Source organism: Rhinatrema bivittatum, chromosome 7 (assembly GCF_901001135.1).
Source record: "Rhinatrema bivittatum chromosome 7, aRhiBiv1.1, whole genome shotgun sequence".
NCBI lineage: Eukaryota > Metazoa > Chordata > Amphibia > Gymnophiona > Rhinatrematidae > Rhinatrema > Rhinatrema bivittatum.
Genome location: NC_042621.1, coordinates 191,781,682 through 192,070,039, shown reverse-complemented (window position 1 = coordinate 192,070,039; position 288,358 = coordinate 191,781,682). Strand labels below are relative to the sequence as shown.

Below are 288,358 nucleotides of genomic sequence, written 5' to 3'. Positions count from 1 at the left end.
TCGTGCTCGCCGACCCCCTGAACCCTCCCGCCAGGTAACCCCTTACTGCCATGGAACCCCCTTACCACCGTACATAGCGGCGATAAACGTTCGACTTCCATCTGCCCAACGCTCGAATGCGATCCGCGGCCCACCTTAATTCGGCCGCTACCGTGGCAGCACCGATACGGAAAGAATGCGGAGTATACTGTCCCACGTTCCACCCCAACAACGCCACGACTTTCCGCAGCACGGTCGCAAACTGAAACCGTGTCAACGGGGCCCCGTCCTCATGCACTAGGAAATGCCGTCCAGAGCGAGGCCGCAAAGCCGCATACCGCAGCGCCGTCTGAACCGGACACACCAGGACGTGCGGGGCACGCCGTAACGATATCCACGCCCCTGCGCCCCTCTGATCCGTTTTAGATCGACGAAGGCGCAGCGTCACACTATGCTCGTATAAGCAGACATCCCCAGCTAAGAGACCCCCGACGCCCCCACCCTGATTAGACTGTGCTACGAGCTCCCCAAGGCGAAACGCACCAAAGAAGGCCCACGCGAAGGCCACTCGGAACAAGGCCAAGTCGAAAGCCGAACTGCAGATACCCCGCAGGCCCGCAGAAATCCGAACCAGATCGGGAAACCGGATGGGCCGCCGCCGATCTGGCAGGCGACCCGTGCCACGGCGCCAGCCCGCCAACAGCTTCCGCACCAAAAAACTACGGAACGGGCTGCCGAACCCGACCAATTGCTGGAAAAAAGCGAAGCCCGCCAACTGGCTCCGGACCGAGGCGACCGAAAACCCCGACCGTTTCGCCCACAGGATAAACCGAACGAGATTGTCCTCTCTCACGTCCCCCCCTTGCCACCCATAAGAATACAGAAAACCACCCACATATCGTCCGCCGGAGAGGTATGATTTCCAGGTAGCCGGCGCCACAGAATGCTGAATCAGGTCCCACGGCAGGGGGTGCCGAGCTTCCAGAGGCCAACGGGCACCCTGTCCCCCTTCTGGCAGGCGTGTGGAGCCGCAGCTCTGAAGACGTCCCACTTAAAACGAGAGAGAGCGTCAGCAATAATGTTCAGAGTGCCAGGCATATGGCGCGCTTTAACGGTCACATTCCATCGGAGACATAACATGACTAATTCCCTGACCAAAGTGGACACCTGCGGGCACTTCGCCACCAGCTTGTTAACCACCTGAACAACTCCCAAATTGTCGCACCACCAAACCACGCGTCTGTTAGCTAAGTCCTCACCCCACAGGGTCAGTGCCACCAGAATGGGGAAGAGTTCCAGGAACGTAATATTCTTGACCGTGCCGGCCGCCACCCAACTAGCCGGCCAACGCTCGGCATACCATTTTCCTTGAAAATACAGGCCCAACCCCGCCGCCCCCGCCGCATCCGAGTACAGTTCAAGGTCGACATTCGACACCTCCGGCTCCTGCATAATGCAAACCCCATTAAAAGATACCAGAAACTCAGCCCATATATCCAACTCATCCCGAACCGCCTTGGTAACTCGAATAAAATGATGGGCCGCCCTGACCCCAGCCGTCCGCGCTGAAAGGCGGCGAATAAAAGCCCGACCGATCGGAATGACCCTGCACGCAAAATTAAGGGAGCCGATTAAGGCTTGCATCTGCCGCAACGTGACTTTCGCCGCCCCTCTGACGAGCGCAATCAAACCCTGGAGCTGAAGAAGCTTATCAACCGGCAGTCGGCAAGACATGCTCACGGAATCCAACTCTATGCCAAGAAAGGTTAACTTGGTAACCGGACCTTCCGTCTTGTCTGGAGCTATGGGGACTCCGAGACGCTCGGCTGTGCAAAGGAAACCATCTAATTGTCGTCGGCACGTAGTGTCATTTCCCGGCCCTACAAACAGAAAGTCATCCAAATAATGCACGGAAGCCTCGCAAGCGTTATGCATGTTCGTGGCCCAATGAACGAATGTACTAAAAGCCTCGAACAACGCACAGGAAACTGCGCAACCCATGGGCAAGCAGCGATCTAAAAAATAGTGACCTTCGAAATAAAAGCCAAGCAGCAGAAAACAACACGGACGAATGGGGAGCAAGCGAAAAGCGAATTCGATGTCCGCTTTGGCTAAAAGAGCACCCGGACCTGCAGCGCGGACCAAAGCAACGGCATCATCGAAGGAAGCATAGGTGACGGCACAATCCTCCGAGGGAATAAAATCATTGACGGAAGAACCGTCCGGGGAGGACAGATTGAGTATGAGTCGGAATTTGCCCGGAACCTTTTTCGGTATGACCGCCAGCGGCGAAAGGTGCATAACCGCAAACGGCTGATGCAAAAAGGGGCCAACTATTCTACCCAAGGCGAGCTCGTCTGCCAGCTTGTCACGGACCACTGACGCCAACCGGGAGGCCGATCGAGAATTCCTTGCCCGCCCCCCAAAACCCGGACCCGCATAAGGAATGAGAAAACCATAATGAAAACCATCGGCTAAAAGATTAGCCGCCCGCATATCCGGGTAAAGCCGTAAAGTCGCATCCAACTCGTCCAAGATTATCGGGGAATCGGCTTTGCAGTAAAGGGACCAATCATTTGGCTCCTTTACCGGCCCCAGCACTCTGTCCTTGAGGGCATCGAAGGGCGGAATGAGCTCCTCCACACGTGGTGCACGCATGCCGGAATTTGCATTCAGGGAACAGGCACGTAAGCTTATTAAATCTCCAGCAAACGTCGGAACCGCCCCCCCCCAATTTTAACTCCTGACTCACCTTTGCTCCCGGATCCGGGACGAAAGGACTGAACCGCAGCTACGCCGGCGAATCTATACGCGATGGGCCTCCCCCCGCGCCTCCCGCTCGCGGTCCACCCCGGTTGGATACAACCCCTTTATTGGTCATTTGCGTGAGCCACAAGTGAATGTCCTGAGACCCCCAGGACATGAACCTATTACCCGCCATTTTATCACGAAACTTCTCATCGTAGTTGAGCCATGCCCAACCATCGTAGTCCTTGAAGGCCCCTAAAATACTATCCGCATAGGATAATAATGAGCCATACTGGGAAGCATCGAAATGGCTAACGACACTAGCCAGCCGTAAGAACCCGCGCACCCAATTGACAATGTTCTTGGCAATGCGAGGCCCGGGTACCGCGCCGTCAATTACTTGCTTTGCTGCCGAATCACTCAGTGCCCGCTCCCGGCTATCCCAGCTCCCTTTTTGGCCCTTTGTCCATTGGCAGCGCGGCAGTTCAAATTGCCGCGCTGCCATTGGTCCCCTGTTCCTTCCTCCCCTGCTCGCACCCGCCCCCCCCTCCCTTCCCTGCTGCCTTGCCTCCCGCCCGATCCCGCGTTATTATCGGCGATACCGGGACGAGCCCGGTTCGCCTCCTTTTACTAGTAGCTAGCCAGCAAGCTAGCTTTTGAAATTGTTTCTTTTCGATACAAATCACCATCTTAGTTGCTGTATGTTTCCTGTTGCAAGGGATATTGGATAAAAGTGATGTCAGAACTGTGGAGAGTTTATGCACATGTGTGTAGTCTGGCTCAATTAGGGAAGATTCTTGTAGATAGAACAAGAATTGACAGGAGGCAGGAAGCAGGTAACAGCTGGGGATGCAACCAGAGATCAAAGTGTGCATGAGGCAAACAGCAGAGGCTAACACAAGGAAAAGATTCAAAGATAGCTAAAGAAGGTTGTGAGTACTGTGGCTGTTTTATTAAATGATGACAGAGGCAAAAGGTGAGGAAAGAACATGAGCAGCACTGATAGAAGCAGCTGGAGGTGGGAAAATACCCCCAAGAAGAAGCAACAGCAGTATGAGATGGAGAGTAGAAAATCTGAGGAGTGGTCCGTAGCAGCATAATAAGGTAGTAAGCGGGACGACAAATGAGAAGCAACTGGAGATAGAGAGGAAGGTGTAGAGAGTGGTGGGGTGGAGTATTGGCTGTAGGTAATAAAGCAACTTTGCTTCTATCATCTCCTGTACACAATTGATGATTTCTGTTCTCACTTTTCCTTCTTTTTGGATATAGGTAATTGCTACCCTGACAAGTTAAAGTAACCCCCAAGGGGAGAACAGGATAGGGGGGGCTTTGGTATTATCACAAAGCCAAAGTGATTAATTTCTCTCCCTCACTTTTGCTCCAGTGGCAGTGAAACATAAAAGAACTCTTCTCTGTATTGTGACTATTAACCATACATGTGGTTTCCCCGGAGGTAAGGAAGAGAAGTAAGTGTCATAGAATTGGTGTGAGAAAATAATCAATGTTAAAATGCCGAAATATAATACATGTTAATTCACAGTAATTATTACTTAGACTCATGTATCCTCTGTGATGGCTGAACCTGGATAACAGTTCCAGAAACCATATCTCAGATTTCTATTTACAGGAACACTGTCATTATAAAACAAGATGTATATCCAGGGTTTCCAGAGCAGGAGGAAAATTTTCTTTCAAGGCCCTTCGCATTGCTCTTAGGTTTCCCACTTTTATGTATTTATTTTAAAGAGCTTAGATCAGTAGATGTAGTGTATTTGAATTTTCAGAAGGCATTTGACAAAGTCCCTCATGAGAGGCTTCTAAGAAAACTAAAAAGTCATGGGTTAGGAGGCGATGTCCTTTCATGGATTTCAAACTGGTTAAAAGAAAGGAAACAGAGAGTAGGATTAAATGGTCAATTTTCTCAGTGGAAAAGAGTAAACAGTGGAGTGCCTCAGGGATCTGTACTTGGACCGGTGCTTTTCAATATATATATGTTGCGATCCCCCCTGCTGCTGCGCTGCGGGAGGTCTCTTACCTTCCTCCAGAGGCCGCTCTGAAGCCAGGGCCTTGCCTGCGCATCATCCAGGACTTGCTCCAGGGCCTGAGAGGCCTAGCTGCTCCTGAGGCATGCCGGTGGCTTGCAGCCTCAGTGTTTGGACTTCCTGTTGGGCGACGCCCTTCTCTAGGGGCTGGCCCGCAGCTCTCTACCCTAGTTATAGGACCAGCGGTGGGCGGTCCTGGCAAGCTCCTCCCAGGGAGTTGCCTTCTACCTCCAGTATTTAAGGACTTTCGGTTCACTGTGTCTTGGCCTTCGGATTGGGTTACACAGTTGCCTGTGGCCTCTCCTGATCCAGGTCCTCCGTGACTACGACTCCTGCTTGTCGTCAGCCTGCCTTGACTCCGGTCCGTGACTCTGACTCCTGCTTGTCTTCAGCCTGCCTTGACTCCGGTCCGTGACTCCGACTCCTGCTTGTCTTCGGCCTTGGATCTGAGCATTACAGTCGCCTGTAACCTAGCCGATCCAGGTCCTCCATGTTTGATGGCGCCTTGTCCTGTCTCTGCTTGATGTTCCTGATGTCCAGTGTCTCTGCCTTGATGCCTGTCTCTGACCCTGCCTAGATGTTTGTTCCTGTGCCTGCCAGCCGTAAGGGCTTCGGATGTGAGTTTCCCAGCATCGGAGTCCTGTTCGCCTGGGTCTTCCCCGCGCCCTCCTTCTCAGCGTGGTCCGTGACCAGCCTCCCAGGGCTGTGTAGGGCGCGTCTGGGACAGGGTGGTCCGTGACTCAGTCCCACGGGTGGGCTGAGTAGGGCGCCCTGATGGACAGTGCAATGTTCCCGTCCAGCCTTGTCTTCAGTGTCGCTTCAGCCCTTGTCCTGATGTCTCCGTCTTGCTTCAGCCTGCTTCTGCCCCGTCTGATGTCTTCTGTTTAAGGACTCTGTCTGCCCTCGCCTCTGTCCGGCCTGCTGCCCATTGCCGTTCCCTGCGGCAGGTCCGAAAGGGCCGGGAACAGTCGGAGGACCGTTCATTAGTCAACTTCCCCGTGTTGGCTACCATGGGCATGCAGGTCCGGCTGAGGGTCGGACTCCCTGCTTCCGTTCCTGCCTGCCTGGCTCACCATGCCTGCTCAGCTCACCTCCCACGGTGTGGCCTTGGGCTCCTCCTGGGGTCCTGCCGTGGCCCAAGGGCTCACCACCCGCCCGAGACGACCGCGCCCGCGCGCGCTCGTAACAATATATATAAATGATCTGGAAAGGAATAGGATGAGTGAGGTTATCAAATTTGCGGATGATACAAAATTATTCAGAGTAGTTAAATCACAAGCGGAATGTGATACAATACAGGAGGACCTTGCAAGACTGAAAGACTGGGCATCCAAATGGCAGATGAAATTTAATGTGGACAAGTGCAAGGTGTTGCACATAGGGAAAAATAACCCTTGCTGTAGTTACACAATGTTAGGTTCCATATTAGGAGCTACCACTCAGGAAAAAGATCTAGGCATCATAGTGGATAATACTTTAAAATCGTCGGCTCAATGTGTTGTAGCAGTCAAAAAAGCAAACAGAATGTTAGGAATTATTAGGAAGGGAATGGTTAATAAAATGGAAACTGTCATAATGCCTCTATATCGCTCCATGGTGAGAACACACCTTGAATATTGTGTACAATTCTGGTCGCTGCATCTCAAAAAAGATATAATTGCGATGGAGAAGGTACAGAGAAGGGCAACCAAAATGATAAAGGGGATGAAACAGCTCCCCTATGAGGAAAGGCTGAAGAGGTTAGGGCTGTTCAGCTTGGAGAAGAGACAGCTGAGGTGGGATATGATAGAGGTCTTTAAGATCATGAGAGGTCTTGAACGAGCACATTTAAGACTAATCGGAGAAAATTCTTTTTCACTCAACGCACAATTAGGCTCTGGAATTTGTTGCCAGAGGATGTGGTTAGTGCAGTTAGTGTAGCTGGGTTCAAAAAAGGTTTGGATAAGTTCTTGGAAGAGAAGTCCATTAACAGCTATTAATCAAGTTTACTTAGGGAATAGCCACTGCTATTAATTGCATCAGAAGCATGGGATCTTATTAGTGTTCGGGAAATTGCCAGGTTCGGCCTCTGTTGGAAACAGGATGCTGAGCTTGATAGACCCTTGGTCTGACCCAGCATGGCAATTTCTTATGTTCTTATGTACTCACCACATGTCCCAAGGAGTCCCACTAGGGCAGAAGCAGAACCTGGACCTACAGATGGACTCAGAGAAAGGACTGTGGGTGTACACTGGGCAATGTCACAATGGGTGATACAATGTTCTCAGTGGTAACCCTAATGTGTGAGGGTAAGTCTGACCCATTTCCTGACCCCGAGCCTAATTGGTGGGAGGCCAGATGAAAGGGAGTGGGGTGGTACTTCCCTGGATCGTATCTAGGGAGAAGTAGTGACACTTGGTCTGATGGGTCCAAGCTGGAGGGGGTTATGTAACAGAGTGACCCCATTTTCCCTTTTGCATCTGCAGGACCAGGCTAGATGCCTGGTCTACCTTAAATCCCTCAGAGGGAGATAGTCCTGAGGGCGGGACCAGCTGGGGCAGGGTTAAGAATGTAAACTTAGCTGGGCTAAGGAGGCCCCTACATCTCTAGGAGAGGAAGCTCCTGTAAAACTATTCTGACCAAACAAGAAGATTAAGGTAAATTGCCCTGAGAGAAGGCAGTATACTAGCCTCCGTAAGCTGAACTGCAAGAGTACTGCAAAGGTAAACAGTGATTTCCTGTATTATATCTGTTTGAATGTAAATAAAGTAAATATTGCAGTAGAAAAGCTGGAGTTTCTGACTCCAGACAGCAAAGGTTTGTGCCGCCATCCTCACAATGATAAAAGAGGCATGTGCAGATTACATACACAGGGGTTGTTAATTAACGCGAATAGGTTTTACACTCACATCTAATTAAAATAGGTGGTAAAGATCTCGCAGTCATTGATTTGTGCAATATCCATTAACATACATGCACTACTTATGCAGCTGGTTTCTACCTGGGACACACCTAGGCTGCCAGGTGTTTATCATATCCATAATAATAGGACTGAAGATCAATAAGCATTCAAGGCAGGCAGTACAGGCTCTTCCAGCTCATGCATATTCACTGTGGATAACATTAAAGCCAGACTGGCTTGGTGTATCAGGAATGGGTTGACAGTCCCAGGTTAATGTTTTAAATGATAGCTGACTCATCTCCTCTGGGACCTTGGATTCCAGAACCAGCTTTCATCGTAAGGATTGCTACATAAGCAAGACCCTGGACTGGATCTGTGCATCCAGCCACTATTCCCCCAGCACAAAGTAGTTCAATGAAATGAGGATATCATGGAATGAGGGAATGAATACAATTAGATATGAGATCTGGCAGATTATTCCCTGGGAACCTGTATTTCTGTCCATCTGCTAATGACCATAAATAATGGAAGTATCTATCTCCTAGATATTTCTATGTGACATATTCAAATGGGAGATACCTGGATAAGTAATAAATTCAACGGCTGCTAGCCAGTTAAGTCACTTATCTATCTTTTAACTGAAGAAAAAGTGGATGGGCAATGGGCAGAGCTACTTAGCCAGATAACTTATTCAGCTAAGTAACGATTAGGGATGTGCAGCAGGGACGGATTCATCCCATTCGGTATTCGTATTCATGGGGAGCCAAATCCATTGCATCCGTTCTCGGGGGACCCCGATCCGTTCATTAGTTACGTATGTATTCGTTTCCCCCCAAAAAACCCATCCCAACCCTTTAAATTTAACTAACTACAACCCCCCACCCTCCTGACCCCCCCCCCCAAAACCTACCAAAAGTCCCTGGTGGTCCAGCAGGGGTCCTGGCGCGATCTCCTGCACGCGGGTCCTCGGCTGCCGGTATTCAAAATGGCACCGATAGCCTTTGCCCTCACTATGTCACAGGGGCTACCAGTGCCATTGGTCGGCCCCTGTCACATGGTAGGAGCAATGGACAGCTGGCGCCATCTTGTGCGCCTACCATGTGACAGGGGCCGACCAATGACACCGGTAGCCCCTGTGACATAGTGAGGGCAAAGGCTATTGGCGCCATTTTGAATACCGGCAGCCGACGGCCCGAGTGCAGGAGATCCAGGACCCCTGCTGGACCACCAGGGACCTTTGGCAAGTCTTGGGGGGGGTCAGGAGGGTGGGGGGTTTATTCGTTAGATACGTTGTATTCGTGGGGGTTCGCCATACGTTTCGTGACCCCACGAATACAACGAATAGGGACATATACGTTGCAGATTGCCAATACGTCGAAAACGAATGCACACCCCTAGTAACGATATTGATACTTAACTGGATAAGTTAACCAGCTAAGTCTAGACTTACTACTGGGCATGTTTAGACTTAGCTGAAAAGCACTTATCCAGCTAATTATTGCTTTGTACATAGATATTCAGTGGCATAGCCGTGCCACTGAATATCCTTGTAACTTAGCCAGATAAGTGCTTTCTGACTAAGCTACTTAGCCGGCCAGGGTTTGAATATCGACCCCTATGTGTCCCTCTACATATCTGATCTGGATTTTCTGTGATCTACTACTACTACTACTTACAATTTCAATAGTGCTACATCACATATGCAGCACTGTACAAACTCTGTCCTTTTCCTCTACTCTCCCTTCTCTTAGTTATGTGCAATCAGTATCAATGAGAAAAAGCTTCAGACAATCACACTTCACATCAACCTCCAGCTGCTAGACTACCTCTATGAAATCCCTTTAATCAGGTCACTATTCTAGTCCATTCCATTTCCAAGAGATGGAAGAGGTTGAGGGGGCTAACAATGTAGATCATCAAGGAATGAGTTATTGATTTCTGCTGAGAGCTTTGGTGGCTGAGTGCTACAACAGTATATCATTCTGGATGTCTTACAGACCCAAAGATTAGTGGTTTTCCTACTGCCTGATATCCGAAGAAAGGTAGCTTTTACAGAGCTACAATTTTTGTTTGGTCATTTAAGGGATTTCCACAGAATAGACCTTGCGGGTATGGAGATGGGTACACTGGCTGCAGGTTATTAATCTGACAGCTTTTTAAAGCAGGTAGCCATTCCATTTATGCAGTGATATATTGCATACATGTGATGTTACATCTGAAGTTCATGGAAAAAAGAGTGATTTTCATATACCTTCTGCTCTAACATTTTATTCACACGCTGTACATACTTGATGAGCATAGGTAGGTGAAGGACTATTGAGGACTGGGAATGCAGGATCACAGTGGTAAGCAGTAGATGGCTGATAGAGACAATGGGGGTCTCTCATGCCAACCCCCTCCTCTTTCTGACCTGGTGATCCTGATCCTCCTTCCCCAATCCACCCATTAATTCCACTTTGGTCATTGCTACCCTACCTTCTCCTATGTGTAACACCTATTCTTGGTAATTCTGGAGTCTTTCCTCTCCCAGACACATAACTCTGACCATCTACTTACCTTCTATCCCTCCTTTGCCACTGAAATACAGGTCTCCTCTTCAAGTCACAATCAGCAGACTTACCTCTGCTTAGAGGGGCTGAAAGAGACTGGTGAACATAGTCCACTGTCCTTGGACATGGACATGTTGCTTGGTATTCTAATGCATGGTCTTCTCTTGGCCTTTGGGGTGGAATGAAGGGAGCAACACCACATGCGGGCCACACTCCTCTCTCCCTAGACCACCACATCTATATCTGTCTGCTCCCCCTTTTTACTCCCTTCAAACACTTAATTCACAGACTGTCATCCAACCTCATCCTGTCTTTCACATTCAATAGTCTCTCTGATCCCATCACTCACATTTCAATGCACCTTTGATAGCCTGATTCACTCTTGTCCACTGTCCCCCACACAATCCATTGCCTCTCATATCCCTTCACCCCCCCCCCCCACCCCCCAGATTCACTCTCATACCCCTTTCACCCTAACCAGGTTGGTCACCAACAAGAAAGGCAGCAGAGACTAGAATGATAGGCTTCACTCCAGGACTGACAGAAGCTGTGGGGCAGTCAGGCAATTACCTGCTTACAAGTTTCATACTAGTGTAAAATTAATGCCTTTATATATATGTTTTGTGCTCTGCAGTGTCTGCTTCAGTATCACCCCCTTCCCCTTCAGGTCTCAGCAATACAAGCTGAAAGCTGGGGGGAAAGGGAAAGGGGGAAGAGGGAAGAGTGGCCTACAGACAAAAATCCCTGCTGCTCTGGCTTTCTATCCTGAAAAGAGGTTCTAAAATAGCATTCCTGCCTATTCCCCACAAAGGAAGACTTGATAGGTAGTAAATAAAGGGGACACACACACACACAAATAATAAAGTTTGCTTTTGAAAGGCATAACACAATTATTTACAACAAACAATAAAATAGAACACGGGTGAGGCAAACTAGGGAGGAAAAATATTTACAACAACATTAAAAGGGCCTGGAAAGTAGGGAGGCTAAGGACAGCAGATTTAGGAGTCTGGTTTGTATAGTCCAAGTCTCAGAGCTATGAACTGGACTCGCTGTAGTACCTCACTCTGGCAGTCTACTGACCAGACTCCCAAGAGCTGCTCATATCACCCTCATCTTCTCTACCATCTCCATCCTTTCATCAAACAGACAGTGAGATACAGGTTCATCACCTGGAGTGAGTGCTCCAAATGTAAGCCTGTTTCTGCAACCAGAGCAGCAGCTTATGGTGCTGGAGGAAGTGGGGAATGTGGGTATCAGGGGTGAATTGGCCTATTGGGGCTTTGGGCATGCCCTGGTGGGCCGGTCCAGCCAATCACGTGGTTAGTGTTGGTCGCAGCGGCCCCAAGCATGCAGGGCCACTGCAACCAACCCCGGGCCTCAGCTGCACTTCTTCCATGGTGGAAGCCTCCTGCAAGGAGGCTTCCACCATGGAAGAAGTGCACCATGGAAGAAGTGCAGCTGATGGTGGAAGCCTCCTGCAAGGAGGCTTCCACCATCATTGAAGTTTCCCATGGCGGTGGTTCTTCTTCCTGCTTCTGTCTTGGACCACAAAGGCAGGAAACAGTGAAGCTGCCTCCCCTCATGACTTGTGTTCTCTCTCTCCCTTTGGAACGTGGGTGGTAGGCCTCCCCCTGCTGCCTCACTGCCGGGTCCATGATGCATACCTTATGCGCCTCTGCCACCAGGCTCCTAGTCTTTGGGCTGTGGCAAAAAAAAACAAAAACAAAACAGACTTTTGAGGCTTACAGCCTGCCCCTTCTTAAGGCAAAGGATGTTTCCTCCCACTGCAACAGGCAAACCAGCTCACCAGGACCCTGTTAACCCAGGGCTTTGCCTGCAACCCCCTAATCACCAATGTGAGTAAAACCCTTTAAAAAAAAAATAATGGGCTACCTCTACTGCTCCTGCATTTTTTGTGGGGTGGGAAGAGATTGTATGTGAGTAATCCAGTCAGATTATGTGTAACTATATGTGAGTAAGCATGTGTGACTCTGCGTATGAGAGTGTATGTGAGACTGAGTGTTTGTGTCATTGAGCATCTGAAAAAGAGTTCGAAGGTTTGTGTGTGTCAGTGAACATGTGAGAAATTGTCAATCAGTGAGCACATATGACTGTTTTTGTATATGTCAGTAAGCATGTATGACAGTGTGTGTGTGACTGTGTGAGAGTGCTCTGAGTGAGTGAACATGTAAGTGCGTGTCAGTGAGTATATGAGAGAGTGTATATGTGTTGTGTGCATATGAGAGTGAGAGGAGAAAGTCTGTGCACATCCCTCAGCCCCAACCATCTCAGGGTATTTGGAATCAAAAGTTCTGAGGTATTGTATTGTATTTATATATTTAATTTTATTTAAGCATAGGGGATTTGTTATCTTAATTGTTGGTTGTTTGTATCTGCTGTTTTGAAATATTGGTGTTTGGGAATTTTTTAAAACATTTTATATGAAATTGTAATTATTGAATATTCTATTCATTATTTGTTTTGAAATATGTACTCTTTTATTAGCATATTTTTTTCTATTATGATTGATGCTTTATACTTCTTGATTTTATTGTTTGTTGCTTTATGAGACATTGTGATATTTCTGTTTTTCCAGTGTTGTACTGCATATAGAGACTGGCTTGTTGTGGATTCCAGATCAGTTTTATCTGCATGTTTCTATTTATATTTTATGGTTTCTTTATTCTATATTTAGTGAGGGTCTGTCTGTGTTCTGCAATTATAACTGAGGTGAGGGATTCTGCTAGTGTGCAGTTTCCGTGTAGGGATCAGTAGCAACCTATGTTCATCTGTTTTCCTAATAGGAGGTATATTGGTGTTTTAGGACCTGGTGTAATATTCATTATTTTGCCTTTTCATAGGTGGGGTTGTTACTCTGAGTGCTGGCTGGTAGTTCTATTTTGGTATGGAAGGTTTACCACATTGTAATTCAGTTTATGCAAAACTTTGCAAGGGCCATGTCCACACCTAACACCATATGGGTTCCAAATGTCTTTTGCAGGGTTTTGTGGTTGGAACCACAGTAGTGTGTGTAACTGTAGTATATGTTATAAATAATGTTTTAGCTCAGAAGACTGTAATTAGAATATCCTTTTTCATGTAAATTAAATTATAAATGCATAATTTTTAATTGTTAGTGGGAAGGGGAGGGGGAGTAAGACTGAAGGTTTACCTGGGTGCCTAATACCCATGCATTGGCTCCATATGGGAATGCAGGATTTCATCTCAAGCTTTGTGTCAATGATTGTCCTCAGGCTTGGCTGCAGCAGTGATGTGTGCAGTCTTGGCTATGGCTAAATTTTCTTTTTTATAATCCAAGAGGAATCCAGCAGTCCTCTTTTCCCTGGAGTAAGACAGAGCAAAGCCTGAAAAACCATAACTATAAAAGCAGCAGATTGTGTAGCACACAGTCAATGGGAAGGCACTGGAGGAGCAGGTAGAGGCAAAATACAGTCACAGAAAGGGAGGGAGTGAGCCAGGAGGAAATGCCTGCGCATTGTTAGGCTTCTCTCTGAGGTGGCTAGGCTGACCTCTGAGAGGGGTAGACAGCTATGGAACCAACGAGTCTCCTAGAGAATTGGGGTGCTGAGAAGTGGTGTGAAAGGGAGGGGGTGCTGCAGGCTGGGGAAGGGCTGGCAGCAAGTAAGAACTTTGCATAATGATGCAAGGGACACTCACTAGGGGGGTAATTTTCAAAAGGATTTACACACCTAAAACTGGGTTTTACACATGTAAATGAACTTTACGCGTGTAAGTGGGCTTTTGAAAATTGCTACAAGATATCCCACAGAATTGTCGATAGGTCTGAGACACATAAGTGTACTGTAAGTGCATAAATGGGCTTTGAAAATTGCTATGATAGTATGTTACATTTACATGTGTAACTTCTTTGAAAATTACCTCCTGATTGAGCACATGAGCAGCAGCACAACAGTAAAATATATGTCTGAACCACTGGTTGACAGAGTGGTTGTCTCATGACTTGGCACCTTGCTCAAGAGCTGATTGGTTGGCAAGAAACTTTAACAACAGGTCAGGAATCCAGAATATATAGGTCCAAGAAAACAAACCGGTAATCGATCCAGTTGGATGTCAGCAACAAACACAGATAGCTGGATCGGTATAAAACAGGATTTTATTGAAGCTTGCCCGACTCTGGCCGAGTTTCGCTCAAAGAGCTGCCTCAGGGGCTTTCAAGCCACTTCAATTGGCTTAGACATCACATGACAAAGTCAGAAAGGATTTATGCATGCAGGGCATTTAAAATCCGCCCCCCACAGTGTTTTTTTTCCCCTCTGCTGGCTGTGTGATTCCGTTTTTGCATTCCCTTCCTGGCTCCAGAGGTCAGCAATTAATTAATACAAAGCACAGGCTCTCTTTGTGACAGCCAATGCAACTCTGGTGAGTTGTTGCTAGATTCCTGTGTTTGCTGGTATGGATAATTTAGAATTTAAATGCTATATTCTGAATATAGCTGATTAAGTATACATTTAAAAAATGGAAGGCAAGCAGGAATGAGGTCCCCAACCCACAAAATAATGTACAACAATGTTGGAGCTTAGCATCTGCCCCTCCCAACCACATTAATTTTTAAAAAGTCTCACACAGTTGGGACCTGAGATGCCCCACCAAAGATTTAATTTGAAAGCGTGGCTGTGGGTACCCTCCTCCTGCATCAACTGGAACCCCCAATGCTATCATCAAAACTCCCTCAGAACCTCTCCAAATCTATAAGGCCAGCTGGAGCAACACTGCTCCAGCCATGTCCCACATTGCTGTTTGTGTCATCTGACAACATTGGTAGCATACACTACCAGCCCTGCTAGCAAAGAAATGTGTGACGTGACCAGAGCAGTATGACTAAAATGCTCTAGCTAGCTTTAGAGGTTTGGGGAGGGGGAGCATGCAGTCAGGTTGTAAGTTTAAATATCTTGGGTGGGGGACCTCATGGCCCTACCGCGCAAAACATTTTTTAATAAAATTCCATTTATTAAGAAAAAACAGTACACGTTTCCAATAAAAACATAAGAACATAAGAAATTGCCATGCTGGGTCAGACCAAGGGTCCATCAAGCCCAGCAGCCTGTTTCCAACAGAGGCCAAACCAGGCCACAAGAACCTGGCAAGTACCCAAACACCAAGAAGATACCATGCTACTGATGCAATTAACAGCAGTGGTTATTCCCTAAGTAAACTTGATTAATAGCATTTAATGGACTTTTCCTCCAAGAACTTATCCAAACCTTTTTTAAACACAGCTACACTAACTGCACTAACCACATCCTCTGGCAACAAATTCCAGAGCTTAATTGTGTGTTAAGTGAAAAAGAATTTTCTCTGATTAGTTTTAAATTTGCTACTTGCTAACTTCATGGAATGCCCCCTAGTCCTTCTATTATCCGAAAGAGTAAATAACCGATTCACATATACTCGTTCAAGACCTCTCATGATCTTAAAGACCTCTATCATATCCCCCCTCAGCCGTCTCTTCTCCAAGCTGAACAGCCCTAACCTCTTCAGCCTTTCTTCACAGGGGAGCTGTTCCATCCCCTTTATCATTTTGGTTGCCCTTCTCTGTACCTACTCCATCGCAACTATATCTTTTTTGAGATGCGGTGACCAGAACTGTACACAGTATTCAAGGTGCGGTCTCACCATGGAGCGATACAGAGGAATTGTGATATTTTCTGTTTTATTAACCATTCCCTTCCTAATAATTCCTAACATTCTGTTTGCTTTTTTGACTGCTGCAGCACACTGAGCTGACGATTTCAAAGTATTATCCAGTATGATGCCTAGATCTTTCTCCTGGGTGGTAGCACCTAATAAGGAACTTAACATTGTGTAACTACAGCAAGGGTTATTTTTCCCTATATGCAACACCTTGCTCTTGTCCACATTAAATTTCATCTGCCATTTGGATGCCCAATTTTCCAGTCTTGCAAGGTCCTCCTATAATGTATCACAATCTGCTTGTGATTTAACTACTCTGAATAATTTTGTATCATCCGCAAATTTGATAACCTCACTCATCGTTGTTTAGTCCATCGGTCGCAGACGGCTGCAACCGCTCTACCTCACCTCTTTCCTACCCTTTTCCTCCTCCCTGGGAAAGATGGCTGCCTCCAGTGCTGATTGCCGAAACCCTCAGCGTCTCTGACACAGCATGGGCGTCCCCGTCCACCATACTTCTTCCTGAGGCTTCCTAGGCCCCTGCGTGCATGCTACCTACGCTTTTGAATACGTCATGGCGGGAACCTTGTGGGCATCCCCACCACATGACGTCAGTACCTCCGGGTATTTAAACCTCCGCTCCGCTATAGCCCAACGAGTTAGCAAGGACTTCAGTTTTGCTACTCTGACCGCTTCTAAGCTGCTCACTTGGATTCCTCTCTACTCTCCGGGGTGACTCGCTCCTAGAGAAGCTCTGGGTACCCGCTCCTCGGGGGGCCTCTCGCTTCTATCTGCACTTCGGAGTTCTACTACCTAATCTGGGACACCCACTCCTCGGGGGTCCTATCTACTTTCTTCCAGGATCCTTCGGCGCTCTTAGGTACTTGCTCCTCGAGGGCCTATCCTGCTCAGTGTATCCTGCACATCGGACCTCGGGTCCCTCTCTCCATTCTTCTACCAAGGAAGTTACCAACACTGCCACTCTGTGAGTATCGCTATGCTCCAGCTCTCCTTAATCCACCCTTCAGGTTCGGCTTATCCCGTGCTGCTGAACACTACCCAACCTTGCTACATCCGGGTAAGACCATCATCTATAGAAACTGTCTGAGCTACTGTGATATCACTGGCCTACAGTACTATCCCTTCCTTGAAGCAAGATTCTACTTACATCAGTACAATAAAGCTTTCTTTCCTCAGTGTCTGCTTACTAGAATCTAGCCTATCACTGTGGTTCCCCACGGGGCCCGTCCCCGTGGGAGGAGTCATCGCCACTTCGACCAAGAGTCCACTATATGCCACAAACCCAACAGTCGTATTCCTTTCCAGATCATTTATAAATATATTGTAAAGCATCGGTCCAAGTACAGATCCCTGAGGCACTCCACTGTTTACCCTTTTCCACTGAGAAAATTGACCATTTAATCCTACTCTCTGTTTCCTGTCTTTTAACCAGTTTGTAATCCACAAAAGGACATCGCCTCCTATCCCATGACTTTTTAGTTTTCGTAGAAGCCTCTCATGAGATACTTTGTCAAATGCCATCTGAAAATCCAAATACACTACATCTATCGGGTCACCTTTATCCATGTTTATTAACCCCTTCAAAAAAATGAAGCAGATTTGTTAGGCAAGACTTCCCTTGGGTAAATCCATGTTGACTCTGTTCCATTCTTTCCCATCCTCTAGTCTTTAGTGATCCACAATATTTATCCCATGTGTGCAGCATACTGAAACAGGCCTGTCCGGAAACCGGCCTCTAGCGCACAACGTAACGCAAATGACAGAGGTGTAGTTATTGGCCACGTTAGGAGCCGCGCTAACACTGCGGCTGTTTCGCGCCACACGATAAATCCTCCCTACTTTACATTTACTCCGCCCCCTGAATACAAAATTAAAAATTTGCATTCACAAATCGCGTTAACGGCTGTTAGCGCGATTTGCGGAATTATCACCCGCGGTAACTCCTTGGAAAATGACCCCCTTAGATAGATGTGCGCTATTAAAAATGGTTATTATCCCTAAATTTCTTTTGCTTCCTATTTAAAATAAGAAAAAAGTTATTAAAACATTTCGAACAGTGGTAAATTTGTTTGTGTGGAAAGTAAGTGGGTATGCATAAAATATGTGTTACGATTGGATTATTTCAAAGGAGGGTTGAATGTACCTGATCTCAGATTCTATAATGTAGTCTGCCTTATGTGCTATATCCAAGACTGGGTCTCCAAAAACAACAAATTTGATACGGAAGGTTTAATGTTCGATTAATTTCCACCATATAGATCAGGCAACTTACTTCATAGACCTAGATCCCACCTTACCATAACTAAGGCTTCCAGCTCTTGGTTCTTTGCTGTACATAATGCCTGGATCTGGTGGAGGAAATTGATGGGATGGGATAGTACAATTTCTCCATTTTTTACGCTAATTGGTAATATGAATTATTCCCCAGGGTTTGACTCTAAAATATTTCATGAGTGGTTTCAAAAGGGGTTGATTATTGTGAATCAATAGGTATATTCAGAATCCCTTACCATTTATTCTTTTGACTAGTTGCGAGAAGATTGGGAAATACTTAGGTCACGTTTTTTGCTTACTTATAGGCAGATATTATTGTCTATGGTTGATGAAAGGAAATTTGGGGCTTTTAGCAGCTAATGATTCAGAAGATTATTTTTTGGACATTAGGTCTAAATACAATAACATTGCCATGTAGTCTTGGTACCTTAAATCTTTACTTCTTTGCTCTCATATAACTAAATTGGCTGTGATAGAGACTTGAGTGATGACATAACTGAAAATATTATGATGCAAGCCTTTACAATGGTATATAGATATTTTCTTCCATCCACTGTGAGAGAAATACAATTTAAGTTACTAGACTTTTGGGATAAATAATGAAAATTTGGAATTTGAAGTTGAAAAGTAATTTCCAAGAGGGGGATTTATGCCATATGTTCACTGTTTGTCATAAAATGAATGCTTTTTGGGGACAATTTTATATCACTCTTGATCAAGAGTTGGAGAGATCATTTGACTGGACAGAGACTTTTAGTTACTTGAATGTTGTGGGGAGGAATTTTAATCTACCGGTGGGTGGGAAACAGTTTTGTGCAATGGCATTCCTATTACCTAAAAAACTTATATTGACTACTTGGAAGAATGATGACCTCCCAGTATTTAATAACTGAAAATCTTTAATGCTACAAACAGACAATGGAAATATTAAGCAATAAAAAAAACCCCTAAAAAATCCTAGATCATTAGCTATTAAGCAAAGATATTTTGGTTTGTGGGAAAAGGTGGCCAGGTCATTAAAATTAGACTCTCCATATTAACTCATTGCATAAGGGGGGGGGGGGAGGGAGGAGTCCAAGATGGCTGCCTGAGAGGATGCTACTGCTCCTACCCTGCCTCCTCGTTCTCCTTAAAAGTTGTTTCTTCTTCTTCTACTGGGAGAAATGCCGCATAAGAGGAAGGGGAAAGTGAGGGGTCTTTCCACCGGACTTGGCTGTCCCCGCAGGGCTGCTTTATATTCCACAGTATGTGGTTCCTACCTCCGGATTCAAGGCTTCAAGCCCCACTAGTGAGATGGGGAGAGGAGCCACATTCTCACCGGGGGAAGTGACTTTGAGCCCACCTGATCCCTGAGAGCCACTGCAATCTTCTCTCCTCCGGGAAGCCGGCACGGCTGGGTTTCCAGACGGAGACGTCGACAGACAGGCCCAGCGGGGTGGACCTGCCAACCAAACCGTAGCTGGGATGACCCCTCCCCCCCAGACTGCATGGCTCGGGACTCTTGAGAGGGGAGGACTGAGTACAGGAGTTGAGTCCCTGGTAATATCGGGAGAAGGACCTCATCTGGAGGAGGTAGGAGAGAACAACTTGGATCCCCTGGAGATTGTTAAATCAGCGGTGATTACACTGGAGGCCCTCTGGGACTTAATGGCAGGGATGTCCCGAACATTTAGTGAAGTCTCATTGTCTGGGAAGATATGAGAAAAGATTAGACTTTGTCGAAAAGGATCATTCAAAATTACTTCAGGAACATACTAAAGTTATACAAGAACTGTCTGGTGATATTAAAAGATTGCAAGATACTAATAGCACTATTATGAAAGATCATACGTTATCTCTAAGGAGACTTGAGTCTATGGAAAACTACTTGAGACATCTGAATGTGAGAATGCTAAATTTTCCAAAGATTTTGGGAGAATTACCTTTAGTGACATTTAAAAGATTTGCAATAGAGACTCTTAAGATTCCTATGGAATTAGTTCCTCCAGTGAAAAAAATGTTGTTTCTACAGGCTAGGAGTCTTACCCAGTCACCAGTGATTGGTGACTGGGATGATTTCGCAAACTTAACAGAATATCTTGAAAATTCTAATATGGCAGTCACTGAGCGTGCAGTTCTTTTTCTTACCTTTTTCTCTGAGTATGACATGAGTCAGTTAATGAAAGCATATTTCAAGAATTTAAATGTTTCCTTTATGGGAGGTCTGATATGTATTTATCCAGACCTTTCAAGAGCTACTCAACAACGTAGAAAATCTTTTTTGTTATTGTGACCTGAGGCTTTGTCCACAGGTGTGAGTTTCCTTTTGCGCAATCCGTGCAAATGCATAATAAAATCGTCTGGAAATATTTACATTTTCTTTATGCCAGAGCAATTGAGACAGTTTCTAAATGGGAGGGCATAGAACTGCAATATGGGAAGTGATCTGATAAAATATTGTAGACGGAGTACCAGGCAACAATGTTATTTTTCTTTGTTTCTTATAAGTCTCCTCTGATTTCCTTATTCCCCCCCCCCCCCCCATATATTTCCTATGAATAAAAAGAAGTAGCTAAAAATTGTATTTATGATATAGATTATATACATGGATATGTATGCAATATGTTTCTTATTAGAGCTTTCTTCTTTCTGTTTCATTGCAAAGAAGTTCTTGTACATTTTTTTGAAAACTTGATAAATAAAAAATTTAAAAAATAAAATAAAAGGAATGCATAGTGTCCAATGCAACTGCAAAGAATGTGAGACTGAATGGTTGTTTGTTTGTGGGGGGGGGGGTTGATGTTTTGTCTTGTTTTTCATTAAAAAAATGGAAAGATAGTCTCAGTGGACAATTGTTTAATTTAAGCATTTATTTTTCATGTTTTCTTATTTGTTGTTGTTTAAGGTAATTATGATAATCCTATGTAAATGTTATCCTAATTGTCTTATGAGATTCAATAAATGGAATGTTTAAAAAAAACAAAGTGAACTGGAAACTGCAACAAGCCAGACTCAGTATGCAGTGCAACAATGGAAAAACAGAATCACCACCATTCCTCATAAAAAATACAATAAAGAAATATAAAACATCAATCATAATAAAAACATACTAACAAAGTTAATATTTAAAAACAGCTTCAAATAGAACACTCAATAATTAAATCATAAAAATGTTTTAAAAGTTCCCAAAAATCAATAAAATATATAAAATGAATAGACATATCAAATACCCAATAGTTAAAACTAATAAGGATAAAATTAATTCCCCACTCTCCATACCTGGGAACTTTTGATTTCCAGTCACCTTGAGATTGTCGAGGACTAAGGGACTAGGGGGACACAAACTTTATCCTCTCTCACAAACAGCCGCATGATCATTCTCTTTTGTTAGGATTAGTAGGTATGTGGGCCCTGGGACGCGGTGAGAGATGGTACCGCCGACAGGGAGGAGCCCTTTGAGCCTCACCGTCGGGAGGCGAGGTCTCAGAAAATGTCAGATACAGCTGTGGAATAGAGACTTTATTCGAGGATAGAGAGGCACTGTCTGCGGGGAGTGCAGGAGAAAGTCACAGAGTCTGTGCGGTGGGGTATACCCAAGGGGAATACCTCTGTAATGGAGATACAGCAATGGTCCACAGAGCAGGGTACACCAATGAAGGTTCCTCAAAAGAGATGTCACGGTAGTGGTCCGCAGCACGGGGTAAGCCGATGAGGGTTCCTCACTAGAGATGTCACAGTAGTGGTCCGCTGCGTGGGGTACACTGATGAAGGTTCCTCACTAAAGATGGTACGGTAGTGATCCGCAGCGTGGGGTACACTGATGAGGGTTCCACACTAGAGATGGTACGGTAGTGGTCCGTAGAGTGGAGGTCCTCACATTAGTGAAGGTTCCAGGGGGAGTCCTGGGAAACGGAGCAATTAGTAGTCCAAGGCAATAGGCCCTCCGAGGAGCGGATAGCCAGAGATTAGGAAGGGCCCCCGAGGAGCGAGTACCCAGAGTGTCTCACGCCAAAGAAGCAAGTCATAGGTAGGCAGGACCAGCTGGTTTAAATGTCCTGGAAGGATGACGTCATCCGGAGGAGACGCTCCAGAGGTTCCCACCATGACGTGCTTAAGACTGGCCTGTGTGTGCGCACGCCTAGGGGATTCCGAGGGCAAGATGGCGGCCAGCAGCATCCGTGGCGTCCAGGGATGCCCAGGAACGGTGGGCAGGCCGGCGATAGCTGATGGAGGTCGCAAGTCTTCCCAACAGAGTGAAAGCAGAGAAGAAGGAAATGAGCAACAGCGGTCGCAGCCGTCTGCGACCGACGGGCGTAGCATCTCTCTCACACAGTCATATGCATACACACACACCCCACATCCTCTCTCATAGACACACACACACTCTCATACGCAGGCTCTCAGACTCTCTCTCCTCCACCAAACATGCACACACAGGTTCTTACTCCCACAGATTCCCTCATATACACACAGACTCTCACTGGCTCCCTCACATATACACACACACACACACTCTCACTGTGTCCTTCAAATTCCCCCCCCCCCCCCCCCCCCCCCCAGACAGGTACCCATTCATCTCACACCCACATACAGACAGATTCCCAGGCTGGCTCCCATTCATTCTCTCACATACACACACACACCCCTCCAAACTGGCTCCCAGTCATTCTTACATACACACACAGACAGACAAAAGAACATAAGAACATGCCATACTGTGTCAGACCAAGGGTCCATCAAGCCCAGCATCCTGTTTCCAACAGTGGCCAATCCAGGCCATAAGAACCTGGCAAATACCCAAAAACTAAGTCTATTCCATGTTACCATTGCTAGTAATAGAAGTGGCTATTTTCTAAGTCAACTTAATTAATAGCAGGTAATGGACTTCTCCAAGAACGTATCCAATCCTTTTTTAAACACAGCTATACTAACTGCACTAACCACATCCTCTGGCAACAAATTCCAGAGTTTAATTGTGCGCTGAGTAAAAAAGAACTTTCTCCGATCAGTTTTAAATGTGCCCCATGCTAACTTCATGGAGTGCCCCCTAGTCTTTCTATTATCCGAAAGAGTAAATAATCGATTCACATCTACCCTTTCTAGACCTCTCATGATTTTAAACACCTCTATCATATCCCCCCTCAGGGTCCCACACACACACATAAATAAGATCCCAGGCAGGGTCCCAATTGTTTTCATACACATACATAGAGACAGACCCCAGGCAGGCTTTCATTCATTCTCACACACATACATACATACACACACAAACCCCCGAGGCAGGTACCTATTCATTCTCAAACAGAAACACCCAGGCAGGCAGCCATTCATTAACACACACATATACACCCAGACCCCAAGGCAGGCTTTCTGCTTTCTTTTGCTGGCAGCTTTGGTGCCTCTCTCACCCCTTTGCTACTGCTGTCACTGCCACCGTGTGCCTATTGAGAAGGAGCTCATCATTGTTGCAGAAGCTCTTTCTGCTGCTGCTCCTCTGTGCAGGCCCTGCAGCATGGTAAGATCAGCATAGAGCAGGTGTTACCCTCGCAAGGTTTTAATACTGGGGGGCCAGCAAAGATGACATATGGCTCCATTCTCTGCTCCCGGTAATCCTGATATTTCTTCAGTTGCCAATGGGATGGGTTCCACCGGTGGCCACATGGGCCTCCCTATCTTGGTCGTCTACACCGCCCCCCCCCCCCCCTCTAGTTATGTCACTACTTGCCATTGCTTAGCTGCCACTCATCTCTCCTCATTGCCATATTTTTTTTCCTGCCTGCAGAGAAAACACTTCAGGCGATCATCTCTGGCGCACCATGGCTCTACTTCAGCCTGTGGGTGGGTCATCAAAACCATGCCACCATGGTTCCTTTGTTCCTGCCCATGGGGGATGGGGACTTTGTAGGCATGTCATCAGAGTTTTGCCACTGATGGGCTTTCTGACAGAGTGAGGCGGTCACAGACAGAGAGTTTTGAGGGGCACTTTTTGCCACTTCTTATTCTTGCCACCTGAGGCCACCTCCTCACCCTGCCTCATGAGATAAGCATCCCTGGGTTTTGAACCTCCAATCTTTGAGGTAGTGGACTGGAGCTCTGTAGGAAGAGCTATTTTACCTGAGAGGAATTAGGGGGAATTCTCTGGACCACTTCTGTCCTGTCTCTATCCTTTTTGAGATATGGTCTCCAGAACTGAACACAGTACTCTAGGGAGGCCTCACCAAGGTCCTGTACAGGGGCATTAACATCTCCTTTTTCTTACTAGTTATTCATCTCTCAATGCATCCCAGCACTCTTCTGGCTTTAGCTATCGCCTTGTCACATTGCTTTGCTGCCTTCAGATCACCAGACACTATTTCCCCAAGGTCCTTCTCCCAGTCCATGCACATTAGTCTTTCACTCCCCATCACATACAGCTCTTTTGGATTACTACACCCAAGAACAAGGAATCCTCTCACACCAACGCCCCATTCGGAGTCCCTCAAGGCTCCTCCCTATCGCCTACATTATTTAACATATACATTCTCCCTCTTTGCCAACTACTCACTAACCTGAAACTCAAGTTCTATATTTATGCAGATGATGTGCAAATTTTAATCCCAATATCAAATTCACTTGAATCAACACTCAAAGTATGGAACTCACATCTGCAAACGATTAATCACCACCTCTCAAGCCTCAATCTGGTACTCAATACTTCCAAGACAGAGCTATTACTAATCACCCCAGAAGGTAGTCCCTTTCAACACCAGCTGCAAACCAACATACAAACATCTCACGCTAGAGATCTTGGTGTCATTATTGATAACCACCTGAACCTAAAGCAATTTATAAAACACACTACAAAGGAGTGCTTCTACAAGTTACAAGTACTCAAAAAACTCAAACCGCTTCTATTCCATTATGACTTTAGATCAGTCCTACAAGCCATTCTATTTTCCAAAATCGACTACTGCAATTCCATCTTGCAAGGACTCCCGGCCTCTACTGTAAAACCCCTCCAGTTACTCCAAAACGCAACTGCAAGAATTTTGACAAACACCAATCGGAGAGCGCATATCTCTCCCATCCTAAAAGATCTCCATTGGCTCCCAGTACAATTCAGGATACTTCATAAATCTCTTACAATAATCCATAAGTATATTCACCATCAGACCCCCCTTGATCTGCTACACCCCCTCAAACTTCACTCAACGGCTAGACCTCTAAGGGATGCCTACAAGGGATCCTTACATGTACCTCCTATTAAAGCTGTACAACATTTAAATATCAGAGACCGAACATTCTCCATCACAAGTCCCACCATCTGGAATGCCATGCCTCCGGATCTCAGGCAGGAATCTTGCCTACCTACTTTTAAAAGGAAATTAAAGACATGGCTGTTCAGCCGAGCCTTCCCTGACACCAACCCAACAGTCTGATTTCAACCTGTTCTAACAATTATACATACAAACAAGCTCTAATTCATGTACGCAAATTACTACTATAAGAATATTTATAAGTTATTATGAATACTGTTCCTTGCCTCCCTCATATTCTCCATTGTATATTACCCATTGTATATTACCCCCTCTTTTCGTGCCCTTTCTTATTTCTTACTCCAAGTTAACATATCCTTGTTATAATGTAACTTTATTCTCCTTTCAAATTATCTCTGGTTAATGGTTGTTTATAGTTACTGCTTGTTCAATGTAAACCGAGTTGATTTGATTTGTATCAAGAAAGTCGGTATAGAAAAACCCTAAATAAAATAAATAAATAAGATGCATGGTTCTGCACTTCTTGGCATTGACCACTCTTCAAGCTTTCCTAAATCACTTTTCAACCAGCTGGTAATCCATGCCACTGCCTTGGTGCTAACTCCCAAACTTCTCATTTTATTCACAAGCCTCCTATGCGAACCATATCAAACGTGTTCTGAAATCCTGGTAAATCACATTGAGTGTTCTTCCTTGATCCAATTCTCTATTTACCCAATCAAAAAAATCAATCAGATTTGTCGACAGGACCTTCCCCTGGTGAATTCATGCTGCCTCAGGTCCAGTAACTCACCAGTCTGTAGATAATTCATTATCTTTTCCTTCAGCAGAGTCTCCATTAATTTTGCCACCACTAAGGTGAGACTAACCAGCCTGTAGTTTCAATCCTCCTCTCTACTACCACTCTTGTGAAGCACAACCAACATTGCTCTTTTTCAATCACACAGCACTACTCCCATTTCCAGGGATCTATTGAGCAGGTCTTTCAGCGGAACTGCCAGCACATTTCTGAGCTCTCTTAGAGGTCAATTTTAAAAGTGCTTCTCGTGCAAAAATGCCCACATACGCACGTATGTCAGCTGTGCGTGAGCAATTTGTATTTTAAAATGTAGCAAAGTATGCACATGTATACCTGTGTGCGCATCAAAAATAAGAGGGCAGAAAAGGGGCAGGGCCAAAACACACATGTAACTCCATATTTTAAAAACAAAAACCACAGCATGCATATGCTAGATATCTGCGTAACTTTACTGCTGCTCCTGATGAGGAGCAAGGATACTGAGCAGGGACACAGAAAAAGGACTGGGGTTGCATATAGACAGAGACAAGGTAAGGTACTGAGCACAGACTGGGAGAGACACAAGTAAAGCAGTGACAGTGACTGGACAGTGACTGGAACTAGATAAAGGCTGGGGCAGGACAAGGTACTGGCAAGACAAGGAGTGAATACCCGGAACAGGGCTGGGCTTGGCACAGCAAGATCAAACAGAGGCAGGACTCAGCAAGATGGACTAGGAAAGGACCTAACAAGAACTAGGCAAGACACCACAGAACAAAGAACATAGAAGCCCAAAGGCAGCAAAGCTGGAGGCCCGTAGGCCATAGGCTATAGACCTGAAGGTTCGGATAGGCCACAAGGCAGGATAAAAGAATAGAGCAGGCCCGGAGGCCACAAGGCAAGATAAGGCCTATAGTAGGCCACAAAAGCAAGGCAGCCTAGAGGCCACAAGGCAAGGTATTAGAGTGGTCAGGTCAGAGAACCAAGGGTGACTCCATGAAGAGGCAAGGTAGCTCTGGCAAGGCTGAGTTACATAAGGTTGAGACTTGGGCATGGCAAGAACAGCGAGTAGGAGCTTAGAAAGGCTGGTGGTGAGGCTCGCTGAAGGCCTCTGTAGGAGAGGAGGAGTCATAGAAGACAGGACCAGGCGCGAAGAAGCTGCATGGCAGGTGAAACAGTTACACTCTCTATCCTTCCTTAATAAGTTATAGCCTAGGATGGCCGTGTCCCAATCATAATACTCAGTGAACAATGTCTCTGTAACAGCAACTATGTCCAATTTCGCTTCCACTATTAGGGCCTGCCATTTGGTCAGGGCATTTGCCATTACAAATGGCAAATGCCCTCACCCAGATGGATATGACTTGGACTTCTATAAAAACTTTTTACCACAGATAGGTCCAATACTACATAGAGCACTGCAATACTTGAAAATATAGCCTGAGCCTTCTCATAATAATGACAGATGCTACTATAGTAGTACTTCACAAAACGTGTAGAGACATTTTGAACCCTGGTTCTATCATTCCATTTCCCTGCTTAATGTAGATCTCAAGCTCCTGTTAAGATACTCCAACTATGACTAGAAAGGACAATCCAGACCAGATGAGTTTTATTAAAGTCATCTGCTAACATGAGAAGGGATTTTGATATCATTACTATAGCAGGAAAGTATAAAAGGAGCAGGCCCAAAATAGCATAGAGAAGGCCTTTCACAGGCTGCATTGGTCCTTTCTTTTTGCCATCTTAGAGAAAAGATATTGATCCATAATTTGTTGTGTGGATCAAACCTCTGTATGCACATCCAGAGATCAGAGTTATGACCAACTGATACGTGTTTGGCTCCTTTCCTATTTGAAAGGAAACCAGACAGGAGTGCACATTGTCACCTCTTTTGTTTGATCTGGCTATAGAAGTATTGGCTCAGGTAATGAGGCAAGATCCAAGGATAGTGGGCTTTAGGTTTGGAGGCAGTACTCACAAAATGTCGCTAATTGCAGATGATGTGCTTCTGTTTATTTATTTCAGAGATTTATATGCTGCCTATTCACAACTCTAGGTGGCTTACAATACCAACATACACAAAGGAATAAAAAAAAAACAGTAAATAAACATTAAAATAATAATGGACATATGATATCATCCTGTACAGACCAGCTAAATAGTCTCTTGAACATAAGATAACTGCCAATGATACTTAACCCTTGAAGTCTGAAGGCTGTCCCTTACATCGAATGCCAACTGAAATAAATACGCCGTTAGCATTTTTTTTTTTTGTAAATTATATTTTTATTGCGCGATAATAAGAGCATACTACATTACAGCAGAAGTATTACAATAAACCTTGCTTAACATAACATGGCATGATTTCTGCTTCTTCTTTAACCTCAACAGTATATAACTCTGAAACTTTATCATTATAACATATGTATTTAATAATCCCCCCCCCCCCTCCAGGGTCAGGTGCATAGAATACCATTGTATATATCGATATTGATTGCTATCACACCATACTCCATAATAAACCCCCATACCTCAGTCTGCATACATTCAGTCATTTGTAAAGCAACAGATAACTAGTTTCATAGCGTGGGGCCAGCATCAAAGAAAAGTCTTTCTCTTAGTTCAATAAGAGCATCTGCTGGATCAAGGGTATCTTCAGCAGGCCCCTTTGTGCTGAAGGACGCGCCCGTGTTGGCTTGTAAATTTGTAGTGATGGGTAATGAGTCAATCTTTTTTTTTTTTTTTTTTATTATTGAATTTTAACAATACATTTTGATGTAAACATATTGGAAGCTAGGATTATAAACACATTAACATATTACATATTACATAAATATATATAGAATTCCAATAGGCAAGTCCCCTTTCTGGGAGGCTATAGCGGAATACAAATTAAAGAAAAAGAAACTGCAATAATTACAGCATAAGGAGAAACTATACTAATTAGGGATGTGCATTTGTTTGCGATGAAATAGTAAATAGAGACGATATTTCCTATTTCGTCGCGGTTCAGGGGGGCAACGAAACAATAAGGAAACCCACGAAGTTTCTTGTGGTTTTCTTATCGTTTTTGGGGAGGGAGAAAGGGCACATTAAAAAAAACAAACCCTAAACCCACCCCAACCCTTTAAATTTAATTAACTGCAACCCCCCCCAAAACTTGATGAAATTCCCTGGTGGTCCAGCAGGGGTCCCAGGAGTGATCTCCCCCTCTCGGGCCATCGGCTGCCACTAATCAAAATGGCGCCGATGGCCCTTTGCCCTTACCATGTGACAGGGGCTATCGGTGCCATTGGTTGGCCCCCGTCACATGGTAGGAGCAATGGATGGCCTGCGCCATTTTTCAACGAAAATTCCTCCTACAGATCTCATTCTCCACATTTTCTAATTGTTTTTGTGACATTAAACTGTCTTTCATAAAAGCAGTACTAGATGACTGTAGTGAAGTAATTTGAGATGTAATGGTTCTAGAGGATACTTCTAAATTATTTATATGTGATCCATTATCTTCTAATGTATTCTTAATTTCACTTGAAAATTTACCAAAGTGAGCTGTTGAAAAGGATAATAATTTTTCCATATTAATAAGCAAAGACCATACATCTGCTAATGTTACTTTCTGGGGGTCTAAGTTCACAGAACCCAAACTTCCAGTCTGTAAGAAAGAACTTGACTCTAAAGGGCCAGGTTCCCTTAAAGTAACCTGTTGCCTTTTCAAATTTCTCATATTAAGTTGTGAGTTAACAGTCATCGAAAGAGAAGTATCCATAACAATATGGGTTAATGGTGGCCTCGCTGATTATATCGGGTTCTCAGGCCCCGAATGATGACATCATCAGGGGCGGGACCCTCCGGAGCACAATGGGGCACAGGTGGTATCAGCCCTTCACACAAACTCCTCCAATCTGCAGACCTCTGACCAATCTTCCCGATGGGGGAACGCTCTCCCCGGATGGCCTCCGAGTTCTTCTCACAGCCTCGCTGATTATATCGGGTCCTCAGGCCCCAAATGATGATGTCATTGGGGGTGGGACCCTCTGGAACACAATGGGGCACAGGTGGTATCAGCCCTTCACACAAACTCCTCCAATCTGCAGTCCTCTAACCAATCTCCCCAATGGGGGAACGCTCTCTCCGGATGGCCTCTAATGAGTCGATCTTTTGCATTCTATGAATGAGTAAAGCCACCTTAAACTGGATGCATTCATGAACTGGTAACCAGTGAAGCTCGTAAAGAAAAGAAATATGAGCCCTCCAAGCAAACCAGAGATGAATCTGACAGAATTTTGCAGTTTTCAGGGCTCGTAAAGCGTTTTTAGGTAGCCCCAGGAACAAAGCATTACAGTTGTCCAAAGTTAGAAATACCATTGCTTGCACCACAGATCAAAATTCATATGCTTTAAGTATAGGACAAAATAGTTTTAATAGGCGTAGTTTATAATGTATCTTCACAATTGTTTTGAGTTGGGAAAGCATATTTAAATTGGAATCTAGCATAACACCTAGACTCTTAATATGAGAAATAATTATGATCAGCTGATCTTGAAACAAAAATGCAGAAGGTACAGTTAGCTTGTTACACCTTTGTGTTACTATAACCTTTAAATTCAGTGCTACATATTATATGTCGAGCAACAGCGCACAGCAGACAAACAGATGAAAACCATGTCAAATGTATCAGACCAGGTTGCAGAAACAGGAATGAAAAACTGAATATCATCAGCATAAAGATAGTATTCTGAATAGAGCCTGGCTAGAAGTTTGCACAATAGGGCCATATAGATGAAAAGGGTAGGAGAGAGTGTTGAGCCCTGTGAGAAACCTCTCTTTAATGCTTGCAGGGAGGAATGTTCAGATGATAAATGAACTCTCTGTGTTCTATCTGAGAGATAGGAAGAGAAACAATTAAGGACCATGCCACTGATGCCACACTCCTTCAACCTATTAAGCAGTAAGATATGATTAATGGTGTCGAATGCTGCTGAGACAGCCAAACATACCAATATATAACTTAGACCTCTGTCAAAGCCACATCTGATTACATCAACACAGAGGATAAGCAAAATTTCAGTATTAAGGGACTTTCCATAGCTAAACTGGAACTGGTCAAGTATTTGGTTTTCTTGAAGGAAGTCATCAAGTTGCTGCAACAAAGCTGATTCAATAAATTTAGATACAAATGACAGCGATGAAATAGGTCTAGAGTTCATCAAGTCCTTTGGGTCCAAATCAGCTTTCTTTAATAATGGATGAATTGCAGCACCTTTCAAAGAGGATATTTTTCTTCAGTTAGAGAGAGATTGATGATCTTAGTCATTGTTTGAGTAATCATGTCCTTAATCCCCTGTAACATGGATGGATGACAAGGGTTAAGAGGGCAAAAGGTGGGATTCATGGCCCCAATAATTTGAAGAATTTCAGTAGAGGCTGTAGGTTAGAAATCAGTCCATATTGGTTGACCAGTTTCAGAAAACTTAAAAATCAAACTACTGGGATCAGGAAGGGAACTGCAATAGTGGTAACTTAATTTGAAAAATGGCTCATGAACCGCTCACACTGTAGTGCTAGAGAACATGAGTTTAGGGTGATCTCACTATGCTGAGAAGGTGTAGCTGGATTCTTGACAATGTGGAAAAGCTCATGGGGTTTGTGATTAGCTCTTTCAAGTTGTTGTGAAAAGCAGATCTCTTTTGTGTTATCACATGCTTTGCGATATATGTCAAGATGTTCTCTATATTGCCAAAGAAAAATTTCACTATGGGATTGTCACCATCACCTTTCCAGATGCTGCAAGGTCCAGTGCAATGCAATCAATTCAGAAGTGTACCAATTATTTTTCTGCATCATTTTCAATGTACAGTACATGTTTTAATAGGTGCTATTAGATCAAGGGCTTCCAAGAAGGCTCTATCCCAGTCATTTACTGCTGTCTCAGCAGAAGAAAAGTCTACTCGAGTTAGCACAGGCTCCATTTTGCTGCCTTCAGCTGATCAAGCTCAAAGGCATCTCTCTTAGATTAAGAGCAAGTAGCCGTCATCTGAGACTTTCATATGCCCCATACAGGGTAGTTAAGAGTTAGTGGAATCCCACTCTGGTGTGCCTATCCTGCAAGAGTGGGGCCATAAAAGAATTTGTTTCTCTTTGGGGCTGGAACCTTTCACCGGCAAGCTCTTTCCCTCTTACTCCCAGGGCCGGATCCTTTGTAGGTAGGGGGGAAGATATACTTCCAGGGCCCAATGTGACAGGGGTGACCTTTATTTGTATTTCCATGGAAGGGATACTCTTTTCTCACACTGTAGATGCTGTGAGTACCAGAAATAAGAGACCGGAGACTTGGACTGAATGTCCAAAATCAAAGTCTTTATTGATGGGTAATCAGATTTAGTCTCCATATGTGACTGTTAAAGTTTTCTCTCTTTATATCTGTGCAAGGGTCTATTTACTTGGGTCCAGGGCAGAGAAACACTCACATTCCAGGGCTTGAAGTAATGAGGTTCTCAGGTGATCAGGGATCTCCTTGTTGGGATGAAAAAAACCCTTTCAACTGGCCATATATTACCCAGTCTCTGCACAGGATTCTCAATTATCTCTCTTCCCTGGGCAGAGACTCCAGGGGGGGGTGGTCCTTAGAGTTAACTCACATTTAGTATTACTCATGGTTTTCCTCAATCCTCCTTGATCTCACTCACTTTCACAGATCTCAAGATGGGAAGGTATCCTGAAAAACACAGCTTTTGATGTTCCTTACTAGGGTAGGAAGGGGCAGTCAAAATCTTCCTTTCAGATCTTTTAATAAAAATGTCTTTTAGTGTCAAAACTGTTATTAACACCAGAGTTGTTCCTTGAAGAGGGTCACCACCTCAAGGGCAGGCCTTCCCTATCCCTGGGAATCCTGAAGACAAAGTTCCCCATTCCCCAAGTCCCAGAAAGTTCCAGATGTCTTACAATGCTCCTACCACAAAAACTGCAAAAATCCCAAAAACAACCCAGAGGGAAAATCAGTCAGTGAGTAGACTGTATCAGGAAACCTTTCCACCAAGCAGGACTTGCCTGGCTCCTCTGACCTGGCCTGAAAATATTAACTTATGAAAAGACTCCTCAATTCAACTGAACTCTACACTGCTCCTAAAGCTCACTCTTACAAGCTGCTTTTGTTAATTCTCAGGAGGTGGACCATCCTAGCACCCTCAATGGGAGGGGCTGCATTTGAATAGAGCTTCCTCTATTTCTGACTTACACTAAACTGCTTTCTGAATATAGGAATACCCAGGGCTTAATAGTGATGCACTAGAGGAGTCATTCACATTAGTAAATGGTGGTCAGACCAAGGCACCATTGTCACGGCCAGATTAGGTGGATATGTTATGCTCTCCTCCTCCAGAGGGGAGGAGTTAGCAATCTGCTGTCGCTCATCCCACCAGGAGGGCGGATTTAGCAAACTGTTCTGCTTTTCTCCTGAAAGGGGGAGGAGTAGCAATCTGTCATGATCTGTTCCTCCAGAAGGGAGGAGTTAGCTATCTGTAGTGTTGACCCCGCCAAGAGGGCAGAGTTAGTAATCTGTTAGCGAACTGCTGTTAGGTGCTCCTGTAAGGAAGGAGATAGCAATCTGTTATGGATCAACTCCCCAGGGAAGAGGAGTTGGCAATCTGTTCTATGATACTCTTCTGAGGAGAGGAGCTAACAATAGATATATTGTACTTCGCTACTGAGATAGCAATCTATCATGTCTCCTGTTATATATAGGCTGCTAGCTAGTCCCATAGAAAGAAAAGGTAGCTATCTATATAATACTTCCGTGAGCGGTGTTAGTGGTCTGCAGTGGTTGGCTCCCACAGAGTGATAGTAGTGTAAGGAATGACCACTAGGAGGAAATGGTGAATCCCTGGGCCGATGGCAGATGACAGCGCCTTCAGGAGGAGATCCTGAGAGGAACCACCGGCTAGGCTACAATATGAAGTAAACACAATAGTTCTTTATTAAGCTGGAAGCTGGACCTCCAGTGGTGGCAGTAGTGAGTTGAGGTGTCTGGTAGGGCTGAAGTCCTTCTGATTCTGGAATGTAATCTCTGGGTCACTGAGCTGTAAAGAGAGACTAGAAGGAGTGAGTAGACAGGGTATACTGGATACAAGATGGTACACTCACGATAGTAGATGTCTGCAATGGTCTCTGTGCCTCAGAGAGTCTTCAGTATATTCAGGAACAGGAGCCGTAGGCAAGCACAGGTTTCTCTAAACAGTCTGTAATAAGAACTCACAATAGCTGTATATGAAATGGCTTCTAGAGTAGAAGAGAGTCTGTAAAGGATTCTAGGAACATGGGCTCTCGTGGAGCGAGTACCGGTTACTATCTGCAATCTTGCCAATATACCTCTCGATCTCCGTACCTGCGATAACGTCTTGGAAGGAAGGGAGTCTTCAGAGCTATAGGAATGTAGGCCCTCGTGGAGTGAGTACCGATTTCTATCTACAATAGAACTCACTGTGTTCACGTCCGCGATCGCTTCCAGGCAATGAGGAGTCTTCTGAGTATTCATGCAATCTGAAATCAAGAATAGAAAGTGGAGCCCCCATGGAGCAGGTATTCCTGGTAAGTTTGAAAAGGCCGAGCAGTGGGGAAGGATTCCCCTGGCTGACTCGGATCGTTGTTGCAAGTATCGTGGACTGCCGAAGCAAGTCCTGTTGGAGTTCCTTGCTAACTCGTTAGAGGTTAGCAAACAAAGACCTTTTAAAGTGGAAATGGATGACATCACTATGGGGGGACGCCCCCAAGGTTCGCGCCCTTGCTGGTACAAAGTCTGGAGCGCGCGCGTGCACCCTTACGTCATCAGGAACATAGCGGATCCGTAGCGTCAAGCCAGCCCGGGGAAACTGGGACCAAGAGGCAGGGAGAAGCCGCGGCTGCATCTGTCCGTCCGAGCCGAAGGAAGTCGCTCCCAAGGTAGAAAGGGTGGAGCAAGGGGCGAGAAGAGGCATGAACGATGAATTCAAGAATATTAAATCAAGTGTGTGCCCTTGTTTATGTGTAGGGACATCCACAATTTGTGAACAACTAAAAGAAGGCATAATTGAAGATACTGTATGATAGAAGTAGCAAAGGACAAAACATCCACATGCATGTTAAAGTCTCCAATCACCTGCATGTTATTTAGATCAGCTTTAGAGGTCATTAGCATTTCAAAAATTGGTAGCCAATAAAGATACGGTACAATAAACTAAGCAGAGGCTGAAAGCAGGAGAAAACACAATCAACACGTCATAGGCCGACCTTTTTCCCAATAACTCAGCAGACATCACACAACAGTTCTTATAGATAATTAACAAGACACTGCCTTTTTTTATCACAAGGGTAAGAAACAGAATCATAACTAGCAACAAATAATTGATTAACCAGAAAATAGTGTCAGGATTCGGTTACACATAAGAAGTCCAGAGTATGATTTGCAAGCAGGTCACAGAGCACTAGAATTATCTCATTCGATGAGGCTTTGGCAGAAATATGAAGTGAAGAGAGGCTTGCTCAGATTGGCACATCCTTAGTAGTCCTCTGTTAGAGGCCCCAGAGTTCAGGAAACCCACCTGGGGAACAACATGGGATTGCAAGGCAGAAATTGGAGCAAGACAAGGGCCTGTCTTATGCCTAGCCAGCCTCCTCCCCTGCAGGTTGAGCCTTTAGGTTCTGGGGGCAATGGGTCTCTGAGGTTGCAGTACATCATAGTGATGAGTCCACACAGGCAAGGCTTTTGGACAAGGCAGGCTGGAGACAAGGCTTGGACAAAGGCAGGCTGGCTTGGCAGGCAGGACAAGGCAGGCTGGATACTAAGCAGGATTTGGAACGAGAGTGAGACAAGGCAAAGACCAGGACCCTGGTGCAAGCAAGACTGGATATTGGAATTGACAGGACAAGACCCCTAAGGCAGACTAGGACAAGACTTAGATAAGAAAGACAAGGGAAACACCAAACAAAGAACACAGAAGCCTGAAGGCAGCGAGGCTTGGACAGACAGAATAGGCCCAAAGACCTCAAGGCGGGATACAAGAGAGAATAGGCCAGAGGCCTCAAGACAGAGAACAAGGCAGGATAGGCCCAAGGGCCTCAAGGCAAGGCAAGACAAGGTAGAAGGCCCGTAGGCCACAAGGCAAGAATAAAACAAGGATCAGTTCACGGAGCCAGAAGTGACACTGTGAGAAGTCAAGGAGCTTCTGCAAGAGAAGTTTAAAAAGAGCTGAGGTCTGGAGAGAGAGGGGATTTGCTGAGCACTTGAATGTGGGGTGGTGAGAGAGATAGGATGCTGGTCACTGTGGAAAGAGGGCAAAGAGATTGGGGAAATGCTGCTATGGGAAGGGAGTTGAGGGGGGAGAGAAGGTAATGCTATAACAGGGGAAAAGATGCTGCTCAGGGAGAGAGAAAGAGAGGGGGGTTGCTGGGCACTTTAGGCAGGGGTCAAAGAGAGGGGAATGCTGGGCAGAGAGTGAGGAAAGAGTGTGATGGGGATATTGTACCACTGCCATCAAAGAAGGGAGTACTGTGCTGGAAGTCCTGCCAGAAGTTAAGGCATTGGGCGTGAGGGGAGGGGGTGGGGGTGGAGGTTGGAAGGCTAAAGGTTTGCCTAGGGTGCCTAATGCCCTATATTCCAAAAATTGTCATTTGCGTCACAAAAGCAATATCTATTCTTATTATCCACCAAATACACCTAATTATCATAAAAGCTCCTAAATTTGCAATTTATAAACACTTAGGATTCAAAGCCCTATATAATATTTAACTAAACTGAAACCTATAACTATGGCTGATATTGCTGCCCTCCAGATTCCAAATTACAGAAACCTATTACACTGAATGATGTCCCCTCCCCTCCACTATTCCCCAACCCACAATTTCTGAAACAATCTTGGTCCACTCCTCCTTGAACTGTATTATTTATAGCTTTTCTCCTATTTTGTGTTGATGGAAAAATCTGGCCCAAGACTAGGAAATGTTCTGCAACTCACAGAAAAAAAGCTGGCTCTCTGCATAGGAAGGGAATAAGCAGTAGATTCTACAAAGAATAAAAAAAAAACAAAACAAAATTAACAGTTACAGATTTTACAACAGTGCCTTTGTTTCTGCAAATAATCTGTTTCAAAGAATGGATTAGCAGTCTCAGAAAACCAGGTCTTAAATATATGGCAGATTATCAGTTCTTCATTATTTACTGACTGCCACATTACAGTGCCTTACATTAATTTTTCAGTCACTTTCATAGACGTTTCATTTTCACAATATAATTCTTGTTCTGTCACCAGGAGCAAAAGGTTACTTGGTACACTGTCTGACCTTGAAATCTCACCCTTTCCTTTCATTCTTTCTTCAGACTTATCCCATCGAATCATGCCTCCAGAGGCTGATTTCAAAGTAAAATGAGATAATGGTGACCGAGTCTAGTTCATTGGAGTTGTGTGATGACGTAAATGGAGAAGCAACGACTTCTTTTCTCTCAGGACTCAGCAACAACACTGCATTAATGTCTTCATCCCTAGCGCAGGAGAGGCAGTCAGATCTTTCAGCTCTGTAAAGACTATATTTGGAAGCCAGTTGGAGATTTATGGTACTTTTGTTGCACAGCATATAATCAAGAAGGATCTTCAGAATTACTGCAGTTTAGAGACACAAAAAAAGCATTTGCAAAAGAATATTTTGAAAAGCATCTGCAACTATTTCTTTTCTTCATTCTTATTTTAAAAAAAATACATTATGGAAAACATCTGACATTTTGTTTAAACAGAAACAACCAACAGTGATAAATAATGGAAATGCATTCCTCCTTCAGCAACTGGAGCAATCTACCTGAGCTAAATTGTTCGGCAAATTTCAATAGTACACAGATGATACCCAATACCAAGCGGGCAATTATTTTGAGTATGACTTTGGGTGCATTCATCCTCTTTGCTATCATGGGTAACATACTAGTTATCCTATCAGTAGCTTGTCACAAGCATCTTCGTATAGTCACTAACTATTTTATCATAAACTTGGCTGTTGCTGACTTGCTCCTCAGCACAACTGTTCTGCCTTTTTCTGCATCTCTGGAAGTGCTAGGATACTGGGACTTTGGTCGGGTATTTTGTAACATCTGGGCAGCAATAGACGTGTTGTGTTGCACTGCTTCTATTTTAAGCCTGTGTGCCATCTCAGTGGACAGGTATCTTGGCGTAAGCTACCCTTTGCGTTACCCCTTGATTATGACCAAAAAACGAGGATTTGGTACATTAGCCGGACTCTGGGTTCTGTCTTTGGTGATCTCCATTGGACCACTGCTGGGATGGAAGGAGCCTGATCCAGAGGATGATAAAGTTTGCAAAATAACTGAAGAGCCTGGATATGCTTTGTTTTCAGCTCTGGGCTCCTTTTACCTGCCTCTGTTGATTATTCTGATCATGTACTTCCAGGTCTACCTGGCTGCTAGGAAAGAGACTAAAAGTCTGCAGGCTGGTGTTAAAACAGAACGATTCAGCTCTAATGAAGAAGAAGTCACTTTGAGAATCCACAGAAAGATTTCAATCCTGCACAGCCCTTCTGGAAAGTCTATAACCAGATCTAAAAGCAAAAGCATGAAAAATTCCTTCTCCATAAGAATTCTCAAGTTTTCAAAGGAAAAAAAAGCTGCAAAAACACTGGGGATTGTTGTAGGTGTTTTCGTGCTATGTTGGCTTCCCTTCTTCGTTGTCCTACCTTTAGGTAAGCCATTTATATTAAATGATAAGATACTTCTGAAGGATATGCCAAACACTAGTTACAGCTCTGCAATTCTTAGCAGCAAAATACTGACAAGAAAGCAGAAACTTAAATTATAACTGAGTACCTGATTTTAGATCTTGCATTTCCAAAATAATATGAAATGTGAGCATATTCCTTAATGGGAATGTTATATATTCTATTTCTCTTGCGTGAATAATGCTGGAGACCTGTGAAAATGTGCACATACATAAAAGTATGTATATTCAGAACATGTTTAGTTTTTATTACATTATATGATTTAATTTAATTATTTCAGTTTACTTTGCAATCCCACTGCAATATAAATTGTTGACAGAATTCAAAACTTAAATGAAAACATCAGAGGTTGGCTTCTGAGAGTTTTTAACTTGATTTTATCAAATTATTTAATGAAAAATATTCATATATCTCACTGGCACTTTGGGTTAAAGAGAATGCCCCCTTTTCAAAATGCAGCTGTTATCAGGAAAGTGAAAGATTTGCATGTTGGTTTTGTATTTTATATTTTCATGGTTAAAATTTAAGCACTTTGCTTTGCACCCTTTCACTTTCATAATCTAGGACTGATTACTATTTCTAGAAGTACCTGGTGAACTACTGTAAACATAACAATGACCGCTTTAATTACATTAATTTTACATCATGAGATTTCACAAGGTCACTTTAGCCTCTAACAGGTGTCAGTAGCCAGGTAGCAACGACTGGCCAGCACTTTTATATCCACCGGCATGCTGTCCTTCATTGCTCAGCAGTGCTGGTGAGACGGAGATTGCATCCCTTATGCTAGTGATGACAGAAGACCTTCCAGAAGCATAAGCTGAGATTCTGGAGCGGTAAAGGGTCCTGCGGTGGGCCACCAGAAGGTTTGATTCATAGAAGGTGGAAGGGAGGGAAGGAGGGCAGTGCCAACTAAATGTGTGTGTGGGGGGGGGGGGGGGGAAGAGGTTTCAGGAAAGGGGGACAAATAGTAGAAGCACCCTGACAGATTTATGTGGGTAGTTTTCTCAAGTTTACCCCACCCCTGGGAAGGCCCATTTATTTAATGTCTAAATAGAGCGGTCTCATAAACTAGGACAATTATCAGACCCACAGATTGAGTTGGATAATTACCTAGTAATTGAAAACTATCCTCATATTCTTAATCAGCTGTTCCAGATCCAGGCTGGCATTAATGAAAACTATCCTCATATTCTTAATCAGCTGTTCCAGATCCAGGCTGGCATTAAAAAAAAGTAAAAACCTCTTCAGAGGGCACAATGATCTTCTACAACAGTGGTTCCCAAACCTGTCCTGGAGGACCCCAGCCAGTCAGCGTTTCAGGATATCCATAATGAATATGTATGAGATAAATTTGCATGCACTGCCTCCACAGCATGCACATTTTATCTTATTCATGTTCATTGGGGATATCCTGAAAACCTGACTGGCTGGGGTCCTCCAGGACAGGTTTGGGAACCTCTGTTTTATAACATTCATTGAACAGAAGGGTCGAAATCAGTGCCACAGAAATGTACATTTAATACAAATTCTTCTTAGTTAAACCAATTCAGAATAAAGACAGATACAGTCTAAGATATGCTGCCATTTATGGCAATCCATTGTTCCTTTATCTATTCCAGCTATGAGAAGTGGGATAACATGCACAAAGTCCTTTACATTTAACTATCATGCCACCCTTGTGGTCACATATTGAGCGCTCAAGACAATAAAGTTCATATGGTATGAGTCACTGCTTGACTGAATTTCATGAGGCAGCACGTGAAGTAGGAGCACTGTTCCCATGATTTCTCCACCTGGTACTCTCAGACATCTACAAGGCACCTAGCAGATATACTTATGGAACATAAGCGTAACCCAGCCACACCACATCTCACAACCAAGAAACTGAGCCAATACTCAGTGCCAGTTCTTTACTGCTTTGTTTAACAGAAGATATACAATATTGACCTGTAAGTGAAGGTATATACACACTGTAAAGGAGGTATGAAAGAAACATGTATAGTACTAGATACATGTACAATCCCAGATCTTGGCCTGCTTGTCTGACATTGCTGCCTGGAGGTCCTACCACCACTTTAAACTCAACATGGCCAAGATGGAGCTCCTTATCTTCCGCCCCCCCCACCTAAAAGCCTACCTCCCTTCTTCCTCTTTTCTCTGTTTCTGTGGATAACACAGTCATTATCCCAGTCCCACTAGCCCGTAACTTTGGGGCCCTTTTCAACTCCTCTCTCTCCTTCTCTACACATATCCAAAACTATGCTAAAACATGCCGTTTCTTTCTTTATAACATTGCCAAAATCCTTTCTTTCCTTTCTGAGCACTCTACCAAAACTCTTAACCACTCTCTCATCTCCTCCTACTTAGACTATTGCAACCTGCTCCTCACAGGTCTCCCGGCAAGTCATCTCTCTCTCCACTGCAATCTATCCTAAATTTAGCTGCGCAACTTATCTCTTGCCAAACTCACTTAACTTGTATGACTTATCTTTCACCAGACTTCTGAAATCACTGCATTGGCTCCCTATCTGCTCCTGCAAACAGTTCAAGCTCTTCGTTCTCACTTACAAATGCCTTTACTCTGGAGACCTCACTACCTCTCCTCTCTTATCGCTCTCTACACCCCTCCTTGCACACTCCGTTGATCAGACAAGTAATTCCTATCTACCCTTCTCCTCTACTGCCAATTCCCGACTCCATGCTTTCCACCTGGCTGCACTGTGTGCTTGGAATAGTCTTCCTGAACTGGTGCAACATGCTCCCTCTCTTACCATGTTTAAATCCCATCACCTTTATCCACATGTTTATTAACTCCTTCAAAAAAGTGAAGCAGATTTGTGAGGCAAGACTTGCCCTGGGTAAAGCCATGCTGACTTTGTTCCATTAAACCATGTCTTTCTATATGTTCTGTGATTTTGATGTTTAGAACACTTTCCACTATTTTTCCTGGCACTGAAGTCAGGCTAACCGGTCTGTAGTTTCCCGGATCACCCCTGGAGCCAATGAATACAAATCTATTTCATGCATATTCATTGTGGCTATCCTGGAAATCAGGCCTGTTTGTAGCTCTTGAGGACAGGAGTTGGCCACCCCTATAAAAGTGTTATCTAGATAAGTTATTTTGAAGTTTACCCAAGCAGATGACCCATAACATGGCCAATGAACCACATTTCATACAGCAAGAGATAGGGCACAGTAACAGGTGGAAGGAATGCATAAAGAAAGAGTAGGAACAAATTCATGAGGGAAGCATATGTATCTTGATTAAGATAGAAAAGCAGACATGATTGGTTGTCCTTTTCACTGAATATCCTACAGTTCTCATTTTAGTCCAAACCAGTAAACAGATGGTGTGGGAAGTTAGGGTTTTGTTTTGTTTTTTAATCCCAAAGAATTAGGCAAGTAAGGGAAAAATATTGACTTTTCCATTCTACCTTCCCTGGAGAAGTATAGTCTATTATGACAGTAGGGAGACTCCTAGTTTTAATGGGGGATGCCACTGTAATGTGAGCACTGCATCAGTAATACGTTCAATCACGGTTACATGAGTACTGCATTTTATTTATTTAAAAATTCTTATATTCTGCATCCTCCATTAAACTATATTTGGTATAGATTCCAACAACACAATTATAATGAACACATATAACACATCAGTACAAAATAAAACAATTATAAATTTAAGTTATCGTTTCTCCCACCTACCATACACTTGCTCAAATAAGACGGCTTTCACCTTTTTTCTAAAATGTAAGTAACCAGTCTCTTCTCGTAGATCTCTTCCATAACACTGGCCCCAAAAAGAAAATCCCTAGATCACATATCCTGCCAGGTATAATCCTGCAGAGATGGAATAACCAACAGACTTTGCCCTGAGAACGTAGCATACATGTTGGAGTATATAGCAAAATTAGCCTTTTTAAACAAATAGGGTGTTTCCTTTATAAAATGTATGGTTACCAGCTCCTTGAACTGAACTCTGTTGAACTGAGAGCCAGTATAACCCCGATAGAGATATAAATAGCTAACTACTACAAGGGCCTTACAGATAATCTCTCTCTCTCTCAGTCTCTCTCTCTCTCTCTTCCAGTCTAAAAATGCCCAAAACACAATCATCAATGAAAAAAGTGTAGTTATTTTCGGCAGTAAAACTGCAATATGGCTTAGCAAAGCAAGCCCACTTTTACAAAAATCCTGTCCCCGACTCTTCCCCTTTAAAAAATTAGCATTGCACCATGCGTTATGGTGCTTTTTACATGCATTAAGGCATTTTACGCATGTGAAAATGCCATAACGCAAATTGGAAAATAAGCCCCTTGTTTTGCCTAGGCATTATTAACATTAAAACTATCTTTCAGCTTGTCTACTGGAACACTACTATCTTCTGTACATGGGACGATAAACTGAATGTCATCTGCCAAATACTATAGAAAATTCCTAGGGATGCTAAAACCTTACACAATGGCTATAAACATACATTGAATAAAACTGGTGATAGTGCCAAATGTTACAGTACACCAGACTGTCCCAATTTCCATGTGGAACATTTATCTCCCAATCAGACCTGCTGTTTCCTGTTTGATAAAAAGAGAACTAAACCAAGCTAATTGCCCTGATTCTTATAGGTTGTAATCTCTCAATTAGTACCTATTGACTTATTGTATCAAAGACTGATGAAATGTCTAATTGGACAAGTAAAGCAGTCTTCCCCTTGGCCATACATACCATTAACTATCTAAAAGTGACACCAAAAGTATCACTATGCTATGGGGCTTCCTTAAACCAAAATTGAAAAGAATCTAAAACACTATGTTCTTCCAAATAATTTTCAAGTTGGACTAATAAACATTTTTCTAATACCTTGCTGAGGGAAGGTAAACTGGATATGGGCCGAAGATTAGGAAGCATTGGATTTCTATCCACTGGGAGTACCAAAGCCAACTTCAACCTATCAGGAACATAACCCTCCATTAATAACATATTTATAATATCTGCTAAAATCCTGTATGTAAAATCCTCCATCCCTTGAATAATCTAAAAAGACATAGGTGAAGTTGGCAAACATTGATCTCATCTGTCGTATCAACGTTTGGATCGATAGTCTGGTAACTGGTTCAAACTGTGCCTGGCAAACTTGAGAATCAAACTTCTCTATCTCCGAACTAGCTACCCCTGCAGCCAGGCAAGATACTTGTAATTTATTAACATTTTTCTCAAGAAAATGAGCTACTGTATTTCTTTGCAATCCACTACAGAACAATATCTTTCATCTGGTTTATACAACATCTTTTAATCACTTGAAACAATTTATTATGCCGATTTATGGAAGTATTATTAATTTGGTAAAATATTCCTTTCTGATTTGGGGCACATTGTTCCTGTAATTTTTTATAACAGTGTAACAAAACTCTCTTTTCTCCTGAGATGGAGTATGCCGCCATCTCTTCTCAATCTTTCGGTAATGTTGTCTTTTTAAAGTAAATTCATGTGTAACCAGACAGAATGTTTATCATTCCAAACATTAATTTCTCTCACAGAGGCTATGGCCTAATATGTCTTAGAAAGCAAAGCATACCAATTCTCCACTAAATCTGAAACCTTCGTCACTATGGGATCAATACAGGGAAATTCCCAGGTAGCATGGAATATATCTAACTCCACCCTTGGCCTAACTGTTATTACTTTTTGACTCCTGCATTATTGAAAGATACACCGATTAGGGAAACTAATATCGGCAAGTAACTGAAAAACCTGTACCTGTAAACAAACAAGAGATTGAGGGTATGACACAACTGATGCACAGCACCTTCAATTAACTGCACCAGTTCCACAGCCTGCATTGCTGCTAAAACCTCCCTTGCAGATTGCAAAGTATCACAGTCCACATGTAAATGAATATCCCTTCCGATAACTAAATTATTGTACCTCAATTGTAACAAAACAGATGTCTCAGCATGCTGTAAATTTTTAGTATTCAGCCCAGGAGGGCGATATACCAAATAAGCCATCCATTCAGCAAACTTGACTATAAACATCTCAGTGTCTAAATGTTGTTCCAATGGTACCCTAGCAAGCATTAAGCTTTTTTTTTAAATATAACTTGTACTCCCCTTCCTCCATTATTCTCCCAAGTTTAACCCTTTTAAGAATATGCTGGATGGCATAACTGATTTAAAAGCACTGAATCAGTAGCTGTGTGCCATGGCTCAGTGATAAACAAAATACCCAGGCCTCAATCAAAATAATATCTGCAATCAAACAGTCTTTATTCCTCAGCAACATTGTATTCATATAAGCTACTGGCAAACCAGATGAAATAAAACTCTCCTTCAAAGGATAACCCTAGCCATATGGGGAGGACATATGAGGCAGCGCTCAACACTATCCCTTCTACACTGCCTTGCAGATCCTCTGAAATCCCCATATCTTGTAGGTTCTTTCAGGATGGGGTATTTGCCCTGTGGTATGGATCATGCAAGACAGACTAAGAAAATAACCACATTGACTATGTCTTTTGTGAAATAATGAAAAGCTATATTTTCCTGTATAATATATATACAGAACGGATACTTATGAAAACACCTGAGACAAATAACAAAACAAACAAACAGATATATAATACTGGAGACACTGAATCTTTCTCTCTGTCTCTGTTCAGCTCTTGTTTGCAGCAGTCTCCCATCCCACCTTGCAAATATATATTATGTCCTTGGCTTGCACATGCGCAAAATTCCTGAAGTTTTGCCAAGCCACTGATAAGAAAAACTTTCTGTGTATGTACTCTAAAATGGTGGATTTCATGTCTTTTTTGTTCATCACTATAATCGCCATATTTTAAACCTAGCACATTCTGTCCTGGAAAGTTGCCATGTGTTTCAGCACTCAGCACTGCTCGTGGCCTTGAAACTTACAGCTTCAGGTTAGAAGAAGGGGGAGACGACGAGAGAAAAGAGTAGGGGGAGCTACTACAGCTCACAAGCTTATGTGTTATCTGTTCCTATGCAATACTCCCTACTACCTATGTGTTGGCCAGGTGCACAGTAATGGAGTCTAAACTGTACTGTCTGTAATACTAAGGTGGAAAAAAGGTGGGGGCTGGAGGAAACTGCAAAGCACAAAGCAAGAACTGCATCACAGTGACACATAAGAACATAAGACATTGCCATACTGGGTCAGACCAACGGTCCATTAAGCCCAGCATCCTGTTTCCAACAGTGGCCAATCCAGGCTACAAGTACCTGGTAAGTGCCCAGACACTAAGCAGATCCCATGCTATTAATTAAGTTGACTAAGAAAATAGCCACTGCTATTACTAGCAACAGTAACATGGAATTGACTTAGTTTTGGGTACTTGCCAGGTTCTTATGGCATGGATTGGCCATAAGAATGCCCATAGGATGCTGGGCTCGATGGATGCTGGGCTCGATGGACCCTTGATCTGACCCAGTATGGCATGTTCTTATGTTCTTACTGATGCCAGTAATAGATGTGGCTATTCCCTAAGTCATTAATAGCAGTTAATGGACTTCTCCTCCAAGAACTTATCCAAACCTTTTTTAAACCCTGCTATACTAACTGCACTAACCACATCCTCTGGTAGCAAATTCCAGAGCTTAATTGTACCTTGAGTGAAAAAGGATTTCCTCTGATTAGTTTTAAATGTGCTACATGCTAACTTCATAGAATGTCCCCTAGTCCTTCTATTACCTGAAAGAGCAAATAACAGATTCACATCGAGCCATATTTCACAAGCGGATTGGGAAACACTTCAGGAGGACCTTGCAAGACTGGAAGATTGGGCATCCAAATGGCAGATGACATTTAATGTGGACAAGTGCAAGGTATTGCATATAGGGAAAAATAACCCTTGCTGTAGTTACACAATGTTAGGTTCCATATTAGGAGCTACCACCCAGGAAAAAGATCTAGGCATCATAGTGGATAATCGTGGGCTCAGTGTGCTGCACCAGTCAATAAAGCAAACAGAATGTTAGGAATTATTAGGAAGGGAATGGTTAATAAAACGGAAAATGTCGTAATGCTTCTATATCGCTCCATGGTGAGGTCGCACCTTGAATTCTGTGTACAATTCTGGTCGCCGCATCTCAAAAAAGATATAGTTGCGATGGAGAAGGTACAGAGAAGGGCAACAAAATGATAAAAGGGGATGGAACAGCTCCCCTATGAGGAAAGGCTGAAAAGGTTAGGGCTGTTCAGCTTGGAGAAGAGACGGCTGAGGGGGGATATGATAGAGGTCTTTAAGATCATGAGAGGTCTTGAACGAGTAAATGTGAATCGGTTATTTACACTTTCGAATAATAGAAGTCTAGGGGGCATTCCATGAAGTAAGCAAGTAGCACATTTAAGACTAATCGTAGAAAATTCTTTTCCATTCAACAAACAATAAAGCTCTGGAATTTGTTGCCAGAGGATGGTTAGTGCAGTTAGTGTAGCTGGGTTCAAAAAAGGTTTGGATAAGTTCTTGGAGGAGAAGTCCATTAACTGCTATTATTCAAGTTGACTTAGGGACTAGCCACTGCTATTAATTGCATCAGTAGCAGGGGATCTTCTTGGTGTTTGGGTAATTGCCAGGTTCTTGTGGCCTGGTTTGGCCTCTGTTGGAAACAGGATGCTGGGTTTAATGGACTCTTGGTCTGACCCAGCATGGTAATTTCTTATGTTCTTATGTTCTTACCCTTCTAGACCTCTCTTGATTTTAAAGACCTCTATTATATCCCCCCCCCCCCCCCACCCCCTCCCCCAGTCGTCTCTTCTCCAGGCTGAACAACCCTAACCTCTTTTGCCTTTCCTCATAGGGGAGCTGTTCCATCCCCTTTATCATTTTGGTTGCCCTTCTCTGTACCTTCTCCACTGCAACTATATCTTTTTTTAGATGCAGCAACCAGAAATGTACACAGTACTCAAGGTGTAGTCTCACCATGGAGTGATACATTTTCCGTTTTAGTCACCATTCCCTTCCTAATAATTCCTAACGTTCTGTTTGCTTTTTTGACTGGCGCAGCACACTGAGCCGACGATTTCAATGCAATCATTATAACTATATGACAGTATTTTATTTCTCATAAAAGACAGAAAATTATGCACAAGATTACACAATAATACACCATACCAGCCTTGACCCATAATAGTCAGTATAGGAGAGATCTGTTCAGTCCCTAAACCAGCTTGAAAGTTCATCAAAAGGAAAAATATCCAACTTCATAAAACACAAACAGTAAAAATCTCTTATCTGACTGGTATTACCCAATCTCTTTCTCCTCATCTTAAAAGCAACTGAAGTCACCACATTTTCCCTATCCAAAAAAAAAAATTCATCAAAAAGTCACCTCAAAATAATAAATAAAATCTAAACCGAAAAAAAACTTTCTGTGCTCACTGGAGCCCTCTAAGAGGCACACAAAAGGGTAGATCCTTAGGTGAGGGCCTGCCAGGTGGGAGCCCACCTGTGGGCTTCTCCTTAGTAGAGACAGGAGGTGGAACCTCCTGATGTCACTGGCCAGGGGGGCAAACAAACACTCAGCGGTGGATCAGGAACCAGAAGAGCAGCAAGACAGTAAACAGTCCACAGTAGCCCAGTTCAATATGTTGGTCAGACAAGCTGATAAAAGTATATCGTGTAGTAAAAGACTCAGTTCCTGATGAGCCTGCAGTCTGGTCCTTAGTATGGGCAAGAGGTGGAGCATGTTGATGTCATTGACTAGGGGTCAGGGTCTCAGGTCTCAGGAACCAGAAAGGCAGTAAAGCAGCAAATAGCCCTGTTAGGATTTGTGGGCTTCATCGACCCTTGGCCCGAGGTGAAGGTTGATACAGCCTGAGGGGTGGAGCCCCACAGGTCCTCACCGTTGGGAGGCGAGATCAGCTGCAGCAGGGGACACGATGGTAGTTCAGTAGAAAGAACATCCTGTGTCACTGCCACATGATCGCAGGTGCCTGCACAGAGAAGTATTGTGAGGCGTCCCAAGGAGCAGGACAAAGTGACACAGTTCAGAGGAGTCAGAGTACTCAGGCAGGACTGAAGATACAAGTACCAGAGCAGGAACCTCCAACAGAGGAGTGCTAGGCAGGCCCGAGGAACGGGAAGCACAAGACAGGATCTTCTGGAGGAGTGATGCAGAGACTGTCCCGAGGGGCGGGACAGCGTAGTGACAGAGTCTCTGGTGTAATGACATAGGGGCTGCCCTGAGGAGCGGGGAAGCGCAGAGTCGAGTCTCCGATGTAGTGACGTAGGTTGCCCCAAGCAGCGAGGCTGCGTAAAGTCTCTGGTGCAGAGATGTAGGCACTGCCCTGAGGAGCATGGGGAGCGCAGAGTACAGTCACTGGTGTAGAGTCGTAGGCACTGCCCCGAGGAGCGAGGAAGTGTAGAGTACAGTCACCAGTGTAGAGACAAAGGGGCAGATTTCCCCCCCACCCCACCTTCTCCTCCCTTCCCCTATCTAACCCACCCCCCAACCCTACCTAAATCACCGCCCACCTTATTTTATTTCTTACTCCTGCCAGAGGCAGGCTGCCGGCACGCGAACCTCCGGCACGGTCGGAACGGAGGAAGGCTCGGGACACGCCCCCAGACCGCCCCCTGACCCCCGGACATGCCCCGGACACAACCCAGACACGCCCAGGACTGCTGCCACACACCCGGACATGCCCCCGGACCGCCCACTTTTGGAAGCCCCAGGACATACACGCGTCCCGGGGCTTGTGTGCGCCGCCGAGCCTATGCAAAATAGGCTTGGCGCGCGCAGGGGCAGATTTTCTCAGGTTACGCACATAGCCTTTGAAAATCTGCCCCATAGGCACTGCCCCAAGGAGCAGGGGAGCGCAGAGTTGAATCTCCGATGTAGTGATGTAAGCTGCCCCAAGGAGCAGAGATGCATAGTCTCTGGTGCAGAGATGTAGGCACTGCCCCGAGGAGCAGGGGGGAGCGCAGAATATAGTCACAGGTGTAGAGATGTAGGTACTGCCCCAAGGAGCGAGGAAGCGCAGAGTCAAGTCTCCAATGTAGTAAGGTAGACACTACCCCGAGGAGCGGGGAAGCGCAGAGATGGGATCTCAGATAGGCAGTTCGTGAGGCAACCCCGAAGAGTAGGGAAGCCAGCAGGCAGGACCTCTGGAAAGGCGCAGGGACTATCCCGAGAAGCAGGGAAGCCTGGAGACCAGGTCTCCCACAGGAAGCGCAAGCAGGCCCCTGAGGAGAGGGTACCCGAGCCAGAGTCCAAAGCCGCAGGTAGAGATGCAAGGCAGGAATCATGGTTCCGAGGAGACAAGAGCAAACACCAGTAGGCGAAGGAACTCGTTGCCAAGTCAGCTACCGTAGGCCAAGGGAGGTGCTTTTGAATCCCCAGCTAATGATGTCATCAGTCGGGGACGCCCCTGAGATTCCTGCCATAGTGCCTTTAAAGTGGGACCCGGTGGTGCGCGTGCCTAGGAAGGCCCAGAGTCAGCATGGAGGTCGGCGGCGTGCCAGCCGCCACGAGGAGTCTTGAGAGCCAGGAGGTACGCGGCGGCGGCAGCGGCTAGCCACAGTCGCGAGTTCACCCAGAGAGAACAGCAGGGCAATACATGACATGAGTTGGGTTGGCTGCAGCCGCCCGCGGCCGACAATCATAACAGCCCAGTTCAATTTGTTGGTCAGACAGAGCTGATTAAAGTGCATGATGCAGTAAAAGGCTCAGTAATGTGTTCAATAGAAGGTTGGGTCCCAACTTGAACCTAAAATTTAAGCAAGGCCAATACATTCCATTAAGGGCTTAGTGCAATGAGGAGCCCTCCACGTTTTAAGGCAGGAAGGATTCAGGCTTGGGCTCCATGGCAGAAACAACCCTGGTGGGGCCCTATTCCCTGCCAGGATAGGAGACTAACTGGTTGCATTTTATTGCTGACTTGAGCAAGTGGTAATTCTTGTCATCAGGGCTGATCCTAAAGGGTTTCAGATCCCAAGGCAAAACTGTCTTAGCATCAGCCCTTTCCCTGAAGTTTAAGGATTGGGAAAAGTGGTCCCCCCAGATGTTGAAGAGCATCTACCAGGCGGCAATTTCTGCCACTGCCATGCAGGCCACCACAACGCATGGCCTGCTGGTGCTCACAAAACAGAAGTGAGGAGCTATAGCAGTCACACAAAGTCCACTAAAGCATGGGGCCTGGGGCAGTCACCCAATTTTCTACCCCTCTAAGGACAATCCTGCAACCTTTCCTTGCAATCCCCTTCCCCCTCTACAATGTTAATTTTTATTAGTTTGTCTAAGTTCAAAAAGGTGGCCTCCTTCTCTCATAGGAGATGTAGCTAAGAAATGTCTGAGAATTCAAATACATCGTTGTGAATTTTCTTGTTATCTTACAAGTGTGATGAAGCTGCAGAATTTCTACAATTCTCTCATGTCTCAGTGTCAGTTACTGAATGCTGCTTGCTTCTAGAGGATGTAAATGCGACAGCTGACTTAGGTTATGTGAAGAGTATTCATAATGAGTGAATCATACAGTGCACCAGAGCAATATCACAGCATTGTGTGCAGGGATGCTTTAATCTACTTAAGAAGCCCTGGGCACATTTTTGCAGATGGATCCTCTTTCATTTTTTCCATATTCGGGTTTAGATTTAGTTACTCACCTTTCCAAATCCAAGCTCAAGGCAAGCTATAATTAGGTACTGTAGGTAGTTGCATGCCCCAGAGGGGAGGTATATTTACTAAGCTGTGATAAGCATTTAATGCATGAAAACAGGATTTATCACATTATCACATGATATTTGTTGATAGCGGCAATATCGCGCAATTTTTTTCCCAAAAAAACCTGTGTTGATGCCATGCCCACTCCCTCTTCAACAAAAGTATCTCCTCTTGTTCTAAACCCCCCCCCCCCCAATACTGAACATCCCTCTTCTGGTTGCAAACACCCCCCACCCTTACATGTCATTACACCCCAACCCCCTACCCAACCTAGCCCACCTTCCCTTTGGCAATACCTGGGGTCCCTGATAGTCTAGTGGGGCCCAGAGTGCCCCCTAGATTCTGGGCCAATTGCCACCCAGACCACACCATTTTGAAAGATGATGGAAATGGGCCCGGAGCCTAGGGAGCACTCCAGGCCCTACTAGACTACCAGGGAACCCAGGTATGGTCAAGGGGAGGGTGGGCTGGGGGGAAATGATGTTTAATGGAGGGACGATTGCAACTGGAGGGGCTTGAGAGGAGTTTTTAGAACTGGGGTGGAGACTTTTATTCAAGGGGAGAGGTTTAGGAAGGGGGCAGGACATCACCATGCAATTTTACCCAGACACTCAAGGGGTCTTTTACAGAGTGGGAGGAAGTGTTTAAAGCTGCTGCTGGCCCTTTAAGACAATGGTGGCCCAAGATTTTTTTTCCTTTCCCTGTGATATTTTTTCTCACAGAATTTTTTTTACAAGACAAAAAAAATCATGGGGAATCCACCACGGTATTTTACCATGGGGGGAATACCACAGGAAAGCCCCCCCCCCAAACATGGTGTTTTAGCACTGCCCACGTTATTTGTCCTCTCCTGTGGTAAACTATTGCAGCATAATAACAGACCCCCTAATTTTGTATCCTGCTGAAGGTGGGGCAGAATAGAGTTTGTATTGTATTTGGAGAGTTATAACAAATGTGAGAAACAGATTTCTAAGTGAGTTGAAGGAGAAATGTGGTAAAGTGGTGGGAAGGAATTGGAAAAGCTTATTTAACATTTATTACAACCTATTGCTAATTGTGTTTGGAGTTTGGTGAAATTTTATCATGATTGGGAAGCATGTGAATTCTGATGAATTCAGTTAAATAGTGTTACCCTCTTTGAAATCTTTATAAAAGTTTGCAGTGCTATACCTCATAAATAAAAATGTAAAGGTGTTTTTGAGGATTAGCTGGTGTGGCATTTGATTAGGGGGCACTGTGACTGCAGCAACCGCCAAACAGAAGAGAGGTACTGGGGTTAACAGAAGGGAGTCCTGAGCAGGAGGCCTCCCTGTACAGCTCAAGAGAAAAGAACACCCTTTCGCCTGGCTCCACTACGCTATCTGCTTGTCAAGTGCTTGAAGCATATTACTGAAACCTTGAAAAACCTGAGAGACTGGTACTAAGCTCCCACCGGTATCTGAGCCTCTCAACACTTCATGTGCCCCATTAGGGGGTTACACAAATACGTTTCAGAAGACAAATTACAGTGTCTGCTTAATTTGTCACCTGTGATACAAAATTAATCAAGAAAGATCTAAATTTATAAATTAAAAGAAATCCATACTGCAGTGGTTGAAGGTAATATCTGAAATGACTGGCTGAACTAAGCAAGTATGTTTCCCCACTACTATTCACCACCACAGGAAAAATAAAAATTCAGTGTGCCCCCTCCCCCTGGTCCGGACTATGAATTACCCCTATGCTTGGGGTGGGGAGTGCCACATGAGAAATGATATTTACTAATAAGATTTATCTTCAGGTTCATAGCCTTAGTGGGGGGTGAGACAGGTTCCTGGTCACCCGGTCACACCGATACCACAATTCTGTGCCATTCCCAAACAACCTCTCACATGTGGCACCACAGACCAGATAAAATCATCACACCAGAATAAAACCGTATTCAACCTTTTTACTAGTAGTGTGTAAGTAGACAGTAAATTCAACCAGAAAATTAAATGGAAAAAGTACAGTAGTGAAATATAATATAAACTTGCAATTTTCTTAATTTAAATTAAGCAATGCAAAAATAACACTGGGTATGGCCTGTTAGCCAGGAACATTCATAGAGAAAGGTTGGGGAGAAAGCAACAAAGTACACAGCTTTCAAAAATTGTCTTTACCCCTGAGTACTCAAAAAGGGGGGAGGGGGAGAACAGATCTACCCCATTGTCACCAATTTGTAAAGGGTGCTACCTGTCCCAAACACAAAAGTGTGTGGGAAAAAAAACAATAAAAAAAAATGAAGGCATCCCTCTTGATGGTGACACTGGCTAGATGACAAACTAAACAGATGAGCTCTGCAGTGTGCGAAAGATCTCTCTCTCTCCTAGGAAGCTTCCCCAAATAGTTTACTTGATTCTAAAAAGAAGCTGGCCTGGTTTCAGTCTCTTCCATAAAGACTCCGGATTCCGGCTTGAAGGTGGGCAGAGCTATGGCGAAACTGTACCCGTTATCGTCTGATGTTTTGGATTTACTGAAGATTCTAAAGGTGGATGCCACGGTCTCGGCAGTTTTTTTTATTGTTGAAGCTCCTTTTTTGCAGACATGATTCATGGAGCAGTTTTTAGCAGTTGTTCGGTCTAGTTTTTGCCAGCGACGAAGTGGTAGTCTGGAAATGTGTTTGGGTGCTACTCTATGTTATTTAGTTCTGTTAGCATGCACTTGGGTACAGGCCAATACTGAGGGACTGCAGGTGGCACTCTCGTTATGTAGCAGTGCCCAAAGTTCTAATTGTTCTCTGACTCCACCTGCTGGTAGGGATACACAACCCACTTTTCTGGACTGATCTGGGTATGTTCAGGAAAAGGGTTTAGACGTATTTTTATATTCCTTCACCTTGGCTACGGCAGCCTACAGTCTCTACAGAATTGAAAATCCCTTTTTGGCAGGTCCAAAACACATCACTCAAATCCAGATGCAGCTCGGTCCACACTGTAAGGCTCCAGCACTTGATAAGCTTGTGGGGGCAGGAACCTGGTTTGTAATAACTTGCTACATCAGTAACAGTGACAAACTTCCTCGATTACCAGACACTTTGTGAAGTAATATAAAACCCTGCAAAAATGTTACTCACAACCTATATAGCATACCTGCCATACCAAAACAGAACTAACTGCCAGGCCCGGATTTAGGCAACTACCTCAGGAGCCAAATTTTTATAGGTGCCAGAGTGTTGTCGCTGCATGTTATAAAATCGCACGTCCATGTGTGCGAGCCGGGTTGCGCATGTGTTCTTTTTTTAAATCTACCCCTAGCTCTCCCATCTTATTTTTTAGGCTTCTAGCATTTGTATACAGAGCTTTCAAAGTCTGTTTTTTGTTTGTATTAACAACCTGCTCATCAGTTGACAAGGGTAATTCAAAATCTTTCTGGTCTTTACATAAAGACACCTGGTCCATTTTGGCATTTATTGCCACCTCTCTTCTGGGACACCCTAATTTCCCTGTACTCTTAGCATCCTTCAAAGATACATCATTCTGAACCATGCACATCTGAGCAACTGTCGGTTTTCCCCCATCATCTAGTTTAAAAGCTGCTCTATCTCCTTTTTAAAGGTTATTGCCAGCAGCCTGGTTCCACCCTGGTTAAGTTGGAACCCATCCTTTTGGAAAGCACCCCCTTCTCCAAAATGATGCCAAGTTCCTAACAAACCTAAATACCTCTTCCCTGCACCATCGTCTTATCCATGTATTGAGACTCTGGAGCTCTGCCTGCCTCTGGGGTGCTGCACGTGGAATGGGAAGCACTTCTGAGAATGCAACCCTGGAGGTTCTGGATTTCAACTTTCTTTCTAAAATCCTAAATTTGGCTTTCAAAATTTCCTTTCTACACTTTCCTGACATTAGTACCCACAAGTACCAAGACACCCGGCAATGGACCTTTATTCCTCAAAATAGCAATACTTCCCTTGGAATCTCCCATTACTGGAAGTTTCCCTTTTTATTCTATGGTGAAGCCCAGTGGGCTGAACCTTTATAATATACATCAGTAGAAAACACAATAACTCAAATTATGTAAACTATATACAAATTGCCAGACACTATTCATCATGCCTGATGGACCTGTCCTTTGATGAGTTTTTAAACCTACATTAATGAAGAATGGTTGTTACATTTCTCATTTCTTTTTTTTTTTTTTTTTTTTATTTATATTTTTATTAGTTTTCAACAAACTTTTACATTTGCAAAAAAGAAAGAAATGATAAAATGAATTACAAACAATTTTTAAAGATATTTCTCGAATATTAATTTATCTTTATATTCAGTTTATCTTTAGTCCACATTATTGGGAAGATATAGTACTATAGTAATCAATAAAGAAAAAAAACAAACTGTAAATTCTATACAGTAATAAGGAGAAAATTACTTTTTACAGCCATTTAACTTACCCCTGTTCTTTATCACCCAAAAAAGCTTCCAAGTGGGAGGGATCCTGAAAAATAAACTTATTCTTTTGGAAAACAATTAAACATTTTGAGGGAAATTTCAAAAGAAATGATGCACCTAGAGCTAACACTCTCGGTTTTAATAATAAAAATTGCTTTCTCCTCATCTGCGTCTCTCTGGACACATCTGGAAATAATTGGATCTTTTGTCCGCAAAACAAATAATCTTTATTTGGAAAATATTTTTGCAGAATTAGGTTTTTATCCCTCTCTCTGCAAAAGGTGACTAACAATGTACTTCTTTGGGGAATATCATCAGTTGATGACTCTAAAAACGATGTCAAGTTTGGTGATTGCTGAACTAGATCCATCTGTTCCTCCCCCTCTTGGGCTTTTACTCTAGTTCTTGGTACATAATAAATCTTAGATATACAACTTTCGTCAATAGTGGAAATAGAAAGGGTCTCTACAAGATATTTCTTCAACAATTCAATAGGAGACAATAATCTGGTGATTGGAAAATTTAAAAACCTCAAGTTCTTAATACGATTTTGATTCTCCAGATTCTCCAATTGTTTATGGATTATCAAACCATCCTTTATTGAAGAAGTATTAACATCCTGTATTACTTTTACTTGAGTGGATAACATTTTACTTTGTTCCTCCAAATAATTTAAACGATTATTATGTATTCCTAACATATTTTTAATTTCCACTGTTGTCTTATTAAACTGAGCAACAGAACTAGACATAGTTTTTTGCATACTGGTTAATACCCGCCAAACATCTCCCAAGGTAATATTTTGAGGGTCAGGTGGTTCAGTAACCTCCTCTAACGGTTCCGAACCCAACACAGACCCTTCCACCAATTCAACCCCACTTGCAGTGGGTTGTCTATTACTTAGGTCAAGTGTTTCCACTGTCCCTAAAGATAAATTCTGGGTAGTTGGTCTCGGGTCCTCTTTCAGGGGTTGAGTAGGCTGAGACTGGCATGGGCTGTTCGAGGCTCCAGACGAAAACGATATTTCAGGGATATTCTCACGGGCAGTCTGACTTACCCTTCTTACTACGAGAGAATCCATGGGTCCCCTTACAGCAGGTACAACAGGTGAGGAAGTCCACACTTTAACCTTTCTTTTCCTACCCATAGGGCAGGAAAATAAATTTCAAACAAAATCTTCAGAAGGGGCGCGCCCCTTAGGCGCGCGGCTTCGGCTGTGCGCCGCTCCTTCCCCGGATTTGTACCTGAGGGGGTGTCCCCAAAAGATGACGTCACTGGGGGCCGGCGCTTTGGGTGAGTCGTCGATGTTGAATGCTCCTGCGTTGCAATGAGCAGGAGTCCTCGAACACAGTCCCTTAGCCTTCTCCTCTCTTGCGAGAGGTTTCTCCCTCAGACTCCTCCCACATTTCTCATTTCTAAGGAAATCTGACTACAAGAAACATTCTCTCTGGCTCTATTTATTATTGTTTTAGCAATAGCCAGCCATGTATACATTTGATTTTTTTGTTTTAACAGTTGCACTTATACAGTAGTTTTCTTTTAGCTGAAGATTCATTTGTATTCTTCCTATTGTACCTCTTCCTTTTGCACTTCTACCTTGACATAATTTTCATTATCAGAAACTCCTTATTTTACTTTCCCTTTCTTCTGGCTACCATTTCCTACCAAAATACACCCCTCCTGACCTCTAGCCTCAAGCAAAACCCAATCTAATTGACTCAAGTAAAGCACTTTACAAAGAGATTAGACATCAAAAGGAGGTTGTTGCTAAGCAACAGCCTCATTCTTGAAGCATCATCGACCCCCTGTAGTTTCACAACAGTTAGCTCTTTAATTTTTTTTATCTAAGTAAAAGAAGTTGCAGAATTCCTAAATTCTTACATAAGTTACAGTTAAAATATTTTCATCAAGAGGTTCTCATAGCATCATGAACTGCAATTATGACTCTCACAAGCACCCTAATAAAGAAATGCTTCAAGTCTTTATTTACTTGATTTGCTTTACTTATTTATTTCATATCTATGGCTCTTAGACTTCTTCTGTATATGTATCTCTCACTCAACTCTATCTCTCTCTCTTTCCTTTTGTCTGGCTACAAATGGAAATCCGCAAATTACTAGTTTTTCCTTTTTAACTAGAAGATGTTAATGCACTCTGTTGTGCTTTATTCTCATCCTCCTTTCTATCCCAGCAAAGACTCTAGGACTATGCTGCTTGGTGCTAGCCAAACTGGGGATATCCCAAAAGGTTATTCGTAGCATGGTTATATGGCATAAATATATCTTCCATAAGCTCATCTGAAAAATAAGATAGATAACAGACATAAGAACATATGAATTGTCATGCTGCGTCAGAACAAGGTCCATCAAGCTCAGTATCCTGTCTCTTGACAGTGGCCAATCTAGATCACTAGTATTTGTCATATCCCATAAAACATATCTAATTCCTGATACTCAATCCCAAGGATTGAGTATCAGTAATAGCTTTCTTTAGTCTACCTGGCTAAAAATGTGTTTGGGACTCTGCCTCCAGGAACTTGTCCTCAGGGCCGGTGCAACCCACTGTGCAAAATGTATACATGCACAAAGGGGTGGCCTGGGGACCACAGTCAAAAGAAGAATGTGCTGCCACCATTGGACTCCAATCCACCAGGTGGCCAAGATGAGGAAGAGGCCACTGCTGCCCACCTGGTACCAGGTGACCAGAAGAAGCAATGCTACAAGGCTGTCCGGTGGTTCTGGGATCGCCCGATGGTTTTCAACCTGCCACACAGCCGAGAACAGGGAACTACGGGCCACCCTGCAGTTCACCATGCAACCGAGTTCACCATGCACCCACCATGCAGCCGAGAAGTGCGGGCCGTCTGGTGGTTCTCAACCCGTCCTGTGGCTGAAAAGAAGGAGCTGCAGGGCCACCTGGCAGTTCCCAACCTTCTACGCTGACAAGTGGGAGCTGGGCAGTCAAGAAGAGGGAGGCGCAGAGCCGCCCAGCAAATCCCAACCTACTAGATGGCCAGAAGAAAAAAGGCTTCAAGATGGTTCCCAACATGCTCCTCGGTGGAAGTAAAGACGAGGGCCCGGGGCTGCCGGGAAAGGCCTTGATGTGTGTGAGAGGGAGCAGATATGTGGTTTTCTGAGCAGGAGAGAACCAGTGTGTGTGACTCTGAGCATGTATAACAGCAGTTAATACAGCAAGACTAACCCAAGTGAGGGAAAGGGCCTTATCATTAGCAGGACCCATAATCTGGAACACAATGCCTCCAGAGATCAGATTACAAAGTGATCTCAAGGCATTTAAGAAAAGTTTAAAAACATGGCTTTTTAAACAGGCATTTTACAAGGAGACGGGAGAATAGAAATTATTCAGGAATAAGCAGATAAGTATCGACACACAGTCCTTAGGACAATACAGTAGAGCAGTCTATGAACCCCACATCACAACTAGCATATTGATAACACTATGTATAATAAATTTACCCGTAAAAGTACTTTCAGTACACTCGGTCATGACCCACTTCTCTAAAAATTATTTTGTCTAATGATATATTGTAACCGAACCTTTGACGGCACCTGTTAGATTGTACTATAGTACACTTTTACCTACATTAAATATGTGCCTACATGTAAACCGTTGCGATGGTATATAACTTAGCGACGGTATAGAAAAGATTGTAAAGAAAGAAAGAAAGAAATATGTCTAAGCATGTGTGTGTGAGAGGGAGCACTGAGAAGATACAGAGAACAAGCTCTAGAGATGATGGAATAAGAGGTCTAAATAGTAGTAAGATCTTTTTGAGCAATAAATGCTGCAATTTATATCAGGAACGGTTGTGGCAAAGCATAGGATGTTCTCTGAGTGCGTGGGAGTCCAGGCCTGCCACATCACTTCATGTGTGTATCTGAGCATGTATGTGTGTTTGTGAGCATGTATATATCTGAGGATATGTATGTGAAAAAGGGAACAGATATATGAGTGTTTGTGGTATATGTATGAGAGGGATCTTGTGTGTCTGTTGTATGTGTGTGAGAGAAAGGGAGTGTGTGTGTGTATGTGTATGAGCATGTGTTTATAAGAGGGAGCATGTATGTGTGAGACACAGCATGTGCGTGTGAACATATTTATTACTAGGTAATACATTTCAAACTAATGAAATATTTTTTTTACTCAATGCATAATTAAGCTCTGGAATTCGTTACCAGAGGATGTGGTGAAAGCTATGGGGTAGATTTTCAAAAAGCACGCCTTAGCGTACTTTTGTTGGCGCATCAGGCGCCAACAAAAGTACGCTGGATTTTAGTAGATACGCGCGTAGCCGCGCATATCCGCTAAAATCCTGGATCGGCGCGCGCAAGGCTGCCGATTTTGTGTAGCCGGCGCGCGCCAAGCCGCGCAACCTGCCGCCGTTCCCTCCAAGGCCGCTCCGAAATCGGAGCGGCCTCGGAGGGAACTTGCTTTCGCCCTCCTCTCACCTTCCCCTCCCTTCCTCTATCTAACCCACCCCCCCCGGCCCTATCTAGAACCCCCCCCTACCTTTGTCGGGGATTTACGCCTCCTGGAGGGAGAAGTAAATCCCCGCGCGCCAGCAGGCCTCTAGAGCGCCGAGACGGGACCTGGGGGCGGTTCCGGAGGGCGCGGCCACGCCCCCGGACCGCCCCGGGCCAAAACCACGCCCCCGGGCCCGCCCCCGAAACGCCGTGTCCCGCCCCCAAAACGCCGCGCTGATCCGACACGCCCCCAACACGCCCTCGACACGCCCCCCTCGAAAAACCCCAGGACTTACGCGAGTCCCGGGGCTCTGCGCGCGCCGGTAGGCCTATGGAACATAGGCACACTGGCGCGCAAGGCCCTGCTCGCGTAAATCCGGGCAGATTTACGCGAGCAGGGCTCTTAAAATCCGCCCCTATTAGTGTAGCTGAATTTAAAAAAGTTTGGACATGTTCCTGGAGGAAAAGTCCATTAAACATTATTAAAGTAGAGTTGCAGAAATCCACTGCTTATTCTTGGGATAAACAGCTTAGAATCTATCTACCCCTTGGGATCCTGCCAGGTACTTGTGACCTGGATTGGCCACGGTTGGAAATAGAATAGTAGGCTTGATGGATCTTTGATCTGACTCAGTATGGCATGTCTTATGTTCTTATGAAGCATGTGTATGCATGAGAGAGAGAGGTTATGTAGAAGAGGACCGGAAGCACGTGCCTCAAACCTCTCAATCTTTTGAGTGAAGATCAACTTACTGATGGTTGAAGAGGATTGATAAGTATAGCTTTGGGAAAACTTAGAACTTAAAAAAAAGTTTGGAGAGAGGTGAAATAGTGGGATATATTTTTTAGAATTTGTGTGTTTGAGATAATAAACAAGCCAGAAGGAGTTAATTCTAGTGTCTGTCTTTCCCTCCCACCCATCCCTAGCTCAACCCTTGATTTTTAGGCAAGAGATGCTTTCTCATTAAAAATCAATCTGGCTCATATCTAAGTCATACAATTGCACCAGCCCTTTTTGAGAGTTTAATTATCCCTTTGTATGTCACTAGCAGATTCATTAATGAATACACATATAAATTTAAAGTACTCTAAGTCCAACTCCCTTAGCAACCTAAATTAAAAAGGAACTCAACAAAATGTAAATAAAGGAAGTAGTCCAGTAGCAAGAAGGGAGCTTTCAAGCTTTTGCATCATGTCACATGTATGATTTTTTATAGTCATTGAGAGATTATATGTGTGCACCCGGTGCAAAGAGCTCCTGGCTCTCAGAGAACGAGTCCAATCTCTGGAGGCTAGAGTGGCAGACCTGGAGGAGCTGAGGCAGACAGAGAGGTACTTTGATGAAACCTTCAGGGACATAGTAGCCATGTCCCAAATCCAGTTTGGCAGCCCCAATGGTACCTTGGATCAGAAAGGTCTCCCAGATGGAGAGCATCACCCTGATGTAGCAGGAGGTGATTCTGTAGCAAGGATCTGCTCTCCAGGTGATGCGTTGTCCTCTCGCATTGAGGACAAGTCTCCCAGGGCAACTGTCCAGGAGGGAAGGGTTCGGTTGGCCATTATAGTTGGTGATTCGATTATTAGAAATGTAGATAGCTGGGTGGCTGATGGACGGGAAGACCACCTGGTAACTTGCCTGCCTGGTGCTAAGGTGGCGGACCTCACGCGTCACCTAGATAGGAATATAGACAATGCTGGGGAGGAGCTGGCTATCATGGTACATGTGGGCACCAATGACATAGGAAAATGTAGGAGGGATGTTCTGTAAGCCAAATTTAGGATTTTAGGTAGAAAGCTGAAATCCAGAACCTCCAGGGTGGCATTCTCTAAAATGCTCCCTGTTCCTCATGCAGGTCCCCAGAGGCAAGCAGAACTCCAGAGTCTCAATGCATGGATGAGATGATGGTGCAGGGAAGAGGGATTCAGTTTTGTAAGGAACTGGACAACCTTTTGGGGAAGGGGGAGACATTTTTGAAAGGATGGGCTCCACCTTAACCAGAGTAGAACCTGGCTGCTGGTGTTAACTTTTAAAAAGGAGATAGAGCAGCTTTTAAACTAGAAAAAGGGGGAAAGCTGACAGTCACTCAGCAGTGCATTTTTCAGAGGAAGGCATCTTCAAAGGATACTAATGAAACAGGTGAGTTAGGGGATCCCAACAGACAGGTTCCAATAAAAGCAAACGTAGCTCATGTGCCTATAAGTAAAGAATCATCTGAGCTAAAGAATTCCAAATTATCCCTATCAATTGAAAAGCAGGTTGTTAATACAAACAAAAAACACACTTTAGAATACCTTTATGCCAATGCCAGAAGTCTAAGAAGTAAGATGGGAGAGTTAGAGTATTTAGCAGTGAATGATAAGATACACAATTGGCATCTCAGAGACCTGATGGAAAGAGGATAACCAATGGAACAATGCTATATCAGGGTACAAATTATATCGCAATGATAGGGAGGATCAACCTGGTGGAGGTGTGACACTCTATGTCTGGGAGGGTATAAAGTACAACAACATAAAGATCATGCAATAGATTAAATGCTCAGTGGAATCTATATGGGTAGAAATCCCATGTGTGTTGGGTAAGAGTATAGTGATAGGAGTACACTACCGTCCACCTGGACAAAATGGTCAGACAGATGATGAAATGCTAAGAGAAATCAGGGAAGCTAACTAATTGGCAGTGCAGTAATAATGGGAGATTTCAATTACCTGTAAATAACCAGGGAAACCACATACACAAATATTATCAATAGCCTAAGTGAAGGTGTCAACAAGCCTGACGTTGTGTATCCTTATACAGAAACCAACCGGTCTTTTAATCATTCACCTTCACTGTCAAAAATATTGAAATTTTATTTATCAAAAATACTTTTTTATCATTTTAGTATTTTTTGTAAAATTGTGTTTATTTATCTTCAACTCCGATCCTTTGAGAAAACTTATTAGGCAGCAATCTCTTTAGCTTGATAGTAACCATACTCCTACACTGCCGGTGTTTCGCGGTGAAGCTTCCTCAGGGTCATATTACAATAATTCAGTAAGAGTCTTTGCTGCTTCAAAATGGACTCAGCGTCTCTGTTGTCTTCTTCTCAGGAAAAGAGGATTTCAATTACCCCAATATTGACTGGGTAAAGGTAACATCAGGACATGCTAGAGACATAAACTTCCTGGATGGAATAAATGACTGCTTCATGGAGCAATTGGTTCAAAAACCAATGAGAGAGTGAGCTATTTTAGATTTAATTATTAGGGGAATGCAGGATTTGGTGAGAGAGATAATGGTGATGGGGCCACTTGGCAATAGTGATCATAACATGATCAAATTTGAACTAATGACTGCAAGGGAACAATATGTAAATCTACAGCTCTAACACTAAGGGGTGGATTTTAAGAGCCCTGCTCGCGTAAATCCACCCGGATTTACACGAGCAGGGCCCTGCGCGCCGGTGCGCCTATTTTACATAGGCCTACCGGCGCGCGCAGAGCCCCAGGACTCGCGTAAGTCCCGGGGTTCTCCGAGGGGGCGTGTCGGGGGCGGTCCCGGTCGTCGCGGCGTTTTCGGGGCGTGTCGGCAGCGTTTTGGGGGCGGGTACGGGGGCGTGGCTATGGCCCGGGGCGGTCCGGGGGCGTGGCCGCGCCCTCCGTACCCGCCCCCAGGTCACGGCCCGGCACGCAGGAGGCCCGCTGGCGCGCGGGGATTTACGCCTCCCTCTGGGAGGCGTAAATCCCCGGAGAAAGGTAAGGGGGGGCGTAGACAGGGCCGGGTGGGTGGGTTAGGGAGGGGAAGGGAAGGGAGGGGAAGGGAGGGGAAGGTGAGGGGAAGGCGTTAGAGGATTCCCTCCGAGGCCGCTCCGATTTCGGAGCGGCCTTGGAGGGAACGGGGGTAGGCTGCGCGGCTCGGCGCACGCCGGCTATACAAAATCGATAGCCTTGCGCGCGCCGATCCAGGTTTTTAGCAGATACGCGCAGCTCCGCGCGTATCTACTAAAATCCAGCGTACTTTTGTTTGCGCCTGGAGCGCAAACAAAAGTACGCGCTCGCGTAGTTTTTAAAATCTGCCCCTAAATTTTCAAAAGGGAAACTGATAAAATGAGGAAAATAGAAAAAAACTGAAAGGTGCAGCTGAAAAGGTTAAAAGTGTACAACAGGAATGGACATTGTTTAAAAATACAATCTTAGATGTGGAGTCCAGATGTATATGCCACGCATTAAGAAAGGTGGAAGGAAGGCAAAACAATTACCGGCATGATTAAAAAGTGAGGTGAAAGAGGCTATTTTAGCCAAAAAAAAAATATCCTTTAAAATTGGAAGAAGGATCCTTCTAAAGAAAATAGGAAAAAACATAAGCATTGTCAAGTTAAGTGTAAAACATTGATAAAGTAGGTTAAGAGAGAATTTGAAATGAAGTTGGCCGTAGAGGTAAAAACTCATAATAAACACTTTTTAAAATATATCCAAAGCAAGCAACTTATGAGGAAGTCGGCTGGACCATTAGATGACCGAGGGGTTAAAGGGGCTCTTAGGAAAGATAAGGCCATTGCAGAAAGACTAAATAAATTCTTTGCTTCTGTGTATACCAATGAGGATGTTGTAGAGATACCAGTTCCGGAGATGGTTTTCAAGGGTGATGAGTCAGATGAACTGAACCAAATCACTGTGAACCTGGAAGATGTGGTAGGCTACATTGACAAACTAAAGAGTAGCAAATCACCTGGACTGGATGATATGCACCCCAGAGTGCTGAAGGAACTCAAAGATGAAATTTCAGATCTATTAATTAAAATTTGTAACCTATCATTAAAATCATTCATTGTTCCTGAAGACTGGAGGGTGGCCAATATAACCCCAATATTTAAAAAGGGCTTCAGAGGGAACTGGGAAACTATAGACCAGTGAGCCTGACTTCAGTGCCGGGAAAAAATAGTGGAAACTATTCTAAAGATCAAAATCACAGAGCATATAAAAAGACATGGTTTAATGGAACACAGGCAGCATGGATTTACCCAAGGGAAGTCTTACTCACAAATCTGCTTCATTTTTTTTAAAGGTATTAATAAACATATGGATATAGGTGAACCAGTATATGTAGTGTATTTGGATTTTCAGAAGGCATTTGACAAAATCCCTCTTGAGAGGCTTCTAAGAAAACTAAAATGTCATGGGAAAGGAGGTGAGGTCCTTTCATGGATTACAAACTGGTTAAAAAACAGGAAACAGAGAATAGGATTACATGATCAATTTTCTCAGTGGAGGAGGGTGAACAGTGGAGTGCCTCAGGCTTGGACCGATGCTTTACAATATATTTATAAATGATATGGAAAGAAATACGGCGAGTGAGGTACTCAAATCTGCAGATGATACAAAATTATTCAGAGTAGTTAAATCACAAGCGGATTATGATAAACTGTAGGAGGAGTTTGCGAGACTGGAAGATTGGGCATCCAAATGGTAGATGAAATTTAATGTGGACAAGTGCAAGCTGATGCATATAGGGAAAAATAACCCAGGCTGTAGTTACATGATTTTTAGGTTCCATTTTAGGAGCTACCTCCCAGGAAAAATATCTAGGTGTTATAGTGGATAATACATTGAAATTGTCGGTTCAGTGTGCTGTGGCAGTCAAAAAAGCAAACAGAATGTTAGGAATTATTAGGAAGGGAATGGTGAATAAAACAGACACTGACCTCAGAGGATTCAACAGTGGTCAAAAATACCTGCTTGTACTACTAGCCCTATCAGCAGCATTTGATAGGGTTAACCATAGCATTTTTATCAACAGACTTTCTGAAACTGGTTTAGCAGACATCACTCTACAATGGTTTTCATCCTTTTTGAGTAATCTGTCCTTTTCAAGTCAAAATTCAAAACTCCATCTTAGAGAAAACTAGCTTAGAATCCAGTGTGCTTCAAAGCTCCTCGATGTCAGCTACTTTAATATTTACATGTTACAGCTTTGTCATCTTTTATCTGTTTGGCAGATGAAATTCAGTTTCTGGTTCCAATTCAAGATACTATAGAAAAAGCACTTAAAATGACTTTCAAATACCTATCTTTCATTAAAACGCTATTAACTCACTTGAAACTGATACTTAAAACTGAGGTTCTACTATTAGACAGAAAACTGTCCATCAGCAAACTTACAACCTTCAAAATAGAAGATGACCAGATTGAAATAGAATTAGTGAATCACACCAGAGATCTTGGCATCTTCCTTGATAGTGAGCTCAACCTCAAAAAACACATTTCCCTGAAAATTAGAGATGCACATAATAAACTCTTAACCCTCAAGCATCTAAAACCTCTTCTAACCCTAAACTATTTCAGAACCGTATTACAACTACTGATTTTTTCCAATACAGACTACTGTAATTCTATCTTACTTGGTCTTCCAACTCCTACCTTACGTCCCTTACAAATTTTACAAAATACAGCCACAAGAATCCTAAGAGGAAAAAAAAATTTGATCAAATAATACCCATTTTAATATCACTTCACTGGCTCCCGAGTAAACAACGAATTGAGTACAAAGTTTTATGTTTATTACATAAGATCATTTACAGTGAGCAAACAGACTGGCTAAATATAGCCATATGATTAAATGTCCCACAAAGAAATCTTAGATCCGCAGGCAAAGGTCTTCTAGCCATTCCTTCAGTAAGATCTGCTCATCTTAGTGATGTTAGGGCAAGAGCCATATCTCCCTTGCTTGCCCTAAAATTTGGAACCTTCCACCTTTTCGCTACGCACACAATCTGATATAAAACTATTTCCATCAGGCCTGAAGACCTGGTTATTTATGAAGGCTTATGAGGATGCAGCTTAACTATCCAGCAAATAACATTTGTTTATTCTTTGACTTTTTTACTACGACTTTTTAATCATTTTATTTTAATATTTTATTCTGTCATTTTTTTATGCATTTTTTGTAAAATATTGTAATTTTATTTCTTATATCATGTTTCCTTAGTTGGACTCTGTTTTTTATTATGTGATGGTTCCCCCGAATGATGGTATATAAAGCAAATAAATAAAAATAAAAATAAATAAATAAATAATGCTTCTGTATCACTCCATGGTGAGATTGCACCTTGAATACTGTGTACAATTCTGGTTGCTGCATCTCAAAAAAGATATATCTGCACTGGAGAAGGTACAGAGAAGGGCAACCAAAATGATAAAGGGGATGGAATAGCTCCCCTAATAGGAAAGGCAAAATAAGTTAGGACTGTTCAGTTTGGAGAAGAGACAGCAGAGGGGAGATATGATAGAGGTCTTTAAAATCATGAGAAGTCTAGAATGGGTAAATGTGAATCGGTTATTTACTCTTTCAGATAATAGAAGGACAAGGGGGCACTCCATGAAGTTAGCAAGTAGCACATTTAAAACTAATCAGAGAAAATTATTTTTCACTCAATGCACAATTAAGCTCTGGAATTTGTTGCCAGAAGATGTGGTTAGTGTAGTTAGTGTAGCTGGGTTTAAAATAGTTTGGATAAGTTCTTGGAGGAGAAGTCCATTAACTGCTATTAATCAAGTTGACTTAAGGAATAGCCACTGCTATTACTGACTTCAGTAGCATGGGATCTACTTAGAGTTTGGCTACTTGCCAGGTACTTGTAGCCTGGATTGACCACTGTTGGAAACAGGATGCTGGGCTTGATGGACCCTTGGTCTGAGCCAATATGGCAATTTTTTATGTACTTAAGTTCTTACTGTATACGTGTGTGGGAGTGTTAGGGAGAAGCCATGGGTGTGTATATATTTAAAGATATATTTATGATAGTGGGAGAAAGTTTGTGCAACCCTCTTCCACTAATCCTCGACAATCTCAGAGTGATTGGAAATCAAAAATTCCTAGGTATGGAGAGCTTGAATTACGGTATGTTATTAGTTTTAATTTTTGGGTGTTATTTGATGTGTCTGCTGTCTTGAAATAGTTTATTGGGGTATGGGAAATTTAAAACAAATTATATATGAGTTTTTAATAATTGGATCTTCCACTCAACTGTTTTGAAATATTTATTTTATTAGTATATTTATACTATTGTGATTAATGTATTTATTATACTGTATTTCTTGATTTTGTTTAATGTCTGAGGATTGGTAATGGTTCTGTTTTTCCACTGTTGCACTACATATAGGGGTAGATTTTCAAAGGGTTACGCGTGTACCCCCGAAAACATACCCCAAACACCTCCTGCGCGCACTGAACCTATCTTGCATAGACTGCCAGCGCGCGCAAAGCCCCGGGATGCGCGTAAGCCCCAGGGCTTTCCTGGGGGGGGGGGGGGGCGTGTTGCGGCCAGCGCGTCATCGGGGGCGTGTCGGGGGGGTGTTGCGGACGGCGCTTCATCGAGGGTATTCCGGGGGCATGGCCGCGGCCTCCGGACCAGCCCCCGGACCAGACCATGGCATGCCGGTGGCTAGCCCGGCGCATGCAAGTTACGCCTGCCTCGGGCAGGTGTAACTTGTGCAACAAAGATAGGGGGGTTTAGATAGGGCTGGGGGGTGAGTTAGGTAGGGGAAGGGAGGGGAAGGTGCGGGGGGGTGGAAGGAAAGTTCCCTCCGAGGAGGGAATGGAGGCAGGCTGCGTGGCTCGGCGCGCGCAGGCTGGCGATTTTGGGCAGCCTTGCGTGCGCCAACCCCGGATTTTAACAGATGCGCGCGGCTACGCGTGTATCTATTGAAATCCGGCGTACTTTTGTTTGCGCCTGGTGCGAGAACAAAAGTACGCGTGCGCATAATTTTATAAAATCTGGCCCATAGAGTCTGACTTGTTGCAGTTTCCAGTTCACTTTTTGCCTGCATGTATCTATTTATACTTTATGATTTCTTTCCTCTGTATTTTTTGCCTGTGTTCTGCATGTGTGTCCAAGGAGAGGTATTCTGCCAATATGGAGAAATATATAGCAGCTTGGTTTGTTCTGTTTTCCTAACAGGAGGTGTATTGGTGTTTTATGACCTGGTGTAATATTTGCAGTGTTACCTTTTCATAGGTAGGGTTGTTACTTTATAAGTTCTGGCAGTTAGTGCTGTTTTGATGTGGAAGGTTTATTATATTTTAATTTCAATTTACTCATGGCTTTCTGAGAGTCAAGTCCACACCCAACATGCATTATAGTATTCCCAATGCCATATGTGTTCCAAGTGTCTATTTTTGCAGGGATTTCTGGTAGACACAACAGCAATACATGTAAATATATATGTTGTGATTTTTTTTTACTTCAGAAGACTGTACGTTGAATATTCTTTTTCATGTAAAACCTGTTATTACAAGTGCATAATTCTTAATAGTGCGTGGAGAGGGCAGGGTGAAGAGTGCAAGGGTATAAGGTTCACCTAGGGCATCTAATACTCTTGCACTGGCTATGAGTTCTGGGGAAGATCTGGAGAGTGAAGGTAAGGGGGTGACAGTTTTTAAAGTTTAGGTCGCTGGAAGGAGAGAGGTTTTTTTGGCAGGTTCAAGATGAACTGAATAAAAGAAGGGGGGGGGGGGGGAGGTAGCACAATAATTGTGTTTTCACAGGGCAGCAAAAAATGTTAGCATCAGCCCACTTGTCCAAACCTCTTTTAAACCCCACTATGCTAGTCACCTAAATCACGTCCTCTAGCAACAGACTCAACAGCTTGACAGTGCTCTGAGTGAAAAAGCACTTTCTATGATTTGTTTGGAATCTGCTGCTTATTAGATTCATGGAGATTCCCCTTGTTTTAGTATTAGTTGAAAGGGTAAATAACCCTCTTTATTAACCCATTCCACCCCACTCATAATTTTATAAACTTCTATCATGTCCCCTCTCAGCCATTTCTTCTCCAAGCTGAAGAACCCTACCCAGCATAGCCTTTCATCATAGGACAGATGTCCTGTCTCCTTAATTATTTTTGTCTTCCTCTGCACCTTTTCTAGTTTTATGTCTTTTTTGAGATGAGACAACCGTAACTACACACAATACTTAAGGTGCAGTTGCATCATGGCTCAATACAGAGGCAATATGACATTTTCCATTTTATTTTCCATTCCTTTTCAGATTATTCTTAACATTCTATTTGCTTTTTTGACCAAAGCTGCACACTAAGCAGAGGATTTCATCAAGGACTCCAAGGTCCTTTTCTTGGGTAGTGATTCCCAATACAGAACTCAGCATCGTATACCTGCAGTTGGGGTTATTTTAACTTTGTGCATCACTTAGCACTTTTCCACATTAAATTTCATCTGTACACTATGGAGAAATAAAAGCATATAACCAAGTACATTATGTATCTACATTGCTGTGTACATAAGGCTTCTCCACTTGATAGCTCTAATGCAAAGAGTGCAATAATGTTTCAATCATAATTTTGAAAAACTTAGTCTACAATATGACAATGCTAAAACAACCATAAATATGCAAATATCCTAAAACTCTTTTTATTAAGCAGTTTAACATGAAGGTCAGGCACTTATATGGGCTTTTGGCATTTTGTAAGCTTTAGGAAACTGATTATAGGTACCCAATATTTCAAATACAAACAACAGTGACCGCCCAATAAATTTTAGTAAATTGTGATAGTTATAAAACCTCATGTGATTATGAGATCATCGAGAAAAATCTAAGGCCAAAAAAGTCTTATTGAAACATGATAAAAACAACCAAATGGTGAATATATGAAAGCAAGTGCATTTCTAATCTACTCTTTTTTCCTTTACAGGTTCTTTTTTTCCTGAATACAAGCCTCCAGAGAACCTTTTCAAGATAATTTTCTGGTTAGGCTACTTAAACAGCTGCATTAATCCTCTTATATACCCCTGTTTTAGCCAAGAGTTTAAACGAGCATTCAAAAGAATTCTCAAAGGACAATTCACAACAAAAAAAAGAAAATATCATACAAGGCATTATTTCTACAGCTCAAGATCTAAACAAACTGCAAAGAAACATGAAAATGAACAACTGGAACAGAAAGTCAGACTAAATTCTGGAAGATCTATCTATAGGCCTTCCCATCCAGATGAAAGTGAGTGGAAGTTGATCACTTCCCTGAAAAATGTCCAAACGTTTAACAGAACTACCTCCCATATATCATATAACAGGGATTATGTATATACACATGGTAGCAAACTACAGACTAATCATCTTGCTGATGAAAAACTTACCTCTTCATCTACCTATGCGAACAGTCATACAAGATCAAAAATACAAGTGTTTACCTTCAGCAATCACTGCAAAACTATTGAGATGTGATATTTTTTTCTATTTCAAAAATGATATAACTAGGCCAGCTCGGTGGCTGTGCTGCGCATGCGCATTGCTATGTGGATAGCCCCTGGTTTGATTCTCACATTGGGTCTTCCACACCCTGGACTAACCTGGGCTGGGGACGCTGTGAAGGCAGCATTCATAGCCCTTGGCTGGGAGGGGTTAATGGTCATCCATAAGGGCAACACCTGATAACCGGATTTAGAGTCCATGATACTGGGTTCTGGAATGAGTCCTGGCTCATGGCTCCCGGTCCCAGAACCATTGCTGTAATGATCAGATTGGGAACTGTGGAAAGAGAGGTCTATGAAAATAGAGGGAAAAAATCCCTGGGTACTTGTGAATAAAGGCTCATGGCACCAAATTCCCAGCACTAGTTGAGCTAGAAGAAACAAGAGAAAGAAGGAACTATCTGGCCAAAAAACAAACTATAGCTCATTATGGGGCTCATATGGACCAGAAAGCACACAAAAACCATCTCTATTGATCATAGCATGGTTTTTCTTTGGCATGCAGAGTACATCTTTTTTATAAAGGGTAAGTTTCAAAGGAACTTCTGTGGGTAAACCAGTGCTTTACCTGCAGAAATGGCCCTTTAGAAAACTGGGACCAACATTTGTGTAAAATTACATGCATATAAGCTGTACGCATATACTTTTACATGCATAAGCAAGAAACATTCCAGGGTTTGGAGTTTGGACAGCATTGGAACTTATACATATAGGGGTAGATTTTAAAAGGTGTGCACGTGCTTCCCAGCGCATGCACATGGACATGCCGGTGCTTACATGTTATAAAATCCCATGTGCGTGGGAATTTATAATCCACGCGCGCATGTGCGGGTGGTGCACGCAGGGGGAGCCAATTTTAAAAGATTATGCATGGTGACGCAATCGGGCCTCCCCGAGTTCCCTCCCAGTCCGCTCCAATTAAGGAACGGACTGGGAGGGAACTTCCCTACCCCCCTACCCATACTCTCTCCCTCTTCCCCTTCTCCTCCCCTCCCCACCCCCTAAATTCTTTCTCCTACCTTTCCTTTTTTTTGTTTTGTTGCTTACTGCTCCATTGGAGAAGAAGCAACCTGCGCGAACCGGCCGACTGCCGGCGCACACTTCCCCATTACAATGGCAAATGGCCGCTGTACCGCCACCTCCAGCCTCGCCCCTCCTTCCGGACCGCCCCTTTCTCTGGGCCTGGCACTTCTGCGCGTAACAGGGGTTACGCACGTGGCCGATTTAAAATTAGGCCAATATTTTCTTATTTTAAAAAGTATGTGTGTAAATTCTCTCGGCAAAACTACATACACCAAATAGCAGGTGTAATTGTGTACACTTGTTTTGCCAGGATACTTTTCAAAGCAGACTGAAAATTCATATAATTTGTGCACACAGGGCCGGATTTTCAAAGCTCTACATGTATAGAATGGCTTATGCAAGCCGGGCCTATTTTCAAAAGGCTGACGACGAGCGTAAAGCCCCGGGACGCGTCTAAGGCCCGGGGCTTTACTATAGGGGCAGTCCCTGGGGTGGGGCATGGGTGGGCAGTCCGGGGGCAGGGCGGGGTCAGAGGCTTCCGGCACAGCAGCCATTTTTTAATGGAGGGGGGAATGATCAAGGCCATTCTCTCTTTCAATGGGGAGGGAGCAGAAAGAATGAAAGGGGGCCTAGCATCAGTCTTCAGGGGAATAAGAAAGTTGAGAAGGGGAAGCCCAGGGTAGGACAGGGCTTCCTCTCCCCCATAGTTAACTGATAGCACACCAGTTTCAGGACACTACTAGTTAACTATATCTCTATGGGAGGTGGTAAATTTACCATAAATTGGTAAATACTGCAGGAATGAGTTTTGAGCTCCTTACCATGGCTTTTATCTATTTAGCATATAGGGCCATGTGAAATTAAATGTGCTGGAGTTATTTTTAGAATGAACTCTGTAGCAGGGGTTATTGCATGCAGTAGCCTCCTTAGTACACATTGTTACTTTTAATACACACACTAGAAGTAGTAGAGTTTAGTATATAAGCATATATTGCTAATATAGGGCCCTATTAGAGAAGGGATGTGTTGGTAGATAATAAACTCAGATAGAACGTTATTATATTACACTGCAAAGTGTTGAGCAAAGGTTCAGTTGATCAATTCAGGTGCCATTCTAATCATCCTGAGCATTTTGAAACCCATAATTTTGTGGCTGAAACCAGATTTTCAATCAAACCAGAATAATATCAGTTTGGAAGGCATGCCATGGATGAAAAAGAGAAAAGGTAAAAGAATCAGGATGCTTTTTTTCTTTTTCTTTGATTTAAAAAAAAAGTAGGGTGCATAATTCTCAGTTTCAGATCTAAAATTTAAAAAACAAAAATTACCCTTGTATACCGTTATTGGTCAAAAATGATATAAATATCAAGATAGGCACAAAACAGTAACAGATGCAAACGTTTAGCGGTCCTGTTCAAATTGTACAATTCAATGAATGTCTAAGTAGACTGAAACTGCCACCTCTACATGGTACAAAGAAACTCATCTTTCTGCAATTTTTAATGCAAAATTAATATTTATTTGCTGATTTTAATGTATTGAAAAAAATAAAACAGTAAATATGGCATGTGCAAAAATTTGGACACTCTTCCAGTTGATTCATTACTACTTTATTTTAAGTTGTTAATATAGTACAAGAAGTTGACTGACTCATTAGGACTTCATTTAATCAGGTGAATCAATTTCACTATTGAACAAATACTCTGACCCTTCTAACTTCTCAGGTTGTGACTGTTATTCTGTCTACTTTCAACAATTATGGGCTCCTCTAAGCAATTGTCTTAGCATCTTAAAATTAAGATATTGTACTTCACTTTTACAAACCAGGAGAAGGCTACAAAAAAAAATCTAAACTACTTCTAGCTAGCAATATCAACTATCAGAAACATTGTTAAGAAATGGAAGTTAAAGTATCTTGTATGACTGTGGCTGAACCACAGGAGGAACCATGTCTATCTTTTTCTCACTCACACACTTTCTCATGGGTGTGCTTACTATTGGATGTTCGTGCTCCAAGGAACCCCTCCAGTTCCAAGAAGACATTGGGCATTCAGTGGGGTGTTCCAAACTCAAACTTTACTGTAACAAAATATTCAACACAATCACCTGATACTCTTCAATTAATCTTCAAAAAATCTAGATGTTCTTTTGGTCACAGTTCTGCTCAATGAGTATCCCTCAAGGTGGCAGGCTCTAGGAAAATCCATGCCCTCCAGGTGGTGGATGATAGGCTCCCCAGTATGAGTACTGAGGTTTTTTGTTCTTGTCTGGAAGTGACTTGATCTTTTCGTTAGAAAGTCCACACTACATCAAACTGAAATCCTTACTCCTTAACCCAAGAAGGAATGATGACAAAAATTCCTCTCAAATAAAATATTCCCTAAAACACAGATTACTTTTCTTCTCATGTGGTAAGGAAACTGCTGTCTCTCCCTGGTTAGGAGCAAAGATCTTCTTTTTCAACCCTCCTCCAAGCAAGAGGAAAATCCCTCCCCAAGAGCAGGAATAAAAAAAAATATATAACTTCAACATAAAAATCCCAAAGCTGCTCCAAACCCAAGAAAAACCTTGCCAGACCAGTTGGGTACTGGGCCAGGATCTGCCTCTGGACCTTTCCCTTGTATCAAGCTATGAGGCCTAAAGTGGGAGTCACTCCACTGACACGCCTCTTCCTCCAAACTCATCAAAAAAATACCACACACTACTGAGCACCCTCCAGCAGTTAAGCAGTTGAGAAACACTATCCTCATAGGAGGTGCTGATTGGGAATGGAATGCTCCCCTCCTCTCTACCTACCCAAGGCCTGTTCTAGGAACATCTACTAGAAACCTAGGGAGTCTCTATACCTATAATTTCCATTTCTTAACAATGTTTCTGGCAGCTGAAATTGCTAGCTAAAAGCATTTAGAAATTTTTAATAACTTTCCACTGCTTTGTAAGAGTGAATTATCTTCATTTTCCAATTGTCAGAAAGCTCCTGCCTTGAGGAGCCCATGGTTGTTGAAAGTAGGTAGAACAATCAAAATCTGAGAGGTTACTTATTTACAAACATTTGATTTTCCACTTTTTGCCAGGGATGATCTCAATACCCACTTCTTAATTTTATCTTTTCTTCTTTTTTTCTTATCTTCTTTGATTCTACATTATGTATCTCTAAACCAGAGTAAAAATTCACAAATATTCTGTATAGGCAAAAATCCTTCTTAAAAAAAAAGGTTTTTGTGATAGAAAGTGGTTGTTTCATAAACATCAAAGAGTACCATCCAGGTTACCCTCGCTCTTGTTTGTAATCACAAACAAACCACCGACCACCTTATATTTATTTATTAATTATTTTCTCAAAAAATCTTTAGAATTCATTGTGAATTTTTGTCTAAAAAATGGGAACAGTTCACCACTTGAATGTTTTAGAAGGCAAAAGTTTTCATTAAATATTAATCACTTCCCATTTGTTATATTTGTTATTCTCGACAAAATTGCAGAATACTTAGCTCAATCCATGCTGTTAAATGAGCCGCTGAGAAAACAGTCCATGGTAGTGTTTTAGCCCGACATGGCCAGGTTTTGAAACATCTTCTTCTTCAGGGGAAACCGCTTACCCACAATTCATCTCAGCTCAGCCTCAGTTAAAAAACATTGGCATGTGTTGGCATTTCATGAGGTTTTCAAGGAGTTGCCTTTGTTCGCGACCACGCAGGGTCCTAATATCAGCGACATGGTAGTAAAAACGAGCATGAAGAAGAACTACGCTGTGGTACCTCTGGGAGGGGGACACCAAAAATGTGGTTCATGTACAGTATGTGACAACACTATCGAAGGAGATGTGTGGGTTGATCCAAACACTGGTCGAAAAGTGAGGCATACTCATTTGACAGATTGCATGTCTAACAATGTAATATATATAGTCGTATGCAGTTGTCCTAAGGTGTATGTAGGACGAACAAAAAGCTGTCAAATTACGAATGATGGAACATAGGTCTAGAATTTACAACAAAATACTGTTGGCTCCGTTGGTGGGACATTGTATAGAACAAGGACATAATTTTGTTGAATTAATGTGGACAGTGACTGATACAGTTGTTAGCACTACTGCTTTTGTAGACACAGCGACACTTCTCAATTACAGAGAACAACTTTGGATTCACATATTGAAAAAGGAATCCCCGGCAGGATTGAATGACCAGGTTGACTGGTTATCATTACTTTGATGTTTCAATTGGCACTTCATGTTTAAAGGGAAAGGTGGTTTCATTGATGTCTACAAAAGGTCACACGATTTTGTCCCTTTAAAAAGAGGATGCTGTGAATGGGAACTTAGGTTTGCCATCTTTGAAGAAGGTTGATGCAGCACTTAGTGAGTGAGAAGAAAGATGTAAGAAAAAATGATTGAATAGTATATTGGTGAACTGAGATGAGTTGTGGGTAAGCAGTTTCCCCTGAAGAAGATGTTTCGAAAACTGGCCATGTCAGGCTAAAATGCTTCCATGGACTGTTTTCTCAGCAGCTCATTTAATAGTGTGGATTGAGCTAAGTATTCTGTGATTTTGTGGAGAATAACAAATGGGATGTTTTAGAAGTTCACCACTTCTAAAACATTCAAGTGGTGAACTGTTCCCATTTTTTAGACAAAAATTCACAATGAATTCTAAAACTTTGTGAGAAAATAATTAATTAATAAATATAAGGTGGTCGGCGGTTTGTTTCTGATTACAAGCAAGAGCAAGGGTAACCTGGATGGTACTCTTTGATGTTTATGAAACAACCACTTTCCATCACAAAAAATTTTTTTTCAAGAAGGATTTTTGTCTAAATAGAATATTTGTGAATTTTTACTCGTTTAGAGATACATAGGGGTAGATTTTCAAAGGGTTACATGCGTAACCCTTTAAACCCCCCCCCCCGCGCGTGCCGAACCTATTTTGCATAGGCTTGGGATATGCGTATGTCCCGGGGCTTTGAAAAAGGGGCGGTCCAGGGGCGGGGCGGCGGTCCCAAGTCTTCCGGTACAGCGGCCATGTCGGAGGTCTGCGTGCCGGCAGCTGGCTGGCAGGCGTAACTCCGAGGAATAAAGTAGGGGGGGAATTTAGGTAGGGCTGGGGGATGGGTTAGATAGGGGAAGGGAGAGAAAGGTGGGGGGGAGCGAAAAAAAAGTTCCCTCCAAGGCCACTCCGATTTCAGAGCTGTCTTGGAGGGAACGGGGAAAGCCATCGGGGCTCCACTTGGGCTCGGTGCGCGCAAGGTGCACAAGTGTGCACCCCCTTGTGTGTGCCGACCCTGGATTTTATAACATGCACGCGGGAACGCGCGCATGTTCTAAAATCGGGTGTACATTTGTACCCCGCGTGAGTAGGATTTAAAATCGGCCCCACAATGTAGAATCAAAGAAGATAAGAAAAAAAGAAAAAATTAAGAAGTGTGTGTGGGTTTTTGTATTTCATTACGGTGATTTTTACTTACATTGGTGGATTTTTGGTTTAGAGATGATCTCAAAGCAGATTACAATCAATATCAAAGGTTAACATGTATATTAATGAAAAGAATGAGTTAGCATTGTGTGTCATTATAATGACAAAGTCCAAGGATAGGGAGAAATTTCATCATCCTACTGAGTTAATTGAATGAAAGCCTGGTTGAACATCCATGCATTTGATTTTTTTTTTTGGAAAGTAAGGTTAAATGGTTCTAATCAGATGGGAAGTGGAACCTTGTTCCAGATCTTGGAAGGATGGCAACGAAAGGCCCTCAGTCCTGAGAAGTTCAGTCACTAATGGTCTATTTATTAAAGATTTTTTTCTCATTTTGTGTCCATAGGAAAAATGCTTAGTAAGTAGAGACCACAACAAGAGACTTGGGAGTCATCATTTCTGATGACCTGAAGATAGCCAGTCTGTGTGGCAAAACAGTTTGGAAAGTTAATAGTACACTTGGATGTATAAAACAAGATATCACTATAGAAAGGAAATGTTACCTCTCTACCGGTCTCTGATGAAACCCCACCTTGAGAACTGTGTTCAGTTCTGGAGACATCTACAAAAGGAAATTGACAAGGCAGAGGCAAGTTAAATGATGGCCACTAAAATGGTGCATGCCCTGCACTATAAATTGTGGAAGGTAATGAAGTATGCTCTAAAAGAGTATCCTAATGGTTCAAGCAGTGGGTTAAAAACCAGCAAATCCAGGGTTCAAATCCTACTGCCACTTCTTGTGACCTTAGCCTGCTATTGGACGTGCATTTTCCCTTACCCCTTATTCAGTAAGGGGCGGAAAACGCGCGTCCAACCTGTGGCACCTAATAGGGCCCTCAACATGCAAATGCATGTTGAGGGCCCTATTAGGTATGCCCGCGCGATACAGGAAGTAAAATGTGCAGCCAAGCCGCACATTTTACTTTCAGAAATTATCGCCTACCCAAAGGTAGGCGCTAGTTTCTGCCGGCACAGGGAAAGTACACAGAAAAGCAGTAAAAACTGCTTTTCTGTGCACCCTCTGACTTAATATCATGGCGATATTAAGTCAGAGGTCCCGAAGAGTAAAAAAAGGAAAAAAAAAAGGAAAAAATTTTTTTAATGAGCCGGCGGCTGTCGGGCCGAAAACCGGACGCTCAATTTTGCCCGCGTCCAGTTTCCAAGCCCATGGCTGTCAGCGGGCTCAAGAAACGATGCCGGCAAAATTGAGTGTCGTCTGTCAAGCCCGCTGACAGCCGCTGCTCCGGGTCAAAAGAAGGCGCTAGGGACGCGCTAGTGTACCTAGCGCCTCCTTTTGCCCATTTCTACCGCACCACCTAATTTAAATACAGAATCGCGCGCACAGGCAACTTATTTTTTTTTTTTAATTTAAAAAAATGATGAGGCGTAAACGATCGGATTTCCAACTTATTCAACATAGCTATGTTGAATACGTTGGAAATCGCGATTGTTGATCTAAATAAAAATTTAAACCCCTCACCCTCCTTAATCCCCCCCCCAAGACTTACCAAAACTCCCCAAGCTGGCCAAAAGTTCCGTGAGGGTCCGGGAGCGGACGCGTGGGGAATCACGTGACGTCCGCGTCACGCCGACGTCACGTGGTCCATCGCGGTTCCGCTCCCGGACCCCTCGTTGGACCCAAACGGCACTTTTGGCCAGCTTGGGGGGGCCTCCTGACCCCCCCAAGCTGGCCAAAAGTGCCTTTTGGGCCCAACGAGGGGTCCCGGAGCGAACCCGAGGGGAATCACGTGATGCCGCGTCACTCCGATGTGACACCGATGTCACGTGATTCCCCTCGGGTTCGCTCCCGGACCCCTCGTTGGGCCCAAAAGGAACTTTTGGCCAGCTTGGGGGGGCCTCCTGACCCCCCCAAGCTGGCCATTCGTTTTGAACTTAAATGGAAAATGACAAAACTAAATCATCAATGTAATCAGCCGACACCATTATGAAAGATCGACCAAGTAGGGCAGGAGCTCTTGGGGACTACTCCTGCCCCATTTGACCTTTGAACAATCCAGAAAGGGGTAAGATTGTCTCAGATAGGCACATTAGTGGGGAGCTTTAATTTTTTTAAATGTGTTAGTATTGGGGGTTTTCCTCTAGAGAGAAGGGCCCTAGATCCATTTCCTTTTCTTTCTTTCTTTCTTTCTTTCATGATTTATTTGGGTAGGAAAAACCCTCACACACAAAATGAAAACATCTAAGAGCATACCCCTATTTTGTATTATGTGTTTGAATTAAATTTCAATTTTAAGCTGTTGCTCCTATTGTGACAATATGTTGTTAGTGTAATCTTTTATTGTTTGCTTCTTTTCCTTGCTAGCATGCATGTACATACTGCAAGTTTTAAAGAAATCAAAACCGTGTTTTAGTGTTAACGTTTTCAGAAATACACAAAGCAAATATTAATGCTTCTTTTCATCAAACCTTTCCACGTGTCCTTATCGAGCAGGTAACCTGCAGGACTCTTGGAATCAACTCTGCAGGGGTAGGGAACTTTTGTTTTCCCTATTTTTGCAGAATAGCTACCAAGGTGCATGGATGTGCTGCTACAGACAGATCATTGTCCCTCTCTCCACAGCCTACCCGAAATAGCAGTTGCCTCTTCTACTGGAGCAGGGGTTTGCAGGGATGGAGAAAGGAAGAGGAAACCTGCTGTGAAGTAGGGTAGAGCAGAGAGGACAAAGACTGCTCTATTGTGGGATGGTGAGGCTAAGGAGGAAAAGTAGAGAAAAGAGAGAACAGTGAAAAGAAAGAAGAGGGGACAGACAAAAAAAGGAGAAAAAGAGAGAAATAAGCAAAAGGGCAAAAGATCAAGGGGAACCAGAGTAAAGAAAAAGGAATTCAAAAATGAAAATACTGTAGAGAGAAATGCCGAAAGAATAGTAAAAAAAAAAAATAAAAAAGACCATTTAAGCACTAATTCATAACAGATATTTGGTCCAGTTTTGCATTTGTAAATATTATGCTTTATTTTCAGATTGCTAACATCTTTAAGCTGCTGCTCTGCAATTCACCTAAACCCATGGGAGCAACTATGCTAAAAATAAAATGGGTCACAAACTGCCTTACATAGGACAGGACTTGACATGCAATGTGGGATTCTATTTGTGATGTCATAACCATCCTAAGTCAATTAGATCCAGTGACTCACCTTCTAACATTGTTCCCAGAGGTTCACAAGAACTACAAGATAGCTCCTTATAGGTTTAAAAAAATGGTTCACATTTCTACCTGATTGAGAGTGTGGTACTGTTTGTCCTGTGCATAACCTTAATCATGTCTATTCCTGCTAGTTTTATATATAAGGTTGTGTGTTTTTATTCCATTATAAACTAGTGAATTCTTAGGTGTACATACATGACAATAATTAAAAGTCATACCTAAATGTATTGAAATGTATTAATTATATGTTGTATATTGTCTTGAGCTTTCCTCAGAAAGACGACCCAAAATTTAAATAAAACAAATAATAAAATCATGCTTCAACTGTTCTGAACTTGAACTAGATTAGATGCATAAACATAATTCAAACTTTAAAACAAAAAGAACCGTTTAGCAAAATCATATTATTAGGTGCCACAGTTACAATGCTTTGAGAAGAATCCTGCTTTCTGATTGGCTATGCTGCCTAGAAAAAGTGTATAGCTGAAAAATGACAAAACTAAATCATCAATGTAATCAGTGTTGTTAAATGTCTTAAAGTGCTAAATATTATAGCTTTTCCATATTTAAATTGCAATCATGTCATATTTTTACAAAATGACTGTCTGCAGTCAAGCAAGACCATCCAACAAAGACTTTTCTTAACCAATAATAAAAAAAAACCTTGAACTCATACAAAGGCAATCATAAATTAGAAACATGCTGTCATTTTAAAATGACATGAAAACAAAGATGTTTGTGGAACTTTGTGTTGTTTACCATCTGAAATGAAACTAAAAAATCTAATGAAATATCATTTGTCATTTTGTTTCTATTCTTATCAATGGGAAAAGCAATGAATGCTATATTTTTACTTATAACATTGTGGTTTTCTATCCAATTTTTATGAAGTTTGCAAGCAGCATCAGCAGAGGCAACAGCACCCCAAGGCAACAAAGGAGGGACAGGGCAGTAGCTGCATTGTTCAATGTTCCAAGACACAGAGAGGGGGCCACTGCTGTGAGGAAGTTCACACTGCTGACACAGGAACCAATATCCACTAAGCCTTAGCACACTTTATTACTATTTTAGTACATTGTTTTAATGCATTAAAAACAGTACTCAGGACCCCTGTCCCAAAAGCCCGAGTCACCCAGACCTGAGAGACCCAAATCCAAAACCCCCAGACCCAACAACCCTATAACCAGAATCCCTGAATATGGAAGCTCTGGACTAACATTTCCAGTAGACATTAATTCTCAAAGGCATTAAAAAACAGTGGAACAAAAAATGGAATGTTATTTTTCAGAGTATCACAGATCTGTACTCCAAAAGTTAAAAATCAACATAAAGGTCATTTAATGCCTAATAATAAATGATTTTAAAGTGTCCTCCCTTCACATAAAAAATGAAATAATGCATTCTAGAGCATTGTACTTGGCCATCAGTAAATTGATTTCTTTGTTCCTGGGTTGAATAGCAACATTTCTTACCAAATCTATTCACTGGTGACAATTCTTTCTTGATGACAGCACAGCAAGATATCTAAGCTGTGGCTCACATGTCCAGCTCCATTATAGCCTTATATAAGCATGTGACGCACATTTTCTTTTACAAAATACATTTTCACAGATCCAAGGTTTAGAAAGCTAAAATATCTCTGCACAGATTTTCTTTTTTCACAAATGTCAGAAAAGATGTCATTGCCACTCATTTTTGATCCAAAGGCACTATTCTTCACAGATTTTTGCTAAATGTTTTTATTTGAAATTTTAGTAATACTGTAGGTGGATTTCTTCTTATGAAATTATACATGAATCCATTAATCTTGATTGTCAGTAGGGTTGCTTCTTTAGCATACACATAAATATTCTGAAAGTCAAAAATTTATCTAACTGCTAACATTTTCAGCTTCTTGCAGAAGAGAGAATATGCAAAGACTTTAAAAGTTATGGGCCAGATTTTATAACTTGCACGCGGGCGTAGATTTGTGCGCGCAACCTGGAGTGCACAAATCTACGCCTGATTTTATAACATGCGTGCACAGCCGTGCGCATGTTATAAAATCCGGGGTTGGCATGTGCAAGGGGGTGCATACTTGTGCGCGCCGAGCCCTAGGGGAGCCCCGATGGCTTTCCACATTCCCTCCAAGGCCGCTCCGAAATCGGAGCGGCCTCGGAGGGAACTTTCCTTCCGCTCCCCCCCCCACCTTCCCCTCCCTTCCCCTATCTAACCCACCCCGCAGCCCTACCTAAATCCCCCCTTACCTTTATTTCAGGAGTTACGCCTGTCTCCAGCATGGCTGCTGTGCAGGAGGACTCTGGACCGCCCCCGGACCGGCGCCCCGCCCCCTTCCTGCCCCTTTTTCAAAGCCCCGGGGCTTGCGCACGTCGCCAAGCCTATGCAAAATAGGCTCGGCACGCGCAGGAGCAGGTTTTCGGGATTACGCGCGTAACCCTTTGAAAATCTGCCCCTATGTGTGGTAATTCCAATTTTTAGCCATTCATTAGATTTACATTTAAATCCTGCTTTTTCCAAGAGGATGCAGGGCAGGCCAGAGCATTAGGTGAACTAAGCGGCCACCTAGGGCGCAGGAAGTAAGTGGAGCAGCAGTGGCGGTAGAAGCGAGGGCGCCAATTTTTAAAAGAGCAGAGAGGCTGGAGTCACAATGGGGGAAGTGAAGGTATGGCGGTTCGGTGTTTTGTGCAGTTCGGAGAATCAGACATGTCATAAGAACATAAGAATATGCCATACTGGGTCAGACCAAGGGTCCATCAAGCCCAGTATCCTGTTTCCAACAGTGGCCAATCCAGGCCATAAGAACCTGGCAAGTACCCAAAAACTAAGTCTATTCCATGTTACCGTTGCTAACAATAGCGGTGGTTATTATATAAGTCAACTTAATTAATAGCAGGTAATGGACTTCTCATCCAAGAACTTATCCAATCCTTTTTTAAACACAGCTATACTAACTGCACTAACCACATCCTCTGGCAACAAATTCCAGAGTTTAATTGTGCGTTGAGTAAAAAAGAACTTTCTCCGATTAGTTTTAAATGTGCCACATGCTAACTTCATGGAGTGCCCCCTAGTCTTTCTACTATCCGAAAGAGTAAATAACCTATTCACATCTACCCATTCTAGACCTCTCATGGTTTTAAACACCTCTATCATATCCCCCCTCGGCCGTTTCTTCTCCAAGCTGAAAAGTCCTAACCTCTTTAGTCTTTCCTCATAGGGGAGCTGTTCCATTCCCTTTATCATTTTGGTAGCCCTTCTCTGTACCTTCTCCATTGCAACTATATCTTTTTTGAGATGTGGCGACCAGAATTGTACACAATATTCAAGGTGCGGTCTCACCATGGAGCGATACACCACCTTGAGTGGCTGCAGACCCTTGCACTGACACTGAGAGGATGAAAGAGACTAACAATACAATAAAATATACATTAAGTACAAAACCATATTACAATACATTTTAGCTAGAAATAATCAAAACTAACCATAAAACCCTCCCCAACCTCTCCTAAATCCCACTCTCTCACAAAAAGGCCTGGATATCCCACTACCCCAGCAATCAATCAACAAATTACTTTCCTAAAAATCTCATAGCTAACACACAAATTTCAGCTACTATAACAGATATCAATTATCGGTCTAAACAAATGTCCTTAGCCCTCTATATTCCCAAAAGGGCCCCTCCAACAGCAGTGTTATTGCCGATTTAAAAGGCCAGTACAATGACATCAAGGGACATCTCTTCAGCACAGCTGGTTCCTGCAGCTCTACGGAGGATCCAAGAAGGGCTGACCATGGTAAAAGAGCCCCAGAAAGGGCCCAGTTCTTCACACTGACTTCCACTGTGGTAAAAATGCTTGGTCTTCAATGTATGCAAATGATCTCATGCATATTCACTGTGAATATCCTGAAAAGCTGGCTGGCTGAGGGTTCTAAGACTTGAAATCTTTGATTGCTAAAAGCACACGGAAACAGATCACAATTTTATTCTAGTGAGCATATTCAATTACAGGTTCTATATGTATAAATGATCAGGATAAGCTATCTTTTGGCATGTGTACCAGAGGGCAGCCCATGAGGCTCTGTTTTCTGGCAATTGGGTGATCATGAAATGCAGATGCAGAAAATGAAAACTGTCAAACAGCTTCCTCTTCTACTCAAATCTTGTGTTGGTACCAGTATTGCAGCATTGACAGGCACAGATCTATGACTTAATGTGTTGCCCTGGCTCTTACACTCAGAAATGACAGATGACACAGCACAACATTAGGCATCACGGAGAAGAGGCAGCATAGGAGATATCTGCCTGTCTGATGAGGCAGAATTCCATATAAACGAGCGCAGGAAGAATGAATTTGGATTTGTATGATGGCGCTTTCTCTTCCTTGCCCCAAACCTGTCTTGGCAACTCTACTGCCAGTCAGGTTTTCAGGATATACATATTAAATATGCAAGAGAGACATTTGCAAGCACTGGAGATTCAGTGTGTGCTAGTTTATCTCATGCATATTCACTGTGGATATCCTGAAACCCGGACTGGCAGTGAGGTCACCAGGACAGGGTCCCAAACCTCTGATCTAGAGAGTAACAGCTAGAATATACATTAATCATGAATATTCTGTAAGTTTAAATCACATTTGGTAGCAAGCAGCAATATTACTTACTGCACTGACCCTATTTCCATTATTACAAATATTTAAATTAGGCCTAAGAAAACCAAAATGATTTGACTAGTAAACAGTGCAAAGGTAATAGTAAACAGTGCAAAGGTAACATGAAAGTCATGTGGGAGCATATCTGGAGGTTTGAAGCTGAAAAAGGAGATCATGATGAGAAGCTACTGAGGAAGGTTGAATTCTAAAAAAAATGAGATTCAAAGCTTGTGCAGAAGCTGTGCAGGAGGCCAAACAGCAGGGATTTAGACAATAATGAGCATATAATGAGGTATTGAGCTCTCCTGGCTCTGAGCCACAGCCTGCACTATCAGCCTCTCCATGAACATGCATGAACCTCATTATCCTCTTTCCAACATGCAAGGTCACTCCAATGTCATTGGTCCACTATAGGAAAAGGCAGGGAAACAGCAGTTAGATCAGAGTGAATGTAACGCAAAAAGCATACTCACATCAACATGTATTCAGCCACACGCCATAGAAATCAATGGGGAAAACCCCAGTACTCACATACACCTACAAACCACTTATAGGAAGAAAAAGAAACTGCTGGCCTGGATCAAAATATCAGGACACTTTTTACCATGTACACATCCTTTATTCTCTGTACTTCACTAGTATTCACAGGAATCTGGCCAAGTGCACTTTTCCCCTTAATCCTCACTTTTGCTGCCATAGCCTCACAACCACTTTCCAAACATCGGCACAGGCCAGCAAGCCTAAGGGCATCGGACACTGAAGCCTCATTTGTCATACACTAGGGCTTCATACACCACTGCCATGCTTCTTCAGCACCTATGCCATAGAGGGAATTCACTCCTCATGAATCCCTCTCCTGCTCTAAAACAGAACCATTTCAAAATCTATCCTGACACTTTTTGCCTATTCCATTCTAAGGGAATATGGTAGAGCAGTGAGGGCGAACTCCAGTCCTTGAGTGTCACAAACAGGCCAGGTTTTCAGGATATCCACAATGAATATACATGAGAAAGATTTGCATGCACTGCCTCCATTGTATGCAAATCCATCTCATGCATATTCATTGTGGATATTCTGAAAACCTGGCCTGTTTGTGGCACTCGAGGACTGGAGTTCACCATCACTGTAAAGGAGAAAAGTAGCAAAGAAATGCAAAATGGTATTTGTCCTCCATAAGATAATGAGAACCACGAGGCCACAAAAGAAATCACCTGGGTGAGAAGGAGAGGATGAACAGCTGTTTGTGGGAGAGCCAGAGATGGAGCAGAACACCATAATGAAGATTACAAGCTTGCTCCATCTCTTGCATGTGCTGAGCAACTTATTTCTGATCCAGCCACATAACTTTTTGCCTCTTTCTAAACACTACAAATAGTGCCCAAATAGCCCCTTTTATGACAGCAGAGTAACTATTCACCAAACAGTGGGCAATTTAACTACTTGGCTCTTACAGTGCAGTTAGTATAGCTGTGTTTAAAAAAGGATTGGATAAGTTCTTGGAGGAGAAGTCCATTACCTGCTATTAAGTTCACTTAGAGAATAGCCACTGCCATTAGCAATGGTTACATGGAATAGACTTAGTTTTTGGGTACTTGCCAGGTTCTTATGGCCTGGATTGGCCACTGTTGGAAACAGGATGCTGGGCTTGATGGACCCTTGGTCTGACCCAGTATGGCATTTTCTTATGTTCTTATGTTCTAATTTAAGTTACTAGATAAAAGCATTAGCTGATAGCATGCCATTTGGAAAAGTCTTGTCTGAAGATGCTTAAACTTGACATAACAGAAGGAATAATTTCCTTATGTTAAATGAGTATTATTGGTGGCATATATCAATACATAAAATAATTCCCATTAAAATGAATTTCATAGGCAACCAATTACGGTATATACTGTTCATATTTATAACACTGGACAGAGGGAAATTCAAGACTTCTGAAGAAAGCTTTCAGTAACTGCATAATATAAATTTTTTCCTAGTTTTGAAAATAAAGACTTGATTTATTAATGCTTTTTCCTATTCTGAATCGATGGGGAAAAAAGCTTAATAAATCAAATCCTAAGTATTCTCTACACCCTTTATTTTAAAATTTATGAATCATATTCTGAACCAAAAAGCCAGTTAATTCAACAAACAGCCTTTTCAGGGCAACAGAAAAAGTATGTTTGAAGACCTACTGGAACCCTTTGGACTTGACGAGACGTTTCCAATCCAGTTCACACACTTTCAGCATTCCTCTTGGCATGAATGATGTTCTCAAAAGCATCAGTAACCGGAGCCCAGTGACTACTTTACAGAATTCAACACAATTTATCAGATACATTAATCTTGTCACTTGACCTTATTTGACTGTTCATTATCTCAGTAGGCTTCTTATAATATACAGTAGTAAATTCCGGGTTCATGAAAGGCGCCAGACTGGCAATACTGGGAACCAAGGTTTTCCATTTATTTAGAGAACGAGTACAGCAAGGTCTGTGGCAGTGCAGCTGTTCCATTGAATACCTTGTCAATTTGCTGAAATTCTGAATGAGGAAAGGACTTCAATCTTCATGTGGAACTATAAATGACTTTACTAACTTAAATAATATAAAAGCATACCAATGTGTATAGTATATGCATGTTTTCTTTACAGCATTTATTACAAGCAAGGAGTGTGTGATAATAAGTAGAACTGTTCTATCTGAAGACTTATAAATAAACTTGCCTGCTGAACATTAAGAAGAATTTCTCCATTGCTTCTTAATATAAAACAGTTCTACTTATCACACACTCCTCGCTTGTAATATTGACCCTCATGAGGGATCCTTTACTCCATGTTCCCAGTTGCATATTCTTTATAGCATTTTTATAGTACTTTGATGATTCTCTACAAGTAACTGTACACAATTAATGATTTAATAACCCCAAAAAACTAATACTGGGCTCTAATTCAAATATCAGACTTAACAAAGAGTATTTGAGTACAACTAAAATTCAAGCATTTTATTTATTTATTTATTTATTTATTTAATTATTTATTTTACATTTTCCATGATTTCAGTGATATACTTAATCTGAAATTTTGTTAATGCTATGAAGATGGCCATTAAGCATAAATTGTAGGAAATGGTGATATTAAGCATATAAGGTGCTCTATGTGCAAATTTACCTTCTTTCTACATGCAATAATAAAATGTAAAAACAAAATAATGTAAGTAAAAACAATGTAATGCAAATAAAAAGGACAATATTATGTTTATAATTAAGGTAGGATCTAGATTTGTTTCATTTACATTGAACAAAAAAGTGGCTTATTTTTATGTCAAATGTGAATTCATAAACGAATGAGGACAAAAATATTCTACATGCAATGCAACCTTCAAACAATGCCCCAAGGGGTATTGACAACTTATATCTTAGGTAATTTTCAAAGGAACTTCTGTGGGTACAGTACTGCTTTAAAGCAGAAAAGTGACATTAGAAACCTACTGCTGAATTTCCTTTCCTTGAGTTGTACCAGTCGTCCTGACATGTATTTTATGTCTCCTTTACCAGCAGATGAAGACAGAAAGCTAAATCTTATACTGATGCCCTCTTCCTCTATATAGCCTGGTGCAGCAGGGGAAGTCATCAGTAGCCCATTGCCCAAACTAGCGTCCAAGTTCTTTCCCTCGTTTCCTTTGTTTTTTAAACCAATACATAGCAAGCAGAACAACATGCTCTTCTCCCCACAAACTGCTCTTCAGATATTTATTATAGCTAAACTTGCACTTTATATTTCTTTTCGGACTTATGTTCCTCTTGGTTCATGAGTGGGCTCTGGACTGGTCTGGCATGATTCAAGGAAAGGAAATTAGCAGGCAGGTTTCTAATTTCACCCAAGTATCCTATCAGACCAGTCCAGACATGTGGGATGTACCCAAATAGTGCTTAATATGGGCAGGAAGAAGCCAAAGCTGCCTTAAGGATGTGCACAACAAATGTTGCATCCCCTCTTGCCTGCAGGTCCAGTCTAATATTTCATGAAGAACTGAATGAAGGCCCATGTTGCTGCCATACAAATATCCTCCAATGCAACTAACCTGCACACAGCCCACTATGTGGCCAGCACTCTACTAGAATGTACCATAGCCTTCCAGGACTTGATCCCTTTCACTATATAGGCTGTCATGATTGTCTCATTTATTTGCCAGGCAATGTATGCTGTAAACATTGCTTCCCCTTTTCAGGGGCCACCGAATAGAATGTCTGACTTTTGTAACAAATTTGTGACCTTCAGGGAACGTAGCTGGATACTACATATATCCAGGAAATACAACTACTTTCTCTCTCTTCCATACAGTGATGACCTGAATGAGGGAAGAGGAATAGTCTCATTCAGATAGAAACCTATTATAACCTTAGGCAAGAAGGATGTTACCTGACAAATCATGTCTTCCTCTCTTGAGAACACCAGGTAGGACTGTTGGGATGACAATATGGGGCAGATTTTAAAACCTACGCGTGCAGCCTACATTTGTGCACGCTACTCGGCATGCACAAACGTACGCCCAATTTTATAACATGCGCGCGCAGTCGCATGCATATTATAAAATCAGGGGTTGGGGCACGCAAGGGGTGCACACTAGTGCACATTAGGACTACCAGATTCCTCACTACATCCCCTCCAACTTATCCAAAATAGTGCGCCCGAATATTAACCAGGACTCCTTTACACAACCACATCACCCCGATCCTGCAATCATTGCACTGGCTCCCAGTAAAGTTTAGGATACAATATACAATTCTGTCTACCATCCATGGCTTAATTCACAACCCGACCTCCACTTGGCTCTGCTCCTTATTACGGATTTATAAACCTGCTCGACATCTACGATCACTCACTCAAAATCTCCTAGATATCCCATCCCCCAAACAAGCAAGGCTAGATGTCACCAGAAAACGAGCTTTCTCGGTAGCCGGACCCATTTTGTGGAACTCACTCCCCAACCCTCTTCGCTCAATTACAAACTCCTCTCATTTCAAAAAATCACTCAAAACTCATTTATTTCAATTAGCATTTAAAACACCTACACAAGACCAAACATAAAGCTTTCCATTGTTTCATTTACAGCCTCTACCAGTTCCACTCATATCATTCCACTCCCCCCCTCCTTTTCCCTCCCTCCGGTCAGTTATGTCTTTAATCTATTTTCATTTTTCTGCCCCATTGCCCTCTCCTTCCTCCCCTCCCATAGCAATAGCAAGTCCCATGGCAACAATTTTTGTTTTATTTATTCTTAGTAAATATCTGATTTATTTTAAGCTAGAATTTGTTCCAGCTACTAATTAATTTTATGTATATTTTAATTTAATTTGATTTTGATTGTTTCTTTATAATTTTATTTTATCTAATGTAAACCACTTTGACAAAATCAATTTTTATAAAGTGGTATATAAATACTTTTAAATAAATAAAAATAAATAAAATAAATTTGCGCGCGTTGAGCCCTCAGGGAGACCAGCTGGCTTTCCCCGTTCCCTCTGAGGCCGCTCCGAAATCAAGCAGCCTCGGAGGGAACTTTCCTTTCCTTCCCCACCCCCCAGCCCTAAAGAAACCACCCCCCCCCCGTACCTTTGTTGGAGAAGTTACGCCACGTGCCGGCAGTCAACCGGCGCGCAATCCCCCAGCCCAGCGGCCCTGCAGAGGCATCTGGCCACGCCCCAGCCCCGGACCACCCCATCCCGCCCATTTTTTCAAGAACCGGGACTTACACACATCCCATGGCTTTATGCGTGCCGCCGGGCCTTTTGAAAATAGGCCTGGTGCGCGTAACCCCCCTATATGTAGTTCTGATGTTCCTATAACCGAACAAATAGCCATCAAGAATACAGTCACTGCGATCCTTCAATGAAATTCTCTTCGGGGGTTCAAAGGGAGCTGCTGACAGGGCTTTCAGATTCCATATTCATATTAATTGAAGCAAACTACATCAGAGTATGATGCCACACAGCCTTCTCTAACTTGGCCTCTATAGAAGAATAGGGCTGCTGTCCGCCCCCTCAGCTGGAATTTGAGGGTGATTGGATTCCCATAGGGTGCAGATGGATCAGATCCAACTACTTTCTTCTTGAGGTGGATCCCTGACACGCTGGGACTAGAAGTCAAAGACAACTGCATAAAGATAGAAAGAGCTGCCTGCCCTATCCTGATTGTGATGGCCCTCGCCGCTCAATGAGGGATGCGAGGGCAATCACAATCAGGATGGGGGTCACACCAGTAGCAAAGAAGCTTCTGAGCAGGGAGCTTGACCCCATTTTCTTAGGTGTGTCTCCTGATGCATTTAGGTGACCTCCTTTATGTTATTTTATTTTTAATTTTTCTTTTCAACACAAGGGTGCTAATGCTGATGGGAGGGGGGAAGGATGGGGGTTGGGTGAGATAGGACTCGTGGGTCTCTCTCACTTTTGTTATCTTTTGTATGCCTTTTAATGGATGTCAACCACATGGCTGGTGGCCAGGCTGGGGAGGCAGTACAGGAAAATTATGTTTCTTACCTGATAATTTTCGTTCCTGTAGTACCAAGGATCAGTCCAGACTGCTGGGTTATGTCTCCCCTCCAGCAGATGGAGTCAGAGAGAAAACTGAAAGCACCTCCCAGATATACTGGTGCGCCACCTGCCGTCCTTCAGTATAATGGATAACAAAGCAGAAGAAGAAAAGAACTCCTCCGCACCCTTAGCCAAAGAACCATTGCAACTGTCTAGCTCAAGTAGTAAGTAAGGTAAAAAAAAAAAAACAGTTCAGAGAAGGCCAACACTAATAGAACGCAATGCGCAAACGACGCGAACAACAAATCTGCAGTCCTAATACATTCCTTCCCAAAAAATTGAGAAAAGGTTCACTTACCATGTTCAAACCAGAAGTGTAATAGAAACGGGATTCGAGCGGAATCTCCTGCACAAGATAGGGCGGGCGTCTGGACTGATCCTTGGTACTACAGGAACGAAAATTATCAGGTAAGAAACATAATTTTCCTTTCCCTGTACGTACCAGGATCAGTCCAGACTGCTGGGATGTACCCAAGCCGCCTCAAATGGGATGGGACCCTGAGAGTCCCGCTCGAATCACACTGCTGCCAAAGAATCAGCCGACGGCCCCCGAACATCAACTCGATAATGTCGGGCAAAAGTATGCAACGACTTCCAAGTGGCCGCCCTGCAAATCTCCTGGCTAGAGACCAGGGTACTCTCAGCCCAGGAAGACGCCTGGGAACGGAGAGAGTGAGCTTTAAGCCCGTCTGGGACGGACTTACCACACCCAATGTAAGTGGCCGCTATCGCGCTCTTCAGCCATCGGGCAATAGTTGCTTTAGAAGCCTGTAAACCCTTCTTGGCTCCCTGCCACAACACGAAGAGATGATCCGACCGCCGAAAAGCATTGGTGACTTCCAAATAATGCAAGAGCACTCGCCGAACATCCAAACGCTTCAAGTCGGACCCATGAGAAGATTGCAGCTCCTTCTCCGAGAATGACGGCAAGTCCACGGACTGATTAACGTGAAAAGCCGATACGACCTTAGGCAAGAACGAAGGAACCGTACGTAACGACACCCCTGAGTCAGAGATACGCAAGAACGGATCCCTGCACGATAGTGCCTGTAGCTCCGATACCCGACGTGCGGACGCTATAGCCACTAAAAACACTGTCTTGAGGGTGAGATCCTTTAATGTGGCTCGCTTCAGTGGCTCAAAGGGCGCGACGGTGAGGCCCTTGAGCACCAAGTTTAAGTTCCATGAAGGACAAGGGACTCTGAGAGGAGGACGCAAATTTCGCACACCGCGCAAGAATCTGGCCACGTCCGGATGACATGCGAGAGAGGAGCCTTCAATCTTTCCCCTCAAACAACCCAGAGCCGCCACTTGGACTCTCAGAGAACTGTAAGCTAAGCCCTTTGTCAGACCATCTTGAAGAAAAGTAAGGATATCCGCTATCACCGCACGACGAGGCTGAACTTGGGCGGCCGCGCACCAGGAGTCAAAAACTTTCCACACCCTGGCATAAGCAAGCGTGGTAGAAGGCCTCCGCGCGCGAAGCAAGGTAGAAATCACCGGTTCAGAATAACCTTTCTTTCTCAAGCGCCTCCGTTCATAAGCCAAGCCGCCAGACAAAAGCGATCCGCCAGATCGAAAAATACTGGTCCTTGACGAAGAAGGTTCGGAAGGTGACCCAACCATAACGGCCCGTCCCCGGCTAGATTGACTAGGTCCGCAAACCATGGTCTTCTTGGCCACTCGGGAGCCACCAGAATCACTGGACCCTGATGGGATTCGAGACGCCTCAACACCTTGCCGACTAAGGGCCAGGGGGGGAACACATATAGTAGGATGTGACAAGGCCATGGAATCGCTAGAGCATCCACCCCCTCCGATCCGTGTTCTCGCCTCCGGCTGAAAAAACGCGCTGCCTTGGCGTTGAGCCGAGTTGCCATCAGGTCTAGTCGCGGCACACCCCATCGCCAGGTGATGAGACTCATCGCCTGGTCCGAGAGCTCCCATTCCCCGGGATCCAAGTACTGACGGCTGAGATAATCCGCCTGCACGTTGTCTATGCCTGTGATGTGAGTGGCCGCGATGCGGGCGAGGTGGCGCTCTGCCCAGGTCATTAACAAGGATGCCTCGACCGCCACCTGCTGACTTCTCGTGCCGCCCTGGCGATTTATGTATGCTACCGTGGTTGCGTTGTCTGTGAGGACCCGAACTGCCCGTCCCCGCACCAAGGGCAGAATCTGACGCAAGGCGAGGCGGACCGCCCTGGTCTCCAGACGGTTGATGGACCACGAAGCTTGGCGAGGGGTCCACGACCCTTGTACCGCACGTGATTGGCAGACAGCCCCCCAACCGGTCAGGCTGGCATCCGTCGTCACTGTGACCCAATCGGGGGGCTCGAGGTCCACTCCCTGTAGCAGATTGTCCGGAACCAACCACCACGCCAAACTGGAGCGCGCCGGCTCCAACAGCGGCAACTGTACTCCGTAATCCTCGGATTTCTGATCCCAGCGCGAAAGGAGAGCCCTTTGCAACGGCCGCATATGCGCAAAAGCCCACGGTACCATCTCCAGAGTAGATACCATATGTCCAATGACCTGCATATAGTCCCAGGCTGTGGGCAAGTGGAGACCCAGCAGCCTCTGCACCTGACACATCAGGTGGTCTATCCTCTGCCGAGTCAGGAACACCTTGCCCACCAGGGTATCGAAACGAGCTCCCAAAAATTCCAACTGCTGACTTGGAACTAGCTGGCTCTTCGCGAAGTTGACCACCCAGCCTAGCGACTGCAGTTGCTGCACCACCAACTGAACCGCCCTGTGGCAATCGCTCTCCGATTTCGCCCGTATGAGCCAATCGTCCAGGTAGGGATGAACCAATATCCCTTGCCGTCGCAGGGAGGCTGCGACCACCACCAGAACCTTGGTGAACACTCTCGGAGCCGTAGCTAGGCCGAATGGGAGGGCGCAAAACTGGTAATGTTCTCCCAACACCATGAACCTCAGATACCTCTGATGCCGTTCCCGAATTCCGATGTGGAGATACGCCTCGGCTAGATCCAAAGAAGCCAAAAACTCTCCCTTGTGGACGGCCGCAATAACAGACCGTAGCGTTTCCATGCGAAACCGGGGAACGCGTAGCGCCTTGTTTACTCGCTTCAAATCCAGAATAGGACGGAACGTACCCTCCTTCTTCGGAACTAGGAAATAAATGGAATAGCGGCCCGTTCTTCTCTCGGCCGAGGGAACGGGCAGCACCGCCCCGAGGGTCCGCAAGTGGTTTACCGTCTGGGCGATAACCAGTTGCTTTTCCCGAGGCCCGCAAGGCGATATCATAAAAAAGTCCCGGAGGGGCCGAGCAAAATCCAACTCGTAACCGTAGCGCACCACGTCGAGAACCCACTGATCCGACGTGATTTTGACCCACTCCTCCCAAAACAGGGATAACCGACCTCCGATGCGGGGGAAGGAGGAGTGAGCCAGCGCGCCTTCATTGGGGGGGTTTCCCGGCGGGCGGTTGCTGGGAAGCTCCCAATCGCTGCGGCCGCCTGCCACGAAAGGAAGAAGACCAAGGGGACCATGACTGCGATCTTGGGCCCTGCTGTTTCTGCGAAAAGGAACCCCCCCCTTCCGGAGCGAAATCTGCGCTGCCCCCGAAACCGGGATCGCGCATTCCCGAAAGGACGAAACTGCCGGGGCTTGTCCTCCGGCAACTTATATACCTTATTATCCCCCAGGTCTTTGATGAGTTGATCCAATTCCTCACCAAACAATAACTTCCCCTTGAAGGGGAAAGCGGCTAGACGTGACTTAGACGAGGCGTCCGCCGACCAACAGCGAAGCCAAAGTAATCGTCGAGCAGCGACCGCCGAGGACATAGTACGGGCAGAGGTTCGCAACAAATCATACAAGGCGTCCGCTGTGTAAGCCACCGCCGCCTCCACACAGTTAGCCTGCTCCGCCTCGGCAGGCGGGAGCTCCTGTGTGGTGAGCAATTGCTGAACCCAGCGGAGAGTGGCTCTCTGCACCATACTGCTGCACGCTGCTGCACGGACCCCCAGGGCCGCTATTTCAAACATGCGCTTCAGGAGCACCTCTAACTTCCTGTCCTGAAGATCCTTCAACGCCACGCCTCCCGTAACCGGAATGGTAGTATGCTTCACCACAGCGGTGACCGCCGAATCTACGGCAGGAACCTTAAAAATTTCCAAAGACTGTGAGGGCAGAGGGTACAACTTATTCATAGCCCTGCTAACACGCAGGGAAGCCTCTGGAACCTCCCATTCTTTAGATACCAGCTGTACAACCTTGGGATGTAAAGGAAAAGTTTGCGGGGGGGCCCTCAAACCCGCCATTGCTACATCCCCCGTAGAGGTATCTGTGTCTTGCTGCGGGGCGGGAATCTCTAATTCCTTTAACACATGCTGGATGAGAAAATTCAGCTCATCCTTGCCAAACAGGCGCAAAATTTCGGGGTCATCCCCCTCGAGAGCCTCCTGTGGCTCCGAAACCCCTGCCCCCGCAGCATCCGGAGATCCCTGGTCGACATCAAGTCTTCCCGAATCACTGGCGCCCCCTAAAGATACGTCACCGGCTCCCCCTGAAGCTCCCACTTTTCTGGTCCCCCCCGCTATGCCTGTAATAGGGGACACCCTAGGAATCTTCACGGGGGGGGGGGGTCATCCGGTTCCCAGCCTGCCTCTGCCTCCAAGAATGCCTGATGCATCAAAAGGACAAATTTGGAGGAGAAAGGAACCCTCCGTTTAGAGGAGCCCGAAGGGGGAGGGGCCGGGGGACCATTTCTGTCAGTTCCACAGCGCGGGCTCAAATCGGGCGGCGAAAGAGGAGAGGAACCCTCCTCCTCCGATTCCATCTCGGCAGGCTGCCGCGCTCCTAAAATGGCCGCCGGCTCCCCCTCACAGGGAGGCGGGGCTGTCGACCGCGCGGCAGCCAGCCTCCCCTGCCGCGTCGAAGACATCGGGATCGTGCCGCTGCGGGCAGCGCTCGGCCCCCGGGAGGGTCCCTCGCCCCCGGGAATACAACGGGAGCAGAGACCCTCCCTGGAGAGTCGCGCCCCCGCTCTGTCACAGGCCGTGCAGGCCGAAGATCGCGGCATCCGGAGACAGAAGACAAAAACGCGCCAAAGGTAAGTGCTTGTACAGAAGCTAAAAAGCGCGCCAAACAGGCTGGAACAAATCGCCGGGTGAATAACAATCCACCCCCTCCGGAGTCCCTGGTAAGCGCGGCAGGCTAGGGCAAGAAACAGAGCACTGCCTACAACCAGCAGGGCTTAAGTGCTCGCAACGGATCAAATTTTATTTTATTTATTTTTTTTTTTTTTTAAATTTGAGAAAAGCCCTCTTCAGTTTCCACTGGTAGCAGGGGGGGGGGGGAGGGTGACCGGCCCACCGGTGAACTCTCCCCTGAGACCAAAAGGACACTTAATCCGGGAAAAAAAAAAGGGAGAGCGAAGCTCTCCACGCCTGCCTGAACACTGAGCCCAAACGAGCACCGCTGATAAAATAATAACCAGAAAGCAACAATCTCTTTTTTTTTTTTTTTTTTTTTTTTTTTTAAACAAGGGAAAACCCAGTTGAGCTAGACAGTGTAGATAGTTTAGGCGGAAAAAAGAGAAGAAAACACCTGAACAGAATTTTAGTCAGGACAAACCGCAGGTTATGTCTCTCATCTGCTGGAGTCAGAGGAAATACTGAAGGACGGCAGGTGGCGCACCAGTATATCTGGGAGGTGCTTTCAGTTTTCTCTCTGACTCCATCTGCTGGAGGGGAGACATAACCCAGCAGTCTGGACTGATCCTGGTACGTACAGGGAATAGGTGGTTAGTGCAGGAGAGCAGTGGCTGGATATGCACATGCAATAATGACATTGGTGACACTGATGCAATAAACCAGAGGGGGTCTGGCTTGGAAGGCCTGTGTGACTCGGCTGGAGTGATCTTGGTCCCCGGTTCCAGGCTTGCTGTGGTGCACAAACTCGCTGCTTGAATCAGTTGTGCTGCATCACTTCATACATCAAAGGGCAGTTGAGCCTGGCTACTGGTACTACCACTGTGCTGCGATTGACATATTGGGAAGTTGTTGGGTGGAGAGGGGTATTTGGGATGGTGAGCACTGATGGGTTGGTTTGGGGGTAAAATAAGACTGGGTCCAAGCACTGAGGTTCTTATGCCTGGATGGAAAACCTGAGGCGATGGGAAGGATGTTTGCCTTCGTTTGTGTGGTGGGTGAGTGGGTGGAGGGGCAAAGTGGAGGGTTGACAACCTGAAAATACCCTGCTGCGTGTCCTTCACACTCATGGAGTGGTGGGGAGGGTATGCAAAAAGGGGATTAGGAAGGAGAGGGAGGTTGTTTGTTTTTTTTTAGTTTGAAGGTTGAAAAACAGACAAGTTAAGTAGTAGGTTATGGAAAGACAAATATGCAAAGTCTGGAGGATAAGCATGCTGGTTAATTCTTTTCTTGTTTGAATATGGATAGCAATAATGTAAAGCTGACCTCTTTAAATATGTGGGGTATTGGGTCACTGGTAAAGAATTAAGAGGATTTTCAATGTTTCATAAAAAGTGACACACGCAGATTGCTTTCTTCACAAGATACCCAAGTTACAGTCAAGAAACATGATAAATGTTGGGGTTGAGAACCCAACTAGGCTCGGAACCCCCATGGCAACAGTCCATGGCTACAGGGCAAGACAGAATAGGTTTGGGAATCTTCAGCCTATTCCAGCCACCTTTCCCGTAGCTTGAGCCCTTGGGTTCTGGAAGCCGGCAGGACTTGGGCTTGGACTGAGGCTAGTGCTAGACAGGAGACTGGAGCAGAGGCAAGGCTGGAACAGGAGTCTGGAACCGGATACAGGGAAGCATGGCACACTGAAGCAGGCTGGGACCTGGACCACTGGAGCAGGACAGAACAGACAAGATTAGACCAGACCGGTAACAAAAGGCCTAGGGAGGCCACTGAGCAAAGCTAGAGTAGGAGATTTGGGGAGGCCACAGAGCCAAAGCTGGAACAGAAGGCTTAGGAAAGCCACAGAGCAAACTTGGAACAGAAGGCTTAAGAAAGCCACAAAGCATTCAGAAATGTGGGGCCAAGCAGGGAGCTGAGCAGACTCAATGACAAGGCCCTGAGCATAACCAGAGGCAGGGAATCCTTCTGGGTCTTTTACACCTGCAGAGGCAAGGAACGATGTATCAGAATACACCATGGCTTTTGGAGTTGCAATATATTAAAGAGTTTATTGTTGTGATTCTGTCTGTTATGCAGTCTCCCAATTACTAGAGGCTCTCAGGGAGCTGCTCTTACCCTCTCTCCACGCATAGTCGTTGTGATCCCATGACTCAGCAAGGTCCACACTATTTAACCCTGCCTCTGGTTATGCTCAGAGCTATGTCAAGGTTCATATGACAAGGGCATACTCCTCCACTGAAGCTAGGTGTTTTGAGGAGGATGAAGCTGGAGAGAGGTATGGCCCTGCCAAATTTAACAGGATACTACTGGGCCTCTAGATTGGCTCACGTGAAGCACTGGCTCAGAGACTACTCCTCGGCGTGGATGTCGCTGGAGGCAGGGGCAGTTAAGGGGGTGGACTTAGAATGTTATTTATGCCCTCAGCTTTGGCCTTGGTGAGAAGAGTGCTGCAGAATAACCCTATCCTCGCCCATACCGTCAAAACATGGAAAGATTTGCCAAAAATATGGGTATCCCCAAGACCCCTTTGTCACTGCTCACATTGATCAAGGACAAGTCTAATATTGCTATAACTACTTTTCATGAGGTGCTGTGTGGGTGGTGGGACTGCAGGCTGCATTTCCTGGGTCAGCTATGGGATGAGAAATGGTGGATTTCATTTGATGATGTTAAGTGGGAATTTAAGCTAGAAGAGGAGTCTAAGGCCATATTCACAGAGACAAGTACCAAATTATGTAGGATGTAAGGTGGTTTGGTGATTCGCAGACCTCTTATCCAAGTGGAGAGAATGCTGTTGCAAGTGGAAGAGAGACACAGGGTGATATCATCTCTATATAGAAGTATTATTTTGATGTATGAAGGGAAGGAGCCCATAACTTCTTTAAGGCTACAATGAAATAAAGATCCGGGGATTTCATTTGACAGAGGCTGATTGGAAAAAGGTGTGGAAGATCACACATAAGGTCTCAATCTGTAGTAGGCGGGTGGAACTAATGTACAAGGTGGTGCACAAACTGTATAAATACCCACTGTATTATGTTCAGTTTTCACCTCAAGCCTCCTGATTGCGTTGGCGCAGCTGTGGCGAAGAGGAGATATATTTGCAAGAACGGTGGGTATGCGGATACACAAAATGTTTCGAGGGTAAGGTCGAGTGAGAGATTTCTATGTTATCCTGTCAGATTATGTTGTCTGCGCAGTTATGTTTCTTGGGTCTGTGGCCTGATTGTACCTGTTACATACCAGACGCTTTGTTCCTACTTGATTCATGCAGCTCGGTTTACCATTGTTACCCATTGAAAATCAATGCTGCTTCCAATGTGACATCAGTGACAGGTATATGAGATTGCACTCTTGAGAAATTGACATACTTTATGCAAAAATATGTCCATGTATGATAAAATTTGGAGTAAATACTGGGAATATGTAGCAAGATAATAAAAGGCATGAGAGAAGGCTATAAGTAAAGAACAGATTGGTACATGAGCAAATGGTTTCTGACAGGAGATTTAAGGTTGGACTGATATTTTGGGTGACTTCTTGGTGTTGGGTTGGGGCAATGTGGGAGCTACTGATATCATATCTGTACCTCTCCTATGGGATTATTTTGTATCTTTGTATACCTTTGAGTTGACTAATGGTGGAATTTATGTATTTTGCCTGTCTACAAGTTCAAATAAAGAGTTTAAAAAAAAGCCCACAAAACTATTGCAGGGGGCAATTTCCAAAAGATATATTATGTACCTTTCCCTTAAAATTGTTAGATCACAGCTGTCTGAGAATTCAAGGGGTCACTGGTTTGCAAGGAAAAAAAAAAACAAACAAAAAAAAACCCCAACTTAAGCTTCCCTTCTAGAGAATATTTTACAGTAAAAATATTTGCAATGATCACTGCTACAAAAGAATTTTATAAAGCAACAAGTCAAATTATGTACTACATATAAGATACCAGATAATTATAACATGCATTTTTTCAAACCTTTGTTTCTAGCCTATGCTGTCTTGCCCTTCTTCCTATGGGCCAGAAGTCCCTAAGCTCAAGTTCTCTCCTTCCTCCCTCCAGTCACGTCCTAAGTTGTCTTCTCTTTCCCCTGCGAAGCAAAGTTCACTTGGGCTATGCTATCTCCTTCTTCCCATGAGCTTATGCTGTCTCATCTTTCTTCACGAAGCAAGGCTCCCTGAGGCCACACTATCTTCCTTCCTCCCATGGGTCTGTGCTGCCTTCTCCCTCTTCCCAAAAAGCAAAGATCCGTGGAGGTCCCGCTCTCTCCTCCTCCTTCCTGCAGTCCATGGGGTGGAGATCCCCAAACAAATTCTGCCTCCTCCCTGAGATTGCCCCTTCACCCAGATCAACCTAAACAGGCTGATCCAGCCCTGGGTTTGCTCCATTGCATGCAGAGAGTTGTAATTCTGTGCTTCCCATTCTACTCCCAGAAGTTGAGTTTAGAAACCTCATTTCTCATTTACTTCTTTCTGCTTATTTCTACTAACTTTGTTTTGAGGCAACAGGCCCCACTTTTATTTGCCATTTATTCTTGTATTTAATTTTATTGGTTTGTTGGGGGAAGGCAGTTTCTCTGCCTCTCCTTCCTTCCCCCGCATTAGTTTGTTTGCATTTTTACTTCAGATTACTCTCATATCCATGTATGATTTTTAGGTTTAAATTTAAACTTAGGCAGGATCTAAGTATTACGGCATGTTTTTCTTTTTTGTTTGCTTTACATTTTACATTCATTTTTGCTCCCTCCTTCGGGCTCTATTAGTTTACCATACCCTAGCCCCAGATTTCCAAGTTTTGATTTTATTTCAACCTTCTGTTTCCTTTCCTCGTTGCTCGGAGGTCTGCAGCTCAAGGAGAGGTAGTTGTTCAATTGCTCGGCTGAGCACAGACTGGGCTCATCAGTCACCTGCTGCAGCCCTTCCTGGTGGAGCGAGAAGACTGAGGCATGGGGGGGGGGAAGGGTATGAAGCGTTTTTTTCTTAATCCTTTTTCACTATTACACACTACCTTTCATTTATTTGATGAAGCACAGGATTTTGTCATTTAGCTTTTTCACATTTCATTTATTGATATATGTAAAAAAAAATTTAAATTTTAAAAATAATTTAAAAAAACTTAAATACACAGGGACAAGGAAATACCTACAGCACTGGAATATAACTTGCCTTGAATTACCAATGGAAACGTGTAAGCTAGAGAAAATAGAAATAACTAAGGAAACCTTGAGTCTATCATCTGTCACCTAAGATCATTAGAACATAAGAAAATGCCATACTGGGTCAGACCAAGGGTCCATCAAGCCCAGCATCCTGTTTCCAACAGTGGCCAAACCAGGCCACAAGAACCTGGCAAGTACCCAAAAACTAAGTCTATTCCATGTTACCATTGCTAATGGCAGTGGCTATTCTCTAAGTGAACTTAATAGCAGGTAATGGACTTCTCCTCCAAGAACTTATCCAATCCTTTTTTAAACCCAGCTACACTAACTGCACTAACCACATCCTCTGGCAACAAATTCCAGAGTTTAATTGTGCGTTGAGTAAAAAAGAACTTTCTCCGATTAGTTTTAAATGTGCCCCATGCTAACTTCATGGAGTGCCCCCTAGTCTTTCTACTATCCGAAAGAGTAAATAACCGATTCACATCTACCCATTCTAGACCTCTCATGATTTTAAACACCTCTATCATATCCCCCCTCAGTCGTCTCTTCTCCAAGCTGAAAAGTCCTAACCTCCTTAGTCTTTCCTCATAGGGGAGCTGTTCCATTCCCCTTATCATTTTGGTAGCCCTTCTCTGTACCTTCTCCATCGCAACTATATCTTTTTTCAGATGCAGCGACCAGAATTGTACACAGTATTCAAGGTGCGGTCTCACCATGGAGCGATACAGAGGCATTATGACATTTTCCGTTTTATTCACCATTCCCTTTCTAATAATTCCCAACATTCTGTTTGCTTTTTTGACTGCCGCAGCACACTGCACCGACGATTTCAATGTGTTATCCACTATGACACCTAGGTCTCTTTCTTGGGTTGTAGCACCTAATATGGAACCCAACATTGTGTAATTATAGCATGGATTATTTTTCCCTATATGCATCACCTTGCACTTATCCACATTAAATTTCATCTGCCATTTGGATGCCCAATTTTCCAGTCTCACAAGGTCTTCCTGCAATTTATCACAATCTGCTTGTGATTTAACTACTCTGAACAATTTTGTGTCATCTGCAAATTTGATTATCTCACTCGTCGTATTTCTTTCCAGATCATTTATAAATATATTGAAAAGTAAGGGTCCCAATACAGATTCCTGAGGCACTCCACTGTCCACTCCCTTCCACTGAGAAAATTGTCCATTTAATCCTATTCTCTGTTTCCTGTCTTTTAACCAGTTTGCAATCCACAAAAGGACATCGCCACCTAGCCCATGACTTTTTACTTTTCCTAGGAGCCTCTCATGAGGAACTTTGTCAAACACCTTCTGAAAATCCAAGTATACTACATCTACCGGTTCACCTTTATCCACATGTTTATTAACTCCTTCAAAAAAGTGAAGCAGATTTGTGAGGCAAGACTTGCCCTGGGTAGGTCTGAGGCTGGGGCCTAGGGGTGGGAGCTACAAAAAAGCCCTCCCTTTTTCTCTTTGATTTTGTTTACAAAGCTACTCCAATTTCTCCCCTTCCCCCCCCCCCCCCAAATCCCCACTATCAAAGGAAACCCCAAGCAATGAGGAAGAAACAGCCAAAACCAGGGTCCAGCAGAGCTGGAGAAAAGAGAGACATTAGTTGGAAAGTTTCCCATAACAGTCCTTGTTGGTCTCTCTTTTTTCAAATTGATGTCTATTGATGTCTCTTATACTGACCAGGTGTACACTCAGAGGAAACTGGGGTTGCATGTGAAGACAAAGCTGATCGTAGTGGTCAGGTTGGACTGGCACACAAGGCCTGGAAAGGGCTATAACTGCTCCTGTGCACTAAGCCAACAGTTTTTTTAATTTCCTTTTATTTTCAATTTTGCCGCAGCCCAAGGTGGAAAGGGCCAGCAGCAAAGAGGAAGCAATGTCATGCTGTAATAAGGAAGCGAGGGCTGGTAGCCATGGGAGAGCTGCTTGCTGCTTCCCACAGTGCTGAGAGGCTGAAAGGAGGGGCTGCAGGAACTAAGGTGAGGCTCCTATTGCTTACTAGGGATGTGAATCGTTTTTTGACGATTTAAAACAATCGTCAGATATATTTTAAATCGTCAAACATCATTAAAGCCGCGATACAATAGCAATTCCCCCGATTTATCGTCAAAAAATCATAAATCGGGGGAGGGCGGGAAAACCGGCACACCAAGACAACCTTAAAACCCACCCTGACCCTTTAAAACAAATCCCCCACCCTCTCGAACCCCCCCCCCCAAAATGTTTTTAATTACCTGGGGTCCAGTGGGGGGGTCCCGGCGCGATCTCCCGCTCTCTGGCCACGGCTGCGTTAATAGAAATGGCGCCGGTGGCCCTTTGCCCTTATCATGTGACAGGGCAAAGGTAGCGCCGGCGCCATTTTGGTTCCTGGCTCCCGACGTCACGAGTGCAGGAGATCGCTCCTGGACCCCCGCTGGACCCCCAGGGACTTTTGGCCAGCTTGGGGGGCCTCCGGACCCCCACAAGACTTGCCAAAAGTCCAGCGGGGGTCCGGGGAGCGACCTCCTGCACTCGGGCTGTATTGCCGACGTCGGCCCGTATGACATAGTGAGGGCAAAGGTAGCGCTGGCGCCATTTTGAATATTGGCAATACGGCCCGCGTGCAGGTCGCTGCCGGGACACCCCCCCCCCCCCCCACTGGACCCCAGGTAATTTAAAACATTTTGGGGGGTTTGGGAGGGTAGGGGATTTATTTTAAAGGGTCGGGGTGGGTTTTAGGGTTGTTTTGGTGTGCCGGTTTTCCCGCCCTCCCCCCATAAAACGATTTTTTAACCAAAAAAATTAAGACGATCAGATTTCCCCCCCCCCCCCCCCAAGCCAAAATCGATCATTAAGACGATCAATCACACGATTCACATCCCTATTGCTTACTAAAGATGCCACTACAGTGGCCAATGGGGGTGGAGCTGGCACTGGAGAAGACAGCAGTAGCAGTGTCAGTGAGTAGCATGGAAAGTTCCCATTGCTGCTGCTAAGGAAGTTTAAAAACCAGGACAAAACCTGCAAACAATAAATAAATAAATGGGGCAGTATTAGCAAGCGGTGGGTGCCGTTGGCAAGCCCAACCGCCAATATAAAGTACCCAGAAGTATTTCTTTGACCACAAAATTGGACTGCCAGAGGAGTGCACAATAAAAGGAGATCCACAGGAAATAACAGGAGGGAACACTATAGCTCCACACCACATTACATCTCCTGCAGTGAAGCTCAGTTGCATGTCACCACAATAACTGTTTCTGGTGCAAGGGGAGCCCTGTGGCCAGAAAACGAGGCTGCCTAGAGTAAAAACATGCACGGACACTAGAGCAGCACAGTAATCTGCTCCCCTGGGGTAATTTTACCTACTTTAATAAGATCATGTAACCCTTTTGTTTGAAAGGTCTTTATCTTTCAAGGGACCCTTAGGGGCTGATGCAAAAAAAGAGCACTGAAAACAGGCACTGAGTGTTCAGCACCTGCTTTCGTAACGCCTCCAGGAACCTGTCCTGGGGGTGCGATGCAATATTTAAATTAGGGCTCACGCTGTCAAGGAGGCGCTAGTGTTGATTGCACACCCCTAGTGCGCCCAAGAGAGGTCCGCTGTCTGCGGCTGTCCGCTGGTTAAGAAAACGGATGCTGATAAATTCAGCATCCATTTTCCGAACCTGACTGCCGGTGTCTGAGCTGCCCTAAGCTCCCTCCCCCTGAGGGAGCTTAGGGCAGGTTGGAAGGAGTGAATAAATCAATATTAAAGTGTCGGGCACTTAATATTAATTTATTCACTCCTTCACTTATGGCCCATTGGTCCGTTCATTATCACGTTAGTGAAAGGACCAATCCCCTTTCAGGACAGCCTTCTGAAAGGTAATTGGTCCTTTCACTGACATGTGACAGTAAAGGGACCAATTGCTAATTGGGCAGGCATTAATTTCTGAGTGCATAAATGTGCATATTGGACACACATTTTTTTTTTTGCATCGGGAGTGAATAACTAATAGCCTCATTCACAAGCATTTGCATTTGATGAGCACACAATTAATTTCCCAGTGCATTGGACGCACGTTGTGGAGGCGCTAATCCCCTTATTGCATAAGGGGATTTGGTTGCACCTACACAACCCGCATCCAACTGTGGGTTAAACAGTGCCATCGGCTGAGCGCACTGTATTGCATCAGCCCCAAAGTAATTTACATTATCTGGGGCGTGAGTCCTTTCTGAGTGGGGGATGCTTAAGGTTATGTTCCAGGTAGTGGTGTAGTTATCAATGATGTGTGTCTGTAAATCAGTTGATATGATATAGTGCTGCAGACTGGGACAGATGAAACAGGACACAGAACTGGGTGTTCAAATTATAATTTACTATCTTTTCAAAAATGAATCAATGTCCAATTTGCAAATAGCTGAGATTACAACTAGATGGGTCCTCTTTCTATGCCATTGGTGATAATGCAGGTTCCTGGAGTGATTCCTAACCCTCCTGTTCTGAGTGTGTGGGAGGCCTCAATTCCTGGGGACATCCTGCTCTGCTTGGGATCCCCTAACAGCATGAATTCACGATTGTCTCTTCTACCCAGCCTGCGCCTGTGTCCCGGGGGGGGGGGGGGGGGGGGCAGATCTAGCAGTGGGTCTCCAATTTCTGTTCTTCTTCCTTCAACTCACTTCATTGTCACCTTCCAGAGAGAAAGGTCTGTTGCTGGCAGAAATCATAAGAACATAAGAAATTGCCATGCTGGGTCAGACCAAGGGTCCATCAAGCCCAGCATCCTGTTTCCAACAGAGGCCAAACCAGGTCACAAGAACCTGGCAAATACCCAAACACTAAGAAGATCTCATGCTACTGATGCAATTAATAGCAGTGACTATTCCTTAAGTAAATTTGATTAATAGCCATTAATGGACTTCTCCTCCAAGAACTTATCCAAACCTTTTTTGAACCCAGCTACACTAACTGCTGAGTGAAAAAGAATTTTCTCCGATTTGTCTTAAATGTGCTACTTGCTAACTTCATGGAATGCCCCCTAGTCCTTCTATTATTCGAAAGTGTAAATAACCAAATCACATCTACCCGTTCTAGACCTCTCATGATCTTAAAGATCTCTATCATATTCCCCCTCAGCCGTCTCTTCTCCTAGCTGAACAGCCCTAACCTCTTCAGCCTTTCCTCATAGGGGAGCTGTTCCATCCCCCTTATCATTTTGGTTGCCCTTCTCTGTACCTTCTCCATCGCAACTATATCTTTTTTTGAGATGCGGCGACCAGAATTGTACACAGTATTCAAGGTGCGGTCTCACCATGGAGCGATATAGAGGCATTATGACATTTTCCGTTCTATTAACCATTCCTTTCCTAATAATTCCTAACATTCTGTTTGCTTTTTTGACTGCTGCAGCACACTGAGCCAACGATTTTAAATATTATCCACTATAAAACCTAGATCTTTTTCCTGGGTGGTAGCTCCTAATATGGAACCTAACATTGTGTAACTACAGCAAGGGTTATTTTTCCCTATATGCAACACCTTGCACTTGTCCACATTAAATTTCATCTGCCATTTGGATGCCCAATCTTCCAGTCTTGCAAGGTCCTCCTGTAATGTATCACAGTCAGCTTATGATTTAACTACTCTGAATAATTTTGTATCATCCGCAAATTTGATAACCTCACTCGTCGTATTCCTTTCCAGATCATCTAAATATATATTGAAAAGCACCGGTCCAGTCTCCAACTGAGACGAGGAGTGACAAAAATCTCCTCTCAACAAAAAGAGAAAAAAGACTTTACTTGATTGATGCTAGAAGTGTCTTAAGGGCAATCGATACTGTCATTGTTGTCCTTCTCTAACCTAGAGGGGTGCTAGAGGCTCTTCAGAACCCTGGCCTCTGGATCCAGGTAATGGCCAACTCCAGGAGTAAGCCAGGCTGCCTCCAGCAAAATAACTTACTATTAACAAATCTTCTTAAATAAAGACTCTTCTCTAATTCTGAGGAAGATTCTTAACAAGCAGGTAGTACTTGGAAAAGATTTTCCTACAAAAAAAATAGCTTCAGTGAGGGAGTAGTCTTTAAAAGAAGACACTCAAAAAACTCCTCTTTCTTCAAACTCTTAACTAAAATGCCACAACTCCTATTGCTCTAATCCCTATTTATAAAGAACAGTCTACCCAGTCAAGCAACCTCTGGAGGAGAAGCTGACTAGTATTCCTTGTAACTGGTTTGTGGGATACTAGTGATATCTAGAGGCTAACACAAGGGCTGATGCAAAAAGACGCACACTGAAAACATGCACATGTACTGAGCGCCCGTTTTCCTAACACACACACAGTCACATCCCTTTGCACCCTGACGCAATATTTAAATGAGAGGCAGTGTGTGAATGGGCACACTTCGGGAGAATGTGTGTCTCTGGCGCTCAAAAGAGGTTATTGCATCTGGTGCCCACAAGTGCAACAGGCGCTCAATACGAGTGTCCATTTTGATCATGCTTCTTTTGATTATTTTGCTGAGGTGCCAATTTTAATGCTGCAGTTTATTATATCAGGCACCCATTGCTATGAGCTTCTAAATTGTGCAGTCAAAAGAAACGTGTGGTTCTTTTTGAGCAAATCAATATACATTTGTTTTTTGCCACTGCAAGCAGTGAACTCAAGAGCCGGGATAATACTAAACAGGAGGACACATTTACGGCAACACAGAGGACCATATTTTGTAATCTTTCTCATGAGCCCTTGACTGCGAGTTAAATTTACTACACCTCCAGAGATGGAGTTAAATTCCCTGCATTGGGCACCCAATGTTTTTCTGCATCAGGCGGTAATAGTTAATGTCCTCATCTAAATGGAATTTGCATGTATTGGGAACTATCGGATTCTCGTTTGTTAGGGCACGTGATTTGGACGTGCTAACTGTCTTACTTCACTGGGTGCTAGTCTAGCATGTCCTTTATGCGCGTCCAACCACCTGTAAACCCGTGCCCTATGCTGGGTGCACTTTATTGGATCAGCCCAGCAGATAGGTGCCACAATAACATGAATTAATCAATTGCAACTACCATGCGAAGAATAATGAGAGTATAAATACCTACAGTACCTGAATGTAAACCGATGTGATATCTCAGATCGAATGTCAGTATATAAAAATAAATAAATAAATAAGTAAATAAGTAAGTAAATAAATAAATAAATAAATAAAAGCTTCCTTAGAGGTGTCTGAAAAACATGAAAATGAGACTATTTAATGTGGTGTCACGAGTGTAAGTACCTATTATGAGATGTCAGGATTTTACAGTTTTTAGTTAGTGACGATTGGGTTTTCAAGGGAGAAGGTTCTGAGAGACACCAGCTCTTAAAGAGTGTCCAAATCTGACCTTAAAGAGATACATTTTCTGCTTGAAGCTAACTTCCTGTTGGTCACAATGAAACACAACATACTAATCCTAATTTGGCTGGGAAACTTTTACTAGGATAAGTGAAGCTGGGGTAAGAAATGTGCATGACGTTCACCTTAATTGAAAAATAGTTTCCTGCAAAGGTAAGAGACAGGATTAGTTAAGGTATTAATGAAGTAAAACCACGAGAATGTAAAGCCTCTGCCTTTCTCAATTAAAGATTTTTAATCAGAGTGGAAGACATGCAAACTGTGATAAGACAGTGAAATGAAAAAAAAAATTAAATCACAGTCACAGCTAATTATATTAAAAATCCATCAGTAAGAAAATTTGGACCCTTCCTAAACAAAGCTAATAGAGAAATACAGTTAGTTGTCAGAAGGGAGATTAAGATCTCCTTTCTAGAATAGCACAGACAGGCCAATGTAATAAGGTGTACCCAGCCTAGCACACACTCGCAGTTGAGTGTGCTTTTCAGATGCGCAATAAAAGCGTCTGATGAGCGCCCTAATCAAAGCGTATTGGATAGCTCCCATTGCATTTAAATTGCATGCACATGAAAACATTAGCTATTACCGCCAAATACAGGAAAGCACATCCAACGCATTTTTCACACTGGAAATTTAACTCCAGCTCTGGAGGTGGAGTAAAGTTATTCGCAGTCACGGGCTCATGGGAAATATAAAAAATGTGGCCCTCTGTGTTACAATAAATGCTTCTTGTAGGGTAGGGTTGTTTAGAGAGATTAATATAAGATTTAGTTATTTGGGGTTAGAACAAAAAATAAAAACATGTCTATATGTATTAATAGCACAGAGCATGATGATTAGCTAAAGAACACCTTAAAAAATTGTTGGTGATTCCTTTACTTTTGGTAAACAGGCACTGCAGATTTCTGTAACTTCATGTACGTGCACCCCATGCAATATATTTTTGACCAGCATAATTGCCTGTGTCTCCCTAGCGCATCCTTTTTGTATGCTACTTCAATTTCTTTTTCATTAGAATATTGCATCGGGCACACAGGGGTCGTGGATGCATGTGTTAGGAAAACGGATGCTCATTTTTTTCACGCACATCTTATTGCACTAGCCTGTGAGTTAGATAGAAACATAGAAATGACTGCAGAAAAAAACCAATCGGCCATTCTAGTCTGCCCAGCAAGCTTCGACTCTTATTTTCCCATACTTATCTGTTTCACCAACTACCAACTTCAGGGCTCTTATTGGTAACTGTTTGATTCAAATTTCCTGCCATCTCCTGTCATTGATGCAGAGAGTAATGTTGGAGTTGCATCAAAAGTGAGCATAAGGCTTATGGTTAAGGGTCGTAACCGCCGCATCAAGCAAGCTACCCCGATGCTTGTTCACCCAGACTGCACAGATCGATGCCTTGTTGGATGATGTCTGAATGCAAACCCTGTTTTCCTCACTTCCCCCTACCGTTGAAGCAGATAGCAACGCTGTATATGCTTTCAAAGTGATGTATCAGGCTTAATTGGTTTAGGGTACAACCGCCGTAATAAGCAGTTACCCTCATGATTGTTTACCCAGATTGTGAAGCTCAGTCCTTGTTGGTTGTTGCCTGAATGTAAATCCTGTTTCTACTTTTTTCCCCCTGCCATAGAAGCAGAGAGCAGCACTATAAAAGGAAAAGGAAAAGGAAAAGTGAAGAGTAAATGAAAATTGGTTCTTACCTGCTAATTTTCGTTCCTGTAATACCACAGACCAGTCCAGAAAAGTGGGTTGTATATCCCTACTAGCAGGTGGAGTCAGAGAACAATTAGAACTTTGGGCACTGCTACATAACGAGAGTGCCACCTGCGCAAATGTTTGACCCCCCTTAAGAAACCGAGCAATATCCGGATGCGCTGCCAGCTAACAGCCGTCAAAGTTTCCCCGCAAGGCACCTAGAGCTGCAACTTGTACACGAAGCAAATTGAACGCCAAGCCCTTAGCAAGGCCCTGTCGCAGAAAGTCAAGCACCCAAGGAACATGAACCACTAAATGGAACACCACATCTCAAAAAGCTTCCAAACTCTCACATAGGCCATAGAAGTGGCTGGACGTCTCGCCTGTAGGAGGGTGGAAATTACTTGTTCTGAATAACCCCTCAAGCGTAAACGTTGCCTCTCAAAAGCCAAGCCACGAGAGAGAAGCGATCCTCCCGATCCGAAAATATGGGCCCCTGAAGTAGACCCTCTACAGCCAAGCGTACCAGATCTGTGAACCATGGATGACATGGCCACTCCGGCGCCACCAGAATAACTCCTCCCGGGTGCCGCTCAATGCGATGGAGAAGCCGACCTATGAGGGGCCAGGGCGAGAAGGCATACAGCAGAATCCCTGTGGGCCAAGGACACACGAGAGTGTCTATGCCCACCGATCCCTGTTCTCGGCGACGGATGAAAAAAGTGAACTGTTTTTGCATTCGCCTGCATTGCCATCAGATCCAGCTGAGGAGTTCCCCATCTGGCGCAAATGAGATTCCACGCCTCGAGAAATAGTTCCCATTCCCCTGGGTCTAGTTGCTGACTGCAGAGATAATTGGCTTGCACATTCTCTACTCCCGCGACATGGGATGCGGCAATGCCCTCGAGATGGTGCTCCGCCCAGGTGAACAGAAGACGTGCCTCCAGTGCTACGGCGGGACTTCGAGTCCCGCCTTGCCGGTTGATGTACGCCACCGTTGTCGCATTGTCCAAGAAGACTTGCACCATTCTGCCCTGGATACAGGAAAGAAACGCCCGCAGGGCCAGTCATACAGCCCCGGTCTCGAGCCGGTTTATGGACCAAGATTGGGGGTCGGTGTGTGCGGACCTGTCTGCGCACACCGACCCCCAACCTGAGAGGCTGGCATCAGTGGAGATTATCAGCCAATTCAGAGTGTCCAAATCCACCCCCCGTTCCAGATTGTCCAGTGACAGCCACCATGACAGACTGGCTCTAGATTCTGGAAGTAGAGGCATTGGAAGATGGAACTGCTCCGACACTGGGCTCCAGCGAGATAAAAGCACACGCTGTAAAGGTCTTAAGTGAGCGAACGCCCAAGGAACCAAGTCCAAGGTTGAAGCCATGGAGCCCAGGACCTGAAGATGATGCCACACTGTGGGATTGTTTCTTCGAAGAAGGGAATGTATTTGTTCCTGCAGCTTCCCTATTCGGTCCGCCGCTAGAAACACTTTGCCCAGCAAGGTATTGAATTGTGCTCCGAGATAAATCAACTTCAGAGTGGGTTCCAAGTGACTCTTCTGCACATTGATTACCCAACCTAGGGTTCACAATGTGAACATCACCATGGGCACTGATCTCTCGCAGTCCACCCGAGACTTTGCGCAAATCAACCAGTCATCCAGGTATGGGTGGACCAAGATTCCCTCCTGACGAAGAAAGGCTGCCACCTCCACCATCACCTTGGTGAATGTGCGAGGAGCTGTTGCGAGACCAAATGGGAGGGATCGAAATTGTAAGCGTCGTCCCAAGACCTTGAACCGCAGAAACCTCTGGTGATTCAGCCAAATCGGAATGTGTAAATATGCCTCCGTGAGGTCCAGAGAAATGAGAAACTCCCCTTTTCGAACTGCGGCCATCACTGTCCTCAGAGTTTCCATACGAAAGCGAGGAACCCGAAGGCAACGGTTCACCTTCTGCAGATCGAGGATGGGCAGAAAAGTGCCCTCCCTTCTTGGGGACCACAAAGTACACGGAGTACCGACCTCGTCCCTGTTGAGTCTCCAGAACTGGGACAATAGCTTTGAGCTCAAGAAGTCGTTGTAGAGTCACCCAGACTGCCTCTCGCTTGACACTTGAGGCCACTCAGGACTCCACAAAAACCTCCCAGACGTGGCGCGAGAACTCCAGTGCATATCCGTCTTTGATCACTTCTAAGACTCAGCGGTCTGATGTAATTCTTGCCCATTCCGTGTAAAAGTTGGATAATCTGCCTCCGACAGCTTCGACGATGGATAATCTGCCTCCGACAGCTTTGACGACGGAATGGGTGCTCGTGGCTTCATTGGGGGTTTTTATTACTTCCTGCACCAAGATGTCCCGAATCTCTTCCAGGCCAGCGACCCCCTCAAAAGGATTGCTGGTGCCCTGAAGCAGGTTTAGAAGCAGGAGCTGCGTAGTATCTACCCGCTCTGAAGCGGCGAGAGTCCCAAAACCTAGCTCGAGGAGGGAAGACTTTCTTAGAAGACCTTGGATTCGGCAAGCAGCTTTACTAGCTGATCCAGATCCTCCCCAAACAGGAGCTTGCCCTTAAAGGGTAGATTACAAAACTGGGACTTGGAGGACAAATCCGCCGCCCAATTTCGCAGCCAGAGGAGACGCCGCGCTGACACCAAGGACACCATACCTCTCGCCGAGGTCCTCACCAGATCATACAAAGCATCTGCAATATAAGCTATGCCTGCTTCTAGGCGGGTGGACTGCAGAGCCCCACTGTCGCCCGTACCGGCCCCGGAAACCAACTCCTGAACCCAACACAGGCAGGCCCTCTGCATGAGGCTAGCGCAAACCGCCGCTCGAAGGTTTAGAGCAGCAACCTCGAATGCTGGCTTCAACTGGATCTCCAGCTTGCGGTTCTGGATATCCTTAAGGGCAGCCGCCCCAGCAACCGGGACAGTGGTCTTTTTCGTGACTGCCGAGACCGCGGCGTCCACCTTTGGAATCTTCAGTAAATCCAAAACATCAGGCGATAGCAGGTACAGTTTCGCCATAGATCTGCCCACCTTCAAGCCGGAATCCAGAGTCTCCCTTTCCTGGGTCACTAGTTTGGAACCTTCTTAGGCAGAGGAAAAGATGTTGTGGGACCCCTAATGCCGTCGAGAACTGAATTGATGCCCTCATTGTCAGACTCTTCTTGAGAAACCTTAAGTCCCAGAACTTCAAGGACCTTGGGAATAAGGGGTCTTAACTCATCCCGCTTGAACAAAAGCACTATGCTGGGGGTCATCCCCCTCCGAAGGAGGGTCATCGGGCTCATCCGGATCAACAGTATCCACATCAGCCGGATCTGGCCACGGATCCGGGTCTGCCGCCCCTACTACCCCAGAAGCCGGCGTTGCCCCAGACCCCGGAATCGGATCTCTCGTACCCTGGGGAGAATCCCCTGTGGGGTAAGCCTGATCAGAGAGGCGCTGACAAGGGTCCGTACCCCAACCTCTTTTCTCAGGTGGGTCCGAACCTGCCCCCAGGAGACCGGGCCGCTTTACTGCTGAGCATTTCCTTGCGAGGAAAGCCTGGACAAATTCTGGGGAAAACACCTTCGGGTTCCCCTCCCCCACCGGAGAGTCAGCTGGAGTGATATCAGTTCCCCCGGTGAGGCCTTCCCTCACCGGGGCTCGAACAGGCGGAGAATCCTCTTCCCACGAAACCGAAGGCGAGACAGACATTCCCTCCCCAAGGGAGGAGGCAAGAAACCCTGAAGAGCCGTCTAATCCTGGGGAACACGTGCGCATAAGGAGGCCGCATCTAACACCTGGCCGTGTGACCCACACACGCGGCAGGCCTGCGATTCTGTTTTCGGTCCCATCCGCAGCAGCGCGCCGATAGTCTGAAGTGAAATAGAAAGGGTGCAAATAGAAAAAGAAACGCTCGGAGCCGCGATGCGGAGAAAATTTCAGTCAGACAGAACCAGAAAAACAAACTTTTCGTGCTGCAGGCTAAGAGACTACCGGCTGAGGAGAGAAAACAAAAACGCATGCAGCCGTGCCGCGGGAAAGAAGCCGGTCTATAGTGAAATCACAAGGCCCCCAGCAGGGAAGCGGCAAGTAAATGAGGCACACGAAGAAAAACTCACCCTTGCCCTCAGAAAACCGACCTGATTTGATATTTGTATTGAGAATGTCGGTATATAAAAATCCTAAATAAATAAATAAATACGACCTGGAGCCCTGGGAGCTAAGGGGAACACTGCTGACAGCTTCCCTGGCCAGCCTTAAAAGACCCGGTCCCTCCTGCACCTCTCCTTACCTCAGCACTGAAGACTGTCAGTCAGCCGCAGAAAAAACAGCTCTTTTTTTTTTTTTAATTAAACTTTACCAAGACACAGAGAAAAGATGTTGCAGGAGACAAGGGAGCAGCTGTAGCAGAGATGGTGGTGAGTAGCAGGAGCCCCTGGTCGTCAGACACCGAACTGTGGCGGGCGAAACCCTGACAGGAATATCCAATTCCCCGGACGCCTGGCTTCTACTGAGGGATGGCCCACGAAGGCACTTAACATCTCAGGAAGCAACCGTAAACCGAAAAATTAAATTCAAACTAACTAAATAAAAAATATAACCACCCGCTGGAGTCAGAGAAATACAGAGTGACTCCACCTCCTGGTAGGGATACACAACCCACTTTTCAGGACTGATCTGGGTAAGTTCAGGAACAGTCCCTTTCTTAAGAGAAGGAAAGAAAAAAAATGTTTGAAAAAAAGGGGTTCATACTGATATTGTACAGAACTTTTATCAGCTCCACAGGGGTAGACAACTCCAGTCTTCAAGTGCTGCAAGTCAATCAGGTTTTCAGGAAATCCACAATGAATATGCATGAAATCCGATCAGTGTGGCATTTGAGGACCAGAGTTGCCTAGCCCAAAGCTATGTTGTCAATGCAGATGGTGGAGAGAGACAGCAATAGCAGAACCAGGGGGGGGAGGGAGAGAGAGAGAGACACACAAATGGCTGTGACAGCCTGAGTGACCAAAAGAGTGGCAGAGAACAATATTAGAGAACTACCAATAAAAGAAAAAGTTATAAAGATTCACGTTCTTATTTTTGTATTCACATATAATAAGTTCACAAAATGCACTTAGGTATCTTGAAGTAGTAACAAAACATGGATATTTAGTCTGGAAAGAAGGGGGGCGCATGTCAGTGTAGTTAGTTACTTTTGTTGATTTCTTTAAATTAGAGTAGTAGATTTCTGAAGCGAAAAGGTCCATAGAAGAAAACCTCGACTAGAGGAGGAAGACTATATTGAAGATTGAAACCAACACAAAAAAAGCATGCATATTAACATATATACACAATAAGGGCCATACTAAGGAAGGACATTCAAAACAAAATACACTAGATCAATTCAGAAAACTAGTAAAAGAACAAATATATACTTACCAGAAAAAAGTCCTGTGGTCACTGGAATCCTGGAAGACAGAAAAATTAACACAGAAAGAATCAATTCCTAGACCCTGATGTATTATACATAAACATTTCTCATTACTACTCCAATACATGCAAATCAAATAATGTGGCTTGCCTCCAAAATTGCAAGCCCTGCTATTTGATTTGAAGTTAGCTACCCCAGCCAGACCTGCCTTCTTCAGCACAGGAGCGACTGGATTGCCTCTGCTCCAGGAATCAGTGTTAGGACAACTGCTGCTGCTCTTCTAAGACAGGGTATGGTCAGGGCCCCTGGTCTCCTGTGATTCCATGGCTATGATAAGGGCTGCAAAATGCAGCCCTTGCTGTGGATTTGACCAAGTCTGGCCAAACTGCCACAGGAGACCAGGGACCTTCTCAAAAAAATGTATAGGTGGCAGTGGGAGAGCACTCACCTCATTGCTCCTCTCCTGCCCTTCTATCCACGAAGAGATACACTGTGAGAGGCACAGCTTTTCCCTCTGAACCTCCTAGATCCCCTCACTCAACCGCTCATTAAGTTAAATAAGAGGAGCACATAACAGCAGCTTTGCGGCACTTACTTCTCCTCCCCTGCCGGGCCCAAGCATCGCACTTTGAACCACATAATTCAAAGTGTGACAGGCAGGCCCAGTAGGGAAGGAGAAGGAAGCACCAGAGGCACTGGAAAGATGCCATTGCCTGCTCCTATTTAGCTGAATCAGCGGGTGAGTGAACCTACCTTGGATTGGGAAGGAGGGAGGGATAGAATAAACTGGGAATGGGGAGAAAAAGAGAGAGGAACAGGTGAATGGGGGATGGCGGCAGGGAATGGAGAGAGTAAACTGGGGACTGCAGATGGAGAGAGGGAGAGTCAGAGTGAACCAAGGATGGGGGAGAAGGGAAGGAGTGAACCAGGGTTTGGGGTAAGGAATGAAATAGACCAATCGGGGGGGGGGGGGGGGGGGGGAGAAAGGAGGGACAGAGTGAACTGGGGTGGGAAGGAGAAGTGAGCTAGGAAGCATGGGGTGGGGGGGGAGGGAGAGAGGTATGGGATGGGGACAGGAGTGAACCAGGGTGAGTGAGGTTCATGGGAAGAAGGGAGGGAATGAACCAGGATTTGTGATGGGGAGGGAACCAGGATGAGTGAAGGGATCGGGTTGGGGGAGGAAGTGAAAAAGGGAGGGTGAGTGATCAAAGGGGCTTTAGGAGGAGGATAAGGGAAAAAGAGAATGGATCTGTAATGGGGAGGGGGGTAGTGGCTTCCTTCCTTCTCCTTCTCCACCCCATCCCAGGCTTCCCTCCTTCTCTTCTACCCCCATCCCCAATACTCCCTTACTACCCACCTTCCCATCCCTGATCCTTCCTCCTCCATTCCATCTCCTGACCCTTTTTCTCTCCCCTTCCTCCTTTCCTGTCATTCCCTTTTCTTATTCTCCCCAAATCCCCCAACCTCTAATCCCTCTCCCTCTATCCTCCACCATCCATTTTTTGGCCCCTCCAGCCTAAGATTCCTTCTTCATTTCCTTCCTGCATGACCTCTTCTCTTCCTATTCCCAGATCTCTTACGCTCATTCCTCCCCAGCCTCAATCACTAAAATCCTGCATAGTGTGTTAACTTGATTTTGAAATTTGCATTAGATGCTTTACATGATCTGGAAAAGGGAACAAGCGAAGTATCAAACTTGCAGACAATACAGAATTATTCATCTTGTTACATCACAAGCAGATTGTAAAAAATTGCAGGAGGATCTTGTAAGAATGAAAGACTGGGCATTTAAATGGTAGATTAAATGTAATTTGGACAAGTGCAAATAGAGAAAATGAACCCACATTGAAGTTACACAATGTTAGGTTCCACATTAGAAGTTAAGGCTCAGGAAAAGGACCTGGATATCATAGTGGACAATATTTTGAAATCCTCAGTTCAGTGTGCGGTGTTGGTCAATAAAGCAAACAGAATGTTAGGAATTATTAGGGAAGAAACGGAGAACAAAATGGCATAAAAAAACATAAGAAGTTGCTATACTGGATCAAATCAAGGGTCCCTAATGCCCCTGTATTGCTGCATGGTGAGGCTGCACCTAGAGTACTGTGTGCAGCTCTGGTCGTCGCACTCAAGAAAGATATAGTTGCTCTGGAAAAGGTACAGAGAGGGGCGATCAAAATGATGAAGGGGATGGAATGGCTCCCCTATGAGGAAAGGCTAAAGAGATTGGGTCTGATCAGCTTGGAGAAGAGATGTCTGAGGGAGGATATAATAGAGGTCTATAAAATCATGAGTGGAATACAAGAGGTAACTGTAAATCGGTTATATAGTATTTAAAAAAAATACAAATACTAGGAGGCACTCCATGAAAACAAATCAGCAAAAATTCTTTTTCACTCAATGCACAATTAAGCTCTGGAATTCAATACCAGAGGATATGGTTAAGGCAATTAGCATAGTAGTTTAAAACAGCTTTGGACAAATTCCTGGATGAGAAGTCAATAAACTATTATCAACCAAGTAGACTTAACAGCCAATAAGAACATAAGAAATTGCCATGCTGGGTCAGACCAAGGGTCCATCAAGCCCAGCATCCTGTTTCCAACAGAGGTCAAACCAGGCCACAAGAACCTGGCAATTACCCAAACACTAAGAAGATCCCATGCTACTGATGCAATTAATAGCAGTGGCTATTCCCTAAATAAACTTGATTAATAGCCATTAATGGACTTCTCCTCCAAGAACTTATCCAAACCTTTTTTGAACCCAGCTACACTAACTGCACTAACCACATCCTCTGGCAACAAATTACAGAGCTTTATTGTGCGTTGAGTGAAAAAGAATTTTCTCCAATTAGTCTTAAATGTGCTACTTGCTAACTTCATGGCGTGCCCTCTTGTCCTTCTATTATCCGAAAGAGCAAATAACCGATTCACATTTACCCATTCTAGACTTCTCATGATTTTAAAGACCTCTATCATATCCCCCCTCAGCTGTCTCTTCTCCAAACTGAACATTCCTAATTTATTTTGCCTTTCCTATTAGGGGAGCTATTCCATTCCATTTATCATTTTGGTTGCTCTTCTCTGTACCTTCTCCAGTGCAGCTATATCTTTTTTGAGATGCGGCGACCAGAATTGTACACAGTATTAAAGGTGCGGTCTCACCATGGAGCGATATAGAGGCATTATGACATTTTTTGTTTTATTAACCATTCCCTTCCTAATAATTCCTAACATTCTGTTTGCATTTTTGACTGCTGCAGCACACTGTTTTATATACCGTCATTCCAAGTGAGAATCATTAGTTCATAATGGTGTACAGGATTGACACTCATAAATGATGAGATAAATAAATAATATATAGATTAGATACTCATAGGAAAATGATGGGAGACTGAGGTATGTATTCATACAGGTAGTATACTAACATTCAGAGTCAAGGGTGCACTTCAACAACAGACACATTAAAGGAGAACTTATCACTGCATAATAGCAACATGGGATATATTATTTGGGATCTTGCCAGGTACTTGTGACCTGGATTGTTCACTGTTGGAAAAAGGATTCTTATGTTCTTAATGACAGAAGAGGAGTTGGAAGCAATTTGCATATGCGCCTCCCCCCCCCCCCCCCAAATCAAAAAGACATTCTGCAGCTCCTCATACCAACTAATTAGCTTTACAATCCCTATCATTCCATCAAAGATCCCGTGTATATCCCATGCCTTCTTGAATTCAGATAGTGTTTTACGATTAAAAAAAAAAAAAAGCAGCTAGAATCAGCACTTAAAACATAATATGGAAGCTTAAATCAGGCTTTAATTACAACGGCCAAGCTCTGAAAGGCTCTGCAACTTTATCAAGCAAGTCTCAGGGCACAGGTATAAGTTTACCTGTGTAGTTGGAGGGAGGAGCAACAAATAAACGGACTGATACAGAAAGGTGCGGTAGAAAGAGGTGCGTTAGTGCCCGGCGCACCCACGTTTGCCGCACGCACAGTTCAGATCACCTACCGCTCGATACTGTATTTAAATGGCATGCAAATGCAAGCCGCGTCCAAGAAGCGCAATCCATTTTACTGTATAGGCGTTTGAAATGACAGGTACCAGGAAGTGGATGGTTCTCCTACAGACCCCGCAGCGGTGTCTGTAGGAGAACAGCGGGGTCTGTAGGACACAGCCATGCAAGCCCCCAGCAGCAGCAGTAGAAGGGCGTCGAGAGTGGCGAGAGAGAGCGGCTTCAGCAGCCACGCCGGCGAAGATGAATACGTGCACCCCTGTACGTCCAATATGGGCGCTCAAGGCAGCGAAGGTGAATGCGCACACGCCATGACCTCCGACGTCCAGCCGGTCACGGCGTGTGCGCATGCACCTTCGCTGCCTTGAGCGCCCATATTGGACCTATAGGCATGCACGTATTCACCTTCGCCAGCGGGGCTGCTGAAGCCGCTCTCGCCGCCCTTCTCTCGCCGCCCTTCTACTTCTACTGCTGCTGCTGGGGGTTTGCCTGGTCGCTGCCAGGGCAGGTGAGCAGGGGCTGGGGGAAAGTTTGGGACTGTGAAATTTCGTCTCTCTCTGCTGGGGCCTTGATTGGGTTGGTTTGGTTCGGGACTGGGCGGCTAAGTGCGAGAAGCATTTTTTTTCTGTGGATTGGGTTGGTTTGGGGCTAGGCGGCTAAATTTCATCTCTCTCTGCTGGGGCTTGAATTGGATTGGTTTGGTTTGGGACTGGGCGGCTAAGTGCGAGAAGCATTTTTTTTCTGTGGATTGGGTTGGTTTGGGACTGGGCGGCTAAGTGCGAGAAGCATTTTTTTTCTGTGGATTGGGTTGGTTTGGGACTGGGCGGCTAAGTGCGAGAAGCATTTTTTTTCCTGTGGATTGGGTTGGTTTGGGATTGGGCGGCTAAGTGCGAGAAGCATTTTTTTTCTGTGGATTGGGTTGGTTTGGGACTAGGCAGCTAAATTCACCACACTAACGCAAGGGTCGGGGTAGGCAGTAAATTAGTAGGTTAAAGACGTGGCAAAATAGCAGGTTAAAAAGGCGATAGTTGGGGCGCACATTACTGTATGGGAGGGAATAGCTAATTGGATCGTTTACATACATATACATGCCGCGGGCGGAAAGGGATACGTGTCGAATTAAAGAAGCAATAAGGATGGGTAAAAACAGATAGTGAATCGCGGGTTAGACTTACGCGGCAAAATTGTGAATACACAGCAGGTTAGAAACAGGGTAACTGCGGCCGCGCTTTACTGTATCGGCCTGTATGAGTGCATACTGCAGGAGAGGCAAACAGAAACTAAGTACTAGCGCCTGGAACATTTGCCGCCAGGGTCGGCCCCCTCCCCAACCAAAGTACACCTATTTTTCAGTACCTCTGGACTCACAGAGACACAATTGTAAGCTCGAGCTTCACGGTTCCATAGCAACTGCAGACTAACAGCCCATCAGTTACTGGGATTTATTTATTCCTTCTACAAGCACCGGTTCACCACAGGACCCACTGCTCAGCGCATCTTCTGCACCCCCACTCCTTCCCTTCATCGACGCCTCAGACCTTCCATCTCCTACAGGCCTCTGTCAGCCGCCCCTTCCTTTATTAACAGGGTTCCTGTAGCTTAGTTGCACAATTTCACGCCCCAGCACAGTATAGTTATGAAATTAAAATAAAATACTATCGACAATAAAACATGGCTACATAGTTCCTGCAGTTCTCATGTGACTGTATCTAAACCCACTCATATTTCAAAACATTAACGCTGCACGAGCAGGAAACTGGAGACTAAAAACTCCAGGTGATTTCTCCCCGACAAGCAGCCTGTGACGTCTATGTGCTGCTGCGCATGCACGGGGCGTCGTCACGCCTCCTCCTTTCCACCTTATTGGCCGAAGTCAATTGAGGAAGGAAGCAGAGAAAGAGTTGTGGTTCTTTGTCGGTTACAGCACATTAACAAACAGTCTGCAGAAAAAAAAACACCTGTATTTAAAAAGAGGCCCACTTTTGCGGAAAAAACGCCTACCTGGTAACAGTAGTTTGGGCTTTATTTGTCTCTTCCGTTTAGCAAATAGAAGCAATTCAAAAAATAATTTTCTAGCGCAGTCTTATATGACTATGAATTAGGTTTTCTGCTGACCTTGTTAACGTAGAGCAGCGATGGCCGAGTGGTTAAGGCGTTGGACTTGAAATCCAATGGGGTCTCCCCGCGCAGGTTCGAACCCTGCTCGCTGCGAGTAGACCTACATATCTTTTCTTAAAGACAGTGGAGAACAAAAGATCAGCTTCATATTTTATAGTTCAGCTTTTAAACATTTATTTATGTTTGTTTGTTTATCATCACTCTGTATTCAATCATGGCAGTTCAAAACAAAATTAAAAGACTAACAAAAATAGGGATACTAATTGACAACATATATGTTAAAGTATGTTTATTTGTTGACAACATATATAATACAAATCATGTTATATTAGACCTGTCTGTTCCTCAGCCTATCAATACAGAAGAAAAATCTACTACCTCTCAAGGTTACTGCTCTCATATACCTATTTGAAGAGCCAAGTTTTCATTTCTTTCTTAAACTTGAAATCTTTCAACAATCTCAGTTCACATGGCAATGAATTCCACAGCCTGCCACAGATATTGCTCTTTCTCATACCTTGCTCAAATACGCAGCAATGGAATATTTAACAGACCTTTATTTGCAGAACGAAGATCCCTTTAAGGCAGTGGTTCTCAACAGGTGTGTTGGGAAGTCCCGAGAGGTGTGTCGCAGAGCCTGCAGATGACTGATCTTTCATCATGGGTCTGGGCAGGAGTTGGCTGACTTCTCTTTTAGTGGGTATGACAGGAAGCTGCTCTTGCTTCCTTCTTCTCTTCCTGGCCAGTGGGAGGTTGTTCCCTCCTTCACCCAGATCAGAGCGCAATATCACCAACTCCTGTTCGTATGGGTCCAGCAGGACACCAACTTTATCCTTCTCTGCCTGACCTGGCATTGAGGCTGCTGATGTTCTCTTCACCCCCATGGGGCCTGGATGTGAAAGCAGGAGCATAAGGGAGAAAGGTGCGTGCGCTGTAGATCCAATGCTGCTGCCTCATTTTCTTCTCCTCAATGCTTCTTGCCCTCCTCTTCTGCTGATAAAGAGGGAGGGAGACTCTGGAATGGATTGAAGTCTTTTCTGCTGGGTGGGAGCCAGGAGGAGGGGGAAATGTCCTGGGCTGGAAGGCAAGGGAATATAGGGAGTCAGGAGTCTGCTGAATAGGAAGGAGTGGGGAAAGAAGGTTGGTGGTGCTGGGTAGGTTGAGGTGGAGGAGGGAGGGGTTGGGGGCCGCTGGGCAAGGAAAAGAGATGGAAATAAAGAGATGGAAGTGTGGGGCTGCTGGGTTGGGGGCAGGGCCATTGGAAGCACTTGGGGAACTAGGCCTGGGCCTAGGGTGCCAAGTATTAGGGGGCGCCACGAGCAATGGTATCCAGAGGGGAGCCAATGCCCCCAGGCGCAGGGAGGCTCATGCGGCCGCCGGTGGACCTCATCCCACTGGCAGCTGAGCAGCGACACATAGCAGGCAGATCAGCAGGGCCGTGATGGAGCTCACATCACCACGGCCCGAAGAAAAATGTTGCATTCAAGCCTACAGGTGCTCCTTCTCCTTCCTGCCTGCGCAACCCCGGAAGAAAACGTTGCTTGAGCCACGCAGGCAGGAAGGAGGAGGAGCATCGGCGCCTGCAGAAGAGGAGCAGCACTTACGGGCCGCCGTGAATCCCAAGTCGCAGTGGCCCAAGAAGAGGAAGAGGCCCGATAAGATCAGGGCCGCCGCGGCCCGGGAAGATCAGGGCTGCTGCAGAGCCCATCCTGCGGCGACCCGTGAAGAGGAGGCCCAGAGGTGAGAGGCTGAGGGTCTGTAGAGTGTGTGTGTGTATGAGATGAGTTGAGAGATTGTGTGTGAGAGTGAGGACCTGAATGTTTGCAGAGACAGCATGTGAAAGCCTCTGTGTGTGTGAGAGAGACAGCATGTGAAAGTGAGAGCCTGTGCTTGAGCAAGACAGCATATGGGAGTGAGAGCCTGTGTGTGTGAGACTCAGCATGTGCCAGTGAGAGACTGTGTGTATGAATGATTGTATGAGAGAGAGCATGTGACAGTGAGAGCGTGTGTGTGTGTGTGTGAGAGAGAGAGAGAGAAAGCATGTGAGAATGAGAACCTGACTGTGTGTTTGAGGGAAGAAGTCGGAGAGAAAAGAAATAGAAAAAAAGATAATGGAAAAGGAACTGGAAAAAAAATAAGAAAAGGAAGGTGGAAAAAATAAGCCTGAGGCCACCCGATTAGAAAACTAAGATCAGACAGCAAAGGTAAAAAAAAAAAATACTTTTTAGTGATTGGCAAATGTAATCTTTGGGAATGTGCAAGAGTAGCACTTTATGCGGATCTCGCAATGTACAAGATCAGCATGGAGGAAGTGGAAGCCGATGGGGCCTGCACAGGGGAGGCAGTAGAACGGGCTTCAGTGCCAGTAGCAGCAATCGGCGTCTCCCCAATAGCCATGCGGCAGCAGTGACAGTGACAGCAGAGGAATGAGAGAGGTTCAGAGGTTGCTGGCAAAAAAAAGAGAGGGGGGTCTGCCTTTAGTGTGTGCATGTGTATGAATGGGACTCTGCCTGGGGGTCTGTGTGTGTGTGTGTGTGAAAATGCATGGGTGCCTGCCTGAGAGATGGGGAGGGAGGTAAGTGTGTGTGTGTGAATGCATGGGTGCCTGCCTGGGAGATGGGGAGGGAGGTAGGTGTGTGAATGCATGGGTGCCTGCCTGGGAGATAGGGAGTTAGGTGTGTGTGTGTGTGTGTGTGTGTGTGTGAATGCATGGGTGCCTGCCTGGGAGATGGGGAGGGAGGTAGGTGTGTGAATGCATGGGTGCCTGCCTGGGAGATAGGGAGTTAGGTAGGTGTGTGTGTGTGTGTGTGTGTGTGTGTGTGTGTGTGTGTGTGTGTGTGTGTGTGTGTGTGAATGCATGGGTGCCTGCCTGGGAGATGGGGAGGGGTGTGGGTGTGGGTGTGTGAATGCATGGGTGCCTGCCTGGGAGATGGGGAGGTGTGTGTGTTTGTGGGTATGTGAAGGAGCCAGTGAGTCTGTATGAGAAAATCCAGGGGAGTAAGAGTTTGTGGAGGGGGAGAGAGCCTGAGCCTGAGAGTGTGTCAGTGTCTGTGAGAGCGAGAGGTTATGGTGGACATAAGAGCGTGACAGTGTATGTGAGACAGAGAGAGGATAATCTCCTAATCCTCGACAAAATCAGGGTGACTGGAAATCAAGAGCTCCCACAGAAGGGGACAGTAGGGGCTTTTTAAAATCCTTATTAGTTTTAATTATTGGATGTTATTTGATATATGTGCTGTTTTGAAATATTTTATTGGTGTTTGGGAAATTGTAAAAAATGCATATGATTTTAATTAATAGAAATTCTATTTATCAGTAGTTTTAAAATATTCTTTTATTTGTTTTTACTATTATAACTGATGCTTTATGTTTCTTGATTTTATTTGTTTTATGAGGAATGGTGGTTCTGCTTTTCCATTGTTAATACACAGAGTCTGGCTTCTTGGAGTTTCCATTTCAGTTTTTGTCTAATTTGTGCTCCTTTATTTTGTATTCTGTATTTGGTGAAAGTCTTTCTCTGCTCTGTGTGTGTGACAGTGATGAGAGATTCTGCTAGCATAGTGTGTCTGTATAGGGATCTATAGCAATCGGGTTTGTTTTGTTTCCTCAGTAGGTGGTGTATTGATATTCTAGGACCCAGTGTAATATTTACCCTTGCTTTTTCACAGGTAGGTTTTATTGTTGTTTGAGTCCTTGGTGTTATTACTGTTGTGTTGCAATGGGATTGCAGTATAGATTTTGAGTGTCTTTTTTGCAAGGTTTTGTGTTAGTTCACAATGTGCCTGGCAGTGAAAGGTGTTTGTGCTGCTGTTACTGTGAGGTGACACCAGAATTTGAAAATATCTTTTAGTATGATGAGCTGTAAGGGAAACATCCAAGCTCCATTGTTTGGGGGAATTTCAGTGGATGCACAGAGTTACAGAACTGGAGGTGCAGGATTTATATTGACATTCAGTCCCTTCCTATATATTCCAGACTTCACTCTCATAGCCATATAGAATTAGTTGAATGAGGCTATCAAATAATTTTATAGTAGTTTTACTAGAAGTGTGAAACTTGCCAGCTTTTTAAAATTATGCAGAAGACCCTTTGGACTTTTTTTATTAACACTTTTTTTTATAACCAATTTTAAAGCAGGATCCATGCTATAGAGGTGGGTGTGATGAAGAAATGTCATTTTGGCTCCCCCCCCCCCCCCCCCAAATTCTTCTGTCTCGAGACGCCACTGATTTTCTGTGACCTTAAGCATTAGTACAAGAAGGATTAAGGGGGGGGGGATGCTGGAGAGGCACACAATTGCATTAGCCCCCGGGCACCCTTGGTGCGCCACTGGGTGCGAACCATATAGGGCTGCAAGCAGCAGCAAAGAGGAATGGAAATTTGGCGGGCGCAAGCAGTGCCCAACCTGCGCGCAACCCAGAAAACCACACAGTCGGTGGGCGTGATCAAGAACGATGTAGGAGTCGGGGCCGAGACCGGGGGGTGGCGGTGCAACGGGGGGGGGGGGGGGGGGGGCGCAAGGGAGAAGGCTCGCCTAGGGTGCCTAATCCCCTTGCACCTGCCCTGGTTGGGGGAGAAGTGAGCGGGGAGTGGGGGATGCTGAGCAGGAAGGGGTAGGAAAGAGGTAGTCAGCAGTATTCTGAGGAGGGAAGGGAAGACGGAAGGGCAGACAGAATTGAGCAGGGGAGAGAGGGAGCATGGTGAACAGGATGGGGGGTGGGGGTGGGGGTGTTGGGAATGTTGGACAGGGATATGAGCATGTGAAGGGATGATTAAGTAGATGGGAGAAGTGAGAGGTGATGGGGGCATGGAGGGGAGTGACTGGGTACAAGAGCCATACTATGTCAGTTTTGAGAATATGCATTCCTTCTCTCTTTGACATTTACTTAGTATAAGAGGAAATATATTTCTGTTTCTAGTCTCCAGTTTTGCACTGCATGCAGAAGGTGGTCTTGGAGTTTCCATTCCAAGTTTTGTTTCCACGTTTGTAATTTGCAATCTTTTATTCTACATTTGGTGAAGGCAGGTCTGTCTGTGTTCTGTGTGTTTGTGACTGAGATGAGGTACTTTACTAGAGGTTTGTATCAGCCTTTATTTGTTGTATTTTCTCAATATGATAAGCACTGGTTGTAAACTGCTGCCTTTTCATGGGTAGGGCTATTGCTGTTTCATTTCTTAAGAGTTAATGCTGGTGAGGTATGGAAGATTTGGTAGACATATAGAGTGGGTTTTGTTTGTTTTATTTTACAATGCACCTGATAGTAGAGGGAGTTTGTAATGTTGTTATTAAGATGACACCAGAATCAGAATATTTTTTTGAATGATGAGTTGTACAGGGAAATGTCTTAGTTCTGCTCTTCACCCATTGTTAGGAAGTGGAGGGACTCCTGTGGATGCAGAGCATATGTTTATATTTAGTCACATGATGGTCATGTATTCAGTGTGTCACGGCTGTGAACAACATCTTTCAGGTGTGTCCTGTTAGAAAAAGGTTGAGAACCACCTCTTTAAAGTATATAGAGATGTAGTGTTGCACTTAACCACTCTGCAGTATTTGTGTAGTATACATTCTTTATATTGAATTCTGTATTTAATAGGTAACCAATGTAACAAAATCAGGGTTGGGGGTTATATGATCATATTTGTTATTACTTGTTAAGACTGATGCAGTGGCGTTCTGAAGTAATTGTAAGAGTCTGTGTGTGTTGTCTGATAAAAGGCATTACAGTAATAGATATTAGCAAATACCGAGGTCTGAAGAACTATCCGGAAATAGTCTTGATGTAACAATGGTTTTAGACATCGTAAACATGCAATTTGGTATAATCACCCTTTATTATATTGCTAATATGTTTCTTCATGGACATACTGCTATCAATTATCATGCCTAGATCTCAGGCTTGTTCAGTTATATGTATGTGGACAGAATCTATTGTAAAGTAATTCAAAGTGGGGAGCTTTCTGTTCAAAATTATTTCAGATTTTTTTTTTTTTTTAATTGAGCACCAATTTCATATGGACTAATAATTGTTGAATAGACAAAGTATAATTCTAATAACTTTAGTGAATGCTCAATTGATATTTCTATAGGGATGATAAACTGTATGGCATCAGTGTAAATAAAATAAGTAAGACCCAGACCAGACAGCAATCTCCATAAACGAAGCATGTATATTAAAGAGCTTGGCTGATCCCTGGGGCACTCCTGCCTCTACTTTGACTCTGTTTGAAAAACAATTGCCAATTCTGACGTGAAAAGAGCGATCTATTACGAAAGAGGAGAACCATTTCAAAATTTTACTTCAGACGTGTAATTAGATAACACATTGAGTCATCACGAGATATGCTGCAAAATGGAGTATTACCTACTTACGTTATTTAAATAAAAAACATCTACATAAGGTTTAGTGGTAGCTGTGTGTGTCCTCTTTGGAATATTCAAGTGGTTTTCTTTTCCAGGTTTAACCCCACTTCACACTCCTCCTGGCTGATAATATGTATATGCAGCTCAGTAGACTCTCTACAGCCTAAGGGTGTGCATCTCAACGGTGCTGCTCATTGGCTGGCAGGGGCTACCATAGTGGCAGTAGCCATCTCCACACAAGTCTCAAAGGCTTGAGCTCTCCCCCACCATAGTAAACAAAGGTATGGCCACCCACAGCCAGCAGTGAATCCAAACCCAGATCCCATGTGTATGACAATGTATGAGATTTCCATATAAAGGAGGCAGTATATACAGATCTATCTGACATGGATATCCAGAAGCAGTGTGGCTAGGGGACAATGCAAGGCCAACCCAAGAAACACAGCACTAAAGGCCAGATTTTAATACCTACGCATGGGCGTACATTTGTGCGAGCAACCTGGCGCACAAATGTACGCCCGATTTTATAACATGTGCATGGAGCTGCACACGTTATAAAATCCGGGGTCGGCGCGCACAATGGGGTGCACAATAGTGCACCTTTCGCGCGCCGAGCCCTTGGGGAGCCCTGCTGGCTTTCCCCATTCCCTCCAAGGGCCGCTCCGAAATTGGAGTGGCCTCGGAAGGAACTTTCCTTCCGCCCCCCCCACCTAACCTGCCCTCCAGCCCTACCTAAAAACCCCCCAACCTTTATTTTATAAGTTGCGCCTGCCGCTGGGCAGGCATAGGTTGTGCGCGCCGGCCAAGTGTCAACGGGCGATCCCCCAGCCCAGCGGCCATACAGAGGCCTTTGGCCACGCCCCCCCCCTTTTCAAGCCCCAGGACATATGCGCATGCCACTGAGCCTTTTGAAAATAGGCCCAGCGTGCGTAACCCCCCCTACATGCGCAGGGCTTTTAAAATCTGACCCATAGTGCAAGATCAACCTTAGCCAGAGGTCAGCCAGAAATAATCACTTAAAAGTAAATAAGTATTTTTTCCAAATAGCATCCATGGCCTTTTGCAATATGTCATATATTGTATTTTATAATTGTTCATGAGCTTCCATTGAAAGATTTAGTCAAATTATAACTCTGAAAAGCTAGCTAGTATCCAATTTGTTAGTATTTTTATAGAAGAGATTTCAGTTCTCCAATCAGTAGATAAGTGGTTTGTATAACAATGAGGGGACTCTATACAAATAAGCAATAAAGCTACAAATATTGTATAGCTACTGTCACATCACTGTAGCTAATAGATAATGCATATATCTATAATAGCAAAATAAAAAACTATATATATTTTAAAATATATTTTGGGTGTTCAGTCAAAATACCATAGCAGGGCCAGCCTGTTGGTTCAGTGGCCAGTGCTGTCCGGGCCATGCATTTTTGTATTTTTAGAAACTAGGATAGACTGCCAGGTCGACCAGCGCTGGGGATGGTGTACAGGTAGCATTCACAGTTATCATGCAATAGTGCCACCTACTGCCCAGCCTTAACATCTGTATGAGACACATTCCTGAGCCAGCTGCAGTTTGTTGCCCCTGGTCAAGGAATGGTGCTGCCATGGTAAGAATGAGCTGGGAAGAGAAATAAAATTGACATGAGCATGAAGGTTCATAGTGCTGTAGACCAATAGAAATCAGTTTACATTGAGCTAGAAGCCCAAAGGAGCAGGAAGAAACTGCCAAGCAAAAATACTAATTCCACATGAGGTGCATTTAGAACCAAACTAGGACCAGACAGCAATAAACTCTGGGTTTAACTGTGGAATTCAAATATAAACTATTACTCCTTTTCCTCCTCCTTCCTCTCTATCCATTCTTTGTAAACCGATGTGATGTACGTACGAACTTCAGTATATAAAAGCTTTAAATAAATAAATAAATTTGAGGTAGATTAAAAAACCCAGCACATGCATCAATTGGGGGATGCACACAAAAGTCAGGTTTGCACATGCTGGCCACTTTTTTTTTTTTTTTTTTAATCATTTCTTTATTAACTTTTCCAGAATGAAGTACAAATAACAGCATAAATAACACATTACAATTTCCAACATCATCCCTAATACACAATTACGCTCTCGAAATGGTCCCTAATATTTTGCTTTCTCTCTTATAATGTCCTCCGTCCCCCCCCCCCCCCCCAATCCTCCCACCCCTGCAGGTCCTCGAAGATTGTGATCAAAGTCTGTTTCACTAGTAGACTATCGCGAACCTCTGGAAGCTTCTTTGTAATCCATTTTGTGTAGTGTTTTAATGGAGTCTTTCAAAATTTGTGGAAGGGTCGTCCAATATAGCTTCCATGTCTCTTCCCAATCCTTACGTGCTTTCACCGATTTAACATTGGCAGTCATGGATTTGAACTGCATAAGATTGGTCAGTCTGTTTTGCCACTGTACTTTAATAGGGCGATCCGTAGCAATCCAGCTAGCCATAATCGTTTGCAGACCTATCAGTAAAGCCTTCCTCAAAAAGATTTGTTCAAAGTCCGAAAGATTCTCTATATCCCCAACTAGAAGGCGAAAAAAACATAGTTTCAAATCTTTTTGAATTGGGTGTACCAAGAATCCCGCCCAGTTCTGTGGTGACTTCATCCCAAAAAAGGCTTATCATTTCACATTCCCACAGACAATGGTACAGGCTTCCTTTTCCTTTGTTACATTTCAAACAGAGATCAGTATCACAAAGCTTTGCAGCGTACATCCAAGATCTAGACATATACATACAATGTAAAACTTTATAGCCCACTTCCCGCAGCATAACATTTTCAGTGAGTCTGTAACCATCCTGTAATATGGATTTAATATCTTCCAATGATATAATTAAATGTGCCTGTTTCAACCATTTCTCCTGTATGGATACCAATGCTGCAGGGCTAATGATAGCTTTTAAAATACGGGAGAAGGAGCTACTAGAGTTACTCTTCCTCCTCACCTGCAGAAAGAATGCTTTACGGCTTCTAACAGTCTGTAAATCTTGTGGTGAAAGTGCCAAGGATTGTATATAATGTCGTATCTGCAGGTATCCGTAGAAGTCCTGGGATAAGATGCCATATTGAGCTTGAAGTTCAGAAAAACTTTTAATCACCATTGTTTTAGGATCTAAGCATTGGTGGATGCTAATCAACCCTTGGGAATACCATTTTCAGAAAATACTAGAAGAGAGGCCACTAGGGAATTGGGGATTTCCCACATAAGTCAAGTAAGGAGTAGAAATGCCTTTGAAATTAAGCTTCACCTGACAAAGGTATCTCCAGGCTCCCCGCCCAGAACGCAATAGGATACACTTTTGAAAGTGCCCTGGAATAAGGGCCTTTGGTATCTGAATTAAATTTTGTGGCCGGTAGAGAGCCAACCAATCATAGAGGAAGGACAAAGGGGTGTATATGCTTGTTCCATTCATCCAATCATAAATATGTCTTAAGATACATGTTAGATTATAGTCCCTCTAGCTCGGGCATGCAAGTCCACCTTGTTCTCTGGATAACATTCACGTAGAAAGTGGTAGACGTGCTTTATGTGAGCCCCATATGTATTTCCGAACTATTCTATTAATTCGGAGAATCTTCTTCCTAGACAACCATAGCGGCAATTGCTGCATCACATATATCCATTTTGGCAATTCCATCATTTTTAATAAAAATATTTTTCCCGTAATTGACAAAGGAAGGCCCGCCCACACTTTGAGCCGACTTTCCATTTGTTGGAAAAGCGGATCTATGTTGGCTTTATGTAGTAAATTAATATCCTTGGTGAGTCGTATACCCAAATATCGCATTTCCTTGTCAACCCATTTCAAGGGGAAAGGGCCATCCCACTCATTTTGTATCTTGGATCCCACAGCCATCGCTTCGGATTTATCCGTATTAATTTTTAAACCTGCAAAAGCACCGAATGCTGCTTGGATTTGCAATACCAATGGTAAGGCTTTTTGTGGGTTCGTTAAAAATACTAGAACGTCATCAGCAAACGCCTTAAACCCTTGTATTTGGGGATCTCCTGCGATTTTTCGTAATAATGGGTCAATTGATAATATATAAAGAAGTGGCGAGAGTGGGCAACCCTGCCGTGTGCCCCTGTACAATGGAAAATCCTAAGACATCTGCCCATTAGCAAAAATCGCTGATTTTGGATTGCGATACATGGAAATGCAATGTACAATTTCACCTTTTAAGCCATATCTGTCTAGAACCGAAAAGAGGTAGGGCCATGACACCCTGTCAAAAGCCTTCTCTGAATCAAAGGCTACCACCATCGCCCCAATACCTCTAGATTGGCATTCCTCCAATGATATAAGAAGTTTAGTCATATTGGAACTGATAGCTCGACCCCTGACAAAGCCTGCCTGACAAAGCCTGCCTGACAAAGCCTCCTCTCCTTTGCCCTCCTCGCCCCCCCTTCCCCTTCTCCCTGCCCCTGCATTTAATATTGTAAATAAGTTCATATGTTAAGCTCTTAAGTGCACATGCATCCTTAACATCCTGATGCATACCTAAACTTAACATGGATAATCATTATCCAGTTCATTTTACAAAGTTGTATCCCTGCTCGTTGACTCTCTCTATCCTTGTTCCTCGTTCATTATAATATCGTTGACTCTATCCTCGTTCATTGTAATTTCCTTTCTCAGTTAATTGTGAACCGACATGATGTGTCCTACGAATGCCGGTATATAAAAGTGTTAAATAAATAAATAAATAATGAGAGAGGGGAATACCTTACTCAACCGATCTGCAATGATTTTTGCAAACAATTTAGCTTCACAATTCAGCAGAGAGATTGGTCTATACGCTGCTGGTTTTGATAGGTCCTTCCCTGGTTTTTCTAGTACCGTGATAAAGCCCTTAGTTATCCCATCTGGAAACCTCCGTATTGATTGGGCCTCCTGAAAAAAGGCCAATAAAGCCTCTGATGCCAAATTACACAAACTTTTGTAATATTCCACACTGAGGCCATTGGGACCTGGCGCTTTGTTCTGTTTGCTAAGTTTAATTACTCTTTGAAGTTCTTCTAGGGTAATGGTTCATTTGGTTGTAAAAGCTGCGCCTCCGTTACTTGAGGGAGTTCTAGACCCTTAAAGCAGGCAGCCTCTTCCTGAGATTCCCCTATCCTATCTTCTGTGTATAATGCAGAATAAAATTGTTGGAAAGCCACACAGACCTCTGAGCTGGAGACAATAGGTCGTCCTTGGTGATCTTTCAATTTGTCTATATACAATTTCCCTCTTTGTAAGCGCACTAAATTCGCTAAGATTTTGCCAGCCTTATTACCGTATCTGAACAATTTGTGGGTCCCCTTTAATAATGTCCTCTACGCTCTGACATGTAATGCCGAATTTAAAGATTTAAGGCATTCCTTATAATGTTGTTGGTTGGTAACAGTATTATTGAGGCCGAGCTGAATCTTAGCCTTATCTAGCTGTCGTTCTAAAAATAATATATGGTTGTGTACTGCTTTCGATTGTGCTATCACAAAGGAAGTTATTTCCCCCCACATGACAGCTTTGCTAGCTTCCCAATACAAACTTGGATCTCCCTTATGTTCGACATTATTCCTAGCATACTCCCACTTAGTTTGGAGGTAAAGGTGAACATTTTTGTCATCCGCCAAGTGTCCAGGAAAGCGCCAAATCCTAGCAGTAGTTGCATCTCCCCCCTCTATGTTTACTCCTATTGGTGCATGATCTGATATGGAAATTGTTCCTATGTCCGCTTTCTGAACCCTGGGGAATAACGCCTCTGAAAGAAGTATATAATCTATTCTCGATAATGTGGCATGTGCCCTTGATACATGAGTATAATCCCGTTCACTTGGATTCAGTGTCCTCCATATGTCCAGTAAGCAAAGCTCACGACATAGGTAGGCAATTCCTCTCTTCCCCGAGGTGCCCCTTCTCCCAGAAGCCTGTGATGTGTCCAACTCAGTATCATGGACACAATTGAAATCCCCTAATAGGACAAGGGGACCCTTCTGCACCTGAAGCAACCTGCCACCAAACCTTGAAAAAATGCATGAGAATATTGGCTTGGAGCGTATATTGAATAGATGGTAACTTCTTTGCCCTGTAATTTCCCAACCACAATGAGAATACGCCCTTCTGTATTTGAAACCTAGTAAGTTCAAACCGCAAATTTTTATGAATTAGAATCACTGTGCCTGCTTTTCTCCCCTTGGCCGGAACAAAGAAACATCGACCCACCCAGCCTCGTTTTAGTTTTTTACTTTCTATTTCTGATAAATGTGTTTCTTGAAGGCCAATTATTTCCGCCTTTCTCCTTTGTAACATACTCAATATTTTTTGTCTCTTTATGGGCGATCTCAGTCCTCCCACATACCAAGAATTAAATCTTAGATAACCTATGTATCTGCAATAGCTAAACATTCATACTTCAGCAATGTTGTATTTGTTCCGCTAGAATGCCTCCCAGCCAGGGCATCCAGCGACCTGCTTCCATATTTACCATCAAATCTATGCTTAAAGGCATAGGCTCCCTAAGGAACCTGCTAAGTCTATGAACTTGATCACATTTCAAAGTCTCGAACTCATATCCCAATACCTTATGTTTCCCCTCCCCATACCCAGCTGTTTCCCATTTCCCAACCCACACTCTCCTTGTACTTTGGAGAAAACCCCCATCTTACTCCTCTTATCAAATGCCCCTTACAATATGAGGCGAGAGGTCTGTGACATTGCGTTCAGGTCAATCTCCCCCAATTTTCTAAGATAACTCTAGAGCCTTTGTGCCCTTTTCCTTATAAAAATAAGTAGATTATCATGTGAACTGTAACAGCGAAAACCTTAAACAATTCTTACAGAGGCGGAATAAGCATGCTCTTTTCCATATTGCTTCTTCGTCAAGAATACTGTCCCACAGTGCTATAACACCATACAGCCCCATGAGGTTGCTCCATTGTGTTTAGGTTCCTCTTCATTTCTTCCCCTCTGAAGTAGCAAGTCAGTCCGCTGCTTTCTCTGGATTATCAAAAGTAAATATTCTCCCATCTTTCCAGATTTTTAAGACTGCAGGAAATTGCAAAGCGAACCGAATGTTTTTATTAAACAGGTCACTGCAGAAAGTGGAAAAGAGTTTCCGCTTAGCAGCCACTGCTGCTGAAAAATCCTGAAAGGTAATGATTTTTTGCTCCAGATATTTCAGCTCTCTTGCCTTCTTGAAGGCAGTATGTATCAGATTTTTGTGTGTCCAGTCCAAGAAACGCGCTATCACCAAGCGGGGCCTACGATCCGTGTCTCGCCGCGGACCCAGCTGGTGTGCTCTTTCAACTGTCAGCTTCCCTTCCAATGCTGGCAACTTTAGTGCAGTCGGTAGCCAACATTCCAGAATAGTTTTGAGGTCTCCCTCTCCTACACTCTCAGGAAATCCCATAAACTTTAAAATTATTGCGCCTTGCGCGATTTTCAAGATCGTCTAGTTTTATTTCAGCACTCTTTACTGCTTTTTGAACCTCCCCTAGCCGCGTGGTCGCCGCCATGACATCCTCCTCCACAGCAGACACCCTTCCTTCAGCGATATCGATCCGACGACCCATGTCCCCAATCGATTCGCTCAACGTCTGAAATCTCTCTGAAAGACTCGCAAACTGCGTCTCTAAGCCCTTTATAACAACTTCTGTGATTCGGGTAATCATCTGTTCTTCTGACACAGCGTTCTCCGCGCTGCTACTGCCGTCGGCCATTTTTTTCTCTGTTTCAGTAAGTTTTAATTTCTCCTTTCTTACCAGTTTCGCAGTCATTTCGCTTGTGAAAACTGGCAGGGCTGTTGGATGCTCCTGCACTCTTTCTCCGTGTCTCTTTTAAATTTGTTAAGCTCAGTTTTAAATGCTAATTTTTAGGTTTTGTGGGGGACATCTCCCGGAGCAGGGAAGAACACATCCATCCCTTCTCACCGCATCACGTGACCTCCGCTGGCCACATTTTAAAAGATGCCCAGATGTGCACGTATGTCCCTTGAGTTGAAAAAGGGGTGTGGTCTGGGCAGGGCATGGCCAAGAGATGTGCATGTAAATACTTATGCACCCCCAGGTCCTCTATTGTGTAACTTTACTTCTGCTATGGAGGAGGTGTAACTGTAAAAAATAAAATAAAAAAGAGCCATTTTGGAGGGGTTAAAGGGTTTGGAGCAACTGGGGAAGTGTAGGCCATTAAACCATGGGGTTTCGGAGGACCTAGCTCAACATTAGTCGAACTGGTAAAACTGGTTATGGCGTGCATGCACGCTAGTTTTAAAATACCGACTTACACAGTACAAACCATTTACACGCCTGGGCGTGCACACACTTAAAACTGTGCGCACATGTACGCGCCCAGGCTATTTTATAATATGCACACAAGCTATAAAATGGTAACATAGCTGAGTACACGCCGGCATAAAACACACCAAAGTGCGCTCGCATGCCAGTTTGAAAGTTACCATCTAAGTTAGAGCACTGTACTATTACACCCCTTTAATTATTTTATTTTAAGTATGTGCAGCATTGAACAAGATAAATACAGATGCACATTTGTACTTTATTAATGTAATACCAACACAAGTCACAAAGATAAAGTCTCTACTCTACTTTAACCCATTTTACAAGGTGAACAGAGCAGTTTAGCCAACGAGGGTTTGATAACTGTTTTCCAGGTACATAAAAGTAATAAACCAAAAAGTGTCTTACGAAAATAGGGCTTTATTTTAGACTATATTTCTGTACAGTTCACTACCCATGTCATATCTGTCACCAAGAAGCCTCTTAAGCTGAAAATGATTTTGTAGAAAACATTTTAAAATATTTATAGTTTGCCTACAATGCTTGCTTGGGAAATGACTGAATTTCTCTTGGGTGTTAAAAATGGTTTGGATCCTGTTTTCAAAGCACAAAGATTATTTTCCTCTGGGAGAATTTATAAACCAACAAGAAAGAGAAATTTTGAGCCTAGGCCTTTTGTTTAGTTAGTCTGATCTCTGAATATTAACTTTATTCAAACCTTCTTTAATTATAGCTTAGTAAGAAGAAAAACATCCAGTTATAGTTACATAGTGAAGCAATGTAGGTGTCACAATACATTATTAGGGGGTTTTAATTTTTAGCCCATTGATTAGCTTTATACTAATCATCATTAGTATTAGGAGCCTGTAAAGTATACAGAGGTCTTACTTAAATATTTTTCCATACCTATTATAAAGCACACTCAGACCACCACAATTTGTTTGTGAAATTTAGGCACAAACTGTCCAGCCAGCAATGTTTGAACACATTAGAAAATCACAAGATGGATCGATTTGCTGTAGTTCTCCGTAATGTGTACTTTTATGCATACTTCATCCTTATGCTCCAACAGGCTGACATTTTAGATTTCTCTATGTGCCTCACTGACATCTTCAAGATTGTGGAAAAGGTCAAAGAAACATGAAGAAATAACCTCTGTTTATTGAACTGAATGTATTATATTATTTATAGGAAATGCCATCAATTTCTTTTCAAGACCTAAGTTAGGGCCTTATTTTCCAATATCGCATTGGTAACGCATTAGGGGGCGTTACCAATGCAAATGAGGCTTCTTTCGTGCAGTGGGGAAACATCGTGTGCGGCGATGTTTTCGCCATTCGCGAAAACATTAGCGCCGCACGCGATGGTTTCCCACTGCACGATGATTCTTTCAGGGTATTTGAATCCCTATGGGAGGGCTACCTACTAACTCGGGGTGGGGATTAGGTATGAGTGTCGGGGGTTGGGGGCCACTTTTGCATTCCACATGAGACCTACTGACAGAACAGTGGTCTCTAGTGCTGATTTGCTGGCCGTCGGAGTGAGGACGCTCACTCCAAGCGGAGATTTGGCCAACATTTTCTCCACCTAGCATGTTGTTGCCCAGGTAGAGTGTCCATCAAGCTAGGTGGAGAGAACGTTGCCCAAACCACTTCTTGGTGTGAGCGTCCTCACTCCGACGGCCAGCAAATCTGCACTAGAGACCACTGTTCTGTCAGTAGGTCTCATGTGGAATGCAAAAGTGGCCCCCAACCCCCGACACTCATACCTAATCCCCACCCCGAGTTAGTAGGTAGCCCTCCCATAGGGATTCAAATACCTATGTAGGGCATAGGCACTATAGTAAGTCTCTCTCTCTCTCTCTCTCTCTCGAACTACCGTGGATGGCGATAATCCTTTTCTGGCCCGTAGCGCAGTCCATAACGCGAAGTTGGAGTTGTAGTTAAACTCCGCGATAGCGCTACCACTGCGGTTGTTTCGCCGCACACGATACACAGGTTCCCGCTTTACATATGCTCCGCCCCAACTCCGCCCCCTGAATACCAAATGACTAATTTGCATTCGCGAATCGCGTTAACAGCTGTTAACGCGATTCGCGAATTTATCGCACGCGGTAAAGTGCTTTGAAAATGAGGCCCTTAGCTTGTTATCTTGGGATCTATTTTATTTTTCATTTGGAAGTATCTGACAAGCAAAATGTTTTTGGAGTTATTTCTTATTTTCCTTTGGAATCATCATCTCAATTTCTTTGTTTCTTCTTACAAGGGTTGGTGGGGTAAAGTGATGTCACAGTGCTGTGAGGAGTTCATTCCCATGTGTACACTCTGTTTCCGTTTCATCAAGGACGCCCACAACTCCTGCAGAAAAACAGGAGCAGAGTCGTCAAGAGAAAAAGACTGACTCAGACTGGTGTTACCAAGAGGCAGGCAACGGGGATGAACTTAGGGGAAAATTTGAGAATAGGAGCTTAGGAAGGTTGCAAGTGCTTTGTTTGTTTTATGGAGTGGAGGTGATGGAGTACCAGGGGAGCAGCAACAGCTCTTAAAAGTACCCAAGAATTAGTGGAAGCAGCGACTGAAAATGAAGTGGGGTCTAATGAGTAGGATAGTGGTATGCGATGGGGACAGATGCCAGAAAGAGGTGCATCCTGGGATACATCTTGCCATTAGTAGAGAAAAGGGAAGATGACTACCCGCATGCTAACCCCAAGGTTATATTGCAAAGTAACGTTTTACAAAATCAGCTCAACAGGAACAGACTAAGAAACACCGATACACAGAGTAATTCTCCTTTAACTTTTACTACTCAATCTTTGGCTCTGAAGCATTCAAATGGGGGACATTTTACACCAAGAACTATCTCACTGGGTGAAAATTGCACGTTATTCCCAATTTACACTAGTAACACTTAAGTAATGGGAAATATCCATACAAATACAAAAATGCTTTTTACAAAACAATATATAAATTTTATTATTACAGCAACTTGAAAAATATATAAATACAACAGTATCTCACTCGCACCTCATGCATACATTAAAAATAGAAACCCACCAAAAAAAGTTGTGCTTCACTATATAAAATAGCACAATTACAATCACAATGCAACAAATGTCTCAAATTCTACATAATTTCTTCATTCCTGAAAATGCCTTTCGTTTAATATGTGTATACATATATATATATATATATATATACACACACACACACAATCGGTCTTTCCCGTCGGTATGCCACAGAGGGCATGGGTGTTCGGTTGCGAAACACATAGGCATTGGCACGTTACAGAGGACAGTGGCGTCTGGTTGTCTGTAGAAGATGGTTAGTTGTTTTTTTTCTGAAAAGCTGGGAATAATTCTGATGTGAAATCATAGCCCCTGTGAAGTTAGTAATGAGATGAAACTAGTTATATATGCTTGAAAGAAGATTTGTGGTTATTATTCCCCCAAAGAAGCCAGATAGGGTGAAATGAGGGTCCCTTGTAGGGGAAAGTTCATTTGAGCAAGATCGATTGTTGATGTGAGGAATGGGGAATACCGATTATTGATGCAACACACCGGGTAAGTTTGTTTGAGCTCGCAAAAGACGGGGAAGACAGATTGTTGATATGAGGAACGGGGAATACCATGCCTTTAATTAGTTGATAAGAATTGTTTCTGTCATGTGATAGACATTGTGACATCTGTAATACATGTATTAGATGAAAAGTAATTTTATGAATAAGGGGAAACTGTATAATTAGCCATCCATATGTATATTAGGTTAAAGGTGTGTATATATATATATTAGATAGATAGATACACATATATAAGAACATAAGAAATTGCCATGCTGGGTCAGACCAAGGTCCATCAAGCCCAGCATTCTGTTTCCAACAGAGGCCAAACCAGGCCACAAGAACCTGACAATTACCCAAACACTAAGAAGATCCCATGCTACTGATGCAATTAATAGCAGTCGCTATTCCCTAAGTAAACTTGATTAATAGCAGTTAATGGACTTCTCCTCCAAGATCTTATCCAAACCTTTTTTGAACCCAGCTACGCTAACTGCACTAACCACATCCTCTGGCAACAAATTCCAGAGCTCAACTGTGCATTGAGTGAAAAAGAATTTTCTCCAATTAGTCTTAAATGTGCTACTTGCTAACTTCATGGAATGCCCCCTAGTCCTTCTATTATTCGAAAGTGTATATAACCGAGTCACATCTACTCATTTAAGACCTCTCATGATCTTAAAGACCTCTATCATATCCCCCCTCAGCCGTCTCTTCTCCAAGCTGAACAGCCCTAACCTCTTCAACCTTTCCTCATAGGGGAGCTGTTCCATCCCCTTTATCATTTTGGTTGCCCTTCTCTGTACCTTCTCCATCGCAACTATATCTTTTTTGAGATGCAGCGACCAGAAAATATATATATATATATACACACACACATATACACACACACACACACACACATGTATTAAACCAAAGGCAATTTCAGGAATGAGGAAATTATGTAGAATTTGAGACATTTGTTGCATTTTGATTGTAATTGTGCTATTTTATATATTTTATATAGTGAAGCACAGCTTTTTTGGTGGGTTTCTATTTTTAACGTATGAATGAGGTGCGAGTGAGATAGTGTTGTATTTAATTATGTTTCAAGTTGCTGTAACAATAAAATTTGTATATTGTGTTGTAAAAAATATTTTTGTATTTGTATGGGACATTTTACACCATACAGAAATGTAAAAACAGCTGCTACTTAGATATTTAGGTAATAATGACTAATGTAAAAGACATTTCCAGTTTTGCCATGGACCATTAACCCACTATTGCATTAACGATAGGCAATACGGAACCCTAGCAGACATTGTAATATTATTACTTTTATGAAGTGAATTTTGTTTTATTAAAAGATATAAATGTATTCAAATTTTAAAAAACTGCTTTTGAATTCTCACTACAGGATAAGGAAAAGTTCTTTTGTTGTCATCCTTTTGACTCTGAAGTCAACAGAATGACAAGTATCAGCCAGAGTGCCAGACACACTACACCACAGCGTTTTCTGCCCTTCCCATGAACTCTGCTAAATACGGTTTCAAGATGGCAATACCTGCATGTCCCTCTCAGACACGGCACCATACTGGATGCCAGCAAGCATGTAACACTCACTGTATACTACATCAAAAAGTCAGGGAAGCAGCACAAAACTTTTGTCAAAAGAGATTTGAAAGTGGCAGCTTGAAATAAGGCCTGTAGTTTATATGCATTAGAATTTAAATCATTTTTCAGAATTTGTTTCTTCTTCACTCATAAAGAGATCCAGTCAGTACAAATGTTTCTCAGCAGTGTGGGGTTTGCTTCTGCAAAGCTAGTCGCAAAGGTGCCCATTTTCAGCTGCCAGTTGGCTAAGTTAGTCAGAAAAAATGTATCTGGCTAACTTTATTTGAATATTCAGTGGCACAGCTGCGCTACCCAGCTAGGTAAAAATTAGTCGGGTAAGTTTGTCTAGCTAACTTTGACTTCTCTCTGGCAGTCCTAAAGCTAGCTGACTAGTACTGAAAAATAGGGGTTTATCCAGCTAATTTAGCTTCATAACTGGCCTTGCCCCAAAATGCCTCAGCTCTGCCAACATAGCCAGCTAACGTTATAGCCAAATATGAAGTTAACCAGCTAAGTATGGGACAGTCAGACTAGCAGGATTTAAAGTCTAGCTAAGACTGTGACTTAGCCGAACAAACTGCTGTCAATGTTGAGCCCCAAATATATTAAGCTGGTCCAATAAAAACTTATCGCCTACATCTGGTTGGCTGACCTTCATTTCTACAAACATTTCTAACAGTTTCCTTTCAGGCGAACTGTACATATAGTGGCTTTAATAAATGCAGACAGAACATCAAAATGGCAGAGCTGTCAGACCTGAAACAGAAAAGTAATAATATCTCAGATATGACACCAGCGTGAAACACATCTGAGAGGCGAAAGCAAAGGGAACTGATTAGGAGATACTGCTATCACTTCCTTGGTAACTGCATGAGCTTTGTGATTTCTTCCATTACCCAGTTCATCTTCGCTTTTTTTTGGAATTACAGGGTTACCCTTCAGGAAATTAAAGGTTTCCAATAAAGCCTCATCTGTGCTTATCGCTGTTAGCAGACTGTGCTCCAATGCATAAATTCTGTCACCAAAACTGTCAGCATAATTCTAGGATGGAATGGCCAGAAAGGATGAACTCCTGTTTCTTCATGTTCATTCAGGAATTGCTTTGCTTAATCTATCTTTAAATAACCACCTTAGAAGTTTTTATTTAATTTATTCACAAACTAGGGATGTTCATGAAACAAATGTAATTTTGTGTTATGTTACGTGTTATATCTTTTATGTCTTTTCCATTAAAACCAATGTAAGAAGCAATAAGCATGCTATTTTTGCCTACAACATTGTGATTTTCCATCCACTTTTTATGAAACTTGCAGGCATTTATGGTCCCTTCCTTCAGATCACTGTGGATGCTGAGAGAAGTACAGCAAAAAAAGGCAGTTTGGAGGAAACTGGAATAGACTACCTATGTGGCAAAGCAGCAGCAGGTATCTCAATGCCCCAAGGAATCAACAGAGAGGCAGGGCAGCAGCAGTGGAATCAACATCCCAAGATATTGAATGAGTGACAGAGGAAGAAGAAGATGCATCAACACCCGAAGGCACCCAGGGAAAAAGTGTAGGCATTGGTGTTCAGTGAGAGAGAAACCCATAAAATGTGAAAGGCCATGCACTCAGCCCTCTTGAAACTCACATTGAAATTCAGGGAAACCCAATAGAGGGAGATTTATCTTAATAAAGACCAACTGTTCTACCAACTCTGGTGCCTGCCACGAATAGCATGGACTCACGATGTCCCCCACTATCGAGAAAATCCGTTCACTAAGCACGCTGGTTGGTGGGCAGGAAAGGAAATGCTGAGCGACCTTGGCAAGGTCTGGCCAGACCTCAGCCTTGTGTGCCCAGTATGCTAAAGGATCTGTGGTCATGATCTCAATGGGCTCTGCAAGGTACAGCCTGACCAAAGTTTCTGCAAGGGTTTCCTCTGGGGATTGTTGACGGAAGCCTCTACTGTCAGCTACTGATGCTATGGCCTGTGTCAGAAGAGCCCATCCTGCAGTCGCAAGTGGGGGAGGGTGGCCTAAGTAGGGGGAGTAGGTGGTATCCAATGGAGTGCTGATGATGCTGACATTGCTACAAGGAGAGCCCACTCTTTCCCCTGCACTGGCCCTCTGCCTCTTCCACTGACATTCCTGTACCCTAGCCACCAGTTTCTTCTTCCAGTAACACAGAGAGTTAGACTGGACAGCAATACTCCCTTTTATGCGGGGGTCACAAATGGTGGCCAACATATAACAATCCAGTTGGGTGAGGGGTTTAAGCCGATTTTGGAACTGAAGCTGCAAGCACTCAACTAGCACCATCACCTCCTCTGCCATCCCTTGCTCCTGCCGGAAGCCCTCCAACTTCTGCTCCAGGAGGTTAACTATAGGGATGACCTCACCCAGGGTAGCCATGCCCAAACTCAGTGCCTCCATGGCTTCCTTAAAAGGCTTCAGAACATACACTACCTGTGTCATGTGCAACCAATCCTGGCACCCAAGGGGACAATCTAACCCTATCTCAGCCTCCAGAGACAACTCATGAAGAGGTGTCTGCTGCTCCAGCAACCTCTGTAGCATAAGGTAGGTAGAATTCCACCTGGTGCCCACATCCTGAATAAGGTTATGCAGGGGTGCCCCAACCAACACCTGCTTCTGCCGGAGCTGTTGTCCACCCTTTACACTGTGGTTGAAATAACAGGCTATTTTTCTGCACCTCTCTATCAGATCACGCAAGACAATGCTGCTGCCATTCTTGCTCACTAATCCAAGGGCATCCTTTACTACCAGATTCAACAAGTGCGCAAAGCATCGGATCCCCTTGTAGGCCCCATCACCCATTGCCCTAATTATTTTACTATCACTGTCTGTCACAATAAAGCCCTTACTGAGGTCTCTGACTAGCCAACCCTCCATTGTTCCCCTAATTGCTTCTAAGATATGGTCTGACGTATGGCTGTGGTTCATTACCTGCGCATGCAGCAAAGCCCACTTATACCCTGCTGATGGACACCCCCTTGAACTACCACCTGCCCTTGCCTCGTCCAGCTGCCACCAATGTGCCGTCAGAGACAGGAAAGCATGCATAGCATTCTGACTTGTCCAGATATTAGTAGTGAAATGTATGCTATTCCCCTCTGCTTTGGTCAGCTGTGCCTGCATCTGGGAACGACATTGTGCATACAGGGTGGGTATGACATGCCTAATGAATGTGGCACAGTTGGGGACTTTGTAGTTGGGGGCTAACAAGTGGAGCAGTCGCTTGAAACCTACATTCTCAACCACCTGCAAGGGTTGGTCATCCAGAGCAACCATTTCTCCAATGTATCTGGTGATCATCTGGCATACTGCCTGCCTCTTGCTCCAGGTCAATGCTGTGGGACAATACCCCATCAGCTCCATGGCGGCTTGCCTCTTTGGCAGTGGCAGAGGCTGCTCACCTACCACATCTCTGGGAGAAGGGGCCAGGAGCTTAGGCTGGGAGATGGACCTCCCCTTTCCTGTGCATTTGCTGCTGCTGCTGCTTGTAGTGAGGGTTCCCAGAGTGCCAACCTCCCCTGCAAGCAACACTGCAAGATGTTGCTTTTTCAAATGGTATTGCATTAAGGTGTTAGTAAGATGCCCCACTATCCTTCCACGGCTCACGGTCTTCTTACAGTGAAGGCACTCAGCAAACCGCTGATCCTCCAAGGGCCGGAAATGCCTCCAAACTTGTGATCTCTTTCTCGAGCCCCTCAGTGGATCCGTGGGTGCTGCTAGAAAATCCATTGGTGCAGCCGGCATTGACGACAATTGAGATGGTAAAGGGGCATCTCTCATACTCTCATGAACTATATGGGAAGGACTCTCATGCTGGGAGGTGCTCTTGGCCACAGTAGTATAGGTTAGACCTATATTAGCCTGTTCATTAGACATCAGACTAACCACACCATCCAAACCCTCCTCAATTCCCATAGTGGAAATTTCCCCTCCTATTCTTCTCAACTCTGAGACATCATCTTCATCCTCAGATTGAAATAGCTTTGGCAAGGACTGACCAGATTCAAAGAAAATGGAGTGATGCACTGGCTTCAGCTGCTGCCCAACTATCCCGCTACTACTAGCCTGCAGCTCTGGCTCTTTCTGTCCCCAAATTGTACCAACACTGCAAGAAAAAGGATGCTGCTGATCTGGCACTGAAATAGTCTTGGTCTGCTGCTCAGACTCATCGTCCAACCCTCTTTCATCTCTGCCAGAAGGCACTGCTGCATTGAGATCCGCTGCTGTCTTCCTACTCCCATAAAAAAGATGCTTGATCTTGGTTGGGGGGGTGCTGCTAATGCCAGAACTGTCTATTCCCACAGTGCTTCCATACTTTTCCCCTCTGCCTCTCCCATGTCTGCTGCTACCTCTTGGCATGATGGAATTTTTGAGGGAGGAAGGATATCACTGGGGGTGGGGGCTGGAGGAATAACAACAGATACTGATCCACTGATATGTTCTTTGATGATCTCCAATTCAATTTCCTCTTCTGGTTTAGTGTCCTCCTGTTCTGAGTTCCTGCAGAGTTCATTTATCTGCCGAACTGCAAAGCTCAATCTGTGTTATCCAAAATAAATCTGGTTAGTTCAATTGCATCACAGCCCTGAAGTCACTACCCTATTGTGACCTTTTCTTCAGCAGGGAAGTGTTAAAATAATGCAGCCCCGTATTTAGGATTATTGTCTTGTATTCATGTCTTATGACCGGTTTCTCTGCGGGCACTTTTCCTCTAAACTCGAGGTTAACTCTGTACCCACCGCTATTTCCTCCCGATCTGTTTCAATCTCCCCACCGCAGCTCATCTCCAAACACTGTATGTTTAATCAGCATCCACTGGCCTGTTTGTTTCCACAATTCGTGGTCAGTTTCCACGTTGCAGTCTTTCAACAGACACTGGGCCATATTTACTAAAATGCAGCATTGCATTGTTTACCCATTAATCTCAATGCGGTGCACTAACTGACGCACGTTCACGCATTTTACTAAACGTGCTTAAACGGCATTTACAGTCGCTTTCCACGGATCCGCTTTGTTCCCAGCTGCTGGTCAATTTCCTTGCCGCATTCTTTCTACAAACACTTTGTTTAAACGGCACACACCGCTGGTTTCCACTGACCTGCCTCGTTCACAGTTCCTGATCAGTTTCTCCGCTGCCTTTTTGTTGAACACAGAAATCCACTTCCGTCGCTCTCAGCCTCTCTCCCTCGTCCGTTTGCTATCACGTCAGCAGTCTCTGGAAGGCAGCCTGGCCCTCCCTCTGTGGTGAAAATGTGTCCCCAGGGCCCTAGATTCCATCAGGTTCCTCCTGTCACAGATCCCTGTGACCTGTTAGGAGCTGGTCCTACCCCCCTATGTTTTGGGGCCTTTCTCTGGCATTCCTTGATATGCGAAATGGAAATTCTGCCACGGGGCGGGAAGGGGGTATTTATTAAATGTAGCTTACCCTTCTCCCTACGGTACACGGCAGCCTAATGAAAGTGAGTGCTAGCACCGATGTATCACAGCAAACAGAGAATTAAAATGCAAAAGTTGGGGGAACTAACAAAATAAAATAAAAACAAAAAAAACGTACTCAATAAGTAATAAGTACAGGAATTCTGGGTAATTGGAATTGCACTTCATTGTGAATTTACTGCTTTGGTGTTATCGGTTCTCATGGTCCGTTTACATTATTACATCTGTACAACCAGGGACTGAGAAAGGGTTTTTTGAAGGATGTAAATAAACAGTTTTATTCACTGTTGCTTGAATAAGGGTGAAATTTGTGGATCATCGGGCTAGAAATTATATAAATAAATATAACACCACCTCAGCCAGCATTTGGCTGAATCTTGGCAATGTTTTTGTGTCTTGAAAAGCGATGCATTATGTGAATATATTTGTTTTATAGATTTACACAGTAAAATACAATCCTAGAAGTAACCTTTCCAAACAACAATATGCAACATTTGCCGGAACAAAAATTTCTAAAGTTCCTTTTGTGGATTTTTTTTTTCTTTCTTTACAGCAGCTTCATCACTTTGGATAATTAAGGGTAAGTTCATAAATTTTAACGCAGTCGACTCACATGTAATTTTATGCTGATTGTTGTGTATCTGCATTGGTATTTTTAGTAAAGCAGTTAATAAATTCAGAGTAATAAATAAACCATAAGCTTCTCCTGACTGCAAACTGCAGAGGCAGAAATTCCTGCCTCTCTTCATCATAGTACTGGAGGATCTTTTTCTGAGTGACTGCTCTTTAACATTTTCTATCCAAACAGGCCAATGCAATCTCATGCGCTCCGGCTAGCAGCACAGCTTAACCAGCGAATGGACGCACGTTTTGAACATGCTAAGATAACACCCGATGCAATAAGGGGATTAGCGCATCCAAAACGCGCATCCAAACTCACGCATAACTAATAGCACTCATCTCATGTAAATTCCATGTAGATGAGGCTATTAGCTGTTACCCCCCAATGTGATACATCACCGTGCACCCGTCACGCACTTTTTAACAGGGCAAATTTAACACCATCCCCATAAGTAGCATTGAGAATTATCACGCGTCCATGGCTCATCTAAAAAACACATTTTTCTGTGGTTCCACCTACTAAGGCACTTTAGGGGGCTGCGAGGAGCTGATCATGTGGCTGCCGCTTTTCTCTTTTTTTTTATACTGTAACTCTTTATCTTTATTGTATTTATAAACCGCCTAGAGCAAGAAACCAGGCGATTCAATCACAAAATGATTAGCACAAACACATCACATAAAACACATAAACGAGACAAGCTCAGTTACAGCCCCTTCATCAGCGCCGCCCTCCCCGACCCCCACTGCTTCCCTGACAGGCTGGGAGAAAGGGCCGTGTACCCGAGGTCCGCCTCCCGCCTCTGACCGCAGCTCTTGCTATCTTGCAGTGTGTCCAAACGCACAGATTTTTCATGTCCCAAGCCAAAATCACTGAAAAGGACTAATAACTTTTAGGTAGGGGGAAAGAAATGTGGGGAATCGATGCAAAACATGCATCCAAAATGGGTGCCTGTTTTTTTCAATGCGCGCACAGCCACAGCTCCCCCGGGCGCCCGATGCTTTTTAAGGTGGCAGCTCATTAAAATATAGCATCAAACACCCAGAAGAGGTGGATGTGCTCGCATTAAAAAAAATGGGCGCCCAGTTTGGATGCAAGTTTTTAATGTACGCTTTATTGCATTAGCCTGAAAGAGTGGAGGAAGGCTGGCCACGGTGAGCGGTGGGTAGCTTAAGTCTCTGCTGCATGCTACCTGAGCTTGTGCCATGCCTCCACAAGTGGGGGCCTCTCTGCCTGCCTGTTTTTTCTCCCCATCCCTTTCTCCTTTCATCTCATCCTTCCTGCTTCACTATGTCCTCTCCCTCTCTTCATTGTGGCCTACCCTCAAGGTGATGCTTTATCCACTCACAGCGAGGATGTGTCTCCAGGGGTACTTGCCCAGGAAGGAAGAGTTAGGATGATTATTGTAGTTGCTGATTTGATCTTTATGAAAGTAGAGAGCTAGGTGGCTGGGAGGTACGAGGATCACTTGGTAGCTTGCTTGCCTGGTGCAAAGGCAGTGGAAGACATGCATTGTCTAGATAAGGGTGCTGGGAAGGAGCCTGCTGGCATGGTACATTTGGGTACCAATGGCATAGGAAGGTTCTGGAGGCTAAATTTAGGCTCTCTTCGATGTAAATTTCTAGTTCACACAGTATAGTTGTAAATTAAACTTTCTTTAATTCATGATTGGAATATAGCACCTGCAAGTACATAGCTAATAAAACTAAACACTTTTAAGTATATATCTGAATTTACAATAACTCCACATCCAAATGCAGTTAAGGCAGGCAGTGTGACATTGGTGAGCTGTTTATAATTTGTTAGCAATTAGTAACTGCAAATCCTTTCCAGAGTCAAGAGGTCCTAATTTTTCTTCTTCCCGGCTAATGACTTGCATTTCCATTATTGTGCCCTAAGTGCACTACTTTACTTTGTTTTACGTTAAAGCTGAATTTTTGCTTTATCCGCTCATACCCCCAGGTCAGTGAAACTCCATATTTTATAACTTGGTGACTCATTTGCAGGAAGCAGAGTGGCCAAAAGCCAAAGTCAAATGTAAGTGTTATTTGATTCTTTGCAGTTGCAGAAGTTCTGAGGCATTGTAAAGAAATGCAGCCTTATTCCCCTGGACATTCCCAGGGCCCAAAAAGACTGCAGAAATTCTGTTTTGTTACTGTTGAAAAAAATGGATGGGCTCTATGGAGAGCTTGCAAATAACACGGCCACCGTGGCTTCTAACAGGGCAGGCAGGGCTCCAAGACTGCAGAACTTTGGATGCTGGAGACAGGCGCAAAGGAGAGTGAGAGTCTACTGGCGTGATAAGAACATCTCAGCTACTGTTACTGAATTATTGGGGCTTTCTCTTGCTGTGCTTTTGCGATAAGACCTCTTACATATTCTCTTTAACACATTTGTTGTAACTGGTAATAAAATATAAACTAATTATTCTACAAAGAATGTCTCCTTGTGATATCTATGGTAGAGAAGAAGGCCTAGCTGATAGAGCCATATATTCAGGGATTTACCATTTACATTGATGAGCCCAATGTGACCTGTTGCTTGTGACGTGTGGAGAAATTATTCATCTGCGGAAAAGATAAGCCCTCATTTTTGTGAGTGCTAGAGTTACTTGGAGTGATAACTTCAAACTGGTAATTGTTAGTGCTAGCTCAGCGGTAAATATAAGCTTTTATTTGGAACTTGTTCAGTTTAAGGTGAACTTTAAAAGCCGATGTGCCAAAATTAGGGGATGCGAGAATATGTCGGGCTTGTGTGTGCCGAGCGTAGATGCCGCTGCATGCACATCTTGGACTCTCTCAAAAAGGGGCAGAGCATGGGCATAGTCTGGGCAGTTCGGGACTCAAACCAGAAATTTGCTCGTAAATACTTACGTGATCTGGCACATGTTGAAGCCCCCTGCTGTGTAACTTTAGTTCTGCTATAAAAACAAAGAGCCATTTTGGAGGGGTTTAAAGGATGTGGGGTAACTGGGGGGGTGTACAGTCTATCAAACCAGGGGGGTTGGAGGACCTATCTGTTAACTGGGTGCACTGGGAACGAACCGGTAAAACTGGCAAATGCATTGGTACGCGTCCCTTTTAAAATCCCCCCACTTACGCAGAAGCGGCTTTTCTGCACACAGGCACACGCCCACTTTAAATTGGGCCCACGTGTGCACGCGGCCAGGCCATTTTATAACATGCACACATATATGCACGAATGTTTTAAAATATTCGCATCCCTGGACACAGGCTGACGAACATGCGTGCATGTGCGACTGCGCGCCGCTTTGAAAGTTACCATCCCTGTGTGTTATGTGGTGTTTTGAGTCATTTTTGCGTTTTGGTAGATCCGGTGGAATAACGTATTCCACTGAGATCCATGGCAGAGAAATAGGGGTTCCTGTTGTGGTTTGGTTGACCCATTGAGGTCAGTGGTAAGGTAATATCTGTTCCCACCATTTTGGTTGGACTCCAATAGAAGGGACTGCTGGGGCACTCAGTAGTGGGACATGCAGGTTATACTAGATATTTTGGGTAGACATACGAGAGAAGGTGATTGTGATGTGCCTTTGGGCAGTGAGGATGCAGTATGGTCTCTCTGTATGCCTGAAGAAAAGTGACAGAATTTAGAAACAGCTTGCTTGGCTTAAACAGTTGAAGACAGCACGTGTATTATAGAGCTGGGAAAGAAAGTATCTACTGATTAATTGTACAAATAATTATGGCCTGGATTTTCTAAGGTGGCATGCCTTAGAGAATCTGGCGGTAACAGGGGGAGAAGCGGTGGGAGGGGGGGGGGGGAACGATAAGGGGCCTTACCTTTTTGCCGTCAGTGAAGTTTCCGCGGTGTCCGCCCTGAAGCCACTCCGATTGCTCCTCTTCCGGTGATGATGCCGCCCCGACTCCGCCCCGATCTAGGTATTGCGTGCGATACGCTTTTGGATCAAAACTTGTGGCAACAAACAGGAATTTCTTCCTGAATATATATAGTTATTAAAAAAAACTTTTTCCCCATCTTTCTTTGATAAGTGTTTTGACATAACAATGCTTGGTTGCTATAGGAAAAAAAAAATTGCCTGGTTAGATGCTTTTTTTTTTTGTTTTGTTTTGAGCTGTGCTTTGAAATATAGAGAGAGATAAGCAGAGCTTTGGAATGCATTGGGTTGACAGTGCTAGAGAGAAAAGAAAAAAAAATAGCTGGTGGAAATTTTAAGAAAGCTTTGGTAATTAACATGGATCTCAGACTGACCTGCACTTGAGCTCCCTGAATCAGGATTTGTTAACCTTGTAAAAAAAGAGTTAATTTCTTGGAAGCTTTTCATGTGATTTACCCCTACCAAGATACAGCTAGAGCCTTCTGGAATAAAAAGTCTCTGTGTATGCTCAGGGTATAAATTCACAGGTAACAGTAGACAGCCAGCAAAAACTTGAAAGGAATACGTGTGAATTATATGTGCAAATTATTTAGTATGTCATGGTTTCTGTAAAAAGCTTGGGATCTCTGCCAGGAAAATGACAGACAAAAGTTTGTAGGAAAAAAATTAGTTACTTAGAAAGACATAGAAAGTGCAAGATAAGGTTAGAGGAAGTTTAGATGAACGTTGAGAAAGATTATTATTGCTAAATGAGCTGTAAGAATGTCATTTTAATGTCAAATTAATGGATAACTTAATTTTGCTCTGTTCAGTAATTTAAGTAATCAGACGTCAGGTGTTGAATGTCATAATATTACTGCTACTGTGTTTCATTTTTATATTTTTATTACATTTTCTGAGAATTTCTGACTCCTACAGAACATACAGTAATAGCAGTGATTATTCTCTAAGACAACTTGATTAATAGCAGTTAATGGACTTCTCCTCCAAGACCTTATCCAAACCTTTTTTAAACCCAGCTATACTAACTGCACTAACCACGTCCTCTTGCAACAAATTCCAGAACTTAATTGTGAGATGAATGAAAAATAATTTTCTCCAAATAGTTTTAAATGTGCTACTGGCTAACTTCATGGAGTGCCCCCCTAGTCCTTCTAATTGATTCACATTTACCCATTCTAGACCACTCATGATCTTAAAGACCTCTATCATATCCTCCCTCAGCCGTCTCTTCTCCAAGCTGAACAGCCCTAACCTCTTTAGCCTTTCCTCCTAGGGGAGCTGTTCCATCCCCTTTATCGTTTTGATCACCCTTCTCTGTACCTTCTCCAGTGCAACTATATCTTTTTTGAGATGTGGTGACCAGAATTGTGCGGTCTCACCATGGAGCAATACAGAGGCATTTTGAAATTTTCCGTTCTATTCACCATTCCCTTCCTAATAATTCCTAACATTCTGTTTGCTTTTTTGACAGCCGCAGCACACTGAGCTGACGATTTCAATGTATTGTTCACTATGATGCCTAGATCTTTTTCCTGGGCGGTAGCTCCTAATATGGAACCTAACATTGAGCTATTCAGCAGTACCTTGCATTAAGCAATCTTTTTTATAACATGTAAAGAAACTTCACTTTCATCCTTGTTTTATGCTTACTGTATACTGTTTTGATAGCTGTATTCCTTACACTTTGTACCTCCTCTTGACCTGAGACATCAGATATTTCCAAACTGTTAAAGTTTACATTGTTTCACACATACTTTGATCATCTTCAGGGATTTGAACCAAACCAACCAAGTTGCCTTTGATTCATAATGAGAGTTTATTTGACCTTTTTACAAACTGCTGATTATGGTTTTCATTTTTGCTATTCTCATTTTGATTGTTGCGTAAATTGTATACAGTTTTTCTTCCCTTTTCCCTCTTGCATTAAATAAGATGTTTTCTTGTCCAGCCTAGATTAGAGATTAAGCGAAACAAGCTGGCATTGAATGTCAAGAAAAGAGAAATTTTGCTTCCTTCTTTAACTGCGCCTGCTGATGCTTCAGGTTTTTCATTTGATAGATACTCTAAATCAGTCAAATTTCAAGCTCCCTATTGCTACGTCTACATATCAATTCACTGGTTCAGTCCCCTTATTATAAGCTTTGTCTTCTGAGATCTTTAAAGCCTCTTCTTTGCTAATTATGATATTTGCACTGTTGCACACTCTCTGATTCTGTCTTCTCTTGACTATTGTAATGTACTGTTTTTGCATTTCCCAAATTCGCATTTAAGGGCCTTACAACTGATCCAAAATTCTACTGCTCATATACATCCAAATTTTAAGAGCCCTGTGTGCGTAAAAATCGGAGGTTACGTGCATGGCCGAGCCCTGAACGTGCCGTGCGCATTTTATAAAGGGCCCGGACATGCGCATAACACCCATTCCCTGTACGTAGCTGGATCAGTCCAGACCATGGTTGAGCCTCCTGTCCAGCAGATGGAGACAGACCAAAACTGAAAGGGTATCCTAAATCAGGACAGAGCCTACCCTGCAGCCCTCCAGTATTTGTCTGTCTCCAGCAGATGCCAAACAGCTCACCCTGCGGTTCCCTGTTAGCTCGCCCCTACCCTACGGGGTTCCTTATTTGCTTCTTTTCCTTGTGGACAAGCTCAAGCAAGTATTGATTGGATTTAATTCTATGTAAAAAAAAAAAAAAAAGATTTTAAATTGTGTCACTTTCTTCGACTGTGTTAGGGAGACAGTCCTGTCTCCCTTGCTCTTGGGGTGCCTAGGGGGGCTTTCCCCTTGTCTTGTTCAGCCTAGGCTCCCTTCCCGGTGACCCTTTTCCTTGGGGCGAGACTGGTGGTGCCAGTCACTCCCCCTTAGCCTTCTGCCTTGCCCCGAGACGTTCATCCCTCGGGTACGTTCTCAGGGACATTTTATTCCCCTGTTATATTTAAAAAAAAAGAGAAACTTCCATCATTTTATTTGGTGCGATTTCAGAGAGGCAGAAAGATTTATTTGACATTTGTTGTCTGTTAGGGAGAGTGCAGGGTACGATCGCCTGCACTTCTCCCCAGGGGCTCCCTGCTCAGCTGTTTTCTGTTTGTCTCGCGGCTGTGCTGAAATTTTAATGCTGCGTTCTAATCTCTGCATTGCTTGTGGAGAGCCGGCCTCCCGGCTCTCCCGAGATGGTTTGTGCTCTGGCTGACTGCTGGGTGGGGAGGGCCCCTCCTCGGCAGTGCCGAAAACTTCAGCCCAGGGACGTGCTCCCCGATGCATGGCCAGGCCGTTCCCAACCCGGCAAACCGTGGGAACGGCGGCCATCTTGGGAATTAGTCCCGATGCCGATTCTGCTTTACAGGGGGCAGAGGAGCTGGACCTGCATATTTTACCCCTCGATTTGAGCCCGGTGCGCTCTCAGGGGTATGTCCCAGACCCCCCTCGCCACCTTCGCCCCTCCCTAGGTCCCCCGCCCCCCCCAAGTTTCCTCGGATGCCCGTGCCGCTACCCCCCTGCGGTGCCGGATGCGCAGGGCTCCGTCCGGGTGTGGGTGGTTCCAGGGGCCCCCCTCCCTCTGGATCCGCCGCAGCCTCCCGCGGACCCCCTTCAGGATCCTGTATGTGTATGGAAAACTTGGCTTTAAGATTTCTGTGACATTTTCTATGGCAAAGTACTTCTGAGAACCCAGTTCTGGTTAGTCTAACTGACTTTCCTGTTTACATGCGAAAAGGAGCCAACACCCCAGAGGCTGGATGTGATTGGACTAACAAGTAACAAATCATATTGATGACCGGAAGAAGAAAATACACCCAGGAAGCTTGTCAATGCATTCTTATTGGACACAATGTAGAGTTTAAAAAGCAGTGCACAGCGCAGAAGAGCTGAGTAGATTTAGAGCTTACACCGTTGCTGTATTGCCTGCTACTCTGGGGAACAAATTACTTCCTCTTTTTTGTTCCTCTTTTTTGTCTCTTTGTCTTTTCATTAATAAAACTTGCTTTTTAGATTACCAACTGACTGCAGCTTCATTACTCAGATCTACAATCCTGATGAGGTTTTTTCTACGCAGGCCCCCCCCCCCCCCCCCCGCTCGTGGGCGATGATCCCCGGGTACTCCGTCTATTTCAGCGGGAAGAGCTGGAGCCCCTCATCCCTTTCATTCTAAAGGAATTGGGGATTGATGCTCCCCCAGAGGATACGGTGATGGCCTCGATGCCGGCTAACGTGAACCCGGTCCTGGCGGGACTTAGGGTGCTTCCGCGCACGTTTCCCTTCCATCCCATGCATAAGTTACTTCTTTTACGGGAACGGGAAGCTCCAGAGACGTGTCTCCGAGTCAGAAGAGCTATGGATAAGCTCTACCTGCTCCCCGAAGATTGCCTGGACATGCTGAAGATTCCCAAAGTGGATTCTTCTGTCTCTGTGGTCACCAAGAATACCACGATCCCAGTGGTGGGGGCTACAGCTTTGAAGGATGTTCAAGACCGCAAGCTCGAGTTTTTTCTTAAGCAGATCTTTGAGGTCTTAGCTTTAGGGGTCCGGGCGACAATCTGCAGCAGTCTCATGCAGCGGGCAAGCCTTAGGTGGGTTCAGCAATTACTCAGCACCCAGGACCTCCCGTCTACAGAGACAGAGCAGGCGGAACGCTTAGAAGGCGCCATTGCATATAGTGCAGAAGCCCTGTATGACTTGCTTCGCATTCAGGCCAAGGCAATGGTTTCCGCAGTTTCGGCCAGACGCCTCCTCTGGCTTCGCAACTGATCCGCGGACTCTTCTTCCAAAGCTCAGCTGGGCACACTTCCTTTGAAGGGCAAGTTGTTTTTTGGAGAGGACCTGGAACAGCTTATTAAATCCTTGGGCGAAAACAAGGTCCATAAGCTGCCGGAGGACCGCCCTAAACAGTCTTATTCTTTCTTCCCGATGCGTACCCGCTTTCAGGGACAACACCGGTACAACAACAGGGCGCGCGGTTCCTTTCCAAGAGGAGGCACCTCCAGGTCACAGTCATGATCTCATTCCTTTCGGGGCCGTCGTGCCTTCCGAGATGGTAGTCAGCAACACCTGGCCGCCAAGTCCGCTCCCCGATGAGATCCGGCTGGTCCATTCCTCCGCACGAAACTTAAGTGGGCGTCTTTCTCTGTTTTGCAAGGAATGGGCCAAAATCACGATCAATGGGTCCTCGAGGTGATAGAAAACGGTTACGCATTAGAATTTGCCCGGGACCTACCGGATCTTCATCTCGTCTCTCCTTGCAGTCGACTAAAGAGGCCTGCTGTCTGTGAAACCCTAGCCAGCCTCCAGGAACTTGGGGAGATAATCCCGGTACCAGTGCAGGAACAAGGCGCCGGCCAGTATTCCATTTACTTTGTCGTGCCCAAGAAGGACAATGCCTTCCGTCCAATCCTGGACCTCAAATGAGTCAACCGGGCTCTCAGGGTATCCCATTTCTGAATGGAGACCCTGAGGGCGGTGATAGCAGCAGTCCGTCCAGGCGAATATCTGGCCTCCCTCGACTTGACAGAGGCTTACCTTCACATACTGATTCGACGCGAGCATCAGAAGTATCTCCGATTCCACATCCTGGATTAACACTTCCAGTTCCAGGCTCTACCCTTCGGCCTTGCCACCGCTCCTCGCACTTTTACTAAGATCATGGTGGTACTGGCACCTGCACTCCGCCGAGAAGGAATCTTAGTCCACCCTTATCTGGACAACTAGCTCATGCGGGCCAAGTCATCAGCTCTTTGCGGTCGAGCAGTCGACAGGGGCCTTGCTCTCCTCACTTCACTCAGCTGGATAATCAACTTCCCCAAAAGCAATCTCCAGCTCTCCCAGGTCCTGGAATTCCTGGGAGCTCGCTTCGATACCCGGGTCGGAAAAGTATTTCTCCCGGACGCTCGGGCGCTCAAGCTCACCGATCAAGTGCGTAGCTTTATTTCCCTGCTTCCCATGGCGTGGGATAACCTGCAGGTTCTGGGGACCATGGACTTCACTATTGACCTGGTCCCCTGGGCTTTTGCGCATATGTGTCCATTACAGAAAGTGTTGTTATCCCGCTGGCAGCCAGTGTCTGAGCAGTTCCAGGAGACCCTACCTCTCTCCGACTCTACCATTGCAGACATACAATGGTGGCTGTCGCTGGCGCATCTCCTGAAGGGGATGCCCCTACTGATTCCCTCGTGGGTCATAGTCACGACGGACGCCAGTCTCTCCGGGTGGGGAGCGGTCTGTCAATCCCAGATGACGCAAGGACACTGGTCCCCAGTCCAGTCCCATTGGCACATCAATCGTCTGGAAGCCCGTGCGGTGCGCCTGGCTCTCAAGGTTTTTCTCCAGCTAATCCGCCGCAAAGTGGTACGCGTTCTCTTGGACAATTCCACCACAGTGGCCTATATCAATCATCAGGGGGGTACCCAAAGTCGTCTGGAGGCGCTGGAGGCCAGCAAGCTCTTCGCCTGGGCAGAGAGACACTTGGATCGTCTAGCTGCCTCCCACATAGCAGACAAGGAGAATGTTCAAGCCGACTTCCTCAGCTGACAACGTCTCAATCCCGGCGAGTGGGAGTTGTCCGATGAGGCGATGGATCTGATTGTTCGCAGGTGGGGTCCTCCTCACCTGGACCTGATGGCAACTTTGTGCAACGCCAAGGCTCCCAGATTCTTCAGCCGCTGGAGGGAGCATTGCTCGGAGGGAGTGGATGCTCTGGCCCTCCCTTGGCCTCCCGACATTCTCCTCTACGTGTTTCCGCCTTGGCCACTAGTGGAAAAACTTCTCAGGAGAATAGAGCTTCACTGGGGACCGGTCATTCTCGTGGCCCCCGAGTGGCCTCGCAGGCCGTAGTTCACAGATCTGGTAAATCTGGCGACGGACAGTCCTCTTCACCTCGGCCATCTCCCCCGTCTTCTTTGGCAGGGTTCCGTATTTTTCGACCAGGTGTTCTGTGGAGTGGTCCAAATAGGGGCAACCAAACTTCTAAGACTACAATCGCTTGGTGGTTGAAGGAGGCGATTTGTTCAGCCTATATCTGCAAGGGCCAGGCGGTCCCTGAGGGCTTGAAGGCTCATTCCTTGCGTTCTCAGGCTACTTCATGAATGGAGAGTCAATCGGTCTCCGCGCAGGAAATATGCAGGGCAGCTGCGTGGAAGTCCCTGCATACTTTTGCTTGACATTACCACCTTAACGTACAAGCGCCAGTGTTTGGTTCCTTCGGTCGACAGGTACTTCGAGCTGGACTATCTCGGTCCCACCCTTTGTAGGGAAGCTTTGGTACATCCCATGGTCTGGACTGGTCCGGGTACGTACAGACAAAGGAAAATTAGTTCTTACTTGTTAATTTTCGTTCCTGTAGTACCACGGATCAGTCCAGACGCCCTCCCGTGTTCTGTCCGCTCAAACTCTTTCCTGTTTTTTTCCTTTTTATAGGAGTATTTTTGTGTCTCTGCATGGCTCTCTTGGATTCTCATTACAGGCACCGGAAGCATCTTTTATGATGATCTGGGGTAGTCATGCAAGAGCGATTAGTCACACAGTTCATTCATTTGTTCTATTGTTTGATTGTTTTCACAACTTTCATAGTTATCATGTTACTTGCTTGACCTTATGCCTTTTACTGCTTTGACAATGGTTATACTGGGTTATACTGAAGGGCTGCAGGGTAGGCTCTGTCCTGATATAGGATACTCTTTCAGTTTTGGACTGTCTCCATCTGCTGGACAGGAAGCTCAACCATGGTCTGGACTGATCCATGGTACCACAGGAACGAAAATGAATAGGTAAGAACTAATTTTCCTTTATGCGTAGAAGTGCTGAGCCAAGTAAAAGGAGCGGGCCAGAGGGGTGTGATCTGGACGGGGAGGGGGGGCAGGCCAGGACAGCAGCATGAGATGCTGTCCCGGGGAAGCGCGTGCTGGCAGCCAGCCAGCACGCGGAAGATACTTCTGCTCCGTAGGAGAGTAAGTATTAAAGCAAAAAATTAGGGGCTAGGTAGGGTTAGGTTAGGGGTCGGGGAGGAGAAGGGATGAGGGAGGAAGAGTAGGGTTAGGGTTAGGGAAGCTCCCTCCCAGTCCGCTCCTTAATTGGAGTGGACTGGGAGGGAACTGGGAAAAGCCTACCTGCATCGCCATGTGTAATTTAAAAAATCCCACCCGCACATTCTCGCGCCGATTATAAAATCGGGTGCATGTGTGCACGCGGATGTTGTATTTTATAAAATGCGTGCGGCGACCCACGTGTGTTATAAAATTGGCGCGTCCAAGAGCACGCGCGTGCACCTTTTAAAATCTACCCCTTAATTTCTGGTTTTCCATTATGTGAATATATCTCACTTGCTTTGGTTACCTGTCGCTGGGCGGGTGAAATTCAAAACCCTTACATTTATCTTCCAGACTCTGCATGATCCTGCTGTGCCTTCCATTGGTTCTGCATTATGGAGATACCAACCAACCCATCTCCTCCGCTCATCTACTCAGCATTTACCAGAGATTCTGTCTTTGAAGCAAGCTCGGCTGGCTAAGTCCAGAGAGCGGAACTTTAGTATAGTAGGCCCTATTTTATGGAATAACCTATCTGATGAGATCAGGCTGAGAATGATCTGCTTCATTTCAGAAAAATCCTTAAATCTTATCTCTTTACTTTGGCATTCTCTGTCTGATAAATGCTCTAATGCATTGGTTTGGGTTTCTGTGTCCTTTGAATAATAAGCAGTTATTGATGTTTTGTAACATTGAGTGTTATTTTGCTTGATCTTATTTTATATTGTTTGTTTATTTTATAGTTGTTTTATGCTTCAGTCATTTTTAATTATGTATGTATGTAGTTATCTGCCAAGGTTTCTGGGTTGGTGGAAAATAAATTGTTTAAATAAATAAATGACCCCCTCGTGCTACAAGCTCGTGCTACAAGCTATGAAAGAGGGCCACCTCCTCTGCATGAAAACCTTGGAGGTAATTACATTTTCCCATCAGATCTTCCCTATCCTGTCTTTCCTCCAGGGTATGTTTATCTCCATATGCTTTAGAACAAAGATCACTTATTTTGGTAGCCACCCTTTTGACTGATTCCAACTAATTTATATCCTTTTGAAGATGTGGTCTCCAGAATTGTACACAGTATTCCAAATGATGTCTCACCAGGAACTTATAAAGGAGCAATATCACCTCTTTTTTTCTGCTTACCATTCCTCTGCCTATTTACCCAAGCAGCTTTTTGGCTTTTTTCCATCACCTTATCCACCCTTGTCACTGAATTCCTTCATTAAAAGCCATGATAATCTAAGATTATCAGAAACAATCACCCTACCCAGATCCCGCTCTTCAATCACGCTTGAAAAAGAGTTTCACCCACTATACTTACCTCTCCTTTGCGTTTTTGCAGTTAAATGTATAACTCTGCATTTTGTTTTACATTAAATCTTTGCTACCAGACCCTAGACCATCACTCATGTTTTTACACCTTCCTGGCTGTGTACACTATTGCAAATTGTGGTATCATTGACAAAAAGACAAACCTTTCACAATAATCCTTCCAGAATGTCGCTCACAAAAATGTTGAACCAATCCAAGGACCAATCCCTGTGGCATATCACTAGTAAGGTCCCTCTCCTTGGAGTGAACTCTATTTATCACTACCCTTTGTACCCTCCCACTCAATCAGTTTCTAACCCAGTCAATCACTTTAGGGTTCATACCAAGGGCTCTCAATGTATTTATAAGGCACCTTAGCAGAACCATGTCAAAGGCCTTACTGAAATCCAAGTACGTTATATCTACTGCTCTCCCTGATCTAACTCTGTAGTTACCCAAAAGAAATTGATTGATTTGACAAGACCTACTTCTGGTAAAGCCTGCAAAGAACAGAGCTATTATAGCTTCTAACAGAGCAGAATTCCAGATGTACAGACCTTTGGTTCAGCATTGGATGCTAGAAACTGGGGCACAGGGGAGTAAGAGTCTACTGGTGGTGATAAGAATGGGTGAGCTATTGTTACTGAATTCCTTCATTAAAAGCCATGGGGTAGATTTTAAAAAAATGCGCGTTCACGTACTTTTGTTGGCGCACCAGTCGCAAACAAAAGTACGCTGGATTTTAGCAGATACGCGCGTAGCCGCGCGTATCTGCTAAAATCCAGGATCGGCGCGCGCAAGGCTGCCGATTTTGGGCAGCCGGCGCGCGCCGAACCGCGCAGCCTGCCTCCGTTCCCTCCGAGGCCGCTCCGAAATCGGAGCGGCCTCGGAGGGAACTCTCTTTCGCCCTCCCCTCACCTTCCCCTCCCTTACCCACCCCCCCGGCCCTATCTAAACCCCCCCCCCTACCTTTGTCCAAGGATTTACGCCTCCCGGAGGGAGACATAAATCCACGTGCGCCAGCGGGCCGCTGGCGCGCCGAGACGCAACCCGGGGGCGGTTCCAGAGGGTGCGGCCACACCCCCGGACCACACCGGGCCGAAACCACGCCCCCGGGCCCACCGCGTCCCGCCCCCAAAACGCTGCGTCGATCTGCCCCGCCCCCGACACGCCCCCGACAAAAAACCCCGGGACTTACGCGAGTCCCGGGGCTCTGCGCGCGCCGGCAGGCCTATGGAAAATAGGCGCGCTGGCGCGCAAGGCCCTGCTCGCGTAAATCCGGGCGGATTTACGCAAGCAGGGCTTTTAAAATCCGCCCCCATGATACCAGCTTAGGAATAAATAAGGGAGCATCTGCCCAGCTGCATATATGTAAGAAATTAGAATAACTCGGTTGTTTTAGCAATAAACTGGATCTAGTTGGAATACTGGAATAACCATTTTACTTCTTCTAACGTATATGCACTAGATGGCAGTATTAACTAGATAATTCTGAGATGATCATAGGGATTTCCAATCAATATCAGATTAGTGGAGTGAGATCACCAGATATGGGTGTAGCCAACATGCTAGCTTATTAACATGTATGGAAATTTAGAATAATGCGCAGATAATATGCAAATTTATGATCCATCTCCTTCATAATATGTAAAATAGAAAAGATTCCCGCTTTTTATTCTCGATCTTGCTGTGCTTTTGTGATAAGCAAATATGATAGGAGTTCTTAAGTGACAAGTTCCTGATACTAATATATACACTAATATATATATATATATATATATTTTTGCTTTTTCCTGTTAAAGATGAACAACTCATACTCTGTGTTTTATTTTTTTTGTTCCAACAGGTTTTTCATGTTTTGATGTTCTTTGTTACATGTAATGCTTTTTCAAGCAAGTTTAAATGTTCAATGTAAACCGATTTGATTTGCATATAATGCAAGAAGACCGGTATATAAAAACCAAAAATAAATAAATAAATAAATGTTTGATGAAGAACTTCTCCTTGTGATATGTAAGAAAGAGAAGAGGTGGGGATTTACAATTAACAGTCACCGAAGAGCCACCTAGATAGTGCTGACAATTCCACATGTGGCCCAAAAGCCACAGCTGCATGACAACACCCCCTATCCTCTGTTCAGCCTCCTTCTAATTTATATGGGAAGGCTAATATAGAGTTATGAAAAGCAAAGAGCCCACTATAAATTTCTGATGAATCCCATTACAAATACAAATTAAACATTACCCTATTTATTATTCCTATGATCTTTACCAGTCAACTGTGAACTAAATAGTTTATTCAGGCCTTCATGTGCCAGTTTAATTAGTGGTTTTGGTAGGAGAGACTGTAATTATTTAACTACTGCAAAGGAGTTAATAGGAACAGGTTGAGCTGATGAGATCTCTGTTATTAATTCTAGCTTTTGCTTATCATTTTTAGTATTTTCCCTGTAAGTGTCATCCTGATGGGCCTGTAAGTGCCTAGCTAAATATATAGGGGCGGATTTTAAGAGCCCTGCTCGCGTAAATCCGCCCGGATTTACGCGAGCAGGGCCCTGCGCGCCGGTGCGCCTATTTTACATAGGCCTACCGGCGCGCGCAGAGCCCCGGGACTCGCGTAAGTCCCGGGGTTCTCCGAGGGGGGCGTGTCGGGGGGGCGGTCGCGGTCGTCGCGGCGTTTTGGGGTGTGTCGGCAGCGTTTTGGGGGTGGTCCGGGGGCGTGGCTGCGCCCTCCGTACCCGCCCCCAGGTCGTGGCCCGGCGCGCAAGAGGCCCGCTGGCGCGCGGGGATTTACGCCTCCCTCTGGGAGGCGTAAATCCCCCGACAAAGGTAAGGTGGGGGCTTAGACAGGGCCGGGTGGGTGGGTTAGGTAGGGGAAGGGAGGGGAAGGTGAGGGGAGGGCAAAAGGAAGTTCCCTCCGAGGCCGCTCCGATTTCGGAGCGGCCTCGGAGGGAACGGGGGTAGGCTGTGCGGCTCGGCGTGCGCCGGCTATACAAAATCGATAGCCTTGCGCGCGCCGATCCAGGTTTTTAGCAGATACGCGCGGCTCCGCGCGTATCTACTAAAATCCAGCGTACTTTTGTTTGCGCCTGGAGCGCAAACTAAAGTAGGCCTATTCGCGGAGTATGAAAATCCGCCCCTATCTGTCTAATAAATTGGGTATCTGGAATTTAGTCGGATAAGTTAGAGGCATTTCTGGGAAGGGTTGAGATAGCCGGCAAAGTCTGGTCAGACCAAAGAGCTGTCCTAAAGGTCTATATTCAATAATGTGACTGCACTATGGAATATACCTCCAAAGTGAGCTGGATACATTTATCTGGCTAACTTTGTTATCCAGGCTGTCTGAATATGGACTTCAGGGCATTCAGGCATGAAGTGGCTGCATTCCTACTGTCCATCACTTTTGAATATGAATCAAGCATAGCAATCTGTCCTAACTGGATTGTTTATTTGGCTGAAGCAGGCTACAAATGGATTTAATGGAAAAGCTGAGAAAATATGTGAAGCATGTTCTAACCTCTTTCTAACACCCTTATGATCACTGTAGTTATAGCTGCTCTTCAGATACTGGAAATACAGAAAGGAAATCACAGCAGACATCGTCTTTAAAGTGAGTGAAATTCTTAGTCAAGACCACACTGAGGAAACCATTCTTTTTCTATGCTCTGCTCTAGAAGGTTTATTGACCTGATTTAAACACCTCTCAAACCAGGGCAAAAAACCTGTGATAAGCCAAAAAGGTAAGGGGAGACAAGGTGGCCAGGGGAGTTATAAATCTAACACTTATTTCTTTCAGAATTCACTAAGGTTAGCATGGACGACCAGAAAAGAAATACTTTACCCCAAGATGTGTACCAGTATATTCTAACACACAGCACTGCTGTTAATGTATATCCCACATTCATTCTCCAAAAGTCAGCATTCCCAGGAGGAAGCAATGAGGCCGGAGACTAGGGACACCATGGGGTCTATAGATAAGATTTCTTTATTCATAAAGTTATGGTTCTTGACAACCCTAATATTACTACAGTAAACAAGACCCAAGCCACTGTTAAAAACAGCAATCATAACAGAACAAAAACAGAGGGAAAATGGTACTTACTGATTATAAGGAATTAATAAAAAGAACAATTATTGAAGACATTACATTGCGACATGAGCTGGGTCATTAAGGAGTTTTCTATAGATAACCAGAATAAATAGCATATTTCTACATAAAATAGCAGGTGTGATGACATATCAGCATTACAAATTTCTGTCCATTAGAACAAAATAAAAATTATGAAGCACAGATACAAATACTGCAGTACATAATGTAGCCAAATAAGAACAGTAGGTCTCATTCCCCTCGCCATTCAGATTTCATAGTTTCTGAACTTCCTAAGAAGCTCCGAGGGGCTCTCAGCAGACCAGCGGAAACGCAGGTGCCAGTAATTCGTTTCGTAATCACCTTTAACAAAACAAAGACATTTTCAGCATATTGTTTCTTTTATAGTTTGGTTTTCATAAAAATAATATTTCAGACTTTGGATAATAATAATACTAGATGTGCTCTATTATGAAGTTAAATGTGGGCTCTTCAGTACAACACCTATTCTTATTAAAAACTTTGTGAGTTATCGGTTCTCATCATCTGTTTGGCATGGAGAAGTAATCAGGTTGTGCCAGAGGTCACAGTGATCCCATCTCACAGGCAAAAACATTGGCATTGCTTATCTCTTGTGTCTAAAAGACATCCATCATTTCATGAACTTTTGAAAAATGAACTGCAAATTCTCATCATCCCAACTGAAAGAAAATATTTTATTTTAAAGAACTGAAAGGCATTAGTAAAATCAGACAAGAGCCAATCTTTAAATAAGTGGGTCACAGACAACCTGAGGAGTGCAGTGAAGGTGAAGACCACTCCGTGGGTGCCACTTAGAGGTCAGTTTTTCAGGGTTGTCAAAACTATTTTTAATTTTAGCACATGCCTTTTCATTGGTTGCTCAAGCCAAGTTACATTCAGGAACAGTAAGTATATGCAAATGAATCTGGTTCTTAGATCAAAGGTAAGCCAATAGATTTCATGAGTATTCATTGTTGAATCCCGAAAACCAATTTGTTTGTGGCACTCGACTGAACGCCAATGAGTGTGAGTGTTTACTTCATTTAGGAAATTTCTTTAATAATTTAAAGTTAGACAGAAATCTTGAACCATGCAGGGTGCTTTATACATGCTTGCATCCAGAATCATTGCTTTCTGATCATTTTAGTTAATATAACAATTCTATATGCAAGCCCCAAAGAAATCCCTGCAAGTGTATATACTTGTAGAAGAACTATGGGGCCCATGCAATATTATTCGCGGCAAGCGGGCGCTGACTTTTCAGCGCCCGCTTTGTTAACGCACGCATGGCGCCCGCAAAGGGGGCGCCATGCAATACGTAAATTAGGGGGTCGCGCTAGCAAGGAGGCGCTAGGGTCGCTAGCGTGACCTCAGCGCCTCCTTGCTAATGTGACCCCGCGGTTACTGGCGTTCTGCCGATTATGAACACTGATGCCGATAAACTCGGCATCAGTTTTCATTACTGCAGCCGGCCGGTTATGAAAACCGACGCTGAGCATATCGGCGTCGGTCTTCAAAGTGGCCGGCAGAGATTTTTTTTTTCACTTTTAAAAAAGTACAGAAAAGCTGTTTTTTCTGCTTTTCTGTACTTTTTTTTTTCATTGTACTCATCTATTAACGCCTGCTCCAGGCGTTTGAGATGCACATTTATTTTTTTGCATTTGGAGTGAATGAGTAATAGCCTCATTCAAATGCATTTGCATGTGATGAGCACTAACTCATTGACTCTGAGTCAGACACGCATTAAATAGGCGCTAATCCCCCTATTGTATTAGGGGGTGGATTAGTGACTATTTAACCCGCGTCTAACAGTGTGTTAAACAGTGCGCTCGACTGAGCACACTGTATTGCATCGGCCCCTATGCATTTAGAGGAGAGAGGAATGCACCATGTCTTTTACAGCATTGCTAGATTAGCACCCAATGTAATAAAAAGATCAGCACATCCAAAGCATGCACCCAAATAAATGTGTAGCCGATAGTACCATCACATGTAAATTCCATAGATGAGGCTAATAGCCCCCCCTGCGATGCAGAAAATCGCTGGGCACCCAACGTACACTTTTTAATGTAGCAAATTTAACTCCAGCACCAGAGGTAGCATAGTCAATTTGCGAGTCAAGGGCTCATGAGAAATAAAAAAATACAGTCCTCTATGCTTCCTCCTACTTAGTATCGTTGTGACACTTAAATTGTCTGCTTGTGATGTTGAAAAATAAATGTATATTGGCTTGATTTAAAAAAAAAAAAATCTTCAGACGCACGATTTAGATGTGCATAACAAGGGGTTCTTAGCTATGGGTGTCTTCAGCAGAGTGTATATTTGTCTTTTTTGTTTCATGTCTTACTTTTTTATATTTTTGAAGATTTTATGTGTTTTATTTGTTTTTTGATTTTTAATGTGTTTATGATTTGATGATATTGTGATAGCGGGTTTTTTTATGTTACCTCATTATGTATGTTTAGTTGTAAACGGCTTTGATCTCCTTTTCTGTTTGGAACAGCGGTATACAAAGGTTTTTAAAATAAATAAAGTAAACCTCAGCAAAATTGGCCAGAAGAAGCATGATAAAAACGGATGCTAGTATTGAGTGCATGTTGCAATTGTGGGCGCCCAATGGATTTGAGCGCTAGAGATGCACAATTCTCCCCTAGCACATTTTTTTTTAATGCAGCACCTCATTTAAATACTGCATTGGACGCCCAATACGCTCAACACGAGCGCCAGGTTTCAATGTGCATTTTATTGCATCGGCCCCTATCTGGGGCTGCTGCCATGGGCTAATCCTTCTGGTATAAAAGCAGGTGTCCCTTAGTGGTCAGTGTGGATTTTGAGTTTTCTTTTGAGAAGGAAGGAGCTTTTCAGTATAGTTCCAGTTCATTTGTAAAAGTAAGGCCCTAGAAGAAAAGTAAGGACGTTTTTAATTGTAAATTCACACCCAGTAAGTAACAGATTTACTCCTAAGTGATTTTTGAGCATCTTTTCTGAGAAACTGATTTTGTTTTAGGAAGAAGTTTCTAGCCACTTTTCTTCAACAATGGTAGTAACAAAGGAGCTATTTTTTTTCAGATGCGATTCTCCTAATCCAGGGGATCAAATTGCTCAACCATCAAGTAAAAGAGAAGATGTGGATACTTAACCAGTTCCAAAGTCTGCAAGGAAAGAGGAGAAGCCAGTCACCCACCAGGTGTCACCATCAGCCGCTTGCTGTGAAGGTGCCCATTCAATATCAGAGGACGGAGGAGAGATAACAATGGGGAATTCCTGGAGGAGCTGCGGATCCCAGGAATTTCAACGTGAGCCCTTAAGGGAAAGTGTAATGTACGTGGACCCTTGGACCGATCGGAACCGAAGAGTAGGATGCTGTGAGAATTCGCAGCGACGGTTCCGAGCGGCAGGCGGCTGAATCTGGCTTGAGGAAGACCGAAGCAAGAGGCACGAAGGGCCCTATGCGACCAAGGGCCTGTGGGTGTGATGTAGAGACGAGGTGGCTGGCCTGGTGGAAGCGGGTCTTCACCCTGGAAGCCGGTACTCTCCCGAGAGGAGCTCGTAAGAGTCCGGCCGCTGGGTCTTAGGCGATTCACCCTGGAAGCCGGTGTCCCCCCAGGAGGAGCCCGTAGGGACCCGGCCGCTGGGACTTAGGAGGGTCCTAGGAGAGAGGATCGTCGCTCACCAGGCCAGGGTCGAATGCCGGAGGATCACCGTCAGCCAGTCCGGGTCAAGAGCCAGAGAGTCTTCGTCAGCCGGTCCAAGTCAAGAGCCAGGGAATCGCCAAAGCCAGTCCGGGTCAAGAGCCAGGGAATCACCAAATCCAGTCCGGGTCGAGAGCCAGGGAATCACCAAGCCAATCCAAATCAGGAACCAAAGGAGCGAAGGAAGAAGCAGGAACGAAACCACTGGACACAGGGGAACACTGGGAACCTCGTTGCAAGGCAATTCAGACTTGCAACTGCAGGGCTTAAGTAGCCCTGCAGCGTCTGACGTCGGTCGGGGGCGGTCCCTGACTTTCCCGCGCTGGTCCCTTTAACTAGGGAGCCTGAACGCGCGCATGCGCCTAAGGGGCGGAGCCAGCCGTGGAGAGGCGCCGGCTGCTCCGCCGAAGCGTGGACGCGACGGCAGGGAGGCCTGCAGGCCCGGGCGAGGTGGGAGCGTGCCGGGCCTGCAGCGGCAGAGGCCCCCGAAGGCGCGGGGAAGGTGGCCGGGAACCGGGGCTGCCCTGCGGTAAGCGACGATTCCGGGGCCGGCCCGGAATCGCAACAGAAAGTAATATCCTTTAATCCAAAGTGTCCAGGGAGGCTTCCTCTTCAGTTCATGGATAAGGAAAGGGTGGCCCAAAGGATCACAGTTTTATCTACACAAGGTAACAGGTTAACAGATTTCAGTATCTGGATGTATAGTCTAAGAAAGGCTAATGGAAAATGCCATTTTCCATGTTTGAATGATTTCCTCAGTAAAGCTGTGTTGGAGCAGCAGTACTGTGTCGAGCATCATCCTTGACATTTATTAATGGACAGATATTTAACACCTGGGGCCCAGGAGGTGACCCTCCTCCCCTCCCCTCCACCTGATGGAGGACCATACACCAGGGAAGTGTTGGATTTGTGGACCCTTGAGCCGGCTGGGATAGATGTAACGCACCGTAGGAAGGCCCACAGTGGAGGTCGGAGCCGGGAGGCGGCACAGCACAGGAGACCAGATGAATCTTCGCCACTGGAAGCCCGAGGTCCTCCCAGGAGGAGCCCGTGAGGACCCGAGCCGCTTGGACTTATGTGCGGTCTCCTGCGGGCGAGTATCAGCAGCAGAGTCCCGAGTCTCGAAGAGAGAAGAAGCCGGAGCCAGGAGGCCGACAGGAACTTCACCACTGGAAAACCGCGGTCCCCCCGGGAGGAGCCCGTGAGGACCCGAGCCGCTTGGACTTAGGCGAGGCCTCCTGGATGGTGTGGAGCAGGATACCTGAGGTCACGGTAGGGTCAGAGCCAGTGGATGGGCCAAGGTCAGAAGCCAATGTCAGAAGCCAAAGTCAGAACCAGGAACAGCAACTAGACAACTCTGAAACAGAGAGAACCTCGTTGCAAGGCAAGGAGATGCTTGTCAAGCCAGTTTAAGTACTAGCAGCGTTTGACGTCACGTCCAGAGGCAGAGCAGGGTTTTCCCACGCTGGTCTCTTTAAATGGCAGAGCTCCTGCGCGCGCGCGCGCCTAGGGGGCATGACCAGCAGAGACGTCGGCGGCGTTTCCCTCACCGAGGGAATGCCACGGAGAAGCCAGCCAGCCTGACCAGGCCTCAACAATGCTGCTGCTGCTGTGAGACGTCCCAGGGTAGGTGAGGCATCGGCCCGCGGATCTCTGCGGGTCGGGCGCATAACAGTACCCCTGGGGGCTTCGGCTTAGCAGGGTGGCGTAGATGAAACTGTTGAAGAAGAGATTTATCCAAAATGTTGGAGGCAGGCTCCCAGGAATTCTCTTCAGGGCCATAGCCCTCCCAGGAGAGGAGATATTCCCATTGTCTGAGGTGGAATCGCACATCTTATACCTCTTTTACTTTGTAGACAGTGTCTTTCTGAGCCATGGGGGCGGCAGGTACAGGGATCTTGTTGTGAAAGACGGACAAGACCAACGGCTTGAGCAACGACACAAGGAAAACGTTATGAACCCTGAGCGTGGAAGGAAGGCGGAGGCGGTAGGAGACAGCACCCACCCGTTCCATGACTGGGAACGGACCAATGTACCTCGGAGCCAAGCGCATACAAGGAACCCGCAGGCGAAGGTGTTTGGTACTTAGTCATACCTTGTCCCCGGGAAGGAATGTTGGAGCTGGACGTCGCAGACGGTCAGCGTACCTCTTCGCAGTGAGTGCCGTGTGTTGAAGTTTCTCCTGTGTAGAGCCCCAGGGATTGTGTAACTGTTGGGCTGTGAGTTGCACGGCTGGTGATGGCAAAGGCAAAGGAAGTCTGAGACTTTTCCCATAGACTATCTGGAAGGGAGACCTGCCGGTGGCCGAATGCCTATGGTGGTTGTAGGAGAATTCTGCCCAAGGGAGTAAAGCCACCCAATCATTTTGTAGGTCTCCTGCGAAGGCTCGGAGGAAGGTTTTCAAGGTCCGGTTTGTGCACTCCACTTGGCCATTGCCTTGGGGGTGAAAGGCGGTTGTGAAGACCAATTGGACCCCAAATTTCTTGCAAAGTGCTCTCCAATATTTAGCCATGAACTGCGAGCCCTGGTTGGAGGCAATATGGAGAGGAAGTCTGTGTAGGCAAAAGATGTGCTGAGTGAAAAGACTAGTGAGCTCGGGTGCCGTTGGTAATTTAGTGAGGGGGATGAAGTGGGCCATCTTCGAAAACCTATCGATCGTGACCCATATCACTGTTTTCTCTTCCGAGGGTGGTAAGTCGACGATGAAGTTGGTAGACAAATGGGTCCATGGTTCGGTGGGAATAGGTAATGGTTGAAGAAGCCCCCAAGGGCGACCAGTCAGAAGAGACTAAAATCTCTTCTGACCTGAGGCCACCAGTAATATTTGGTCAGCAGATCCAGGGTCCGAGCAACCCCCGAATGACCTGCGGTCAATGAGTCATGAGCCCATGACAACACCTTCTTGCGCAGGCGAACTGGTACGACTGTCTTACCCATAGGGACCACCTCCGATGCTGCAAGAAGGACCTTGGCTGGATCGAGGATATATCAAGGCAGGTTAGGGTTATCCTCCGTCTCTGCCGTGCAAGAGAGGGTGTCGGCTCTAACATTCTTGGAGGCTGGCCTGTACTGGAGGAGGAAATTGAACCGGCTAAAGAAAAATAACCATTGGGCTTGTCGAGAATTGAGGTGGTGGGCTCGGCACAAGAATTCCAGGTTTTTGTGGTCCATATAGATAATCACAGGGTGTTGGGCCCCCTCCAGCCACTGGCGCCACTCCTCCTGTGCGAGCTTGATGGCTAGGAGCTCCTTATCACCAATACTGTAATTTCTCTCCGCCGGAGAGAAATTTCGAGAAAAATATGAACATGGTAGGGTTTGCCCTTAGTGGATAACTGGCTCAGGACAGCCCCTACCGCAAGATCAGATGTGTCTACCTCTACGATGAACTGACGCTGCGGATCTGGATGGTGGAGACAGACATCAAGAAGAAAGGCTTCCTTCAGCCTCTGGAAGGCACTTATCGCAGTCGGGGACCAGTTCTTATCATCAGCACCCTTCCTGGTAAGGGCCGTAATCAGTGCCACCATCCAGGAGTAATGGGGTATGAACTGGCGATAGAAATTAGCGAAGCCAAGGAAGTGTTGTAGCGCCTTGACCCCTACTGGCTGTGGCCAATCCCGAATGGCCGCTAGCTTATCAGGGTGCATGTGGAAGCCCATGGATGAAACTATGTATCCGAGGAAGGACAAGGATTCCTGCTCGAACTGGCACTTCTCTAACTTGGCAAAGAGACGATTGTCCCGAAGTTTCTGTAGCACTTGCTGCACTTGTACGCGGTGCGTGGACAAGTCTTTAGAGTAAACCAATACATCGTCGAGGTACATTATGACAGAGGTATGCAACATATCCCTCAAGACCTCATTCATAAGGTTTTGAAAGACCGCAGGGGCGTTGCATAAGCCAAAGGGCATGACCAAATATTCATAGTGCCCATCTCTAGTATTGAACAAGGTCTTCCATTCGTCGCCGGGTCGTTTCCATACCAAATTATATGCACCCCGGAGGTCCAGCTTGATAAAGACCTTAGCTCCTTGGAGCCGGTCTAGTAATTCAGGAATCAGAGGCAAAGGATACCTGTCCCGCCATGTGATAGCATTAAGACCGTGGTAGTCGATGCAGGGTCGGAGTGACCCGTCCTTCTTGGCCACAAAGAAGAACCCAGCCCCGGCGGGGGAATTAGAGGGCCGAATGAAGCCTCTCTCCAAATTCTCTTGGATATATGAAGACATGGCTCGGGTTTCCGGGAGCGATAAGGGGTAAATCCGCCCCCTGGGAGGCATAGTGCCAGGGATCAGGTTTATGGCACAGTCAAAGGGCCGGTGTTCAGGGAGGAGTTCAGCTTTCTCCTTCGAGAAGACATCTACAAAATCTTGAAACTGTGGCGGGAGTGCCATGGGCGTGGTCAGAAGAGGCACACTGGGACGAGGAATAATTGCCAGGCAGGAGTCAAAACAAGAGGGGTTCCAGGATGCGATCTGGAGAGTATCCCAGTGTATAACTGGAGAATGTTTCTGAAGCCAGGGCAAGCCCAAGATGATTGGGTGAATGGACCTCTCCAGAATGAGGAGCGAGATTTCTTCCATGTGTAGGAGGCCAGTGCATAGAATCAAGGGCTTGGTGCAGGTAGAAATGCTCGCCGGGAGGAGAGTACCGTGAATAGAAGATACCCGGATGGGAGGAACTCGAGGTTGGACCCCAATCTGCAACTACCAGACGAGGTCTGTGAGAATGAAATTCCCTCCTGCTCCGAAGTCGACCAAAGCCAGCATATCAAAAGTACCCCCGGGGTAGATGAGGATAACCGGTACGGTGCATGAGGAGGTGGAACTTGTATTACCTAGGGTCAGCTCCTCAATGATCCCTAGGTTCTGGCGTTTCCCGGCCGCTCACCACATTGAGCTAGGAAGTGCCCCTTGCTGCCGCAATATAAGCACAAGTCTTGAGTCCGGCAACGTCTTCTCTCCTCCTGCGAGATCGGACCTCGTCCCAATTGCATGGGCTCAACCCCTTGGGTTCCAGCAGAGGCAGAGGAGGAGGGCACCGGTTGGGGAAATGTAGACCCCGAGTTACTGGGTCTACGGCCGGACTTCCCCTCACGAAAGCAGCGTTGGATTCGGCGGTCGACCCGCCCTGCCAGATCAATCAGGCTATTCAGGTCATCCGGAAGGACCCTCGCAGCTAACTCGTCTTGGAGACGTGAAGACATACCTTCTAAGAATATGCCGTGAAAGCTGTCACCCCTCCCAGAGTCTTGAAGAAAGAAGAAGCCGGAGCCAGGAGGCCAACAGGAACTTCAGCACTGGAAGCCTGCGGTCCCCCCGGGGAGGAGCCCGTGGGGACCCGAGCCGTTTGGACTTAGGTGAGGCCTCCTGGTCAGTGCAGAGCAGGATACCTGAGGTCACGACAGGGTCAGAGCCAGTGGACGAGCCGAGGTCAGAAGTAGAGATGAGCTTTGTTTTTTTCTACCCCCAAACCACGATGAATTAGGCAATTTCGTTGAAATTGCCTAATTCGTCATAAACGAATGCACATCTCTAGTCAGAAGGCATAGTCAGAAGCCGAAGTCAGAAGCTGAAGTCAGAACCAGAAACATCAACTAGACAACTCTGAAACAGAGAGAACCTTGTTGCAAGGCAAGGAGACGCTTGTCAAGCCAGTTTAAGTACTGGCAGCGTCTGATGTCACGTCCAGAGGCGGAGTAGGGTTTTCCCGCACTGGTCCCTTTAAATGGCAGAGCCCCTGTGCGCACCTAGGGGCGGGACCAGCCCAGATGTCGGCAGTGTCTCCCTCTCCAGGGAGACACTGCTGACATCTGGGCTGGGAACGCCGCGAAGAAGCCAGCCAGCCTGACCAGGCCTCAACGATGCCGCCGCTGCTGCTGCGAGACGTCCCGGGGTAGGTGGGGGACCAGCTTGCGGAACTCCACGGGTCGAGCGCATAACAGGAAGACAGGTGAAAGACGTAGATTTATCCCCAGTATGTAGAGTGTACCTTGTGTCTTATTAAGAAGTGCCCTAGCACAGGAACATTTATTTGGTTAAAACATTTCTGTGCTGCACCTAGCTACGGCTTGCAGCGTCTTACATTTAAAAAACGTTCATAAAATGTATTACAAACAGAAGGTTTGCATGGGCAATATCGTTTTGTGGATTGCAATCTGGTTAAAAGACAGGAAATAGAGAGTAGGATTAAATGGTATGTTTTCACAGTAGAAAAAGGTAAACAGTGGAGTGCCTCAGGGATCTGTACTTGGACTGGTGCTTTTTTAAATATTTATAATGATCTGGGACAGGCATGATCTGGAAAGGGGCATGACAAGTGAAATTTGTGGATGACACAAAATTATGCAGAGTAGTTAAATCTCAAGCAGGTTGTGATGAATTGCAGGAGGACCTTGTGAGACTGGAAGATTGGGTGTCCAAATGGCAGATGAAATTTAATGTGGATAAGGTGATACATATAGGTGGCAAGGTGATACATATAGGGAAAAATAACCCTTGCTGTGATTACACAATGTTAGGTGCCACATTAGGTGTTACCACCCAGGAAAGAGATCTAGGCATCATAGTGGATAATACATTGAAATCTTTGGCTCAATGTGCTATGGCAGTCTAAAAAGCAAGCAGAATGTTAGGTATTATAAGGAAGGGAATGGCAAATAAAACGGTGAATGTCATAATGCCTCAGTATCACCCCATGGTGAGGCCGCACCTTGAATACTGTGTGCAATTCTGGTCGCTGCATCTCAAAAAAGATATAGTTGCATTGGAGAAAGTACAGAGAAGGGTGACCAAAATGATAAAGGGGATGGAACGGCTCTCCTATCAGGAAAGGCTAAAGAGGTTAGGGCTGTTCAGCTTGGAGAAGAGAAGGCTGAGGGGGGATATGTTAGAGATCTACAAAATCATGAAAGGACTTGAACAGGAAAATGTGACTGTTATTTACTCTGTTATTTACTCTTTTGGATAATATAAGGACTAGGGGGCACTCCATGAAGTTAGCAAGTAGCTCATTTAAAACAAATCAGAGAAAATTATTTTTCACTCAATGCATAACTAAGCTCTGGAATTCATTGCCAGAGGATGTGGTTATGGCAGTTAGTGAAGCTGGGTTTGAAAAAGGTTTGGATAAGTTCCTAGAGCAGAAGTTATTAATGAATAAGGATTAGTAGCTTGAGATCTATTTATTTAATGTTTGGGTACTTGTCAGTACTTGTGACTTGGTTGGCCACTGTTGGACACAGGATACTGGGCTTGATGGACCCTTGGTCTGACTCAGTTTGCAAATCTTATGTTCTTATATGGTAAATCTTCCAAGTTGCAAGAAAGATCTATATATCAGACTTGTGAAAGCATGAAATAGAGAAAGTGTACACAGTTGTGTAACAAATTCTGTGTGTGATGATACAGTGAACTTGGTCCAGCGTTGATAATCGTGACTGAAGTAACAGCTTCACAGCTTGGGTAAGAGAAAGGTATCCTTTTGGTAGCAGATCAGAAGAATGTTGGTTCTAACCAATATATTGAACTTCTTGTGTTTGGTGTGCTCCAGTTTAAGCATCTCAGGATGGAGAAACATGTGGTAAACCCCCCTCTATTGGTAAGAAATAGGGGCTGCAGTTGTAAAGAGTTGTACTGCTTGGATGGTGGGAGGACTGGGTCATATTATGAAACATATCAGTGTGCAAACCCACATTTTGCTCAAGTTTGAGTTAGGTGTATTAGGAATTTGCCCACACAAATGACAGCGATTATTCTACATTAATTTGGTCATAGGTTTCTACTGAACATGGAAGATTTTTAAAAGTTTTCTCTCTGTGGGTCTTGTAAGAATCTGTAGCCCAGCCTGCTCTAACCTAATCCTTCCTCACAAAACAAGGCACACAGGAACTGTGTGCCCTATTTATATTTTCCTAGCAAATCTGCAAATATGAACATCTACAAATTCAAATATGAATATTGACAGACTCCATGCTAACTACAACTTGAACTTTTCCCTCCAAAGCAGATAATTATCCATGAATTCATGGCATGAATTTGCCAAAATCATGGTACTTTGTTGAAAAAAAAATTAATATTCAGGCATCCCTACAAATCATTCAAGTCTCTGAATCTAGATTAGAAATCTGCTGGCTAAGAGATGTTGTTTTTCATGATTTTAAGAGAGAGTGCAATCAGTGCAGCCTGAGAAATGGTTTTCGCATATCCCATGATACGACTAAATTGCTGGCAGTTTTTTTCCTTTTTCCCAAAAGATTTTTGCCAGTATTCCCAGCAACTGCGTGGCTCTACAGGACTTATAGTGCCCTGCATTCTCACTGAACAACAGGAAATTCAGATGACGGTCCCTCTCTGATTGGAGGCTTCGGGGGAGGCGGAATGGAAGGTGTGTTGCAGAAAGGAGAAACAAAACCCATGTGATAAAAAAAGGTTCCAACTTTTTTTTTTTTTTTTAGAAATCAATATTTAAGCTTCAGACCTGGATTACGTAACACTCCCTGACTGCAGAGAAGCTAGAATTGTATTTCTGGATTCAGTGAAAAAAAAATTGATCTTTATTTAAATCCAGCAGAAAGTGTGACACTATCTATTGGTTTTCAACACCCTCCCCCCACACCTCTCCGTGCATTTATTACGGGGAAACTGTCAATGTTGCCCCCTCCTGCAACCCCTGCCTCCCCCACCCCAACCCAACAAATCAAGTCATCAACTGGAAAGCAGAAAAGTCAGATCAACCCCCCCCCCCCCCCAAAGAGCCAGACTTCACATGCATTTTAATTCAGCTGGACCCAGTCCTTTAGAAATTCAGGAGGGGGGGTGGGCACACAGATACAGTCCATGATCTGATAAAGCCCTCTGTTCCTAGGACAGAGGCCAACGGAAAAAGTGGTGCCAGTGTTGAAAGAATGGATGTACCTGGAAAAACACAGATACTTCATGTTCCAAAGTGCCGAAGGAGGGGAGGTGGGAACACTAGGTTTGTTTGTTTTGGTTTAAAAGTTCACAAATGAGAAAGGAGCATCGATGGGAGTTTCCCTCCACAATCATTTGTTTGGGAAAACAGAACGAGAAAAACATTGCGCAAGGGAGGGCAGGTTTTGTCCCGTCACGTATAAGGTCACGTTTCCCATTTTGTCACACTGCTCACTGAAAAAAAGTAGGAATCCGCGATCGGAGGCGTCTGTTTACTACGCTTTTGCAATAAAGGTCATTAGAATAGGAAACTCCAAAGCAAATGTCAGGCACCTGCCACCGGGAAAAGATTAACATTAAAGAAAAAAAAAAAAAAAGAGTTTGTGCTGCGAGAGCTTAAACAAAACAAAAACGCAACAACATATCGGAATGAAAACTGCAAAGATGCTGCTGAAGATGAAACATACAAAATGTATTGGTTTTTTTCACAACAGAACATGGGATTAGTGCTTTAAAATCAGTTTTGTTTTAGAAAAGCAGTTGTCTGTCCTGCGTTAAGTCTGAATCCATCAGTTTGACTCTCTCGATGCAAGGTCAGGCACAGTGCTCAAAAAGCCATATCGGCTCCTAGATTTGTTGATGCTCAGAATTTATTTTCAATTTCAGCTGCACAATATATCTAGGGGCAATTTTCAAAGGCATCTAGCTGCCGAACAATAGGCAGTTAGAAAGCTGACTGGGGATGCGCAGCTACGTTCAGCTGCCTAATGGATACATTTATTCACTCAAATTCGAGGTGATTCCATGGAGGGGTTAGTTTGCTAGAAGAAAGTCAGCCAATGCTGATTTTCAGCTCTCATTGCCTAACGTGAATGGAAAAGTCTAGGTGCTGCAATAGAAGGCCTAATTCTGGCTGGCCCAGGATTCAACCAACCCTCCTCTGCAACCCCAGTTCCACTCCCACCACCCCCTGAAGTTCCAATATTCTTATAAGGTGTCCCATAGATCCAATATTTGACCGGCTAAAGACATTTCTCAGCTTTTTTTTTTTTTTAAATACAACCCTCAGGGCCCAGTTCATAAAGGGGTGGTTTTTTCAAAGCACTTACATGCGTATAATTAACATATACACGCATAAGTAAACTATATTTGCATAATCACTATGTAATAAACATCGAAAGTACGCACATGCATTATGTTTCGTGCGCACATCTACGTGCAAAAAAAAAAGGGGCAGTCCAGGGCGGGCCTAACAGTTATGCGCATAAGTTGCTATTTTATATAATACTTAGGCACGTACATTTGGCAACTTACACAGGTAATTTTACACCTTCTAATTATCTTGCATATTTGATAGAAGACTTGTTTACTGTCTACTACTGGTTGGGTGGGAGCTCTGGCTGAACTGGTGGGAAAAATTCAGGCTGAAGAACCAGGAGGGTTCTCGAAGACCTGGAGAAGGAAGGTCTGGGCACATTGGTAGAAGAATCTGAAAGCTGATAATTTTAGTTACATTGTGCATATTTTAAAATATATGGACTTTTGCACATACATCGAGTTTTACTCAGGCAAGTTCTACTTTATTTTTCTGCATATTTTTTATAAGTAATAGAAAAAGTAGGTGCATTCAATGCATTGAAATACTGCATGTTTTCGCACATAAGCATACATGCATGCACATGTTGAGGAGCAGAGATTCACACGTTTTATAAAATATGTGCATCTGATATGCACATGTAATAAAATAGTACAGTAGATCTCTGTGCAGCCATATTTGCGCATATATGAGGCCGTGCAGAGTTATTTGAAAGCTACCCTCAAAGGAGGCAATTTTTTTTTTTTAACTTTATTTTTATTGAAGTTTCACTTTATTTCAAATACAACCATATTTGAAAAAGAAAAACTGAGGATACATTACAAGAAAAAACAAGAAAAGATACAACATATAAAGAAATATATCAGCAATGTCCTCATAGTAAACATAAATAATTGGCTGGAAAAGAAAATGGACTTGGGCAGACTGGATGGACCGTTTGGTCCTTTTCTGCCGTCATCTCTATGTTTCTATGTTTCAATTCAGAATAACAGAAGAATAACAGCTGCCTGAACTAACACTGCCCTCTTATATAAAACTCATCTTGAGCAGGTTAAGAGGGGGCAGTACGTCTGGCCTTGATGAAGTCCCGCAGTTGCCCAGGGTCAAAGAAAACATATCTAATAGCATTTAATACTACAATACATTTGCAGGGGTTTCTCATGACAAATGAGGCACCTAGAGCTAACATCTCAGGTTTCATAAGAAAGTTTTTCCTGCACTCTTGAGTAACTCTAGCTAAATCTGAAAAAAATCCAGATTTTCTTCCCCTTAAACAAAACTTCACGATTGCGAAAGAACAAAGAATATTATCACAGTCTTAATAAAAAAAACCATAAAAGAGATCAACAGGGTAGCTGTGTTATGATATTGTAAAGTTGAATTCTTTAAAAAATCAGTTAGATTCAGAGAGACATCTTGCTGTGCTCTATCTAAATTCTTCGCATTCGATGGCAAATAGAAGATTTTTTCAATTGGGGGGGGTGGGGTAAGCAGATTCCTGAATTAGCAAATTTTTTTTCATATATAACACTGGGCAACAATGAAAGTGTTACTGGCCTAAAAAGGTCCTACTCTGTAGTATCTTGATGTGCTGAACATGAATATGACCATGAAAAGTTTTTATTGGCTCTCGTTTTGAAGATATTTAATATAGTTCACTTTCTATGTTTAGTCATGTAAATTTATCCAGGACTGTAAATAAGCCCAGAATGATGTAATATTGCATCATATTGCATAATACCATCATGCACCCATCATCCAGAGTTTATTACATCATTTTCTGATGCCATCCAGTTCTACTGCCATGCTGCTGCTGAGTAAGCTGACGTCAGCAGTGTACTATATGAAGCCCAGTCAGAAAGGGTGAGCATTTGAAATATTCATGCTGGCTGACTACTGCTGGACACTCCGCAGAGATGCTCCCGAATAGGTGTACAAGAGACAAGCAAAGAAATCTAAGACGTAGTCTATGACTTCATTTTTCAAACGGTATTAACCGTAGGTCTCCTACTATTGGCATACAATTCAAGATGTAATTATATTATTGCATATTACAAAAAAACTAGAGCCAATTTTGCATTTTCACAGTCACATTCATGTTTAGCACATGAAAATTTATAAGAATTGACTCATTTCATTTCAGTAACATGACTTTTGTGAAAATTTGTTGCCCAGTGAGCTATTGGCATACAGTTCAAGATGTAATTATATTATTGCATATTACAAAAAAACTAGAGTCAATTTTGCATTTTCACAGTCACATTCGTGTTTAGCACATGGAAATTTATAAGAATTGACTAATTTCATTTCCGTAACATGACTTTTGTGAAAATTTGTTGCCCAGTGTAATTTAAACATCTCTATGAGAGAGATTAAAGGAACTTGAGAAAAGTTCAAAATGCGCAGGTTCAAATTCCTTGAAACATTCTCCAGAATCTCAATTTTACGTCAAACCAAAATAGAATCCATCACTTGTTTGGCTTGTATATCTTGAACTTTAGAGATAGAAGTCTTTAACCCCTAGACTTATCAAAATGCAATACGTATCGCATGGATAATGCCCATGATAAGGAAAAGGGGCATGGCTATGATAATTTTAGAATTACCACACTGTGCATTATCTTAGCGCTTCACATAGGTAGCTTATTGCGACATGCGTTAACGTTTTCACACCCCGCGATACTTGTACATTGCAAGTAGCAAAGTGCCCAGACAGGGATTTCTCACTTTTGTGGAAGGGGGGGGGGGAGACAGAGAGGAGAGAGAGCGCGATCACCTCTGGGGTGGCACACATAGTAGTCTGTTACTGTTGCGGAGGAAGCAGTGGACCCTTGGGCCGGCCTGGCAGAGTAGGAAGCTGGAAGTGAGGAATACTCCGCGGAGAGGTAGAAGGCCGGGAGGCGGCGGCAGACTCGAGGTGAGGTTTTGGTGGTGGTTTAGGGTTTTGGGGCCAGTTTTAGATGCAGAGTAAGATGTACGAACAGCACAGTAGACCTCGGTGAACATTTGACATGATTTGGAGTGAGGAAAGTCACACAAAGATGAGATTTCTACAATGTTCTCTTGCCCTAGCTTGATGGACTCTCTACCAGGGTACTAATAAAAAAATCCATAAATTGCTGTAAATTAATAAGCAGTAGTAGCTTGTGATTTATTTAATATTTGGGTACTTGCCAACCAAAGCGGGCCCCCAACTTTTATGGCCTGGGGTACTGATATGCAGACATAAGGGAAAAAGCACAGAACTGCTTCTATGACCAAGTCCAAAAGCAAAGCACGTCAAGCAGCATTGTCTGAATTTTCAAAAAGTATCCTCACTCAGTAAAAATGTTGCTACCAGTAATTTTTTTATGGGTTTGACAGTTGCTTGGTTTTGATTGTAAATATTACTATCCTTATCACAAAGCTTAGGGATAACTGGACGGAGCAGCAGTTGCTTCGCTTAAGAGAAACATGAGATTAACCTGCATGGTGCGGCAGATACTACCATAAGAAGCTTGCTGGGCAGAATGGTTGACCATTTGGTCCTTTCCTGCTGTCATTACTATTTTACTGTGGTAGCAATTAACAAAAGCCATTTACACGTGTAAAGAGCACTTGCATGTGAATATCCTATGGACAATTCAATGGCATATATTGTAGCAATTTTCAAAAGCCCACATACATGGGTAAAGTGCATTTACACAAGTAAAGCCCAGTTTTATTCATGAAAATCCTTTTGAAAATTACCCCTAAGGCTTTTTCTCCCATTCTGTGTCCTTGGAAAAAGATCTTGAGATGCAAATGATATTCACAACACAGATGGTTGCACAGCTTGTATGTATGACACAAAATAAGAGCTTCCTTTCATATATCTATATATAGATAGTTTTTACAAGTTATTATCACTAAGTCATTTGTTGTCTGGAAGTTAGCACTAGTTAAGTCAATGCTGCACTTACTTGGGGTGCTAGGGCTCTTTGGTGACACCAACTCTTCCTCATCTGCATTCCTCCCAAGAATCTTGGTTTCCTCCTGCACACGCCTCTCCGTTGAAAATCCTACTTTGTTTTCTCCCTGTTGGGCTTCTATCTTGTTGGTTATGGGGTCTGCAGAGTTTACGTCAGGCGCTTCCAGCATTGGCTCTTTCTTACTCTTAACGGCCCAGTGCATGGACTGAAAAAAAACAAACCACAAAACAGGTCTCCACCAGCACTAGATTTTCTTCATAATTCACACACAGGTGCTCTTGTATCAAGGGTCAAATTCTTCAAGACTTTTTGCCCCATGCCCTTAACTTTAAAGCCTTCCAGAGCCAGGCTCTCAGGAGCCTAGAGTATCTGCATTCTGCTAGAATAAAATCCCCGACTCTTGCCATCCTTATGCAAATTTATGCAGAAGAACAAATAATGTTCAGCAGCCTAGCAGGATTAGAACATATTCCCTCAAGGCCGGTATAAGAGTATTTGGTGCCCTAGACAAACCATTGGTCAATCCCCCATTCCCGCAATCTCCCCCCCCCCCCATTTACCTATTAGTGGCAGCTCCAACACAGTGCTCCCTCCTACCAGTGGTAGTGGCTACAGCACAGTACACTCCTCTCTGCCAGTATTCGCTTTTGCACAGCACCCCTTTGAGCCCCTTGCTGGCAGGATTATGCTGCCCCCTACATTTTGACAGTCTAGGCGACTGCCTAGTTCGCCCACTGGAAGTACCGGCCCTGTATTTCCTCCACCTAAGTCAATTTATATGCAGCTAATGTCTGTTATCTAAAATGCCACATACGTTTCTTGGAAAAAAAAATTTCCAGACCCTGGAAAAAGTTGCCTCTCAAGCATACCCTGGTTTTCTAGAAACCAGACTGCCTCAATTTATATCTTTTTTTTTTTTCTCATGTGCTGAAAGTTTCCTCGTTTCTTTGGATTTCTAGCTCCAACAAAACCAGTCCCTACTGGGGCTATGGAACCATGAGCCTTAATGTGAAGTTACCATGGAGTGAGAGGGAGCATTCTCCTATATGTAAACTCCTCCTATATCGCTCAGTCATTAAAGTGATAACTGCTGCAGAGTACATTTGCCCCTAAACCTAAACAGGTGTTGCAGTGGAGTCAAGATTCAGAAAACTTTATTGTCTTGACAATTATAAAGTGTTGCCAAGGGAATACATAAAAATCCTTTAAAACAAAAAGGGAAAAAATTACAAAATAGTAACAATAAAATTACAAGGTACAAAAAGAGCAACAACAAGCCAAGGACCTGAAATGTATAAATTACTAGGCAAATTTAATCTCATTCTCAGAAGCTGGAGGATTTAAGTCAACAAGTTACCACATTACAACAGGTTCAAGATACGATGATTAAATCCGATATGGCTCAACAGAAGAAGATGGAGACTACTGAAAACTCTCTTAGATATTTGAATCTTAGGATTCTGAATTTTCCTAAATCTAATTATATATCTTCACTGGAAATGTTTAAAAATACTTAATGAGATTCTTAAGATTCCTACTGAAGCCATTTCCCCTGTTAAAGCTTATATGATAAAAACTTTGGATTTAGGACAAGAGGAAAATGCTCAAGAGTTAGACTCCAATTTAACTCAGATGTTAGAATCTTCCATTGAAGTGACTATTACTCAGTGGGGAACTCTTTATTTCTTTGGGTTTTTTTCTCAGGATAGAGATTTTATTCTGAGACAATTCTTTCGACATAGGCTTTCCCTATTCCATGGCCAGCATGTCTGGGTATATCCGGATATCACTCGTACAACTCAACAAAGGCGTAAAAAAATTTCGAACAATGCATTCTGAAATTATCGCACTAAGGGCGAAGTTTATTTTAAGATTTCCATGTAAATGTTTAATTTTTCATCATGGAGTTAGATATGTTTATTTAGATCCTGCCTCTTTGTGTACATATCTTGATTCTTATGCCTCTGCTCCTTCTATTTAGCATTATATAATGGTGATGGAATATAATGTATTATGCTCAGTGTTTGTCTCTCTCAGGTATGACTTTTTCTGAGGGATAATATGTTGCTTATGATTTGTTTAAATTTTCCAGAATCTCCTGTATGCTTATTATATATGTTACGTGTCCCGGCTGTGCAAGGCCCACGCCCGGGCCTACTCATCCCGGGAGCTCAGCTGTCAGCTCCAGTTCACCTTCGCTCGCAGCGGTGGGCAGCCGCCTCCATCCCCGAGCGCCTGCAGCCACCTCTTCCGCTTCTGACTCCTGCGCGGTTCCTCCTGGTGCCCGGCGGGCCTCCCCGCATGGGCCATGGAGTGACGATGCTGCCCTATTTCCTCTGGGCTCTGGCTTAGGCGTGCACGCAACTTGCGCTCTTTTAAAGGGGCCGAGACGGGAAAGTAGTCTGCGGCCCCGGATGATGACATCACTGGGCCTCTGTATAAAAGGCAGGGCCCAGCCACTTGTTCCCAGCCTTGGCAACAGGCATCCACGATTGCTCTTGTACTAGTTGCTCGTTCCTGGTTCTTGTCTTCGGTTCCTGTCATCTTTCCTGGTTCCAGTCCCTGCGTGTTCCCGTGCCTGTTCCTTGTTCCTCGGACTGATTCTCTGGTATTGACCCCTGCATCGCTTGGACTACGCTTGGACTAATTCTCTGGTATTGACCTCTGCATCACTTGGACTACACTTGGACTGATTCCCTAGTATTGACCCTGCATCGCCTGGACTACTCTTGAACTGATTCTCTGGTATTGACCCCTGTATTGCTTGGACTACACTTGGACTTATTCTCTGGTATTGTTCTCTGCATCGCTTGGACTACACTTGGACTTATTCCCTAGTATTGACCCTGCATCTGGACTATGCTTGAACTGATTCATTGGGAGGGTATAGAGTCCAACAGGATAAAGATCATACAAGAGACTAAATGCTAAATTGAATCTATATGGGTAGAAATCCCATATGTGTTGGGTAAGAGTATAGTGATAGAAGTATACTACTGTCCACCTGGGCAAAATGGTCAGACAGATGATGAAATGCTAAGAGAAATCAGGGAAGCTAACCAATTTGGCAGTGCAATAATAATGGGAGATTTCAATTACCAAATACAAAAAATATCTCTTAATCTATAGACCCACAATCAATGTAACATTAAAGCAAACAACGTGGTTCAAAATATTTTCAATCTGCAATGCTGTGTATTATTTCTGATAGATTTAAAGAGATACACCATTATATGAAATTGGGGACCATCATACCACCCACTGTGCTTACAAGTTAAGACTTGTGTTTTTTGCACTTTGTTGGGTCACTTTTAATCATCGGTCCAAAAAGTCCAGTATTCAAGTATTCAATTTTTAACTTTTTTAAACTGTTTTTTAAACTTATATATAAAAAGTACAGGAGATATAACTTCCCTTGAGTAACTTCCAATAAAAACTTTTATCAACGATTGGAAGAGGATCCTACAGATGAGATTCTGTTGGAAATTAAAGAAATAGTAGAAAGAGGATTTGAATTAGGATACTTAACCAGCTCAGAACGAAGATTTTTGATTAACGAAAACCCTAGAATACCAGTCCTGTATATACCATCAAAAATCCACAAGACACTATGTGACCCTCCGGGAAGACCTATAGTATCAGCGAATGAATCAATATTAGAACCAATTTCAATTTTCCTGGATAAGATTCTTCAGCCATGTGTCTCCAAGTCAACCTCCTATGTGAAAGATAGTACCAGTATGTTGCAGTTCCTCGATACTGTGCAGTTATCCCAAGAGTGTTTGTTAGTAACGTTTGACATTGAGTCACTTTATACTGTAATCCCACAAGAACAGGCACTGTTGGCAGTTACAGAAGCTTTGAAGTCACACTCGCATCCTAAAAGAATTCCAATTGCTTATATTATTGAATTTCTTGAATTTACATTAAGCAGGAATTATTTTATGTTTGATGGAGAATTCTATTTACAGATCCACGGGACAGCAATGGGAGCGGCTATGGCCCCTGATGTGGCCAACATCTTTGTTTCCAGTTTTGAAGCTCTGCATATTGAAAAATGCCAATGGACCCCCCATTTAAAATGTTGGAAGAGGTATATTGATGACATTTTTGTTATATGGGAAGGGCCTCAATCAATTTTACAGGAATTCCATATTTGGCTTAATAGCCTGGACTACTGTTTAAAGTTTACTATGGAGTGTCATCCACAACAGATTGCCTACCTTGATATACTCATCACAAGAAAAGATACCAACGTTATCACAAGTATATATCGAAAGCCTAATGATCGTAATAATCTGCTACGTTTTGATAGATTTCATCCCACTAGCTTTAAAACCAATTTACCAGTGGGCCAGTTTTTGTGGCTGAGGAGATTATGCACAGATCAGAGTGATTTTAAGAATCAGGCAAAGGATATTTATTTATTTATTTAGTTTCTTTTACTATACCGATGCTCAAGACTAGGTCTTATCGTACCGGTTTACAATGTAACTGAGGGGAAACCAATTAACATCAAGGTAGAAAGTAAAGTTACATTAAACAGGGAGCGTAAAACCTGGGCAATGGAAGACAGTACAGAGTTTAAACTAAGAAACGATTAGAGAGAGATAAATATATAAATCAACAAAAACTATAAGATACATAAACATAGGTTTATCCTAGGCAGTTATTAGCATGGATATGGCTCATCGTTTTTTTGCAGCGGGGATATCCAACGCAATGTATTAAAAAAGCCTACCGAAGGGCATTATATTCCAATAGAGAATATTTATTTTTACCAAAAACATCTGAGCCACAATTGAACCCTCAGACTGTTGTACTCAGACACACACTTATTGTCAGCCCCTATCAGTAGAGCTATGAGAAAGCATTGGGGGATTGTTCAGCTGATTCATCCTTTATTAAATCAACCCCTGAGAATTGCTTATTCTCGGCGTGGCTGTACAAAACCCACCACAAATTCAGAACCTTTGAAAATTTGTGATAAATGTAAGTTTTGTCCACTGAAATCTTCTCAGACTCATATCACCACAGCAACTGGCAAAGTAATAGCGCTACCAGATTTTTCTTGCCACTCTACTCATGTGGTTTATGCCATTTTCTGTCCATGCCCACTAATATACGTAGGCATGACAAAAAGACAAGTTAAAGTCCATTTAACAGAACACAAATGTTGCTTAAAAACAGATCGACTAGAAGAACCCTTGGTTGCACACTTTAAGGAATTAGGACATGAATTCAAAGACATTAAATGGACTGTTTTAGAAATTGTTAATCAACATTGGAGAGGGGGGAATCGAGTAAAGACTTTGAGACAATGTGAACAAAAGTGGATTTTCCATCTACAATCAGTCACTCCCGGTGGACTGAATAAAGAGATCGAATGGTTTCACTTCATGTGATTTCCCGCCGAAATCAGGAATGAATTGGATGTCAGGTGGATTCTTGAGCACTTTATTTAAAATCAGACCCGGTCCGAGCTGTTTCACCGCTAAAATTTTAAGCGGAGAAATGGTGTCGGGTCCGGTAAGTATGTTTACAAGCTATGCCGTCCCAACTGCGAAAAAATGCATCGTTAAAATATTTTTAGAAAAATGTTTATAAAATGCTGAAAAGCTAAGATTGTTACAAAGATGATTTAATTCAAAGTCTTTGATTTTTTAGAAATTATAGTGGACCTTCAGTTTCCAGTAAGTCGCCTTAGCAACTTTCGGCGATTCTCAAAGAAGAACTGGTGTGGAAGATTTGCCTACAATCCCGTCTGTAAGACATATGGGGAGTGCTGGATCAGGAGAGTCAGAAAAGTTTATGTCTCTGAAGCAGCAGTGTTGCAAAACGCACGCGTCGGACTACTGACCCCGACAGTTACTGAAGGGAAGTTATATCTCCTGTACTTTTTATATATAAGTTTAAAAAAAGTTAAAAATTGAAGACTTGAATACTGGACTTTTTGGACCGATGATTAAAAGTGACCCAACAAAGTGCAAAAAACACAAGTCTTAACTTGTAAGCACAGTGGGTGGTATGATGGTCCCTAATTTCATATAATGGTGTATCTCTTTAAATCTATCAGAAATAATACACAGCATTGCAGCATTGCAGATTGAAAATATTTTGAACCACGTTGTTTGCTTTAAGATTTCAATTACCCCAATATTGACTGGGTAAATGTAACATCAGGACTTGCTAGAGACAAAGTTCCTGGATGTAATAAATGATTGCTTCATGGAGCAATTGGTTCAGGAACCAACAAGAGAGGGAACTATTTTAGATTTAATTCTTAGTGGAACGCAGGATTTAGTGAGAGAGGTAACGGTGGTGGGGCAACTTAGCAACAGTGATCATAACATGATCAAATTTTAAACTAATAACTGGAAGGGGGACAATAAGTAAATCTGCAGCTCTAACACTAAACTTTCAAAAGGGAAACTTTGATAAAATGAGGAAAATAGAAAAAAACTGAAAGGTGCAGCTGTAAAGGTTAAAAGTGTTCAACAGGCTTGGACATTGTTTAAAAATATAATCCTAGAGGCGCAGTCCATATGTATTCCACACATTAAGAAAGGTGGAAGGAAGGCAAAACGATTACCGTCATAGTTAAAAGGTGAGGTGAAAGAGGCTATTTTAGCCAAAAAAATCCTTCAAAAATTGGAAGAAGGATCCATCTGAAGAAAATAGGATAAAACATAAGCATTGTCAAGTTAAGTGTAAAACATTGATAAGACAGGTGAAGAGAGAATTTGAAATGAAGTTGGCCATAGAAGCAAAAACTCATAATAAAAACTTTTTAAAATATATCCAAAGCAAGAAACCTGTGAGGGAGTCGGTTGGACCATTAGGTGACTGAGGGGTTAAAGGGGCTCTTAGGGAAGATAAGGCCATTGCAGAAAGACTAAATGAATTCTTTGCTTCCGTGTTTACTAATGAGGATGTTGGGGAGATACCAGTTCCGGAGATGGTTTTCAGGGGTGATGAGTCAGACGAACTGAACGAAATCACTGTGAACCTGGAAGATGTAGTAGGCCAGATTGACAAATTAAAGAGTGGCAAATCACCTGGACTAGATGGTATGTATCCTAGGGTACTGAAGGAACACAAAAATGAAATTTCTGATCTATTAGTTAAAATTACAACATTTTCTAAATTTTCTAATCTTTTATTCACTTCATCTTCTACTTTTATCTGGTGGGTCTGAATTTTTTCAATCTGAAGTACACGTTTTTCTATTGCATTTATAACCTCTTTTTGCTTTCCCAATTCAGTAGTATTTTGTACTAGCGACTTGGAAGTTTTAATGACTACTTCAGTTAAATTATTTATTGAAACATCCAATTTTGCCATATAATTCCACAGGCTTTCCAGGGTAATATTTGCAGGTTTCTTTGGTAAATTATCTGTTTTAATTATTACACTAATATTTTTCTGCTCTCCTATTACAGAATCTGGACACTTCGGTGTATTAGTCTCTTTTGGAAAAACATTAAGATTTTCCATTAAGCTCAATTGCTTTACTTCTTCCTCCTTCTTCTGTTCAAAGGATTCCACATTCTTATTAAGTTTTTCAGATTTTTCTCGAAGATCCAGAGGGAATAAGACCTCCTCGTATAGGCCACCTGTATTCACCGGGGAAAACCCACTTTCTTTTCCAGGTGGTGATGGTGGAGCCGGAGCCCCAGGGCTTAATAATGTTTCTATGGCCTGAGGAGAATCATTCCGTTCTGATGTTTCACCTTCAGTGGCCTGCCCACTTGGGTTATTCACGGGGTCCAACCACTCTAATACGGTTTTTTGTCCTATTTCTTGTATAGCCACCTCACAAGGAGGCCTCAACTTGGCCTTCCTTTTTGTGTGTGGCATATTTCAAAAGGAAAATAACCAAATAACTGGACTCTAAACACGTATCCAATGGTATAATGTAATTAACAATAGGTGTGGATTTCACTATTGGAGGCTTCAGAGGGAGAAAGGCTTAAAAGGTCCTACCTGGAGATGTTACTCAGATTTGAATATCCAACATGCCAAATCCAATAATAAAAACTTAATAGGGCGAAATCCCGGTAAAGCCCTGCTTAGCTGCATGCCCCTTAAGCGCGCGCGGCTTTAGTAGCGCACTGGCGTTGGCTGCGCGCTGCAGACAATGCAGCTTTTGTAGTCACTTCCGGGTCCCGCCTCCAGTAGACGCCCCCGATAGGAAAGCCAGCGTTTCAAGATGTTTTTACCGTCGGGGCCAGTCAGATCACACCCGGATTCCACTGCTCCAATAAATCAGGAAAAAAGGAAGCCTCAGGTAATGAAAGCCAGTTCTCTCCTCCCTGCCTCAGAGAACTAGGCAGACAATGCGGCTTTTGTAGTCACTTCCGGGTCCCGCCTCCAGTAGACGCCCCCGATAGGAAAGCCAGCGTTTCAAGATGTTTTTACTGTCGGGGCCAGTCAGATCACCCCCGGATTCCACTGCTCCAATAAATCAGGAAAAAAGGAAGCATCAGGTAATGAGAGCCAGTTCTCTCCTCCCTGCCTCAGCCTTTTAAAGTTTTATAGAATTCAGTGCCAAGCCCGTCTGGTCCCAGGGGCCTTTGATGGTTTTAAATCTGTGATAACTCTCCGGACTTCATCTACTCTGATGGAAGCCGCTAATAGCACTTTGCGTTCCTCTATTAGCTGCGGCAGACCCAATCGTTGAAAACATTTTTCCATGCTTCTATATTCACAGGTCCTGCAGTATGTAATTCTTTGTAAAAAGATTCAAACGCTGCACTAATCTTATCTGTGGACGTGTGTGAATTACCTTCATACTCCAATCTATGAATAATAGTCCTTTTTTTTCAGCAGTTTGAACCAAGCGAGCCAGCAATTTCCCCCAACTTATTTCCCCATTGGTAAAGCCTCTATTTATAAAACCATATATATGTCCCTTTAAGACTGCCTTGGACTGAGATCAGGTGAATAATTAAACTGTTGATATTGCTCCCATTTAACTTTTAACTATTGGACAAACTCCTTATCTTCTGTAGACTCTGGTTACATTCTCCAATGAGAATGCATTGTCTTCCCTGGCATGATTGACAACTGCACTCGTCCGAGAAAACCACCTCATAATCTCGGTATTATGCAAAATGTGAAACAATGATTCAGACAGCAAAACATAGTCAATACATAAATGGACCTGGTGTACCTGTGAAAAGAAAGAGAATTCCATATTGTTTAAATGTAATACCCTCCAAGAGTCTATAAGGCATAATTCTTTGGATAAAAACCCCACTCCAATCTCCGCTTGAATTTCGGTGCGTTTTTGAAGGTTTACAATCCACCAGTGGGTTATCAGGGATGTTGAAATCCCGTCTGTTCCCCCCACCCCCCTGGATAACAGAGTAGCCCTCCCATCTACTCACCAAGGCCAATAATTCTGTAAAAAAGGCATGGGAGTATCAGTTTGGAGCGTATATATTTAGTAATAGCATCTTAGAGGCATACAGGGAGCCAGTTACCAAAACATATACCTGCCATTTGTGTCTGGTGTTTGTTTTTCTACTATTAATGGTGTAGCCTTATTAACCAAAATGGCCACTCCACATTGCCTAGTATTTAGTGAGGCATGGTAACACTGACCTACCCCTTCACAGCTCAATCTCCTGGTTTCTTTAGCATCTAGGTGTGTTTCATGTAAAAACCCAATGTTAGTACTTTTTCTTTTAAGCTCTGTCAATAGCTTTTTTCTTTTTATTGGCGAGCGTAAGCTATCAACATTTAGGGAGCAGATAACTAAATTAGCCATCAATCTTTGTTACAGTTTTACATATGAGATATTTATTCATATACACAGGAAAGACCTCCCAGCCTAGGTCTCCTGGCATTCCAGACAGGGTGTTGCATTTCAGAAGGTGGACCCCTGTACCGAGGTAGAGTAGGCGCTACCCAATGGATGGGTAACCCTTTAGGTCTCTACCGTCAGAGGGCAAGGCTTGATGAGATAAGCGTAGTATGAAGACTTCACCCTGGAAGCTTGAGATCCCCCTGGGAGGAGCTCGTAGGGATCCGGCCGCTGGAACTTAAGAAACTCCCTGAAGACTAATGAAGGTCTGGATGCAGGCGCCTCCTGCAGGTCATGGATTCCAGATGGCTGGCGCCTCCAGCTGGTCATAGATAGTCCGGGAGTAGAAGTCGAAGTATAGTCCAAAGCCGGTCCAAGGGTCGAAGTCCAGAGAGAGGTCGAGAGCTGGTCCAGGAACAGACGGGAGAGTGATCCGAAGCCAGTCCAGGAGCAACACAGGAGAAGGGTCCAAAGCCAATCCGAAGTCAATGCCAGAGAATCATAACAGACAGTCCGAAGGTCAGAAGCCAAAGAATCAATCCACTGGAGAGGAGGAGCAGAAGCGGGATGAAGAACAGAGCAAGTCCATGAACATGGAGGACTGGAAACCAAGCGCAGAGCCTCAATACCAAGGCAAGGTCTGAGGAGCAGACCTTGCCTTAAATATCCAAAACGAGGGAGGAGTCCCGGGAAGGAGCCACGACAACTTCCTGTCATGGTCCCTTTAAATCGTTTCTTCAGCTGCGCGCTCGGCCCTAAGTCAGCCAGAAGGGGGCGGAGTCATCCCTGCTGGCCTCAGCAGCGGCCATGGCCGCGAGGGGAGCACCAAAGGAGGATGCCTGCTCCTGCAGGAGCCTGGGGACCAACTCGACGCCGCAGGTGAGTACTTGGTCCCGGCCACGGCCGGCGGCCATGACAGTTGGCCCTGGTCGTGGCCTGCCGCAGCCAGCGGCCATAACACAGGGCCCACACTCACAATACCATCTCCGACCTCTTGCAACCCCATTTACTCCATTCATACTCAGACATTCACATTCAACCATACACTCCCCACCTCCCCCATGTACCCTAATACTTCTACCTTCTTCCCCTAAGTCCTCAACCCACTGCTCTTGAGTATGGACTCCTACTAAGAAGCACCGGTTGGCTTTTTCTTCCATTTTGCAGCACCAAAACCAGATTCACTTCCGGCATTGTCCAAATCTTCAAAGGATGACAAGTGGCAAAAACAGATCAGCGAGCAGGTGCCCCGGGGATCGCTTTATACATCTGTTTAAAGGCTGATCCATTGTGATGGGCTATCCAAATTATACCTCAGCTGTGGAAATGTTAAACAATGAGTCAGAACCCTTATTGACTCAGTCAAGAGAGGACATGAAATCGTGCATATCAGCTTTAGAAGTAAAAGATCTGAAGAAAGATTGAAGAAAGAACTTAATGCCTTTTCTATGTAGCTGCGAGCAAAATGGTGTAAGCTCACGCTGCATCATAGCCATCTTGGCCGAATAATCTGGGAACAACAGCAACTTGTTTTCAAACACTTCCTCTTGTTCGCGGAACACATTTAGTATGCGCATCATATCGAGAAAGTTGAGAAATTTGACTATTACTTGCCAGGGACGTGATGCAGCTTGTGAGAAAGGCCCAATATGATGCGCCCTTTCTATTATCATATGCCGTGTTTGCATATATTCCCAGCAACTCCAACAAGCGCGACTCGCACCACTGTAACAGGGCTTCCCCTTGGATCAACTCAGGTAGGTCTAATATGCGCCATTGTTCCGCGAACTGTGGTTTTCTAAATCAGCTAGTTTCTCTTCTAGCTGTCATTTTTTCACCGCAATTGCTGCACCCCACTATCCAGCCTGGTTAACTTCACCTCGTGGCAGCCTAGCTTTTGATCGATAGCAACAGCACCATATTTTGGTCTGAAAACTTTTCATGCAGTTTAGCCATTGACACTTGCAGTTTTTTCAAATGTGTACTCACTGCCACTGATACCTCCTTGGTGATATCACTCAACAGTGATTCCGAGGTAATCTCTGGCAATGTTCTGGCCTCTGCCGCCATCTTGTCCTCTGGGGCTATCTGTTTCTCAGCTCCCAGTCTCCTTGTTCTTGATGCCATAGCCCTTGTCTCACTCACCACCAGAGTATGTACGATCAGGAGAATTTGCTCTAGCCCCTTCAGTGCTCAGATTCACTTTTTATGCAGGATTAGTATGCGGACTGACAGCGATCCCTTAGGAGCTTGGACTTGTGACCTCCACATAGGCTTGCATCAGGCTTGCATCATCGCCGGATGTCTCACCCCCATCAGTCTTTTAAAACCTTGTTTGTTTTTCTTTAACGTCACTGAGCAGATTTTTTTAGACTAGGCCTGGTACTTGCTGGTCAAGGCAGTGCTGACACACACAGCTGCCCACTCAAAGGTTGACTCATCACTTTTATTTAACATCCACAACAAAGGCAGAGCAAAATAGCAGATGTTTCTCTACTAAAACGCACTGGGACTTTTCAGCAATCAAAGGGTTTTCCCCAAAGGCATATAAGGGGAGAAAATCTTTGATAAAATCAAGACCAAAAGAAGCCAAAAAAAAAAAGGAACACGTAGCAAGAGCCACACAATGGACATGCATGTATTCACAGTTCAATCTATGCAGGCTATTAAAACATGAAACACTTTGTTCTCCTCTATCAATGATACTATAGCATAACGAGTACTATAGCTATGAAATTTTTTTATTACTTTTCATTTAATACTAGACCATATCGGCACTTCTAATATGCAAATTCTATCAGAATTAAAAAAAAATTCAATAAAGACCTTTTGATGCCAGGGACCGGTTGGCTGATCTCCTAAACTGACATGGACTGGCTGGTTGGTAGAGTTGGGGGGACACATCAGGTGAGGGGGAGGAGTCCCCTCCTGTTACTGAAGAGCATGGGGGTCCTCTCTGTGGCTAAAGTGCCCCCCACCTCTTCAGGAGTCTCTCCCAGTCTCAAACCAGCCACATCCTAATGTTTTAATTATGACAAAAGGAAGTGATGTTCTTGCCCCCAGCACAAGGGAGGGAAAAACAGCAGGTCTCCTCATTCTGGAAACAAGTATAACCAGGGGCTAAAAATACTTACCCTGATGGCAGTAGAGGTAGTTGCTAGGCACTTCAAAGATCCAGGGCATGGGCCCATAGGTGGGGTGGCCAACTTTTCCCATTGACAGTTCCCAGACACCCCACCAAATGTGAGGACAAGGAGTGTGGGGGGTAGGGGAAGGAAGGTCTCCTGTTACGTCTGTTAAATTAACATTTTTCTTCTTTTCTGTTCTACAAAAGCATTGCTAAGAACTTAATACCCCCTGCCTTGAGGTTTTGATAATTAAGCCCCTGCTTCCCCCAAAAAATCAGGAAAAAAAAAACCCAGAACAGAACAATCTGATCCTGCTGGACTTGTAATGTTTGTGCACCAACCACTCTGCAAGAGCCAAGAGAAACACCGTTCTAGTAGACTCTTATTCCATCAGTAACATGCTGCTGATTTCAAATCAAGGGGCTCTCCCCTGCTCCATCACACTTGGTGGAATGTTCCTTGGTTGTTTTCACAAGATCATTTAACTCTCCACCTGTTGCGGGCATGGACCCTTGGACCAAGTTGGAGTTGGCACAACTTGCAGGAAGGAGCCCTGCAGGTCCCCACCCCCGACTGGTGGAGCTGGCTGTGGCAGAGGCCCAACTGGAGCTTCACCTATTCCAGCCCACGACTGCTGGAGCCGGCAGGACTTAGGCACGGGCCTCTGCTGTTTGCATGAAGATCCGCCGAAGAAGTCGAGTCACTGCCTGTGTTCTACTTGCTCAGGACCATGGCCTATGTCAAAGGCAGGCAGAGTTCAATCAGAGTCGGAGTTCAGGCAATCGTTAGTGGCAAACGGTGTGCAATCAAAGTCAAAGTTCCAAGCCAAGGTCAAACCAGAGATCCGTCAAAGGAAGGAGGAACAGAGAAGCAGGCAGGGAGGCTAGGAGCAACACTTGTGAGCAACAAAGAGGCTGGAGACCGAAGACAAGGAACTGAAGACTGACCACGGATGAAAACAAGGAATTGAAGAACAAGACCAAGACCACCGGGACACAGAGCAGGAACACAAGAACAAAGAGCTGGAATGCAGGATCAATGCAGAGGCAAAGCACTACTACAGAGGTATTTGACCTATTGTTGAGGCAAGGAAGTGCTGCTGTGGTAGCCTTTTATAGGCAGGGAGTCCTGACAGCATCAGAGGGCAGCGTGGAGGATTTCCCACCACAGGCCCTTTAAATTAAGGCAGATTGGATGCACACGTGCCTAGGGACAGCCCCTGTTTGAGTAGCAGCGTCTTTTCTCCAGCAACATGTCAGGCTTGGTTAGACGAGGTGGTCGGCTGTGCGTTCTTCTGGAAGGCTTGCCCTGGCATCAAGAGCTCTTGTGATCAGCTTGTGGCTGGAGGTAAGGATGGCGGAATATGACCCTGCCTCATGGATTGCCGATTGCAACACCATCCACCACTCCAGATAACAAAATAAATTGTACACAGGACATAAATAACTCGACATTAAAAACTACATTTCAGTTATGGGATTCTGAAAACCTTTACTGGATCAGCTTAAGAATTACCTAATATTGTTCAAAAGCTTCTGATACTGTATAGATCCCTTTTTCAGATATCAGATCAGAGATATTCACATCTGAAGACAGGATCTATATTGCCTCAATAACTCACCTACAAAATTTTTGGATTAAATTTACATAGAACCAATAAAAGCTATCACAGCCTGCTAAGAATATAATAAGTTGCCATACTGGGTTAGACCAAGCCCAGCATCCTGTTTCCAACAATGGCCAACCCAGGATACAAGTACCTGGCAAGTACCCAAACAAATCCATTCTACTAATGCTGGTAATAAGTAGTGGCTATTCCCTGAGTCAACTTAATAGCAGTTATGGACTTCTCCTCCTGGAACTTGTTCAAACTTTTTTTAAACCCAACTATGCTAACTGCCTTTATCACATCCTCTGGCAATTAATTCCAGAGTTTAGTTGTGCAATGAAGAAAAAATAATTCTCTCTGATTTGTTTTAAATGTGCTACTTGCCAACTTCATAGAGTGCCCCGTAGTTCTTGTATTATTGGAAAGAGTAAATAACCAATTCACCTTCATCCATTCAAGTCCTCTTATGATTTTATAGACTTCTATCATATCCCCCTCAGCCATCTCTTCTCCATGCTGAACAGCCCTAACCTTTTTAGCCTTTCCTCATAGGAGAGCTGTTCCATCCTCTTTATCATTTTGGTCGCTTTCTCTATACTTTTTCTTGTGAAACTAGTTTACCCCAGAAGTCAAGTCTTCCATACCAAACAGCACTATCTCCCAGGATTCAAACAGCAACAATCTTATCCAGAAAAGAGCAGCACTGCAAATATTACACCAGGCCCTAAAAGGCCAACACACTTTCTATTAAAAACATAACAAGCTGTACTGTTGTAAACCCACAGTAATGAAACCACATACTAAGAATTCCTCTCCTCGACAACTCACGCAGAACACAGACCAACCTTCACCAAATACAGAATAAGTAACCACAAATTAGAAATAGAAACATGCAAAAAAAAATAAACCCAACAAACTCCAAAATAAGCTAAACTAGAAATCCTAAGAGGGCAGCCTCTGTAGTGCAACAGTGGAAAAATAATCACCACCACTCCCCAACACTGCTGTTTCCTGTCCCTATCCCTGTCCTCTCCAGATCCTCCCAATCCTAGGCCAGGACTAGAGACAAGGGTGCCATCTCCTCTCACCCCAGAAGACACCCAGCACTTCCCCGATTGCCCCCCCCCCCCCAGACTTCTGCATGTCATCCCTCTGACCCTTCTCTCCCAGCATCCCCCTGATTCCAGTCTTCCCCCACCCTTTACCCCCACCCCCAGGCCCCAGTCTTCATCTACCCTCAGCCCACCATCTTCCTGACCCCACTCTTCTCCCACCCTCTCCCTGATCCCCCCCAGCACTTCTCTGACTGCCCCTACCTCTGCCCACTATCCCTCTGACCCTACTCTTCCCCCACCCTTTGCCCACCACCTCTGGCCCCAATTTTCCCCCACCCTCTCCCTAACCTTATCATCACTCTAAGCCCCATAAACTGACCCCACCTTTCCTAGGCTCCTTACCCTCTGCTCACATCCCCTGACCATCGTCGCAGCCCCCATGCTCGCTCTTCCCCCACCACCTTCTGCCTATCATGCCCTTTCTCCCTGCAGCACTCTTGGGCTGTTTCTCTCATCCTCCTGGCTTCCACAGACAGTAGTGTTGCGGCCCCGGTTGCAAGTCTTGTGACCGGGCCCTTACCTCCCGTCCTCCGGCGACTGCAGCGGGCAGTTCTGAGTGGCTCAGGGTCTCCTGGGGCCCCGCAACGAGAGGCGCGTCTTGCCAGCCCGGTTCGGGCCTTCTCGCGGCGGTGTCTCCACAAGGGAGACGCCGCCGAAGCTCGGAATCCAGCCCCTCTTCCTCTAGGCACGCGCGCGCGCAGGAAAGCCCAATTTAAAGGGCTTTTCCTGCCAGACTGCGGCCCGCCCACTTGAATGACGTCAGACGCCGGCTAGTATTTAAGCCGGCGTCTGCTTCCTTTCCCTGCCTTGCAACGAGGTTCCTCTTCTAGAGTGCTAGTTGCTTCGTGTTCCTGCTTTTGCTCCTGATCCTTGGTTCCTGCTCTGGCTCCTGACGTTCCAGTCCTGATCCTGCTCCTGGCACTCCAGCTCCAGCTCCTGCCTTCCTGACTTCCTGCCTTCCATGCCTCCGTCCTCCCTGGTTGGTTCTTCTGGCTTTGACTCCGGTTTGCTCTTGATTCCGCTTCTGCCGCCTGCCTCGACCTCAGACTGTCTCATCTTCCTCCGTGCTCTGGTTCTCCTAAGTCCCAGCAGTCCGGGACCTCCCAAGCTCCTCTCGGGGGGTCCACGGGCTTCCAGGGTGAAGCCTCTGCATGGGTCCCCAGTTTCTCCTAAGTCCCAGCAGTCTGGGACCTCACGAGCTCCTCTCGGGGGTCCGCAGGCTTCCAGGGTGAAGACTCCGGATCTTTGTGTGACCTGACACCGCCCACCAGCCTACTCTTTCTTTGCAGAGTGCCGTTCTCTTCTTCCATTTCACTCTGCCAGGCTGGCCCAAGGGTCCACTACTCTGCTCGCAACAAGTAGTCCCTCCCTTCTTACCAGGCATAACAGCTCTCTCCTTTGGCCAGCCCAGTGGGGATGGGGTTGGCTGTGGGACCTGAGAGCAAAAGGCAGAGGTATCAACCCATCCAATAGCATCAAGGGAAGGAAGATGGAGGGAAAGTAGAGGCATGACTGCCGACAGAAAATGAAGCAGGAAGCAAGTGTCTGCACTGGACGTGAGCCTAGGAGCTGTGGGACAATCTGAGGCAGCTACAGGCTGATGCAGTACTGCCTGCAGCCAACAAGGACAAGTTGGGAGTAGCAAAAAACAACATTAGTGACAGCCATGGATGAGACTCACGACACTGATCTTTGGGCTTGGGGCACATGCCCTATGTGCCCAATGCTAACAATGCCACTGAATGCAACCCCTTTAAGGGAGCCTGGTGCTCGCAGCAGCTTTTGCGCCTGCATAGCCAGCAACCTCTTGGAATGTTTTGTTTATTTACAGAGCCGGAGTGGAAGCAGTCCGGGATTCAGCTAAAGCCCAATGTTCCTGTTTAGTTTGTTGGCCCAATCAGCTGTTAAGTGCCAGGGGGCTTAAAGAGCTGGAGAGTACCACCTGTCTGTCCCCATGACCAGAAACAGTAGCAGTGTGCAACCATGTGGAGACTGGAGTGAAAGTGCTATCAGGACATTTTGGCCTGGAGGTTTAGGGCAATACAGAATGCTCCACTCGTGGCTGTGAAGTGACTGTGTGGCTGCAACATGTGTCTTCCTCCTACAATGACTGCCACTCTGCAGACCAGCAAAAGTGCTGATGGGGACCAATGCCAGTCCATGGACAATGGTTGAGAAAAACTGAGCTACAATACACTAAAGAAGCAACTTAAAGAAAAAGAGTGTTAAAATGTACTGTTTCTCAGTGAGGTCTCCAATCAAACAGTTGAATTGAAGTGTAAAACAGTAACAGATGTTGAAGTTCTGGGAAGTGCTTTCAGGCTTCTTATAATCCAATTTGTGTTTATATATGTATATTTTACTGTTTATATATCTTGTGAACCACTTTGGGTCTAATTTGAGGATGGCCGTATATAAAACTGTAGCAGATGGTTACAGCTAATCAGTTAGGCGCGTAGCCTCAATGTTAAAAATTTATTTATTTATTTATTTATTTAAGGCTTTTATATACCAATGTTCCTGTACTAGTACATATCACGTCGGTTTACATAGAACCAAAGTTGGAAATTACATCAAACAAGAGGGTACAGATAACAGGGCTAACTTCGTATGAACTTATAGATAAATATCCTGTCCCGAGGAGTCTACACCCATACCATACCATTGGCAAGAAGGCATTCTTCACTTTCAAGCCAATTTTCAGTCAGTGCTGAGTGCCTCATCTAGGTGGCCAAACTTTAGCTGTCTAGATATAGAAGAATTTTTAACTGAATCTCTCTGCCTAGATTTTGGCCAAACAAACATTTTCCTAAATCAAAGTAGCCAAACCGGCCTAAATTTTCCCACCTATATTTAGGCTGCTTGGCTGAAAATGAGTTCCTAAACCCTGCTCTGTCTCTTTACACTCACCCTGCCCTCCCTCCTGAACCCAGATACAGTACAAAAATAAACCTGATCTGTGATCTCCTCCCACCATCTGATATAATGTAGATCCTCAGGCAGTCTACTCTCCCCTCCCCCATCCTACCAAGAAGATCCCAGGAATGTACTAAATATTTCCTTTGCACTACCACAAACTGGAATCTCATTCATAACTGCCTGTGAATGAGCAAGGTCAGTGCAAGCCTATTTGGTGCCCTAGGCGAACCTTTGATTATTCACCCCCCATTGGTAGCAGCTGTAGCCCAGCAGTGGCTCCAGGGCTGCACACCCTACTTTGGCAGTATTGGCTCTGGTACAGCATTACTCTGGACCTCACACTGGCAGGATTTTGCCACCCCCATATTCTTGGCACTCTAGGCAACCACCTAGTTTGCCTAATGGAAGCGCCAGCCCTGTGAATGATCAAAGAGACCTCTCCTTTTCTGACAGGAAGACCCAACAAGGCATATAATCATGCCAGCATTTTTGTGAAGCATCACACATTTTTATATACTTAAAAATTTTTCAAGCAAACAGCTTGAAGCTGAAATGATATTAAACAATGTAAACAAAAAATAGCAAAGAAAAAATTCAAAGCAGATCTCAAATTGTATTATATCTATCTTTGCTTTTAAAATCAACCAACTATCAGATAGAAAACACTAGTCAGATATATGTAAAGTGCAAACAAAATACAACAGGTCAATATTGAGTAAGTTGGCAGGCAATTAAAGAAAGTCAATCTTTTTTTTTTTTTTATTTCTACCTAACCCACTATTCATTTATGTAATGGTTAATCTTCAATCAACTGAGTCCTAAATGAGAAACTGTACATAGATTTAGTTATCACCTGAATCTTTTCTGTTTTCTAATGTTTATAAATTTTGACAGAACAGTAGATTATGTGGAAGAGATTGACAAACATTTTTTGGATAAAATTTTAATTCTGGGTAGAGTTCCTAATGGGAGAAGGTAGAGGTTGTCCTTTTATATGATGGTTCGCATATGGCAGCCATCTGATTTTATTACTGGAACATATCAAGCAATAGTGGAACAAAAAGAAAAACCATGTTGTTCCAAGGCAAAAATGCCTGAAAGCAAAAACATTTGTTTCCAGAATAATTTCAAATCTTTTGTTCACAAATAATTAAGTGCATTTTCAAATTAACAAGAAATATGTTTTCATTGTCAATTAGGCCAACGTACAGATCCTCTATAGCTGAAGCTTTTGAGATACGCATTTTGCAGCTGTAGTGAAATGGGGTTTTATGTACCTATTGGAATTCCCCATTAAGCTTAGGACCTTTATCTTCTCCAATCAGAAATTCTTTCCCTTGCAAAACCTTAAGTTGCCTTGCAAGTTATCCAGCTTGAGCAAGATTCTGCAGTGTTATGTAGTCCCTAGCAGCTTGGAGGTTTCCCTTGGTGTCAGCCAGGTCTGAAAGTGTTAACCGTGCTGCATTAGTTCAAGAAAAGGCTTGGACTACCTGTTCCTCCAGGTTCCTGCAGGGAGAGGGTGGAAGGAGAAAGGGGACAGTGGTTGCATTATGGCGACATTATGTGAACATGTTAATGTTATGCAGTGTTATTGGTTAGGAAGCCAGTGCCTGGGTTGTGATTGGTTCTACAAATTCTGCCCAAGAACTTTGCAAAAATATTCAGTCTTCACTGGAAAGTGCAGCAGATCAGACCAGTAGCCAAGACCCTGCCACAGTCCTTCACTGAATCCTGTGGGTAGACCACTACCAAATTTCCCTGGGGACTGGTTAATTACAGTAAAATTTAATTAGACAGTGTTAGTTGTATATTTCCCTTTCCTTGCTTGTTGCAAGTTACAAGTTTTCCAGTTCACTGTACCTCCTTTCTTAATAGGGCAGGTAATTTTCAAAGGCATTTCTATTTGTAAAATAGTGCTTTAATCATGGAAATGGCTGGTTCTAAAATTGTTCACCCAATATGTAGGTAAACGTCTTCACCCATGCTTATATGCAAGTTTACCCAGACTGAGCAACAGTGTTCCTGGGGATGAGACTGGGGAGATAAGAACATAAGAACATAAGAAATTGCCATGCTGGGTCAGACCAAGGGTCCATCAAGCCCAGCATCCTGTTTCCAACAGAGGCCAAAACCAGGCCACAAGAACCTAGCAATTACCCAAACACTAAGAAGATCCCATGCTACTGATGCAATTAATAGCAGTGGTTATTCCCTAAGTAAACTTGATTAATAGCCATTAATGGACTTCTCCTCCAAGAACTTATCCAAACCTTTTTTGAACCCAGCTACACTAACTGCACTAACCACATCTTCTGGCAACAAATTCCAGAGCTTTAAAGAATTTTCTCCGATTAGTCTTAAATGTGCTACTTGCTAACTTCATGGAATGCCCCCTAGTCCTTCTATTATTATTATTATTATATTATTATTATTATTATATATATATATATATATATATATTATATATATATATATATATTATATTATTATTATTATTATATTATTATTATTATTATTATATTGTTATATTGTTTTATTGTATTTCCCGCCTGAGTTCTTTGTAAACCGGCATGATGTGTTTCACGAATGTCGGTAAATAAAAAAGTTAATAAATAAATAAATAAATAAATAAATAAATAAATAAATAAGTGAAAATAACCGAGTCACATCTACTCGTTCAAGACCTCTCATGATCTTAAACACCTCTATCATATCCCCCCTCAGCCGTCTCTTCTCCAAGCTGAACAGTCCCAATCTCTTCAGCCTTTCCTCATAGGGAAGCTGTTCCATCCCTTTTATCATTTTGGTTGCCCTTCTCTGTACCTTCTCCATCGCAACTATATCTTTAAGATGTTTACACTTATATGCATACTGTTGCATTTTCAAAAGTATACACATCATTTTTCCTGAAACATTTCTACAGCAAATTTTTCAAAAACAAACATATATCCATAAGCAAAACTTTGGATAACTTTTGCACATATTTGCCAACTGTTTAGTATGTTAGCTTTGTGGCTGATCAGTGATCCACACAAGTGAATTACTTGCTGATCCCAATACTGGTATTTGGTCTGGAGACAATCTTTTTTTTTTTTTTTTTTTGCCTTATTCAAGAAAATACAAACATAGGGCAAAATAGCCCCTCTGTACGGAGCTTAACAGCAACAGGCTTCGATTTACAAAATACAGAGTAATCAAAAATAATCCAAAGTGATCCTCCTCTCCTACCCCCCTCCCTTCATCCCAAGGATCAAAATGATATTAAGCTATAGGTTAAGGTAACACAGTAAGGCAACAGAGTGTGGAGAAAAAAGTTCAGTTATTGCTTCTTTTCCTCTAAATAACAACATCCCATTATAATGTTGGTCTAACTCTATACAAAAATGTATCTGCGGTCTCATCGTCACAGTATTGAACCCATAAGAAGCAGCCTAGACACCTTCAGGAATGAAACTTTATGTAGGGTGACCAAATTGCGTTAAATGAAGAAAGGCGATCATGCTCGGCAGCGGTAAGAGAAGCCAGGCAAAATTGTCTGTGCATGTTATTCATTATATGAGAGAAGGGTGGTGTCTGCTCATGTTTCCAATGAGCAGCTATAACAAATCTGGCAGCAATGAAATCTTGGGTACTTAACTTCGTTGGTGTCTATTCAGCCTGGAAGAGGGAAATTAATCAATGCTGAAGCAGCGAGCGGTAGACAGGAGGCATCTAATAATTTCCCCAATGTCAAACACCAGCTTCCAAAAGGAAGTTATTTTATCACATTGCCACCAGATGAGAAAGAAGGATCCCAATGCACCACATTAATGCCAGCAGACCTGAGATTGTCGTGGGTAAATCCTATGAAGTCTATCGGGTGTGAGATACCACCTAATCAGCATCTTATAACACTGTTCTTGTAGGTGGGCTGAGATGGAATACTTGCTAGCCAAATGGCAGACCTTCGCCCTTACTTTATGCCCCAAAGCTTGACCTAAATCCTTCTCCCAACTAGCCACATGTGGGGGAGGTTAGGTACCTTAACTAATGAGGAGGCTGTAAATTTTTAGTGAATCACTATGCAAAAAATAATTTTCAAATAAGGATCTGCCTTCACGTAAAGCTTGGGCTCTCTTCAAAGATGCGATAAAAAGCTTAACGTGCAGAAGCCAGAAAATTAATTGGCCCGATAATATAAGATTTTCCATCTCTTCCCTCAATAGGACCCTACCTAATTTAATTAGGTGTCCAATTGTGAGAACCCCCACCTTCAAGGATGTGAACAATGGTGATCATTGCCCAGGGAAAGTTGAGTTAGAGAAAAGTCCAGTTTGGTAGAAATATGAGCAATTTCCTACCAATTTTATTCTCCAACGGTCCCAAACCCTGAAAGTAGTATGTAAGGTCCAAGGGATCTGCTCCAATGATATCCACTGCTTTGTGGATGTTCTGCAGCCTGAGTTGAGAGGCTGCAAAGTACCATGCCAAATTAGGCACTCTGACTCCCGCCCCCCCCCCTACTTTTGGCTGAAAGAGCACTCGTCTCACCCCTTGTGGGGGCCGCCTCTTCCAAATAAAATCGAATACATTCTTCTGCCAGCTTCTAAGTATAGCAGAAGATATAAAAATTGGGAGAGAAGAAAATAGATACAAAAAACTTTGGGAGTATAGACATTTTTACAATCGCTATCCTTCCCAACTAAGAATAAGGACCCCATGTGACCAGTGGGTTTTGTGATAATCATAATAGCCCTATAAACCCCATAAACCACCAAAGGATAGCTTGAGGGACAGGGTATTTGCTCAGAGGCAAGTGAGAATCCAGTTGATGTGTGGAAAGTTGCCAGTGTAGAAGTACATGTATAGATGCAGGCAGGACCTGAGCAGTGCTTGGCTGGATCTTCCCAGTGACCAAGAAGTTAATCCTGAGTGGGTGTTAGGGATAGTGCTAAGATGCTATGAGATAGCAGCTTAGGAGGAAAAACATTTTTCTTTTGCTCAACATGTGAGTCATATGTTTGAGAGCTCATGTTTTCTTAATATATAAAATAAATACATAAACAGCATGCTATCTCTTGGGATCCTGCCAGGTACATGTGCCCTGGAATGATCACAATTGGAAACAGGATACTGGCCTTGATGGACCTTTAGTCTGATCCAGTAAGGCAAATCTTAGGTACTTATGTCATGCAGTCCTCTGAGGAGTCTACTGGAAAAGCACAATAGAGGATGCAAATCAAGTGGCCAAGATCACTTACAAGCCTTACTGTTTCAATTCAAGTTTCTAGAAAAGGTATCATCTAATGCAAGTTGGAAGTGATTAACAATTCACTACAACTGTGCTTGCACTTGTTGTGTCTGTGGACCCTTGGACTGAGGCAAAATTAACATAACCTGCAGGTAAGAGCCCTGCAGGTTCCCACTATTGGCAGGCAGACCTGAAGGAAGCAGAAACCCAGCAGGAGCTTCGCCTATACCAGTCCTCATTCCCCTTGGGTTGAACATTTGGGTACCAAAATGGCAGGTCTTAGGTGGGGTCTCTGCTGATGGCAGAAATGGTGGTCTTTTGATAGCTTGGGTCATAGACAGGAGGAGAGCAGATGAGTGCAAGTTCCAGGCGATGGTCAGAGACAGGCAGCGGTCAGGCAGGTCCAAGATCAGGCCGAGGTCAAATCGGGTATCCGCCCGAGAGGAGGGTCAGATAGGCAGGTCAGGCAGGCTAGGAGAAGAACAGGTGGGCAACGAGGAAAGAGACGAGAACCGAAGACAAGGCTGGAACTGAAGAAAAAGGACTGAAGACAAGACATTGGAACTGAAGACAATACTCTGGAGGCAGCACTCTCTACTACAGGAGTAGGTAGACCTGTTGCTAAGGCAATGAGGGCAGGAGCAAGTGAGATCCCTTTTTAGGCTTTAGCAGTGACATCATCATCTAGTGCCGTGGGGCTTTTCCCACCACTGGCCCTTTCAATTAGCAGAGGTCTGGCGCATGCGTGCCTAAGGAGAATGCGTGCCTAAGGAGAATGTCCTCAGCAGCCAGCCAAATGTAACAGTACCGACAATGGAAATCTCTCAAGAGGTTGGGGTCCAAGATGTTGGAGATTAGCTCTTAAGAATTTTCTTCCAGGCTGTAGTTCTTCCATGCAATTAAATATTCAATTCTTTTACACCTACGGCAGGAATCCAAAACCTCTTTGACTTTGTATATAGCATCTCCATCAACAGCCATATCCTGTGGTGTGGGTGGTACCTTAGAAAGCCATGAGAGTACCACTGGCTTGAGTAGTGACACATGAAATACTTTATGAATCTTTAATGTTGGAGATAAACCCGTCCATGTGGAGACTTGGCACCTAGGTTGAGTGCAATGCCACAATCATACGCACCTGCTGTAGATGAGACTGCATTTTTGCTAAATGTTCTCAACAATTTCCAGTGAATCCCTGTGAACTACGTCCTTTGGAAGCCTGAATTGAGATCACCAATTTCTGAGATAAGTGGCTTGTCTTTCAGTCTACTTTGCTTCACCTTAATTAAGAATGTTTTATTGGCATTTTTCAAATTTAATTTTTTGAAAATTATATATTTTAATTGCATTTTGGAAAAATGTCTCAAAAATTACATATGGGACTTGGAGGAAATGTATTTATTCCAGACCAATGATTATAAACTGTATAGCACTTCATATCTATATATGAGGGTATAAGGCACCAAGAAATATGGTACATTCTTGGCGCCCCTATCTATGAAGTCATCTTATGCAAAGTCTGTTCTTTGAAACAATATTGGAGTGTCTTGTTGTGCAGAGTGAGATTTTTTACCTTTATAGTAAATGTTCAGTTTTGGCTGAATCATCTAGAAGAGGACCTATCATCTTAAAATCCAGGTACTTAATTTATACCATGGAAAAACAGATGGTGAGGGTGAAAACTAGTTAATTTGGGATTGCATTTATTCCAAACTGAATCTCAACAGTATGTCAAAGAGAAAAAAAAGTTTGGAAACAGTCTAGAAAGAGAAGAGAGTAATCAATAATAGACCTGAGAACATAAAACATCAACTAAACTGTTAAATGAAAACTGACTGTTTTGACGGAGTTGTTCAGTGCCTCCCATTGTTGGAATGGAATCAGAATTCTGCTTCTCTGCCAGTGGTCATAGCGAGCCCGGCTCTCCGCGTTGGTAAGGATCTCCTTGGCCTGCTGCAGCCTCTGGAAATTCTCCACTAGAAAGCGGGGCAAAACAAGTCTGTTATTTTACACCAAGTATCTCATAAAGGAGTTTGAAGCAGACATGCAACATGACTGACTCTTTCACGGCCCCCATTGTATCATGCTTCAAGCCATTCCCGCTTTTACTATAAACTTAATTAGCCCCCTCCTGAGCAGTTAATCAGATTCAAGCTGTGCCCTTTGCAGGGGAAAACCTCAGGTGTGCTTAACCAAGGTCAAAGGAAGAGCTGGAAGGGCTCATGAATCTATCTCAAAACTCTTGTAAATGTGTAGCAGAGAAAAAAAATGGTTAAGAAAACCACCTTATTTTCTGCTGTCTTTTCAAGGTTTGTGCCGCACATTATGCTCCTGAATCAACTCGGTTTTCTTTCTTGATCTTATAAGGGAGAAGCTCATGAAAAACTGATCCCTAAATATTTAGCTGCAGGCAGGGTGGCGCCTGCTCTGGCTTGGCACCCGGGGCAGTCACCCTTCTTGCCCACCCCTTGTGATGCAGAGAGGTAGGAAATACTACCTGGCGAGCACTAGTTCTGCAGATTACGAGGGGGAGCCGTTTTCAATTCACATGCTAATGAAGAAAGGTGAATACACGTAGCACACGCTGAACTGGCACAACATAAGTGTGATTGCACACATCGGTAGCAGTGCAGGTGGAAATTAAGAATATAAACAAGAAACTCTCTCTCTGTTTTCATTTTGTTCTCCTTCCCTTCCTCTATCCCTTTCCCCACCTTTTGACTTCTCTCCTTCCCTCCAATCTCTCCACCCTTCCCTACCTCATCCAGTTATATCATGAGGTTAATTTGTACTCTTATACACTTTGTAAGTCAGAAGGGCACAAAAGGACCAATTTCGTAACAAATAATGGTATGCACCTATAGAGCCCACATAAGCTATAAAGGGTTCCCAAATCTAGGAAAATGTGTCAGATTTTTCATTTTGTAAAGCAGATAGCTTCTTCATGAAGTACATATTCCACAGCTGTAGGCTTAGAATAATGACGCTATTTTGCAACAAGCTGCCACCAAATATTGGGTAATCTGTTACTACAACAGTAATTCTCCATTGGCAGGCCCAAAATTAATCTGCTGGAAAACAACCCAAAAGGTGATACAATGTTTTGCCATTTCTGGACAACTCCATCAAATATGTATCAGTGTGCCTATGTCTCCACAGCTTCTGATACCATTTTATTTATTCTTTACCCATTTATCTAGCAAAATATTCCAATCTTAAGTACAGAAAGTCTTAAAATCTCAGTAATCAGTGGTTCCGAAAGTTATACCAGGCTGTACATATGTTGCATGTTGAATGAACCCATGTAAAATAATAATGGACCATCTTTCAGTGTAGAAATCCATGGAACCATATTCTTCAGAGGGGCACAGTACCAAGTGACCACACATCACATTCTTCCAAAGACACTCACAGAGTGACATAAAGAACCAGTGCTTTCTGCAAACAGAAATCTAATCTGGCACAAGCAAGAGGGTTTGCATGACTATGGTAAAGGTGAAGAACCACCACAGCATTTTTGTCTAAAAGCAGAAACTCATATTTTTGCTGCCGCAGGAAAACTGTGGGGCTTTGCCTTGACTTTCTGTTCTCTATTGTCCAACCTTACTGAAGAGGAGGGCATAATACCAGCAGTGCTTAGGGGAGGCAAAATCCTAAATCCATCACTGGAGACTGGTATAACTGCCACAGCCTTTTGAGCCCTGTGGTGTCTTTGGTTGCTGCACATCAGCCCCTTTAAAGTGGATGGTTATATTAGAAAAGCAAATGTTGCTTACCTGATGTAACAGGTGTTCTCACAGGACAGCAGGATGTTAGTCCTCACAAATGGGTGACATCGAGGATGGAGCCCACCACGGAAAACTTCTGTCAAAGTTTAATAGAACTTTGACTGGCCCCTACTGGGCATGCCCAGCAAGGCACTGACCCTGCAGCCAGCAGGGGTCTCCCTTCAGTCTGATTTTCAAAGCTACAGGCAGTGCCTAAAAAAGTAAAAACTAAAACGAACCCAACACCGCGGGGTGGCGGGCGGGTTTCGTGAGGACTAACATCCTGCTGTCCTGTGAGAACACCTGTTACATCAGGTAAGCAACATTTGCTTTCTCACAGGACAAGCAGGATGGTTGTCCTCACAAATGGGTGAGTACCGAGCTGAGGATGTCCTGACTTGCACCAAATGCCCCCAACGACGTGCAACAGGCACAACAACTGGGGTGGAATTTGGCAAAGGGCATCCGTACCCTACCGGGAAGGTGGAAGGGTGTTGGTACATCAGGTTGGAAAAAGGTTACGCAAGACAGATTGGCCGAAGATGGAGTCCTGTCTTCCAGCTTTGTCCAAACAATAGTGGGCTGCAAAGGTATGGAGAGAACTCCAGGTTGCAGCTTTACAGATGTCAGGAAGCGGCACCGATCGAAGGTGTGCTACTGACGTCGCCATGGCCCTCACAGAGTGTGCCTTAACACGGTCTTGAAAAGGAATGCCAGCTTGCTGATAGCAAAAAGAAATGCAGTCCGCCAACCAGGAGGAAAGAGCCTGCTTACCCACAGGTTGTCCTAACTTGTTAGGATGGAAAGAGACAAATAATTGAGTGCTCTTCCTGTGTGCAAGTGTACGGTCTAGATAAAAAGCTAGAGCTCGTTTGCAGTCTAGGGTATGCAGAGTCTGTTCCCCGGAGTTGGAGTGGGGCCTGGGAAAAAAGATAGGTAGTATAATGGATTAATTTATATGAAACTCCGAAACTACCTTAGGTAAGAATTTAGGGTGAGTGCGGAGTACTGCCCGGTCCTGCAGGAGTTTAGTGTAAGGCGGATAGGTAACTAGGGCCTGTAATTCACTAACCCTGCGAGCTGAAGTGATAGCCAAAAGGAATAACACTTTCCATGTGAGATATTTTAGGTCACAGGAGTGCAGAGGTTCGAAAGGTGGTTTCATAAGGCGACCAAGAACCAGATTAAGGTCCCAAGATGGGGCCGGAGGACGTAAAGGTGGCTTCAGATGGAGCAAGCCTTTAAGAAAGCGTGTTACCAGGGGTTGTACTGAAATAGGAACACCCTCTATACCTTTATGGAAAGCGGCTACCGCACTGACATGCATCCTAATGGAAGAGGTTTTAAGACCGGATTTTGATAGATGCCATAAATAGTCCAAGAACTTAGAGATTGGACAGGAAAGGGGATCAAGGGACTGAGAAGTGCACCATGATGTATACCTTTTCCATTTATATGAATAGGATCTTCTGGTGGAGGGCTTTCGTGAAGCTATCAGGACACGAGAAACAGAATCCGAAAGGTTAAAAGGCTGAAGGACTAACCTTTCAACATCCATGCCGTCAGGGACAAGGCCTGGAGGTTGGGATGGAGGAGGCATCCGTCGTTTTGAGTGAGCAGATGCGGATCCATTCCCAGAGGGATGTGCCTGCGGATGGAGAGATCCTGGAGTATGGGAAACCACACCTGGCGTGGCCAGTGGGGTGCTATCAGGATCATGGTTCCTCTGTCCTGGCGAAGCTTCACGAGAGTCCTTGACAGAAGAGGAAGTGGAGGGAATGCATAGAGCAGACCTGTCGTCCACTTGAGGGAGAAGGCATCCCTCGGCCGAGAGTACTGGCTTCGAATGAGAGAGCAGTAATCGTCCACTTTGTGGTTCTGAAGGGACGCAAAGAGGTCTATGCGGGGAGAACCCCACTTGCGAAACAGAGAGGTCGCTACCAGAGGGTCTAGTGACCACTCGTGCGGTTGGAAGACACGGCTCAGCTGGTCTGCCAATATATTGTCGACTCCCGGTAGGTAAGTGGCCCTGAGGTACATGGAGTGGGAGAGGGCTTCTGCCCAAATCTGCGCAGCTTCCTGACACAGAAGGAAGGAGCCTGTGCCTCCCTGCTTGTTTATGTACCACATGGCCACTTGGTTGTCTGTCTGGATTAAGATTATCTGATTCAAGAGATGATCTTTGAAAGTTCTGAGCGCGTAGCGGATTGCTCGAAGTTCCAAGAAATTTATCTGGTGTTCGGCTTCGTCTGGTGACCATAACCCTTGGGTTTGGTAATCGTCCACATGGGCTCCCCAACCGATGTGGGAAGCGTCAGCTGGTCTGCCAATATATTGTCGACTCCCGGTAGGTAAGTGGCCCTGAGGTACATGGAGTGGGAGAGGGCTTCTGCCCAAATCTGCGCAGCTTCCTGACACAGAAGGAAGGAGCCTGTGCCTCCCTGCTTGTTTATGTACCACATGGCCACTTGGTTGTCTGTCTGGATTAAGATTATCTGATTCAAGAGATGATCTTTGAAAGTTCTGAGCGCGTAGCGGATTGCTCGAAGTTCCAAGAAATTTATCTGGTGTTCGGCTTCGTCTGGTGACCATAACCCTTGGGTTTGGTAATCGTCCACATGGGCTCCCCAACCGATGTGGGAAGCGTCGGTGGTTAGGATTACTTGTGGATCTGGTGGGAGAAAAGGTAAGCCCTGAAGGAGGTTGACCTGAGTCGTCCACCAGGTTAAAGACAGACGTAGCGCTTGTGTAACTGTGACTATGGAGGACAGAGGCTGAAAAGCTTGAATCCAGTGGTGTCGCAGAGTCCATTGTGTTACTCTCATGGCTAGTCGGGTCATGGGAGTGACTTGAACCGAGGATGCCATATGTCCTAGGAGAATGAGGAATTGGCGAGCCGTGGCAGTGTATTGAGACTGGAGCTGGCGGGCTAGGGACATGAGAGTTTGGACCCGTTGAAGCGGAAGGTAGGCCTTTGCCTGTAAGGTGTCCAAGTCTGCTCCAATGAAGGATAAGGTTTGAGATGGGACTAAGCAAGATTTCTCGTAATTGACAAGAAACCCTAAGGAAAGGAGTGTGTGAATTGTCAATTTTAGGGAGGATTGAGCAATCTGAGGGGTGGAGGCCCTGATTAGCCAATCGTCCAGGTAGGGGTAGACGTGGACACCTTCCTTCCTGAGGAATGCTGCTACCACTACGAGACATTTGGTAAAGACTCGTGGAGCAGATGCCAGACCGAAAGGTAGTACCCGGTATTGATAATGGTCGCGGCCTACCAGAAACCGCAGATACTTGCGATTGGATTGTGTAATCGCAATGTGGGTATAAGCGTCCTTGAGGTCGAGAGAGCACAGTCAATCCCCCTTTTGCAGCAGAGGGAGCAGCGCGCCCAGGGTTACCATCTTGAACTTTTCTTTTTGAAGGTATTTGTTGAGGGCCCGAAGGTCCAAAATGGGACGTAGCCCCCCTGATTTCTTTGGTATGAGGAAGTACCTGGAATAGAATCCCTTCCCTCGTTGAGAGGGAGGGACGGGTTCTATAGCATTTGATTGCAGAAGAAGGGATACTTCCTGTTGTAATTGAGTCAAATGGCTGGTTAGACTCCATGCTTGAAGAGGCGGGGAGTCTGCCGGAAGAGTTATGAAGTTGAGGTGGTAACCCTGTGCGATAATTGCTAGCACCCACTGGTCTGAGGTGATCTGTATCCAGCGTTGTAAAAAGTGGTACAGTCGACCCCCCACAGGGATGTCTGGGAGTGGGATGTGGCATGTGCTCCGTACAGGGAAGTCAAAGGCCCGCCGCAGGCCCAGGAGGTGGGGCTACAGTAGGTCTTTGTTTCCTAGGCTGACGAGGCTGAGGTCTGTTGGAGGATCGAGCAGGACGAGGCCTGGCCGATGGAGGATAGTAACGACGTGGCCGAAAGAACGACTTTTTAGAGTCCTTCTTAGGTGGTTGTTTGGAGGACACCTCAGATGGAACAGATGAAAGTTGTTTCAATGTCTCGTGGTGATCTTTTAATTCTGCCACAATCTGCTGAATTTGTTCTCCAAACAAATTGTCCCCTAAGCAGGGTAAATCAGCTAGACGATCCTGGACCTCTGGGCGAAGGTTGGATGACTTTAACCAAGCCCAACGTCTGGCTGAGATGGCAGTAGCTGAAACTTTTGTGGAAGCGTCGAAGATGTCATAGGCCGTTCTGATCTCGTGCTTCCCTGCCTCAAACCCTTTGTTAAGAAGGGCTTGAAGCTGTGGCTGGTATTGGTCCGGCAATGTGTCAGCGTAGTCTTTCATCTGTTTAAGAATGGCTCTGTTATATTGAGTCATGTAAAGTTGGTATGAAGCTATGCGTGAAATCAACATAGCCCCATGATACACTTTCTGTCCCACACTATCCAGGAATTTATTTTCCTTGACAGGTGGAGTGGAAGAGTGTGGCTTTAGACGCTTGGCCTTCTTTTGCGCGGACTCAACCACAACAGAGCGATGATCCAGTTGAGGCTTCTGAAACCCTGGTGCTGACTGGACGAGGTATGTGGAGTCAGCCTTCTTGTTAACTGGAGACACAGATGAAGGAGATTCCCAGTTTTTCTTTAAAAGGTCAAGAAACACCTGGTGAATGGGGATGGAAGCTATGATTTTTGGAGCATCCAGAAATTGGAGCAGTTCCATCATCTGGTGTCTGTCATCGGTCTCAGATTGCAGCTGAAAAGGTACAATTTCTGACATCTCCTTTACAAAATTAATAAAGGAGAGATCCTCAGGAGGAGATCGTTTTCTACTCTCTGTAGGAGATGGTGGTGAAGGTAAATCTGTGTCAGAAGATGTATCATCACCCCAGGTATCATAAGGATCATGTGGGGCTTGAAGCCCTGAAGGACCTGGTTGAGGATCCGAAGGCATCGAATGAAACCTTGATGGAATCGGTGCTGCAGGCGGGAATGGCATCGAGGGCTTCGGGGCTGCCGATGGAATCGGTGCCGATCTTGGAATCGATGGAGCCGAAGGATAGATCGGTGGAGAGATATGCAAAGGCACCGATGGGACCACCCTGGACGGGGGAATCAGAAACGGTGTTTCTCCTGCCGATGAGAATCCTGTCGGAGACGATGGTGTTGTCGGTGCTACTGGAATCACCGATGGAAGGGCCGTCATAAGTGCCTCCATGCGGCGCAGTAGCGGTGCTAGAGCTTCCACCAAAGGCTCGGTGGTCGGTTCCCTCCTCGGTGGCGGAGTCGGTGCCGGGGTCGGTGCCGGAGACGGTGCCGGAATCGATGCCGGAGACGGCGCCGGTGGAGGTTGAAACCTTTGCATCGCTTTCTCGATGGCCTCCTGGACCAGCCGGTCCAGTTCTGCCCGGAGACCAGGGGTAACGATACCCGGCTCGACGGGAGAGGGAGGCTGAGGCAGAGCCGGAGGGACCACCGTAACCGGTGGGATCACGGCTCCCACACCCCGAGAGGGTGAGGGTTTCCTCGGTGCCTGCGAACGAGACGTGGACGGTGCCAGGTCTGACCGAGGCTTTTTAGACGGTGGCTCGGCCTGTTCAGAGGTCGATGGTTGTGGATCCTCGACAGGCCGAGACTTGTGCCGTCGATGGCGATGCTTGTCCTTCCGATCTCCTCGCCCATCCGGGGAGGGGACAGGAGTCGACGGCCGGGAAGTCATCGATGGTGGACGGTCACCGGAGGGTTGACGGTGGTGGTACAACTTCGACGGTGCCGGTTCCGATGACGTCGATGCTATCGATGGCGTTGGGGTGGGTGCATGGAAGAGGAGCCCCATCTTCTCCATCCTGGCTTTGCGACCCTTAGGTGTCATTAAGGCACATTTGGTGCAAGTCAGGACATCATGCTCACTACCCAAACACAAAACACAAACCCTATGGGGGTCTGTGATTGACATAGTCCGGGTGCAATCCGGACATCGACGGAACCCCGTCGCCATGGCCTAGGGCCAAATTTAGCCACGGGATCGGTAAGTGCCAACAGGCCTCGAGGGCCAAAAATCGACGGCAGTCGATAAAAAACGGCAAAAAACTTACCGGATTCCGTGAAGGTGACAAAAATTTGTCGAAGGGAGACCCCTGAGGGGCAAATTTTCTTCGGAAAGAAAAAACCGAATTCCTGTCAGGAACGTGGTAAGAAGAGCTCCTTTCACCGTGTGGCAACTGCTGCGCGGAAAAAAGAAGACTGAAGGGAGACCCCTGCTGGCTGCAGGGTCAGTGCCTTGCTGGGCATGCCCAGTAGGGGCCAGTCAAAGTTCTATTAAACTTTGACAGAAGTTTCCCGTGGTGGGCTCCATCCTCGATGTCACCCATTTGTGAGGACAACCATCCTGCTTGTCCTGTGAGAATATTAATTCTTCAGCATGATGTGCTCTTCAAGTTTGTCCCTCATGAGTTTAAGGGATGCCAGCCTGGTGGGTTCCTGCCGGCTGACTAACGGATCATCATATTCTAGGTTGACATAATAATGAGTTCTAGTTAACTAGGGTAATATGGTGGATTGCAACCTGTGATTTTTGATATGTTATCAGTTAAATCAGTAAGTTGTCTTTTTACATTTTACATCGGTCAATACTAAATGCTTAATCTATTATCATAATCTTAGGTTCTGACAGTGATGTTATTGGCACATTGGTATTTATGTTAGGTCGTATGCATTTTGAAAGAGTCATGTTTTCAGTTCTCATTTAAAACTCTTTCTTTCTGTTACTGACTTACGGGTCGATACAGAAAAACCCGCGGGAGAGCAGGCGAGCGCCCGCTCTCCCGGCACGCGCCCAGGCCACTCTCCTGGGCACGCAATTCAGAAAACCAAGAAATGCAAATGAGGCTCCGCAGTAAAAGGAGGCGCTAGGGACACTAGCGCGTCCCTAGCGCCTCCTTTTTGTCAGAAGCGGCGGCTGTCAGTGGGTTTGAAAGCCAATACTCAATTTTACCTGCATCAGTTCTCGAACCCGCTGACAGCCACAGGTTCTGAAAACGGACGCCGGCATAATTGAGCATCCATCTTCCAACCTGCAGGCCGCGGGCCGATTTTTAATTTTTTTTTTAATTTTTTAAAATTTTTGGGGCCTCTGACTTAATATCGCTATGATATTAAGGGTGTACAGAAAAGCAGTTTTTTCTGCTTTTCTGTACACTTCCTCGGTGCCGGCCAAAATTAACGCCTGCCTTTGGCAGGAGTTAATTTCTGAGAGTAAAATGTGTGGCTTGTCTGCACATTTTACTTTCTGAATCACGCAGGAATAACTAATAGGCCCATCAACATGCTACACGTTTTTGACATGCTATTACCCCTTATTGTATAAGGGGTTAAAATAGTGCGTCGAAAACACGCCGCCAAACGCGGGCTAACAGTGCGCTCCACTGGAGCACACTTTACTGTATTGGCCCGTGAGTGACTCTGGAAGAGAGTTCCACAACTTGGGAACCGCTATGGAGAACATTCGGTCTCTTATTTGTGTTAAGTGTGTGATCTGTGTTGTAGGCACCTTTAGAAGTCCTTTGTTTTGCGATCTTAGGCCTCTGCAGAGTGTATGGTTGAAGTGTCACTCCTATTAAACATGGGTTAATGATGCTGATGATGTTAAAAATTAGAGTTATTAATTTATAATGAATTCTGGATTGTATGAGAAGCCAGTACAGTGCTATTAGTGAGGGGGTGATGTGGTCAAATTTCCTTGTCCGTAGTAGGAGTCTGGCTGGGGCATTTTGTACCAGCTATAGTGGTTCTAATAGTCTGGAGGGTAGCCCAAGTAATAGGGAGTTGCAGTAATCTGTGTTTGAAAATATTAGTGTTTGTAAAACAGTGCGGAAGTCCTGTATTGTAAGTAATGGTTTCAGCTGATGTAGTATTCTCAGCTTGGCATATCCAGTTTTAATTAATTTGCTTACATGTTTTTTCATTGAAAAGTTTTCATCAATCTGTATTCCTAGGTCCTGTACTTGATCCGATGGTATAATGGTAAAATTTTCTAGGACTAGGGTTGGTGGTTTGATTATCGTGGAGTTTCTCCTTAGTCAAATGATTTCGGGGTTTTTGTGTGTGTGTGTTTAGTATTAGTTTCAGCTGAAATAGTTTTTGTTGTGTTGCCTTCAAGTTTGTTGACAGGGTCAAAGCAGTTTTTTCCAAAGGATTTGTCGAATGTGATGTAGAATTGTATGTCATCTGCATATAGGAAGGATATGATTCATAGTTCCACTAGTAATGTGCATAGGCGTAGTATATAAATATAGAATAATGTAGCTGACCCCTGGGGAACACCTGTATCGATTGGGAAGGTGTCAGATAAGTTATTGTCTATGATCTATCTGCTAGGAAGGAAGAGAACCATTTGATGGCATTTCCATCTAGTCTTATATTTCTCAGCTGATGGCATAGCTGGGTATGGTCACGGTGTCAAAGGCTGCTGTTAGTTCAAGTAGTACCAGGATATAGGATTCATCATTGTCAAACCCTTGTAGAATTGGGTTGGTTAAGGCAGTGGGCCCCAACCCTGTCCTGGGGCCCCCAGGACAGGGTTGGGGACCACTGGGTTAAGGAAATGAGTAGGGTTTCTGTTGAGCGATCTTTTCTGAATCCAAATTGGTTTGGGAATAGAATATTATTGTCTTCTAGGTAGTTCTCTAATTGTGATAGCACCACTTTTTCTAGGACTTTAGTGATAAAAGGTAGGTTGGATATTGGTTGATAATTGTACCAATCATCAATTCTGCCAGTTTTATTTTTAAGGATTTGTTTTATCACAGCTTGTTTTACCCTATCGGGGACCAATTCTTCTTTTAGCAAGTGGTTGATCATGGTTGGGATTGTTGGGATGATTACACTGTGTACTATTTTCAGGGAACTTATGGGAATTAGGTCCAGTGGATGGGTAGCTGGCTTCATTTTTGTAATGGTTAATTTCAAGTTTTGATACAATGTCAAATGTGTCCCATTTTTTTTGCCCAAATATTTCTTCAGGTTCTTTAGTTGGTGCGCAGGAGGTGAATTGTTTTTTTAACTTATTGATTTTTTTCTAAAAGAGTAGTGGCATATTAGTTGCAGGAGTTCTTTGAAAATGTGTAGCTATTTGAGATGGAGGAAGATGGGTCTTTGATTAGGTTTTTAACTGCGCGCAAAACTGATGGTATGCGTGTATGTGGGTGGCCACCTTCATATTTATTTATTTATTTATTTATTTATTTCGGATTTTTATATACCGACATTCTCAATATAAGTATCGAATCAGGTCGGTTTACATATAACAAAACTTTCGCACATGCGCATATGCGTATACCATCAGTTTTACGAACCTACTCTCCATTCACGAGATACATGTGTACCGCCAAAACGAATCGACCGCCAAAACGAATCGACCAACAATTTCATATCCCTAGTGAGAAGAAGGTGGGAGGACTAGGGACGGGAGGAGGATAGGATAGGAATGGCAATGGAGAAGATGGGAGATGAGGAATATTAAGGAAAGGGGCAGATCAGGAATCTGGGATGATGAAAGAGGAAATAGAGGGAGAGAGGTTCTGGGATTATGGAAAGTGAGGAGAAAGTAGGAGGGGTTGAGGGGTATTCCAGGAGCTGGAGAGAAGAGAAAATTAGGAAGGGATTCCAGGATCTGGGTGACAGAATCCAACATCAAGGGAGAGAAGAGCTGAATTGCAGTGGGGGATGGGGGTTGGCAGGTGTTTCTAACATGCTTCAGTCCTGCTCCCCTAGTAGCCCCTCTCTGACTTCCCATCTAATCTGGCATACAAACATACATGGCACCAATCTTCACTCTCACACACAATCCTCCCTCTGCCCCCCTCATTCCCCTCTCCCTCACAGACATGTCCCTGCCAGTTGATTCACATTCATCTTCCAGCCTCTCCCCTTACCTACATCAATGGTCCCCACTTAGACCCTCCTAAACTCCCCAAAATGATCTCCCTTTGCTCTGTCTGCTCTAGGCTCCACCTCCCCTCTGGTTCCCTGAACACTGCCTGGGAAGAGAAGGGCTGGATCAGAAAGCAGAGGGCTCTTCTCTGCTGAGTGAGATTCAGCACAGGTGGAAGGCAGCAAATCTTCAGCCATCATATTGCCCCCAGGATTTTTGCCACCCTAGGCACAGGCCTAGCATGTTTACTGACAAATCCAGGCCTGCCAGTCTCAGCTCTGAGAACCACATAGCAGCTGTTTGCTTCCATCTGGTGCTATCTCAACAGCACTGAGGAAAAAAAAACCAGAAACTGATGCCTGATACTGGAATAATGATCCATTACAACAGTGACTAAGAGTCATTTGAACTGCCCCTATAAAGGATGGCCTATTTTCTAATAGTTTTTGCCATATACCTAGAATGAGGAGGTACAGTTTATAAAACAAGGATCATCAATGGTGTCCTGGAGAGACAAAAGAGTCTGATGGGATAACGGGGTGGAGTCATTCTTACTACTTGGCATCACATGAATTTTTTTTATTCTCTGTATGGGTTGAATGGCAAGTCTTTTTCTCTGCCTTTTTATATATGCACAGCCACCATATTCATTGCGCTGGGTCCTATGTTACTAATTTCTTTTCAATCTCTCCTAGGCTTTACCTGTACACCTTTTACAGGCACACTAGAATGAAGTTGCCTGTGTCAGTGAAATGCTTATAAAAGCATCTGGTTACTAGGGTTTCGGCTGTGTCACTGAGATGCAAGTTGGTTACCAGGGTTTCCACAGACGTAACTACTATTGTAAAGACTCACATTCATACCAATGGTATGACTCATGCACTGGTGAATCATTTTTATCTTGTTTGTCATTCATACATCCTAGCTTTTGAATCAGGAAAACAAGCTTGTTTTCAAAATCAGATGAATCTCATTTAAAAGTTAACAGACGTAAATCAAATGAAAACAGATAATTGTCACTAAGGAAATAACCTAGGATCCTTCCAACCCACCATATAAATTTCAGTACATAATTGATTGATATTCACTGTATGGACCACATTCAATAAGCTTTTTTCCTCTGGGCATAGAATCAAGCACTTATGAATTACATGAACCATTGTTAAAAAGAAATTTTCTAAATACATGGTGGCTATCCAGTCTTTTGCACTAACTGCCACATATATGATTATATGTTAACAAGATGTTGTATGTGTGCACCCTGTGCAAAGAGCTCCTGACTCTCAGAGAACAAGTTCAAACTCTGGAGACCAGAATGGCAGTGTTGCGATCAGCAGATTGTGAGTCCATCCCATGGACTGCCACTCTTACCTCTAGCCTCATGCCAGATGTGATGCTTCCCAATGCCGGGGAAGGTCCCTGCTTTAGGGCACTGCAGCCCTTCAGGTACTGCCGGCTTTGCAGCCATCTCTGCCAATGCTGACAGCCCCGGAAGATGCAGGCAGTAGGTCTCACAAGCAGCCTTCATCAGATGCTGCTACCCGGGCCTTCTATAGGTGTGTGCGTGCCCAACTAAGCTCCCTTTAAAGGTCCCACAGTGGGAAAAGCTAGAAGGCACCTGATGATGTCATCACAGGACAGGGACTACTTAAGGCTACTTCTCCTGCCTCTTCTTGCCTCGGCAATAGGTCAACTCCATTGGAGAAGTGCTTTGCCTCTACATTCCTGGTTCTGCTGTGTGTTATTATTGAGTTCCTGTTTCCAGTTCCTGGTTCCTGGCTGTCTGGTTTGTCGTCTGAGTTGGTGTCTTCGTGGTCAGTTTTCCCTTTATCTGTCTTCAGCGTCTCGTCTTGCTCCTGTGGTCCCTCATCCTCCTCTTTCTTCTTTTTCTCGTTGGCTTAGACGTCTGTCTTTGACTTTGGACTTCTGGCCTGACCTTGGACTGGACCTTGACACTGTTTGACTTCTGCATGCTCCTAACCACTACCTGAACCACGACACTGAGTGAACTCTGCTTACCTCTGACCACAGCCTGATCCTGCTTTGTTTGCGTGACACCTGCCCTAACCACTGCTCATCCAGAATCCGCCTTCTTCTACTGTGCTGGCCCACACCATCTTCTTCACAATAGATCTTCACTTCCACAGAGGCCTGCTAATAAGTCCAGCTGGCCCTGGCACCCAAGAACTCAACCTAAGGGGAACGAGGGCTGGTATTGGTGAAGCTCCAGTTGGGCCTCTGCATCAGCCAGCTCTGTCTGCAGATGGAGGGGATCCACAGGGCTCCTCCCTGCAGGTTGCAACAACTCTCGCTCAGGCAACAGGCAGACTTGGAGGAGCTGAGGTAGACAGAGAAAATTATAGAGGAGACCTTCAGGGACATAGCAGAGTGGTCCCAATTCCAGTCAAGCAGCCCTTGTACTGCTTTGGAGAAGCAAGGTTACCTGGCAGGAGACCATCACCTTGGTGTGGCAGGAAGTGATCCTGTAGCTAAGACCTGCCCTCTAGGTGATGCTTTATCCTCTCATACCAAGAATGCATCTCCAGGGGTTCATGTCCAGGTGGGAAGAGTTAGGATGTACAATGTAATAGGTGATTCAATCATTAGAAAAGTAGTTAACTGGGTGGCTGGTAGATACAAGGATTGCTTGGTAACCTGCCTGCCTGGTGTGAAGATGGTGGACCTTACGTTCCACCTAGTTAAGATATTAGAGATATTAGAGATATGGGATTGAACCAGCTGTCATAGTGCATGTGGGTAGCAATGACAGAAAAATGTAGGAGAGAGGTTCTAGAGGCTAAATTTAGGCTCTTAAGTAGGAAATTAAAATCCAGATCCTCCAGGGTTGCATTCTCAGAAATGCTGTCTTTGGGACTGGGAATTATCTACAGTACTGAATGTTCTATGCTCTGAAGTGCCGAAAGTTGGAATATTAAATAAGTAAATACAATAAGTAAAGGAAAACAATACATTAGAAAATAAAAGCAGGCTAAAAGGGGTCAATTTTCAGGGAGAGTAAGTTTCAAAACTTTTTATGTGGGTTAACACCTGTTTATCCATGTAAAAATGCCATTTTGAAAGTTACTATTCCCTGCTACTGAATGTAAAAGTACCTGCACTGTGAACAGCATGCAGACTTTAACCTATAGGGGAAAAAAAAAAAAAGAGTAGGGCTAGACTGTGGGAGGCAAAGTGCATGCAAAAATGTAATGTTGACATCCTGGTGTACAGTAGCCTAGTGGATAGGGCAGTGAGCTATGACTCAGGGAAACCAGTGCTCAAATCCCACTGTTGTTCCTTGTGACCTTGGACAAGTCACTTTACCCTCCATTGCCTCATGTACAAGATTACAGGGTCATTTATCAAATTGTGTTAAGGTGTTTTTGCATGTGAAAAATGCCTTAATGCATGCGATAAGCACCATAACGCATGGTGTGATGCAAATTTTTAAAAGGGGAGGAGTCTGGGGTGGGGTGGGGGGTTCAGAAAAACTAGGTTGGCATTGTGAAGCCATAATGCATGTTATTGCAAAGTTTTAATGCAGGAAATATCTACACCTTTTTCAATTGTGTTAAGCTGTGTGATATGTGTTAGGTCCCTAATGGAATTTTTTATTTATTTATTTATTTTTGCAAACTCCATTTTGGGCATTTTTAGGCTGGGAAAGGGCCTAAGATGAGAGAGCACCTCTAGGGTGGAACCCTAGTAAGCAGCTATTTATGCTACTATGGGAGGCCCACCTAGTAACTCGAGGTGAAGTTTAGGTAGTAATGTAGGGGTTAGGAGCCACTTTTACATGCAGAGTGAGACATACGAACAGAACAGTACACTCTCGTGACGATTTGATGTCCTTTGGAGTGAGGAAACTCACACAGCGATGAGATTTGTTCATTGTTCTCTCAACCTAGCTTGATGTTACCCACGTAGAGAGTCCATCAAGCTAGGTTGAGAGAACACTGTACAAATCTCATCGCTGTGTGAGTTTCCTCACTCCAAAGGACATCAAATCTTTACAAGAGTGTACTGTTCTGTTTGTACATCTCACTCTGCATGTAAAAGTGGCCCCCAACCCCTACACTACTACCTAAACCTCACCTCGAGTTCCTAGGTGGGCCTCCTATAGAGATATAAATAGCTAATTACTACAAGGGCCTTGGAGATAGTGTCTCTCTCTCCCCACCAGCCAGTGGTAAAATGAGTACTTTGCAAGTAGAAAAATGCAAGTATGTAGGTATTACCATAAAACATACCCCTTATCCTATAACATGCAATATTTACAGCACATTGATAAATCTAGGCCTCAGATTGTAAGCCCTTCAAAGAAGATACAAAGTATATAGCTACAAAAGTTCTCCCTGTCAGCTTGAGTTTTCAAAAAGAAATTCCACAGGCAGTTTCCCTTTGAAAATTAGATTGTAGAACTGCAGATACCAGTGCTGATCTGTTGCCAACCTCAAATTTTTTTAAACTTGCTTCTTTTTGCCCATTGCAGCTGGATTAGAAGGTGAAATGGCCTCAACGCAATTATAAAGACAATTTTTAAATAGTTTTCAAAATTGCCCTCCCTAATTATTCAGGTTAGATCAAAGTTTTATACATTATGAATTATTTGGAAGTGCACACTATTTTTTTTTTTTTATGGCATGCTAAAATTAATGAGAAAAATGTGGGGGTCCATAAAACATTTTGAAGCTGAAAAGGGTCCAGGTTTCCTGAAAGATTGGGAACCCTTTTGTATTATATTTAGGATGAGTAGACTGGAATACATCTAGATGTGTGGGGACAAAATAGCCTCCCCCTGTCTGACTGCATAGCATAAAAGCTCTGTTCCTGCCACGATTGTTAGAACAGATGGAAGACAGCTAAAATGCAAGATCTAGTCTCTTGCACAGTTTTTCCTCAACCTAGGGGAGAATTTCTTAAACCTTACTCAAACTCCTTGAGGGGACAACACTGAGATTGCACCACTTGCTTGTTGGGATCAGGACAAGGGATGTGATCCTCTGATGTATTGTTCTCTCCTATCTTTCTTTTTTTGCTATTCAGTATATAAGCGTGTAATTAACAATAGTTTTGTTTTTAGTTTTACTACCTTTCTATATGCAAAAAAAAAAAATCCTTATCTTCACATACACCATGACTAACTATCATGTTTGAATTTGTATATTATTTTACAGTATTGTTTACATGTTTGAATTAATAACCTGTCCTTTCTCTTCTCTCTCTGCCAAGTTCTATTCTCCCTGTTATATGTAACTGCCTTTTTCCGCACCATTGTTTTAGTTTTGTTTACGATGCACCCTTATTTTTTATGTGAACCAGCATGATGGGACTGCGTTCTCGAATGCCGGTATATAAAAACCCGAAATAAATAAATAAATAAATAAATAAATAAATATGCAATATGTATTGCCTGTGTCACTTTCTAATGTAATATCCTCCATCCTGATATTATATCTTTGCTAGCACATATTTTTGTATTACAATACTGTTTTATAAAGTAACTTTTATACTGATCTCCTGTGTCCCTGTCTCCTTCCCTCCCTGACTCACAGTGTAGAAACCCTGATAAAAACATAACAGGAGTTTCGGAGATCTGGTAGAAGGAGGATAACTTATGTGATACTGATACCAGGTTACAAATTATATCAACAAGAGAAGGCAGATCAAATTGGTGGAGGGGTGGCACTATATGTTAAGGATGGTGTAGAGTCAAGCAGGATAAAAATTTTGCTGGAGACAAACTCCACTCTGGAAATCTTATAGATTGAAATTCCAAGAGTAAAAGGGACGAGAATAGGAGTGGGGATACTTTGATTATCCAAGAACTGATTGGGTAAATGTCAAATCAGGACATGCAAAGGAAATAAATTTCCTATATTCCATCAAAGATTCCTTCATGCAGCCATTAGTCATGGAACCAAGAGGAGGGGTATATGTTAGATCGAGTTCTCAGTGAGTCATAGGATTTGGGGCAAGAGGTAAAGATGGAGGATCCATTTGATAACAATGATCACAATGTAATAAAATTTGACATAATCAATGGAGGATGAATATTAAGGAAAACTACTACAGTAGTATTTAACTATAAAAAGGGAGACTATGATAAAATTAGGAAATTCGTTAGAAAAAAACTTCAAATAGCAATCCACAAGGTTAAAAACTAGAAGGCATGAATACGGTTTAAGATTACCATCCTTGAGCCCAGACAAAATATATTCTGTGCATTAAACAATTTTCAAAGAAAAACCAAATGATGCTAGCATGGTTTACTAGTAAGGTGAAAGAGGCAATTAAAGCCAAAAGGACATCATTCAAAAAATGGAAAGTAGACGTTAATGAGGAAAATAGGGAAGAGTATGCGCACTGGCAACTTGATGTAAAAAAATTAAGCAGGCTAAGAGAGAATTTGAAAAGAAGCTTGCCACAAAAGCAAAAACAAGTAAAAAAAAAAAAAAAAAAAAAGGTTTTTCAAGTACATTTGAAGCAAAAAGGCTGGAAAGGAGTCAGATGGGTTGCTAGATGACCAAGAGCTAAAAGGGATAGACAGAGAGGACAAGAAAATAGCAGAAAAATGAAATGAATTCTTTGTCTCTGTCTTTACTGAGGAGGATGTCAGGGTCATACCCACACTAGAAACATTCTTGGTGGTGATGATAGAGGGACTAGATGGAACCGCTGTGAAACTGGAGGACATAATAACTCAGATTGACAGACTAAACAACAAATCACTGGGACCGGATGGTATTCACCCCAGAGTTCTGAAGGAACTTAAAAATGAAATTGCAGACCTATTTCTGGTGATTTACAACCTATCATTTAAAACAGCCATGGTTCCAGGAGACTGCAGGGTATCCAATGTGACACCAATTTTTAAAAAGGACTCCAGGAGCAATTCGAGAAACTATAGGCTGACTGAGCCTGTCATCGGTGCTGGCCAAAATGGTCAAAGCTATTCTTAAAAATAAAATTACTGACCACATAACTAGACATGGTTTAATGGCGGGAGAGTCAAAATTAGTTTTGCAAAGAGAATTCTTACCTTACCAATTTACTATATATTTTTTGAGGGTATAAACAAGCATGCAGACAAAGGTGCACTGGTTGATATAGTGTAATTGGATTTTCAGAAAGTGTCTGACAAAGTCCCTCATAAGAGACTCCACAGGAAATTGGGAGGTTATAGGTTTGAAGACAGTGTCCTATTATGAATTGGTAACTGAATAAAAGACAGGAAACAGTGTAGGACTAAATGGTCAGTTTTCCCAAATGGGAAAATGCCCTAGGGGGTCTGTATTGGGACTTGTGCATAAATGATCTTGAGAAAGGAATGACCAGTGAGTTGTTCACATTTGCATATGACACAAAATTGTTTTGAGTTGTTAAAACAGCATCGGATTGTGAGGAAATGCAGAAGGACCTTGTGAGACTAGGAGACCAAGCTTCTCAATGGCAAATGCAGTATAATGTCAACAAGTGTAAAGTAATGCACATAAGGATAAATAATCCCAACTACAGGTACACAATACCGGATTATATGTTAGGAGTCACCACCCAGGAAAAGGGCCTCCGAGTCCTTGTGAACAATATCTTGAAATCTTTGACTTAGTGTGTGATAGTGGTCAAAAAGGCAAATAGAATGTTAGGAATTATTTAGAAAATAAAAGAGAACAAAACTGAGAATATCATAATACCTTTGTATAGATCCACAGTGTGACTGCACATTGGGCCAGATTTAAGTGCCTACACGTGGGCGTAGATTTGTGCGCGCAACCCGGTGCACACAAATCTACGCCCGATTTTATAACATGCGCGTGCAGCCCATGCGCATGTTATAACAGCGTGCACAAGGGGGTGCACGCTGTTATGGTTATTGATGTTTGGGTGAATCCTGGACACTGTGGCAACTGACCACGCCCACGGGGGGCAGTCCCGTGAGGGACCACAGTGTCAGGCTAGACTCTGGACACACAAACACAGATTTGAATCTTTTATTAAACAGTTTTGGAAAACACCAGAGGTGGCAGTAGTGAGTAGTAGATGTTGAGCCTGGCTGGGCAGGTCTCCCACAGAATGCTCGAACAGCGAATCCTCTGCTAGGCTGTGCTATAGTGGAAAGACACTGAGAGTTATGAGTACACGATAAGAAGCATTCAGAGTCCCAGGTAGAATTAGGAGAAGCTCCGAGACAGGGAGAGTAGGCCCTTGAGGAGCGAGTACCTGATCCCTTAGAGCAGAGAGACTCAGTTGTATTGTACTCACTTAGCAGTAACAGAGATTCCACTAGACGAGAGGTCTGGCACCGGAACAGAGGGCAGGCCCTCGAGGAGCGAGTACTTGGTTCCAGTGAAGCAGTACTGTGGAATAGATGGTAGTTGTACTCACAGATGGAAACTGTTAGTGAAGCCTTCCAAGTAGAAGGGTTTGAAGATGCAGGCAGCGACTCAGGGAACATGGGCCCTCGAGGAGCGAGTACAGGTTTCCTGATAGCACTTGAAAGAAGCAGAAGAGGCCCCCGAGGAGTGGGTACCTTGTTAGTAACGCCGAAGGGTGTAAGAGTTCCAGATAGTGCTGGCGTGGCAGAGCAGCTTCGGTACGGAGAGCGAATCCCATCCGTAGAGATATCGTTGCTAACTCGATGAGCTAGCAAATACTGTAGTCTTAAATATACAGGTAGCGTGACATCATATCAGGGGGATGCCCCTGAGGTTTGCGCCATCATGGAAATAAAGATGAGGGCAGCGTGCGCACCCTAAGGTACCTTGGAGGAGCATGGCGGGAGGCAGCACCAAAGCCGGTCCGGGGACGCCGGAGAGGATGGCAAACAGACGCTGCGGCAGCCAGTAGTCCAAGGTGAGCGGGAGGAGCCGCAAGTAGTGAGAGGTAGGCAGGATGAAGCCGTCGAAGACCGATGGTCGCAACACACACTTGTGCACCTTACGAGCGCCGAGCCCTAGGGGAGCCCCGATGGCTTTCCCTGTTCCCTCTGAGGCCACTCTGAAATCGGAGCGGCCTCAGAGGGAACTTTCCTTCTGCCCCTCCACCTTCCCCTCCCTTACCTGTCCCCCAGCCCTACCTAAAACCCCCCCCCCCCCCGACCTTTATTTTTCAAGTTGTGCCTGCCTCTGGGCAGGCGTAGGTTGCGCGCACTGGCCAAGTGCCGGAGCGCGATCCCCCGGCCTAGAGGCCCTACGGAGGCCTCTGGCCACGCCCCTGCCCCGCTCCAGACTGCCCACGCTCCGTCCCTTTTTTCAAGCCTTGGGACATACGCGTGTCCCAGGGCTTGTGTGCTTCTCCGGGCCTATGCAAAATAGGCTCGGCGCGCGTAGGGCTTTTAAAATCTGCCCCATTGAGTACTGTATGCATTCTAGTAATCGTATCTCAGAAAAGACATAGCAGACATAGAAAAGGAACAAGGAAGGATGACAAAAATGATAAAGAGAATGGAAAAGTTCTCTTATGGAGAAATACTAAACAGACTAGAGCTCTTTAGCTTGGAAAAGAGACAAGTGAGAAGATATGATTGAGATTTATAAAAACATAAGTGGGGCAAAACAGGTAAACAAGGAATGGTTATTTACTCTTTCAAATGACTCTAGGACTAGGGGACACGTCACAAAGCTGGCAACCGGCATATTTAAAACAAATCCTAGGAAGTATTTTTTTCACTCAGCACGCAATCAAGCTATGGAATCTGTTGCCAGAGGATGTGGTCAAGGCAACTAGCATATTGGGGTTCCAAAGTGGATAGATTAAGTTCCTGAAGGAAAATTCAATATGCAGTAATTAGCCAGGTAGACTTGGGAAAGCCAGCGCTTATCCTTGGGAGTTTAGAAACATAGAAACACAGAAACATAGAAATGATGGCAGAAGAAGACCAAATGGCCCATCCAGTCTGCCCAGCAAGCTTCCCTCATTTTTTCTCTCATACTTATCCGTTTCTCTTAGCTCTTGGTTCTAATTCCCTTCCACCCCCGCCATTAATGTAGAGAGCGGTGATGGAGCTGCATCCAAGTGAAATATCTAGCTTGATTAGTTAGAGGTAGTAGGGGTAGTAACCGCCGCAATAAGCAAGCTACACCCATGCTTATTTGTTTTTACCCAGATTATGTTATACAGCCCTTATTGGTTGTTTATCTTCTCCCCTGCCGTTGAAGCAGGGAGCTATGCTGGATATGCGTGAGGTATCAGTTTTTTTCTTCTCCCCTGCCGTTGAAGCAGAGAGCTATGCTGGATATGCATCGAAAGTGAAGTATCAGGCACATTTGGTTTGGGGTAGTAACCGCCGTAACAAGCCAGCTACTCCCCGCTTTGTGAGTGTGAATACTTTTTTCTTCTCCCCTGCCGTTGAAGTTATGCTGGATATGAGTGAAGTATCAGTTTTTCTTTTCCCCTGCCTTTGAAGCAGAGAGCTATGCTGGATATGCATCGAAAGTGAAGTATCAGGCACATTTGGTTTGGGGTAGTAACCGCCGTAACAAGCCAGCTACTCCCCGCTTTGTGAGTGTGAATCCTTTTTTCTTCTCCCCTGCCGTTTAAGCAGAGAGCTCTGCTGGATGTGTGAAGTAACAGTTTTTCTTCTCCCCTGCTGTTGAAGCAGAGAACTATGCTGGATATGCATTGAAAGTGAAGTATAAGAATGGAGTGATCAAGCTAGTTGAAAGGCATCAGGGATAGAGGAAGGTGGAGGTAGTAATTTGGATATTTGGTTTGGGGTAGTAACCGCCGTAACAAGCCAGCTACTCCCGTCTTTGAGAGTGCAAATCCTTTTTTCCACATTTCCTCTTGCTGTTGAAGCTTAGAGTGATGTTGGAGTCACAGTAACCATGTGTATGTTTATTGAATAAGGGTATTGTCTCCAGGCAGTAGCCATCATTCTGGCGAGTCACCTACTCTTCATTGGCGGCCTCTTGACTTTATTGATCCACAGTGTTTATCCCACGCCCCTTTGAAGTCCTTCACAGTTCTGGTCTTCACCACTTCCTCTGGAAGGGCATTCCAGGCATCCACCACCCTCTCCGTGAAGAAATACTTCCTGACATTGGTTCTGAATCTTCCTCCCTGGAGCTTCAAATCGTGACCCCTGGTTCTGCTGATTTTTTTCTTATGGTAAAGGTTTGTCGTTGCCTTTGGATCATTAAAACCTTTCAAGTATCTGAAAGTCTGTATCATATCACCTCTGCTCCTCCTTTCCTCCAGGGTGTACATATTTAGATTCTTCAATCTCTCCTCGTACGTCATGCGATGAAGATCCTTCACCTTCCTGGTTGCCCTTCTCTGTACCGCTTCCATCTTGTCTTTGTCTTTTTGTAGATACGGTCTCCAGAACTGAACACAGTACTCCAGGTGAGGCCTCACCAAGGACCTGTACAAGGGAATAATCACTTCCCTTTTCTTACTCGATATTCCTCTCTCTATGCAGCCCAGCATTCTTCTGGCTTTTGCTATCGCCTTGTCGCATTGTTTCGCAGACTTCATATCATTAGACACTATCACCCCAAGGTCCCTCTCCTGCTCCGTGCACGTCAGCCTTTCCCCCCCCATCGAATACAGTTCATTCGGATTTCCGCTCCCCATATGCATGACTTTGCACTTCTTGGCATTGAATCTCAGCTGCCATATCTTCGACCACTCTTCCAGTTTCCTTAGATCCCGTCTCATTCTCTCCACTCCTTCCGGCGTGTCCACTCTGTTGCAGATCTTAGTGTCATCCGCAAAAAGACAAACCTTACCTTCTATCCCGTCCGCAATGTCGCTCACAAAGATATTGAACAGGACCGGTCCCAACACCGATCCTTGCGGTACACACCACTTAAAACCGCTCTCTCTTCAGAGAAGGTTCCGTTTACCATCACACATTGTCTTCTGTCCGTCAACCAATTTGCAATCCAGGTCACCACCTTGTCACTCACTCCCAAGCTTCTCGTTTTATTCACCAGTCTCCTGTGCGGAACCGTATCAAAAGCTTTGCTGAAATCCAAGTATATGACATCGAGCGCTCTTCCTTGATCCAATTCCTTGGTTACCCAGTCAAAAAAGTCAATCAGATTTGTCTGACAGGATCTTCCCCTGGTGAATCCATGTTGCCTCTGGTCCATCAATTCTCCGGACTGTAGATAGTTCACTATTCTCTCTTTCAGCAGAGACTCCATTACTTTTCCCACCACCGAAGTGAGGCTAACCGGCCTGTAGTTGCCAGCCTCCTCCCTGTTCCCACTCTTGTGAAGCGGGACCACCACCGCTCTTCTCCAATCTCTCGGCACCACTCCCGTTTCTAGGGATCTATTGAACAGGTCACACAGCGGACCTGCCAGAACATCTCTGAGCTCCCTCAATATCCTTGGATGAATCCCATCAGGCCCCATGGCTTTGTCCACTTTCAGGTTCTTTAGCTCTTCCCACACATTTTCTACTGTAAAAGGATTTTCATCTATTCCACTTCCCTCCAGTTTCTTGTTGTGTAGAGATGGTCCTTCTCCAGGGTCTTCTTTAGTGAACACAGAGCTGAAGTATTCGTTTAATATTTCTGCCATTTCTTCGTCTGTCTCCACACATTGATCATTACCACCTTTCAATTTCACTATACCACTTTGGACCTTTATCTTTGATACAAGAAACAGATTAATATGGGGATCTGATGATACTTGTGACCCAAACTGGCTACTGTTAGAGACAGAATGCTGGGTTTGATGGACCTTGATCTCATGTTCCCAGTGGAATAGTGTACCTGGACTATGGCTTTATTTGGTTGCAGTTTACTTGTCACAGTGGGAGTAAACAGATGGTAGCAGGCCTTGAACTCGGGTCTCCTGTTTCCCAGTCTATTACTCTAACCAGTAGGCCACTCCCAGAAAGCGGAAACTATATTTTTGTAGGTTAAAAAATGTACCCAATTACACTAAAAATAAAAGCTAACATATTTGGGAAAAATGGGGATCTGATTGTCTAGGATCTCCATATAGGAATGATAAATTATATGGGAATCCTTCATGAAAATTTCCATTGTGAAAGTGATTAAGGATCATTGGTATAAATTACTATATGGATCATATCCAACTACAGCCAAGTTGCATCACATTATTTGTAAATTGTACTCATTTATGTTGGAAGGACTGTGGGGTAGTTGGCACTTTCATCCATCTCTGTTGGGATTGTCCCAAAATCCAGCACCACTGGCCCATAATATAGAATAATGTTAAGCAAATTGTTTTTATTAAAATTAGACCAATCCTTTGGATCCTGAATTATTTCTACTAAACAATGAATTCTGAAAAGGTAGAAAAAAAGAAGATGTCCCTTTTCCAAATAGGGCAGCTTGTGGATTGCATTGCTGTCTGACACTTTTTAATCACTGGCATGAGCTAAATCCAAATAAATATACATGTGTCTAAATACTGTTTAGAAGCCATCTGTTCAGCTACTGACTAATGAATTGGATAAAAAAGCCTAAGCATGGATGCTGAAGTATAGAATGCCATGGGAGCTATGCAGCTTTCCAATATTTAGAGACTAGCATTTCTTTAATAAGGAACAGCTTGCTAAGCCAGCAGCAAAAACATCCCTCAGATTTTAACTTATGTTTATTTAATGAAATTTATAAACAGCTTTCCTGATTTAAAACAAATCTCTCAAAGCGGTATATAATCATAAATACATTAATATACAACATATTAAAATCATAAAACAAAGTAAACCAGTATTACAGACAAATTACAAATTGAGCTCTTTCCATACATCAATAAACTTCACAGTAACTCATAGTTTGCAGCAAGAAGGAAATGTTTAGCAAAGGCAAGTGATGCCTGTGTGTTCAGGAGAAAAGGCAAGAAAAACATGCTAGAATTCAGTTATTCTGAAATCAACAAACTATGATCTGGAAAGGGCAAAACTGGAGAACTTGATTACTGAACTGGAGGTCCCTCGTGTGGAAAAGGCGAGCATTCACACATTCACTCAACAAAGTAACTATCATACTGAAACAATCATTGGAATGACTTTTAAGAAAAGTATTACTACAATGCGATATCACAACAGAGGAATGTTTCTCTTTTAAAAATAACCAATACTTTAGCAAAGTCATTAAGCTGACTGTTATAAAAAAAAGCGAAACACAAAATCCTGCACATGATAGGAAAGTAAGGAACTTAATTTTTCAGATCTATTTGCAAATGAAGGAGCGAATGCACATACGGTAATTGTTTCACATTCAACATTGACATGTCTAAGATGGGCTCAGATTAATGATAACATATATAAACACTGAAAAATGCCAAACCCTTCCAGCTTAAGTTTAAATATCCACTCCATAGGAAAAACACGATCCTAAATATGTTTGTAGTTAAAAACCTCAATATGTGTTGAGGGAGTTTTTCATCTCTTCTTCACAAGTTGCCAAATACACATGCAATTAGAAATCAATGAAAAATAAATTAATAGCATAATCTCTTCACAATGAAATGCAATTATACAGTAACACACAAGATGTTGGCTGAAAACCATCATTTGAGACACCTAGTTTGCCCATCGGCCTACAGGGCTGTCACAGGTCCGACTTGATCTATGGTCTTTCTCCATTCTTCCACCACTAAGGTCCCTTTTGTCACAGGTCCGACTTGATCTATGGTCTTTCTCCATTCTTCCACCACTAAGGTCCCTTTCGTCTACTCCCATGTATGCTTGAATTCTGCCACAATTTTGGTTTCTATAAACGTCCTTGCAATTCCTGTATATATGAACTTAAGGCAAATATCCGCTAGGGAATGCTCTCTGCATAGAGCTAGAAGTACTTTGGCAAATGGACACCCTTCAAAATAAATCCCTTGCTTTCTTTCAGCTTCTCCACAGACTGCCTCTGAAGTGATTTCAGAATGACTACATAAAGCACTTGTACAATCATGACAGACAGGCCTAGTTATTTACTGCCATACAGGCTGATTCAGTAAACTGCGCGGGAGAGCCAGCGCTCCGAGGCGAGCGCCTGCTCTCCCAATGTGCGCCCAGGCCACACTCCTGGGGGCGCCATTCAGTATGCAAATGAGGGCCCGCGCTAATAAGGAGGCGCTAGGGACACTAGCACGTCCCTAGCGTCTCCTTATTGGCAGAAGCAGTGACTGTCAGCGGGTTTGACAGTCGATGCTTAATTTTACCGGCATCGGCTGTCGAGCCCGCTGACAGCCACGGGTTGGGAACATGGACCCCGGTAAAATTGAGCATCTGTTTTCCAATCCACGGGCCACGGGCAGATTTTATTTTTGGGGGGGGCTCCGACTTAATTTCGCTATGATATTAAGTCAGAGGGTGTACAGAAAAGCAGCTTTTTTTCTGCTTTTCTGTACACTTTCCCGGTGCCGGCAGGAGTTAATTTCTGAGAATAAAATGTGCGGCTTGGCTGCACATTTTACTTTCTGTATCAAGCAGGACTAACTAAGAGGCTCATCAACATGCATTTGCATGTTGAGCACGCTATTAGTTTTGGGGGGGGGTGGACGCACGCTTTCCACACGCTATTACCCCTTACTGTATAAGGGGTAATAATAGTGCGTCAAAAACACGCGTCCAAACGGAGGTGCGCTCAGCCTGAGCGCACCGTGCTGAATCAGCCTGATAGTTTGAACATAGTGTTGGCTGGGAACTCAGAATTCTCCTCCTGGAAGGTTGCAAAACATTTGTATAAACTTGGTGATGCAATATTTTCATTCAGAAAATAAAACATTTTGTTACAAAAAAAACGGAAATTACTACCTGCTTTGGGGTTTCCAAGATGTTTGTCCGGATGACATTCAAGGGCAAGAACCTTAAATTCTGCAAGGATTTGTTCAACCTGAGAAAAAAAGATCAGATTCTCATTAAGAAATAAATGTGAATTAGATGTGTTTATTATTAAAAAGATTAATCATCTACATTACCACTCTGCCAACCTCTTCTGACATGCTCTCTTTCACTTACCCATTTCCCTGTAAGATTGGTTGGTAAGAATTCCATGCTAGTGGTCAAATTTTAGTAATAGATAAAATGAATGTGTGACACTCAGTAATTGTTCTTAAGTCAAAGGAAATATAACCAGCCTCTGAGGAGTTCAGTTTCCAAAGTGGTATAACTAACTGGTTTATTTAAATAATCTTTATAGGTGGTACACTCTATGAAGATTATCTAAAAAAAACAGTTATACCACTTTGCAAGCTGAACTCCTCAGAGGCTGGTTATTTTTCCTTTGACTTAAGAACAATTACTGAGTGTTTATCTATTTTCAATGTCTCATGTGTGACTGTATTACTCCACCTTTTCTTCTCCGTCAAAATTTTAGTGACATTTATTGGTGGTAACCAATGCATTTCTACAGCAGCAAAGAAATTTTGAACCCACAGACCTATGAATCCTCACTTCAAGGACATTATAAAAGATTTTACATCTGGTATATAATCAAGTTCTATCAGTTGTACTGGCACTGGAAAAAAGTGGACAATTTTCATTGAGCTAATCAGAATTATCCAATGATGATGATGTTCATGAGCTTCAGAGGTCACATAAGTCATTTGCAGGATTCTTCTATGCTTTTGAAAGGTCACAGAACACTTCAAGACTATCAGCAAATATCATATTTGTGTGAAGACTAAGGGACTCATTTACTAAAAAGAGTTAACACATGCACTTGTGTTAACCTTAACACAAAATAATTGCCAGGAAAAGATGTCAGGAAAAGTTGCAGGAAATTGGCTGGATTACCTGCAATATGTGTCAACCTACCTAGTGACACAAAAGCTTATCTGCACCTTAGGAGATGTAGTTAAGTTTTGATGCTAGCCAACAGTTGCTAACACAATCCCCAATGGAGGCTCCAATATTCCCTTCTGATGTAGGAGGAATGAGGATCCCTGCTGGGGAAAGGAAGCTACAGATGGAAACATGTTCCCCTGGCTTCCCCTACAAAAAGTCACATCACTTACCCAGTTTACTTTCTCACCAACCACCACCGACATAAAATATGTAACAGGTTTTATATCCATCTATTCATTTACCTCAACTAATTTTTATCTGTGCAAAGTAATTACAAAATTTTCCCTACAACTGACTGGACACAGTATCCATCCCTAGGGCTTTTGAAACCTGTGCTGGGAACATCACAGCCAGTCTGATGAATATGCATGAGATAAATTTGCATAGGTTGGGTCTCAGTGCAAGCAGATTTATCTCATGCGTATTTGTTGTAGATATCCTGAAAATCTGACTGGCTATGAAGTCCCCAGGACAAGTTTGGGAAGCCCTGTTCTAAAGAACCAGCAGCCGTAAAGTGGGATGATTGCAAAAGGCCAATAAACACAGGCTCTTGTACTTTAGATATCCGCAGCTGAAAGCATTAACCCCTAAATATCCCTAATCTGCGGAGTCTAAAGTAAGGACACCATTTTATTACAAGCATGATAAATTAAGATGACTTGCAAAACTGCCAGCACCTACTGACAAAAATGTGAAATTACTGGCTGCCATTGCAAACTGAAACAGGGAGGAAGGAGGTGGTAGTGGCAAACGCAGAGCAGAGCACTGAGGGAAGGAAGGAAGATTTATCAGGGACTGCAGTGGCAGATTTGGCTCAGGATGGAGGTGGTAGCAGCAAGATCCATCCCCTCCACCCCAAGGTATTAGGGATCTTTGTTGTTTTTATCTGAATAATGCAATAATTAGCTAATGTCAGAATATATGCCTGAAGATTGGGAAGTGAGGACCCAGAACCAGCATACAAGGGAGATAAGCCTTTTGTTTTCCATTACAAGCTTATCAGCTTCATATCCTTAATATATAAAAGGTTGGCAACAATGCTCATTAATAAAGCAGAAAGACGTGTATGGTAATACTCTAAAAGAATTATTCTTATCCAGTCTTTTTTCTGCAGATGCTCTAATGAGCAAAGTGATTTATATATCTAGGCTGTTACTGTCCCCATGTCAGCTTCTAACCATGAAATCTCCACTATTATCTCTTGATCCACAATCATCCAAGCCACCAGTATGAGAAAACAGTGAAAGAAACTTGTGGTAGCTATCAAGTATTTAGTAGCACTTCGGTGATGTACTGTATGATTTGCTGAATTTATAAATGCTTTAATGTGAATTTTAAAAGCCTGGCGCATGCAACTATTGAGGGCTCGTGCATGCTGACAGTATTTTAAAAAAAACCATCCAGATACGCGCATAAAACCCTCTGCGTGCACATCTGAAAAATTTCCAAAAAGGGACAGGGCAGGGCATGGGCATTTTGGGACCTGGCCGAAGAGATGTGCCCGTAAATACATACGCGCCTTGGCGCACACCGAGGTTCCCTGACGCACTATGGATAACATGTAACTTATAAAAGAAAAGGACTGAGCCATTTCTGACGGGTTTAAAGGGTCCAGGGCAACTGGGAAGAGTATAGATTAACAAACCAGGGGAGGTTTGGAAGACCTAGCTGTCAAGTGGGTGAACTGCTGAATGAAGTGGCAAACTAGTAATGGTGTGGGCGTGTTCCCCTTTTAAAATCCCCCTACTTATGCAGTACAAACAAGATTTGCGTGCCCACTTAAAATTTGGCACACATCAGTGCATGACCAGGCTATTTTTTAATATGCACACATGCGCCACTGTGTGCCCCCGCGCCGGTTTGAAAGTTACCATCCGTGAATAACACAATGGTTCTGAGATTTAAAAAAGTAATAAGCAAAAGTAAGGGCAGTCATAACAAACGGACATTTTATGGTAATTTCAATCATAAATGCTTTTTTATAAAATCATCTACAGCTGTGTGAAATACAGAAAACTATATTTTCTAGCCCATTTGCAAATATAATTAACCACAGAATGCTGTTAGGGTTGCCAGGACGACTAACTCAAATTCATGATGTTTCTCTATTTATGTCAGGAAATCTAACTGAAGTGTACATCTCCTAAGGCAGAGCTTTCCAAAGTGTGTGTCGGGACACATTAGTGTGTCGCCTGTAGTGTGGAGGTGTGTCGCCCGGTCCACAGGGCCGGCGGAAGCAGGGAACTATAGCAGGAAGATCGGCAGGCAGTGGTGGAGCTTACATCACCACGGCCCGAAGAAAAGGGTCACGTTCACTCCTCCTCCTTCCTGCCTGTGCAGCCCTGGAAGAAAAACGTTGCCGGAGCCGCGTGGGCAGGAAGGAGGAGGAGCATCTGCTGCATACAGAAGAAGAGCAGCATTAATGGGCCGTTGCGGATCCCACGTCGCGACGGCCCGAGAAGAGGAGGAAACCCGATAGCAGGGCCGCTGCGGATCCCATGTCACGGCCAGGGAAGATCAGGGCCTCTGAAGAGCCCATCCTTCGGCAACCCGTGCAGAGGGACAGCATGTGCCAGTGAGAGCCTGTGCTTGAGCAAGAGAGCATGTAGGAGTGAGAGAGCCTGTGTGTGTGAGAGTGAGACAGCATGTGCACGAGAGAGACAGTATGTATGTATGAGAGAGAGGCATGTGAGAGTGAGAGCTGTGGATGTGTGAGACTGCATGTGAGTGAGAGCCTGTGTGTGTGAGAATGTGTGAGATAGCGTGTGAGAATGAGAACCTGATTGTGTGTTTGAGGGAAGACAGATGGAGAGAAAAGAAATAGAAAAAAAGACCCTGTAAAAGGAATTGGCAAAAAAACAAGAAAGGAAAGGTGGAAAAAAAAGCCTGTGACCAACCGATTAGAAAACTAAGATCAGACAGCAAAGGTAAAAAAAAAAATTTACTTTTTAGTGATTGGCACATGTAATCTTTGGGAATGTGCAAGAGTAGCACTTTCTCTATGCCGATCTCACAATGTACGAGATCAGCATGGAGGAAGTGGAAGCCTGCAAATATTTATTATGAGATAGGTTGTATTGTGAAACATATTATTTATGTATATATTTAAGGAAACATACATAAATTGTTGAAATACATTTTGTTCGTTTAACCTTTAACTTCTGGTTTGCTGGTAGACTGAATTACTGTGTCACAAAATTATGTTTGTCTAAAAAGTGTGTCACCAACATGAAAAGTTTGGAAAGCTCTGTCCTAAGGGATTGTTTTGCACTAATTTACTTTAGAAGCACATTATAAATTAGAAGGAAAGAGCTCAGTTACCCACATTCCAGTGGAAACACTGAGAGGAGAGGATCACCTTGCTGGTGGCTGAAAGGAATCAGTAAGTTTTTGCTTGGGACATTGACATTGACTTTTTTAAAAGTATTGGGGCAAAGTTAACTATTTGGGAATATTATTTAGTGTGTTTGTGTGTTTGTGCCTTTAATAGTCAGGCAGTAAATAAACAAGTTAGACTGCATTTTTAAATAGTCAGTCAATAAGGTAGCAGTAGGTAGGCAGTGAATACACAAGTTAGACTGTTTGTATTTTTAGTCAGTCAATAAGGTAGCAGTAGGTTGGCAGTGAATAAACAAGTTAGACTGTTTGTATTTAGTCAGTCAATAAGGTAGCAGTAGGTAGTGTGTTTATTTTTTAAAAGTCTGCCTCACTATTAAAGTGTCCTCCAGGCTTTTAAAGAGCTAAGTGTTTTATTTAATAATAACTGAGTGCATTGTATTGAAAACCAAAAAAAAAAAACCCACAAAAAAGTAGCCAGAAGCTAGAAATAAGCTAGGAGCAGTATATACCAAAGTATAAAAGTTGAATAGTTCAGCTCAGTTACTCACCTTGGAAAGGTGTTGAGGTAGTGTGATTAGGTTTGAATAGGGAACATTTATTAATCAAGGGAGCTGTGAGTCACTCAGGCTGACTAACTAAAGTTAGACTGTTTGTAATTCCCAACCCACCCACCCCAAGCTCATCCCTTAATTTATAGGCAGGTGCCACTTGCACAAAAAAAAACAAAAAACCCATCAACAAAAACTTTATTGAGAATTCGATCAGACCCCAGTAGGCCACTACCAGACATATAGTGAATTCACTAATACATTTAAAGGAACTTAGACACATTCCTACTCCCATAGCAACCTAAAACTTAACTAGGAACTGATCAAAATTGAGATGAAGGCAGCAGTCCAGCAGCAAGAGGGGGGCTTCCCAGTCTTTTGCATCGAGGGTCACATGTATGATTTTTTACCCACCGGTGAGAAGTTGTACATGTGCATGCGATGCAAAGAGCTCCTGGCTCTCAGAGAACGAGTCTGATCTCTGGAGGCTAGAGTGGCAGACCTGGAGGAGCTGAGGGAGACAGAGAGGTATATAGATGAGACCTTCAGGGACATAGTAGTCCAGTCCCAACTTCAGACTGGCAGCCCTGGTGCTGCCATGGAGGAAGAAGGTCTCATAATGGGAGAGCACCAACCAGGTGTAGCAGGAAAGGATCCTGTAGCAAGGACCTGCTCTCTAGGTGATGCATTGTCCTTTCGCACTGAGGATATCTCCCCAAGGCCTACTGCCCAGGAGGGAAGGGTTAGGTCGGCCGTCATAGTTGGTGATTCGATTATTAGGAATGTAGATAGCTGGGTGGCGGGTGGGCGTGAGGATCCCCTGGTAACATGCCTACCTGGTGCGAAGGTGGCGGACCTCACGCGTCACCTAGATAGGATTTTAGACAGTGCTGGGGAGGAGCCGGCTGTCGTGGTACACGTGGGCACCAACGACATAGGAAAATGTGGGAGGGAGGTTCTGGAAGCCAAATTTAGGCTCTTAGGTAAAAAGATTAAATCCAGAACCTCCAGGGTAGCATTCTCTGAAATGCTCCCTGTTCCACGCGCAGGTCACCAGAGGCAGGCAGAGCTCCGGAGTCTCAATGCGTGGATGAGACGATGGTGCAAGGAAGAGGGATTCAGTTTTGTTAGGAACTGGGGAACCTTTTGGGGAAGGGGGAGTCTCTTCCGAAGGGATGGGCTCCACCTTAACCAGGGTGGAACCAGACTGCTGGCGCTAACCTTTAAAAAGGAGATAGAGCAGCTTTTAAACTAGAACAAAGGGGGAAAGCCGACAGTCGCTCAGCAGCGCATGGTTCGGAGAGATGTATCTTTAAAGGATACTAATGATGCATTAGAATTAGGGCATCCCGACAGTGAGGTTCCAATAATTAGAAAAGTAGTCCAAGTGCCTGTAACTAAAAACTCACCTGAGCTAAAAAAATTCTAACTTATCCCTATCAATTAAAAAGCAGAATAAAAATACAAACAAAAAACAAACTTTGCAATGTTTGTATGCTAATGCCAGAAGTCTAAGAAGTAAGATGGGAGAATTAGAATGTATAGCAGTAAATGATGACATAGACTTAATTGGCATCTCAGAGACATGGTGGAAAGAGGATAACCAATGGGACAGTGCTATACCGGGGTACAAATTATATCGCAATGACAGAGAGGAGCAGTCGGGAGGAGGTGTGGCGCTTTATGTCCAGGATGGCATATAGTCCAACAGGATAAACATCCTGCATGAGACTAAATACAAAATTGAATCTTTATGGGTAGAAATCCCTTGTGTATCAGGGAAGACTACAGTGATAGGGGTATACTACCGTCCACCTGGTCAAGATGGTGAGATGGACAGTGAAATGCTAAGAGAAATTAGGGAAGCTAACCAAATTGGTAGTGCAGTAATAATGGGAGACTTCAATTACCCCAATATAGACTGGGTAAATGTATCATCGGGTCACGCTAGAGAGATAACGTTCCTGGTTGGAATAAATGATAGCTTTATGGAGCAATTGGTTCAGGAACCGACGAGAGAGGGAGCAATTTTAGATCTAATTCTCAGTGGCGCACAGGACTTGGTGAGAAAGGTAACGGTGGTGGGGCCGCTTGGCAATAGTGATCATAATATGATCAAATTTGATTTAATGACTGGAAAAGGAACAGTGTGCAAATCCAAGGCTCTCGTGCTAAACTTTCAAAAGGGAAACTTTGATAAAATGAGAAAAATTGTTAGAAAAAAACTGAAAGGAGCAGCTACAAAAGTAAAAAATGTCCAAGAGGCGTGGTCATTGTTAAAAAATACCATTCTAGAAGCACAGTCCAGATGTATTCCACACATTAAGAAAGGTGGAAAGAAGGCAAAACGATTACCGGCATGGTTAAAAGGGGAGGTGAAAGAAGCTATTTTAGCCAAAAGATCTTCATTCAAAAATTGGAAGAAGGATCCAACAGAAGAAAATAGGATAAAGCATAAACATTGGCAAGTTAAATGTAAGACATTGATAAGACAGGCTAAGAGAGAATTTGAAAAGAAGTTGGCTGTAGAGGCAAAAACTCACAGTAAAAACTTTTTAAAATATATCCGAAGCAGAAAGCCTGTGAGGGAGTCAGTTGGACCGTTAGATGATCGAGGAGTTAAAGGGGCACTTAGAGAAGATAAGGCCATCGCGGAAAGATTAAATGATTTCTTTGCTTCGGTGTTTACTGAAGAGGATGTTGGGGAGGTACCCGTAATGGAGAAGGTTTTCATGGGTAATGATTCAGATGGACTGAATCAAATCACGGTGAACCTAGAAGATGTGGTAGGCCTGATTGACAAACTGAAGAGTAGTAAATCACCTGGACCGGATGGTATACACCCCAGAGTTCTGAAGGAACTAAAAAATGAAATTTCAGACCTATTAGTAAAAATTTGTAACTTATCATTAAAATCATCCATTGTACCTGAAGACTGGAGGATAGCAAATGTAACCCCAATATTTAAAAAGGGCTCCAGGGGCGATCCGGGAAACTACAGACCGGTTAGCCTGACTTCAGTGCCAGGAAAAATAGTGGAAAGTGTTCTAAACATCAAAATCACAGAACATATAGAAAGACATGGTTTAATGGAACAAAGTCAGCATGGCTTTACCCAGGGCAAGTCTTGCCTCACAAATCTGCTTCACTTTTTGAAGGAGTTAATAAACATGTGGATAAAGGTGAACCGGTAGATATAGTATACTTGGATTTCCAGAAGGCGTTTGACAAAGTTCCTCATGAGAGGCTTCTAGGAAAAGTAAAAAGTCATGGGATAGGTGGCGATGTCCTTTCGTGGATTGCAAACTGGCTAAAAGACAGGAAACAGAGAGTAGGATTAAATGGGCAATTTTCTCAGTGGAAGGGAGTGGACAGTGGAGTGCCTCAGGGATCTGTATTGGGACCCTTACTGTTCAATATATTTATAAATGATCTGGAAAGAAATACAACGAGTGAGATAATCAAATTTGCAGATGACACAAAATTGTTCAGAGTAGTTAAATCACAAGCAGATTGTGATAAATTGCAGGAAGACCTTGTGAGACTGGAAAATTGGGCATCCAAATGGCAGATGAAATTTAATGTGGATAAGTGCAAGGTGATGCATATAGGGAAAAATAACCCATGCTATAATTACACGATGTTGGGTTCCATATTAGGTGCTACAACCCAAGAAAAAGATCTAGGTGTCATAGTGGATAACACATTGAAATCGTCGGTTCAGTGTGCTGCGGCAGTCAAAAAAGCAAACAGAATGTTGGGAATTATTAGAAAAGGAATGATGAATAAAACGGAAAATGTCATAATGCCTCTGTATCGCTCCATGGTGAGACCGCACCTTGAATACTGTGTACAATTCTGGTCGCCGCATCTCAAAAAAGATATAATTGCGATGGAGAAGGTACAGAGAAGGGCTACCAAAATGATAAGGGGAATGGAACAACTCCCCTATGAGGAAAGACTAAAGAGGTTAGGACTTTTCAGCTTGGAGAAGAGACGACTGAGGGGGGATATGATAGAGGTGTTTAAAATCATGAGAGGTAGGGGCGCTGCAGAGGTTTCAGGACTTGATATTTCCACATTTCTACTGACCTGCTCGTTGGGGTGAGGGGAGCCCGGCCTGGAATGCCCTGGTGAGGCTGCCTGGCCCTGTCGACGACGCCGGAAACCCCGCCCACCAAGTGACGTCATCAGGGTGGGACCCGCAGCCCATAAAATCGGCTGTGCAGAGAGGTTTCTTCGGGCGCTGCAGAGGTTTCAGGACTTGATATTTCCACATTTCTACTGACCTGCTCGTTGGGGTGAGGGGAGCCCGGCCTGGAATGCCCTGGTGAGGCTGCCTGGCCCCGTCGACGACGCCGGAAACCCCGCCCACCAAGTGACGTCATCAGGGTGGGACCCGCAGCCCATAAAATCGGCTGTGCAGAGAGGTTTCTTCGGGCGCTGCAGAGGTTTCAGGACTTGATATTTCCACATTTCTACTGACCTGCTCGTTGGGGTGAGGGGAGCCCGGCCTGGAATGCCCTGGTGAGGCTGCCTGGCCCTGTCGACGACGCCGGAAACCCCGCCCACCAAGTGACGTCATCAGGGTGGGACCCGCAGCCCATAAAATCGGCTGTGTAACGGCGCTTGTCGTCGTCGGCGCTGGTCCTAAGCCGCGCTGTCCCAAGGGGCGCGCGGCTTAGTGCGGCTTTGTGAAGGATTTGGAAAGGATTGAAAGTCATCTACAGCCCCACTTTAAATCGAGAGATCTAAGTGTTGAACTTGGAACGTCGGTAAACGTGAGTACCACTGACCCAGAACATTAACAATGCCACATTCAGCTAGAAAGCGGAGGGCCAAAGAAAAAGAGGCCTCCAAAGATTGTGTTTCCACTAAAATGGGCCCGATGGATGCACATGTATACCGTGGAGCACTGTTTTTGGGTGAAAGTTCGCTGAGAGAAGGTAAGGAGGAAGTTTTACCTTGCCTCTCTCCTGAACTCTGTACCACCTTATCCCCAATAGAACGAAGTCCCCCAGGTAATCCAGCAGAGTTGAGACTACAAATGCAAGTACCTGAACCGGAAAAGGCTAATGAGAGCCTGGGAACACCGGAACAAGGTCATGTTCCATCCTTAGATTTGATTAGCTCCTCTGTTGAGTCATCGGAACCTGAGGTCTATGTCAGTAAACCTAATGAAAGGGAAAACTCTGAGGCAAAAATTATCCTTCCACAAATAAAGAGGTTAGAACTGAAAAAGCCTGAAATTATATCTCTGGAATCAATATGGGAGGCTATCCAGTCTCTAAATGAGAATATTTATACTCAAATGTCCCCAGTATATAGTAATATGGAGAAAATGGATGTGAGACTTGTGGAAGTTGAAAAAGAAATTCAAATTGAAAAATTAAATACCGCTAAAGTAAAGATTGAAATAGAAAGCAATAAAGCACAACAGAGTGCGATAATTAAAGAAAATATAATTTTGACAAATAAATTGGAAAATATTGAAAACACCCTAAGGGGGAAAAATTTGCGTTTCATCAACTTCCCAAAAAGTCATTTAATTTCATCGAAGGAGATGTGGAAAAAATATATGTTAGAGGTATTAAAGATACCAGAACAGGCTTTACCAATAACTACTAGGATATTTTATATTCCTGGTAGTAGTATTGCTAAAGAAGGAGAAGACAGAAAGGTAAACAATGCCCCTACACAACTTAATTTAACTGAATTTCTAGAAACTTCTCAAAATGATCAAACTATACCTGCTACTATGGTGGTTTCCTATTTAATGGAAGCAGATAAAGAAATGACTTTGAGAATGTTTTTTAGACATAGAACTGAATTGTTTATGGGATACAAAGTTAATATATTTCCTGATTTGGCCAAGAGTACTCAAAAAAGGAGGAAACAATTCCTCATTTTAAGACCAAGAGTGTTAGAAATTGGTGCAATGTTTCTTTTGAAATAACCTTGTAAATGTCTAATTAAATATCAAAGTTTATCTTATGTTTTCTTCCACCCGAACCAACTTTCAACTTTTCTTGTGGGTAAGAGGGTAATGCCTGAGAGTTCATCCCCAAAAGATTAGGGAAATCTGTCTAGATAATTCGTTCATCTATGATGTATATCACTGTGCTTTGTTCCAAATTTCTTTAAAAACTTAATAATTGAATTCCTTAGGTAGTACTTTGGATCTCGGATTGTGGACTTTGATTTATGATACAAAATGATATATTATATTATTCGTATTGAGATATTTCTTATATGATTTGATTTGTATATGTTTTCAAACAAGAAGTGATTTCTTGATGTAATGTTTAAAATTCATTAAAAAATATAAATATATAAAATCATGAGAGGTCTAGAACGGGTAGATGTGAATTGGTTATTTACTCTTTCGGATAGTAGAAAGACTAGGGGACACTCCATGAAGTTAGCATGGGGCACATTTAAAACTAATCGGAGAAAGTTCTTTTTTACTCAACGCACAATTAAACTCTGGAATTTGTTGCCAGAGAATGTGGTTCGTGCAGTTAGTATAGCTGTGTTTAAAAAAGGATTGGATAAGTTCTTGGAGGAGAAGTCCATTACCTGCTATTAAGTTCACTTAGAGAATAGCCACTGCCATTAGCAATGGTTACATGGAATAGACTTAGTTTTTGGGTACTTGCCAGGTTCTTATGGCCTGGATTGGCCACTGTTGGAAACAGGATGCTGGGCTTGATGGACCCTTGGTCTGACCCAGTATGGCATTTTCTTATGTTCTTATGTTCTTATGTTCTTATAACTTTCATGCAGGATGCTTTTTTCTATTATTGTATTTTATTAACTGGTCCATTTCCCATCAACATGGCTGCTTTGCTGACCAAAGAAGGCCTGAATGCTAGCTCACATTTACCACCCTAGCAGAAGAGTTTCAGTGGTCTACATCTTGGGCTCACCTTATCATTTAGCTGCAAGAGTAAGTCAAGGCTGTGGTTTTGCATAACTGGAGCTATTCCTATTAATGTCTATTGCAATTTAAAATTTGGCACACATCAGTGCATGACCATGCTTTTTTTTAATATGCACACATATTAGCAACATTTAGAACATTTACGCCGAAAATCTGGATCTGTCTTCCCAGCAATACTGTATTGCTTTGAGCATATCAAGAAGCCCCTAAATTGCTGTGTATGTCAATACAGAATCACAATAAAACTTTGGCACTAAGAGTCAGTGTATATCTACATATAGCAGTACTCTATCACTATGAACATAGCATAAAAAAGCATTTCTTCACAGACAGGTTGATGGATGCATGGAACAGCCTGACAGGAGAGATAATGGGGACAGTGATGCTATCAATTCAAAAGGGCCTGAGATGAGTACAGAGCAGCCTCAGCAGACAGAGATGAAGTAGAAGCTGTGCTCTTGCAGTAGGTAAGGGAAATGAGCAAGCTGGATGGGCCTGGCCATCTTCATCTGCAGTCAGTTTGTGCCTGTAAAATTATTTTCCTCCCGATAAAGTAACCTTTTTGTGGTACACTGAGACTGCCATAAGAAGGTTTCACTTTATAGCAAAGCTTTGTAGCTTATCCCGTGATATTTACATGGCAGCAATGCTGCCAAACACTCCTTGGGCAAGTTCCAGTTTCTACTGCAATTACAATAAAACAGGATGAATAAACTAGAGCAGGATTTGTGCTCATACAATAGTGACTTGCTAGTGGATCAGCCAGACTCACTGAAGCAGCATGTCCAAAGGCGTATGCAAAACTAAACCGGCTGCAGCAGTCTCTTAAGAACATAAGAACATAAGAATATGCCATACTGGGTCAGACCAAGGGTCCATCAAGCTCAGCATCCTGTTTCCAACAGTGGCCAATCCAGGCCATAAGAACCTGGCAAGTACCCAAAAACTAAGTCTATTCCATGTTACCGTTGCTAGTAATAGCAGTGGCTATTTTCTAAGTCAACTTAATTAATAGCAGGTAATGGACTTCTCCTCCAAGAACTTATCCAATCCTTTTTTAAACACAGCTATACTAACTACACTAACCACATCCTCTGGCAACAAATTCCAGAGTTTAATTGTGCGTTGAGTGAAAAAGAACTTTCTTGGATTAGTTTTAAATGTACCACATGCTAACTTCATGGAGTGCCCCCTAGTCTTTCTATTATTTGAAAGAGTAAAAAACCGATTCACATCTACCCGTTCTAGACCTCTCATGATTTTAAACACCTCTATCATATCCCCCCTCAACCGTCTCTTCTCCAAGCTGAAAAGTCCTAACCTCTTTAGTCTTTCCTCATAGAGGAGCTGTCCCTTTCCCTTTATCATTTTGGTAGCCCTTCTCTGTACCTTCTCCATCGCAATTATATCTTTTTTGAGATGCGGCGACCAGAATTGTACATTATGACATTTTCCGTTTTATTTCTGTTTTTCCGTTTTATTCACCATTCCCTTTCTAATGATTCCCAACATTCTGTTTCCTTTTTTGACTGCCGCAGCACACTGAACAGACGATTTCAATGTGTTATCCACTATGACGCCTAGATCTCTTTCTTGGGTGGTACCACCTAATATGGAACCTAACATTGTGTAACTATAGCATGGGTTATTTTTCCCTATATCCATCACCTTGCACTTGTTCACATTAAATTTCATCTGCCATTTAGATGCCCAATTTTCCAGCCTCACAAGGTCTTCCTGCAATTTATCACAATCTGCTTGTGATTTAACTACTCTGAACAATTTTGTATCATCTGCAAATTTGATTACCTCACTCGTCGTATTTCTTTCCAGATCATTTATAAATATATTGAAAAGTAAGGGTCCCAGTACAGATCCCTGAGGCACTCCACTGCCCACTCCCTTCCACTGAGAAAATTGCCCATTTAATCCTACTCTCTGTTTCCTGTCTTTTAGCCAGCTTGCAATCCACGAAAGGACATCGCCACCTATCCCATGACTTTTTACTTTTCCTAGAAGCCTCTCATGAGGAACTTTGTCAAATGCCTTCTGAAAATCCAAGTACACTACATCTACCGGTTCACCTTTATCCACATGTTTATTAACTCCTTCAAAAAAGTGAAGCAGATTTGTGAGGCAAGACTTGCCTTGGGTAAAGCCATGCTGACATTGTTCCATTAAACCATGTCTTTCTATATGTTCTGTGATTTTGATGTTTAGAACACTTTCCACTATTTTTCCTGGCACTGAAGTCAGGCTAACTGGTCTGTAATTTCCCGGATCTCCCCCGGAGCCCTTTTTAAATATGGGGGTTACATTAGCTATTCTCCAGTCTTCAGGTACAATGGATGATTTTAATGATAGGTTACAAATTTGTACTAATAGATCTAAAATTTCATTTTTTAGTTCCTTCAGAACTCTGAGGTGTATACCATCCAGTCCAGGTGATTTACTACTCTTTAGTTTATCAGTCAGGTCTACCACATCTTCTAGGTTCACCGTGATTTGGTTCAGTCCATCTGAATCATTACCCATGAAAACCTTCTCCAGTACGGGTACCTCCCCAACATCCTCTTCAGTAAACAACGAAGAAAAGAAATCATTTATTCTTTCCGCGATGGCCGTATCTTCTCTAAGTGCCCCCCAACCCCTCATTCATCTAACGGTCCAACTGACTCCCTCAGAGGCTTTCTGCTTCGAATATATTTTTTAAAGTTTTTACTGTGAGTTTTTGCCTCTACGGCCAACTTCTTTTTGAATTCTCTCTTAGCCTGTCTTATCAATGTCTTACATTTAACTTTCCAACGTTTATGCATTATCCTATTTTCTTCTGTTGGATCCTTCTTCCAATTTTTGAATGAAGATCTTTTGGCTAAAATAGCTTCTTTCACCTCCCCTTTTAACCATGCTGGTAATCGTTTTGCCTGCTTTCCACCTTTCTTAATGTGTGGAATACATCTGGATTGTGCTTCTAGGATGGTATTTTTTAACAATGACCACTCCTCTTGCACACTTTTTACTTTTGTAGCTGCTCCTTTCAGTTTTTTTTTAACTATTTTTCTCATTTTATCAAAGTTTCCCTTTTGAAAGTTTAGCACAAGAGCCATGGATTTGCTTACTGTCCCCCTTCCAGTCATTAATTCAAATTTGATCATATTATGATCACTATTGCCAAGCAGCCCCACCACCATTACCTCTCTCACCAAATCCTGTGCTCCACTCAGAATTAGGTCTAAAATTGTTCCCTCTCTCGTCGGTTCCTGAACTAATTGCTCCATAAAGCTATCATTTATTCCATCCAGGAACTTTATCTCTGTAGCGTGTCCTGATGATACATTTACCCAGTCAATATTGGGGTAATTGAAGTCTCCCATTATTACCGCACTACCAATTTGGTTAGCTTCCCTAATTTCTCTGCCACATTTCTGGGGCAGGGGGGATTCGCTTGTAGACTCAGGAGTAATCTAAAGAAATATTTTATTTAACAAACAACCTTTTATCTTAGAACTACTTCAACTTTGCATATTTTTTTTAAAGAATTAATGTACCGCTGACTACTTACTACCTGCTTTCTGTATCATCATCATTTATCTGTTTCACGCTTTTCCAGCCAAAGAGTTCAAAGACTGCCAGCCAGTCTCCATCCATAGAAACACAGAACATGACAACAGAAAAAGACCCTATGGCCCATCCACATCTGCTCAGCTCTACAGATTCTTCCTATCCCTCTAAAATTCTCTGTGCTTGTCCTATGCTTTCCTGAATTCTGATAGCGGTCCTCAACCTCAACTCCATCGCCTTCATTGGGAGATTGTTCCATGCGTTCACCATTCTTTCTGTAAATAAATATTTCCTTAGATTACTCCTGAGTCTACCCCTTTCACCCTCATCCACTGTCCCCTCTAGTCAGTTGGAAGAGGTCTGCCTCCTGTGCATTGATACCTTGAGGGTATTTAAATGTCTAACATATCTCCTCCTTTCCTCCAGGGTATAAATCTTTAGATCTTTAAATCTGCCCCCAAATGCTTTATGGTGATGACTGATGACCATGACCATTCTAGAAGCTGCTCTTTGAAACGATTCCATCCTCTTTCTATCCTTTTCAAGGTGCAGTCTCCAGAAGTGTAAACAGTATTCTAAATGAAGTCTTACCAGAGACTTTTACAGCAGCAATATCACCTCCTTTTTCCTGTGGCTATTCCTCTTCCTATTCAACCAAGCATCCTTGGCTTTCGCCACCTTAAGATCTTTGCCTTGTCTACTTGTTTTGCTACCTTAAGATCTTCAGATATGGTCAACCCCCACATCCCTACCTTAAGATCTTCAGATATGGTCAACCCCCACATCCCTTTTTTGTTTTGTGCACAGAAGAGCTTCGCCCCCCCCACCACCATGCTGTACTGCTCCCTTATGTTTTGCAATCCAAATGTATAATCCTGCATTTTTCAGTAGAAACATTTTAGTTGTCACATTCCAGACCATTCCTCAAGCTTCACTATTTTATTTATTTGATTTATATTTCGCTTTTCAGGCACTTCACAGTGGATTACATTCAAGTACTGTAGTTTTTTCCCTACCCGAGAGTGTTTACAATCTAAAGACTAGATTTACTAAAGCTATGAAATGGCTATAATGCAATATAACAAACTGCAGTGATATCGCACAGTATTTTTAAACAAATTCCACCCCTATTAAAATTAGCTGCTTTGCATACATAAAATTGCTAATGTATGCAAAGCAGCTAATGCATATGTAATTTAATGCAAATAAAACAATCCAGCTGACTGGAAAATTCAGCCAAATTATTTTATTACATTTCAGGGCAGTGTAATTATTTTTTCCTGGGGATATGAGGATGCTAGCATGCATCCTGATATTCTCAGGTGGCCTGTTAAAGATACAGGCCTCCAAATAACTACACCCACCTAAAGTGCACAAATGTCCCAGGCCACCTGTTGAGGCAACCCCACAATAAAAAAGAAAAAATAATAATTTAAAATCTTAATTTGATGCCCTGCCCCTTACCTAAACCTCTTCCCTTTGCATTAAACCTCTCCTGCCCAAACCAAAGACCCCCCCCCCCATAGACTCCCCCCATGATAGTATGTCCCCCAGGTGTCCCCAAAACCCACTCCCCAGACTCTCCCTTCCATAAAAATAAGTCCCTGGTGGTTTAGGGCCTCCCCCCCCCGGAACCCTCCATACCTTAAAAAGAAGTGGTGCAGTGGGGGCCCAGAGCACCCTCTAGCTCTGGGCCTGTTCGACGCCATTTTCTAAAATGGCATTCATCGGCCTTTGCTGATCCTACACTATGACATCAGAAACACTCTCCCTATTTGTAAGTGGGGACCTTCTGGAATTCAGGGGCACACAAAGTAGTCCCCTGGGCCACTTCTCTAACTAGACTTCTGCTTCTCTCCACTCTCTCTCAACAGTTCTCCACAGGCCACTGGAATGACTGGATTCATTTCTGCGAGGAAGAGGATACTCCTTTGGGGCTCTAGGAGCACAGTCCATTATTCTCGCACATTTGGTACTCTCTGCATGTTGGCTCTGAGTGAGGATGCTTTCCTTTGGAAGAATAGGCAGGACAACTTGAATGATGTTCAAAATAAACTTACTGCAACAAAAATGAAAGTCCATTTCAAAAATCAAATCAATGTCTATTAATCTTCCAAAAATGAACACAAAGTCCACAATGCCTGTTATCAAATTGATGTTCTCCTTATGGGGTAGGAACATCTGCAATACCCTTACTCCAGGGTGACTAAAATTGGGCTCCAGGCAAAAAGGTCAGTCATTCTGATGGTAACCTAGCATCTTGGACCTTGGATGGCAAAGTCCAACCACCCTCAACATAAAAAAAATATCTCTCAAAAAATTCTCTTATCTAGGGCAGCTGCAAACCTCATGTCAGCTGGTAGTAAGGCAGAAGAGCACACTATCCCATATCCTCTCAGGTGGGGCGGGTGGGGGGGGGGGGGGGGGGGGAGGGGCATCCCTCAAGAAAAGACAGAAGTTAAAAAAACTCAGCCTCTATTCAAAATTCCAAACTTTCTCTCTTTACATCTGCTGTCCTGTTCCCTTTATTGACTAAACCAGGGGAGGCCTACAAAAAGGGTCCTCTCAACTCCCTCCTCAACTGCTCTAACACCTGACTCCTATTGCACATGCTCAAACCCCATACATAGGACAATGCGGACCAATCCCAAACCTTGGTAGAAGGAATTTTTAGGGATGACTCTATCTGGTAAAAAAATAATAATTAAAAAAGATGCTGACAAGCACAGTGGATATGACAGTTTGAGTTTACGAAACACTGCCACAGTGTCGGGCAGCAATTTTTTTCTTGACGACAAGCACATTCTTAATGAAAGCTAAGTAATTTTATTCGCATTTTGAAAAATTTTCAAAAAAGAATTCTTCATGGATAAGACCAATGTTTATAACAGAGACGCAGTGTTTTTAAAGAATTCATAAACTCTGTCAAATGAGTATCATCGGTATCTCTACAGTACAGTCAAAGAAGGTGCTAGAGGAATGAGTATGCTTTAAAAGTTGATCTCAGCCATTTGTAGCTGGATCGTTACATATTTTTCATATTATATATAGCACCATTCCTCCACCTTTTTCTTACCTTGTCTTTCTTGAAGAGATTATAGCTTGGTATACCTATATTGTATACCAGACATGGTTGTCTGTGTACCATCTCTCTGTGAACATCATTATATCCAAATCAGCCTCTTCCACAACTGCCTCTAGATCTGGGACTTTATTTCCCATTGTGGCGGTCAAGACCTTTTCTTTAAGTGCTTTTATTTATGGTGCAAAATGGTCAGCATTCACAATTAGTAATTCCAGCTCCTTAATACAAACTCAAAATAGGCCAGCTATATTAAAGGGGCTGCCTTCCCTTATAATACACATAGAATACAGGCCAGCTGTTCTAAGAGGCTACCTCGCCCTTGTTCATGAACAGGTTGCCTTCTCCTGGAGTTCCGTAGCCTCCCTTCTTCCTCGTGGGTTTGCACTCTTATTCCCTGGTATGGGATCCTCCCTGGGACCATAATTCCTTGTGGCATTATGCCTTAAGGTGGCTGGGCTCAATAAATGGAGCTGGTCCTTTTGGTGTTCTGAGGCTTTTGAGTACATGCTCTGTCGCATATCCTCCCTCTCAGCTCAACCTTGTTAAGTTGAGCACGTGCCTGTGCCAGGGCTACCTCCCTTGCCCAATAATAATTTTGCCCTTGCCCCTTCCTGCTGGGACTGTACCCATAACAATCTCTATGACTAGGACTTGTTTGGGTCTCTTCTCTACCTTAGGTCACCTGAGGTAAAGTTTCTTGTATCTGTTTAATACCCACTTGACTCTGCCTCTCCAAACCAGAATCTTTAGACCCCCTGGACCATCAGGGCTTGGGGGGTGGGGGGACTCTTCCAGTACGCTTACACTGGGAGACTGTTAGCTTACCCTCACACTTCTTATCTTTCTGCCCTGGGCAGTTCTGGCCAGTGTATGCTTCCACCCTTCAATGGAGGCATGCCAGTTTAAGCCATCTCATGGTCTGTCTCTCCTCATGAGAATCCACCATATCATTGTGAACTCCATTTGGCAATGCCAGTCCTGTCATTTGACTGACATCCATAAACTCTCACTCACTGTATGGACAGTCTTTATTCATGTTGTTCTGCTGGCCTGGGGTTCCAGACTCTCCTTCCTTGGACTGTCCAGTTCACAAATTCCAACTTGCAGCTTGACTTCACCAGACGGGACCTCCGAGGTCTCCATATTCACTTCCTTCTTGGCCTTCTTAGTCTTCTCTACTTGCTGATGAGTAGTGGTCTGCTTTTCCCGAACCTGGTCTGGCTTCTCCTCCACCTGGTGGATACTTGGGCTCAATGAGGCTACCTTCATCACAGTGCTTTCATTGCCTTCTTGTCCTGAATTCAGCCCACCAACTTCCTGTGCTGTTCAAGCCTCGGGGAGGGATTTAGCCATGCTAAGGCCCCGCTGCTGAATACAGCATGGTTACTGCTCTCCAGTTCTCAGTAGCATATAGGATTCTTGTCCTTCCATGGAAATCCGTACTGCCACGCCCCACGCAAGCTCCACTGCACATGAGTCCTGGTTACTGTGAGTTTATTCACCAGACTTCCTTGCTCTTCTTTTGCTCTCCACTGGGCCTGTTCTTGCACTTCTGAGTGCACTTTCACCATTTCCTCCACCGGTGCAGTCCCTGCCATCACTGGTGCTTTGACAGACCTCAGGTTGGCCACTCTCTGGGACGATCCTGTTTGGACTTGATCAAGCTGACTTTCTCTTCTTTATGCCTCTCTGAGTCCTTCTGCTCCTGGAGGGTAACTCCTCACTCCTGTGATTCCCAGGGTTGCTGTGCTTCTGTAGCTTCTAGTTGTCCCAAGTCCTTCTCTGGATTTGCTTCTAGAGAACTGGAGGTTAGGAGAGCAAGCCCTCCTTCAATCTTCTTGGCACGAGCCTAGAAAATCTGGTTCTTCCAGAGGAGTTCTTGTAGCAACTCCTGTTCTTCCTGAAGCCAATCCTGCATTTTTAGGCTTGTGCAGACCAGGCTGGCTTGTGTTCCTAGGGCCCTGACCTCTCAGTCTTTACAGACAAAAAGAAGGTGTGCAGAGTTCAAATCGCTCCTCTTTTTTTTTCTTTCTCTCAGCACAAAATAAACTCCTGCCTGTTCAGCTTTAAACACACTTATTGGTCTCCTGACTACCCAGGCAGGGCTACTTCCTTTAGCCTATTGTAAATTTAACTCCTTCAATTTACTACTGCACCCAGGCCCCTTGGAAATTCTCTCCTTTATTTGTATATATTTTTCCCTCATTGCTTGTCTTGCCTGTGCCTTGCACAGACTCTCTTGCCCAGAAAAACATGTTTTCTCTCTTTTCTTTTTTTTTCTCTGATTTGATCACTGCTCTATGTAGCCATATCTTTCAGAATTTTCTGCAACACCAGCTTCAATACAGTTCCAAAAGCTTCTTTTCTTCTTAAAGTGTGGATTTTTGGCTGTGCACTGCTTAGCTGAGAAAGACCCACTGCTTCCACCATATGTGGGACAGAGATGAGTGGTCAAGGTTTTTTCTTTAAGTGCTTTTATTGACAGTGCAAAATTGTCAGCATTCACAATTAGTAATCCCAACACCTTAATACGAACTCAAAATAGACCAGCTATATCTAAGGGGCTTCCTTCCCTTGTTACTCACTATCAGGTTGCTTTGTCCTAAAGTCCCAGAGGCCTCCCTTCTTCCTCCTGGGCCTGTACTTTTATTCCCAGGCATTATGCCTTAAGGTGGACCAGGCCAGATAACTGACTCCAGTCCTTAAAGTATTCTGAGGTTCTTGGGTACATACTCTGTCACACCCATACTATGAGTATTAGTGTACATATTTTTCCAGATCTTGCCCTTTCTTCCTAATTCTCTGCAAGTGTTTAAAGATTTATTTACCCAAGCATTTTTGTTTATCTTAGGGCTGTGTCTGCCCATTCCTGATGAGCCTTGTTTAAAACCTCCCTCACTAGGTTTGCTACTTCTGGAAGATGCTCTGGAAGATGCTGTGCCCCTTCTTTGACAGGTGGAGCTCATCTTTTTGAAACATCATCCTGTGGGTCAGGAAGCTGACATGCTCGTTTATCTGTGCAGTAATTCATTCATTTCCAAAATGCAACTTTCCTACTTGGGCCTTTATATCTTTTACTAGAAGGATTGAGAATGCTAACTGCACACCTATCTGCTTTACCTTCTTTTCCAGAGACATGAAGTCATTTTATATGATCTGTGGTATGTAGCAGTATCATTCATACCAACCTGGATGAGCAGCATTGGATAATAGTAAGTAGGTTTCATCATTCTCAGCAATCTCTCATTAATATCTCAGATCTTGGCTCCCAATAGATAGCACACTTCCTGGGTCATGTCTGGTTGGTAGACAGATGCTTCTGTTCCACTGAGAAGAGAGTCATCAACTACCACTACCCTCTAGCTCTATGTGCAGTGGCTGTTGAACCTGCAGCTTTGGAGTGTGCAAGTTTTGGTTACTCCTGCTTGAGGGATCTGATTTTCAGAAAGCTCACACTGTTCTTCTCTGTGGATCCATCTGGACAGTGGCACAAATAGTAATAGGGGCAACAGCTTTAGCAATAAGATGTTTCCTGATCATCTTTCACCTGTTAAGAGCTTGTTGTATCTGTTGAACTACCAAAGTCCCTACCTTTTGCTCAGCTGTTCTGTAAGTAAAATATTGCTAAGCAGCAAGTTAGACTGTGGAATATAAATTCCAAGTCCACATACAAAATCCTTATTTGTAGTTCCATTTGCTTGCTTACTTGTTGACTTGCTGTACAAAGTGGTTTATCTTATCCTTTATGTATCTAGTTTAATGTGGCTCCCTTTGTAGAATCTTGTTAGGGTAAACCACAAGTTAGAAATAATTACCACAAATATCTAAAAAGATGCTAACAATAAAACTCCTCTTGAAATTTACTTAATGTTTTGTTCTATTTGCAGATGACAAAAATGTTACCTTAATCACTTACTTACTCACCACTTCCTGGTACATAGCAGTATTTTCCCTAACCAATGATAAGTAATTCTTACAAATCTGTTTTCTTGTTATCTTTAATAGACCAACTATTTATTTTAATTTTAGTCAGGGTAAGAAGGGGAGTCCCTAGTGCTGCTTAGCAAGTTATAGAGAATATACTGCTCAAATCAACTGGTGACCAGACTTTAAACTCTATGCAATCCATGTGAGTGAGAGTAAAAGTGAAGGGTAAGGGGATGGAGAAGAGGAAATGAGGGGGATTATTGTGGTTGGGGCAGAGGAAGGCCTGAGAAAAGTAATTAGGGGCTGAGAAAGGGATCACCTGAGGGGTAAAGAGAGGCTGGGGGATCATTTTAGGGACGATAGGAGGAGCTGAGGGGATCAGTTAGGGGTGTATATATCTGTGTGTGAGAGAGAAGGGAATGGGAAGGGACAGTGAGTGTGAGAAGGGATCTGTATCTGGGTGTATATGCCTGTTTGGGAGTGAGGTTAGATAAAGGATGGGATACAAGAGGGAGCAGCAGGGTAGGGGCATATTTTTCTTCCTCCCACCCTTGCCACTATAATTTGGATCCTCTCTCCTTTCATCCCCCAGATTCTAGCCTTCATTCATTCCTACCTACCCTCCCAACATCTTGAAACCCACACCAAACTCAAATTCAGGAACTTCCTCTGATCTCCTACACCTCACCTTTCCCCATCACAAATTTGTGGTTCTCCTCCTGTCTTCTCCACTCTTATTTGATTGTCCTTATCTTTAGTCCTCTTTTCTTCCCCATCCCTTTACTTTCTTACCCCATTCTTCATTCTCTTCATTCTTTTCTTCCAAATCCCTGGTCTTCCCTCTCTGATCTTCACATTTCTGGTCCTCTCACCTTCTCTCCCCATCTCTGAGATCTCCTCCCTCTGCAGATAATTTAGGTCTCTTCTTCATCCAATAAAAACAGAAGATTTTTCCAACAGTCTGGGTTTTATATTAAAATCCAAAAAAACTGCCGGTAGTTTGGCTGTGTATTTAGATTCACAGCTGCCAATGGACATACATATTTCTAGTTATCAAGATTCTATTCTTGTCTGAGACACATTCATCAAATTTAATCATTTTTAATAAGAGATTTATTGTCTGTAGTCCATGCACTGGTACTAGGAAGAATTGATTACTGTAATGCCCTCTACCAGCATTTTCCTGTTATGAGATTAAAGCAGCTGCAGATGTTAAATACAGTACCATAGCTTTTAGAGAAAAAGAAAAGTTCTGACCCCATTACTGCTATTCTTCGTGGACTGCTCTGCACCCATAGAATAGAGAATTCAATATAAAGTTCTTTCACTAATTTTATAACTGTGTGGGTTGGGGTAAAGTCTGCATGTAACTTTTACATGCAAGTATTACCCCATATTTTCAAAGTGAACTTAAGCTCAGGTTAGTGCCCTTTAGTATGCACAAAATAACCCAAACACAGGTACACCTGATCATCAGAGGGTGTAACTTGTGCAGATGAACTTACGGATATACTTTTGAAAATAAACAAAGTATTTATTTATGGAACATAATATATTGTCTAATTACTCATTAAGCAGTTTACATTATAAAATCAACCCACCCCACAATCCCCTCAAACTCGGTAATTAAAAGTATCTTACATAGATAATCAACCCCACCATTCCGCTCCACCCACCCCCACACTCTAAAAACAAACCGAATGTGTCCCTATCAGTAATTTTAAAATCCATGACAGCTATAGCCATAGAAAGCTACATCAAACAACACTTCATTCACAAAACTCTCAGCTTCTCTATAAATATGCATGCAAATCCTAACTCCGCACCCGGAACACTGACCACCAGTGCGCATAGAAATACACATGAAATCAGGTAATGCGCATACTTTCACGTACACTAAGCCCCCAGGCTATTTTCTAATTGCGATTTATGCACATAAAATCACATTCTTGACACATAAAAGGCTTTAAAAATTCACCCCAAAGTGCCTTCATTGAGCCAAGCCAGTAAGCTTGTCTAAGTTACTTTCTCAATATAAGCTACAAAGACTTCCCAAGAGGAAGCCATGCCTGTATTTCTGGTTGCATAACTTCTGAGTAGAAAAAAAAAATTGTGCTTTTTCTTCTTTTGGTCAACAGTGTGGAATTCAATTCAATTGGGTGCTTGGTTACAGTTAAATTGTCTGATATTTTGTACAAAAATGAAGATGTGCCTGTGCAAGTAATTTTCTGGGATAGCCCTATAAGGGTAGTGATCTTTTGGCTTGAGTAGGGAGATTAGGAGCTTTGGTATTAATGTGTAGATTCAAGCTATCGTTTTTGCAATAGATGAGGAGATGCACTCAGATGGTATTTATTTTATTTTATTTTTTGTTCATTTTGGTTTCTTAGGGGGGTGGAGGAATTTAATTGTACAATTTAATGTTCTAAGGGAAGGGTTAGGGATTAGTAATATTGTTTGGGGTAGTGTTTGTTATGCTTGTTTATTTTTACAGGATGTTAACTATTGTGGTTATATTGTAATCTGCTTTGGGGTTTATGATGTAAAGCAGGTACTCAGTTACAAAATATAAATAAATAAATAAATTATATTATAAAATAAGCAAACTTGGAAAACTACATTTATAATGTATTATAAAAGATGCTTTAGAATTTTCAAATTCTTGCCAAAAAACTACCTGAACAGCTGCAGAAATCTGTGGGACTGTGCCTTAGACCTTCTGTACCCTATTGTCCAGTGTCTGGGGAAGAGTGAGCGATTGGGAATAACAGCTCTAACAATGCCTAGGGGTGGCAAGAATATGAACGATAATAAATTTTACCAGAGACAGAAGTAAGATGCCAAACAGGGACTTGCATACAAATTGTTACTTTTCTGAATGTGTGAGCTCTAATCTTCTTCAGAACTCTAATCTTCTTCAGAACTGTCAAAGGAATTCATAAAGTTGTGTTTTGGAGTAACCTGAGCAGGATTTTGTCATCCACAAACTGCAACCTGGGCATAAGGAGATAGAATTATGAGTATAAAAGCAGGGAGTGGGTACTATGAAAGTGGAAATTTTTCACCCAGTCACATTTTTGTAGATGAATATGTTCAAATTTTATTCCGAATTGTCTGAGAATTCCATAGAGGTGGGTTTTTTTGTTTTTTGGGTTTTTTTTAAGGTAGGGACGAGGGTACTTGAGGGAGAATTTTGAAGCTACAATCCATGAATAAGGAACTACAATACCAGGACAAAGACCCATAAATTTGGATTAAAGAAACAACTTCAGTTTCATCTGTTTGTTAGTGTTATAAGATGGTATGTGCTGTTACACAGTCTCTGCATAAGAGCTACCACTTGCATGGTATTCACACAGTGATATCCTTACTGTCTATTGTCAGTGAAAGAATGTGACTAGGAAGTTAAAGATTCTTTAATTCCCAACATTCCATTTTCATTCTATTAACATGTTTGCATTTTCTCATTTATTGCAAAATCATCATCATTTGAGTACACACTCTTCCAACAAGCAAACTCAAAAACATCAGTACATATACATTGAGTAAATTATTATAAAGAAGACATGGATAGGATAAAATGGGAAGTTAGAATAAAGATATAAATAGAGTAGTTTGACCAAAGTAGGGACAGCAATAGATAAGGAAGACTGGCATGAAGTTACATTCATTAAATCAATAGTTGCCAAAATGATATATGCATTCACTATAATTGTTTACAAGTTCTCAAGTAAATATATTTAAAACAAGCCTAGATATTGACCATAGTCTGATAACTTTTTTATTGTAAATGCTCTAGTATGCATTTGTACTGATGCTAGTATTGTACATTAGCAGCGGAATAACATCAATAGACTTTACACAAAATATTATAATCCTGTTACAGGTGGCACCTGTTCACTAGCAGCTTTTGAAACAAATAGTGTTTTGTTATGATTAGATACTCAAACCCAAAACAAAAGTAGATAAATCTAATATATCTAACATCTCTGTCTGACCATAGTCCAGAATAGGAAAATGCCGTACACTCACAGTGGATAGCTCATCGCATCCTAGCAAGGCATAATAATCTTCAAGCTCTTCCTGTTTGCAGTTCAAAATCGCGTCCATCTGGTCAAAGTTGATTCTGCACGCAGTTTCTCCAGCTGGGCACTTTCTAATTGAAGGAAAGGGAAACTGCAAAGCGTGATCAGTAAGGCAAACTCTCTAACACTAACTCGCAGCCAGCAGCCCGAGCTGTTTATATACACTGCACGGTCATCTGATACCTTCTCCCAAGGGCTGCTCAGAGGGGGAGGAGCCCGCGACGCTGCACAGACCTGACAACCGCTGTGGTACTTGGGAGTTGTAGCCTCCGGAAGGATTTTACTATGAGATTGATTTGAACCATTAAAGCGCTATCCTTTTAATCCGTTCGGTTTCTGAGATGTAATGAACTTGGTTTCTGTAGTCCATTCGCTTTGCTATTTGTGTAACTCATTATTGGGCAGATTTTTTTTTTATTAGTGAAGAATAGCAAACTGGATTTGTGTCAGGACTGAATAGTTCCACTAACATAGGGAAGCAAGACATGCAGCTCGCTGTCACCTCACGCCCCCCCCCCCCCCTCCTGTACAATAATTACAGTACACCTGTATGGCTTTAAAACACAAGGCCGCAGTTTATTTCATAACATAACCCGAGCCCTCTAACTGATTATACAAACAATGCCAAATCACTGCCCCCTTTTCCCCTCCTCCTCCTCGTTCCACTTCACTTACCACCGCATCCCAATGGTAAGACAAAGCCGACATTCCCCCTCTCTTACCCCGCCACAGCCCCAAGCGAGGGTAAGTTCATGGCCTGAGCATCGCCCCCCCCCCCCTTGCTCATAGGCCATCCCGTAAAGCAGCCCCCAAACTACATGAGATTCTCCTCCCCCACCCCTCCAATGCCCTTTACAATCCAATACTAACACTTATCATTAGGGCTTGGGTTTCCGCCTCCACTGTGACAAAGAGCACCAGCAATCATGAAAGCCCCCCCCCCCCCCCCCCATACATACACAGCTTAAAGGGAGGGAGGGAAAGCAAGGCCTACTCTTTGCCTCGCAGGAGCCGCGCCAAAACAATGTTGCTCCTGAGGTAACCAATGGCGAGGCACCAATTCAATTGTTGCCATCGCCATCGCCATCGGTTACCCCCCCCCCTCCCCCATATCGCCTTGCCAGCTCCTTGCGCTTGCCGACATGTTATCATCGGCAGCACGAGACAAGCTCGCGCTGCCTTTCCTAACATAGGAAAGCAAGACATGCAGCTCACTGTCACCTCCCTCCCCCCACCCCCGGTACTATAATTATAGTAAACCTGTATGGCTTTAAAACACAAGGCCGCAGTTTATTTCATAACATAACCCGAGCCCTCTAACTTATTATACAAACAATGCCAAATCACTGCCCCCTTTCCCCCTCCTCCCCCTCGTTCCACTTCACTTACCACCACATCCCAATGGTAAGACAAAGCCGACATTCCCCCTCTCTTACCCCGCCACAGCCCCAAGCGAGGGTAAGTTCATGGCCTGAGCATCGGCCCCCCCCCTCTTGCTCATAGGCCATCCCGTGTAGCAGCCCCCGAACTACATGAGATTCTCCTCCCCCCCCCCCCCCCCCCACCCCTCCAATGCCCTTTACAATCCAATACTAACACTTATCACTTAGGGCTCGGGTTTCCGCCACAAACAAAGACAACCTTGGTTAACTTTGTTCCCTCACTGCAGCCCCTAAACCCCTTTAAGTTGTTGCTCCTAACCTTCCTGCAAAGCATTGTTAAAGAAGTTGATGCCTCATCTGAAAGGTGCATGCCAGCAGGACGTAATAAACCTCTTAATACCACCCCCGACCCATCGTGCCGCACCCAAAACCACCTTGCCTTTGAACCCATGCACCCAGCTATCGGTTCAAATTTGTTACGCCCCGTCACCTCAAAGGGTCAATATGATGTCGGATTCGCATGATTATGTCCGACAACCCACCTTAGCACCAGGCATCACCATAATAAAAGCAAAGTCTTTCATCATTTGCACCTCCAACTCCCAACAAGGAAAAAATTCCTTATATCGTTTCCACCCAAATGTAGGATAAGCAGCCATGGGACACCCCAACTCTTAAGAAACCCTTGCAGGAATGCTTCCAACTCCCCTTTTTTCATGCCCCTCCTGCAGCACCATTGAATTGTCCGCTTCCTGTTATCCAAGGTCAACATTTCTTCATATGTACACTTCTCCGCCCGATGCTGAGCCCCAATGCATGAAGGAATCGCAAGACCCCCTTTTTGAGTCTGCAAAAGAGAAGTAGGACATTAGCCTCCACACTTCCCCCCTCCCTTTATTTATTTTTATTAACCGACATTCAATCTGAGATATCACATCAGTTTATATTCAGGTACTGTAGGTATTTCCCTATCCCCAGAGGGCTTATAATCTAAGTTTTGTACCTGAGGCAATGGAGAATAAAGTGACTTGCCCAAGGTCATAAGGAGTGACAGCAGGACTCAAACCCTGGTCTCCTGGTTCATAGCCCACTGCTCTAACCACTAGGCTATTCTTCCTCCCTGTTGCCACCATTGGTCTGCCTCTCCAGATATACGCCTTGGAAGCATTAGATTGTCCTGCCCCATGGCCTGAATCATCCTTACTGGCAGCCCTAATTCCGCTGCGGTAGTTGCGACTCCTATACAGAAGGAACGTATGCAAAGTAATCTCATTCCCAACCCAAACCCTTGACCACCCATAACAAAGCTTGGAGCTAAAATATTGTCATGAGCGTGCCATTGACCTTTGGCAGATACAAACCCTGAACTTCTGGCTGCCCCCAAACATGCTTGAGGTGTCCGCACTGGGCATACCAACTCGTGGTGTATTGGAAATAATGAAATCCACTGACCTCTACCGCTTTGATCCAGCTTTGATTTGTGGATACCCCCGGTGACCGCCCTCTCACTAAACCATACCTGTTGTGCTAAAAGACCGTCATGAGCATTCACCTTGGAGCATGCAACTAGCTCGCTCACCCGCAATCCTTCTAAATAAGAACGCACCGTCGCTAGTGCATATCCCTTCCACCTGCCCGCAATACGAACTGGATGATATTGTTTGCAAGGACTGTTATGGAGTCTCAATTTAGTGGACCCTTGGGCTGACTTGCAGGAGACTGGGAAAGGTGGTCAATGTCTCTAGTATGTGGCAGGCCGGGAGGCAGATATTCAGGCAGGACGTAGAGGTGCTCTTCACCCTGGAAGCTGGTACTCCCCCGGGAGGAGCCCGTAGGAGCCCAACCGCTGGGGCTTAGGCGGTTTCACCCTTGGAAGCCGAAGCCTCCCCGGGAGGAGCCCGTAGGGGCCCGGCCACTGGGACTTAGGTGGGCTGTTGATCAGGACTGAGAACTGGAACCAGACTAGAACATGAGGCAGGTACTGTAACAGGACTCAGGAACTGGAACCAGGCTGGCAGGAACTGTAGCAAGACTCGGGTACTGGAACCAGGCAGGAACTGTAGCAAGACTCAGGTACTGGAACCAGGCAGGCAGGAGCTGTAGCAAGACTCGGGTACTGGAACCAGGCAGGAACTGTAGCAGGCAAGCAGGAACCAAGCAGGTACTGTAGCAGGCAAGCAGGAGGCAGCTCACTCCGGGGCACGACGCAACAGGGAACCAGGAGGTAAACCCGTTGCAAGGCAAAGACTGAGTGTCCGCAGCCGGCTTATCAAGGCCGCGGCGTCTGATGTCAGGAACTGGGCGGAGTCACCACTGGCGGGAAACGGCCTAGAAAAGTGCCCAAGTGGCGCGCGCGCGCACCTAGAAGCAGGGCATCCATGGGAAGCTTCCCGGTGGCGTGGTCCCCGCGGGGACGCCACCAAACAGGGCGCAAACCAGGCCTCCAGAAGCGGGAATAGGTCCAGGAGCACGGAGGTAAGGGTCTGGTCGCGGCGCTTGCGGCCAGAACCGCAACAAGGACCATAATTCCGTCTGCTGGCCCACCTGTGATAATCACATCCATTACAATACAAAAGTATCAACTCCCGAAACCTAGAGACTTGTAAACATCTGGCAGACTGCCGAGTAATCACCTGCACTACCCCTACGTTGTCACACCAAAAACTGCTGTTATTCTGTACTCTATTACCCCGTAGAACTACCGCTACTGCTATGTAAAACAACTCCAAGAAGTGATATTCTTAGTAATACCCTTCCCCCTCCCAGACCACCTGCCATTACTCCTCACCCCGTCCTCTTGAAGTGTACTCCAAAGCCGAAAACCCCCAGCTGCATCCAGAGACCACTCCAGCTCCCAGTTAGATACCTCCCTTTCATGTATAATGAGAACTCCGTTAAATCACTGTAAGAAGCCGTCCCATACTCCCCAATTCGTCCTTCACTTTATCCTTCATCCTAATAACATGATGTCTTGCTCTCCCACCTATGTCATTGCAGAAAGCCTGCGAATGAAACCCTACCCATCGAACTCCCACGGCATGCAAAAGTAAGCAAACCATACATGGACTGCATCTGCTGCAATGTCTCCCTTGGACGAACATCGCACCAACCTCACCAATTCCTTCAGCTTTACAACTTTGTCTACATGCAAACGCGACCCCAGCCTTACCGAATCCAATTTCATACCTAAGAAATTAAGCTTTGTAGTTGTCCCCTCCATTTTTTTATTTTTTTTTGCTCGATCGGCACCCCTGTTGAACTAGTCCCCTCCAGAAACCCTCCAACTGATCCTGCCAACGCTGGACTGACTAGGTCCCACAACAAGAAATCGTCTAAGTAACGCAACCCGTCTCCATACCCCGTATACCACCTGGTGACCCCATATAAGAAGGTATTAAAAGCCTCGACGCATGTGCATGAAATCACAAAACCTATGGGCAAACAACGATCAACATGGGAACCTCGTTCGAACACAAAACCTAACTAAGGACATCTCTCTGGGTGAATGGAAACACCTGGAAAACTGATACGATATCTGCCTTCACTAGTAAAACACCTTTTCTCACATCTCACACTAAAGCAACCACTGCATAGAAGGATGCATACTGTTCCGTACCCTCTCACCGCAGAATAAAACATTTACCGATGACCTCTCCATCCCAAACAGGCTAACTGGATCTCTGATCATCGTTTTTCCCTTGCACTGTCCCCAAGTTTCGATGCCGACCCGACATTGCGCACACAACCCCCACTACTGGGACCTTCGTACAGGATACGAAATCCCAAACTAACCTACTCTCAAAAACTAGCCACTTCCACGTCTAACAACTCCGCAATAAATCTTTGACACTGATACAACTGGGGAATCCGCCATTTGCCGCAAACCTCCTGACTTCCCCACCCCTATAAGTGTTGGTACACTGCCCTGGTGTGCACTTTGTGGCGGGATGGGCTCCTCCATCCACGTATGTCGTGCATTTACACTCTGAAAAAGACAGGTAAGCTTAATGAATTGCCAGCAGACATCTTACCCTCCAAGTGATACCTTGCTCCCCCCAACGTGCTTCATTATGCTCCCTTGTCCTCGAAATGAACCTCCTGTACCACCGCCCGCCCCGAACCCCCCGAGTTACCCATACCCACTCCACCTGTGCACTAACTCCTGAAAAGCATCAAACAACTTCACACATTCGGATGTTGCCCCTCTTCGTACAACAGGAAATTGTCTAAATAATGAACTAATGATCTTAGACCCGCTGCCTCCCTCATAGCCCAATGTAGGAAAGTGCTGAATGTCTTAAAGTAGGCCCACAAAATTAAGCATCCCAGTGGCAGACACTTGTCATAGTAGTAAGCCCCTTCAAAATAGAATCCGAGCAGCGGAAAACTGCTCAGGTGCACCAGCAATAGCCAGAAAACGGACTCTGTGTCCACTTTTGCCATGAATGCATCCTGGCCACAAGACCTAAGCAATTCCAATGCACTGTCGAAGGATGTTAATGACCCGAGCAGCACTCTGAGGAAATGTAGTCATTAATTGAAGACCCTATTGGGTAAGAAAGGTTTGTGTATGAGCCTATATTTTCCACTGCCAGTGGCAACAGAATGAAAGGCTCACGTGAGGGCTCTGCAAAAGGGTCAGTGATGCGTCCCAGCTGAGCCTCTTTTCTGAATTTCTCCCTGACAACACTGAACAGCTTGCATGCAGAAGGGGCATTAACCACCTTACCAAAGCACAGTTGACCCATGTGTGGGATAACAAAACCTTCTTGGAAACCGCTCAATATAGTATTCACCCCCTCCTTATCGGGGTAATGCACTAGCCAAGGAAGCATGTCTTGCCAACTCACAGGGGCTGGGGCAGTAACCTGGCCACTTCCCCTACTTGTCCTTTTGTGAGCATTTATTAGCTGGGTGAGGGGTGAGTACTGATTACAGACATGTTTATATCTGCAATCGGTTGCTGAGCATGCTCCCCAGTTATATCTCCAGCAATCATTGCTGGGGACGTGCACACGCTTGGATTGCCCCCCCATGTGCATGAAAGGATCGAAAGGACTATGAGTTTGCTTTGCAATCAAATGCTCGCATTGTCATCTTTGTGAGCCATAGGCTAACATCTTGCTTTCCCCAGGATGTAGCAGACGTACTGGCCACAAAAGGCCTCACTGTAATTTAGCCATGAAAACCCACCATATTCCTTCTAAGCACCAAGATGGTGTCAAAATATGTAAACAAAGGCTGAACTGAAGAGGGTTCTGCACAGGCAGCCCCTGAGACTTTTCATGTGATTGCACCCAATTAACAATTTTTCTCTGCAGCAGGTTAGATGCATCCAGCTCTCTCTTCCTCTCCTGCATAGTCTGGCCCCGCTTCCTATGTCTCTCCAACAGCCGGAATAAATCAATATAATGCCTTTGTCTGATGCGATGTGTTAGGGACTTGGACACCAATTCCCACAATTCGTGCTCCACTCCAGACGGCTCTGTGGGCTGTGCGGCATCCTCCCGGTCTACTCTTGTTGCCCTAGAAGAAGATTGAGAAATTCTGAAGGAGGAGGACGAAAAGCGAGTGCTCCGGACCAATGGGCACCACATCGACAGGGGTTCCTAAAACCTCCCTAGTGACTGTGCTGGGGCCTGCCAAGCTACAGCCGAGATTTCAGACCTCAGGGACATCTGTGGCAAACATTGGCAGTTCACCCAGTAAGAACTGGCGGAGCCTGTTTCAAATGGGCCAAAATAAAATCAGTGGAGGGAGAACACCCCCCCCCCCCCCCCTTTTCTTTTTGAGCTGTAAAGTGGACTCTGAAGGTTTGGAGATGCAGGAGAATCATGAGCCATTTATTAGCGGGGCATAAGCCTATTCCATTTGCCTGTAGCAGAAGAAAATCAAATACTTACTATAAGTATTTGTTTTTTAAAAGAAAGTAGGACTCAAGACTTATGCCTTCCTTGATTTGTGGGCTGCGGAAGAAAAATATGACCTGGTAGCAGACAATGGCTGCAGGTCCTAAAATATTATTTATTATGAATTTTCCCTTCTTATATTTTTTTTGGGGGGGGGGGAAATCAGCCAAATTAAGGGCAAAATCACTTACAGGTTTGAGGTGGCAGAAAGATCCAAAGTGGGCCTTGAACTTGTGACTCGATTGCACTGGTTCAATTGCACTGAATTGTGCAGCATGGGGGCCAAAGAGGAAGAGGCTGAACAGCCAGCGCTGGTGGCTTTTAAATTCCCCGCCAGCCTGCCATCCAAATGATGTCAGCATGCCACTCCTCTTGCCCAATCTAATAGTCCGGCTCCAGAACATAAGAAGAACATAAGGCGCGTTAAGATGATGTCACCGCACCTGATGCCAGACCAACCAGGAGGAGCGGTGTCACTGTCCACCAATGGCTGCACAAGACTCGGGCCCCCCCCCCCCCCCACAGAGCCCCTGAGCCAGCATGCCGCTGTCACCATCATGAAGACGCACCCTGGGTAAGTATGCTGCAACAGGGGAGGGGGTGGGAGTGGCCGCCCACATGGGTGCTTCGGGTGCCCAGTTATTTGCGGCACCCGCACATCTGTGCTGGGGTCCACCCATCACTTTTTCACATTTCCCGGTCCTACCAGTCTTAAACTTGGTCCAGGATATCAGAAAAAGCACATCTGTTGGATTTTTTACCTTGATGAAAACATACCATAAAACAACAGCTGCTTTTGGGCTTCTTCGAAGAGACAGCTGAGGAGAGATATGATAGAGGTCTATAAAATAATGAGTGGAGTGGAATGGGTAACTGTGAATTGGTTGTTGAATCTTTCAGAAAGTACAAAGACTAGGGGACATGCAATGAAGTTACTAGGTAATACATTTAAAACAAATGGGAAAAAATGTTTTTACTCAACGCATAATTAAGCTCTGGAATTTATTGCCGGAGGATGTGATAAAACTGTTAGTGAAGCTGGGTTTAAAAAAGGCTTGGACAAGTTTCTAGCAGAAAAGTCCATAATTCATTATTGCATGAACGTACGGAAATCCACTGTTTATCCCTGGGATAAGTGGCATGGAATCTATTGACCATTTGAGATCCTGCCAAGTACTTGCGACCTGGATTGGCCACTTTTGGAAACAGGATACTGGGCTTGATGGTTTTTTTGTCTGACCCAGTATGGCAAGTTATATGTACTTATGCACTTTTGGGAGCCTCATATTTAAACATAAAGGGGAAGATTTTAAAAGGTGTGAGCGGGAGTAGATTTGTTCACGCAACCTGGCGCGAACAAATCTACTCTGATTTTATAACATGCACCCGCTGCCGCGCGCATGTTATAAAATACAGGGTCGGCACACGCATGGCTGCGCGCCGAGCCGCACAGCCATCCTCTGCTCCCTCCAAGGCCACTCCGAAATCGGCGCGGCCTCAGAGTGAATTTTCCTTCCGGAAATGCCGGCGCCGGGGAAGTGCACAGCACCGGGGAAGTGCACAGAAAAGCAGTAAATACTAGAGATGTGAATCGGAACTGAAATCCGAACCGATTCTGGTTCCGATTCACATCTATAGAGATGTGAATCGGAACTGAAATCCGAACCGATTCTGGTTCCGATTCACATCTCTAGTAAATACTGCTTTTCTGTGCACCCTCCGACTTAATATCATGGCGATATTAAGTCAGAGGTCCCGAAGGGTAAAAAAAGTAAAAAGAAAAAAAAAATTCGAAGTAGGCCCGTGGCTTGCGGGTTGAAAACTGGACGCTCAATTTTGTGGTGTCCGGTTTTTGAACCCATGGCTGTCAGCGGGCTCAAGAACCGACGCCGGCAAAATTGAGCGTCGGCTGTCAAACCCGCTGACAGCCGCTGCTAGTGTCCCTAGCGCCTCTTTTTATCTGTTTCTACCGCCGGACCTAATTTGCATACTGTATCGCACGCACAGGAGAGCGGGCGTTCACTCTCCCGTGGACTTTGCTGTATCGGCCCGACAGCTATAGAAAGCTTACAGTTCACACCCTACTCCCAGCTAGTGTATCTGTGATTATGTAAACGATCCATTAAGTACAGCATTTACAGGATCTGTTTGCATGCACGCTACAGAGCTACTTTTATAAACCTTAGCACAGGAAGGAAATAAAATAAATTCTAACAAAGTACAAAGTTGTCTGTCACAGGTTTCATTTTTAGGAATTAAGTTAGGGGTTGATGGTAAAAATATTGGCTGTGCATTGCATGACCCATTAACAGAGGTGGCAGGTTTTCAAACTTTGAATTACAAGGTAGGGATGTGAATCATTTTTCTGACAGATGAAAATATCATACAATATTTTCTAATCCGTCAAGTATCGGGGGCTCCCTGAAAGCGATAGGAAACCCCCACAAAATTTTTGTGTGGTTTTCTTATCATTTGGGGGGGGGGGGGGGGAAAGGGCGCACAGAAAAAAAAAACCCCAAACCCACCCGACCCTTTAAATCTAATTATTTAGAATTCCCCACCCTCCCGACCCCCCAAAAACTTTCCTAAAGTACCTGGTGGTCTAGTGGGGAGCGATCTCCTGCTCGCAGGCCGTGGGCTGCCACTGATCAAAATGGCGCCGATGGCCCTTTGCCCTTACCATGTGACAGGGGCTATCGGTGCCATTGGCCAGCCCCTATCACATGGTAGGAGCAATGGATGCCCCACTGGACCACCAGGTACTTTAGGAAAGTTTTGAGGGGGTCAGGAGGGTGGGGGGATGCTAAACAATTAGATTTAAAGGGGTGGGGTGGGAGTTTTTTCCCGGCTCGGGATAGCTGAAAACAAAAGCGGTGAGAACCGCGGGAAACAAAGATTTCCCGCGGTTCTACGAACACGAACACAATACTGGAAACGATTCCGGAACTGATTCACATCTCTATTACAAAGCACTAACATTATCACCTTAGGAAATAGAACAAAAGGGGTTTTAGATCTGCAGAGGGAAAGCAGCTCACACACCACCACTTGTGGTAGTGCCTCCTAGTGGCATAACAATTGAGACAAGAAAGTAGCTTCATGACTGCTATTTGCTGGATTAAGGCATATCAGAATGTTTAGTTTCAATGCAGCTGTAATTTCACTTTAACCATTACCTTAATGTTATTATATGACAGATTTTATATCTTTCCAGGTTGAAAAAACAAAGCCTTCTCTGCCATGGAAGCTGTAACGCTTAAAGACTACATTTTTTTCACAGTTTGATTTTTTTCATTTTTAAATAGATCTATTTTAATTTTGACTCTTGTTTTATTTTGGATTGATCCAAACACTTTTTGGTCTAATTTTTTAGCTCAAATGTGTTAATTGTTATTTGTCTTTTTGTGTTATTTGTGTGTCATGACATCTGAAGAATGCAATGAATGAATTTATATGTCAGTTTAGTGAAATGCATGTTTCTGTGTAATGTCTGAGCATTTAAGTTGTTTGTGGTCCTGACTATTGCATGTTACCTAATAATAAAGAGGGAATATTATGCAGATGTAAGGATTACTAGATGCAGGGAGTTAAGGCCAAGATGGAATTTGGCTCATTGATTAATTTGAATTTGTTTTGCTCTTATATTAGGCCTTTATCCATAACATATGCATCTAATAACAATTCGGCATATGTCAGAAATGTGAGGATAGGTATAAGAGAGTAAGACTTACAAATTGGACTTGCAGTGGGAGAGCATGTATAATTAGGCATTTAAATACATAACTAAACTGAAAACACGCTTGGGTGTGTTAAGGAGACTTATACAAAAGGGAAAAGAGAAGTGGGAGGGAAAGGAGGAAAGGGTCCTAGGGGGCCATGGGAGGAAAAGATGTGCATGACATAATTTGAATAGAGGGGTAAAGGAGAAAAGGTATGGGGGGTAGGAAGTAAATAGAGCTATGAAAGCGAGTCTGATCACACTAACCAATCATCCTATCCATTACTTGCCACTTTACAGTGTGATATGTTTTGGTATAAATCAAATATTCCCTTGAGTTAAATTCTGCCCTATTGCTGCTTCTGCACAAGTATGTATCTTTATTTCTTCCCTTGCAGCCTAGTTATGGCACTCACATTGCTGGCGTTTTACATTCTATTCCCCCTGCTCCTAACCTTACCCAATATACCGAATTTGGTTAGCCCCTTCTACCTTGAGTAGAAAAGGTATATTCTGAATACCTTTTTGGGCATTTCTTCCTGTAGCACTACCTATTAGTTTATTTACCTAGAGTTTATTCACAACCTCTCACAGATATTCTCTGGTAGTGTGACACTTATGTTCACCTATAGGCCCACTTCTGCCTATGACCAGAACATGTCTTATGCTTTGCAACACTTTTATAACCTGTCCCACATTATGTATGCACAACACAGTGTGAGACCTTGTGAGTCCTTCTGCTGATTCTTGGTTTTCCTCTTTATTTTCCTGGCTTCCTTCATTTTTCTGGTTATGTGCATTGCTTATATCCCTGTTTGCCATTCTAATGAATATTATCTTGGGTTGTTGTTTACAATAGCAGTACTCCTTGCAGAGACTCGCCCAGTATACCTAGTATTATATGAGAAAAATAATACTTTCTCTTTGTTCTTCCTATCTTTACACTTGTTGCACTGCTATTATGTAATTACTCGACTCTGAAAGATCACATATGTGGTCTTGCTATAAGTTAGGTCCTTTTTATAACACAGGTATCCTTACAGCTTAATAATAGAGCTAACGAATACTTAGTGAAACTTAGTCATGCTGCTATTTGTTACTTAGAGAGTGCATGGCTATCTATGAGTCTCATTTACTTTAGGGGGGATCTAGAAGGATCACAATGCACACAAAGGGTTAGTTGTTAGCCTACACATTCAGCCCATTTGACATAATCGCTTCTCATGGTTCTGTCCTCCCCTCTGGTGCTTGGATGTGCCATTTTTGCCATTTGTAAGTGGCACAAGAGGGAAATGATGAGTGTGCCTGAACAGAAAACCAACATGGAGAACGGTAACCGACCCGGCATCCTCTGCTCTCTTAGCCTATGTGACCTCAAAGTGACTTGCTGAGCATGACTTGCAGAATTCTCAGGATATCTGTACAGGCAGTCAAGCTGGCTCCATATGGTGATGACTAATAATAGGGACACACAAAACAGAAGCCAACGGTGAGAACTTCAGGCTACACGGACACTACAGAGGCAATCTTTCTCAGGGGGTTTCTATAAAACATAGCCACAGATGTGTTAATTACTTGGACCAGCAAGTTTCTAACAGAACAAAAGACTACCTAAAAAGTAATGGTAAATGGGCCCCACCTTGGAGAAATACTCAGGAGTAGCTAGGGATGAACGTATCATGCTGTTGACATGACAACCAATGTAAATTATTCTCTAAGGCAGTCACGCACACTAGAATCTTCCACAATATTGTATGTTATCTATAAAAGAAGGATCACTTCCTGTATACGATGAGATGCTGGTGGTCTGTTTGTCAGAGGCATGGCATCATCTCCCAAGAATACTTTATCTTGTACAATAAAAAATGATGCTTTCAATATAAATCTAAGTGTTCTTGTCTCCCTGGCCATAAGCGTCATAAAAAATGGCATGGCGCTTAACACTGGCCACTGTTGGAAACAGGACACTGGGCTAGAAAGACCCTTGTTCTGACCCCATATGGCATATCTTATGTACTTATATTTCATAGCAGCCCAATTGAAAGCTATATGGGATGGCAGAAACACATAGAAGTTAACCCTGAAGTATACTGGAGCAAAATCTGATAAAGAAGGACAACTTTCTAACATTAGTATGGGCACCGCAACCGAAAAGATAGTGGAGCTGCATAGCAAATCTGTTTGTTGCCCATACCTGCCAAATTTGAGACAAATATAGAAAGGTTTTAATAGGCATACAGTATTTTTCACCCTTTTCACCAATTGCAATAAATAGATGTATATATGGGTGATATGTCGTTCCCTGTACGGCAGTATTGGGCAAAGAAAGGGATAAAAAATGTGGGGCAATTATGTCAGCAAAATCAGGTTATTGTTTTAAAAACAACTGGCAAAGCAATATAACTTAATGGAAAGAGAGAGATTTAGCCTTCTTCAAGTTAAACAGTTTACATACAACAGTATGATTTTTCAAGAAATAGAGAGGCCACTTACTGCTTTTGAAGTGCTATGTACAAAACAGGGAACTGAAAGAGGCTTAATATCCAAAATATATTAAATGTATCCTCCAGAATTGGGTAATAATCCTAAACACATTTGAGATTGGAAAACAGATCTAGGTGGAGAGCTGGAAGAAACTGAATGGAATCAGTGTTATGTGAGGGCTGCAAGAAGCTCTATTTTAGCTTTGATAGTAGAAAATAGTTACAAAATTTTGTATCATTGGTATTTGACACCAGATCACTTGCATTACATGTATCCTAATGTTTCAGAACTATATTGGTGAAAATGTAGTTCAGTGGGTATATTTTGGCACGTTTTGTGGGAATGTGGGAGAATTCAATCTTTTTGCGACAAGGTTCAAGAGATGATTTTTAAGATACTTGACATTACATTAACTTTCAATCCTAAAATCTCTCTAATATCGATAATACCAAATGATGTGCCAATGCAACAAATGAAACTTGAACATAAGAATTGCCATACTGGGTCAGACCAAGGATCCATCAAGCCCAGTATCCTGTTTCCAACAGTGCTTAGTCCAAGTCACAAGTATCTGGCAAGTACCCAAACATGAAATCTCAAGCTACTATTGCTTATTAATTAATAGCAGTTTATGGATTTTTCCTCTAGGAACTTATTCAAACCTTTTCTTAAACCCAGTTACACTAACTGCTGTAACTATATCCTCTGGCAATGAATTCCAGAGCTTAACTATGCGCTGAGTGAAAAAGAATTTTATTTGATTTGTTTTAAATTAGCTACTTGCTAAATTCATTGCGTGCCCCCTAGTCCTTCTATTATCTGCGAGAGTAAATAACTGATTTACATTAACTTTTTCAAGTCCTTTCATGATTTTGTAGACCTCTATCATATCTTATGGTTCACATTCTAGTAATTGCTAGATGTGAAATAGCTGTGCATTGGAGAAGAGAAGACATTCCAAAATTGGACTCATTCAAAAGTAGACTAGACAATATATGTTATATGGCAAACCTGATGACAATGCAAACTGAAAAATTACCAATTTTTCAATTCATTTGGGAGCCATACAGTTTCTGGCATTCCAGATTTAGTGGTGTAGGGGGGAGGACTGGGAATGAGGTTTGGAGACAGGGAAATATAAAAATGATATAGTGAAATTGACTTAGCATTAACACTTATACTTTTATATATTGTGATTGTATGAATTGGCATAATATATTGACATGGTTGGTTTATATGTTTGATATCTTTATGTTCAATAAACAGTTAAATAAAAAAAAAAAAAAAAAAAAAGGTTCCGGGGTGATCCAGGAAACTACAGACCAGTGAACCTAACATCAGTGCCAGGAAAAATGATTGAAGCTATTATAAAGAACAAAATTACTGAACATATAGTCATAGTTTAATAAGACAAAGCCAACATAAATTTAGCCAAAGGAAATCCTGCCTCACCAATCTGCTAGATTTTTTGAATGCATGAATAAACATATGGATAAAGGCAAACCAGTTGATACATTATATCTGAATTTTTCAGAAAGTATTTGACAAGGTTCCTCATGGGAGACTCGAGGTTATTAAAAATTGATGGGCTAGGAGGCAATGTTCTATTGTGGATTGAGAATTGGTTAAAAGATAGAAAACAGAGAGTACGGCTAAAAGGAAAATTAGTTCTTAATTTTCGTTCCTGTAGTACCACGGATCAGTCCAGACCATGGGTTGAGCTTCCTGTCCAGCAGATGGAGACAGACTAAAACTGAAAGGGTATCCCATATCAGGACGGAGCCTACCCTGCAGCCCTTCAGTATAACCATTGTCAAAGCAGTAAAGACATAAGATCAAGCAAGTAACAGAATAACTATTAAATTTGTTAAAACAATCAAACAATAGAACAATTGAATGAATTGTGTGACTAAGCGCTCTTGCATGACTACCCCAGATCATTGTGAAAGATGCTTCCAGTGCTTGTAATGAGAATCCAAGAGAGCCATGCAGAGACACAAAAATATTCCTATAAGAAGGAAAGAACAGTAAATAGTTCGAGCAGACCGAATACAGGAGGGCATCTGGACTGATCCGTGGTACTACAGAAATGAAAATTAACAGGTAAGAACTAATTTTCCTTTCCCTGTTCGTACCCGGATCAGTCCAGACCATGGGATGTACCAAAGCTTCCCGCTCGAAGTACTTGCCGACCAAAGGAACCAAACATTGGTGCCTGTACATCATGGCGGTAATGACGAGCAAAGGTATGCAGGGATTTCCACGAAGCTGCCCTGCATATTTCCTGCGGAGAGACAGATTGACTCTCCGCCCAAGAAGTAGCCTGAGAACACAAGGAATGAGCTTTCAAGCCATCAGGAACCGCCCGGCCCTTGCAGATATAGGCTGAAGAAATCGCCTCCTTCAACCACCGAGCGATCGTAGTCTTAGAAGCTTGGTTGCCCCTATTTGGACCACTCCACAGAACAAAAAGATGATCCGAGACCCAGAAGTCATTGGTAACCTGGAGGTAACGCAGTAAAATGCATTTAACATCCAGGCAGCGAAGGTCACTGTCCCCGGGCCCTGCTACATCCTCAGGAGAAAAAGCGGGGAGTTCTACCGACTGATTTACGTGAAAAGAGGAAACAACCTTCGGCAAGAAAGAAGGTACAGTTTTGAGAGAGACGCCCAAATCCGAGAACCGCAGAAAAGGTTTACAGGACAGTGCTTGAATCTCCGACACCCTCCTGGCAGAGCAAATGGCAACTAGGAAGACAGTCTTGAGTGTCAAATCCTTGAGAGTAGCCCGATGGAGAGGTTCGAAAGGAGCCGCACAAAGAACCTATAGGACCAAATTTAGGCTCCACGAAGGACAAGTGGGCTGGACGGGCAGCTTCAGGAACTTAGTACCCTGAGGAAACGGATGACATCTGGGTGAGAGGCCACCGCATGACCTTCGATGGTGCCCAGTAGGGAACCGAGGGTGGAAACCTGGACATGCAACGAGCTGACGGAAAGACCCTTGGAGAGACCCCACTGAAGGTGTTATGATTGTCACTGCCCAATGTCTCCACTCCGCCCTCCTTACCTCTCTGGCGACTCCTCCTGCGGTTGACGGACGTTTGGCTGCCGCGGCATCTGCCTGCCGTCCTCTCTGGCGTCCCCGGTCCGGCTTGGGCGCTGCCTCCCAACATGCTGTCCAATTGCCTTAGGGCGCACACGCCGCGCGGCCCTGCTTCAAGTACCTTCTTTGGCGCGAACCTGAGGGGTGTCCCCCCTGTAATGATATCACGCATCCCGGATACAAATAGCCTACGTGATTGCTAGCCGTCGAGTTAGCAAAGGTTTCCTAATGGATGGGATTCACTCTCCGTACCTAGCTACTCTGCCTCCACTATTGGGCTACTCTATTTGGGGTACCCACTCCTCGGGGGCCTCTCTCTCTCTTCTCTTTCAGGTTGCTGTCTGGAACCTGGAGGGCCCATGTTCCTGGACTCACTACTTGGACTTCTCTTCTGCCTGGAAGACACCGCTGCCTATACCATCAGTGAGTTACCATCTATTTCTCTCAGAGCTGTTCCCTGGAACCAGGTACTTGCTCCTCGAGGGCCTGCCTTTACTTCAGCTCCTGTGCTCAATACCGAGAGACCGCTGTGTGAGTACTATACCAACGAGGCTCTATTCCTGAATCCTGCATATACTGCTTGTACTCACGATCTCAGTTTCTCTCCACTACAGCACAACCATTGTGGGATCGCTGTTCCAGAGCCTGAGGGACTACAAGCCCAGCTCACTACCGCCACCTCTGGTGGCTCCTCAATACTGTTTAATAAAAGGTCTAACTGTGTGGGTGTCCTAAAGCTGAGCCTGACCTGTGGCCCCTCAAAGGACTTCCCCCCGTGGGCGTGGTCAGCAGCCTCAGAGTCCAGGGGTCCACCCAAATCCTTACAAACAATAACAGAAGGAAAGTGAGAATCATAGAAACCAAAGGCGAATGAGCTGAAACACCCAATTTCGCGCAGGCATTCTCAAAAACTTTCCAGACACGGACATAGGTCAGGAACGTAGACTGCTTATGAGCCCGAAGCAGAGTAGAGATAACCTCTTCTTTATAACCCTTTCTCCTCAATCGGCGCCGTTCAAACACCATGCCGCTAGACAGAAGCGATCCGCCTGGTCAAAAAATACGGGGCCCTGCCGCAGAAGACCGGGGAGATGGCCGAGGTGAAGAGGAACGTCCGTCGCCAGATTTACAAGATCCGCGAACCATGGCTTGCGAGGCCACTCGGGGGCCACGAGAATGACTGGTCCCCGGTGAAGCTCTATTCTGAGAATTTTTCCCACTAGTGGCCAAGGCGAAAACACGTAGAGGAGAATGTCATAAAGCCAAGGGAGGGTCAGCGCATCCACTCCCTCCGAGCAATGCTCCCTCCAGCGGCTGAAGAATCTGGGAGCCTTGGCGTTGCCCAAAGTTGCCATCAGATCCAGGTGAGGGGGACCCCACCTGCGAACAATCAGAGCCATTGCCTCGTCGGACAACTCCCACTCGCCGGGATTGAGATGTTGGCAGTTGAGGAAATCGGTATGAACATTCTCCTTGTCAGCTATGTAGGAGGCAGCTAGATGATCCAAGTGCCTCTCCACCCAGGTGAAGATCTGGCTGGCTTCCTGTGTCAACAGACGACTTTGGGTACCTCCCTGACGGTTGATATAGGCCACCATGGTGGAATTGTCGGAGAGAACGCGTACCGCTTTGCGGAGGATTAGCGGAAGAAAAACCTTGAGAGCCAGGCGCACTGCACGGGCTTCCAGACGATTAATATGCCAAAGGGACTGGACTGGGGACCAGTGTCCTTGAGTAGTGTGAGATTGACAGACCGCCCCCCCACCCGGAGAGACTGGCATCCGTTGTGACTATGACCCATGAGGGAGTCAGGAGGGGCATCCTCTTCAGGAGATGTGCCAGTGACAGCCACCATTGTATGTCTGAAATGGTAGAGTCGGAGAGAGGTAGGGTCTCCTGGAACTGCTCGGACACTGGCTACCAGCAGGATAATAACGCTTTCTGTAATGGACGCATATGCGCAAAAGCCCAGGGGACCAGGTCAATAGTGGAGGCCATGGTCCCCAGAACCTGCAGGTAATCCCACGCCATGGGAAGCGGCAGGGAAATAAAGCTGCGCACTTGATCGGTGAGCTTAAGCGCCCGGGCGTCTGGGAGAAATACTTTTCCGACCTGGGTATCGAAGCGGGCTCCCAGGAATTCCAGGACCTGGGAGGGCTGGAGATTGCTTTTGGGGAAGTTGATTACCCAGTCGAGCGAAGTAAGGAGAGCAAGGACCCTGTCGACTGCTCGACCGCAAAGAGCTAATGACTTGGCCCGCATGAGCCAGTCGTCCAGATAAGGGTGGACTAGAATTCCTTCTCGGCGGAGTGCAGCCGCCACTACCACCATGATCTTGATAAAAGTGCGGGGAGCGGTGACAAGGCCGAAGGGTAGAGCCCGGAACTGGAAGTGTTGGTCCAGGATGTGGAATCGAAGATACTTCTGATGCTCTCGTCGAATCGGTATGTGAAGGTAAGCCTCTGTCAAGTCAAGGGAGGCTAGAAATTCGCCTGGACGGACCGCCGCTATCACCGCCCTCAGGGTCTCCATTCAGAAATGGGGTACCCTGAGAGCTTGGTTGACTCACTTGATGTCCAGAATTGGATGGAAGGCATTGTCTTTCTTGGGCACGACGAAGGAAATGGAATACTGGCCGGCGCCTTGTACCTGCACTGGTACTGGGACTATTGCCCCAAGTTCCTGGAGCCTGGCTAGGGTTTGACAGACCGCAGGCCTCTTTAGGCAACCGCAAGGAGAAACGAGATGAAGATCCGGTAGGTCCTGGGCAAATTCTAACAGTTTTCTATCACCTCAAGCACCCATTGATCAGATGTGATTTTGGCCCATTCCTTGCAAAACAGAGAAAGACGCCCACCTAAGTTTCGTGTGGAGGAATGGACTGGCTGGATCTCATTGTGGGGCGGACTTGGCGGCCGGGTGTTGCTGATTACCATCTCGGAAGGCATGGCGGCCCCAAAAGGAATGAGACCATGACTGGGACCTGGAAGTGCCTCCTCTTGGAAAAGAACCGCAGGCCCTGTTGTTGTACCGGCGTTGTCCCCGGAAGCGGGTACGCATCGGGAAGAAAGACTTAGACTGTTTAGGGTGGTCCTTCGGGAACTTATGAACCTTGTTTTCACCCAAAGATTTAATAAGCTGTTCCAAATCCTCACCAAAAAGCAACTTACCCTTAAAAGGAAGTGTGCCCAGCTGAGCCTTAGACGAAGAGTCAGCGGACCAATTGCTTAGCCCTAGGAGGCGTCTGGCTGAGACTGCGGAAACCATTGCTTTGGCCTGTATGCGAAGCAAGTCATACAGGGCATCCGCGCCATATGCAATGGTGCCCTCTAACCGTTCCGCCAGCTCCGCCTCTGCAGACGGGAGATCCTGGGTGCTGAGTAATTGTTGAACCCACCTAAGGCTTGCCCGCTGCATGAGACTGCTGCAGATTGTTGCCCGGACCCCTAAAGATAAGACCTCAAAGATCCGCTTCAGAAAAAACTCGAGCTTGCGGTCTTGAACATCCTTCAAAGCTGTAGCGCCCACCACTGGGATCGTGGTATGCTTGGTGACCGCAGAGACAGAAGAGTCCACTTTGGGAATCTTCAGCAGGTCCAGGCAATCTTCGGGGAGTGGGTAGAGCTTATCCATAGCTCTCCCGAACCGGAGACCCATGTCTGGAGCTTCCCATTCCCATAAAAGAAGTAACTTATGCATGGGATGGAAGGGAAACGTGCGTGGGAGTGCCCTAAGTCCCGCCAGGACCGGGTCCACGTTAGCCGGCATCGCAGCCGTCACCGTGTCCTCCAGGGGAGCGTCAATCCCCAATTCCTGTAGAATGAAAGGGATGAGGGGCTCCAGCTCTTCCCGCTGAAATAGACGGAGTATGCGGGGATCATCGCCCTCGAGTGGGGGGACCTGCGTAGAAAAATCCTCATCAGTATCCTGAAGGGGATCCGCGGGAGGTTGCGGCGGATCCAGAGGGAGGGGGCACCCGGGACCACCCGCACCCTGACGGGGCCCTGCGCATCTGCTACCGTAGGGGGTAGTGGAGCGGGCATCCGAGGAATCTTGGGGGGGGGGACCCTCATCCTCTTGCAGGCTAGCCAAATATGATTTGTGCAACAGGAGCACAAATTCAGAAGAAAATCGGGCCCGAGATGATTTTCCCACGGGGGGGAGAGGGGGCGAGGGGGGGTCCGGGACATCTCCCTGAGAGTGCACCAGGCTCAAATCAGGGGGTAAACGTGCAGGTCCTGCTCCTCTGCCCCCTGTAAAGCAGAATTGGCATCGAGACTAATTCCCAAGATGGCCGCCGTTCCCGCAGTTTGTCGGGTCAGGAGCGGCCTGGCCACACGTCGGGGAGCACGATCCCAGGCTGAAGTTTTCGGCGCTGCCGAGGAGGGGCCCTCCCCACCCGGCAGACATCCGGAGCACAAACCATCTCGGGAGAGCCGGGAGGCCGGCTCTCCACAAGCGAGACAGAGATTTGAACGCAGCATGAATAGCTCAGCACAGATGTGAGGCAAATAGAAAACAGCTGAGCAGGGAGCCCCTCCCGGGGAGAAGTGCAGGAGATCGAACCCTTCTCTCTCCCTAACAGCCAAAAAATGCCAAATAAACCTTTCCGCCTCTCAAAAATCGTCTCTTTGTTTGATTTTTTTTTTTTTTTTTAACTATGACAGGGGAATAAAGCGTCCCTGAAAACTCACCTGCGGGATGAACGTCTCGGGACAAGGCAGAAGGCTAAGAGGGAGGGACTGGCACCACCAGTATTGCCCCAAACAAGAGGGTCACCGGGAAAGGAGCCTAGGCTGAACAAGTCAAGGGGCAAGCCCCCCTAGGCACCCCAAGAGCGAGGGAGACAGAACTGTCTCCCTAACACAGTCAAATAAAGTGACACAATTTAAAATCCTTTTCTTTTTTTTACAGAGAATTAAAGCCAATTAATACTTGCTTGAGCTTGCCCCCAAGAAAAGAAGGAACCCTGTAGGGTAAGAGCAAGCTAACAGGGAACCGAAGGGTGAACTGTCTGGCATCTGCTGGAGACAGACAAATACTGAAGGGCTGCAGGGTAGCTCTGTCCTGATATGGGATACCCTTTCAGTTTTAGTCTGTCTCCATCTGCTGGACAGGAGGCTCAACCCATGGTCTGGACTGATCCGGGTACGTACAGGGAATGGTCAATTTTCTTAATGGAGAGAGGTGAATAATGGAGTGTCCAAGGGACCGCTACTTTTTAACATACTTATAATTGTCTAGAGATGGAAACATGAGTAAGATGATTAAATTTGTGGTGATGATACAAAACTATTCAGAGTTGTTAAATCACAAGAAGATTGTAAGAAATTGCAGGAGGATCTTGCAAAACTGGGAGACTGGGTATCTAAATGGCAGATGACATTTAATGTGGACAAGTGCCAAGTGATTCAAGAAAAGAAGAGCAATCCATATTATAGCTACATGATGCAAGGTTCCACATTAAAAGTTATCACCCAGGAAAATGATCTAGGCATCATCGTGGATATGTTGAAATCCTCAGCTCAGTATGTGGCAGGATTTATTAGAAAAGGAATGGAGAATAAAACAGATGGTGTCATAATGCCTCTGTATTGCTCCCTGGTGAGACCACACTTTTGAGTACAGTGTGTAATTCTGGTCATCACATCTCAAAAAAGAAACAGCAGAATTAGAAAAGGTTCAAAGAAGGGTGACTAATGTTGCGGTCCTGGTCGTTAGACTTGCGACCGGGCCCTTACCTTCCTCTCTCATCGTGGCCTGCAACGGGGTCCGGTGTTTCTCTGCCCTACCTGGCCTCTCGGCGGCGGCGTCACCACGAGGGAGACGCTGCCGAGTCCTGATTCTGACTCCACCCATCCCAGGGGTATGCGTGCTCGCGCGCGAGGGAGACTGTTTTAAAGACTCAACTGTAGGAAGCTCCAGCCCGCCTCCTTGATGACGTCAGATGCCGGCAAGGTATTTAAGCCCAGCGTCTGGCTAAGGAAGTTGCCTAGCAACAAGGTTCTCTCCTTGGAGGCACCAGTTGCTGTGTTACTGATCCTGGTCCTGCTGTGTTTCTGATCCTGGTTCTGCTGTTCCTGATCCCACTCATCTTCCGGATTCTTCTCGGCTTGTCTTCTTGGTTCCTGATCCCAGTTCACCTCTGATACTCCGTGTCTGTCACCTGTCTCGACTCCTGCTCCGTCTTCGCTTTGGTCTCGCTACTGCCGCCTAAGTCCCAGCAGTCCGGATCCTCAAGGGCTCCTCCCGGCGGGATCTCGGATCTCCAGGGTGAAGATTCCATCTTCTCTTCAGGACTCGCTTCTGCCGCCTAAGTTCCAGCGGCCCAGATCCTCAAGGGCTCCTCCCGGAGGGATCTCGGATCTCCAGGGTGAAGATTCCATCTTCTCTTCAGGACTCGCTTCTGCCGCTTAAGTCCTAGCGGTCCGGATCCTCAAGGGCTCCTCCCGGGGGGATCTCGGATCTCCAGGGTGAAGATTCTGTTCCTGCGTTCATCTTGGTATCGCCTCCCGGCCTGTCTCATCTCCGTGGAGCTCTCTCTTCCAACCATCTTCCTCCACTGTTGTCCAGTCCGCAACAGTTTGCAACAGTTTGCTAGGCCATGGACCCGGCGGATATCTCTGGTCTGCAAGCCATTCTGGGAATGGCCCAATGCTTGCAACAGCAGCAACATTGTCTTGACGTTCTGGCTGCCACCGTCGTGAGGCTGGCAAATCGCCTGGATGCCACTCCACCAGAGCCACCACCTTTACCGCCTCCGGCTCCTACTGTGAACATTACTGCTCCCACTCAATTGCCCGCGCTCTCATGCTACGCAGGAGAGGCCAAAGGCTGCTGGGGATTTTTGAACGCTACATCAGTTTCTTTCTTCTCCCTGGTCAGTTCCCCTAGGACTCTGTGAAAATAGCCTATATCTTGCCACTTTTGGAAGGTAAGGCGTTAAGCTGGGCATCACCAATGTGGGAGCGCCAGGATCCCTTATTAAGTAATCTGCAGCAGTTCGTCCTTAATTTCAAGCAAGCATTTGATGAACCTGCACGCTTGCCCACTGCTACATCAGAGCTATTACAGCTGAGACAGGGAGCTCGCTCCCTGTCAGACTATGCAATTGAATTTCGCACCCTTGCTATGGAAGTAGGGTGGTGTGAAGACAGTCTCCGGGGAGTTTTTCTGGAGGGTCTGTCACCGCGCATTAAGGACGAGTTGGCAGCTAGGGACATTCCGGACGACCTCAACGGAGTAATTGACCTTGCTGGCCGGATCGACCGTCAACTTCAGCAAAGAGTAAGGGAGGGATGTCCGCCACGTCGACCCATATCCTTGGCACCTGTCTTCACTAGACCCTTGACAACCTCGTCAAGTCCTGGGGCAACACACTCCGACTCTTCTATAGAAGAACGTATGCAGTTGGGTCGCACGCCTTTAACTGTGGAGGAGAGACGAAGGTGTTGGGCCTTGAGTCTATGTTTATACTGTGGCAGCAAGGGTCACTTCCTAGCCAAATGCAAACAGCGTCCGGAAAACACCCAGCCCTAGGCAAAACTGAGGAGCTACTCCTAGGCTGTGCTAATGCTGCTCCTCAATGTACTGTACCAGTGACACTAGAATATCCTGGAGGGTCTTTCAACACACTCGCCTTTATTGACTCCGGA

At 44.3% G+C, this 288,358-nt stretch overlaps 3 protein-coding genes, 1 long non-coding RNA gene and 1 other non-coding gene across 10 annotated transcripts in view; 3 read left to right on the top strand and 2 right to left on the bottom strand.

Annotated features, from left to right (window-relative positions):
- The window catches only part of LOC115095675 (alpha-1A adrenergic receptor-like), a 124,462-nt gene extending 51,783 nt beyond the window's left edge, over positions 1-72,679 (top strand). The window contains exons 4-5 of one of the 4 annotated variants that reach the window (XR_003857841.1): positions 4,112-4,193; positions 71,199-71,301. Coding sequence is in view for 1 of the 4 variants with exons in the window: in XM_029609713.1 (XP_029465573.1) it covers positions 37,970-38,900; positions 71,199-71,728 (1,461 nt within the window). In the remaining 3 variants the exon portion in view is untranslated. Of the gene's footprint in view, positions 1-4,111; positions 4,553-37,811; positions 38,901-71,198 lie in introns of those variants that run through there. The other 3 variants (XM_029609713.1, XR_003857840.1, XR_003857842.1) reach the window with 3 other exon arrangements.
- Positions 72,680-123,560: 50,881 nt separating this feature from the next.
- TRNAS-UGA lies at positions 123,561-123,642 on the top strand. Its single transcript has one exon. It is a non-coding gene; the product is annotated as a tRNA-Ser (tRNA).
- Positions 123,643-138,468: 14,826 nt separating this feature from the next.
- On the bottom strand, positions 138,469-148,635 carry LOC115095674 (zinc finger BED domain-containing protein 4-like). Of its 2 annotated transcripts, XR_003857837.1 has the most exons (4): positions 148,486-148,635; positions 146,622-147,926; positions 140,366-140,580; positions 138,469-139,450 (listed from the first exon to the last, which is right to left on the bottom strand). XR_003857837.1 is itself a non-coding variant. In XM_029609712.1 (2 exons), the coding sequence occupies exon 2, from the start codon at positions 147,744-147,746 to the stop codon at positions 144,981-144,983; it is 2,766 nt and encodes a 921-aa protein (XP_029465572.1). In that variant the 5' UTR covers positions 147,747-147,926; positions 148,486-148,635; the 3' UTR covers positions 144,506-144,980. The 2 variants fall into 2 exon arrangements, 1 of the variants encoding a protein (XP_029465572.1); XM_029609712.1 differs by lacking the exons at positions 138,469-139,450; positions 140,366-140,580 and having other exon boundaries at positions 144,506-147,926.
- A 101-nt stretch (positions 148,636-148,736) lies between these two features.
- On the top strand, positions 148,737-163,335 carry LOC115095676. The gene is made up of 3 exons (XR_003857844.1): positions 148,737-148,846; positions 149,377-149,403; positions 161,672-163,335. It is a non-coding gene; the product is annotated as an uncharacterized LOC115095676 (long non-coding RNA).
- Positions 163,336-166,584: 3,249 nt separating this feature from the next.
- DNAJC12 (DnaJ heat shock protein family (Hsp40) member C12) lies at positions 166,585-264,510 on the bottom strand. Of its 2 annotated transcripts, none has more exons than XM_029609710.1 (5): positions 264,046-264,510; positions 237,585-237,663; positions 210,037-210,176; positions 184,380-184,593; positions 166,585-167,077 (listed from the first exon to the last, which is right to left on the bottom strand). In XM_029609710.1, the coding sequence occupies exons 1-5, from the start codon at positions 264,127-264,129 to the stop codon at positions 166,983-166,985; spliced, it is 612 nt and encodes a 203-aa protein (XP_029465570.1). In that variant the 5' UTR covers positions 264,130-264,510; the 3' UTR covers positions 166,585-166,982. The 2 variants fall into 2 exon arrangements, with proteins under 2 accessions (XP_029465570.1, XP_029465571.1); XM_029609711.1 differs by having other exon boundaries at positions 264,052-264,499.
- Between the last annotated feature and the right edge of the window lie 23,848 nt (positions 264,511-288,358).

Excerpts from the sequence above, each read along its gene's own strand:
- LOC115095674 (XM_029609712.1), bottom strand. The coding sequence starts at position 147,746 with ATGCCAAGAGGTAGCAGCAGACATGGGAGAGGCAGAGGGGAAAAGTAT.
- DNAJC12 (XM_029609710.1), bottom strand. The coding sequence starts at position 264,129 with ATGGACGCGATTTTGAACTGCAAACAGGAAGAGCTTGAAGATTATTAT. Across the intron at positions 237,664-264,045 it reads ATGAGCTATCCACTGTGAGT|GTTGAACAAATCCTTGCAGA; the intron begins GTACGGCATTTT and ends TTTTTTTCTCAG. Across the intron at positions 210,177-237,584 it reads TCTTGGAAACCCCAAAGCAG|TGGAGAATTTCCAGAGGCTG; the intron begins GTAGTAATTTCC and ends CCCGCTTTCTAG.